This window comes from Mya arenaria, chromosome 8, assembly GCF_026914265.1.
Source record: "Mya arenaria isolate MELC-2E11 chromosome 8, ASM2691426v1".
Classification (NCBI taxonomy): Eukaryota; Metazoa; Mollusca; class Bivalvia; order Myida; family Myidae; genus Mya; species Mya arenaria.
The window spans coordinates 34,057,945-34,267,955 of record NC_069129.1 but is presented as its reverse complement, the minus strand read 5'-3'; the positions used below and the strand labels follow the sequence as shown (position 1 = coordinate 34,267,955).

Genomic DNA, 210,011 nt, shown 5'->3' with positions numbered 1-210,011 from the left:
AAATCGTAATTGGGTTTTAACCTTTTTAAACATTCTCTCATAAAAAATAAGGTTCCAAAGAAAATAAATTATTCCACAGCAGTTCTAAATGTAGTTACAACTCATTGTTTTTTAACAAAGCCTCAAGTTTTGTTCATTTTTTTCTATTTGAGAGATTGACCAAATGTTTTATTAACGCATTCTATAAGAACATTTGGATTTTTTCTTTAAATAGAGTAGGAACATGGGAGATTTTGAATCGTATGTCAATATGGGGGAATAAAATACGCCCAAAATGCACGGCCATTTCGGACCCCCCCCCCCCCAGCCAACTCTTTAAACCAAATAAAGTTCGGTTCGAACTTAAGGTCGCAAGTCAAAGGATTACGCCGCTAAGTTACACCCCTCTAACTTCCAATCCCAGATTTGCCCCTGTACTATGCTTAATGTGGATTGACTTGGGTACTTTTTGATATTTTGAGGCCAGGTCACTGTGTACGTTTTGGTGTATTTTGTCAATAAACCAATTTGATATTCATACATTGTAATAACACTTCATATGTCTTAATGTGTAACCTTCGGTAAATAAAGCTTTTATTATTATTAACCAGGTTTTCACATAGTGAAACCCGGTTATTAGAATGACGAACGTCGTTGTACGGGCGGGCGGCCGGGCGGCGTCAAACTCACCTATGGAACTGAATAATTTCAGTAAGGGTTGACATATCTTCACCAAACTTGGTCTATAGGAAGAGTTTATGGATACCTTTCATGGGATTGCGTTTGGGATCCCTAGAGTCAAGGTCAAGGTCACTATTACTTAAAATAGAAAAACGGTTGAAACTGAATAACTTTAGTTAGGGTTGACATATCTTGACCCAACTTGGTATAAAGGAAGAGTTTATGGATACCTTTCATGGGATTGCGTTTGGGGTCCCTAGGGTCAAGGTCAAGGTCACTGATACTAAAAATAGAAAAACAGTTTAAACTGAATAACTTTAGTCAGGGTTCACATATCTTGACCAAACTTGGTATAAAGGAAGATTTTATGGAGACCTTTCATACGATTGCGTTTGGGGTCCCTAGGGTCAAGGTCACTGTTACTTAAAATAGAAGGATGGTTGAAACTGAATAACTTCAGTCAGGGTTCACATATCTTGACCAAACTTGGTATATAGAAAGAGTTTATGGAGACCTTTCGTGTGATTGCGTTTAGGGCTCTTAGGGTCAATGTCAAGGTCACTGTTACTAAAACTAGAAGAATGGTTGGAACTAAATAACTTTAGTCAGGGTTAACATATCTTGACCAAGCTTGGTACGGGCGGCGTCAAACTCACCTATGAAACTGAATAATTTCATTAAGAGTTGACATATCTTTACCAAACTTGGTCTTTATGAAGAGTTTATGGATACCTTTCATGGGATTGCGTTTGGGGTCCCTAGGGTTAAGGTTAAGGGCACTGTTACTTAAAATAGAAAAACGGTTGAAACTGAATAACTTTAGTTAGGGTTGACATATCTTGACCCAACTTGGTATAAAGGAAGAGTTTATAGATGCCCTTCATAGGATTGCATTTGGGGTCCCTAGGGTCAAGGTCACTGCTACTTAAAATAGAAAAACAGTTGGAACTGAATTACTTTAGTCAGGGTTCACATATCTTGACCAATCTTGGTATAAAGGAAGAGTTTAAGGAGAACTCTCATGGGATTGCGTTTGGGGTCCCTAGGGTCAAGGTTATTGTTACTAAAAATAGAAGAATGGTTTAAACTGAATAACTTTCGTCAGGGTTCACATATCTTGACCAAACTTGGTATATAGAAAGAGTTTATGAAGACCTTTCATGTGATTGCGTATAGGGCTTCTTAGGTCAATGTCAAGGTCACTGTTACTAAAAATAGAAGGATGGTTGAAACTAAAAAGCTTAAGTCAGGGTTCACATATCTTGACCAAGCTTGGTACATAGGAAGAGTTTATAGAGACCTTTCATGGGATTGCGAATAGGGCCCTAGGGTCAAGGTCACTGTTACTAAAAAAAGAAAAACATTTGAAACTGAATAACTATAGTTAGGGGTGACATATCTTGACCAAACTTGATATTTAGGAAGAGTTTAAGGATACCTTTCTTGGGATTGCATTTGGGGCCTATTGGGTCAATGTCACTGTTACTAAAAATAGAAAAACGTTTGAAACCGAATATCTTTAATTACACTTCATTTATTATAACTGAACTTTGTACAATGTATATAACTTCTGTGTATATCCTCTAACCAATTTGGCATGTTCTTATACATACACACAACAAATCAACTTAATTATAATTCTCACAACACAGGCTGAAGTTCTTCTGTCAATCATTGAAAACCTGGTTTCGTCGCATTGCGGCGTTTATTATTATTATTATTATTATTATTATTATTACCCTTATCGGATGCCACCGCATGTAAATATGCACACCCAAGGAGTCAGCTGCCGTTACGCAAAATACACCTGTGCGTACAGAGTCAAAATTTAATGTGTCAAAAATGCAATAAAATTCAAAGAATAATGCACAAGTCAATTGTAACCACGCCCCCCCCCCCCCCCGCGTGACTGCGGTGGGTTTGTCTTCACGCCAAATATAGCGGGAAATTGGCCTTATCTAGGGTACCTTGGGTGCGGGGGCATTTGGCGGGGGGTTAACCAGCAGATCGTCCCCGCAGGGCGGAGACTTTGCCCGGGCTAGGCTGGACCGAAAGTCAAAGTCCCCGCTATTCCCCGAACCTGTGAGGGCCGTGGTTACAAATGACTGGTGCATAAGTGTCTGTTAAAACAATATTGTTCTGGTGACAGAACATATTTAATAGAAACTAGAAATGTGTCCATAGGACACGGATGCCCCCACTTTGATTTTTTGTCACAGAAAATAAGCCATAATGATTATTCAGGATAATCTGCACATATAGGATAAGTTGAGTTGAGTTGGGTTTTACGGCATCGCAAGACTGTATAGGTTATATGGCGCCATTCAGGCAGGAAAAAACTTGTTGGATCCACATCTCATTTACATCGAGATGATATTTTTTAAGTATTGTTGGGAAATAAAGGGCCCTAACTCCTAAATGATTAAAGCGATTTCCATGGCTATCGAACTTGATCAAGATATTATGGTCACAATCATGTATGTAAAGTTTGGTGAGGATTGGACACATACTTTTCAAGAATTAGATTGGAAACATATATTTTTGAAGTATTTTTGGCAAAAAAGGGCCGTAACTCCTAAATGACTAAAGCGATTTCCATGACTATCGAACTTGATCAAGATATTATGGTCACAAACATGTGTTTAAAGTTTGGTGAGGATTGGACAAACGGTTTTCAAGAATTAGATCGGAAACATATTTTTGAAGTTTTTTTGGCAAAAAAGGGCCGTAACTCCTAAATGACTAAAGCGATTTCCATGACTATCGAACTTGATCAAGATATTATGGTCACAAACATGTGTTTAAAGTTTGGTGAGGATTGGACAAACGGTTTTCAAGAATTAGATCGGAAACAATCTTCGGGACGTACGTACGTACAGACAGACAGACAGACAGACAGACGGACAGACGTACATACGGACAAGGGCAACCCTATATGCCGCCACTTTGTGGGGGCATAAAAAGGGATGGGACACCGCACAGTAGGGATACAAAATACAGCGGGGAAATACCCGCACTAGTCCGACCTCATACTCGGGCAGCAATTCAACTAATCTATTTCTATGGTGTTTCCACGTCATTCTGCTATTCAAAGAGCGCATTGACGAAAACATATGGGTTAAAAAACACATTAAAAGAAGTAGTTCTTCTGAGTTTGCGGTTTATGCGCAAATAGCTTAAGACACCTTGAGTGAGCAATGACAGACATGTTAATATGTGGATCATAATATCCAAGACGGCTCACGCACTGCCTGTAGTTACACATATATGGATGCATCATAAACGAGGATCATAATATCCAAGACGGCTCACGCACTGCCTGTAGTTACACATATATGGATGCATCATAAACGAGGATCATAATATCCAAGACGGCTCACGCACTGCCTGTAGTTACACATATATGGATGCATCATAAACGAGGATCATAATATCCAAGACGGCTCACGCACTGCCTGTAGTTACACATATATGGATGCATCATAAACGAGGATCATAATATCCAAGACGGCTCACGCACTGTCTGTAGTTACACATATATGGATGCATCATAAACGAGGATCATAATATCCAAGACGGCTCACGCACTGCCTGTAGTTACACATATATGGATGCATCATAAACGAGGACGACAGAGATGTAGGCGCTTACTAATTACGATAAACACATGCAAACAACAAAAACAGGTTTGCTTTCTCGCAGCTATGATATAAGATTAATGTGTAATATGGCCTAAATATCAATGGATCTGTGGTTCCGTTCTGTTCTCAACATATTTTCGTCGACTAACCTTAAGTAGAATGACCTTTATCCTAAATTACTGATCAACATTATCAGTCATTATTTAGTAAAATTAAGTACAAAAAGCACAATTCATTCCAAAGGCAGATAAGTGTTCTAAGCATTGCAAGAAACGATGTGATATCGAAAACGATAATGAGGACATCGCTTCTTATTTGTTAAAGCGACTCATTCATGATTTGTAAAATGCACTTTTTACGGATTTCTTTTTTATTACGAAATAAAATGTGGCAAATCATTAGAGATGTTAAAACTAAGATTCTGACGGCTGGAACCCTTCAAAAGATGCTAATACATGCTCAAATACTGTCTTTCAAGTCCACAATTTTGAAAAGCGTTACTTAACGCGATTCAACTAAGGGCTGTAAGCTGATTATAAGTAGTTGATTGACGTTATCACGTGATGCTTCCAATGATTTCAATAAAGGTTTAAATATCCGTCTTAGTATGAGTCCATGTGGGCGAGTGTATAAGGTATCGGTTTTCTATTCTTTATTGACTGTACTGGCGCTCACCGATACATCAATGGTGTTTGGTTATACTTTAATTGTAATTTTTATTTATGACGGTAAAGTTGGAAGGTAGTTGGTAGTTGGGGATTCGAATAATCAACTACTTACCAGTTGCCAGTTGGGGATTCGAATATTCAACTACCTGCTAGTTGCCAGTTGGGGATTCGATAAACACTGTTTTAATTCACTTTTATTGGTATATTCGCCAGTCGGATATTCGACCATTTCCAGTCGATTATTCGCGAATGTTCAACTGCAAACCAGTCAGTAGTTGGGGATTCAATTTATGTCTTTATGTATAGTTTTAAAGGTCACATATGGGAAAATTAATCGTCAAATGTTTCTGTATACATGTACACATATGTTTCTTTGCGACAAACACTGTTTTAATTCACTTTTATTCGTATATTCGCCAGTCAGATATTCGTCCATTTCCAGTCGATTATTCGCGAATGTTCAACTGCAAACCAGTCAGTAGTTGGGGATTCAGATTATGTCTATATGTATGGTTTTAAAGGTCACATGTGGGAAAATTAATCGCAAAATGTTTCTTTATGCATCTACACATATGTATCTTTGCGACAAACACTGTATAAAATTACCTTTTCCCCAACTACTGACTGGTTTGCAGTTGAACATTCGCGAATAATCGACTGGAAATGGACGAATATCCGACTGGCGAATATACCAATAAAAGTGAATTAAAACAGTGTTTGTCGCAAAGAAACATATGTGTACATGTATACAGAAACATTTGACGATTAATTTTCCCATATATGACCTTTAAAACCATACATAAAGACATAAACTGAATCCCCAACTATTGACCAACTACCAACTACCATCCAACTTTACCGTCATTTTTTATTTGTAATTTCCGTATCTAAGAGAAAAAATAATGAAAATAGAATGGTTTTCGGATGCATTGGCGGGGCAATTATTGTTTGGTGTTTAAACATGAGCGAGTTCCTTAAAGGTTCAATAAGACACACAGGGGCACATGAACACGACGATATTTGCCGCATAAGCGTAAGCTGGAATAACGACTTGAACACGTGCATTGTCATATATAATATGATACACCACACCTCAATATTAATAGTTTCTTTTCCAAAACAATCTGTTGTCCGCAGGAGGGAGCACCCCGGGTTCACGCGCCCACCTCGCCAACAACAGAAGTAACTTCGCAGTGTTCCAGATTAACCTAAGATTGAATAGCTGTGATATCGAACTATATAATTGTACAGAAGAAAAGAATAATAAAGTTCCTTGAACTTAATTAAACATCATCATCCATCAACATGATTTAAAAAAAACAGCCACGAGTGAAATATTCACTTTGTGTATTTATGAGGTGAAATATATTTACCTGAAACAAACAATTTTCCTTTTTATCATATGCCTAAATGGAGTTAAAAGTCTATTGATTACATATATTTTTTAGAAAAACGCGCCGATTTGTGTGCGCACGTAACGTCATTTCGGAAACAACGTCACGGCGTTTAAAATTTGTCCAAGCCCGGTACGCGTTAACGTTTGATTTGGAACTGAGAGCGGGGTTTTTCAAGATTTGACCTAGTTTTTTACCTGAAATGACTCATATTCACAATTGTTCAAGGATTGAAATGTGTGCCATGGTATAAAAATATAAACACAGAATTGTTAAAGAAGTCAACCGCCCGCCCGCTACCTTTTCACCTTTGTATACTATTCGCCGTATCTTTTCATTGAAAAACCTGGCTAAGAATTATTATTCTTGTTCATCTATTTTACGATTTTCAAGGGCCATAATTTTCTATTAAACTTGGTATATATGAATAGTTTATAGAGACATTCATGGGATTGTGTTTGGTCTCCGAGAGTAAGGTCACTGTTGCTAAAAATAAAAAAAATGTTAGTACTGAATAACTTAAGAAAGGGTTGGCATAGTGTGACCAACCTTTCGCTATACGATGAGTTTATGAAGACCTTTCATTGGGTTGCCTTTTGGCCCCCTAGGGTCAATGTCACTGTTACTGAAAATATATAACTGTTTGGTACTGAATAACTTAAGTTATGGTTGACCAAACTCGATATGTAGAAAGAGCTTATGGAGGACTTAGCATCGGATTTTGTGTTTGGGCCCCTAAGATCAAGGTCACTGTTACAAAAAAAAAAAAGCAGTTGAAACTGAATACCACAAGAAAGGCTAAAGTTCTGCAAATCATTAAAACCTGGCTTTGTCATGCCAATCATTTAAACCAGGCTTTGTCATGCCAATCATTTAAACCTGGCTTTGTCATGCCAATCATTTAAACCTGGCTTTGTCACGCCAATCATTAAAACCTAGCTTTGTCACGCCAATTATTAAAACTTGGTTTTGTCATGCCAATCATTAAAACTAGGCTTTGTCATGCCAATTATTATAACCTGGCTTTGTCATGCCAATCATTAAAACCTGGCTTTGTCATGCCAATCATTAAAACCTGGATTTGTCATGCCAATCATTAAAACCTGGCTTTGTCATGCCCATCATTTAAACCTGGCTTTGTCACGCCAATCATTAAAACCTGGCTTTGTCATGCCAATCATTTAAACCAGGCTTTGTCATGCCAATCATTTAAACCTGGCTTTGTCATGCCAATCATTTAAACCTGGCTTTGTCACGCCAATCATTAAAACCTGGTTTTGTCATGCCAATCATTAAAACCTGGTTTTGACAAGCCAATCATTTAAACCAGGCTTTGTCATGCCAATCATAAAAACCTGGTTTTGTCACGCCAATCATTTAAACCTGGTTTTGTCATATAGCGGTTCTTGTTTACTTTTTTAATTTGATTTTTTATTGCTTTTGACAGGCACATATTACATCATTATTGTATTCATTTCTAAGACAAAGCAGCGTAGTCAAATGCGCTGTCTTACAACAGCTCTTGTTATTAATATTGAAACTTGAATTGAATGTTCATTTTAATCCATAGAAGTTAATTGTGTGATGTCCTTGATTTTGTCCGAATCCACATCACTATCCCATGATGCTGATAAGCATGAATGATGGGCATTGAAGTAAGCACAGTATTTTTTTTTTCAAAGTTATCACTGAACCCTCAATACATCTTCGACGTTTGAGGGACATGTAAAGAAGATGATTATTCTCCATGTTTCAAACATGACAAATTGCTGGGGGGAAAAAGGTGACACTACCTATGGTAAGTTATGAAATAATTTTTGAAAAATAATTCAAAACTAAAATAATTAAAATCAAATAAGCATAGTTTAAAGTCCCCATCATAACTAAGTGACGTGAACTAATTTTCTTGTATGTATATCCAAATGGCTTCTCTAAGCCTTCTTGACCGTTTTAACCACTAGAATGAAAAAAAATAATTACATAATGCAACGAAACCGAAAGTATATAATCTAAAGTTAGCGCTCACAATATCATTAAAAAATGTGCAACTGACTTATTGAATATCTAAAATTCTTTTTACCTTTATATACTAATGTTTTGCATTTTCAACTAAGAAGTTTATTCTTTAAAGTTATGCCGTGCATTTTAGTTATCTCCCCTGAAGCTCCCCTTAAGTGTTTGAAAATCAAATTTAGTCTGGGCCATATCTTGGATATGTTGAATATTTTAATTGTGGCTTTTTTATTCAATTCCTTGAAATTAACTTCAAAATTTAATTCTCAAACCTGCCTATATATTTCCATGTTTCGAGTTTTTTCAACTTGTGTAATGTTATAACCATTTATTTTCTACCAGCACATTGTATTACAATTTTCTGCCTTTCAAAGGAAATGGGCATATGGGGAGCATCAATCACTTCAAGTGATATTCTTGTGCGTAAATGGTGAGACGGTTGATTGCCCACATGACCCAGGTCAATGGTCAATGTCACATGTTGGGTCTATAAACAAAAATCCTTTTGTCGGCATAGTGCAAAAAACTTGAACCTTGTCCATTGCTCAAAAAATGTTCAAATTTTTTAAATGGAACAGTTGCCAGTAGAAAGACCCATAAATCAACAATTGATGAGTAAAAACACATGCACAAACTTAAATCTTGTCCATAACTAAAACACTAGTTTAAGATATTCAAATGAAACTTGGTACACATATTACAAAAGACAATACAAACATGCATAGCAAGGCCTATAATTCTTGACTCATATATTTGTTGCATTATGCACCCTTTTCGACAATAACATAGCGAAAACACTTCTACAGTTTCATTAGGGCACCATTTCGCTCTGGCTTGACTACGATAACTTAACTTTACTCACTCTCAAATCAAATTTACTTTTTATTATTTTGTTTTTGAGAGTGAGCCAAACAGGCAAACAACATTTTGTTGTTACTTTTATGTTCCCATTCCAATTTCAATTGATCACTTTGAATCTCCACAACACGTCAATACGATTTTTTCAATACGAATCACTGACATCTGTCTGTTCACGTCCTGAATAACTGAATTCAATTCAATAAACATTACCACTTAGCAAGTAGAACGACTGTACTTAAATAATACAATACCTCGTATTAATGATGTCAACATGTATGAACAGTTACTGATTTTCAAGTAAATTCAATTTTGCCACTTCCTTTGTTTTGTTTTTTTGAATGTCGACGCAGAATAAAAAATGCCGCCCTAACGGTCCACACTGGTCATCAAACACTAGCATATCTTCCTAAACTGCGTTCGCGTTTGCCTCCCTTTAGGATTTTAATAATAAATATGTTCAAGCAGATCAATAAAAGTTGATTTATTTAGTCAAGACTTTATTTTGCAGTAGCCAAAATTGATTTAAAGGTGAAAATTGAATTCACGGGCGAACGTTCTACGGTCCGTAAAATAATAATCGAAATTCAGCCTGGGCCGCAAAACTGATAATTGCCGAGTTATGCAAATAATCGTGAAATCCCTGTACAAATGTGTGACTATAGTATATATAGTAACATATGTATTAATAACTTATACCTGATTTCAGCTAGTACTGTCATTAATTTAAATCCAGCCACATTATTTGTTAACGCTTTTATTCTTTCAAAGATATCAAGATCAGCATTTAGAAATACTTTATTCAGCAAGAGCAACAATAAACATAAACAAAATGTATAAGAAGAGAAATCAATGGCTGAAGTAGGTAATGCTTATGATCTTCTTAAACCCCTGAGGTACATGTGCAACTTTTAGTGTAGTTACTTAGATTGTCAGTCACATGACTGTTTATTACTCTTCCAAATAGGACATGACACTCGTAAACAGGGTCTTCATATTGTCAACAGTGGTGTTACTCGACATCCTCATACTGTAGATCCACATTTATTTCATGGTAGAGGTCCCCTAACATGTTGAGTACCAACTCCTGTATCATGTCAACTTGGTTGGGCGGGCAGTAGTCATCAGAACTCGACCTGATATAACATGTATAATGATTAGTCTCTGTAATGATAACTTGTTACTGAGAATTCTCACATTACTGATGAATGTAGATCTCCTGTAACATGATTGATAGGTTGGCATCAGTTCTCAATGAATCAATGTAACAACATCAAAACATTCAAAGATGCTCAAGATCATACAAGAAATATTGTGATATTTGCTATGTACTCAATGTCCAAATTTCAGTAGTGTAGATTCAATATTCTTGCATACTGGATGTGTGTGACCAGTGCTGGAAAAAATCCGTCTTACACCCCCCATGTAAGATAAGTCACACGCAATCCCCCACTTCTTATTTCTTTTATTGTTATGGCTTATGAAAAGAATATTATGCCATTTGAATTAAGCACAATCAAATATATAAATATGCAAGACTTTTAATCAAAATTGAAAATAAATAATCATGAAAACATGAATTTTAAAGGAGCTATTTGACGTCAATAGTGATTTAAAATTACTGCGCTTTATGACATCAGAAAACAACGTCGCATGGGCTTTTAGGTGAAATGTACAAATGTGTGCTTTCTAAACCAATTTGCCCACAAATTTATAATTTTAGATATGCAAGAAAAAATTTGAATCATGTTTTATCTGGTCCTGTTCGAAAAATCTGACCCTCGTGCACACTGCATGGCTGGTAACTCGGCAAGCCTTGTTACCGGCTTGCGCGTATGCCCTGGGGTCAGATTTTTCTATCCGTATCGGAAACACATCATGACATGATAGAAATTTATAGTATAAAGGTAGGTAAAACGGAAATTCAAGGAAGACAATTGCAGAACTATACACATGGTCTAATTTTCAATTCTGTAACTTCAAATATAAGAAAATAATTAAAAAATCAAGATTATCCATGAGTTGCAAAACTGTACCCATGGTCCTATTTCCATCACCTAAGCTTCTAAGATAATAAATAGTTCAAAAGGTTATGGACTAGGTGTGGACTACTGTGATTGCAAAACTGTAATCATTGTCCAAATTTCAAAGCAGTGGCTTAAATAGTTCTGAATTTATTTTCAAAGTTGTTTTCTCAAATGGATTCCTTACCTTGCTACAGTGACAATGGTTGGTTTAGGGAGACAGGCCAAGAAGTCTTGAGCACACTTCACAAGTCCCTCTATCTGGGGAATTGAACTGACGTGGTGGGGTAACTCGGAGTCATCACACGTGCAACCAGCCTCGTTCACCAGCTGGTAATCCACTTTCGTTCCCCACTGAGATTGCAGGCTGGTTACCAGCTCATGGATAAGGTCAGCTCTGATAGTATAATATATGAATATGATGCCTCAGCCATGTATGCCATGGGCAAGCTGGGGCCAGTTTCATCAAAGATTTTAGTCCAAAGTTGCTATTATCTTAGTGTTTTATCTTATTATTATTTTGCTACTAATATTTATGTGAATTGTTACTTAAAGAAATATCTTAGTTGTAAACAAACTTTGGGAAATGAAAAAACAATCAATCTGCCATCTATTGATTTATGATTTTCAAAGTTTAATACCACTAAGATTCTGTACTTGAAATGCCCACCAAACTTGAGGCTAAATTCCAACCAACACATGAGGCTAAATGCCGACCATTAATCATGAGGCTATATGCCAGCCAAACTTGAGGCTAAATGCCCACCAAATCATGAGGCTAAATGCCTACCAAACTAACTTTAGGCTAAATGTCTACCAAAGTTGAGGCTAAATTCCAACCAAAACTTGAAGCTAAATGCCAACCAAATCTTGAGGCCAAATGCCTACCAAATCTTGAGGCCAAATGCCTACCAAATCTTGAGGCCAAATGACCACTTAACTACAGGCTATATGCCCACTAAACTTGAGGCTCAACGCCCAAACTTAATGTTATATGAACAAAACTTTCATGTGACATGTGTTTAATCAGTACTATTAATTACAAATAAGGTTCTTTATTTTATCCCAAATCTGGATCTTGAAAATGCCTCTATTGGATGGTCAGTTTGACACCAGTTCATATCTGCTTCATTAAAAAAAAATTAAATTGTTGAAAAAGGTGGAGACATTTTGAAAACAACTTCATTGTAAAAAGTGAATTTGTGAATTTTCACTCATAATTCATATTCTCATTCTCACCTTTCATGCACTATTTTTGCCTTGGAGTCTTTCTCGAAAGCAGTGAACACAGACTTGAGGTTGTCCAGTTGCTTCTGCCTGGCTATCACACATTTTTCTATGTCCTGTACAGATACATTTTAGTTTGTAAAAATATCATTTATAAATGTTTCTTCAAAATGGAATAGATCATTATAATCCTGAAACAAAACTTGACAACAACACAGGTAACAAGTATTAAAATCTAAAACTATATGTGTTTATATACTCAGCATTTAGCTCTCACATCCAGTTCTATTTGCCTTTGAATGCAAACTACATTTGTATCATGGTTACCAGTCTTTGTAAATTAAAACATGTTTAAATTTATCAGAACCATACCGGTCTCTAAAATATTGGTAAGGGATCACTTTTTTGCCAAATATTCGCCCACCCTGTAAATCCAGTGTTTAGCAATTTCATTACAATGGTTTTTCATACAAATGCTTGATTGTGTCTAAATATAGCTCCTTAAATAGAAAAACTCTTTTCTTTTCTCAGACAATAAGGTATTTTTATCAGTAATGTATGGTTGGGCCATATTTCTTCAAGCGGGCGAATAATTAATTTTTACCCCCTGAACAAAATGGAAAAAAAGTCACCCTAAAATACTGATACCATAAAATATATTGTTGTCACTCCTAGGTATGTTTTGAGATGTTTTTATTGCATAATTGCAATTTTCTTAAGTGGTAAAATTATTGGTACAGTACAGTGTCATTTCAGCAGATTTTTACAGAGTGTTCTTACCATAATTGGCTGGAAAGTGGTCTCTAACCAGTACACAAGTATTGCTATAACATACAAATGTTATATTTATGCACATGTAAATGATAGGAAATCACATGCTTATAATTGCAGAATATCTCAAATTTACATTATGAAAAACTCAACCTTGTCCTCAAGACTGTGCGGTTGAGTGAACTTGTAGAGATCCCCAAGTATGGAATACTCTCTTTCCCCATACATCTCTCGGAATGGATTCATCGTTGAGAAGAAATCCAGGTCAATATCCAGTATGTAACGGCTATCTCCTATGTGTTCTGACAGGGCATTTATCACAGATTCAAGGTTTTGTTCTAGACATGTTTCAGTGTTTGCACTGTCAACTCTTTGCCGCTTTGGTTGAGGTTCTTCACTTGTAACATGGACAGAATGTTTAGCAGTATTGAAAGAACTACAGCCAGTTTCACTAGCAATCACAGAATTACAACACCCTATTAACTTTTCAGTATTAGAATTTGTCATGTTTTTACAACAGGTTCCTTTATCACAACCAGCTTCGACTTTACACATACATGTAGACTCTGTATTGTTCAATACATCAGCTCCTTCAACATGTGCACTTCTTCTTTTTGACAATTGGTCCCAATGTTGTGGTGTGAGTGTAAGCACTGTAAGTTTAAGTGTGTGTTTGTTATCCAGCTTGCTCTCAGGGACATACAGGGCTTCACTAACAAAATAACTCTCCTTACAGCTAGTCCTGAAATATCAAAATCATATCAAGTTATTTACAAATATTATATTGTGACCTTCTCATACATGTACATGTATTTAGATGCTGCTGCTGCTGCTGCTGCTGCTGATGATGATGATGAAATCATGGGAAGACGACAAAAAGTATGCAATATTTTAACAGTAATGTCCATAAAAACTTTTGTCTTTTCATGATTATCAACATTTTATACCAGATATTAACATTTATTGATTTAACACTCCAAATACCTCAATAGAAGTTTAATATACTGGTATCATGTATGTACCTGATACATCCAGTCTGCTGACACTTGCCCACCACAAACTCTGTGACTGTGTTGTGTATCTGGGAACACCATGGAGGTTTTACCCATACCACATGACTGATGTGCCCCGCATAAACCGCCGGCATGATCCAGTTCTCAATGCTCAAACAACTGGCATAAAAAGATTTACATGAAAGGTTGTAAGGATCTGATGGCAATGAAAGTGCAAAAGTAGATAATAAACCTTTATCACATACGACAAACTTATTTCTATTTATAAATATTTTTAATAAATTAATGTTTTTTTTATTTAATATTTTTTTTGCATTTCAAATCATATTGACTTGGTGCATATTAAATGTTATTGAATTCAGTCAGTGAATAATAATATACTGCAGAATGTTCTATAACAGTGGTGGGTATAACGGAACAGTCGTTTTGCAAAGACAAACTTGAAGTTACTAACCCATATAGCTTCTCCTTCATAAATACAGTGTCTGCTGGCATGTCCAATGGTATAAGCATGTCAGGGTGGGAATCAAAGTGCACCAATGTCAGCTTCCCAAGGGGTAGATGCCTGGATCCAATGGAGCGATAGATATGAGGAAGTACCTGAAGATACCAATGACAATGTTCTATCAAAAACAATCCAGAAAATCATAAACAATTGGCTAGGGAGCCAGTTGTTAATCCAAAACAATGAACTCACGCATATTACAAACAACAATCCTTCTCTTGTAATTGTAAAGACTTCCATTTCACCTGTATCGTGATAGATATATTATTTCTCTTAAGCACACGTGTTGAATTTATGATGCAATACCGGGATAATGCATTTTAGTCCGGAAAATTTCGGTGAAATTTGCGGGTAGTTGGTTCGTCGAGTAACATGTTTTAGGAAATTCGGGTTTGAAATTGCATTTGTTTTTGTTAAAACTGTACATTTTCTTAAAGATTGACACTAACTCTACTAGGAAAGTCCAAAAATGTAGAGTTTGGTTAAGATTTGATAAAGTTATGGCCTCTTAAACAGGGTCATGTCGGCAAATATGGAAATTCAGGGTCAAGTCGTCACCCTTTACAAAGATAATAAAATAAAAAAAATAATTTTTTTTGCCAATTTTCACACGTTACAGTTACCACATCATATTCTTACTAAAATTTGATAAAAAAAATTGATAAAAAAAAACGGACGGGGGCGTGGTGTGTCAAAACAACGCAATCTGCCCCTGTGTTTCCAACATGGTTACATTTAATTATCACTTAATATACTATATAACGTTAGTCGAAATACCTCATGATGGTCCTCTTCAACGATTACAGGCAAAATTTTGTATTCTTTCTCTCTTTTATTTCTCATCTTTCCATGACTTGTCATGGGCGCAGCCATCTTTGAATTGAGCACACAACAGTTTTCGTATACAGTACAGTACTGGTACAGTACGTGTTTATTTTTTCAAAAACTTTTCGCAAAAACGCAGTAATCTCCCTTGTAGCACTACAGACGGCATACTCAATTTCGATCTTGAAGTTTAATTTAATTAATAATAATTGTTATTGATAACAAATGGTGTAATTGAGTACATAGGGGTCGGGTGGCAGTATTCTGATATGTGTGTGCGTATATATTCGGGAGCAAGACAAATCGGCCCCTTACCAAATCGGCCTACTACCAAATCGGCCCCTAAGACGTTTCGGCCCTGCCATTTCGTCCCCTTAATTAAAATGACTCGAGACGTTTCGGCCCCTTAGTGATTTTCAACAGAGACATTTCGGCTCCTTAATTTTATTTTATTTCTTATCTTGAGTATAAAGAAAAACATTGTAGTTCGTCTAATAAATGTAAATGAGATCTGTAAATAAGTTGTAAATAACATCTTTAAATTTACAAATATGCATGAAAAACATTGATATGACTGATATAAAAAATATAATTAAAATCTAAATAACTATTAACCCTGATTTTTAATATAAAATGTTAGAAAATCTAAGAAAGTTTATTTGTTATAACTGTTAATTATTAATTGATCATTAAAGACTTCAAAGAAAATGTGTCTTTGAACCATGCGTTCTTTACAAGGCAAACGGTAAGTGTTATGGGTGTGAAAAAGACATTCAAAGACGTGTGAATGAATAATTGTCTTTAATTTTTTAATGTTATTTACAATTGATTAAAGAAGATTTGAGTAATATAAACACCGTAAGTATATATATATTAAATCGTTTCTAAAATTGGGTACCATTTGTTTTAAACGTGTTGCTGTGCTACTGTTAAATTTTCGTGTATTGGACATCATTAACGCGTTGTTGTTCTACTTTTATTTTATTGTGTAATGGAATTTTGTTAAAAATTGTAATGTCTGATTCGGATTTTGTATTGAGTGAGATAAGGTTGTGAGACCGTTGGCAGCATCGAGTCTGCGATACAGGTAGGTGGAAGTAATATGTTTTATAGACACAAAAAAAAAACGTATATAAATGTATAACACTATCCAGGTATGGCTATGTTTACCCCTAAGTACTCCCATAACTTACGTAATTTAGATTAAAATGCACGTACCGCCAAAGGTATATCAAAGCTGTTGTCATTGACACTGGACTGGCTTTTGTGGTTAGACTGTCGGCTGCAAGCCGACAGTCTTTAGAGAGCGGTATTTCAGAAACGCGACTAGTCGCCTGACACGACATATTGAACATGAATATATTAATACACACCACCTGCGTAGCAACAGAACTACTTACGTGAATGTGGGGCGTCAAGTACCTGCGTATGTGTATTTAACGCGTTATTGCCTTTTTTATGACAAACATTGCGTGTTACTCTTAGTATAGTTGTACCGTTGCAATTTGGTGAGTTTTATTGAACAAAATAATGAAAAATAATGAAAGTATAGCATTTACATACGAAGTCATTTTACCCTACATCCAAAAGTAAGCTACACCACATGTTTGCACCCCGTGTGACGTCACACATATCCCGGCATTCAAGACTGACCCGGCAATTCCCGGCAAAGAACTTATTTTATGAATGAAAGCTATTAAGAAATAAATCATACGCGGTTAAAGAGTTCATGTCATGTAATATTTTGTGAAATAGCTTTTATGTTTCAAATGATTTTTTTCAGCAGCAATCGAACTATTGTATTTGTTTGAATAAATTATTTGGATTATACCTATCACAGTGTGTCAACGTTATGCCTATTGTTATTTTGGACTATAGGGTGTAGTTTTTAAAATTATACACAATATGGCGGCGATTATGCGGAAATGAAATTGAATCATTCGGAACTCCTCGGCCATTTTTTCAAAAACAACCTCGGATGTATATGGATGGTTTACATACTTAAAAAGTGGTACGTTTAAGTCCGCTGCAAATAGATCGCGTAGTAATCTTATTTAGTAGTTAAACATTATGACTTAACTCTTGGAAATCGTAATTATGTTTGCAATAATACACTCGTAAAAAAATCTGTCAACGTACAATTATTTGGACTAGAAGGTACATCTAGCTGATCTACATCTCTTAGTCTAAATATTTGTACGTTGACGGACTCTTTTTACGATTAAAAAAAATGTATATATATATGGCAAATCCTTCACTACAACATCTTCATGTTATTTTCAATTCAGAGTTGATTATTCACTAAAATTATTTCGCATTTTTAATTGTTGTTTAACCTGAAACGTCTCAACCATCAAAAAAGAACATATATGCTTCAATAGTCTAAAAAAAATAGACGTGTTATATGGGATTCTTCCAATCCCTTACGTCTAATCGGGTTTGTGCAAAACAGGGTGGGGGTTGAAAGATTATTGAAATCGTAGTTAGATAAGTATTATATGTTTGAAATAGATATTAAAGGTTTATATTCGTATTGTAGTTATAACCATGTAAGTGCAAAGATTTTTTTCACAAAACAAGCATTTAATGCATTTAAACACAACCATTTTACATCTATGTAAATCTATGCACCGCAGCCTTGCAGGTGATCTTCATGTATAACAGTTTATATCATTATGTTTTGACAGTATGAAATGAAGAAAAACGCTCATCAAACTCATAATAATTCGTCAGCTTTTATTTTTTGTGTACATAACTCATATTTTAGATATATATAATTATCCGACCCGGAATCCCAATCGGAATAGCTACCCACTTTTGGTACAAAAAAATTGTATGTGAAGGATATGCCATTTCAAAATTTGTAAAAAGATCCGTTAAGTTACTATTATTTGGACTATTGCTTCAAGTGTTTGATTTATTGTCTCTATAATGTATAATGCACCTGTCAATTGTAGAGCCTGCCTAAAAATCAGTTACCCAGTTAGCTCAGTTTGGCAGATCTCCATGCAAGTGTTCACATGGTCGTGGGTTCAAGCACCATGATTAAGTAGGGCCAATATATTTGTGCTTATTATAATCACATTTATCCTTCTTCATCTACCTTAAAGAGTGTTCATCATTTGTATGAATTCATTTGATCACGTTTCATTTGAAAGAACTTTGCGGTAGTGTTTGCTTGCTTCAGTTACGTCACCGACAGTCTTGCAGCGCTTTCAGCGCTTTGATTTTTAATTTGCAATCATTCCTGATTACACGCGTGTCTGACTTGTGATTCCCTAGTATAAATTTTTTGCTATGTTTCTTTGTTATGTTTATTGTATCAAAAACGGTAGTGTTTAAACATAATTCTGTAGATCCTTAGGACATACGCGATGTACATATTCTTGTTTCTTTTGTGTTGTATATATATACCTTGCGGTATGTATAACACCGAAATCATTACCTTTTCATATTATACCTTAATATCGATAACATTCTCACAATATTTTTTATCAAACTTATGATAGAATAGAACATTATGTTATTAAGCAAGGTTTTTAAAAATGCCTTTACGTTTCAATCATTAATTTGTTATGTATGTGGTATACTATTGCTCCAGAATAATTATAAATTATTGTTTTTGACAATTAGTGTTTTATCTATACATAATTAGGAAATAATGTTTGTTTTTATAGATATGACTTGCAAACAAGTGACAACTTGATAGCTCTACAGATATTCTACAACAAATATGCATTTTAAAAAGAGTAAAACAATATATCCGTAATAAAATAATAATATTCTGTTTGAGGTGCGAAGAGATAATTGGTATTATTCTGTAAGTGTGAGAATTAGCGGTTGGGAAAGTCGGAACAAACCTTGTACACGTATTTATAAGCTTGTAGACACAAAGTGTCATAATTCCAACGCCTGATACCCCTGTGGAATGTGATAATTCGCCATAAGACCGTCTGTCTAAAAACACCTTTTAAGCCAGTATGGTTTTGCATACGTATTCAATATAAGATTAATAATAGTTTTTTTTTCATCCTTACCTGATTTAAAATATAAATTCATAAAATGTATAACTTATGTCTTACCATGTGTTTGTTTAATTATCATTAAATTGTAGTTAATAAGAAGATGTACTGTATATTAGTTATTTTCATAAATCATTATCCATCAATTCAGATGTTTCGCAGTTCGCCACTGCGGAATCGTTCCTTGATGAAACTTCAAATGAGGTATCCGCTCTAGACGCCAGGATCATGGATGAGTGGGACTCATACGATTCGCATGATGTCACCTGCGAGGAGTTCCTGAAAAATGTTTTTTGCCATCTACGGCGGGCGATAGGTGTTTGGTCAAGACTGATGTTAGACAATGGACATGTCATTATACATAATATTAGCAACATGTATAATATTTAAAGATTATTTAAAAAAAAAAATGAAGTTTAATTTTTTTTCTTCAACTCTATTTCGTTTTATAAAAATATCTCATGAATAAATCTTTACATGTTTTCAAGTGTACAGATATTTTCTTTAAATCTATTTTTATCTATACCTTTGTATGTATGTATGAATATAGCTTTGTCTATTAAAATAAAAAAAAATGAAATTACATGTTTTTTACTTATATTTAGAAATAAAAAAAATAAAATATAAATAAGGGCCGAAACGTCTCGGTAATCAGGGGCCGAAACGTCTACGGGATGGGGACGATTTGGTAAGGGGCCGAAAAGGTAACCGTTTGAGCTAGGGGCCGATTTGGTAAGGGGCCGATTTGTCTGGTAGCCATATATTCAGTCAGACTGAGTTTCAGTGATAGTCATGCCAAGAAATCCTATCCAATTTTCAATTAAGAATGAAACCCTTGTTCTCAGGGGCTATGCCTGCATATACCTGGCATATGCACGATGTTTCAGTCAATGGTTTTGTGATTCTCCAGGCAACTTTTATCAGTTATCTGCTAATACATGAATAGCTAAATCATCGAAATTTAATGGCCATTACGCCCAGCATGAATTGCATAAGAGCAATGACTGTGGTCAGTTTTTGGAATAGTGCATTATTCTCAGGTTGTACGCTTCATCTCAATTTGTATATTTCGATACTTGTCAAACATAACACAAACATTTCAATAATGGTTTATTACTGAATATAGACATAATTTCCTGAACTATTATTAACTAAGTATTAAATCTTTGATGTAGTTTAAAACTCTCATTGACAACAGAGTTTAACTCTCTAAACCAAGCATTTGAGTTATGTATAAAGATTGAAAACATCAAGTACAAATGCATTCTCTTTCACAAGAGTTACATGTACGTTCCATTCACCCGAGTGACGTACCACAGATTTTATCACGATCGAACCTCATGATGAATGAGGAATGGTACAAATGTAACTTACTATATTTCTTAACATCTAAATGTATTAAAATAGCGCCTTGAGTTTACATTGTGTCGATTAATTTAACAACTTGATTACGGTATTGTTGTATGCTAATAGGATTTGGCCCGCGTAAGGATGTATTTTAACCCAAATAAAATTACGACCCAGTCAAAAATGGCACATGGGTCACACTTTATCGACTACCGGGTTGGTTGTCCGGTAAGGGCACTGGTAAGCGCACTCGCTTCTCACCAAGACGACCCACGTTCGATTCCCGGCGTGGGCGCATGTGCATTTCGTATGGGGCCGGACATTTGGTTTATCACCGCGTTCTCCGATTTCCACCACAAAACAAGATCACACTTTCGCGTGAAATCGAGCCAACAAGAGTAATTGATATAATGTGGGTTTTTTCACAATCGTTGTAAGATATATATATTCAAACTTATATTTTGACTCCTGTGCACGAAATAAAATGAAACCGGGGAGTGTGTTTTTCGGTGGATGACGAAAATCTGCGGAAAATAAAGGTTGTTTTTACTTCGTGCCAGCATCATTATAAATAAATAAAGGAATGAAGGGTCTCCGGATTGATACAAAAACGTTGTCCCTTCATCCACAACTACATAATTTCTAGTTGATTATCGCGAGATTACAGCAGAAAGTTATATACATTTTTTACAGACACGATCGTCGGGGGGGGGGGGGGTATAAGACAATGCAAGATACATCTGTTATACGAAAATTAATTTACAATGCCCCAGAATGGGTTCATGTTGATGTAAACTCAATTGAAGTAGATTTGACATTCGGAGTTCAGTTTCACCAATATGATGTATTTTCAAGTTTGATTGTATCTTCCATGGTGAATACGTTTACAGTACAACCCCGTTGGCTCTAACTCGTTTGGCTCGAATTCCTCGTTGGCCCGAAATGTTTCATTATACTGAAGATAAGAATTACCGCTTTGTTCGAATTTTCTAAGGCTCGAGGTAGCCGGTCCCTATGAGTTCTAGCCAATGGGGTTCGACTACACTAACGAATTTTATAAAAACAAAATACAGTGAACAACAAAGCTGTTAAAATGAATAATTAAAAGAGTGTTTGTATCTTTTATAAAATGCGAAATCAATCAAGCTTCCATTGTAAAATCAATATATATAAGCTTACCAAGGCATACCCCTAAATACAATTCGACCTATAAAACGACCAGATTAATATAAATCAATACAGGTTACATTTACAGTCCAAATAAAACGGTTGTAATAAGCATACCATTTTCACTAACAGCTGCCACATGTCTAAAACTCATTAATACAACATATAGTATGTATACGTTTATATTAAGTTTAACTGTCAATATGTATAACTCTTATATAGTCTTAATACTTCTTCATGTTTTTCCTGGCAAAATTTCTTCCAATTCTTGACTCAAACCGCTGCAATTCCCAAAACATGACAACATGAGAATTTGACCTACGATTCTCTGTCAATTAGGGGTTAATGTGTAGCTAAAGTTGACTCTCGTGTAGAAATGAAAAGTGGAAAAATTGGCTGGTATTTCTTGGCATGTGTAGAATATTTTTCTATTTAACTGTTAAACGTTCAAACTAACTCTAAAAAACTGCATTGGATTAAACAATGACCGACGATTTGTGTATAAAGTGTCGCCGTCTGGTGAGGCCTATGCAAAAAGGAGGACATAAACTAACGATCGCATTCCATAAATTTTGATAATTATTTTTGTACCAATATATGTAATTTAAGAACAGAACAGAACAGAACAGAAAATTTATTGTTAACTTGAACATATACAGTTCATCGTTGTTACAATAACATAACACATGACATGGCAATAGTTGATAAATGCGAGAGTGCATTATACATATATACATATATGAACTAACAATGATTTCAACATGTTAAAAGTTAAGCATTATTATTCAAAGCAGTATATCGTAGCTTAAAAGCATGTTTGCAATACAAAGCCAGTTTTCGTAGACATGCAGCATTTTCCGAGTTTAATAATTGAATGAATTTAAACATGCTTGGTCTTGCATAGTAAAATTTAGTTATGTATTTTTTCCTAATGTCATTATATTTCGGACAAATAAAAACAAAGTGATATTCATCTTCGATATCATTATGAACACATAAAACACATTTTCGTTGATTTCTTTCAATATTAATATATCTTCCTCTTTCAACATTTAACATATGAGAGGACAATCTTAATCTAGCAATAATATTCCTAAGTTTATAGCTGTACAATTTATCTATATACGATGACATATGTATAGTGCATTTTAGTTCCCTGTATAACACTAGTGAACTTAATGAGTTTATATCATTTTTCCAATGTCCAATAAACGAGTCGATTAACCTTCTTCTAAAATTAGGAATAAAATAATCAATATTAATCGACTCCGGATATAACCATACTTCATTGAATCCTGCATTTTGTAATATAGTGCGTACATTAGAACACCAATTGTTTGAATTTGCGTTATTTTCCGCATCATATCGAAGGCGTTGCAATGTATTGTATAAAATGCAATTGTCTCTTTTAAATTGATACAGTTTAAGAAAATATTTGACAATTCGTACATGTCTAGTAACATACAGAGGGTACCGTCCTAGTTCACCATATATTGCAGAGTTACTAGTGCTTATTTTTACACCAAGAAGTCTTTTCAGAAATTTTCTATGAACCCTTTCTATATTTTCAGCTCTACAAAAGCCCCATACTTCACAAGAATAGCACAAAATTGATGACACAAATGAGTCGAATAAACCCAACATAATTTTAACAGTATGTAATTTAAGGATAGCTCAACGGACAACGAGGCGCAGCATTTTGCAATTCTGCGTTCTTGTACCATTTGCTGCAGCGTAAGGCCGAGGCTGTTGGCCGCCAAATACAGCTTGTGTTTGAGAACCAATCGGAACTCCTCGGCTAGTATCAAGATATGGCTATCTCGAAGCTTGCCGGAGATGGCCGAGTTGTTACGATTGTTTGAGAACATCTTGCCTCGCTATGAACGGACAATGTACATGTATAGGAAATTAGCCGTGAAGCTGAAAGACATATATGGACTTCTTTTGACGACGGGGAAGTTAGCGCGTCATAATTATATTATAATTGTCACAAAAACAAACAAGTAAAATTGAAGTAGTAGACCAACGTGTTTATTTTTTTTAAGACAAACCATAAAATAATTTCTATTAAAGCAAGAAAATATACATTCATTTTGAATAATACGAAGTAGCATTTCAGTATACCCAGTCTTAGGTTTTTAACTGCTAAATGCTCGCTTACATCCGTTCTACTTCTCTAAAAATCCGAATCAATGTAGAATATCAAAATGGAGAAAATATGTTTAACATTGTTGTTTTTTACCAATTCATTTCACAAACATTTGGTGTTGTGTTTTAGCTACACGAACAAACTTACGCCTCGAGGGAAGATCAACTCAATATTCAATCTTAACAATCTGTCATGTTTAATTGTTAATTCAAAACTGCATTTGCAACTGACTATTTATGACAATTTATGACAATTTATGAAATGCTTTAAAATTTCAAATTAAATTTTTAACAATGAACGTGTCTTGTAATCATTACTTAACCCACAGCGTACGCGTTTTGCTGACTTTAATTTTAGTTAAGAAATTAAGAAGCAAAACATCCTCAAATGAACAAATGTATACGTTTATGTTGTTAAAATCAAAACTGCTGAAATCTATTTAGAAGTAAAGATAAGACATACTAGTTTGTATTTTTTTTTACTAGATGTTCATATGGCAGTAATCTTGAGCCATTTGTTATTACTGTAAAAACAATACATGTACATGATACCCATAATGGATGATAGAATCATTTGTGAAAGGTAGTTTTGTTGAAATAAATGAACCATTTAACGACTGAAAGTGAAAAAAGTTGAGTTAAGGATAATTTGAATTACGTGCAGAATTGACCATGCTTTATGTTGCCGAGTCGACTGGGTCCCGAATGTATTGGTGCCGAATTAACTAGGCCGAATTATTTGGGTGCCAAATTGTCCATGCATCACCTCTCGTTTCGCGTTTGTTTGATCCTGACCCTGACGGATACGCCAAAATTTTGAATTTGTAGTACGGCCTCTACAATTTCAAGATAAATTCTTGTTATTTTGGTTAAAAGCAAGATACAAGAAACCTCGCGGATACCTTAAATAAATTACAACACTAGCCCGCAGAAGTAGTCAATCATGCCTATTGAGATCACAAAGCACCCGATGACCCCTTCTTATTCTATATAAATGATGCAATCGCGTTCGAAGTCAATTTTCAAGCTCAGTGAGGTGTGACGGGATTCCACCGCTTTTAGATAGATCCCAAATCTGTATTGATATTGCGATGACGTAAGGCTTGTGTAATACATAAGCCTAATACTAGCGTCAAATAATTCATTTCAAACACAGACATCATGCAGGTCGTTTGTATATTGCTGTTTCGGATCGGATCGGATTGATCGAAGGTAAGTTGTTTTCAAATGTCATTTTTTAAGAAATTGACATACAATAGTGTTTGTGTAATATGGCTAGGTTAACATACTAAACGAACATTTGAATTTCCTACTCGCTGGTAGCGAACGCCATATGTAGCGAACGCCATTGGTTGATCTGTGGTATGCGTTTACTATAAGGAGAAATCTAAAGAAAGCTTGTTTGCAAACAATATTATCATGCCATTTATGTTTAAGCGTAGTGTTTACTTAAAAAAAACATAATATCTATTAAACACAATAAGCCCAATTCATAAAACGAGTACATGACTCAAACTTACCGATAAATGAGTTAAATTCAATGACCTATATTTGTATTTATAATAATGTACACAATTTAACAGAGGGAAACGTACTGCATAGAGACCATAGTAAAATTTCAGTATTAAATCAGTATTTTTGTACATATGGATGATATATACACATACCCTATAAGTAAATATGCGTAAATCCTACCACGATCTTTCTCAGGTCATCAGAATTGTATTTACCTTGGCAATTAATGAAACACATTCCATTAATTACTGGTTATTTTCATACTCCTTATACCACAGTATCCCCTTTCTTTCCAGCAAATTAATATTGTTTGTATAATATTAGTGTAGTTCTAATCACTATCCACAACACAAAAAAAGCCCAATATTTAATATTCCTTAAATCCACAACTAAACATTATGTCTGTAAACACATACCTTTTACAGGTAAAATTATCGTCGTAATGTTAACCTATTTTATGAATGAATCCGCATTCACTGAGTCATACGAAAGGTTTATATTCACTAGGCCAATGAATTATGTACATTGTAATGGGCGCAATATTTAAACGCTTATTTTATGTATTTATTATACTTGATAATTCGATCATTAAACTGGATTTAATACACTCTATTGTTCCATTTCACAATGATTCTATATCAATCGGTACCAAACTATAGTGGTATTTTGACAAATATATTTTCAGTTGTTTCTTAAACGCACACTTTCAAATCATTTATGTGTAATCGATGAAAAAACAAATTGCCCGACCGGTTGTGTTCCTTGATCTAGGGTTTAATAGCAATAATGATAGGACATTTGCTTTACATCATTTATTTACAAATATAATTTACAAAACGTCATACAATAATAAAACGTTGTTATGCCTAAGCATTTTAACAATGTTTCAATATATCCAAGAAATAATACGCTTTCTGATAAATGAACAGATACATCATTCACACCTCTCACACAATGAACCAATTTATGACAAACGTATACAATAGTTATACATGTATTAACGCATTGGATTGCATCACACGTAAAGTCTGTTATTCCATGTCGCTGGCAGGTATCCAGGAATTGAATTTTTTTGGAAAATATTTCCATTTAACAAAGTATTGCAAATTACGTCTTTTGCCCCTCCGTTTCAATACTTTCTCTACTTTCCACGTTTGTTCAGTATCCACATGCACTTTCTGCAACTCGCTTTCATAAAATGTTCCCTTGATAGATTCATCCTGCAAATCTTTGAGTCTGTAGATCGGGAGGAATCCTCTGTGATACCGGGTTTGGACGCGAAATACCTCGCCGGAGTATGTCTCATCGTAAGCTCGTGTAAATGCTGATTTCAGATGACTAATCCGAACGTAGTCACCGATTTTAAATTTAAAAGGCTTCAATTTCAACAGATTCTTCCCTTTAGGGTTTTGTGCAAAGTATGTAGCCAATCTCACTTCTTCTTGGTTATTGTCTTTGACATCATCGGGTCGCATATCAATGGTTCTATGAAAGGTATGGTTATAACTCTTTGCAATATCTTGCAGTATGGACATATAATTGTAACTATCATGATGAGTAAAGTAGCGGTACAGTTTTTGTTTGATGGTTAAAATGGCCCGCTCTGAGGTAGAAGCCTTGGTTTCGTTTTGTGTTGGAAAGTAATGCACGTCAAACTTTCGCATGAGGTCCTGAACCCGTTTTGCTTTAAACTCTTGTCCTGAAAATGCATACAGCAAAGTATAAGTTTTAGAATAGACCTTTTTAATGGATAAAATTTGCACGATGTTAGAACGTAGATGTTAACTTCATAAACATTCGGTTGAAAACATACCTTTATCCGTTATCAATTTTGCTGGATCTCGACCAGACTTTTGAAATATGTCTGCAAACGCATCTGCCACTTCCTCACCCGTTTTCCGTTGCAAAGGTCGAAGCCATACGAACTTGGAGAACGTGTCTATGACCAGCAGAATATACTTGTAATCGTCGTTCCATTTTTCAAACTTCACCATATCGATTAGGTCAGCCATCCATACATCGTCTTTTCCCGCGCTTATAATATGGTTTCGTTGAAAGCGCCGTCGCACGGGTTTGTGAAGACTGTACGATTCTTGGTCATGCAAAAATTGCCGTATTCTGTGCATGCCTAGTTTGTATTTACCCTCTCTTTGTACAACTTTGTACAATTTCTGGGGTCCCGCAAAACTAGCAGGGTGTGATGGATCGTAATAAATGGTCTTTAAATATTCCTTCCAAGAAGTCATGTCCGCACTGATCGAGTTAATATGTATAAATGAAGTTATATTCTTTTAAACTTCATATTTATTGCTCTTCGGAATCACTACTTTCATCGTCACTTTCATCTCCGCTGTCGTCCGAAAGTTCGAATAGGTCTTGAAACTGGTGCTGATGTTTTTTAATGACTCTTTTTATTGCAGAAGGTAAACTAATGCCTTTTTGTCGTAGTTTATCTATCTGCTCAACTATAATCCTATGAGACGAATTGGTCACCAACGGCAGCCAGTACATTTCCAAGAGGCGCTGATAATTTCCAAAGAAAAGCTTTTCTTTATGCGGTTGTGTACGCTCTGTGGCCATTTCATACGAATCGTCCTCATTATAGCCATCTTCAATGTACTGGTCGTATAATTTGTTGAATTTATCTCTATTTTCTTTGTGGGCGATTTCCCAGAGATGACGAAAACCATCATTTTCCTCTATATCTACGTCCATTGCATCGTCACTTTCTTCTTCAGTCTTGCGACGTTTTTCAGGCGGTTCGCCTATGGTTTCTCTTGTTTCCGGGCACCAACCACTTTTTACGTGCCTTTGCACATCGTGTATTGAATCAAATAATAGTCCGCAATCATCACACGGCTTTGCCTTTTCTGCCATTGTTTCTTCTTGATCGTCGATGTGTACAGTTTGAACTCCGACCGTAGAATGATGTAATTTAGACATATCATTCTCTTTTATAACTGTCTCCCGACTTCCTTGCTCGCGATTGGTCCATTCTGGCAATACGTTTTCCCCATAGAAGTGTTTTTGTTTTAAATCGTATTTCAATCTATCATTTTCCGCAGTAAATGGTTTTAAGTCCACCAGTAAATACCCGTAGGGGTATTTTGTTGCTTTTGCGAACGCATTCATGAATTTATCCGTGTGCCCCGGGTACATTTGGCGCGCCAAAGTCATTACCGATTGGCGGTCTACTGGATTATTAAATAAAACCAGATAATGGCAGTTGCGTCTTTGAGTCGGATCTTTCGTGCCAAACAGGTTCTGATTGATAGCAACAACCGACAACGATCTATGATGGGAACCCTCCGTAAATAGATCATTTATACGTTTGTCTTTGCCAGCTTCAGAAAACAAATCATCTAAAATAAGTAAATTGTTGATTCTCGGATCGAAATATTCGTCGTCGGCCAAATCGGTAGGAATGCCTTGCACAAATTCCACTCTCGGTAACACAGTCTCCTTGATAATTGAGTACAATGGTTGCCATCTCTTATAAAGCCATATGATTCTTTGCACGCTAGGTTGAATCCTAGACGTATGATGTTGTAGCACATTCTTTACAAATGTCGTCTTTCCACACGCTGAAATTAAAAAGGAATGATATATTTTAAGTAAACATACCAATTTTAAAGTAATATTTTCATATGATTAAAAACAACACATGTTAAATTTACAAGATATATTTGGACAAACAAGTACCTGTCGGTCCCGATATCATCATAGTAAAGGGGTGTTTAAATGTCATAATTTCCTCCGGTGGTGTTGACTCTTTCTGTGGTAGTGGTGGTGGTGATAAGCCCTGTGGTGGTGGTGGTGGTGGTGGTGGTGGTGGTGGTGGTGATAAGCCCTGTGGTGGTGGTGGTGGTGGTGGTGGTGTCGCTCCCTGTGGTGGTGGTGGTGGTGTCGCTTTATGTGGTGGTGGTGGTGGAAACGCTTCATTGAACGTCATCTTCCTTTCATAATTATCCGCCTTATGTTTGTGTTTTTGATGTCTTAGCATAGCATCCTTTCTTGAAAAACGCTGACCACAATTTGGGCACTTGGCAGGATCCATGTTATTCCTCCGATGGTTTTTGTCAGAATGATTGCTTGTTACCTTTTCTCTGCTATTTTAATTTATATTGAATGGTGATTTCAGCCAATCAAATAATAGCAACTAGGTACGCATGCGCAAGTTTATCATATAAGTTCATATATCCTCATACTGTATTTCATTTTGCAGATAGAAGTTGAACCTCGCGGATTAAGAGCAGTGCAAACACAGAAATTGGATTTAGCACAGAGAAAAAAAAAGTAAGCAAAAGTTTAATATCGCCTTTGTAGTCTCGCCTGGCTTTTTTGTAGTCTTGCCTGGCGTTTCTGTAGTCTCGCCTGGCTTTTTTTCAAACCATATTTCAATAGTTTAATGTATAACATAAATAAATATATTTATATGTAAAAAGAACGAAATTGTATTTTTATTTTAACCTCATTCATCGTAGTGAGAAGTCTTAACTACTAGTTCGATATAATTTCAGAACGACAGCCATGACGTACCAATGTGAGGTGTGTAATGTCACTTTCTCCAAACTGAGTCAGCTACTACAACACAGACGGACCGAGAATCACTGGCCAAAATTTACATGCCCAAGCTGCAAGAAAAGTTTCACCAGAAAAAATAACTTGAAACAACACATGAAGAAACATGAAGACGGAAATAATCATCACTGTCCAGAGTGTCTTCGTGTATTTACAAGAAGAGATGCCCTCGATGAGCATTTTAAACAACACGAAAACCAAAGCGGCGGAGGAAGAAAGAGAAGTAGTGGTGATGACGCAGATTCCAATGCCACCAATAAAAAACAAAAGTTATCAGCAAAGGACGATGTGAAGGATTACTATCGTGTGGATAAAATCAGTGAAAGAAGAATAGAAAAATTCAACTCGACGGCATCATATTACAAAATATCAGTGAAAGATATGGAGATCAGAGAACTACCAAATATTATCAAGACTTTAAAACAAATTTTCCAATCAATTATTGACACTATTGCAGGCAACATACCATCGTCCGACAGAGTGAGAGTTACAATGGATAACCCCCAATTGGACTTTCCCATTGTCCTTCGATTTATGAAAAGGTCTGAACTTACAGTGGATCGACTTTTGTCAGAAATAGAAAGGGTGCTTCAGTCGTATGAACAGTTTGTGCTTGATGAAACATTTGGGTTGGAGTTTGTGCATGTGCATTTACCCAATGGAAGTGGAACTCGTGGGAAACCATTTGTGGACATATCAAAGTTGTTAAACAATAAAGCAAGTGTCCTTCAAATTAGAAATACAGACGAGCTTTGCTGTGCACGCGCCATAGTTACAGCGATTGCACGTATAGAAAAACACCCGCAATGGAATAATATACGTCTAGGCCATCATGCGCAAAAACAACTGGCACTGAACTTACACGACAAAGCCGGTGTACCTCTACAACGCTGTGGTATTGATGAAGTAAAATTGTTTCAATCAGCTCTTCCGGATTATAAAATCGTCGTTTTATCAAAGGACCATTTCAATGCTATAATCTATGAAGGGCAGGAAGACGGCATACCTATATACCTGTACTCACACAATGAACACTTTGATGTCATTACATCAGTCGCAGGGTTTTTGAATAGAAGTTACTTCTGCCTGAAATGTAAAAAGGGATACAGTAACAAAGAGCAACATGCCTGCAACAATCCTTGCGTTCACTGCCATCGTATACACGATGACGACTCTTTTAATTGGGAACATTGTATTGACTGCAATCGAAATTTTATGAATGAAACATGTTTTGCAATGCACAAACAAAACCACGATGTTGGAACTTCTACCTGCAGTATGTATTACAAATGTAAGGACTGCGGACAAGCCATAAATGTGCGAAAACATAAAAAGGCTCATGTGTGCAATGAAAAATATTGTAAAACATGTAAGGAATTCGTAGAAGAGGATCACCAGTGTTTTATGCAGCCAACCGAGGAAAGTGAATCTGAGAGGGAAACTGTTAAAAAGAAAACAAACGATACAAAATATATATTTTTCGACTTCGAGTGCACACAAGATCAGCAGCTTCAATGCGAAAATGGATATCTATCTGGGGTGCATGGGAAGTGTGTAAACTGTAATAAAGCCACTTGTGGTTCCTATAAACATCAACCGAACCTATGTGTCGCGCAAAGAGTATGTCGTCATTGCCTGAAGAACGACTTGTCAAGCGAATCGGAGTGTGAATATTGCGGAAGAAATGAATTGATTTTCAAAGGCGAACAGACCACTCAGCAGTTTTGCAAATGGCTATTTTCTGAAGAAAATGTTGGGGCCACCGTTATTTGTCATAATTTCAAAGGCTATGACAGTTATCCAATTCTACAATATCTGCATGAAAATGCCATATTACCAGAGGTCATAACAAACGGAACGAAATTTATGTCAATAAAAGTTCCCGTGTGCAAGATGCGCTTCATTGACTCCATAAACTTTATACCAATGGCGTTGGCTGATATGCCCAAAGCGTTTGGTATTGCAGAATTATCAAAGGGCTATTTTCCACATCTATACAATCGACAGGAAAATCAAACCCAGACACTTACAAGTTTACCGGATAGTAAGTACTACTACCCAGATGGTATGAAAATAGACAAAAGATTGGAGTTCATAGCATGGTATGACATTCACAAAAACGATGCGTTTGATTTTCAGTATGAATTGTTAAAATACTGCCGATCAGATGTAGACATATTGAGAAAATGCTGCCTAAAGTTTCGCGAGTTGTTTCAGGACATTACACATAAGAATGATATTCCTGGCATAGATCCGTTTGAAAAATGTTTGACCATCGCCTCGGCATGTAATTTGGTATTCAGGCGAAATTTTCTAGAGCACGAAAGTATTGGTATTATTCCATCTCACGGGTACAGACCAGAGGAAAAACAATCGGTTATGGCATATCAATGGATGGCGTACCTAGCGCACGAAAAGCAGATTAACATCCAACATGGGAGAAACAACGGAGAGAAACACATTGGACCATACAAAGTAGATGGATATTACGAACGCGACGGCGAAAAAGTGGTATTAGAATTCCACGGCTGTTTTTGGCACGGTTGTTCTAAATGTTTTTCATCAAAAACAGTAAATCCTGTTAATGACATGAGTATGGGCGATTTGAATGCAAGAACCATTGAGAAAAAAGAGTTTATAGAATCTGAGGGCTATTCATACAACGCTAAATGGGAATGTGACTTCAAAAATGATATGGAGGTCAACCTGGACATGAAACAATACATACAAAAACTTGAATTTGTTGGCCCGCTTGAACCACGAGATGCCTTCTTTGGGGGCCGCACAGAAGGGTTCAAATTGTATGAAGAAGCTTCAAGTGAACAAGAAATAAACTATTATGACGTGACATCATTGTATCCGTATGTTAACAAAACTGGGAAAATACCCTTGGGACATCCCGAAATAGTCACAGAAAATTTCCAAGACATAACCCATTACGAAGGACTGATCAAGTGTAAAATTTTACCTCCTCGCGGACTCTACTTACCTGTTTTGCCCGTGAAATCGAATGGAAAACTGCTTTTCAGTTTATGCAGATCATGCGCAGACCAATATCAGCAGTCGCCGTGTCAGCATACTGATAGTGAAAGAGCTTTCCTGGGGACTTGGGTAACAGACGAGGTAAAACTGGCCATGTCGCAGGGTTACAAAATTGTGGAAATATACGAAGTTTGGCATTTTAAAGATATTTCACAATATGACCCAGACTCCAAATGTGGCGGTATATTTACTGAATACGTTAATACCTTCCTGAAACTCAAACAGGAAGCAAGTGGGTGGCCGGAATGGTGCCAAGCAGAAGAAGACGAGCAAAGATATATAAAACAATATTTTGAAAGGGAAGGGATCTGGCTTGATTATGACAAAATACAACGAAACCCCGGGTTAAGGTCACTGGCAAAACTCATGTTGAATTCATTCTGGGGGAAATTCGGTCAAAGGTCAAATTTAACCCGAACGACGTATACTGACGACCCTTCCGTCTTTATGGATATGATGACATCGGATCAACAAGAAGTGAAAAACGTCCGATTCGTCAATGAAGAGGCAGTACAATTAGATTGGGTTCACGGGAATGATTTTGTAGACGATTCCTCTCGGACAAACGTAGTGATAGCTGCATATACAACAGCACAGGCCCGTCTAAAACTTTACAGCTACCTACAGCGCCTGGGTCAACGCTGTCTTTATTGTGACACGGATTCAATAATTTTTATTTCAAGACCTGGACAGTGGAGGCCATCCCTTGGGGATCATCTCGGGGAAATGACTGACGAGGTTTCGGGGAATAAAATTACGAATTTTGTCACCGGCGGTCCCAAAAATTATGCTTACAAAACAGAAAGCTGTGATAAAAACGGTTACTTTTCAATTTGCAAAGTGAAAGGGATCACGCTTAATTTCAAAAACACCCTCAAAATCAATTACGATATGGTAGTAGATATGGTTAGGGGATCATCGGCAAGTTCATCTGTTCAAGTTCAAGACATGAAAATATGCAGGGACATCACACAAACTAATATTATTACAAGACAAGAAACCAAAGACTATAGAATTGTGTTTGACAAAAGGGTTATCCATGAGAATTACCTCACCTACCCTTATGGTTACTAATGCGCTGTTTTAGAATGTCATTTGTTTGTTGTATACAACTTTGATGTAAAATATAGTATGACTTTTGTTTCACATGTTCTTGTATGTGACATGTAAATGGCCCTCTAATGCTACCATTTCGTTTTGTTTAACCAATGCACTGTTTTGAATGATATTTATTTGTTGTATATAACTTTGCTGTAAGACAGTTTATGTATTTTATTTCTCATGTACATGTATTGGAATGTGACATAAATTATTAATGCTACCAATGCGTTCTTTTTTCGTGTGTCTACTGATTAACTGTGTTGCCAGAGATAATATTGCTCTGTATGAACATTTTTTACTGAGATTGAAATGAACGGAACTATTACGTCACGACTATTCAATAACAACTTTGGGATCCCGCATATTGCACCGTACTATACCTCTTGTCAATCGGTTAACGTCTGAAGTTGTTTACACTTTAATGGCATTTAATACATGTAGTATAGCTTACGTGATATAATACTGCTGATAGGGTGATTTCTTTAACCCCGGAATCACAAACATAGTTGACTATTTTGGGAAAAACGCTAATAGAACAACTATTCACATATCGATCACTTTCATGCAATTAAAATTAATGGTTCCCCATCTCTATAACAACATCATCTATCTAAAAGCGGTGGAATCCCGTCACACCTCACTGAGCTTGAAAATTGACTTCGAACGCGATTGCATCATTTATATAGAATAAGAAGGGGTCATCGGGTGCTTTGTGATCTCAATAGGCATGATTGACTACTCGCAGAGCTATTTTCCGGCAAATCAAATAACATATCAAAATGCAAAACAGAACCTGGAAGATAATAAATAAATGCATGGAAATAAGATTAAAGATATGTAGTATTAGGAAAATAGTTAACATATATAAAAAGATAGAACGTTATAAACATATAATAAATATAAAAAATATCACTGTTGACTAGAAGATTTGTTTACTGAACTATGATGGTAAGATTATTTAGACAATGTGCCGTTTTGTCCAGGCAAGTAGCTGGGGCCAATTTGGAATAACGCAGATCGATGCCTAAGGCTAACCCCTTCACCTCCTACCCTCTTCGGTTTTTATTTCAAATTATGGGGTTTTGGTATGACAAAATTCGACCTGTCAACATTTCATTACGCAACTGCGTATTTGCGTACAGTCAGCTACGCGCCTGTAATCAAACGACTTTTGGAAAATTATTACTCATTGTTGATAATGATTTACCCACAACAGTGATCTAAGGCCGCCTTAAACCACTGCATTGTTTCCAAATTTTAGTTTAGACCGTCTTACTTTACGTAATGGTGCATTACTTGCATTACCAGTTAAAAACCTCGATTAGTTTGATCGTCATACTGGTTAAACTAGTATTAGTACTTGTCTGATATGTTACCTGCCGGCTTAGTTATACCTAGTGAAACTTTATAACACTATTTAATATAGTGCATTTAACAAATCCTCATTTAAGGCCAAATCTTTATTACAAAAAAATCATATGCCACGTTTGTATTTGATATCTAAGCTGGGATCCCACAAAACCCGAAATACAGAAAAGACTGAAATTGTCCAGTAGGCTGACACCGAAGAAATATATTGCGTAGCAAAATAGAGGTTTCCCAACAGGAATTTCCTAAGGAGATTTTCAGTATGTAACGTTCGAAAATAGAATGACGTATTCAATGACTATTTAACGGTGAGCATACTTCGTGCGTACTCATCTTTAGAGGAAAAGGCAGAGCGAGAAGATAACTTGCAGACATAATAGTTGATAATAATAACAGAAAAATATCACTTTAATATTTGACAGTGTAAATATTGGATTTTTACAGACGAGTATACATACAAACAGGTATTCATATTTTATAATTCAATATTTGTTTTGAGTGTTTTCTTTTTCGACATTTGTAATTGTATAATATATTGATCATCATGAATACAGTATTAACTTCTAATGAAAATAGATTAGTAAGTGAATATAATTTACTGCAATAGATCTCAGTTAAATCTGTAAGTAACAAAGAAACACAGATTTAAAGCCAAAATTTCACTAGAATATCTCATTGTAACAAGAACTGTAGCACACTTTGAATGTGGTATCTGTTTATGATTATGAAGACGAACTAATAATCTAATGTTACTTATATTACAGAAAACATGGGGCACGACAAACTATCTATCGTGAGCTTTAATTCGTCTCGAAAAGGACTGAGCTCCTTGCCAAACGCTCACAGGAGCCCATACTTAGAGAGAATTCTCGAGGCTTCTGCGCCGGAAATTTGCCTATTACCCGGTGATGACAAAGCCGTATCTATGAACGCGGTGATGGGTTATGGACAATACAAGGTACCATCTGCCGATGGGACAGTTCTGCTGTTTGACAACAACAGGGTTAGGATGAGAAGTCCCAACGTCAGTTTGAACACATTTGGTCCATTGCCTGGACTTGACATGGACAACATGGTTTGTCCTGGCGTGGAAATTCTGTCATTGACACCTTCCGTGAACAAGTCGGTAGTCAAGGAATTTTCCATGGTGACATGGAAGTATACTATGTCCACCGAAACCAAGGTTAAAATCGAGACTCTTGCCGAGAGCTTGATATTGTTCTCACAGCGTCTGGCATTGTCGACAGGAAAGCCAGTTTTAGTTGGAGGGGAACTGTCCATTGACCATGGATCCCTTAAAGAAATCGTAGGAAGGCTATCGAAGGATGGTCAAGAAAAATTTCTGACAGGAGTCCAGCCAGAGATGGAAAAGCATGGCTATCTGCCATCGATGACAAAGGGATCGCTAAGAGATGTGCGTCACCTGTTCATGATGAACGTATTTAAATGTGGCAGTGGCACGAACGGCTTTGTTCAGAAGCGGAATGAAGAACTTGTTTCAGATTGCTTCATTGCATCAAAAACGCTGGAGCTTACAGAAGCGAAGCTCGTCGATGTCGAGCAGGTAACTGGAAGACAAATAACAATGGAAATGCTTCGCAAGCACTGTCCCACGGAGACAAGCGTGCACATTCCGCAGCGACCACCAAAGCACCATGGTGGCTAAGTGTGATGCATCTAAAACATTTGGACGAAACGTTGGTCTGGACTGAATGAAATATGATACTCTTTTTATGTAAAGAATGGCAGACCAAATGTGACTTTGACAGTGTTTGAGATTGTTAAATAAATAACAATGCTGACGGTAGTTTTGTCATTGGATGTTTCTTCCGAAAGGTAGTGAAATGAAGAGTTCATTAAATCATAATGATGAGAGTATGAAATGGAACGGTAAGCGAGCCCTCATCTTAGAAAACTGCAAAAATGCTGAATAATAGCAACAAACATCTGTAAATGAATGAATGCTGACATCATTGACATCGGATGAGCTTTTGTTATCGTTTCATGACAACATTCATACAAAACCAACGAATATAGCATATACAAGACGGATCATCAACGGTTTGCGAATGTCTTCTACTGTGAAATGTTTTAAAGTTGTTTTATATTTAATGAGTTCTATATGTAGATACAAACAATTGAAATGGTTAACTTTTTCGATTATTTAAAATACTAATTTACTTTTTGAGTGCAATGTTTACATTTCTTGCTTGAGTTTGTTAACTGGAAAACCAGACTAGACTATACGTATAAATAGATGTTTTCTAAAAATAAAAGAAACGAAACGATTGATAAAGCTGTTTCAAGCGCACATAACTACTTTTTGTAAGAATGTTTTGAATACTTCTTTATGAAAATATGTATGAAAAAGATATACAAATTTCATATTTATAAGTCAAACAATGTACTTAAAGTCTACAATATAAATGTTATATCATAAAAAAATCAGTTTAAAGTGCGGGTATTTATAATGACTTTGCTGTTGTTCAAAACAAAGTTAGTCTATGACTTGCCATGTTTGTTTAAAATTTCCAATAAAATTTTATGACACAGTCGGACTATTTCTGACTCCTTTATTTGAGCCCATATACTGTATTTACGTACATGTATGTTGCGTATGCGGCGACTTCGCTCCCGGTTGCAAATATACCCACGTCGTTAGCCGTCACAAAAGGTAGTTCATGCATATACCAACGAATGGCAATGTTTTGTTCCATTGTGAAACGCAGGAACTTGTTGTCATATTAGTAATGGTCGAGTGTTCTTTGGTTTGGTAAGGTTTCCCAAAGGATAAAGAGGAATAAGCAAGGGTACAACTCGCGCCGAAAGGCAGATTTCTGTCAATGGTTACATTTCCGGTTATTTATTTCCCAAGAAAAAATAAAATCCCTTAAGTTCATTGGACGCAACATTCAAAGCTGATTTAATGTCTGAAATCTGATTTTGCTTTTTATGGCGTATGCATATGATACTCTTATCATATCTTCTTGTAGATTTGCATTTACGCTTTCAAGAATGTGACAAAAACACTCTCTCACGAAATGTGCCTACGAGAGTGATTTATATAATTTTGTTAAAATAGGTTTCACAATCGTTGTAAAATAGTTTAAGTTTAATTAAACTTAACTTATTAGTGAATAATAAGTCCTAAGGAACCGTCGGTTTTCGGGAAAAGACCCATTTGCGAAATTCTTAATTTCTTAAAGGAAGTGCTAAAAGGACCGCCCATTCTGCCATCATTAACGTTTTTAAAACTACATTTGCACCCATTCCTGCCAACTGTAATACAAAAATTCCTAAAAACGAAATGCGCGGACCTGAATGAAATAGAGATAAAACATGCATAAAACCGTTCAACCGTAAAACGACGCGATTCCTCTTTGGGAATAAAGCATGTAATGTTCAGTTGCATATATGTAATAACCTTTTTCGAGAAATAAATGGTAACGTTAGGTAGCTGGCGGGAGCCAAACCAGTCCATACTTATACGCCTTTGCACTAAGAGTTTAAAATAAACTGAGCTGTACGCGGGTAATGCCCCTATCACACAAGGCCACGTTCCCACTACGTCTTCATCAGAACTTGGCCAACGCAGAAGGAACACAGTAGACACCGATAAGGACGTGGCATGGTCTTTATGGACGTGAAGGACGTGAGCGGACTTTGAACATGTTAAAAAAAACGTAGTGAGGACGTGGTCGAATCAGGACGTAGTACGAACATAAGAACGTTTTAACGACGACATGTACGTAGTGACTGCGTAACTAAAACCTAGTAGGAACTTGATTGACGTAGTGCAAGCGGGGTACTGGACGGGAAATATTAAATGGCGTTCTCATCGCGTTTTCTCTAGGTTGTCATTGCGTTCTTACTACGTCGATGGAGTTCTCACCACGACCTCTACACGCTTTTACTACGACTATGGTACGTTCGTGTCACGTTGCAGAAGACCTCGTTCGGTTGTTATATAATACGTTCCTCCGGTGTTTAACAATTCTTAGACACGTTTGTATCAAGTTCTTACCACGTCCTGTCAGGTTCTAAACAATGATCATGTGTAAATACGGGATTCAACTCCCCTATTACTTCCTTTTATACCTACACTTAATGAAAAAGGCCAGTTATAAATAGAACACGGCAATTTTATCTCGATCGCATTTACAAATTAATTCAAGTCATAAGAACGTAATGAGGCCCTGCTAAGCACTTGGTATTAAAGCGCATGGTGCAATCTTCCTGGTCGTAGAAAGAACGTACAATGAACGCATTGATCGTGGTGGACGCGTGTAGATGCGTGCAGTAAGAACGTATTTGGAACGTGTGAGACGCATAGAATGCCTGGCAGGGGCGTAGTAAGGACGTGGTATGAATTCGAGTAAAGCATGTTGTTTTTTTAAGAATTTGACCGCGTCCTCGCTGCGTTCGTCGAAATTGCCAGGACGTAGTGCGGTCTTCATGGTCTTCGTCTGGTGTGATGGGGTATAAGTTGATTATCCGCTGCCAGTATACACATGCGATAAGAGAGGAATGCGTGATGATGCGATTTTATGCAAAGATTCCATTTTCAATTTTGCTCGCTTCTATAATAAACCACACTGAAGCCTGATCTTCACCTACCTGATAATGTTGAACAGCGCGGAAATCAGTCATAACGGTGATTGCATACAAAGTTGCTAAAGGCACGACACAACTGCCGATAAAAAGTGCACAAACGGAGGAGGTAAATTACTGATAAAAAGTACGCCAATTACTGCCGGTAACGTATTCTGGCTGATATTCTTCCATCTCATTCTGGTGCGTCGTCGCCAAGTCAACACACAGGAACGACACATCCAGTAGATGTCTTATTCGCTCCCTACACACATATAGCTGTCATGATGGCGTCACCAAAGCTCGAACACTCAAGACAAACAATATACTGGCGCATAGGTGACCTTATTTTGTTGTCTTGGCACCAGAAGGTCAACTACCGATATTAGCCACCATAGTGACGGGTGTGTATGTCGATAAATGACGATGAGGCACCAGCAACAGAGCTATCAGGGATCAGCAATAAACACCCTTCCTAAAAGGTCCCAAGCAAACCTACTACTAGTGTGTCAAATTTGTATTATTTAGCTTTCTCGCATGAGGCCCCGCTACCTCCCCAAATATCGTGTTTTCTTCAAGGCCGGCGAGTTGCGTCCTTTTCAACATCGAACTCCTGCTTATATATTTCTTGCATTTTTTCAGAATTTATTCAACTCGCTTTTTCATTTCAATTTAATATATAAAATTCTGGGCCCATTCCTTTCCATGTTTGAGTTGTGCAATGCATTAGCAATATACAGCACAAACAAGTCAAAATACAAGGACATTCGAACAAAGAAACTTGATTTGATCAAGTGGGCTTGACAAAAATAAAAAAAATACAATACAACAAGTATTTGTGTTTTCGTCTTTTTCGAATGAAAAGAAAAGAAACAAAAGAATGACGAGAAAGGGGGCAAACGAATATATATTATTTTGTCCCCTTTCTCGTCATTCGTTTGTAATATAATACTATATATATTTTACATGGTAAATAACCTCGTTATTTCGCTGAATTTTGTCGATTCTATTATTTGTTCAAATATGACAATTCGATACGGCGAAACAAATGGATGGGGCCGTATTCAATAACCTCATTAGATCTGACTTAAGTTTAAGAGAAGAACCTGAGTGTTTTGATTGGTCTGTAAATATAACTGACCAATAGGCAGAAAAAGAATAATGAGGCATATGGTTATCTAAGAATAAGGATAAGAATAACATTGAATTCTCCCCCTGCAGGTCAGTATCAAGACTGCACCGATGAGAATTTGATAACATCTTACAAAGACGGCGTGTGTTTTGTAGGATGCAGATGATAAGAGACTGGCTTGGAAAAGCACTTTCTAGTTAAACGGTTTATGTTTGATGTTCACTTAATTCTAGGTAACTAGTAACAAAACACCCCCAATGGACACGATCATCTGTGATCATAACTTATCTTTCTCGCTTATAAAAATGAGCAAATACCACATGTCTGACTGATTTATTTCATGTCTGACATTATATACATCATAAAATATCGTACATGTATATACAAGGGATCCAATCACCAAAACATATTTACAGTATTATACATCAATACAACCTTAACATAGTCGTAAATAGTGACAAACACACATACACACACACACACACACACACACACACACACGCACGCGCACACACACACACACATGTATTTATAGAAATTATATATAAAAAATCAACAGAAAAGCATCCAATCCGTTAATAAACTGTAACAGGTTTTTATTACACGATTTATGCATATTTATTATATGCTTTCGGTGGTTTATAAAGATTGATCAGTGAAAAAAAAGATATTTCATTGTTTAAACGGAGAAAATATCCGAAATGACATTCCTTTCACATATCATTTGGCGCGCTTTACTGATAAACTTCAATAAAATGCTCTTTTTATATCATTTTAGCATATAATAATAAAAAATCGTTTCAGTCCGCGAGCACGAACACCAAAATTTAGCCACTCTGTGAAATATATTGCGATCTTACACTGAAACAAACAATTATCTTCTATAATAATAATCTTCTTTAATTTAATGGGGTCAAAATTTAAAAGGTCAGCATTTAGAAAAATGTTCTATCGATGCATTTTAATGAAAGATAGACATACGAGTTCAATGTCATGAAACTGCTTGTCACCTTTACATTCTTAAATGTCTATTAGTCTTTATTGTCAATGGGTTTTTAGAAAATCAACGTATTTGTTGATTTTTCACTTCCTTTCGACTGCTTTACTTCTTTGCAAATATAAAACATTTTTAAATGTAAGCTGTCAAAATAACTCTTTCGTGACAACGAAATAATTTAGTATAATCACTTTTGCTTATTATGTGCCGTATTGCGGAAAGGCTGTTATTGCTCGGGTATTAGAACGACTCGTGGCCCAATCACAGTGCATGTCCTTTTTGACATTAACTTGACCGATGTTACTTTGCATTACAGTTTGTCCTTCTTTGTTTGCCAATTGAATTAATGTATTTCCTTTGAAATTTATATTTTCATAAAATACCGAGATGTCTTAAGAGTAAGTAAGTGATTGTTTCCGTGTATATAGCTGTTTATATTGGTAGCCTGTGGATTCTTGCTCACTATAGTAGATACTGATATTATTATCATCATTATAATTACACAAACTTGTCCAAAAAACAATTATGCTTCGATATATAATGATATAAGTATCTATCATGTGTTTATAAAACATACTAAACTTCATATTTTATCATGCAACGTCGAAACTATTGAAAGCATTGTTCTGCAATTTATGAACTAGTCCCTAAGTTGGAATATTTCTAAAGTAATATCAAATATAGTTGGCGCCCTTCTGGGCGCCGACTAATAAGAAATGGCGCGTTGTTGCGCGTGACTCACCTTACATGGGGGAGTAAGATGAGTTTTTCCAGCACCGGTCACATGACCGGAAACACATTGTCCGGTGTGCAAGAATATAAGTATCTATCATGTGTTTCCGGTACGGATAGAAAAATCCGACCCGAGGGCACGCGCGTATGCCGGTAACGGGGCTTGCCGAGTTACCGGTCACGCAGCGTGCCCGAGGGTCGGATTTTTCGATCCGGACCGGAAAAACATTGATTGATATTTTTTCTTGCATACCTAAAATTGTGGGAAAATTGACATAGAAAACGTACTTTTGTACATTTTACCAAAATGCGCGTGCGACGTTGTGTACTGCCGTCATAAAGCGCAGTAATTTTAAATCACTATCGACGTCAAATAGTCCCTTTAAAAATCGCGCTTTTAAGATTATTTATTTTCAATTTTAATTAAAAGTATTGTAAACTTATATTTTTGATTCCGCTTTATTGAAATTGCATACTATACCTTTCATAAACCATACAATAAAAGAAATAAAAAGTGGCGCGTTGTTGCGCGTGACTCATCTTACATGGGGGGTGTAAGATGAGTTTTTCCAGCACCGGTCACATGACCGGAAACCCACGTCCGGTATGCAAGAATATTTGTGTGGTTATAGTTTCTCCTTATTAAGCCATACAGTTTGGTATATGATCACCGCATAGCTGAACTTTTTGTAATAATAGTTTTTGATAAAAACTTTAGTTGAACTCATTCAGTACAACATAAATAACCTTTTCGCCATATGTTTGCCCAATAAAGTGAAATTGGTTTAATTGTTTCATCAGATAAGTCTATTTGGAGATACATTGAGACTACTAGAGTTTCTTAAATGAAAATCATGTTGCTCTTATTGCCTGAGATGTAACATGTATTCTAGCTGTATGGTAAAATGTTATGGTTTCCGCTTAGAAAATGCTACTTCCTCAGGCTTTGTTGTACAAAAAGTTATCATTGAAATAGTACAGTAACTATTATCTATAAGCATCAAGCACATGTTGCAGGTGTGAACGACTTTCACCTTGTCTAAAGCAGATCAGAGTACTTTGAAGGAGTTCACGTAATAAACGCATATTTTTTTAATAATGCAATTTTGTACCTTTTCCCACAATCCGTATCTCCACACTTTGTAAATAGCTGTTTGTCGAAAATCCATTTCTAAAGCCAGATTAACAATTATTGATGATATTATTGTCATTGTTAAACACACTGAACACAACTTAAAATTGTGACAGGACGGTAGTTTACAGGTTCTTTTTATCTCCTTTATTTTTGTAAATTGGATATATTATTCCAGTTGTCCAAACGTATGGAATTAAACTACTATTGTTGAACAATAGCACAGCCACAATATTTTATATCATTGTGTGGTAAGTATACTGTATGTGCTCATTTACAATTCCAGTGTATACGCATATCACACGTGTCCACGCGCTGCACCCATGTAGCAGCATGTTGCTATGTTTATGAATAGATGGTGATGACCTCGGTACCGCTGCCTCGCACCATGAGTACGCGCCCTACATCCTCCGTCAATACCTCCAGAAACTCCATGTCTGATACGAAGTTAAAGATAAACATGTACAAACTCATACATTCTACTATAAAACCAATGATTGCTAGACAGTTGATCGATCGTCTTGGTCTTGGTACCCTGGGACCAATAATACACCCAGTGGTACCGTAACACAGCAACTATGCGCAGTTGTTCACTGCTGGACTTGTTTATTTAATCTAATTTGATAAAGATGAACATTCTATAACATGAACTCCTATACAGTTTGTACTCATATCAGTAAGGATACAATGAAGGTCACTGTTGTCGTCAGTGGCGCCTACGTGCGGCGGTGGTGGGAGGTTGACAATGACAAGTTGAGCGTCGCAAGAGTTTGCTCGGATCAGCTCGTTCAAGCGAACCGCCGTGTGCATCTGATGAACATTTTCTTCAGTCCTGGGACGAAGAACAAATAGAAATCAGTTCTTTTTTAACAAATTATCATTATCAAGTTTCTATAACGAAAACCAAACATTCAGGCAATATTTGGAAATACATGTAGAAAAAAATATTCAACTCGGGTGAACCTACGGTATATGCCTGTTAACTGGTTCCGCGAGAAACTTCATGGTGCTTGGCCGCTTACTACTAGAGGGAGTAAATGTGTACTGCTGGGTTTCCCCGTCATCCTCAACATGGGGCAGGTCGATCTGTAACAATAACAGTACCGAAAGTGTCAAACGAGCGGGCGAGAGGGATATACATGAGGGGAGTTAGTGCACGTCAAGTGAGTCTACAAAGGGTATAAGTAAAGTTTAATTAATCCAGGCGACCATTGCGCGGAAAAATGTTAAAACCGTTGTGTTTTTTACACGTTTTCACTTTCATTTATTTTCACTGACATCTTCGGTTGCAAACTGAAAACAAAAATTTCAAACCATAGCAGGGATAAGCTTACCAGCCCCTTTTGAGCATAACCAAAAGATACCTTGATTTCATGCCTGCTGCCTCGGCGGATATTATCGACAGTTTCCAGTTGCCTTTGAGTGGCACTCTCCCGTCTGTCCTTGAGTTTATTCAGCATTTCCGCCCGTTGCTCCATCTCCAGTGTCCGCTCGTACGTGTACTCCGATATGTCTGTCTCCGACTGGAAGAGAGGGAAAAAACATTGACGTGCCTTTTACATTGTATAAGATAATCGTATCCTCATACCTTCTCTGGAAAACTTACCTGTTCATGGCACCATGCAGCAAGGGTTTATGTATATTCCACATACAGGTCTTTTGTAAAACCCCTGTATTTGGGCACGCATTGAACTGGTCAGATCATAGTGACGAATACATAGCTTGCACACCAAGTCAAGCCTCCAAGTTAAGTCCTTACAACGTATCTAAGAATAACATAATACAAATTATCATGGTCGCGGTTGCAGATTACGGGCTTAGTGCGAGACAGCTGTAACTCATAGAAAAGCAGAAGGCGTCACAACAGTCTTGTGATAAGGTTTTCAAATTTAACGATCTAATAGAAATCGGAAATATAAGAAAAAAGTAAATTTGGATGAAGTCTTTACCAAACAAAATGATGGCTCTCTTAATGACTAATACGCCCTCCCCGTTTTGATAAGACATATGTTCGACACCCGACCTTACCACGCTAGGCATCGAGTATCACCAGGTTGATACCAACACCAGCTTCAAGTCTGGCCGGGCTTCATTCTGATCGAGGTAGGAACTTGGTGATCCATTTCTAGATTTGACGAGGTTGATATTTCAATACTTTGTTTAGAAAGAAATACGTATACACTACCAATTCGACAACTTCAACCTCCGCCTCTATTCTGAGCTGATACATAAACTTCTGTAGGTCTTTCTTTAACTGAATGGTATTTTCTTCAATTTCTGGAACAGTGTTAAAGTTTCCAACAATACAATAGTATATACTCTATTATACAATGCAACTATATGTGCATGGATACGCCCAGTGATAACAAGCTACTCTAATAATAATAATAATAACAACAACTTTATTTAACGAAGATTACATACTAAGTGTACAATCATTACAGACATACTACTTATTTCCAGCATGGCCTTCACACAAAAAGTATTATAAAAACTTATATACTAAGTTACATATTAAGCAACATAAAAAACATACAATCACACTATCACTATCATACATTTCTTTGACAAACACAACTCAGTTTAATATGATGATTATAAATTACAATAATTTCATACTGTAAATGATGTAGATATATTCAGTAAAACCTCATTCAATCAATATATTTTCAACATTTACATATTTGATAGTATCCATTACAAGTTGTTGCAAGAATGTCATATACGTACATTAACACAATTCACAATTCACAATTCATGTAAACAATGAACTTTTTATTATAATGTGAATTAAATAAAGTGTCAAGATTGTTTTTCATGTGATAAAATTATTCTGCCAATAAGTAGCCTTTTAATGCATGTTTAAAGGCTGGTAGCTTAACTTTACATTTAATGTATGTAGGAAGAGAATTCCAAATTTGCATTGCTTTATAGGCAAATGTATTTTTGATATAGTTTGTTCTAGGTTTAACAACAAAAAGATCCTTGTTTTCTGAAGAACGCAAGCTATAGTGCTCATTTTGGCAAATGTTAACAATTCTGTGAAGTACGAAGGAGTCAAACATTTCATGCTTTTGAAAACAAGAAATGAAAGATGATAATAGCATCTGTCCTCAAAAGCGAGCAACCCTGACTGTTTGAATATGTTTCCACAGTGGCTAGTTCCCGACTTCATTATTAGCTTAATCGCTCTTTTCTGAATATTAATGATTTTTGTGGTATCTGAGGAATGTGTAAGTCCCCAGACACTACAACAGTACTCTCGTATGACTAGTGTTATTTGGCTTGCCTTTGTTTGAACCCTTTTTTAACGAAATTGATGAACTAGACTACCTTTAATGAGACTACAATTAAACTGTGACCTATTCATTGTATAATAAGCTAGGTATCAGTCAAACGAATTCTGAAACAGACGACGTAATTATACATTGGGTTCGTGTAAATAAACGATTAGGTAGCTTTTAAAAGTTAATAAATGTGATAGTAAAAGGATACGGGCGACAGTGAAGACCCTGAGCTTGCAGTTTTTCCAGGCGCGGTGTTGGCGGAGGAGGTAGGGCAATAGGAGCAGCAAGCCGCCATCGTGGACTATCCACCAGACGTCGATGGTTCCCCGCATCTTGGTCTGGTTGTCCGGGAACTCAGTAGAATCCTTCACTACCAGCAGCGCCTTGCCCATAGCCTCTATCACCTCGACAGTATCTGGTTTAAAAATGGTTAGCAATATGTGTATTATAAATACGCAAACTATTACATGTGATTTATATCATACAGTTAAACTAAGATTTTCGGTAAAATAAAATAATTCTGTGAAAAGTTATCAAAATGGTTAAACTTGATCTTCTATATTATAGCAATTAACATTTTGAATTAAGTGCAAACGTCTAGCCCAGCAGGCGCAAGACGTCAACCCGCGCCAACTGACTGTATTATGGCTTAACGCCAACTGACTGTATTATGGCTTGTCAACCCGCGCCAACTGACTGTATTATGGCTTAACGCCAACTGACTGTATTATGGCTTAACGCCAACTGACTGTATTATGGCTTAACGCCAACTGACTGCATTATGGCTTAACGCCAACTGACTGCATTATGGCTTAACGCCAACTGACTGCATTATGGCTTAACGCCAACTGACTGCATTATGGCTTAACGCCAACTGACTGTATTATGGCTTGTCAACCCGCGCCAACTGACTGTATTATGGCTTAACGCCAACTGACTGTATTATGGCTTAACGCCAACTGACTGTATTATGGCTTAACGCCAACTGATTGCATTATGGCTTAACGCCAACTGACTGCATTATGGCTTAACGCCAACTGACTGCATTATGGCTTAACGCCAACTGACTGTATTATGGCTTAACGCCAACTGACTGTATTATGGCTTAACGCCAACTGACTGTATTATGGCTTAACGCCAACTGACTGTATTATGGCTTAACGCCATCATGACTGAAAGTGTTTCTTTTTAAATACCAAAACATACGTAAGGTAGAAAAGATTGCACTTTCTAATCACGTACACACTCCAACCCAACGTTATTCAAACGTCGAACTGACGCCCTTTGCCTGCTGTTTAAGTCACTAGACATTGGGTGAGAGGATTGCTGAATCGCTAAGTACCTTGACCGTGGACAATACATAAATAGTCTAACGACTAACGAATACACTGTTTGCAAGATTAACAGGTTGGAATGGTCCGTACGTATAAAATGTTTGTATGGGATGTTGTGTGTATCGTTGTTTTGCGCGTGTCTCCAGTCTTCAGGCCATCCAATCATCACCGTGTTGGGCCGTAGACCTCCAAGGCCGGCAGTCTGCACTCTATAATAGTTAACACACCCATACGAGCATTCCCAGCACAAAAATACATACAAGGATACATTGAGATTAAAGCAATGTTTTATGGGGTATCAGCCGTGAACATATTACAGTACTGTGATATTAACTATAGTTTGAACACTCAATAAGGTCAATGTACATAGTTTGAACACTCAATAAGGTCAATGTACATAGTTTGAACACTCAATAAGGTCAATGTACATAGTTTGAACACTCAATAAGGTCAATGTACATAGTTTGAACACTCAATAAGGTCAATGTACATAGTTTGAACACTCAATAAGGTCAATGTACATAGTTTCGATAACATTGATCATATAAAAGCTAGTGTATCATTTCAATAAATAATGATATTTATCACTTTGAACATAACCGTTACAATGTACGATTGAAAATGAAAGTGTGTATTAGTTGGCAAACACAATATTATATTTGTACTAATGTACCGGGGTCGAATTAATCCAGAACTATTTGCGATGTATACATATTTAATTTAGCAGAACTTACATTACACCTGGAATAAATAGAACAACTATATAATCGAATGCTTTTTTAACATGAACACCGATTTGTCCATGTTATTGCACACGTAAATTGCAACTTACAGGTAAGACAGCCCGTCGAGCAGGCTTTTGGAGACGAGCACGTCCTTGAAACCCTTCACATTTTCCTGTTCCATTACCTTCTGAATGTTCTGCGTGACGAAAATAAATATAGAATAACAATATGTTCAAAACGTTAAGTAAACGCACTTCTGGAAGAAGTAAACAGTTTTGATTGACGACTTAACTTCTACATGTTCTAAAACGAATACTTCAGTGTGTGTATACCACGTGATAAATTACGTCATATATATGCTACGTCGGAAGGGAACATTTTGCATAAAATGAATACTTAAAACAAAGATAACTTTTCTTTTACTACACCATTTTAAATGAAACAAAGGGCAGTCTATGCCGCTTAAAGAGCCCCGCCTTCGTTTTATTACCGGAGTTTGATAAGGTGATTAGTTTTATCAAACACTTCGACAAACCTGTTTACAAAATTATGTTTTGACAGTGCTCCGTCTGACGGGCGTATTGAGAAAAGGTTTGACGAAGTGTTTTAAGAAACTGAACTCTCAATCAAACTCTGGTAAAAGACCGTAGACTGCGCTGTGTTTCATTTAAAATGGTAAAGAAATAGTGAAGTTATCTTTGTTTAAAGTCTTTATTGGAAGCAATATATTACCTTTCTATGTAGCATTTATGACGCAATTTATCCCGTGGTATTCACACACTGTACATTGGAGCATAGTACGCAGACAGAATTTTAGGGAACACGGATCCGCTACAGGTAGTTATACTATACCCGGCATGAGGCTGTTAACACTAGTTTGTACTGTAACAGTTTTTTAAGTCTGTTACGACAACAGTTTTAGAGAAAAGCAGACAAGTATCTTCAATTTTAAGAATTTTAGTGATACAAAGTACAGTTCACCTCTCTAGCCCTGTCAATGTCGGGCGCCCTTCGTTTAACATCACCGTCAAGGACACTGCACACCAACACAAACCCTTTCCCTTGAACATAAACGCACGAGGGTTTTACAAAATCCTCTATATGTAATATAAATAAACTATTATCTACTTTAATTGTACTCACATAACACATACATGTAATGAGAAATATTGCTGGCAAAGATAACTTTTCACATTCTTTTCACATACATGTACAAATGTTTTCGTCCTACCTGCCTTCAGCTGACCAGCCAAAGTTATCATTTTCTGGTACTTCGGTATCAAATGATCGTTCAGCTTGCTCAGCACCAGCATCTGTGGCCTGTGGTTTTAAAGCGTTTCATCAGGACATTATGCATTATAACGGGCGGAGAGAGATATGTGTCTATTCTACTATGTGAAGCTTTGTTGATAGAATGTCGTATGTTCAAAATATCGAAACAGTTCTAACCGGGGCAATAAATGAAAGCCTAAGTTTATGTTTTTGAAGCTTAAAGTTATTTCATTCATACACTACACTTGGCCAATAACGAATGCCCAAGACAAACATATACCTCCAGTTCTTGGTATGGGGCTTGGATTGCTGGACCTTGAGCAGTGAATAGCGGGCAAGGGACATGGCCATGCCTCGGATACCGTCTCCCCACTCCTTCTCTGCACTGAAATCATAAATGAAGTGCTTTATGTATGGAATAGACAAGCTTTTTGAAAACAGCCCCTGATTGACCCCAAAAAAGGAACAGAGAGTGAAAGACACAATTTTTCTCCCACCTCAGATAAGTAGATCCATTAATTTAACCATGCTAGAAATTCTTTTCTCACACCTCAGATAAGTAGATCCATTAATTTAACCATGCTAGAAATTCTTATCTTGCCCACGGGCGAAGATAAAATTCCCGTATGGAACTTCTTTTAGTGGTCACCACATTGAAATTACCTCCCTTGTTGAAGACTGTCGTCTGTAGCGCATCATGGAAACCTTGTCTTGTGGCAATATTTAGAACGCTAGTTTATTATTTCTCGCTTCAAATGTCACCAGAAAACAGTTTTCACGCATCTTTCAAGAAATAATGCTTCACTCTTCTTAGAACTATTTAAAGACCGATCAGACCATTAACACACTGACAACCACGAATTATCGCATATCCGTTCGCAATTATTTTCACTAAGCACAAAAGAGTTCCAGCAAAAAATACATTTTAACTAAATTTTGTTGAACTGAGGTGGGAGAAAAAGCATCTACCATAGCCGCTCGTGTAAGATAGGTACATCCCGACCCTCGCGCAGGGTGTTTTGCGGAAACTCGGTAAACCTCGTTTCTGCAAAACACCCTACGCTCGGGTCGGAATGAACCTATCTTACACTCTCGGCCATGGAAGATACTTATAATCTCTACGTATCTACTCAATCTAGTCATATTATAACGTTTGCGTGTCCATATGTATAATTCAATTATAATTACCAAAATGTATCACAAGAAAGATATCTCATGAAAATACATCTCAGTTTAGGTTTGGACCACGTCTTCCATTTCTGTGTATTCTTTATCATTATATGGTACTAGTAAAACTAAAGTAACGTGTATCCGTACCCCTTGTATTCGATGTACTTGTAGATTCCGCCAGCGAGCACGAAGGCCGCCAGAGCAAAGTACCAGCTGGAGATGATCATTAGAGTAGTGCATAGGCCAACACCGATCAGCGATAGAGACCTGGGGTCGAAAAGCTTTACAAATGTGTTGCAAATTACAGTAAATTGGAGATAGCTCGGGAGGTCGGGACCGGAAGTATACCTCGATTTACCCGATGTTTGGGGTAACAGACTCATGAGCCGCTTCCCCAGTATACCAAAACTATTGGATTTAGACACTGCCATGGCTTAGTTGTTGATTTAAATTTTATAGTTTAAACAATCATACGACAAAAAAGCCTTTTGTGAATTGAAAAGATCATTTATCTGACACGATGCAATATATCAAACATTTGACCAATACTGACCAGTGGTAGAACTTGTAACGGGGCCTCCAGCTAGGGGCTCTCAACAAGGTCTGCACAGCGCACGCCATGTTCACGAACAAATAACACATCAGGAAAAACCTACGAATGAAAAAGCACTGAAACATAACAGCAGCTTATGTTTCATAAGCATTAAAACAGGTTGGTTTATCCTTGCTCTAGTCTATGACCTTTCGACGCAATGGTACTGCCATTGAAAACTCTGGATTTGGAGGGCAAGACTTGGCGTCATCAATATAATCTGACACATCATAGTATCAACTAGTTGGTATAATTAACAAGTTCTTAGCATTGCGCTTGCTTTCTAACTGCTTACATTGTAATGACGGGAGTGACGTGGTCGAGATTGCCGACAAGAACGCCTGCCTCCGCAATACCAACGGTGAGCAGGAGGGCATAGAAGGGTTCCCCACGTTTCGTGACGGAAAACACCTTGAGAAAGGGCACGATTCCATCCTTGGAGATCGCGTACAGCAGTCGCGGCGCAGCTACAGGAGCAGAAAAGGTTGAGATTAAGTTAACATGTCTTTGGCTATGCTTTACAGCTTCAATCATGGCAGAAATACATTTTCAAGATATTTACATTTTGCTGGATGTTTTATTAAATCATTATATGATGAAATATTTTACCAATTTGTTCTCTCTTAAAATTAATGAGTGAATAAGTGAATAACTATTTATAATGGTGATGGATATGCAACCCTTATCGTAATGTTAAGAAATAAACAAGCAATAAATTAAAGGTCTTACGCACAGTTGATTTCTGTTCTTTTACCTGATTATGTGAAAAAAAGGAAAAAACGACAACATACTGTTGATTGACTGTAGGCCAGCGCCGATTGTGGAAAGGAAGGCTCCAATAAGAACCATCCACTTGGTGGGCCAGGCTACGTAGGCCACCACCAGGCCACCGCCAAGAGACTCGCCCAATCTATAGATATACAAAACAAAGAACGAATGGTTTTAGCAGATATGAATTTGCAGGAGTTTCCTGGCCAGAAACTAGTTATTTATACAAACAACATATACAGTTGGAAGCCTCATTTCATTACGACAACAATTCATTTCGGAAGTAAATTTCGTGACAATGTGTGAGTACTTACTTATCCCTGAGGAGGTCCCCTTCGATGCAGGATGCAAATCCTAATGTTAGGGACAGATCTGAGTAAAATTAAGGTACTTTATATTGCAATGATGAAGGTGGATACAAGCTTATAGTTTTATATGTAAACTAATTTTATTCAACATGTGTAATATCCATCCACAGTGTTGTTTTTTGTTGAGTTACAGCCACATATGGATTTGAGATAAACTTTACTATGACGTAACTTATTTTGAGTATTCAGTTAACAAATTCGCTATACGGGTGAGGGATACAGACGGCGGATGTTGATAGTACGGCAGCGATTGTGCCAGTGGGTATGGACTTCTGGGCATCCTTCAGGTCCCCCGACATGTTAGACCCCGTCATTATCCCTGCAATAGGAGATATTCATATAACAGACTAAGACTACAGGGGGGTGGGGGTAGAGTACGGCGGCGATGGTGCCCCCGGGGATGGACCTCTGGCTGTCCTCAAGGTACCCGGTATTTGAAAGTAATACACTTCAACAAATGAAAATGTGTAATATAGAGCTTGGTTGAATCTGCGCGTAGAAAATCTCGGGCTATTCACAAACTTGTATCTTTACGGACATGCCTATAAAATCTCCACGCAACAATAGAAATATGATAAATAGAATTTTAATGTTTGCTGTGTATTTGATGATGGAATGAAGTTTATCCAAAATCCAAATAGTCTGTCAAAGTTTTCATGTACGTGATCATTAGAGGAAAAATTCCTTTCAAATATATTATGTAATCATGTGACAATCTAAATAAACGGCAAAAAAAAAACAGTTTTGTTTATAGGGCCATTATAAAAGAAAAAACTGTAATTATCCCGTTAAAATACATAGTACAATTCATGTAGATCTCAATATTGGATAGAACAGCGCACGAAAAACAATTCAATTAAAAAAAAACTGCCTTGGCGTTGTATGCACATGTACCTGTGACGGATGGGAAGTAGATTGCCATGAGGACAGTGAATGTGGATGTGAGGTCGGCTATGATCTCCCCCCGGTCCCGATCCCCCGGTACCGTCTGTCCGATAATGTTACCCTTCTCCGTGTACCGGTGGGGAATGTTTTCTGGAGATAACGAAACAAACGCGGCATATTGATTGTGTTCATCTCGCCTGTAAAGCCATTCGGAACTACTTTAAATTTTCCAGCGAAATTATCCTCGGATGTATGACGGTGTATCAATGAAAGTAGTTCGTATTTTTTTAATGAAAGTAAAAATAAATTGTAGTGTTTTAAAATGTATTCTGTATATCTAAGTTTAAACTGATTGCCAATGATGTGAATTATTGAATAAATAGTTACGATTCCTTAGAGTAAAGTCATAAGGTTTAACTCCTAAATTACTACGCGATCTACTTGCAGCGTGGTTTAATTTTCTGATATTATTTTATAAACCGCCCATATACATCCGAGGTTGTTTTCGATGGAAATGGCAGAGGAGCTTCGAATGCTGTAAAGCATGGGGAATTAAATTTCCTTGCAAACCATGTCAAATGTCAGATACTATACGTACAGCGTGTTTGTGTTTATAATGATACACATAATTATGATGATACAAATTCACGTGCTCAACCTCCCTACGATCTCATTCCTTCAATTCCCTGGTTTCTACCTATGAAGTTGCCACTGGTGAAGCCGGGTATGCCGGGGACAAGGCGAGTCTCGTGCTCCAAGAAGTACGGGTCACAGAACGTGCCGTTCTCCCGTACCGTGCAGTAACGCGCGAACAGCGGCCCGCTCTCATTCCGCGTGCACATCATCGTGCCGTTCACCGTCACCGACGCTAACGTCAAAAGCCGCTCGCCGAGGTAACATATCCTGAAGAACACCTCTTATAATAGAGTAAAGCGTAACCTCGCATGTACATGCATAGGACAAGAACAATCTGTATAGCCAAATGCACTTATCATCAGGCAAGGAATAGTTTTTTGAACGCAATGATTTATTAAGAAGATTGTAATCAAAGCGAAGTAAAAATGTCCCTACTTGACGCTTCTTTCTGGCGAGGCGATGAACAAGCCGATGTAGATACAAATAATGGAGATTATGACGCAGAACAGCGACACGGGCCCGAACTTGGCCACGAACTGCACTCCAACGAAGCAGAGGAGAAATAAGAGTAGCAAAAGACACGTGCCGTACACGCGGTAATTGTTGATGGCGTTCGAGAGTTCAGTGACGTCACCAAATAATGAAATGTTCGGGGCTATAAATGTCTGAAATTTAGAAATAAAGAAAAACTTTTTTTTTCAGTTATGGTATAACGCAGTTTAAATGTATGGTGGCATACTTCTGCCACCAGATAACCATATAACTAACTAGTTAATTAAGAGGTTAACTAGTTACGTAACTAGTTAACATCTTAATTAACTAGTTAGTTATATGGTTATCATAACAGGAAATAAATGCATGTTAGTGCCTACAACTGCCATCCTTGTATTATTGTACCAGCTTAATGTTAAGTGGATAACTAGTTACGTAACCAGTTAATCACTTAAATAACTAGTTAGTTATGTAACTAGTTACGTAACTAGTTAATCACTTACAACTTATCCAAAATATCGCTAACTGGTAACTGGTTAACTAGTTACGTAACTAGTTAATCACTTAACATTAAGCTGGTAAAATAATAAAAGGATGGCAGTTGTAGGCACTTACATGCATTTATTTCCCGTTATGATCTTTTATTTACTGAAAAAATTAACTAGCTACGTAACTAGTTAACCACATAACTAACAAGTTAATTAAGAGGTTAACTAGTTACGTAACTAGTTAACCTCTTAATTAACTGGTTAATTATATGGTTATCTGGTGGCGGAAATATGCCACCATATAAATGAGCTTTGCTATGACGTACTATCAATAATGAATAACAATGGTAATACTTTTCTAATGAAACAGATCCAGTAACGTTGTGTTGACCAAGTGTCTATGTCAAAGAATCATTGCAAAATGGAACTGAAAGACACGCGCTTATTATTTTTAAAGCTTATGCATGCAATGTGTTTTGAAAGTCGAACGTGGTAAATGCAGGTACCAAGCCAAATATACATATTGTAATAGTGGTCAACTCACCACAAGGATCTCAATGGCCCCTATGACGTACATGGAGCCGGCCACTGTGAAACCCAGGTAGAAGAGACATCCCACGGCGCCCCCAAACTCCGGGCCAAGCGCCCGGGAAATCATGAAGTACGAGCCGCCTGCAGGCACTATCCCGTTCGTTGCTATGGCACTCATGGAGATTGACGTCAGTGTCGTCTGAAAGAAACGAATTATATCATTAAAACATACCGTTTCCTTTACACTTGAATTATTAGGAAATAAAAATGAATACTGAATAGCAGAATATACCCCAGCCATTGCCAATGGGAAGATTCGCCCAAATTACACCCCTGAATCCTGATACGTAATTGACGTTATGTGTGCTATTACAGTTAATGATAAAACATGTTTGAAGTATTTTAATCTGTCTTAAAACATATGACTGAAACTAAATATCTTATATCTTTATATACAGTTAATTCTCAATCCATACAGAACCCAGACTTTCCTAATTTGCATATTACCAACCAAGTTAACATACGTACTATGAACGTACTTCCGTCTATAACGGACTGTTATACTATGAACGCACATCCGCCGCCTGCAGCGGACCGTTTTAAGCCCCTGTCACACTGTGGCGACTTTTGGCTACGAGTTGTTGCGAGTTTCAACTCGCCTAAACTCTTCAGGTGTCGTGTTGGACTCGAATCCTTGTCGTTGCATGTCGAAGACATGTCTCCTCATACAGAAAGTACTCGGCAAGCAGTGCCGAGAACTTTAAACGGTTTAAAATTATCGTACGGGTCTTTTTTGGCGAGATATAATTCACCAGCACTTGTGGATGCAAGTCGTGACAGTGTGACAGGGTCTTTACATTACATCACCCTCCGAGAAGACTCGTCCCTAGTCTTGGTCTGGGAAACTCAAGGGTAAGGCAACGCCGTTCTGGCAGTTGTCAACATCCCACCGCTGCCACCATTTGTAACGTGCGACACCAACAGATCCCTTCAGGGTCGAGCATGCTTTTCTCTGAAGGGATCTGTTGGTGTTTGTTGACATCGCACGTTACAAAACCGATAGATTTAATTTGATACAATTTCTTAATTCTTACAGTACCTTATGAAAATCTCAATATTAAATTGGCATTTAATCTTCACAACCACCACACAAACACCCAAAAACAACAACAACTACTAATGTAGAGCCCCTTTTGACAGTTATATCATGTATTTTTAACTCACTGACGGGGCATAGCTTGTATGAAGTTTTCCAGACAGAAAAAAAAGGTCAGAAATAAGTCTTTAAGATTGGAAAGCAAGACAGCAATGATGCAGATGACAATTCCAGACAACATGATCCCTATTCCTCTACCATGCTAGTCAGGGGACATGCAAAACCCCTTTTCATAGCTCATTATTAATCATTCACATGTGCATTATCCATTTGCAGAGTAGTGAACATTTCTAAAGAGACACATACAGATAGTGAAACGTGTACAGACTGACACAGAGACAGGGAAATGAGATGAGTACCCCTCCATTTAAAAACCAATGGCCACTTTACATTCATTGGGTACGACTGCATGTAAGTTTGGGTAGTTTTACAAAGATAATCTCTTTACCACTTTCTTACATTTACAAATTATATTATACAGAAAAGCAAGTTAAAAAAGAGAGCATTCTCACAACATTATGGCCTCTGAGGACTTTGCCAGATGCATAGGCAGTGGTCGAAATTAGCACAAGCCCACAAGCCCTGCACTGGTAAAATGTCTTCCAGGCTTGCTCTTATTCTGAATTTTATATAGCAGGGCTTGGTAACCAATTTGATGCCAACGATAGTATAAGAATTCAGGATTGTTCATCCAGAAGTCTCATTTAGATGACTGTAAAGGCAGGGCTTTTTCACCTTCTGTAAAATTAGTCTATGCCCTAATTTCCAAAGACGAAATTTACCAACAAGTAAACAAGCACATATTTTTAAACTTCTAAAAGATAAGCATTGAAATGAACCAAATTAACCTCTTTGGTCAGTCACTTTCCGTTTTGGGGAGGTCTTTGTCCCAGTGTAGTAATACAAGTAATTAAAATTCCCATAAATTGTAAGAACAATGTACCTCTTCAAAAACTATACTAAAAAGCCCACAAAGATGTTTTAAGAAAACAAACAATTGTAAACTCATGCAAAAAGTTTCAGAAAACTGAAAACAAGGTAAATCATAATGGGTAAGGGGAAACCTATGTAAAATATTTCATGACCAACAACTGAATCTTTTTTCAGACCCTGCGAAGATGCCCTTTTAACAAATATAATTTTTTCGATGTTGACCTTAGAAGAACTGCACACAATTGATATTAGCTACCGGTCAAGGGCTACCAACCAGTGGAATTACGTAGTTTTTTTGGTCAATCCTTTCTTAATCAATTGTGCGAAGAAATTTTGACAGCATGAACTTTGACCTACTGACCCCAAAACAATACGAGTTATCTACTTGTCTAGGGTAACCTACACGTAGATTCTTATTCGGCTAAATCATACAGATGAAGTTTCATCTTCTTCAAAAGGGGCATAAAGTTCTAACATGGAATTGGTTGTGAGCGAGCACATTTTATACAAATTAATACAAACTAAGAAGCTGCTAGTGCCCCTTCAACACAGGATTTGAATGGTGTTTGTTTTTAGCTCGATTGGAAAAACATGTGCCCACTTCCCCCGATATCCCTGTCACAAAATAATGATGAATGAAACAACTTAAAACACAAGAAAATATTCAGTACATTTCTGGTTTTCATCTCCATGGATTTGGCTTGTGGGTTCACCTCTGAGTGCTCGCTGCCATAGCCCAGTCCATCTGACCCGATAATCTGTGCAAACATCAACAAAATAACATGGCGAAAATGGGCTAACATAACAGTAGGTGAACATACATTTGACACACCCGACAAGTTCAGTAAATTGCGTCAGCATCTTATTTTCATTTTGTATTATTTTTCTCTTTATACAAATTTTGTCCTATTTTTAAGATGTTTTTGATAATTCTGAAGATATCCAATTGACGTGTAGTCTTAATGATGCATACACACACTGAAAAGTAAGTATGCTGAAACAAGTTCCCCGAATGTCAAGCTTACAACATCAATGAGTAAACTGCTAACACCACAAACTTACATTTTTGGATTCTAATTTCATAACTCGATTTGTGGCACTTACTGCCGAATGTTCACTGGCATAAAGATGCCCACAGGCACCTACATGTAGAATCTGAAATGCACTTAAAACTTGCATCTGTATTTTCGTGCAAAACCCCAAAACATCTGAATAAATATATTCAGTTATTTTTTAGTTACCGTATTTTCCCGACTATAAGACGGGGAAATTTGGTCCCGATTTTTAACCTTAAAGTAGGGGGCCCGTCTTATAGGCAAGTCTATAAGAATTTCATAAAGAATAGAGTCATAATCAGGATCATTCAACATAAGGTATTCAACTGACTAATTTATTGTCTGTTGATAGCGACCTAATAAAAGTGACACGATCACACCCATCGGATTAAGACGACCATATGCTTTGTTTCGCTACGATGAACACCCGATATAACGCATGATATCGGTCCAAACACATTGTTTTTCACAGGAGACATATTTTGCCACCTTTAAAATTAAATATATTTTGACAATTGTTTTTTAAAAAAATGCATTGTTTTTTTCCTATGTCGTAAATAAAACATACTTTTTCCTTACTATAAGGCTTTGCATATATCATGCACATACATGTAACTGGCAGATTTCAATACATATTTCATTAATCGTGACATTAATTTATCCGCAATCATCAATGGTTATTTATTTCTCAAAATTTGAGTCCCATTATCTGCAATCCAAACAAACGAAAATTTAACTCATTAACACATGTAATGGAATGTGTTCTGTTTGTCGGCTGCAGATCAAACAGTACAATTTGTGACATCACAGCACGAACTGTGTAAAGATCAAAGATGCACTGCAATGGTTTGTATTTAAATAGGTCAATCAAATACCGTATGAACCCACATAACTCCCAAAATTGCGTCTAGGCTGGTTCAAACATACCATACCATCGGAAAATAAAAATCAATAATCCCAAGCAAATGAACAAATTTAGTTGATAATTGACTGTTTAGCTTGAATATTATCACAGACTTGGAGAATTTAAAATGCTGGATTTGCTTTAAAAATTGACCCGTCTTATAAACGAGTCGAGACAAAAACACCAGATTTCATGGGCAAAGTTAGGGGGTCGTCTTATAAGCAGATCACCTTATAGTCGGGAAATTATGGTAGCAACCTGGACATAATAACGTCCATCATTCCTATGCAGTAGTAGTCAAAATCGAAAGTTATGTTTTCAAGAAAAAATGTTTAAAAAAAATCATTTTAAAGCATATTTTACATGTAACAACGCTCTTCATAAAATCATGTTTTGTTCCTTTTTTAGTTGAGTGTTTTAGTTGAGTGTATAAATTTTAACTCATTAAATGCAAGCATGCCTTTGTAAAATGTCATATAATAACATTGAAGAATATTTTCATGAAATACAATTTGAACATGGTTTAATTTCATTTTAAGGCAAGTATATATAAATTTGAACTCTCATTGCAAGCATGCTTTTATTAGTTTAAAGGTCATAAAATAAGCAAAAAGTCAGACGTGTCACACTCTGGTAAACTTCCTATCACATTGACCAAACTTTCCTTTTGCCAGTCATAATGTCTAGTACAAAATGATTGTCAGTTTCAATCTGATAGCTTTCAATGAAAGTTTAGTGCAGTTTTTATCTATTATATATGTTCACTATATTATCCAAAGAAATATTTTTACAGCTTGCTAGAGATGCCTTGGCAACTACATGTATGTCTTTTCTTTCTTTTGTTGTGGTTCTTGGCAATTATGTTGTTTTAATATGCCATGCTGACACTCTTCACTCAGACAGTATGTATTTTTCTCACATTTTTCCAGAATCCGTACTTTCTTTTTTTTTGAATTTTTTGTCTCGACTTTTAGCTACATTTGGAAGGACACATATTTCCTACATAGAAGACCACAAGATTGGGATGATTATCGTTTTGACATATATCAATAAATTACATGTTTATAAATTCACTCGAAATACTTGCGATAAAATGGCAACTAAAAATCAAGACTTCTGTTGATGTAAGTGAATATTGAAATGTCAAGAATTGATACAAATGTGTTTGATTCCTGAAACTCTAAGTTTGACAGTGTACCTTTGTGGCCCAGCCAGGTAGTCCCCACCGTGTGGTAAGGAGGCGGTGACTGCGGAGAACGCCAGCTTGGTCCACAGTACGATCTACCACATCGATACCCTCCACAGCCTGATTCAACTTGTTAGGATACTTCCGAAACTGAGCACGAACAACCAGTTCCCAGGGTTCACTGAATACAGAAATGATCACATTACTTCATCAAGCATGGCAGATGAAATTCACACTCCTTTACCTATTCACTAAGTCTATATTATAATTAGTATTGCATGGTGACAGTTTAAAACTAAGTTTCATCTGTTTGTGACATCATATATTAAAGATTTATTCCCATATTGTTATGTATTCCATGGCAGAAACGACCCACACATGAATTTAGAACAATGCTTTCGATCATGATCACAAATCTTTTTGTCAATAGTGATATTCCCAAAATTCGAGCCACTGTTGAACTTGATTATGCAATATCACCATCGTACATCGTGACACAGATTAGAGTGAACGGACTATCTCAACGACGGTGTTGATTTCGAATTATTTAAAATTAATAAATAGATTTAAACATGAACTTACTCAAATATATGTTCGGCTGTTCTGATTTTCATTGTTAAGATATAAAATGCCTTCCCAGACACAAGTCCTCACGTCCCTCACGACCTTAGTTTTTAAACAGGAAGTGCCCAAGGCGATGCTAAAACACGGTATCCGGTTTCTAGGATCGACCGGTATCCGGCCTATGTGATATTGGGATATCATCAGATGAAAACTCCACTCATTGCATGACCCATACGTGTGGCATTTTTTACTAATTGTTCAAGAGTAAACATGTCATAACATTGAGATAGTCCGGGTATCATATTTCCAGCAGTTCACATGTTTGACATATTTTTGGCGGACGAATTGTGTTGCCGATGTCTGGTGAAAAAAAATGAAAATCTTATTAGTTTTTAATATTCTACAAAATGAAATTCAATATGTAAACATTATGTCTTAAAATGTATGCAATTTGTCAATGCTCATGTTTTTTTTTTTTTTTTTTTTTTTTTTTGTTTTTTTATAAACGATAAAATATGAAGTTTAATAAAGACAAGTGTAACTAGTAACTGAAAATTGAATATGTTCAAATATACTTTACAGCTGGCCTTTTGTTCTTCTTATTTTTATTAAAACAAACATAATACTGTGTAAGCATTCCAGCTATCTTGATTTGCGACAGGCGACGTTAAGGTGTGAGACTCGTTAGCGAAAGTCCTCTCTGGTGTATTATGCACCACTTAGTAATTACAATATAAACAAGTTTGCATGTCCGACTCATTTATACAACTGTAGTTATTGTTCGGAATGAAAATTCATTAAAAGTTACCCCCCACTGTTTAATAACTTTGATACAGATTATACATTTTTTGAAGGTGGCTAAAACCCTTCGCGTACCAATTTTGCGTTGGGCTTAGTATGCATATTCTTTTTTCTTCAAATTATTATTTATTGATATTCGATGATATTCAAGGCAAAAAGCGGGGTATCATTTGGCGTCACAATTCATTTTGAATGGCAGGCAGCCATTGAAACTATGGGCTAATTACACATCAGAATCGTACATCTTGCATGGTATTTTTCTTGCTAACTTGACAGATGTACACTACTCACTTTAACTATTTGCAAATATTTATTTAATCAAGTGTTCCTTGACTTTTTTCTGTTCAATATGAGGCCGAACCTACCTGCGGTCATTCGTTTGTTGCTAACTTCAAACCGCATGCCCGATTCGAAAAATTGCATAACAAATCATAAACCTGCTGCTGTGAAGCATCCAAATAAAGCGAAACAATGTCTTCAAGGGACGGCTGTGGGCCTTAGCCAGTAGAATTTGCCATGGTAAGGGTGGCAGCTGCTCAGTCTCACTGTCCCCATGAATAATAGTTCGTGTTTTTAATAGGGATATCAACATTTCTGCACGAAGAAAGGTCCCCTTCACTCGCACAAATCTAGTATGACGTACAGAGGTGACCATTTTGGAACTGGAAATCGCATCTTCGTGTTCACAGAATGTGATTGATAAAAAGTGTGGTCGTTTGCATAATTCATTTTTTTTCGAGTTTCTTCAAAAACATCATTTCGCCTAGCAAAAATTCTATAAATGGTAAATTATTTACTTTTAGTTATGTTTCTCATTTGCTACCCTTCGAAATTAATTTTTAAAAAGTGCTGTAAATGATATATATATTATTTTTTAGATATTTTTTGTAAAGAACCAGCTAGAAATATCCTTTTCATCATTGTTTTTGGTAGAAATAAGTAATTTCGGGTCAAAATTGTGTTTTAAAGTTCTCGAAAAATACACCAAGAATGGCCAATTTGCTCCCTTACAGTGACTTCAACCGAATCATTGTGTATCAGTGAATATGACAGAGGGCTCGACAGGGGAGGTCACTGCGTTGGAAGTTGGAGCGTTTATAATTGATAGTGTTGTGTGTCCTTCAGATCATTGTGCGGTAATGGTTTTACAATACAACCAATCATATATATTAATACATAACAATATAGGCTCACGCTGTTATGGAAACAGAGCCAAGATGGCTACTACAAACAATCCTCGAGCGTAGTTTTGGCAATTAAACTACATTAGTTGATCGAAGAACAGAAATATTGGTAGCGTATTTTTAAAAACATGTTTTTATATCGAGCACGGACGATGTCATAAGGATATTTCTTTTTAAAATAAGCAGATAGCAGAAAATAAGTATAGGATAAATTGTTTTGTATTTCTGTTTAGACATTTGGGTATGCATTGCATAATATTTTGATCTCTTTATGGAGACAAAGATATAAAGGAAGTGGTTGATATTCACCATTAAGGTATTGTCATTGTTGTTGGCTTCTATGTCCAATGGAAGGTTACCCAGAACGCCCCTGGCGATGTCATGAACCCAGTGTCTTGCGATCAAGTTTCACCACAGTTTCACTATCAATGTTAATTATGATGATTTAATCTCCCATTATAACTTAAATGTTAGTTTGCCTGTCATGCCTTTAATTCATATATGTATAACTCACCTATAAAGAATAATGGGTAACTGGCCTGAACTATTGTAGAAACATAGCTAAAAGAACAATGCTGGTAACCCTCTTTCAGCCGCATTGGAAACTCAACTGCTTATAACATACACATACAATATATACCATTCGAAAAACCATGGTGTTGAAGGCAAAAATCATGATTGCTTAAATACTGTAAATAAAAATTGTAAAATTTGAATCATCAATACATTCATACTAAAGACACGAATTATTCCTATACATTTTAAAAACCTGTGTGCAAAATATACATGGAGTAGGAAAACAACAACCTGAAAAGGCTTTTTTAGAAAAAGAATTGTGGTAGATTCCAGTTAAACGGTATCAGTAAGAAATGAATATCATTAAAGGAAATGTTGACATTCATGGCAAACACTTCATACAATTTTACCTCAGTTTTATAACAAAAGAGATTGTTTTCAAACCAAATTAGCAAAAATTAAACTACATTGTTTGCCTGTTTTTTTCAATCATACTTTTTGTTATAAAAATATAATTTAAAAAAATGCGTGTTCTGCACAATTAAACTGTTTTCAAATGGAATTAACATTTCAAGGTTTTGAAGCTTTGAATAATGGCAATGATTACTCCGCCCCAATTTTTGTTTTGTTTCATTACTTAACCTTCTATTACAGTTCCTTTGCTTTGATGATATTTGAATATTTTTCTGATTGTGATATATAACTATATTGTCCATCTATTCATTCTGAAAGACAGCAGTGTTTAGAGTGTTTACTCTTTCCTTACAGTATCAGCAACATGCCACTAGGGCCGTTTGGAGAGGTGGTGGGCACGACAGGCACACTTGATGCCCTCGGCATTGACACCACGGCATACAAAAGCAAGGTTATAGCTCCGCGCAATCCAAAACTCCTTAAACTTGGGGAAGATGAAGGCTTTAAGGTACAGAACTACAAGCATTTTATTAAAAAAATAAAGTGTAGTTTAATTTTAATAAATGAATACTTACAAAAATGTATTTTTGGCAAGGTTGATATTACTTGATTTGTTGAATGACATTTGTATGTTTTGACAGATGACCCCGAGCAAGTACATGTTTGACATGGAGATGAGCACGGAGCAGAAGCTGGCCAATACCCACACAATGAAGATTCCCCGTAAGATAGAACTGCTGGACATGGCGGACACAAGTTTACAGAAGGTAGGCACGTGCCCCATATATATATAGCCACACCACATCACAAGCATCCATCAACTAAATTAAAATTGTTAAGATGGAAGTAATGATTTCCAGTTAGCTGTGCGTTCAATTTTTGTAGTCTTTAAGGTTTTTTTAAATGCTACATTATCTTATAAACAAAAAATCATCCTTTGTTTTCTAACAATTTGTTTCTATTACTAACATGTGTTAAAGTGTGATGCTTATTAACACTAGAATTTGTGTAACTAACCATATGGTAACTGGTATGTATGTGACGAGTGTTATGTCCAATCAGTATCAGGCTTGTCCAGATGGGCCTTGGGCCCAGGGGCTGACAAGGTCACACACCACGGTAAGCTCTGCATGCACACACAGTGAACTACCCTTACCTCCAGGCAACCCTTCCATACAACCTGTACTTATATTATCAGTTGTTTGAGCTGTGTGGTTGTTGCAGCAGTGTAAACAACTAGCATTCAATGAGGGATGTCCCAGTAAATTGTAAAGTCAATGCAATAATGAACAACCATTGTTTATTCAAATTTTCACATACATAATTATATTACATCCTTTTTGCGTGTTCTGAGAATATCAACTGTTTATCTTTTCACGATCTAAACCAAAAAAAAGCAAAAAAAAGCGTTAAAAAAATATCTGTACCTAAATTATATGTTTTTGTGGGGAGTTTTATCATTAAAGTCAAATAAGTTAAACATGATAATGCATTAAAATTTAAAAAAATAATGCATTATACTATAGTGTGTGCCATTAAGATATACATCTTGTTTTGAGCTTAGTCTGAACTTGAGGCTGTATTTATAAACAAGTGACCTGGGGCCATGATTACGAACATTTTCAAGTCCAAGTCTAGACTCAGGTTCAGAAAAGAACTTTTATTAAATAACAATCATCTTTATTAAGTTCATTTTACAAAAATAAATTTGAATATTGCACAAGTTTGAATAGTAATAAAGTTCAGCAAATTTCGTCATCAGAAGTCTGAACTCAACAACAAAGAACGTTACAATGAAATGAAGTTTTGCAATTTTTCCATGTGAGTTTGAACTCAGACTTGACACTTTTTGTAATCATGGCCCTTGATGTTGTTGCAGGAAGTACAATTAGGCACCAGATTTGCATGCATCCTTAAATGTTTTTGTATTGCACGATTATTAGGTTTTATACATGTACATTAAACCAAAAATTACTATAATAATATGAACCATCTTATTATATGTTGAATAATAAAATGTATATATATATATATTGATTATAGCTTTATAGTACTAGATGAACAAGAGGTACTATATATATTAGTGATATATTCGATATACAAAAGCTAAATATTTCAGCTTTTGAAAACTTCATTATAATAGCAACCTTTGCTTAATGTTTTGATTTGTAAAGGAGTCAAGCACATTTTCAGAAGGAATATTTTATTGAAGTATTGTTGAAACTCAGTTTACATCCAAATGCAGAATTTTTAATGTTGCCTACTGTTCTGGCCCCAATTTCTCAAAACATCTCAAGTCCCTTAAAACAGGGTAAAGCTAAGCTCTCACTATTTATTTTTTAATTATAATTTGTGTAATAATTACATTCTTAAGACTTTACGGACTTTAAAGGGAAATTATCTTAATGATCATAATAACCTTGTGTTTATTTAGTAAAATCAAGACTAAGTAAGAAATTTTGCTCAATGAAATAAGCTTGTAACAGTCTTGAAAGTAATTTCGAGAAAATGGGGCCAGAAACAAGGACGCATACCAGAATCATTGAACTTCTGTCTGACATCGGCTGTAATCAGTGTTTTGTTTTATCAGTTTTCCCAGGTGAACGTAGATGAGCCCATGTTCCAGCCGTTCCCATCAGATATTTTCTTCCAGAAGTTTGAGCCATATGAGACATATGAGGTGCCACTGGTTCTACGGAACAATGATAAGGTCAGATCTTCAACTTGATCATGTGTTTAAAAAAGTATTTTATACTCAGAATTATAACATAAGCAAATTAATTCCGTATGTAATCTGGCTGAGTACCAAAATTCGGCCACATTTTTTATGTTTTTGTTTTTTTATTAATTTTTAAACTATTTATGAAAAATCTGCATGATTAATCTTTGGTATTTCTCTCATGTTTTATTCATAATAATCCATATGAAAATGTAGCTGGATAAATCAGGGCAATTTCCCTTTCCAGAGTACATGTACCTTAATATCGGCTACTTTTAAAACAAAAATATTTAATTGATGTATTTATATTGAATAGCAAAATATGAATAATATATAAACTTATTTCATGATATGTGCTTATATCGTTTTGCAAAGGAAAAATTCATGCTTTAAGTAAACAGTTTTGTTTTGAAGGGGATGATTTTTGTAGCACTGACTATTGTTATTGTGCAGGTACCAAGGTTGGTGAAGGTGACACAGGCAGACAGCCCATACTTCAAGATTATTTCCCCACACGACGTGGGCAACAAGGTTGGACCAGGGCTCCCAACAACATTCCGCTTACAGTTCACACCGGATGAAGTGAAGGTAGGTACTAAACGCAATCAACTTGACATAATATTCAGTCGAACCTCATTTGCTCAAATTTGCTTGGCTAGATTTCCTCTTTGTCTCCAACTGAATGTAAAGGACCAATTTCTTTATACTGTCTGAAGGTAAGCATTCCCGCTTGGCTCGAATTTTTCGAGACTCGATGTATTTTCGCCGGTCCCTGGGAGTTTGAGCCAACGTGGACTGTACAGCAAAGTACAACACTCATAATTGTGAAACTTTGAGATGACTTCATATATAGCGGTTACGATTTTTTGCAGGACTACACACATGAGCTGGTGTGCATTACAGAGCGGGAAAAATTCATTGTCCCAGTCCGGGCCATTGGAGCAAGAGCTGTGCTCGACTTCCCGGATGAAATAAACTTTCCAATTGGACCCGTCAAATACACAAACACAAAGACATTGCTAATCAGAAATATTGGAAACAAAGAAGCAAAATTTACTCTCAGCTGTGAAAAGTAAGAAGCCTTGAATTATATATATATATAGTTCTGAGAAGACAATAAATAATCTTTAGAAACACAAATTCTAAGAGGAACTTTTTAAAGTTAACATTAAACTAAAATTATCAAGCGCCATGTTGCACATTTTTGTGGAATATACGAACATGCGATTTCTATGTCAGTTTTTGCATAGCCAGTTTTTGCATAATATTTATGTTTAATAATAATTAAAAAACTTGTTCAATCTCTATTGGAATGGATTATAATGTGTGAAAGCATAATTTTTGTTACAAGTTTGATATTCATTTCCTTGTCTCCATTTGCTTATCACTCCTTGATGTATATTGCTCTTACTTGTGGCAGTTGTATTGAATATACACTAGTTGTTTTTGCCATCATAATGTTTTTTACCTGGTTGTTTGCAGACCATTCAAAGTGAGTCCAGAGATTGGGACCCAGGCTGTCGGAGAGAGCCTGCAGGTTAGTGTGGAGTTTACGCCAGATGCCGTAGGGGACCACTGCCGTGACCTACTCCTGCACTATGACACTGGCGAGGATGTGTATATCCGGCTGTATGGAGCGGCCCAGGATGCCAATGTGCGACTTGACAAAAACTCCATCCGCATAGAAAACACATTTATCTCCATGGCAAACCAACGCACAGTGACCATCAGCAACCGGACAAATGTGCTGGCTCACTTTCGCTGGACGCAGTATGCCACCAGGGAGGAAGAGGACCAACAGAAACTCAAGTAGGAGTTATTCTTGTAGAAAATTGAAAATAACCATGAAAAAATCAAGCAACTTACACATTTCTTTTATTATAATGACATTTAGGTGGTTGTTCATCTTGTTCATGTGCTGAAATGTGATTTGTTGTGTTCAGGGTGAGGTCTTCATTGGAGGAGAGGAAAGGACGGACTCAGACCGCTTTCTGGAAGAGTGCATTCAGGACCCGACACTCCGAGACAAACTCTCCATCCTCTCGCGCACATTCCAGAACAGGAAACAGGTACGCCCACTGCCCTTCTCATACCCTTGATAAAAAAAAAGTATTCAAGAAATCCATAATCTCATAAACCTCATTCAAAGACAGTATGGTTCATACTTAAGCGGGATAATTATACCCCCACAAACGAAGTTTGAGGGGGTATATAGGAGTGAGCTTGTCGGTCGGGGTCCGGTCTGTCGGTTTTCATGGTTTCTGGACGATAACTCATGAAAGGCTAGACAGATTTGAATTTTTTTTTGGTACACAGGTGTAACATCAGAAGATACAGGTCAAGTTTGATATTGGGGCTGGTGGGGCCAAGGTCAAGGTCACTGTTACTAAAAATAGAAAAATGGTTTCCGGACGATAACTCATGAAAGGCTTGACAGATTTGAACAATTTTTGGTACACATGTGTAACATCAGAAGATACAGGTCAAGTTCGATATTGGGGCTGGTGGGGCCAAGGTCAAGGTCACTGTTACTAAAAATAGAAAAACGGTTTTCGGACGATAACTCATGAAAGGCTAGACAGATTTGAACAATTTTTGGTACACAGGTGTAACATCAGAAGATACAGGTCAAGTTCGATATTGGGGCTGGTGGGGCCAAGGTCAAGGTCATTGTTACTAAAAATAGAAAAACGGTTTCCGGACGATAACTCATGAAAGGCTTGACAGATTTGAACAATTTTTGGTACACAGGTGTAACATCAGACGATACAGGTCAAGGTCGATATTGGGGCTGGTGGGGCCAAGGTCAAGGTCACTGTTACTAAAAATAGAAAAACGGTTTCCGGACGATAACTCATGAAAGGCTTGACAGATTTGAACAATTTTTGGTACACAGGTGTAACATCAGAAGATACAGGTCAAGTTCGATATTGGGGCTGGTGGGGCCATGGTCAAGGTCACTGTTACTAAAAATTGAAAAACGGTTTCCGGACGATAACTCATGAAAGGCTAGTTTTTCTTGTCAGCAGTGTAACTTCTAAATTACTCAACAGATTTAAATAAAACAATACATGCATGATTAAAGAAGATGCAGTGTGCAGTAACCTTGGAGTTATGGCCTCTTTTCAAAGGAATGGTTTGCCATTCCTGTGTCCAGGCGGCATTTGGGGGTATTCGTCACTCCTGTGACAGCTCTAGTTTAGAGCTACACTGGACAATTAACAGTTAACATCAAAATGTTCACAATTAAGGTCTTCTACTCTATATCTCTATATGATTGAATGAATTATAAAGAAGACAATTAAAATAAAAATGAATAAAATGAACTCTCTTATTGTTTGAAGGAAATTTTGACCTTTTTAGGTAAACAGTAAAGTTTTAGTAAAGTATGAAAGTGTGACATAACTTCTGGACAAATATGCAAATGCTGATTACGTGAAATACACTAGTGTAGAGATGTAAGATGTTCATATTTTGTTTGGACAAAAAAGACGCCAGACAATTGTGTCCTCCGTCCTTTCCGTTTTTGGAAGAAAGTATTATAATCAACCATGAATGTCTGTCTATCTGTGTGTAACGTTGTTCAGCATAGCACATTGTTTGAGTTTTGGTTGTTCAATGTTACACATTGCATGTATGTTAAGTTGTTTAACATGACCATTGTTTGTTTGTTGTAGCTGATCCAGAATGATGAGATGCTTTTTAATGACGATGTTGTGAAGATAGAACCGTGTGAGGGAGATATCTGGCCAAACTCTAGCGTTGATGTGAATGTGATCTTCAAGCCCCGTGAAGCTAAGAGCTATACGCGAACAGCCTTCTGTGATGTAACTGGCCGGGAAACACGCCTGCCACTCAGAATTAAGGGAGATGGCATCGGGCCAAAGGTCCATTTCTCTCTGGAAACCCTCGACATGGGCAATATATTTATAGGCTCCAAACATTACTATGAGATAGTGATGGTAAACAAAGGTGACATTGATGCTATATACAGTGTGATACCAAACCAGAGTGTGTTTGGTCCTTGTTTCTCATTCAACCCGGCAGAAGGGATCATCATGCCGGGAGGCCACCAGGCTGTCCAGGTCGGCTTCACCAGCCCCTACCTCGGAGACTTTGAGGAAGAGTTTTCCTTTCAGGTTGATGGACAGCCAGACCTACTCAAGGTCACATTTGTGTAAGTTACTAGACACATATTTACTAGGAGAATAAAAAGTTTTACTTCATGCAACTGTTCGGTCCTTGGTTATTCAGCTCACCTATGTCAAAGGCTTTATCTGTTCACAGAGGAGCGATAAAATACATCTTTGCTTGTATCTATAAAATCTCCAAATAAATGAGTTAAAGACTTCTGCATTTGAATTGTAGAGCTCTCCAAATCAATTAGAGACCTCTCTAATTCATTTAAAGATATCTCCAAATTATATTGTATATTGTTTGGTTTCAAATGTAGCCGAATTCATGTTCTCAACAATTGAATTATAGAACTAATTAATAGAAAAGATATCTTCAAATCAATTATGGATTAATACGGACAGATTTGGAGTTATCTACAAATCATTTGTTGCCCTCATTAATCATCTCTTCAACTGATTTGAGGAGATCTTTAACTTATTTGAAGAGGTCTCTAATTAGTTGAAGAGGTCTCTAATTATTTGAAGAGGTCTCTAATTATTTGAAATATCAGAAGATCATGGCTTTGCAGTTTTTAAAACAGGTTTCCATCCTTATATAGAACTAGGTTATTATAGGGAATAAATTAACACACTTTTGATTGTGTTTCATTTTCCAATATAGACGGTTTTTTATGTTTCAGTGGTTCTGTCATTGGACCGACTTTTCAATTTGATGTCCCGAGGCTGAAGTTTGGAACTGTCTCCTTTGGTATGAAATCCTTGTATTATGTCCTTTCATTAATGCAGATTTACACTTGTATATTTAAGTGATGTGAAAAATCAACTTTGATAAAATAAGTTATCAATTATTATTTATCAAAATAATAATCGAATAGTTTGTTTGTTTGTTTTTAAATTCAAGAATCTAATGGCATATAAAACAAAGACTTTTTTGTATAAAGTGAAATTAACATAAGATTTGTTTTTATGCTATTTAAATATTTTGTGTAAAACCTGCAGGATTTAAAAACACAAAGACGTGTACACTGTCAAACACTTCGCTGGTACCAATGAAGTTCAAGCTACGTGTGCCGGGAGACGGGGTGATGGCAAGCGTGTGTGGAACGTCAGATCTGGACAGTGCTCGCAGTGAGACAGACACGCCTTCTCTGACACTCCCCACTGAGCCCCCGCGTGAGTTTGAGATCATCCCAGCATCTGGGAATATCCCCCCACAGAGTGAGATAAAGGTTACAGTGAACTTTATCTCAAACACAATCAAGAAGTATGAGATGACCCTGGTGGTGGATGTGGACAGTGTCGGTGAGGAGATCGTCTCCCTACCCATCACTGCCAAGTATGTTACACCTTACCCCTCAAAGTAGTAGTAGAAAGCAGATTGATTGTAGAATTTATTAATTCAATTACACTGCAGCTGTTTTCTGTATTTTTTATTGAGAACAAAACATGGAAGATAGTGAAAAGAATTTCCTAAATATACTGAGTAATCCAAATCGGAGAACCTTCTACCTCTATCATAGGCTGTACTATCATTGACAAGTGTGAAGTACAGGCTGAAATGAGGATAGGATTTACATGGACTCATTCACATTTTTGCACTCAGATGTTTAATGAATTTCAGATTTTTTTTAGTGCATTTTTCTTTAATGCATTTTTCTTTAAAAAACATGGGAGTATTTCTGTTTTGGTAAAAAGGCGTTATGTTTGGTGTAATTGGGTTCTTGAAAACTGCTTGCTGCTCTTCTGTGCAATGGAAGTCTGTAAGTCCTGTGTGTTATAAGTTGTGTATAATGCAGTATTTTCAAAACAGTGTGTTATTGTCTCCTAAGGTGTATAGTTTCCGCTGATCACGGTGCTCAGCCCTATCCTGGACTACGGACGCTGTTTTGTCAGGCACCCGTATGAACACAGCATAAAGCTGCACAACGACTCAGACCTGCCAGCCAAGTACGAACTTGTTCCCCAGGTTGTCACAGAAGACACGCCTATACTCTACAGGAGTCCTCAGTCTAAGGTAAAACATATCTGCTATCTTTCAGTATGTAATAATTGTTCAAATTTAACAAGCAATTATCAAAAGTTTTTAATGAATTCTTATTTTCACATATATTGTTTGTCATAGTGATTTTATTTCATTACAAAGAAGGGAAAAACGAATCATAAGAGAATATATTATGACCCACCGTGAGATTGTTTCCCATATATGTGTGGCGAATGACCCACTTCAATTATCTGCTTTCATGTGTTTGACATCAAAATTGCTTTATTAAAAACGTGCTTACCATGTGCGGTTTTTCACCTGTTGGTTAATATCAGGGAATTGTGGAGCCCCACAGTGTGTTGGACGTTGCCCTGGTGATGGAGCCCCAGGCCCTGGAGGAGCAGGATGTCCTTGCCCACATTGCTGTCTTTGGGAGCCCAGACCCTTACATGGTACCTTCAACACTCCTCTATATCAAATGCACAACCATTTGTAAATCAATGAAATTGTCTAAATGCAATTTGCAGGCTTAACTGTCCTTTTTTACTGTTTGGGTCATAGAACATTTATTAGACAACATTTTCAGTCAAGTAGAATCTCATGCATCATAATCTTGAATATTGTAGGTGTTCCATACAAGATACGTATGTTAACAAAGTGCTGTTTTAAGATCTGATATAATCCAGGATTGTTATGTTGCAGTCTGTGCATGTGGCTTGTATAGGGGAGGGGCCGGTGGTGCATGTGATGCCGCTGGAGCTGGACTGGGGCGTTGTCCCCGTGCTGCAAGACAAACCTAAAACAATACTACTGTCTAACGAGTCGCTCATTCCTGCCAGATTTACCGCACACATGGTAACAATGCTTGTTTAATTTATGTATAATAAATATCGTCCAGCAGCCGATTGTGTAAACTGGTCTTTGGCCTGGTTAAAGTTGGCTGAAATATTTATTGATTTTTTTCAATATCTATGTGAAAATTGATATTAACCTTTGGACAATTTATCCAAGTTTTCTCCTTACAATTTGCTGCTGTATATTTAGTATGATTAGTATTATTTATAAATGCTAGTACTGTTTTTAGCTCCACTGGCCGAAGGCCATGGAGCTTATGTCGTCACAGATTGTCCGTCGGGAGTGCGTGCGTGCGTAAACTTTTACTTTAAACGACATCTCCTCTGAAACTGATAAGCGGATTTTGACAAAACTTCACAGGAATGTTCCTTTGGTGGTCCTTTACCAAAATTGCTCAAATGGTTCCGGTCCATTGCACAATATGGCCGCCAGAGCTAAAAATAGCAAAATCTTTAAACGACATCTCCTCTGAAATGGTTCGGCAGATTTTGATGAAACTTGACAGTAATGTTCCTTGGGTGGTCCTTTATTAAAATTGCTCAAATGGTTCTGGTCCATTGCACAGTATGGCCGCCACAGCTAAAAATAGCAAAATCTTTAAACGACATCTCCTCTGAAACGGATAGGCAGATTTTGATGAAACTTGACAGAATTGTTCCTTGGGTGGTCCTTAACCAAAATTGCTCAAATGGTTCCGGTCCGCTGCACAACATGGCTGCCAGGGCAAAAATAATAGAAAAACCTTTAAAGAACATCTTCTCAGAAACCGATGATCAGATTTTGATGAAACTTAATAGAAATGTTCCTTGGATGGTTCTTTATCAAATTTGCTTCAATGGTTTCGGTCCACTGCACAAGATGGCCCCCAGAGGTAAAAATAGAAAAACCTTTAAACGACTTCTCCTCAGAAACCGATGATCGTATTGCAATGAAACTTGACAGAAATGTTACTTGGGTAGTCCTTAACCAAAATAGCCCAAACAGTTCTGGTCTGCTGCACAACATGGGCACCAGAGCTAAGAATAGAAAAAAAACGTTAAACTACATCTTCTCAGAAACCGATTATCAGATTTTGATGAAACTTTACATAAATGTTCATCGGGATGCCCTTTAACCAAAATTGCCCAAATGGTTCCGGTCCGCTGCACAACATGGCTGCGAGAGTTAAAAATAGAAAAACCTTTAAGGACTTCTCGTCCGCAGTCTTCACGAAAAACATTTTAACCTACTAGCCAGTTGGACTAGCATAATGGCATATTTTACTAGTCCGAATGACAATCTAGTAGTCCGACTATTTTGCCACATTATAAAACTGTATGCTTGAGGTAAATACCTATTTCAATTGAGCAGCTTGCAGTTTGAGTAAACATTTCTTTATTATGATGCTCATGCAGTGATAGGGAGTGACATCCTTCTGTTGGGAATAGTGCTCCTTGTTTTTCAGAACCTATGGGTACTATGTAAAAACAAAAGGCATCTTGCTTGAATAGACTGTAATAATATCAACATGGTTAGAAAAGAAATGCCAGGCTTTAATAGTTTTGATTACATTTTACTACTGAATTACCTCCCTAAAAAAAAATAATGTCTTAATTTTTCACGTATAGCATCTTTAAATAATTTTTAAACAATAATAATTTATGAGTAAACATATAAGCATAAAGTTCTCACAAAAAGATCAATTTAAAAACCTTACATTTATACATAGGAAAGTATATATAGACTGAACATTAATTTTCGTTTAAGTGACATTCTGAAAGTTTATGAAACAGCTATTTTTAGTAACTTAAATGGCCGAAAAGTGTAAGTGAAACACCAAGTCGATTCTATCTCGTCAGTTCTTGTTCAGGTTAGATATTTGCTTCATAATCTATTCAGATTAAATGTTTATTAATTGTTTAACTTTTAAGCATTATTTTGGGTCGATATTTATAGTTTAAAGGAAAAACTTATATCTTAAACAGCGACAACGTGTCGCGAGTGGCAAAAGACCACAGTCCACATCGTCAGTCCACAAATTGCCTGCGTCACATTTGTGACATAATCTTTATGAGACTTAATAACAAGGGTCATCTCAACAAAATCTTTGACAAAATGGCCCAAATGGTTCCGTTCCGCTGCACAACATGGCAGCCAGAGCTAATAATAGGAAAAACCTTTACACCACTTCTCCTCAGAAACTGATGATCAGATTTTGATGAAACTTGACAGAAATGTTCCTTGGGTGGTCATTAACCAAAATTTGTTAAATGGTTCCAGTCCACTGCACACCATGGCTGCCAGAGCTAAAAAATAAAAAACCTTTATACAACTTGTCGTCGAAACCGATGACCTTTTTTCGATAAAACTTGACAGAAATGTTTGTTTGGTGCTCCTTTACTTAAATTGCCCAAATCATTTCGGTCCACTGCACAACATGGCAGCCAGAGCTATTAAAATAATTTTTTTTTTTAAATAACTTCTCCTCAAAAATTGATGATTGTATTTCTATGAAACTTGACGAAAATGTTCGTTAGGTGGTCTTTGCTTGAACCTTTTGGCCAGTGGAGCACAGGCACTGATGTGCCTCTTGTTAAGTTGATTTCATAAGGGTAACTAGCTAGTCAGAAATCTAGTTGAGGGAGAGGTGTTGAAACTTTGATGTTCATGAAAACAATATCAAAAGAGGAAATTATGCTAGTTTTGCTTGGAATATTTTTGATAACCACCAAAAAAAGTGAAAAATCTATTTTACTTTCAGAATATGTAAATATGGAAAAAAATAATTACTGTAAAAATCATCAAAGACACCCAAAAGCATGCTTGGATGGGGAGTTTTTCTTGAAAACTGTCAATTTTTAATAATTATCAAAGGAATTGTTTCTTGATTGTTGTCTAAATTTTTGTATGGAATATATTATTGATTAATAACCATTCCATTTTGAATGATCTCCATTTGTTAGTTGTCTGCCACACTATTTCTCAGCAACCATTGGCAAGAATAAACTGTGAAGTATGATATTTGTAAAGTTAATGTATGATTTGCATATGGGTAGGAATATATGCTATTCTGAGAAAACAAACACTTATCAGTGTATCTGTGTGTTTTAGGTGCGGCCGAAATCTGTGTACCGGGTGGAGCCGTCTGACGGGGAAATCCCCCCGGAGAAGAGCCTTGAGGTGACAGTCACCGCCTGCCTTGAGGATAGTGTCAGGTATACCTTCCCATGTCATTTTCATGCATGTTTCTGCTTTAAGCTGTGTGACAATACATATTTAATATTATTATAATGTTGGATTAATACATAAGTTACTATAATTATGTATAGGTTTTACTATGTGTCAGGCTGTTATCACTCACTCTGGTAGATCATCATGCAATGGCCTAGCTCTGCCATGTATTAATCTCTAAATGATCCCTTTTATGAAAGTAGTGAGTATTACCAATAGTGATAGTGAAAATAGTGATGTCATTGAGATTTTTTTATGATTATGTTGTGAATGGCCATGTGTGTTGTTGCAGGTTCCATGACAAGCTGCAAGTGAACTTTTTGGAGAGCCAAGTACGCCAAATCCCCCTCACCTCGTATGGCCAGGGCACCACCATTGTGTCTGACCCGCCCCTTATCCCCAACCTTGACCTTGGGCCTAACTTCAGGTAACAACACCTCTTTATTTAAGGCTCATCTTTAACATTTCCACATTTTTCATTGCTAATTTATCGAGCAAATATTTACACAGTCAGTAAAAGGTATCTTTTATTTGCCTATTATTTTTAGCTAGTCTGATTTTCAAAGATAAAATAATTTTGATAGCCTTGGAGTAACCTTGGGCATAACTTCACAAACTGTCAATATATTCACATGAAACTTAATACAAATGTTACCAGTGGCATTGCATACATGAGTAGCAAGGCCCATAACTCTGGATATAATAATTTCTATAAAAGTTATGCCCGTTTATTAGCTGAATTACCTAGATGATATGTAGATCTGCTTGTTTTTCTTTTTGATATATTCTGTTCTTTCTAGGCATTAAACTTTGTACACAACATTTAGCTGCTTAAATGTTAGTTTTTATAATCTTGCTGTAATTGTGTGATATGTGTGTTGCAGTAACCGTCCATACTGCAAGGTGTTCCATCTGACAAACAAAGGGAGACGACATCAACAGCTGGTTTGGAGTATGGATGGATTCTCCCCCATTGCCAAGGCTAAGAAGGAGATGCAGAGTTACAACCCCTTGGACATGAAATACAGGGTAGGCAGACCTTTTAATCTTTAAGACTTGTCATTTGGACATGACAAAAACATAGAATAAACCTGGCTGATAAACTTTCCTTTTACTATGAAACTATTTTATAGCATTTAATGTTTAACTCTATGACTTGGTTAAGACAAATCTTTCTTATGACAATGATTTTTCCTTCAGAATCAGCCGCCACCTCCGGCGCCCCTTTCCCCCGTGTTTAAGGTTACACCCAACAGGTTTGACCTCCCGCCTGGCACCAGCATTGATCTCCGTCTCGAGGGATTTGTCTCCAGGTACACATCGCTCAAATTGAAAGGCATATTATAAAATTGTTTGAACTACCTTCATGAAATTCAATTGTTAAAGATCAATTGAGGGAGATATCTGTTGCATTAACTGCTTGTTTGATTGTGTTTCAGCCCGCAGTTTGTGAAGGAGCGTCTGCTGTGCCACGCTATCATTGGTCGGCAGGGCGGCAAGGAACTCATCATGAAGATTGATGTGTCCAGTGACTTCATCAGTCCACTCCTGGAGTTCTCCACCAAGAGTGTTTATTTCAGAGTGGATAAGGTAAGACACATTTCAAACAGCAGACAAAACATTGTACATAAAAAATCTTATTTACAGTAAAATATATGATATAAACAAAAAGGACTTTTCTCTTACAAGATAATTTTATGCTATCTCTTAAAGCATCCAATAATTCAAAATTTGCTTTTCAAGCCACAATCAGTTTTCTGATAGATTTCATAATATTTCTTCTAATATAATGACTGATAAGCCTTTAACAGCTGAAGAGAGCTGGCTAGCTTTCTCATTTACATATGAAGGGCTATATGGATGTTGTTGGTTTAAGATCTAGTCCACTATATATATATATCATATATATATGTATATTAATTTATTGATTATTCTGTAGCAACCAGAGGACACTCTAGAGGCTGTGACCCGGGAGCTGGTCATAAGTAATGTATCCATGCTGCCTCTCACCACTGACCTCAAGCTCGCCTCGCCCTTCCACATTCTGCTCGAGCATGGAACCCAGGTCTCAGAAACTGTGAGTCACAATTTGACTTAGTGGAGCTCTTCTTGCATTCATTGTTAGTCATCGCAATTGAACCTTTGGATGCACAAGCTCGAGTTCTAACACTAGCAAATTAATTTGCATCAAATTTTTAAAAAGCCCTGCTTATAAAACAACAACACAATTTGAGTAAGCTTGGAAATCTTTTTTCCAGCACAGGGCTTGTGCTCATATCGAAGCTTTTATTGTGTTGTGTATTACAGGAGGTTCACCTGGAGGTAAATCAGACGTACACACTGCGGATACGCTTCGACCCAGCATATCGTGATGACCTTCACATTCGCACCATCGACGAGGTGCTGCATGTTGCATACAAGGAGCACCCACATGTGGACTACATAGCGCTTCGTGGTGAGGTCTACTTTCCCAACTTGGAGTTTGAGAAAACTGTTATGGACTTTGGCTGTATCCTGAATGACACAGAGGTGACACGATATGTGAATATCACCAACAACAGCCCCATGGTGGTCAAATACAGGTAAAGACACTTTTTTAGCTTTTACAAGGGTAATAGTATATAAACACCTTAAAGAAAGTTTCCAATTTTGAGGTGGGATACTTTGCTGTTGTATGAACTGCCTGCCTGCCTGCCTGTTGTTTACCATTAAAACATTAGTGTTATTTCATACAGAAATTTACAACCACCACATTTTATTAGAAGAAAATGTAAAGATGCAGACAGGTGTTAACTTATTCAAATGTAAACATTGCTCTTATTAAATTTTATTTAAAGTAATGATATATTGTAACTAACATGTAAGTTCAATTTTCTGACAAAGAATGTGTTGAAATGTTTTAAAGAAAAAAAGAAAACTGTTATTTTAACAAATTTGTTTGTTCAAACCTTTAGTTGTTGTTTGTAAGATTAAGGGGGGGGGGTATTTTTATTCGGTTATTTCTTAATTTAGGTCACATTGTGTAAAGACAACTTGCCATAATCAAACAACAATAAAATTGCTTGTATTTGTGTTCAGGTGGTCTTTCTTGATTGGAAATGAGCCATGTACGGTGATAAATCGGCCGGTGAGGGTGATGAGCCCAATCGAGGATGCGCCTGCTAGTGAGGTTGCCAGTGAGAGAAGCAGTGGGGGTCATGAGTCTGCTCGGGCCAAGTCTGCTACTCCTCCCCCAGAACCGTCCACTGTGGAGGTGATCATTCAGGAGCCCACTGATATGACAGACAACGAGCCAGAGAAAGCTGACACTGAGCCCACTAAAGAGGTATGTAAGGGTTTGTTTTATACCAGGGGCCATATTATGAAAATTTTAGGAGCAATTTTGTACATAAGAAGGATTTAATAAAAATGCAGTACTACTGTTGAAAATCTGCCTTAGGTCCAAAATCACTCCTACGATATTTTTATGAAACAGCCCCCAGACCCAGCTTTCACAAAAATAAAAATAGCTCAATTGAATATGCTATGACTATGTGAAAAGGCCACAATTTGCCTCATAACACACCTGCAGCCATATTTTGTACTGAATTTTCATGAGAATTGGTAAAATTGTGAGCCTCTATGATATTAAGGTCATGGACAAGTTCAAGTATGGGTCATGTTTGGACAAATGTAAGTCTTTAGGTTAAAAGATATTTGATGTTTAAAAAACTTGTCGACACTCTTCCAGAGGCCACATCTTCTACTGAATATCATGAAACTTGATCAGAATGCATGAAATTTGATCTGCAAATGTGTCATTATGAAATCCCGGTCAAGTATGATTATGTCAGGTCAAAAAGTCTCCACTAGTTCATGGTACGATAAAGGGCCTGATGGCGCTTTTGTTAAAGAATGTTAGTTCTAACAGCCGAGTGGGCCAATATTTAGTGAGTACTTTTTTAGTTAATTTAATAAAGCACAGAATGTGTTTGATGTGCAGGAAGGTGAAGTAACAGAGACGTTGGCTGGCAGCATGTCACCTGTTAAGTCTCCAGACAGTGGACGAGATGTGACAGCAGATGGCAGTCCCGATCAGGAAACCTCCCCTAGCGGTATTGAGATCACTACAGAGGAGGCTCCCGACAAGGTGCTCCAAATGTTCACCCTACAGAACTCCAGTGCTCTGTTCACTTCTTTCCATTGTTGACTGCTAGTTTTTTGTATAGATTGTTTTCAGCAGTTATCTAACCTGGTATACATGTTTATCTCAGTTTAAGGAGCTCATCATTCTCCTTAAATTGGCCTGATCTACCTTCATTTGTGTTAGCCTTTTCCGTGTCCAGTCTAGTTTTATTCCTGTTTCAGAATTTTCCATGTCCTGTCAAGTTTCTATACCTGTTTTCTGCCTCCTCCTTGTTCAGTCTTTCGTCAACCCTTTTTTCAGCTTTCTCCATGTCCAGTCTATCTTCAACCCTGTTTTCAGCTTTCTCCATGTCCAATCTTTCCTCATCCCTGCTTTCAGCTTTCTCCATGTCCAGTTTATCGTCATTATCTGTTTTCAGCTTTCTCTATGTCCAGTCTTTCTTCAACCCTGTTTTCAGCTTTCTGTTTCCAGTCTTTCCTCATCCCTGCTTTCAGTCTTCTCCATGTCCAGTCTATCTTCATCCCTGTTTACAGCCTTAGAACTCCTTGTCCAGTCTTTCTTCAACCCTGTTTTCAGCCTTTTCCATGTCCAGTCTTTCTTCATCCCTGCTTTCAGCTTTCTCCATGTCCAGTATATCTTCAACCCTGTTTTCAGCCTTTTCCATGTCCAGTCTTTCCTCATCTCTGCTTTCAGCTTTCTCCATGTCGAGTATATCTTCATTACCTGTTTTCAGCTTTCTCCATGTCTATTCTGTGCTTTTCTTCTTAGATCTTACTTTAGTTTAAACAATTTACATTTTACAACAATTGTGAATAAAGCTATAATAGCTAATACTATGTCACTCTCGTTGGCACGATGTTGTGCGAGAGTGTGGTCTTGTGTTGTGGGGGAAACTGGAGTACCCGGCAAATACCCACTTGTCTGGCTTGGTGACCACTGACCAAACTCACATGCGCCCAGTCCAGGAATCAAACCCGGGTCGCCTTGGTGAGAAGGGAGTGTGCTAACTACTGCGCTAACCGGACAACCCTTTCTTACTATAGTTACTTTTGTGTTTTGTTGTTGGTTTTAACTCAATTTGATTTTTACAAAGTCATGACCTAAAAGTTATAAAACTCATAGTTTGAGATGCTTAAGATATTGTTTAAGTTTACAATAAAAGTGTCATTTACATAGTTGTGAGTTATGATGATTCTAACATTTGATGGTTGCTTGTGTGTGCAGATAGATGTTGTGGAAGACAAGCCTGCTGAGGACTCGGATCACACTCGACTTAGTCTGGATGACCTGGAGCAGGAAGACTATGAAGAGGACCCTCTCAAGACTAACCGTGCCCTCGCTGCACTTCTAGAGACTGAATGCGCCGAGGACACATCACCAATTGGAGTTGAGGAAGTGGGTACAAATATGCTTATTTAATGTCCCTCATGTGCAATGCACAGCTTTCCAGTGCTGTTAACAATTTTGCATTAAAATTGTTTTCCAGTAACATTAATACAGTTTTTATCCAATTTTCATGAAACTTGATCAGATTTTTTTTTCACATGATATTTAATATTAGTGGGAATATGGGTCATTTTTGGCCAAAACTAGGTCACTAGGTCAAGATATTAAAACAAAATTTTGTGTTAAAGTTTCTTATTCCTTTCATGAATTCAACAGTGTTTATCTAATCTTAAAAAACTCAGTCTGAATATTTTTAGCATGATATTTAGGAGCATTGTGAATATTGGTCATCTAGTGTCTTAAACTAGGTCAACCTTTTGTGAATATGGGTCAGCAGCATTAACCTTTTTCTCTAAAAACATATTTTTTGCATGTCATTGGGTAGTATTCACAAAATCACACAATTTTCTCCTTTTTCACATCTGATGTTTGATTCAACTACTGACATTAAAACCATTTTGTGCCTTGTTTTGCTAGTGTACTGCTTCTTAAGTATAACATAAAAAAAATTCTCTGGTTCATATATCAAGGTTAATTGTGAAACTCCAGTATCAAAAATGCAAACATAATGCTTGGGGTAGTTTGCTCATCTTGGGATATCACTTTGTAGCCGCATTCTTCGATGCAGATGACAAGTTGAATATTGAAATATTCAGTCATAAAAGGTTCTCAATATTGATAATAACTTGAATTTGATATTCATTGACATCCAGAATAGAAATGGAATTTTGTATCATATTTAGATTGAAAAATGAGAGTTTCCGTGTCTGTTCTTCCCAGGTGTTTGACATTCTGCCATTGTATGGGACCCTGCAACCGGGCGACACTGAGCAGGTTACCATGACATTCTACGGGCACGCTGACATCTGGGGCCAGGCCCGTGCTGTCTGTGAGGTGGAGGGAGGGCCCGTTTATGAGCTCACACTGAAGGGAGAGGCCTCCCTAGTCAGTTACAAGATTGACTGTAAAGAAATTCACTATGGAAAACAGGTAAAGCTTACTACTGACAGTCATGAAATAGTTATGTCTTTGTTGGTATGCAGTAAATATAAATCAAATTGTATGCCAATATAGGAATAAGGATTGCTCTTTCTTTTGTTTTTTCATGATGTATGAATGCAGGAGGGCAAACTAGCAAGATCCATGAAGCTTGCTATCTTGCTTACTTCAGTATAGTATATGAAAACATATGTTGTTTTAGATGTATGACCATGTCGCAAGCACCACGATTTCTCTGGTGAACACGGGTAAGGTAGGCTTCAACTTCTGCTGCCTCAACATGGACCCTGCCCTTGCCCGCAAGCCCAAACCGGGTGTGCCAGTTATGGTTCCACATGCAGTAAGTCACGTTACTCAACATATTGCACATTTTTAAACGGTTTTCCTCATGTTCTTTTGCAAAATTTCAAATATTAAAGAACAAAAGAAAAATGTTACACTTATCGCTGGACAAATCATGCATGAACACTGAAGAATTTATCTTTTCAAGCATTCTGATATTAAATGTCCTTTTTGCATATCTATTAAATTTAATACTTTGAGATTTTTTATAATTTGATGTTCAGCTTTACTGCCATTGAAATATCAAATTATTAAGGATCCTTTTTAGCATTTTTTTATGATGAATGTTCCTTTTGACTTCCCATTTGTCCGTGTACAAGTGGATTTTGTTTTGAAATTTCTACACCTCTGATTTTATATTCCCTAATCCTTTGAATTAATTTATAAACTTTTTTTTAAGGGCTACATAGAGCCGATGAGCGAGCAAAAGCTGACAGTAAAGTACCTGCCGGGCGTGCCAGAGAAGTTTGACCGATGTTTCCGCGTGCAGGTTGCCCACTTTGAGCCAGACTTGATCACAGTGCACGGGGAGGGTGTGTTTCCCCGGGTCTCCTTGGACCTGCCAAGACTTGTTGATGCAGAGGGCCACTACACAGGGCTGGTGCGCGAGGCAAAGCAGAATGTGTACCAACGCACCATGTCGAGTCTCGACCCCAAGGGCAGCCCATCTGTCCAACACCCCCTCGGTCACTCTACCGTTCCAGACAATATGCTGGTCGCCCAGTCACAGGTGAGACACATGTTCGTGACAGGTTGCAACTTGCTGGCCTGCAAGCTGACAGGTACCGCCATTGAAGCCACTCTCATGGCATGGGTACTGATCACATTCACACTTGTATACCTTACAAATATGGAATGTGCTACAATGGATTCATATTTAATCATTTTCATAGCAACTGTTATGTCCTTGTTTTAACTTTAATGATTATAATGATGGTTGCTCATTGTTCAGATTAAGCTTACTTATAACTAGATGCCCTTTTCCTGCAAGTATTCATTCTGTCATTTGATTGTCAAATTAATAACCTCAGTTATACCAGAGTTATGCCCCTTTTTCATTGCAATACACTCGATTTATTTCTTGCTTGGGTATAATTAACAGACAGAGTCTTATATTTTCAGCATAGTTTTGCTCCTTTTACATTCATATTGGTATCATATTTGGTGTTTTTTATTGTTTAGTGCCCCCATCAGGAATCGGTGAGTATGGGTGTTAGCCGTGACAGTCTCGTAACCTCTTATGCTCTCAGTTGGATATGCTCTAATACAGTTTTTGTTTTATACCACCATCTGGTAAAGAAAGTATTGGGGCCCCACAAAAAACGTTGCTAGTGTGCTATAGTAATCGCCCTCCGTCCATCCATATGTCTTTCCTCCCTTTAATTAAATATGTTTCTCCTTGCCAGGTTTAAAACCATCAAAGAAATCATTTTCTTATATTTGCTCACAGTAACAATATGCTGTTAGTATTTAATGTCAAGCTATATAGAGGATTATTGTTTGTTTCAGTGTAAGATCGTGATATATTTCACTGAGTGAGCACCAAAGTATATATTTCACGAGTGGCATAGACACTAATGTAATATTCATTTTTGGTGTTCTCCAGGTGAAATATATTGCTATCTTACACTGAAACAAACAATTTTCTTTTTATTATATGCCTTAAATTGGAGTAAAAAGTCATTTAATGACACTTTTTTAGAAAAACACGTTATTTGTATGTGCACGTAGTGCATTTCAGAAATGACGTTGTTGAAATTGTGTCCCAGCCCTGTGCGTGGTGACATTTGATTTGGATGTGAGAGTGGGCTAAAATTTCAAAACAGTGAAATATATCAATTTTATATCACTGATAAATCTCTATAAACCACCAGAAAGCATATAATAAATAACTTAATCTAGAATGTTTTCAGATTATGACCCTTTGAAAAATAACTTTATATTAAACAAGAACCTTAACTGTAACCCTTTGAAAACATATTACCTCCCTTGATAAATATGAGGTAAGTTAACCTAAGAACTGTATTGATGATGCTTTTGCTTTGAATGAGGCCTGTTAACATTGCAAGACATTTTGGAAGCTTAGTGTATATAAAGAAACTTGTACATATTTCTATACAAAACATTAAAGATTGCCAGCTGTGTCAAATACCTGTAGTATCATTTAGGACCCTTGCTACATCTCGTGATGGCTGTTGTTATTTTAGTGACCTATTTATTTCATTTACAGATATAATTTGCACTCTCCTCTAGTTAACCAAATTGTGCATTTATTAAAGTTTACAATAGGAAAAGCCATGAATACTGTGAATAATGATTAATTACTTATTTGATTTTTTTGCTTGATACTTGTTTTCTGATACGACAAATGGAGCAAGCGTTTCCATTGTTTATTCTAAAACATGATAAAATGATAATGTTTTGATGTTGTCTTGCTCTTAGGTGAAGAAAGTTGCACTCGAGTCCAAAAACAAAGTATGCAAAACACAAAACCACAGCATTCACTTTTAATAAAGGATTTATGCCTTGATGCTGTGTATGGGAATAGGACACATGCTTCATAACCTGTGAACACCGCTAACATTCTTAGTGTAGTATCACATGTTGACATTCACATCAATCCTTTTTCTAGGGTCCACCAGCACTGTATTATGGGGCTTTGCTTCTACAAACATGCACGCACCGGCCGGCATTTGCATGAATTTGATATCTAGCAGTCCTCCCATTATTACATGTTTGTTTGAAGTTTTAATTTTAATATGTATGTTACGAGTCCCATTCACTGTCTGCTAATATTGTTAAAAGTTGTGTTTACTTGTTCAGCTATTAACAGAGTAGACTTACAGGTTATAAAATGTGACAGTGTGCCTTCTAGCTTTAGTGGCACACCTGGTCAGCACCTGGTCAGAAATGACACCCTTCTGGCCCTTGTGGCACACCTGGTCAGTAATGAGGCCCTTCTGGCCGAAGTGGCACACCTGGTCTATAATGACACACTTCTGGCCAAAATGGCACCCCTGGTCAGATATGACACTGTTCTGTCCGAAGTGGCTCATCTGGTCAGTAATTACACCATTCTGGATGTAGTGGCACACCTGGTCAGTAATGACACCCTTCTGGCGGAAGTAGCACACCTGGTCAGTAATAACACCGTTTTGGCCGAAGTGGCACACCTGTACAGTAATGACACACTTCTGGCGGTAGTGGCACACCTTGTCAATAATAAGGGCCTTCTGACCGTAGTGGCACACCTGGTCACTAATGAATCTCTTCAGGTCATAGTGGAACCCCTGGTCAGTAATGACACACTTTTGGCTGTAGTCGCACATCTGGTCAGTAATGACTACCTTTTGGCCGTAGTAGCACATCTTGTCAGTAAAGACACACTTCTGGCCATTGTGGCACACCTGATCAATATTGACACCCTTCTGGCACCCCTGGTAAGTAATGACACACTTTTGGCCGTAGTGGCACACCTGGTCAATAATGAGGCCCTTTTGGCTGTAGTGGCACTCCTGGTCAGTAATGAAGCCCTTCCTGTCGTAGTGGCACCCTGGTCAGTAATGACACTCTTTTGACCATAGTGGCACATCTGGTCAGTAATGACATCCTCCTGGCTGTAGTTGCAGACCTGGTCAGAAATGACACCCTTCTGCAATGTGCAAATTTGATGTCCTGCAGTTATATTGCTTGTTATATTTTTTTTCCTCTGTGTTTTGTAATCTTTGATAAGACAAGACTTTAATGATGTAATGATGGTTGATTTCACTGATTCTTTGATGTAGAAAAATGAAGCAGAACACCTTTGTATATGCTTTGTAACACTGTAGCATGCTATATTTCAGGGAGAGCTGTGCGTGATGCCTTCAGAGCTGGATGTGCAGCTAGAGGTTGAACGGTTGGCTGTGCGTGACTTCGCCCGCCATCAGCAGGAGGCTGAATTCTCGGAAACATATGAGCCACAGCCTACCCCGCCCACCAGCAATGAGAGCCGCGAGTCTCACAACACAGTAGACTCCAAAAGTGGCCGCAAAAAGAAAAACAAGTATGCCTTTAACTGATGACTTTAATTTTGGATGATTTAATGAAAGTGTCACTTAGTTGTATCTTAACTCTTTCTTTGTGCACACAAACTGAACATGATAATTTTAGTAACTCTCTTGATTTTCATTGTTTATGATTGTTGTCTCTCCATTGCAGGCCTAAGCTACCAGAGTATGTGCTTGATTTTGGCTATGTGGTTCTTGGTGAGCACAGACAGCACGTTGTCAAGGCGACCAACACAGGCTGGTTCCCAGTCTCCTTCCAGGTGGAGAATGAAAACATCAAGCATGCAGGCTTCCACGTGGAGCTGGACCGTGTCCGTAATCTACCAGGCTCCCCTGACTATGAGACTGTTGATTTCTGGGTCAGCTTCGATCCGCGTGGAGCCAACCTTGGTCTTGGGCCCGTGGAGTGCTCAGTACCAATCAATGTGAGCTTACCTTTAGTCTTAATATAAGTTCATGTTATAATATAAAGATCCAATTGATTGGACATGTTTTATTTATGACTGGGAAGGAAGATATAATTAAATAAACACACTGTGTTTTCATTTGTGATGGAGTAGTTTGTATTTTGTGTCAGTCTGTCTGTTAATGTGTTCTCCTCAACCATGATGTGTATTGGATTCAATTTTTCAACTCTTTACTGGCACCATTTCTTATAACAAAGTGAAGCAGATGCGGTGTTTATATTAAATTTGGCACAATAGGAGGAGTACAGTCAGCATGACTCCTAACACCTAGTCATTTTATGGTACAAATGACTATCTTTCTGACATGGTCAATTTTGCATTTTTCCGTAACTGCTCCATCTAAAACCCTTCTCAAGAGAATTATATAATACTGCTTTATTTTAAACATAACGTAAGTTGTGTAAATAAATCAAAGATTAGATTGGCTGACCGAATGTTAACAACTTGTAAACCCTTTTCTGTAAGACTAAAAAGACTTACATAGCTGCTTTACATTAACAAATGAGTTTTGCTTTGAGTGAACCTGTATTGTGTCAAATTTCAGATCCTAAATGGGCCAATGATTATGATGCACCTGAAGGCCAACGTTACCATGCCAGACATGCAGATCTCTGATGACTCACTCGACTTTGGTGAGGTGCGGTGCGGGGAATGTCGTGTGGTCATCGTGCAGCTGCACAACTACCAGAATGTTAAGTGTGAATGGAACTCCCTGCCCACCGAGAAGGAGAAGAAACAGGTACATAAAACCTTCAACTAGCTAGTATACATGCAGAAACATTAGGGGCTATACTTTAAGGACTGTTATACATGCAAGCAAATTAGGGGCTATGCTTATATTTACAATATATATTTACAATAAGTTATCGGCCATTTTTCATTGGATTTGCAAACATGCAAAAAATAGGGGTCATGTTTCGCTAACTTTTTAACATGCAGGCAAATAAGAGGCCTTGTTTCACTGAAAATACAGCCAAAATAGAGGTCATGTTTCACTGAAAATACAGCCAAAATAGAGGTCATGTTTCACTAATGTAGCACCCTCACTATTGAACCGCGTCCTATACGCTAAGCTGTACAATCCTATACTTATAAAGTCAAAACAACCACGTCCGATGATACACGTTTTATTGCTAGTAATTATTTGTTTCTTAGTTCCAATTAATTTGATCTATTAAATAAGAGCAAAGCTGACTCTGAGATCTTAAGCTGGCAGACTGCCTGATCTCGGTCGGTAGACCTGAAGATTTAAACCCAGTTACATTCTCAACTATCCTAACGAGAAGCAGACTCCAAACCCCCCTCCACTTAAACTCCGGATAAATGTTTTTATATTTCGCAATAGACCCAAATTGCAGTTGACCATTCAGAAGTGTTTCCCAATTTTCCTTAATAGTTTAACGATATCAGGTGATACATTCAACCTCACGTGACCTTACTCAAAGTATCTTACTGGCTATTGCCACAAAAAGGAGCTTGTCAATCAATATATCTAGTGACGTCAAAATGGAGTAGACCAAACCCCTTTGATAGGATTTTAGTAAACAAGGTAATTAAGCTCATCTCTGGACAGTAATTTAATTAGCCATCAGCGGTTGACCTTGGCCGTTGCTGATTGATCTTCGACAGCACCAAGTAATATATGAGATTATCAGAAAGCAGATCATCTGATAATTATTATTCAAGCCTTAGGGCCGTTATTAACATATGATAAAGAGATTAATCTTTCCATCTATTCTTAGGATACCTAATTGACACCTGCCGGTAACTTTAATTAAGCTCAAATGAAAATAACGCTATGGCATTTTGACCACTTAGTAGCTAAAGAAACGAGTAATGGCCTTAGCAGATTGGCGAGGGTGACACTAACTGGTGTATATGCAGCCAAGATAGAGGTCATGTTTCACTAACTGGCGTATATGCAGCCAAAATAGAGGTCATGTTTCACTAACTGGTGTATATGCAGCCAAAATAGAGGTCAAGTTTCACTAACTGGCATATATGCAGCCAAAATAGAGGTCATGTTTCACTAACTGGCGTATATGTAGCCAAAATAGAGGTCATGTTTCACTAACTGGCGAATATGCAGCCAAAATAGAGATCATGTTTCACTAGCTGGTGTGTATGCAGGCAGGTAAGGACCACACTCTATCTTGCCTGATACATGGACATCAAAAACCATCATATGAAACTTCACTTTGAAAGATACACATATCATGTAATGGGCATAAAGCATATAAATTATAGTTGTTGTTTTTTGTTTTGACAGTTATGGAAGTCGGATAAGAGTAAGGTAGTCATGTGTTTGATTCTGCCAGTAATCTGGCTACACACAACTATGACCATTGCACATGTCCACCATTCCGCCAATATAAAATCATTACATTTTGATGTCAACTATTTCTGCTGGGTTATGGTTCTTTTCTGGAGTTGGTGCTTTGATGTTGTTTGTACTGAAGATAGATACTCCATAGTCATCAATTTTAGCTTGACCATTCCAAAAATAAGGAGGCTAATACAGTGACCCACATGTCGGTCTCGGTGATGGAATGTGTGAGCCTGATTAATGCTTTTTATGCAAATTATTATAATGCACATAATGTTTTTGATATCGGTAAGCACTCATGAGCCAAAACTTTATCATTGACCACAGGGTTATCAGACAATATATCCAAGTTACTGGTACACAACTCTTGCTTGACTAGAATGATTATGAACTTTGGTTGCAACCATGCACACATCTGGTAACCTCAATGGACTGATTTAAATTTATGTTTCAATTTTCATATCAACAAACAGTTATGAGGAGTATAACGACCGTTTAACACTTGATTCACATTTATTGTCCATTTTATTGAAACTGAAACATTTTAGAAAATTGAAACAGATATGTGAAATCTGAAATCAGTGGGTTTTTTTATTGTCTTGTGTAGAGGTTTTGTCACAGAATGACAGGAATGATAAAAATGATGTAAATCAGCATGTTAAATAGGGAAACCTAAGATAGTTTAGGTTAAACAATCCTCAAGTTTGTAAACATTAATATAGTAAAAAAAAATGACACAACGCTGTTTACAAGTGTTATCATGTAGGCATTTCTCATGAATGAATATATTACAAAGTTTGTCGCTTTGTTCTATGCCCATTAATGGGAATATTTCAAGATACCTTAATTATCCTGTTATCATTCCTTTTTTCATAAATATTATCAAATATACCACCCACAACATAAATTACTGCCTTAATGCCTTCTTGGACGGGTACCCAACAAGACATAGTTAATAATTTGTGATCATCTCTCTGTCTCATACATTATTACCTCTTTTGGGTACCCACCAAGACATTAGTTAATAATTTGTGATCATCACTGTCTCATACATTATTACCTCTTTTCTGTGATGAGTAGATTGCTCCATCATCCAGAATATACTTCCATAAATCTCTTCTTTGTTGCAATAATTGAAGAAATATTATAAAGAATTGCAGTGTGTAGCACTTTGTATTTTAAATGTTTTTGTTTTACATATAATTTCTTTTCAACACTGTCATGTCAATACATTTCTTGGACATAAAGCTATTTGTGAAATGTTGTTTGGTTAAATTTGTGCCTTATATGTGTTGACCACCTGTGAATAATGAGGCCATGTTACGGTATTGCAGTCAGAGAAGCATGTCCCGATGCACCTAAGGCGGAAAAGCAAGGTGGACAAGAGCAAGCCCCGGCACTTTGAGATCATGCCAGCGACGGGCACACTGATGCCTGGACAGAGGCTCAACGTCCAGGTCAAGTTCATGCCCACAGAGGAGGTATGCTCATTTAATGTTTTAATGCTCCTTGAAAAGAAAAAATGACAGAAATGAGATTTTTATTTTCTTAGACATATTGATTAGGTTTTGATTATTACTTTCGCATAAAAATAATTCGTGTGTGGATACAGTGACAGGTTTTGTAGCAGTTTACCCATGTATACATATATGTTTAAATACCATAACATTAACATGGAATCCCACTCTATATAGTGTGGATTATGTCACAGCAGATTATTGTTAGAACAATATTAAAAATCATTATATTGTTTGGATATAATAATACGTTTTTTAATAGAAGTTTTGCTCCTTTTACATTAAAAACAGGTGTAATATTTGGTAAATTAATGATTTTGTTTTGTTGTTTGCAGAAATTTTATGAGCAGCGTATACCAATTCGAATTGCTAAGAGCAGCCAGCGAATCCTGCTGCTGTGTCGTGGCCAGGGCTCAGAGCCACGCCTTGATTTTGACTACAATATGATGCAGTTTGGACCAATTTTGCCACACAGCATTGGGGATGAAAAGGAGGTGCTCGTGCGGAATCCATGTGCCTTCCCGATTGAGTTTTACAATTTGGAGTTTGACTCGCAGTACTTGGAGGAGGAGAAAGTGCTCCGTCTCATGAAAGGCTACGATGAATACAACACCGTCCTCCTGCCACCACGGGCAACCTCAGAGAAACTCCCACCAGAGCTCCTGGACTACTACGAAGGTACCTATCTTTTGCTTTTTTCAGAAAGAGATCCTTGTTTCCTATACTTTTATTGTATATCGTTTAATTGCCTTAAATGTCAGTTGTTAAGTAATATGTAACAGCTGTGTTCTTGTTTTACAGAGCAGATGCAGCGTGTGGAGGAGGCTGAGAAGGCTCGCCGGGAAGCAGTTGAAGCACTTGAGACACAGCGCGATGGAGACGATGGTACAAAATACAATGATAATATTACTAGTATATAATATATTACGTAATTATCCTTGAAAAAATATTGAGCCAAAGAGCAATTTTAGTGTCACACTCAAATTTAACCTTGAGTGTCTTTATTTCATTTTAGAGCTCATGTATTGCTAAATGACCGCACTCTTGTTAGTTACATATGTGGAACAATAGAAACCTTGTGACCAGGTCTTTCCATGCAAGTTGGCAGGACTGGTAGGAATGCTAGGTCTTCTTCATGCAAAGAAATCTGCTCTCATGGTTCAAATTCACAAATATAACTATTGCAAAATAACAAAATAAGCTATTAAAGATAATTTCCACCACTGATATATTTTGAATGAACTGGGCCTTTAGATGTTGACTGGCTTGTAACAAATAACGATTAAGACAAGTGGTGTCTTATTTAAAAAAAAAAAAAAAAATTAAAATCATATGCAAATTTACAACTAAGAGCTCTGCTAATTGTGGAAAACCTGGGGCAACCCATATAAATAAGTACAGATTTGAGCTAGAGACTAGTGGTATTATAATTGATATTTAGTGTTTCATAACACCCATGGTTTGTTGTATGTAGATGGAGAGGATGGGAAGGATGACTCGGAGAAAAGCGAGGCCGGGCAGGCAGGTGGTGGCACAGATACAGCCCGCTCACGCCCTGAGTCCCTCGCTGACAGTGGTGAGGGCGGGGACACTTCCCGCTCACGTCAGCCCTCCGAGGATGGTATGTCTAGTCAGGGTGTTACATCTGAGGATGTGTTTGTGTTAAAATTTAATGTCCCACCCATTGAAAATTGCAAATAGGCATGTATCATTGTACTTGTTTCTATACTGACTTAATGTCACACTGCCTTGCAGGATTTTCACATTAAATGGATCGCAAATGTCACAGTGTCTAATGGTGCTTTTTTAGTCTTGCTTCAAAAATCAATATGTTGTTTCTTAAAATAGAAACCTGTTCCTCTAATACCAGTTGTATGACTGTCATATAAATTATGTCCAATGATCACCATATCAAGCCTGATGATCCCTTATTTTGAATTGAGTGCAAACACAAAAAATATATTCCAAGATTAAAGGAGTAATTAACATGGAAATATAATGTGGCTCTTTATATATTCATGGTAATGCTATGTTATTGAACTCCAAAGTTAAATGAAATTACTGTGAAAAGAGAATGTGAAAAGGGAAATAATTGCAAGGTCTAGTATGTGAAAGGGTGTCTTATTAATGATTCTGGGTGTGTTTGCAGGTAAGGAGTCGGGCAGCAGTGTTGCAGTGGGAGAGATGGAGATTACCCCCGTATCTAAGGCCGTCGCCCGCCACCTTGGAATTGATCTCTCACCAGAGGGCAAAGCAGCCAGGAACAGGCGGGGCATTGCCATCATAGTGCACGGGGCACCACTATCAGGCAGGGGCTGACACTCTCATGTTTTAATGTTGTGATTTTTTAACTGCATGTTAAATATATCAAACTTCTAGGATTTTCTGTTAGATTTATTTTTATGATAACATGATAAAAGTTGGTGTTGCAGTGATCAATAATTGTCTGTTTTTACTGGCAGGCAAAACAACCACAGCAATCACACTGGCCAAGCACTATGAAGCAGCCCTGCTTTCTATTGATGGCATCATACTGGATGCCATCTCAAACGGAAACACTGAGGCAGGTCGCCGGGCACGGGAGCTGTGTGCAGAGGCAGCCCGACGTAGGATGGAGGAACTGCGGGCCCAGGACGGGGAGGAGGGTGAACGGAAGCCTGCTGGTGGGCTAAGTGTGGAGGCTGTCGCTGCCCACACACAGGGTGCAAGTATGTACTCTAACACGTCCCTACATTTAGTACCTGGAAATTGGTACAACTTTATAGGGGAAAAGTTAAAAGTTTGACCATGAAATTTTTATCTACCTGTTGGTTTGGTTACAAATTCAGATTATTGACTTACTAAAAAAACATAGTGATAGGAATCTTATGTTAATAAAGAAGTAATTTGAACACATAATCCAATTCTTTGTTATTTACCATAATTACGCTATTTTATGATTTCTTTATACATTCTTTACACAAAATATGATTGTTGCGGAAGACTTTCAGCGACAAATTTTTGGATGAGTCTGTCATGGCAGCCTGTTAGGGTTCCTAGCTGTTGTTAAAACATTCACATGCTGTTTTGATTTTTTGTAACACTTTCACTAACCTGTGAGTGATAGGCTTCAACAACCAGCTTTATTTATCATGAATTAAAAATAGTGTAGCTTAATGTCCTAACACATTTATATTGTAAATTTTAATACAGGTCTAAGGACAATGAGGCAGTCATTAACCTTGACTAACGTAGTGTTTAGAATGCTTTAATTTAATTTAGTCAATTAAAGGCTTTCAACCATTGGACTAATTATATCTATCATGTGTTTCCGGTCCAGATATAAATGCTGAGTTGGTAACACGGTTTGCCATGTTACTGGCCACACAATGTGCCCGATTTTTTGATCTGTACAAGAAACACAATTGCTTTTTTTCTTGCAGACATTTAATTAACCATTTTTGTAAAATTGACATAGAGAAGATATTGCTTATTTCACAAAATAATGCTTGAAACAATGTTTACTGACATCATCATGTATAGTAAATAAGTTTTAACTGACCTAAAAATAAACAAAATAAAATATACTTTTTAAAATTGGAGGCTTGATTTACAATGATGAATTCAATTCAAGGGTAAAAAGACACTTCTGATAACATTTGAATGAAAAAAAAATCCTGTTGATCAATGTTCACATTATGGTTAAATCTAGGATTGTGTGACTTTGGTGTACAAATGACTTTGCCAGTCTGATTGGTGAAGAAATGGACAGTAGCGAGTGTAATGTCAGTAAATATTGTGATAACAGTCTGTGTGAACCATGCTTGTGTGTTTACTCACGTGTGTGTTGTGACCGAACCCTACAGGTGGACACGTCAGCACCGCCCCCTCCATGATCAGCAACCGTAAAACGAGTACTGTTACAGATCCTAAAGGACTCAAAGACAAGCATGGTAGCATTGCCGGCGGTAAGGGGAATGTGAATACGTCCTCCATAGATGGCGCCACAGGATCACAGGTACGCATTCACTCTGCCGTTGGAGTCAATCTTGTGCACATTACCCTCTGAAAACTGCCCATTGTAACTTTGCATTACTAATGTACAAATGATTGGATGATTGCACTGACATGTAACCAAGCTTTCACAACTTAAGCATGTGTTTAAATTGTGTATTGAATACAAATATACCTCACCATAGGCTAAATGATTGGACATGTGTCATTTTCAGACTGTCTGTTGAGTAAAACGCTAATATGCAACAGCAGATGTGTTTAAAGTTACGATCTTTATGTTTCTACATAACTGTTAGATTGAATATCTTTTTTTACTTAATGTAGCATAATCATACACTTTTGTTCGGTTTTCAAGAAACAAAATTTACAATTTTATTATCAATTTTATACAAGACTATTGACCATGTCCTGGTTCAAAAGAGTTCATACAAATCAAAATGGCTAGTTTATGTATGATGCATCTTTTTAACCTATTAAAATGGCAATTTGTTTTACTAAATTTCAAGGTTTTATAATAATCACAGATAATTTCTCATGAATCACATTGGTATATTAGGATTGGTATGGTTTGAAGAACAATACATCAGTCAACCAAGACTAATTGTCTTAGGCAAAGACATTGGGTATATGTTATGTAGGGGCTATAAAAAACCATCACTGGTAAGGTAATGTTCCCGATGAGTGTACAGTGTATGTAAGCTGGTGTATGTTTCCTGTGTGCAGCTGGGAAGTAAGTCCAACCTGACATCGGAGCCCCAGCGCAGCAGTGGGCGTAAGGGCACCCTGGTTGACTTCACCGTGCCCGTGCTGAATGTTGAGAAGCACGCAGACAAGGTTCCCCTCTCATGTTGCTCCCCCCGTTCTTAGTTGCCCTTGGGCAAACTTGACATTGTTTCTTTAGTTGTCTTTTTTTCAGCATGAGCCTATTTCTGTGTTTTCCATAGTTGAGTTTGCTGTGAATTTGTGTCTACAATAGAATGTATCCTTAACAGTAGGCACTGTGGTTTCTGTCTCTGTTTGTTTGATCGGAAACCACAAGTACTCTTGTCTTGTTATCTGTTTTACTTAATTTCAACCCCTTTTTGTAGTGGATTTCCTTTAATTTGACAACAATAGCAGAAACTAAATTTTTAGGGATGTTTTATACCCCAGCGAACAAAGTTTGAACGAGTATATATTTGAGTCACCATACGGTCAGTTGGTCAGTTGATCGGAAAGTGATCTGTTTGCAAAAGTTTGTGAATCAAATTACTCCAACAGTTTTAGAGTTTCCACTCTTATTCTTTGTACACATAACATTGACAGGAAGTAGTGTCTAGCATATTTTTCGTGACCTATGTGAGCTCTTGAATATGATTTTGTCACTTTAGGCTTTATTGGAGTTAGTGGAGTGAACTTATCTCACAGTTTAAGATGTGTCACTCTGAAACTTGGTGCACATTACTATCATGGAGGGTAGTTATAGTGCCTGACATTTTTTGTGACAAACAACCATTTGAACTACTCTGACATTTTAGAAATATCACTCTGTTACTTGGTATTACCACCATGGTAGTGTGTATTTTTCTTGATCAATGGTAAATCTTGCTTTCATCTTCCCTGACAAAGAAGAATTAATTTCATGATACAATCTTAAAACAAAAATGATTATTTTTATTTCAATATTCGCCAGTCAATCAATAACTTCCTGTGTCAAGACGGTGTGCGGGGGTAATCATTTCTTCTGTGATAGCTCTAGTTTTTAATAATAAATTAATTTATTGTTAAATTTCCACAAATATTAACCTATAATTAAGATTGGTTTAATGAAGTTTATATGCAGTTTTTTGTTAGTCCTATGCTAATCCATTTTAAGGCAACTGTTATGCTTGTTAACCTATACTGGTTTGTGCACGGATATGATTGAACATACGGTTTTGTGTACCAGGTTCCGAGCAGCCCCCCACCCCTAGCAGCCCCGATAGCGCGCCGACTGAGTGTGAGTGCCAGTGTGGCTGGGGAGTCTGGGTTGATGAGCTGTGTACTCACGGAGGAGCTGCTGGTGGAAATTCTTGCGGAAAGACTCCAGGTAACATCCCCATATATACCTGCTTCTTCACAAGCTCTATAGCCATTATTATTATTGATTTAAGTATTTATTTATGATTCCATAAAATAACAGAACCAAATATTCTAACTTTTGTGTTGATTTTTCTAAACACACATAGTTTCTTAAAAAATGACAAGGTGATTCATATAAAGAAACTGTTCAAAAGGGATGGAAATTGGACTTGAATCATATTTGTTTGTAGGAAATAATGAGTCAAGTCTTTTGGGTTAATGATTAATTATGGATTTAAAATCCAAAATTCATAGAAAGTGTATAATTAAACTTCAGAGGTATAAACGAAAAACAAAGTGTATTTTCGTACAAACTATTGTACTTGTTGTGTATGGTACTTGGTTATAATGAGTTTATTTCATCCCTAGCATTTTTGTGCAACAAAGTACTTTGACGTTTTGACCATGTTATTATCCAGTTGAATGATTGTCACCGCGGCGTGGTTTTTGATGGGCTAGAGACGCTGTTTGCCCAAAACCAGCTTGTGGCGGCATCGGCCGTCCTGCGCTCACTCAACAACAGGCGGTTCATCTACTTCATCAACCTGAAGCACGACTACGCCCACATGAAGGAGCAGGAGAAAAAGGAGCAGGAGGAGAGAGGTATGCCCCATCTTCTAACTTCTTATCAAACAACAAGTTTCTGTTAAATCTTAACATTGGATATTCAGATTCCCTATCACAAGCAGACTTTTTGTCACACCAATCAATGGCAACATGCAAAACAAGGAATTGCAAACATGGCCTTTTTGGAATACTCTCCAATTTAATTTTTTATGTCGCTTTCAATTGCCATATTTATATTGAACTTATATGATCCTATTGAAAAACCTCGCATAGAGTAAAATATGAACTATTGCACCTAACAATGAATAAACATCAAAACAAGATCTAGGACTCTTTTGTTGTCATATTGGAACAGACAGATTTTATGCCTGTTACAGAGCACGTAGCTAGCGAGCGAGAGGAGGCAGAGAGGCGTCGTCTGGAGGAGATGTCCGAGGACGAGTATGACGCCCTCACTGAGAATGACAAGGCTGATGTTGACCGCAAACGCCTGGAGATCAAGAAGGAACGCATACGCAAGTATGTACAGCAGTTAGGGTTGATACATGTAGGCAGGGGTTACATCATGCACATTTTTGCTAAAAACAAGCCTGGTTAAGTACCTTAAAGCTTATAATGTTAAACGACACTCACATAAAAGGTCTGAACAAAGGAGTCTGATTTGCTTGTTTTATTAGAACAACTCCAGTTTGCAGTCATGCTTTTTCCCTTTAACGGCAATTACCTCAGTTGTTGAGTCACTTGGTAATGTGTAACGTTACTTTCTCAGAAGAGTTCAGCTGGACCTGGTTACACGGTCAGGGTAACAGAATATTGTTGGCAAAAAGACTGTCTGAATCTAGTAGGCACATTGCACCATGGTCCATTATTGATTGTACATGTTAAGTAAAGCAAATTGCACAATGTCACCAGTAGACATGTTGATCTGTTCACTGTGCCAGTTCATTGATAGATAAAGGAACCTCTTGCTAGTCTTAGTATGGAAATAAGTTTGGAGATGTGTATACTACTACAGCATTGCACTCTTTTGTTACAAATAGGAGATATTTGTGTGATGTAGTTTATATATCCACTGTTTAGGTATGACTCAATGATTATGATAAACTTTATTCAATGAGGGAGGGGGTCACATACCCTGATGATTTTTGTCACACTATCACACTATATTGAATTTCAATCCAGAAGAGAATATGTGAAGAACATTCACCCATATTATGTTTAATCTGGCTGATAGGATGCCTGCACCCAGATATTGTTAGGGTTAACCAACTGCCATCATTATAGGGAACATCTTTAGTAAGTCTTGCTAGCAGGTTAGGTCATCATTACAGGGTCTGTATTTAAGTAAGTCTTGCTAGCAGTTTTCACCATCATTACAGGGTCTGTCTTTAAGTAAGTCTTGCTAGCAGGTTTTATCATTATTACAGGGTCTGTATTTAAGTAAGTCTTGCTAGCAGTTTTCACCATCATTACAAGGGTTGTCTTAAGTAAGTCTTGCTAGCAGGTTTTATCATTATTACAGGGTCTGTATTTAAATCAGTCTTGCTAGCAAGTTTCGTCATTATTACAGGGTCTGTCTTTAAGTAAGTCTTGCTAGCAGGTTTTATCATTATTACAGAGTCTGTATTTAAGTCAGTCTTGCTAGCAAGTTTCGCCATTATTACAGGGTCTGTCTTTAAGTAAGTCTTGCTTGATGATAACTCATGAAAGGCTTGACAGATTTGAAAATTTTTGGTACACAGGTGTAACATCAGAAGATACAGGTCAAGTTCGATATTGGGGCTGGTGGGGCCAAGGTCAAGGTCACTGTTACTAAAAAAAGAAAAACGGTTTCCGGACGAAAACTCATGAAAGGCTAAACGGATTTGAACAATTTTTGGTACACAGGTTTAACATCAGAAGATACAGATCAATGTCGATATTGGGGCTGGTGGGGTCAAGGTCACTGTTACTAAAAATAGAAAAATGGTTTCCGGACAATAACTCATGAAAGACTTGACAGATTTGAACATTTTTTGGCAGTAACCTTGGAGTTATGGCCTCTTTTCAAAGGAATGGTTTGCCATTCCTGTGTCCAGGCGGCATTTGGGGGTATTCGTCACTCCTGTGACAGCTCTAGTTACAGGGTCTGTCTTTAAGTAAGTCTTGCTAGCAGGTTTTGTCATTATTACAGGGTCTGTATTCAAGTCAGTCTTGCTAGCAGGTTTTATCATTATTACAGGGTATGTCTTTAAGTAAGTCTTGCTAGCAGGTTTCGTCATTATTACAGGGTCTGTCTTTAAGTAAGTCTTGCTAGCAGGTTTCGTCATTATTACAGGGTCTGTCTTTAAGTAAGTCTTGCTAGCAGGTTTTATCATTATTACAGGGTCTGTCTTAAAGTAAGTCTTGCTAGCAGGTTTCATCATTATTACAGGGTCTGTCTTTAAGTAAGTCTTGCTAGCAGGTTTCGTCATTATTACAGGGTCTGTCTTAAAGTAAGTCTTGCTAGCAGGTTTCTTCATTATTACAGGGTCTGTCTTTAAGTAAGTCTTGCTAGCAGGTTTCGTCATTATTACAGGTACTGTCTTTAAGTAAGTCTTGCTAGCAGGTTTCTTCATCATTACAAGGGTTGTCTTAAGTAAGTCTTGCTAGCAGGTTTCTTCATTATTACAGGGTCTGTCTTAAAGTAAGTCTTGCTAGCAGGTTTCGTCATTATTACAGGGTCTGTCTTTAAGTAAGTCTTGCTAGCAGGTTTCTTCATTATTACAGGGTCTGTCTTAAAGTAAGTCTTGCTAGCAGGTTTCGTCATTATTACAGGGTCTGTCTTTAAGTAAGTCTTGCTAGCAGGTTTCTTCATCATTACAAGGGTTGTCTTAAGTAAGTCTTGCTAGCAGGTTTCTTCATCATTACAAGGGTTGTTTTAAGTAAGTCTTGCTAGCCATTTTTTCACCATTATTACAGGGACTATTTTGAGTAAGTTTTGCTAGCAGTTTTCACCATCATATCAGGGACTGTCTTAAGTAAGTCTTGCTAGCAGTTTTCATTCATGTTATGTTCTTGTCATTTTGTTCATTCTTCACAACAATCATTTAAAAGCTTAAATCAATATGTTAGTTAATTTCGTTTTTGATTGTTCATGTTAAAAGTTGCCATTATGCAAGTTTACACAAGTTTAATGATTATTGCAGCCAAAACATGTGAGTAAAATATGAGAGCTGCAGATTGCTTCATGTTTCCAAAGTTTGACTGGTGTTCTGTTAAAGTTACATGTCAAAAACCAAGTACTGTTTTAATACTATGTTGTGTCATGCTTGTTGCACTTTTATTCTGGGACTTAAAAAGTGGATACTTATGTTTATTTGTTATTTGCCACAAAAAACAGTTAAAGGCTTAAATTGTGTATCATTCTGTGCTAAATGTACATGAATCATCTTGCCATTTGGCAAAACTCAAGTAATTGGAAAAGTCACAATGAATGTGTGAGTGTGGTATTCACCTATGTGTATTCACTGATTCTTGACGATGTGAAAAGTGATGGTGTGTGTTTGGAAACTTTCAGACGCTGGGGCTCTTCGTACAGTAGGAGAAAGTAGACCATTTTCTGGTTTTGTACAGCTTGCATTGCTTGCTTTTGTACTGACATGGTAACAAACGCAAGCTTTGAGCTGGTACAAGTCAAACATGACATCTTTGTTGACAAAAGGAAGAAGAGACCTAATAGAAAAAAAACATTCAGAAAAGAAGTTTTCAAATTAATATATAAGTTTGTTAACCATTTGAAACTTAAAACATTCATTATAGATCCTATGATTTGGATGGTTTATTGACTTTCAAAAATATGTTTTTTGTGATGTTCCGTGTCATTTCAGTACAAAAGATGAGTTGTCCTAAAATTGTGTGGTGTTTGCTAATGGTGGTCATGAATTTTTGCCTAATCTCAAACTTGTTTTTACAGCTTGTATGTATATATATATTATTTTAATATATACATATACATTTATAAGCATCAGTGTTTTCTTATATAATGTAGATGAAAAATCAAATGACTAACATTTGCTGCACCTTTTGAACCTATTTTTTTTTCTCACCCCAAAAAAAAGTTTTCCCTGAACTTGGGCCAATTGTTCAGAACTTGATAAAGTTCACAAAGTGAATAACGACACTTTTAAATGTAAAATACACTTGATGATAGCTCATTTATTTAAAAATTACAAAAGACAGCTGAAACGGTTGTCTCAAATCTTGTTTGAAATACAGCAGATCCACGTGTTTCCATTACCCGGTAAACTTCCAGAACAGCCACAGTTTGAAAGTTAACACGGATGATGTAAACAACAATTGGTCCATTGTTTACTAACTGAGAACTGTTTGTAATGAAATGTCCATTGTACAGAAAATCAAAGGAACATAGAGAATGATGAGCAATTGTTGGGTATGGCAGTAGTTATAGATATGTCATTAATGGGATTAAAAATCTTGTGACAATTTAAAACTTTCCGTAATTATTTTGAGTAAGACAAATCAAAATCAAAAACAATAATTTCTTTGAAATCTTTAACACAGGATGTTTTTGACTCTATGATTTTTGTCAATAAAGACGGGGTAATAAAGGCTATCAAGTTTGTCACATGCTTATAGGACAAACCTTTCTGTACTTATACAAGACCATGTTATAGGCTTGAATCAGTAGTGTTTGTAGAGATAACTCCCCGTTTTTGTGTTTGCCAGAGAGAAGGAGGCGCGTGAGGAGCAGGACCGCATACAGCGGGAACGTGATGCAGAGTTACAGAAACAGCTTGAGGAAGAGAGGTAAATACACACTTAAGAAAAAGATGACTATGGCGATTTGTTTGGTTCAGTATAAGAGAAACGGGCTGAAAGTAGAGAAAGAGAAGTAGTTAGATTATATTTCAATAAACTCACGGTTTCAAATGATGAGTGTATCAGTATATAATCCATCGTTTTTCTTTTTAAAGAATTTTTAGAAAAAAGCTAGTTTCTATTAAATACTGATAGTCTTTAAAGAAGTAGTATTTGGTCCAAAATACAAAATTGTTCCTTTCAAAAAAGATGTCAAAATTTTTTAAGCCTTAAGATAAAAGTGGACTATTCGCAAATGTACCTGAAGCTACATGTTAGGTGGTGAAATTTTCAGGCTAGCTAAAAAGAAGGGCCGAAAGCCCAAGGATGCTGGGAAGGAGGAACCAGGCAAGGACGGCAAGAAGAGCCAGGCCGCTGGCAAGGGTGTCTCCGCCAGCCAAGAGAAAATGAAAATCGCTGGCAAACACGATGTGGACCACACCGTTAGCAAGACTGGCTCCAACACTGAGCGACCGGAGTCACACCAGACTGAGAAGAGTGACAGTCAAACAGCTGGCGATGTCGACAAGTCAGTACATGCACTACTTCACCTCATATAACAGTTATCTATTTATTTGGGGCATAAGATATGGTGGAAAAGGTTGAAAAAAAGAGAACTACGTTCTTTCTATTAGCACAGTTAGAAGCTTACATAAAAAGTGATTTAGAAGAATGTTACAGTAATGTTTCTCTGACTGTAAAATTTCAGGAAACCAAAGAAGGGGAAGGATGGTAAGGACGGGAAGGGAAAAGAGAAAGGGAAGGAAGGAGATGCCCCACCCCCAGAGGAGGTGCAACGTGACCCCATCAAGGAAGCAGAGCTGCTCCTCATGCAGAAGTAAGCTTTACTGGCAACAAATCTATTCTTATGATGGCTGGTTTTAGGCTTTCTATTTTTATTGTTTTTTTGCCTGCATTAATTGTGGACTGTATTCTGCATGAACTTTTTTACCTGCATGTTTTTTTCAGGTTCCGAACATTTGAAGTTCACCAGAAGGATATAGCAGAGCTGGTTGAGTTCTGGGATCGCACAACACTCACTGTGAAGCGACCCCGCACCCCATCGGAACGCTCTGATGAGGACCATGCCCAACACCCACCCTCGGGAAAGAAGGTCAAGGGCAAAGGTATAAGCTTGTTTCACAGTGTTTGCCTACTAATGGATTGTCTTAATTTGGTTGATGGGGTTTGGAAATTTTACTCTGTACATACCCGGTATACAAATACATTGTGAGTGTCGGTAAATTAATCAGTAAATGTGTATTTAAATTAGTTTTTAAAACTTTTTAATATTTAACATGGAAGTCTTGCTTTATGTACTGTTTTAAAAAAAACTATTGCTAGTATTTTGATATTCTGTGCACCAAACTGTTACCTTAATGCGGCACCCGAGTAGTGTTTCCATGTAGTGACACTGTGTTTTATGCCCCTCCCTCTGGCTGACCAGGAAATGCAATTGTCGAGGGCTCGTCTGATAAAACCAGTCGCCGCCTCTCCACTCAGCCAGCAGGCAATGGTACGCCTCTCCTTGGTGTGCTCAGGATCTGTAACCATGCCTTTACAAGAGTGGCTAATTTGCCTGGCTATGCTTGTTTATTCTAACTGCAACGTGTGAAATCATTTCTTTTATAGTCCTATTTTTAACAAAGATTCACATGTGATTCCTGCTTGCTGGGCCCTCAGTTATTCCTGCCTGTATACCTTTCAGGCACAGGTGCCATCCCACCGAACCTCTGTGTCATCATAGAGTCTTCCGGTATCTCTCTCTTTTTCTCTCTCTCTCTCTTTATATTTTGCTCTCTCTGTAAAACCTCATCTATATTGTTCTCTTTGTCAGAATTATCCATCTATAGGTTGGCAATTTAACTCAAAACTGGATATACTGTAATATTTTACTGTGTGAATTAATGTTACTCTTCCTCACATATTGTACCACATATCGGCCGTTTCATGCCAAATCATTAAACATTAAAAAAATTAATATATTAAAAAGAAACTCTGATATTTGGAAAATCTATTCCACAGTGATTTGGGATACTATTTATTAATGCAAAGCAATACACTGTGTGCTAAAGTCAAGGAACTGTGATAGTGTTGAAATCGTCATCAGTGTGCAAAACCTTGGCCTTTTCTCAAAACCTGGAAGTAAGATGATGTAGTTCATAATTATTTAAGTGCTACATAGTCTTGGTTATATATCTCCTATATATGCTCATACATGCATAGCCCTCTAAACAACTGGTCATGATTTGATTTTATTGAACTTATTTATTTAGCTTTATTTGGTTTGCAAGCGGGATTTCTATCAAACATTTGGTTTGCTTGAGCCAGATGTAACGCAATAGATGTCAGATGTTTTTGTGTGCTCATGTCAGACATAACACAATAGATGTCAAACATTTCATCTGCTCATGCCAGACATAATACACTAGAAATCAGATGTAATACATAAGATTTCCATTCTTAGCTAATCTATAGAAGTTCATGTTTTGCAATTGTAGAGGATATTGCAACCAGTTCCCTTGGACACCGACGCAAGCACTCTGAACATGGTAACATGCTTAACCAGTTGTACAATATTGTACAGGTCATTTAATCACAGGCAATGTAGTTCAAGTTTGGTGATAGGTCTTCAATTCTTCTTTTATAGTTTAAGCAATTTTGATATAGTATTATATACAAGTCACTTATCACTATTTGTTCTGGATTAAGTCTGAAACATTTTACTCAAGAGGTTCATGGTATATCATATAGAAAGAGGGAATGTGTTAGATGGCCAGATGTTATTGTTATTATGTCTTTTTCTCAAGCTATTTCTAAACTGTTGCTGGTATTATTTCTCATGTTTGTGTGTAATGTGTACTGTATGACTGTTGTTGCTGGGCTGTTGTAGAGATGCCGGCCACCAGCCCAGAGAGCGAGTCGCCCAGCTGCAAGTCCCCCCTTTCTCTTTCTCCTGGTACCGCTTTCTTTCTCTATTTCTCTTTCTCACTTATAGTTATCTTTCTCTATTTCTCTTTCTCGCTTATAGTTATCTTTCTCTATTTCTCTTTCTCACTTATAGTTATCTTTCTCTATTTCTCTTTCTCACTTATAGTTATCTTTCTCTATTTCTCTTTCTCACTTATAGTTATCTTTCTCTATTTCTCTTTCTCACTTATAGATATCTTTCTCTATTTCTCTTTCTCACTTATAGTTATCTTTCTCTATTTCTCTTTCTCACTTATAGTTATCTTTCTCTATTTCTCTTTCTCGCTTATAGTTATCTTTCCTCTTTACTCTCAACTATCTTTTATACTCTCAAATTGTTTTATTTCGCAAACTCTGTAAACTTTTTTCCAATTTGCAAGATTTTTTGCTTAAATAAAGTTAGCAGGGTCTTTAACTTGATTGCTTTTTCACCACAGGTTTTCTTTATTTCAGGTGAAATGAAATATTTATGTTCATACTAGGGCTTTTGCTTTGATTTAAATCACATAGTCTGGCTTGACAACAAAACATCATTAATTCATAGGTGACAGGTACATCTTTTGGCAGCAGTGTTGAAGTTGGCTTTGGCATCAGCTGAATCTTGTGCAGACCTATATTTATTTCCCAATCAGGATTAAACTTGGTAATAATGTTCGTGGTCACAATATTGAGGTCAAGTTCTATCGTCAGATGAATCACTGCATAGTCATGCCCCTTTAATATGTCTTGTGCAGACAGTTTTATTAAAACCTAAGAATTTAATTTCCAATCATAATGAAATTCGGTGACATTGCTGAGGTAAAAACATTCAAGTCAAGATGAATCTTCTAGGTAGCACCAGAGTTGTGCCCATTTCTTATGCATACTGAAAGTTGGTGACAGTGTTTATGGTCACAATGTCCAGGTCTGGGTTAATCAAGTCACCCTAGTTACATGAGAATTTTTCATTAAAAATACAGTTGGCTTACATCATGTTTGACTGTTTGAACGAGTGTATACACTTGACGTTGAATATCAAGCTATTATGTTCATTAAACTTGTCTCCACATTGTTTATGAACATAATGATGTGCAATTATTTGAGATCACAGTCAGCATCAAATTATTTCTATTTAACCTAAAAAGAAAATACAGAGTTAATTTTTTTAAATATAATTATGTTGATTCATTATTAATTTGAATTCCAAAAAAGTAAATTTATCCTTTTAAGTGCAAACAATTATTCACGAAACTTTTGGTGCATGGCTTTTCTGACACGCGTAAGATTAGAATATCAGGCACCGGTTGAAACAATGAAAATATGAATCTGGTATTCCTGAATACACAGACATATGAGCTATAGGTGAGGCCACCAGACTCTGAGGGACAGGTGGTGTCTAGCCACACACACTTGAGTGTATGGGATTAGCTTTGCTGAGGTGTTGTTGTTGTTGTTGTTTCCAGAGAAGCATGACAAGGAGAAGGCGGAGAAGGAGCGCCAGAAGCAGCTGGAGAAGGAGAACGCTGAACGAATGGCACGAGAGGTATTTGGTCCTATACACAAACACTCAATTATTTTATGCATAGCATTAATAATGACCTGTTATTTTAACATCACATTTTTTTTGTGTTTCATAAAATAACTTCCTAACAGAGGGAAATAAATAGATATATTTTAAATTAACGTGACAACTTTGAGTTTTGGCCCTTTAACTTTTATGCTCTAAATATTTTGGTGATCACCTTGTGACTTGGACTACTTCTATAAGTTTTGCATTGAGTGATATAAAAAATGGTGGAAGTAGGATAAGTAGCAGTACAAGACAAATATTTCGTTGACATTGACCTTGATGCCCTTGGAACAGAGTTATAGTATATCATATTTATGCACTGGGTTACTAAATGACTCAAACAAGTTTTTCACGGTTATTCAATCATTAAGAATTGTTAGTGCTCTGTAGCAACAATGCGCTTATATTTAAAAAAACCTTTAAACAAGCATTTAATGAGTGTGAAGCTCACCTTAAATGTAGGTGGAAATAGTGTTTGTTGTAATTATGGAAAAACCTGGAATATGAGCTTGGAATAGTGTGTATTGCAAGAGAAATAGCTTAATGTTTGGTTTTCTTCAGGCAGCAGAGGCTGCTCGGTCAGCAGGCGAGGGCGGTGGGGAGGAAGGGGAGGAAACTGTGGATGGCTCCCCAGAACGAGAGGAGGTCGGCGTGCCACATATTATCATTGACGTCACTGAACGCTCTGCCACCCCTGGACAGAAACTCCAAGATTCTGGCAAGCTGCCCACTGTTGAAGCTGTAAGTCTGTATAGTCACTCTTGCTTGCTATAGAACACAACAGTTATTTTGCTCTAAATAAAAGAACTGACAGACAACTAAAATTAAATATTGGTTAAATGAATTTTCTCAAATGATTCCCTGTGTATGTAGCCCAGTGTTTGTTTCCTAGGCAACTTTATTTCCATTTACAGGTGCTTGATGGACTTGGCCTCGGCCCTAATGGTCCACCAATTCCCCCACCAGCCAACTTCAGTGTTGTGCCCTACCCTGTCAAAAGACGAGCACCCCCGGTGTCAGAGTTTGGGGGACGATACCTGTTTATTGCTTCATCACCTGATGACCCGTGAGTGGCTATTAGATTGAAAATCATGCACATCATAGTCATAGAGTTTCATTAGCTGTATTCCAATTATGCATTGTATAAAAATTATGAACTTTCAGAGGTCATTGTTTTTTGTGTCCCCGGCAAAGCAGGAGATTACTTTATATGGCAGTTTCTATTCCATTACTTTTTTTTTGAGGTCAGTAGGTCAGATCTTGGTGACAGCCAGAAAAAACTGTTTATGATCATTAAAATGTGAATGACTAGTTGAAGAGTAGGCAAACTGTGTATCCACAAAGATTGTAGTCTGTTTATGGCCTCTATTGATTTTGGGCTAAGTATCTGACCTTATAGGGAAACTGTTTTTGTTAAATTTATTATTTCTGACATGTTATCAAGTCCTTAAACTTTGTATGCCCATTTTGTATGGTCATTATATCAATTGCATTAATAGGTCAAAGGTCAAGAGGTCAAGGTCATGGTGACCATCACTAAAAAAACCCAACAGTTTCTGCTTAGTATATCTTGATCTTCAAGTTATAATAGTTAAATTTATCATGACCAGTAAATAACACTATTGATTTTTAGATCAATAAGTCAACAGTAAAGGTCATGTTGACCAGCAGTTAACAACTTGATGTCTGTTTTACTTATATATTTAGAAGGCACGCTTTATCTGTACGTTTTGTAATTGTTTGGATCCTGCTGTTGTGTGTAATTGATTGTGATTTCTCCTACAGGAATATCGGAGTGATTGAGACAAAGGAGTCAGAGGTTGAAGAGGAGAAGTCAGTTACCCCAGACAAGGGGAAGGATGACCACCCCACACCGACAAAGGGGAAGGGCGGTCGCAAGGAGGACAAGAAGGATGGCAAGGATAAGGAACGAAAGAAGAGTGCCGAGAGGAAGACCACGTCCAAGGGCTCACGGAGAAACTCCTCGGCGGCTGTTTCTCCCCCTCCTGGCCACACCACGCCCATCTCTGATGGTGATGCTCTAAGGTACGGGTCTAGGGAACATGGGCTCGGGGCTTTCATCATGTTACGTAAGAGTTTTTTTCAGGATGTGGGTTAATAAATTGTGTGAAGGAAACAGAAATAACCAAATAGGCTGTTGCAGTGGAAGCTACTAACTTAACTTAAATCTAAGACTTAAAAATGAAATATAATTTAAGAAAAATACACTGACATTTTGTAAAGCAATGTTTTCTTAATTGTAGTGAATTTTGTATGATTTTCTACCTTCACCTACATTGTAGTGCAGTATGCACCCAGTATGCACCCAGTATGCACCCTTGAACTATAATTATGCATGTTGATAGTGATGTACACATGTAGAAGTTTTCTTTAAATCTATTGTTCATTTTGTCTCTATTTTGCATGATTTTTGTACATGGGGTAGGGGGCCTGTCTAATAACATTAGCCTGATTATGTGACTTATTTCTTTTTTATAATTATGGTCCCTTAGAATATTAAAAAAAAAATAATGAGGGACTCACCCTTCTTTCTTGGTTCGCCTGATTCCAGGCCATTTTAGGCGGTATTCCTTATGCTGAAGATATGTAAGCCATGTTCCACTTTAGAGCAAGCAGAATATGGATTCCATAAGGCAAAAAGCAAATATAAATGACAATTACATAATGGGATGTTTTATTCAATATTTGTGAAAATTGTTTTCAAGATTCCTGTTAAAAATCAAACAATAATCTGGATGCCAGTCCAAAAAGTAGCAGGATTCCAGGGTGGGGGAGCGGTTTGTGGGGGTGGGGTAATACAATCATGGTTATGTGTGGTAACCTGTAGTAACAAAACTGCTTTCATTTGACCAGCTACAAGGAAAATGCCTCGCATGGCATGTGAATGGTCAGCTGGTTGACCTGCTGTAAGCTGATTGGTTGATTGATTTTAAAATATATGTGGTTTGGCCTAATTTACAGTACTGCAGGAGATGTATTATCAGGGCTGGAGAGTAAGACACCGAAGTAAGTATGGAACATATTGCCTCTATAACTCATTCTCACCCCAGAAAGCAGCGAGGTTGTTTAATATTTGCCATATGAAGTCCATGCCTTCCATAGTCTAATACTTATTCTCATACTTATGTCACAGAGTTAGAAAGCATACAATCCTACCTTTCACTAGTTTACTAATCCTTTATAAACACTTGAATTAGTATAATATTAAATTTTATGATATTTTTAGCAAGCTGAGTATGACTTCCGTAAACATTCAAGGATAATATTGCTGGACAAGTCTAAAGACAAACCATACTGAAATTGTTTTTTCTTCTATATCTAAGAAAACCAGTGTATACATGTACATTGTTTTCACTGATAGTTTAAATTTCATGATCAAAGTTGTGGCACACTTTGTAAGGCCCCATGAAATTTCTTTATTTCTAAGCTTATTTTTAAATCAAACTATTGATTACATTTATCCATTTACAAAGTTAAACAAATGAGGACAAAACAAGTCACTAGGCCTCAAGTAAGAAAGTCTGTGAATTGAAAATTGCAGCTTATCCAGAAGGACATCCAGGTCACTTGTAATAACATTGTGGGTTGTCTTTAAATGATCCTTGTATGTTATACAATGTGAAGAAATATTCACAAGTTCTTTTAGCACATTCTTTGACAGACTAAAAAATGAAAAAAATATATCACTTACTGTTTATATAGCTCTAGAATATTTGATATGGTTGCATGCAGTATGTGACTTATTAAGATAAGTTCTAAGAAATGTTTTCTGGGATCACATATGACTTATGAGCTATGATAAAAATGCCTGCTCTCTGAAAAAGCAACAAATGGTTTGAATATTTATAGGCATACAAGCTAGTCACATTGCTTTAAATTAGTTGCTCAACAGTTATGGACTTACAATTGCAAATTCACCTCGTTTAATTAGCTCTCTAATCTTAGAAATATTAAGCCTTTTGTATGTGCTTATTTATTCTATTATAACCATGTTATTACTTGAAAACACACTGTTTTGTTGAACTTTCTTGTTTACCTTAATTATTCTATTTAATTATTATAGTTTTTTTGATGAAGCGTAATTATTCATCTTAACATGTATTTGAAGTAAAGGATGATCAGTCCAATATTTCCCCTCTCTATCTTAAATAATTGTCTAATGTTTAGTGAAATTGGTAACAGTGTGTAACAGCATAATATCTTTGATAATCCTGATAACCGAGCAAATGACATTGGACAATTGGGAGTTATAGCTTTTGAATAGTCTGTACCCGTATGTACTGCCATACTAGAATATAAGTATGAGGTACTCAGATGTGCTGACAGTTCCCCTATGGGGCTCAAGCTGTCTTCTGATTTACCTTATTACGTCACATAATCATATATTGATCACACTAAATGTAATTTCAATTTGGCTATTGTACGTGTCCAAAATGGTTTTTACTGGAAATTTAATTAGGCATAGAAGCTGATTCGGTTTCTATGCTGACTGAATGATATTAACTGTAAATTATGCAACAATGAAGAAAACAGGGTTTGGAAATGATCCAAGCTTTTTTAAGACGGCAGAGAGTTTTGATTGCTAGATAGTTAAGTTGCTTTGTACCAGCTGCAAAAGATCTAAGTATAGCCAGTCACATGCTCTACTTTGTAAGGCCAATGTTCATTGATATTTTGTTTTGCCATTCTGCCGGCTGAGGTATAAAGCAAGTAAATTTTAATTTCACCCCAAAATTATTTCTTCCAAACCACCTGACTTGCAGCTGTTCAGGTTATCCAATTTATTTTGACTGTGTTGTGGACTTTCAAAAAAAATTTATAAGAAATTGGCTTAATTTTTGTCCACAAAATTAGTGAACATAAACAGTGAAACAAACTATTAAAAAACAGTGGCCTTACCTGAAATTGTTCTACTTTTCTTTACCTTCTAAAATATGATATATCAACAGTGTTTGTTTCAAACTGATTTCGCTAGTTTGTTATTGTTCTTGTGAATTTATTTGCCAAAGTATGTGCATGTACCTTTAGTTCATTTATCAACTAATAAATTATTTTTAATCATATTATATAATGTGACTATATCGAGTTTAGATATTTTCATAATGAATCAAAGTGAAATTTCTCAATATAAACTAAGTGAATAGTGAATTATTTCTGCTCCAGATTGTTGTACATGTTTCACAGTTAATTCCAGTTACTTTAGTTATGTAACCTCTCCTCGGGCAATATTCAATAACCATCTTACAGTTCACTTAACATTAGAATCCAAGTGTTATGATTTGACTGTAAAAATAACTGGCCAATGGACTGAATGAAATCACGGAGGTGTGGCTAAGGACAAGGATATGAACAATATTGAATACGGCCGCTGTATGCCCCAATTTCTCGAACAATCTTAAATCTCTTATAACCCGAATAAGCTACATGTGTAAGAAAACTATTTTTGGTTCGGTTTAATTTGTGTTATATTATCCTTTTAAAGAGTTTTGAAACTTTTGAAAGAAAACTATCTTTATAGTAGTTATAAACAATTTTTGTTAATTTTTAAAATGAAGTTAAAATAGTATGTTGACTTAATTAAATAAGATACTTAAACTTGAGCTTGCTATGTTTAGTATTGTTCGAGTAATTGGAAGTAGAGGTATTGTTTTTATGAACTGGCAAAATTGATATTGTTTTATGTTTTCTATCGCACCTGATCAAAAATATATATTAGCACTTCTGATTATTGAGAAATATATATATATTTTTTTTTTATTGTATTGGAGTCGTTTGAGTCGTGTAATCACTTCTACGTTGAGCTACTTAATAGCATTCAAGATACATGTATTTGCATGCTCACTGCACAACAATATGTGTATCAAATCCCATAAACTACTTTCTTATGCTAGAACTAAATTTGCATGATATAGTGAATGCACATTCTCATATAAAGTGAACCAGCAATTCCTATAAGATAACATTTCAAACATGTTGATGTGTTTGTAGATTGACGATATTCCGGTGGATCGTGCCAGCAGGCGGAGAGGTAATACTGAGACTCAGGTTCCAGTCAGAGGAGCTTGGACAGTTTGACCAGACACTAAACTTTGAAATTGTTGGCACACGGCGCCGCTACCAGGTGTACTGTCGTGGCATTTGCGCCTTTCCGACTATCAGCAGGGAACCAAGGTATGTTCTCATTTATATGTAAAATTATACAGGTATGTCCTTTGTGGTTGTTTATGTTCGCTGCAGGGTTCAAATTATATATATGGGTATACACAGCTGAACCAAAGTATAGGAAATTGCCCGACCCAATATCAGTGTAAAACATTTCTGACCCAACAATATCAGTGTGAAACATTTCTGACCCAATATCAGTGTGAAACATTTCTGACCCAACATTATCAGTGTGAAACATTTCTGACCCAACAATATCAGTGTGAAACATTTCTGACCCAACAATATCAGTGCAAAACATTTCTGACCAAACATTATCAGTGTGAAACATTTCTGACCCAGTATCACTGTGAAACATTTCTGACCCAACATTATCAGTGTGAAACATTTCTGACCCAGTATCACTGTGAAACATTTCTGACCCAACAATATCAGTGTGAAACATTTCTGACCCAACAATATCAGTGTGAAACATTTCTTACCTAATATCAGTGTGAAACATTTCTGACCCAGTATCGCTGTGAAACATTTCTGACCCAACAATATCAGTGTGAAACATTTCTAACCCAATATCAGTGTGAAACATTTCTGACCCAACATTATTAGTGTGAAACATTTCTGGCCCAACATTATCAGTGTGAAACATTTCTGACCCAACATTATCAGTGTGAAACATTTCTGACCCAGTGTCAGTGTGAAACATTTCTGACTCAGCAATATCACTGTGAATTATTCCTAAAACGTATTATTCAGGATTGTGTTCCCGCACCGCAGAAAGAGTAGGAAGCAAGATGAGATTGTACACAAGAAGTACATACTAACGACAGAGACATTTGAGTTTGGGCCTCTCCTGGTGGGCAGGAATAGAGACAGGTATGTTGTCATCTTCTAATAGTACACTCCCCTAATGACAAATTCCTCGAGATATCAAAAATGTGTTTGTTATATCTGGATTTTGTTAAATCGGTATATTCAACAACTTCCTTAGAAACAATGTGTGTATAAATAGAACTTGGATATAAACAACAAACAAAAACTTATCATAAGTATATTATTATAATATATGTTTATATTTTATTGTCACTGATTCATCTTTCTACATTTATTTTTAATGTAATTTATAAAAAAAAACAAAAAAAAACAAACTAAAATATACAAAAAATTTTCCTTTATAAACATATATATTTAATAACACCCTCATGATCATCTAATTATCAGTTGTAAGTAAAAAGTAAGTGAATGACATCACTTGACATAAATTTGTGGCTTCAGGTACAAGGAGGGTCGATTTCCGGAGCATATGGAAACTCTGTGTGTCAAGAACACGTCACCACTGGATGCAGACATCAGCTTCTGCTTCCTGCACGACAGTAAAGGCGAGACATTCCTGCTGGATCCGCCAACCATGATGCTTAAGCCGGGTGACCAGGCAGTACGTTCATTACTGCTTATTATACTGCAATGACTGAACGAGTCCTTAAACATTAAATGCTCACACATTGTAAACACACTTCACAAAGTTCCAATCTTAACAAAAATTAAATAGAAGAAATTTATGAATAAAAATGACTCATGTTTGACGTTGTATTCATCCTTAATATATCAACAAAAATTTGTCAAAAATGTTTATATAATAAATTCAGGGTTCTATTTTATATGTCTGGACTGATAAAGCCACTGAGCACTTCAGACGTCATTTTTTCAGTGCTTTCACTTTATGACTTAATATGAGATATATGTCTAAACTCCATATGAACTTCTTTAATGTTTTTACAATGTTTTATTAAAATATAACTAGTGTTTTTATTTTAATAAGATGTCTTGAAATAATAAATAAAATATCATTATATGTAGCTAAAGTATTTAAAAAGATCTTAATATTATTATTATGGCTCGTTTTGATGTTTCAGGATTTGAACATTTGGGCATACCCAATGGTTCCAAACCACTACGAGGACTCGATTGTGTGCTGTGTCCGCGAGAACCCTGAGCCTGTTGTCTTCAAAGTCTGCTGTGATGCCTTCCGCCCAGAACTAGACCTGGACCGCAAACAACTCCACTTTGATAGAGTTCTTCTTCACAGGTAAGTGTTTATCTGCTGTGTGTAAATATTGCTGATTAAGTAAAAGTTATTACACCCAAAACCCGAGTTATTGCAACTAAAAACAAACGCTTTGCACCAGTGTATTTTTTTTAATATAGAGGCTAGATGAGCATGTAACTGTTCTGTACCATGTTGTTTAGGACAACGTTCAATAACTGAAGTGTGGTATAAGTGGAGAGTGTTGTAATTTACCTGCATGATAGTTATTGAACTGTTCAGCTCCGCCTAACAGTTACCTTTCTGTAACGGGAGTTAATGTATAGACGAAACAAAGAAAACACTCTCAAACTTGAATCAATGAAGATTATACAATGGATTTGGATAGTATTTAATTTGTGTTTTGTGTTTGTAGGAAAGACACAAAGACTATTTACCTGCGTAACAGCACGCAGATCCCAGTGCATTGGAAGTTGAGTGGCCTTGACACTCTTGGGGAAGACTTTACCGTGGCTGCAGACAGTGGCATCGTAGAACCCAAGTCCGAGTACGCTCTCAATGCGTACTTCCGTGCTATGAAACCTATCAACTCTATGAAGAAGATGATAAGACTGGAGGTGAGTTTTCTGCTTTTGTTTTCTTTACTGTTGTTGAATGGGAAATGTTAATGCGTTTGAAACAGTAGAAGTTAGAAAATGTAATGCCTTCCTTGTTTGGCAAATTGAGATAAACCTCACTAATAGTTACGATGAAACAAGCCATTTATTTTTCAAAACTGAGCTTAAGCAATATATATGAGTCTAGAGAGATGCAGTGCATAAAGTTCCTATATACATTACTGAACCATCCTCTCAAAGTGTGTATGATTTTCCTCAGATATCGGATGCGGATGAGACGATGGGTGTGATACGGACTGAGCCCATACAGGTGCTGGCTGAGGCCTACGACGTTGCTGTCGACATCGCTTTCCCAAAAGGTATAATTAACTAGTCAGGTAACAGTAGGCTTAACACACACTGGATTGAAAATGATAAATAGAAAGGGTCTATATCAAGTTCTATTGAAATCTCTCTCTGTCAATTGATTGCTTTTTATTTTTTCAAATTTCAAATTTTATTTGCCGAGTTTATATTTGAAGCAGATGTAATGGTTATATATAAATAAAAATATGCTTAAAATGAAACCATTCATATTTTTTTTTATTATGTAGGCATTGTCATTTTAGTCTTGATAATGTAGTAATGAGTGCTACATGTGTATGCGTTTGTGTGTCAGATCAGCTAGTCACTGTGGTAGAGAACTCGGCAGGTAGCTCCGGTATTGTCCTCACACGTCAATCTCTCACTCCATCTTCTCTGTCCATCTATGTTGTCTGTGATAATTGCTCGATGATATGCATTGTTCATGTTGTAGATATTGGGTGTCTGCGGGATTTTAATGTGCATGGAATCATTCCTACAACAATGTTTTTACTAGTTTGTTATATCATTCTCTTCTGATCTGTGATCCAGTTTAAAACCACAGTTGAAAGTGGTATTCTCTTTTGTATAAAAAATGCATGGAATGTACATAAAATTTAAAAGCTTTTTGAATTCATGAGCTTAAAATTACCAGTTAAAAATTTGCAGACCAATTTTTGTGACTCAAAAATGAAAAAAGATATGTTAAACACCATTTGAAGCATTTTAATTTCACATTTTGACAAGTATGATTTTTCCCCAATGAAGGAATTCCAGTGTGGGGTAGAAGATATACATTTGATACATTTGATGTAACTGTTACTGTTTAATGTTGTTGTTCCATTGCGTGTTCCCAGGCACAGATGGTGGCCTCGACTTTGGAACAATCAAGGTCATGGACGAGGTGAAGCAGACATGCACACTAAAGAACAAGGGAAAATATGACATTGCCTTCAAGTGAGTCTGACACACACACACCATTTTACTTGTATGATCTATAGGGTTTGAAAATATGACCAAAAAAATAATCGATTATTGAAAACAATAGAAGAGTCGATTTTGATTTGTCATCAGAACTTATTCCTGTTGAAAAAGGAATGGAGGTAGTTTTTTAAAGAATGTCATCCACTTTTTCTTAGCTTTATGAATCAGCTTTTTTTACTCGCCTGACAAGACCTGTGTTTGGGGTATTTTAAGTATTGAGTTCTTCCTTGCAAGCATTCACTTAGATGTGATTGAAAAAAAATTGAGTGTTTTCTGTGTACCCAGTTTCCTGTTTGAGAACTGTGACCCCACAAACCCGAATGTGACAAGCCTGTTCTCCGTGATCCCATCAAAGGGCACACTGGCCCCGCAGGACCGACAGACAGCTGTTCAGGTGATCTTCAAATCTAACAAAGAGGTGGCGGTGAAGGACATTCCCATCCTCAAGTGCCAGGTGATCGAACCAAACATCTCGGACAGTGGCACTCTTATTGCCACTATTCCTGTCAAGGTCTCCGTCAAGGCGGTCTTCAACAAGTAAGCTTTTCACAACACTCCCTTGTATAAATCATTGACTGTCCTTGTGTTTTTTTTAATAATGTTATAAAAATTAACATTCTAAGTCATGATTATTTGTATTTTTTGAGAAGAATAACTTTTTCTTCAGTAAACTCTTTAGTATGATAAAATTTGTTAAATATGATTTAGAGAAAACTTCTATAATCATTGTTTTTTACCAAATGCAATCATTTCAAAATAAAATAAGAAAATAAAATTTGTTTGAAAACATTTCAGTGATGTAGTTTTAATACAGCATTCTCTTTACTCTCTGTTACTCCATAAGACTTCTAACAGTTGTAATAATGGTTTATTTCTCAGATACAACATACTGCCTATGAGCGACATCAACTTTGGCTCACTGCTGGTAAACAGTAAGAAGAGTCGCACGTTCATCATTGAGAACAAGGGCGAGTTTGACTTCAAGTACCAGATCACCAAAATGGTGAAGGAGCCCGCTCAGCCGCCCGCTGGCAGGGGGACACGACCGTAAGTACACGCTCTCGCACTTACTCCACCCACCAGCTCCTTGCTGACAAACAATGTAACCAGGTTATTGGAATTCAGAAATGAACTGTTTTATTTGTCAAGAAAGGATTTGTTTAAGAGTTTTGCATTATATGTAACTGTAAAAGGCTCATTTTTTTGCACTGATATTAGTCTTTTTTGTATATTAAAACATGACAATGATCTTTCTTGACAAACCATTACAGCAAAGCCATTATGCTGACAAAGTTTAAATGTTTCTCCTACTAACAAACTGACATCATAAACAGAACAATTTCGTCTCCTTTTTATGCTTTCTACATTTCTTCAAGTATGTTTATCTTGTACAAATTCACAGTACATATACAGCCATGATAATACATATCACACATGTAGGGCAAGAATTGTGTCACTTCGTTATTTTAGCCAACCGCCTGTATTTAGATTCAAGTTGTGATGGTGTTTATGTTATGTGACCATGTTCGAGTTCAGTGTTGGCTAGACTTGTCAGTGTGATGCATGTCCAATGTGTGAATCTCTTGTCTGCTTATTCTGTGTTTCCTGTGTATGTATGTCTTCGTATGTCCATGTGTATGTTTATGTGTAGTTTATGTTTATGTATGTCTATACATCCAATCCAATTTAATTTTTTTTTATATATAAATAAATAAAATGATAATCCCCCCATCATATGTGTATGTTTGTCTCTACATCCAATCCATGTATTTATGTTTGTGCGATATCTCCTTAATTAGTGTTGGTGTGTACGATGTCTCTTTAATTAGTGTTTGTGTGTACAATGTCTCCTTAATTAGTGTTCGTGTGTACGATGTCTCCTTAATTAGTGTTCGTGTGTACAATGTCTCCTTAATTAGTGTTTGTGTGTACGATGTCTCCTTAATTAGTGTTCATGTGTAACATGTCTCCTTAATTAGTGTTTATGTGTAAGATATCTCCTTAATTAGTGTTCATGTGTACGATGTCTCCTTAATTAGTGTTTGTGTGTACGATGTCTCCTTAATTAGTGTTCGTGTGTACAATGTCTTCTTAATTTTAAGTGTATTTACTCTTCTTTTTCTGTGTACTATATTCTGTCTATTTCCTTGTCTGCACCCCAGCCACACTCGCTCCCAAGCTCCCTCAAAGACCACGAATAAATTGTAAGTCAACTTTCTACCTCTTCATTCATTCTTTATATCCATGTTTAGTGAAATGACAAGTCTATTCTTTAGATTTCTGTGTTTTAAAAATTATACTTTAGAAGACGAAAACTTCTTGTAGCTGATACCTCATACATAAAATATACATATATATATGGTCTAACCCCTTGTGACTAAGAGACCTCGGCTCAACCTCAGCTTAGAATCAAATCCTCTTGCAAGGTCTTTTCCTCACTTTTAGTTTTCTTTTCTCTTATTCATTTCACTATGCTCAATTTTATAGAATGTGTTTATGAAAGACTTTTTAATCACAGCAACCACAAACAGATTTCTATTTCAAAGCATTTAAGTATTAAACAGTACAACTTCTTGACCTTGATGTGTTATGTTGATCTGACTATGTGTGCACTGTGTCTGTCGCTCTATCTCTGTGTATTATATGTGTCTGTATTATAATGTGTGGCAAGCTTATATGTGTAATCATGAATCTTGCATTGAATCTACATAAATGATCACTTGTCGCTTTAAACCATGTTTGTAGAATATAAATCCTACATTACTTAGAAGTAGATTCATACCATAATTTTGCACAGAACAGCAAAACATGTGCTATATACAAAAACAGTCAAAACCATTAAAAAAAAATCACTTTAATAATAATATTTAAAAAAAAACAAAAAACTACTAAATGTTTGGTGCACATGTGTTGCTGTGGCGTATATGTTGCACCGTGGTATCCCAGCATTCCTGGCCAGCAATGGCATCCCCTGTCATTCTCTCTCCTTCATGTAGGCCTGTAAAGGGTGATAAACGCACTAAATCCCGGGATGGCTCCAGCTCCGGTCGATCCATCGCCAAGCCTAAGAAAACAGATTCAACCAGGTTGGTATTGCAGTCTGCTGAGGATCATCTCGTATGGCTAACTTTGGCTGCCCTCTAGTGATTTAACCTGTAATCTGTAACGGTAGTGGAAATGTTCTAGAACTGAAACTGTTTTGGTTAAGGAAAAAAGACTATCTCTGTAATTATTTAAGTTTGTTTTTATCTTTTTATTCCCATTTTGCTAAAACTACAGATTTTACGAGATACGGTAACGAGCCTTTTTATTCAAAAGTTTATTAAATTTTATTTCTTGTCAAATTAATTTACTTCTCGAATTTAATCCTTTGTAAAACTGTCATGCATGATTTATTTCAATGAATTTATAATAATTTAAGATTTAAGACAAGGCATTATCTTTTATGACTTCAAAATATTCTTAATGTATCTTTTCTCTTTGTTTTTGCTTATTTGAACCAATAATCTATGCCTTTCTTGATTATTATTAAAGCTTGATTTTCTGCTTAATAGAGTATACTTTCCTTGGGAAAAAAATCCTTCTTTATAATGCTAAAAAAAGAAAAAAATAATTGTGCTGATTTTACTTCATTTTAAAGCAATGAATTTATGTTTTGTTCCCAGTAACATGTAAAATAATGAATTAAAATCAGCTCAGTTAAAAACAGTATAGCAGTGGCATTAGCTTTTCAGGGGAATATGCCTGAAACTGAAAAATCACAAAAGCTTATAAATTGATATATTAAATGGTTTGTCCATCCTGGTGACAGAGCAGATAACTTCTGTATGTTTCTTGTTTAACATAAGGTGCCATCCTGAGCTGATGCCACTGTGTACATGCTTATACTTTGTGTGCATGCTTGCTGAGTAGAATTCCTTACTAACCGACTAACTGTCTGTGCTTGCTGTGTAGCGATATCAGTGCAACTGGTGTGCGCCGGCTGAGCACCGTCACTCACACTCCCGTTGGCAAACAAGGCAAGGACTTGCATGCTGGTCGTACCAGTACCATGCAAGGCAAAAATAATGTGTTAGCCCCAACCAGGTACGAACATCAGTATTGTGTCCCCAGAGGACATATTATAAAGTCAATGTTATATTACTATGACAATTTTTTTAAATAGAGGATAGAAGTATTAAAATTGAAAAAACAAACATATTTGTTTGGGTAATATATGATCTATTTATATCTGCTTCATGATATGAATTATGAAATAGCTGAGCTGTTGTGATGTGCTTCCCATCTGTCTGTCTGTATGCATGGATGTCACAACCTTAAAGGTTGGTGCAAATCTCATAAACTGCTGGAGGGATTTTGATGGACTGGGAATGATAAGTACTTAGCCTAGTTGTGCATTAATACCAGTATTGTTTTCTTGGGTAATTTTTTACAAAGTTATGGCCCTTTGAATTGTTCAGATATAGTGCACATGAAGATATTTGTCTGCATGTATTTTTTCAGAACATGATAGCATGGATTTCTTTCTACCTTGGTACCGTGCCTTAACATTATGATGAGATGTCTGTTACATAAAAAGTTTTCCAATCTCATTTAAGATGGCTGACTGGTGGCCATATTGGATTTGATTTTGTCATAATTTTATGGAGTGTACTTCTTCTCCTTTGCCATATTTTTGTATACATGTAATTCTAAAATCTACTTTGCAATATTTTTGTATATTTCTACTCACACATTTTTTTTTTATTTCCCTAAGTTAATTAATTCATATTTCAAGCAATTTTTAACATTTATATAATTTTTCCATCAATTGGTTTTGAATTATATCCCTTCTGTTTTTTCTAGAAAACAATATCTAGTAAGTGTGTGAGACTTGCAAGTTAGTTCTATAACTTGGGTAAAGATTACTTCTAAATATTTGCAGAGGGTTGTATGCATTAGTTTTGTGTCTGAGGGGGCTTTTTTCATTAATAGTGACATGTTTTGATTTATAATTTTATGTGTTTGTAATGTTGTAAATTAATCAAGGATTTCTTACCAGTGGGTATTTTGGATGAGAAAATCAGGCTTGTATTTAAATAAAAACCTCGCACGGAAGCATGTAAATGATGTATTTGATAGGAAAACAGGGGTTTATGTTATATTTGCTTTAGAAACACCTACCTTCTGGATATTCTTTGTACTTATTTAGATAAAAGATAATTGCACAATTATAAATTCTTAACATCAATTGCATGTCAAAATAATTCTAACATATGAAATGCTATTTATCTACAGTTTAGTCCCTTAACAAGCACTTTACATAACATTTATAAAACATTTTTTTAGATGAATAACCATTTTATAAAGACACGTTTAAAATGCTGTTAGTTTAACCATTGTGTAATTGATGGCACATATGTGTGAGTGTGTGTATGTGGTTTATGGCATGTGTATTACAACTGTGGTTGGTGTATGTTTTAGGCAAGAGATGTTAGGCCAGTCCAAGTTGACTCTCGGGGCATTCACAATCTTCCCGGCTTTCGGGATCATCCTGCCAAATGGGCACCAGACCATCAATGTGGAGTGTGTGGCTGAGACCCAGGGACGGTTTGATGAGGTTTGTAACACAAGAGCCTCCAATCCTAATTGTCTTCCTCTGTCATGTTATTCTTGATATTTTTGGTCATGCTTATCAATTGTTCTGTTTACCTAATTGTAATAGTTTATAAAGATGTAACAATATGAAATTGGTGGCAAATGGAATGCTGTGTGAATGATATCTCTATTTTTGTATGCGTTCAGGAGCTAAGCGTAGAAATTGCGGACAGGGATCCGACAGATCACCCCGGAGGAATTCCCTACAAGCTGCTGGCCGAGGCCTGCATCCCCTCCATCAACACAGATGACATAGGCGCCATCTTTGAGGAACACCGTGTCTGCAAGAACCTCAGTGTCTGGCAGCACACAAACTCCGTAAGACACATACACAGTACTTATAAATAACACCAGCACATGTTTTAAAACTAATGCATCTATTCCTTTGTTTACTGTTTAAATGGGAATTCTGCTTACATATGAACTATTTTTGTTTATTTTTTATTTATTTTTTGGATGAGTTTAATGGAGAATATGACTTACACATTGTCTGTACCATATTTACAGGAGGATTTTAAGGGAGTATGTATATACCAGTAGATCTTGTTACAATCAAGGTCAATGTTATGAGCCCAGAAATATAACAAGCACAACCCATTGTTGCATTTTTCCACAACTTAATTGCCCTGCCCCATGAGTTATCATATCACAGTGACTATCATCATAACGATGTCACTTGAACATATTCTACAGAATTGTTTTTACCTTGTTTTATGTTTAAATCAGAACTTTCACTAATCATTGAACCTTACTGGAGCCTGTTCGTTTAAGAATAATTGTATCGGTTAAAAAACTTAATAACAGTTGTGTTTGTATGTGCTACTAATGTAAGTAGAACTAAAACTGGTTGTCACTAATGTTTGGATTTCTTCCTTTAAACTTTGAGTTTGAAACATTTTCCAATAAAAGCTTTTGTTATTCTCAGAGCTACAGATACCTTTTTAACTTCAGGTGTATATAATTTTGCAAAGTGTAGTATACACATTGGTTTCATTCAATAAACTGAAATGTAGAATGTTAAAGTCTACTGGCACATTTAAATGCAAACATACTTTTATTTTACATACACAATAGGCTTGATCCTCAGAAATTGATTAAAACACCGGAAAGTTCCTAATTTCTTTTAAGTTAAAAAAACTACACTCGTCAAGTGAAATCACAGAGTAGGAGTAGGAGTGATTCTAATCTGATTAGAGGCCATCTCTAATTATGTCAAAACTTTTTTCTGAGACGTTGAGGCGGAAGTTGATCCTTTCAGTATGTGTACAGTTTCAAACAAATGCTTAATTTTATATATCGTAATTGGCATATTTTAAGGCGTGTTTTAACCAATTAAGACCCTTATCTGTAGCTCTGAATTCTGTCAAACTCTTTAAGTGTTTAGTCTAGTAATGCTTAATTGTGCAGTGTAACAACTTGACTGTTCATACATGTGTATGTGACCTACATAAAGGGTTGGATTATTACAGCTGGAAAGCAGCGGAGTGTACGCGGAGGATGAGAAGAAGTTTGTTTTCAACAACGTCATAGTTGGCCGTAAGGCGACTGCGAGGTTTAAGATATCCAACAACCAGAAGGTTCCATGTGACGTTGTGTTCTCTGTGAAGCCAATGAATGCCAAGGGCTCATCAAAGCACCAGGACATATTTGAGATTGATCCACCACGTGCCCAGGTGATGAACCACAGCCACGTGTATGCCACCGTGACCTTCACCCCTCCTTCCATGCAAGTATGTCATCGCCTCTGTGGGCTTCAACACAGCTTTTTTGTCTACTCAGAAATGAGTTTCAGACACACAAAATTAATTTGAATGTTCAAAATTTGTCTACTAGGTCATTTCTGAGGACATATACCTTCAACTAAATCTGGCATCTGATAATCTCTAATTTACAGTACAGTAGAATTGTTATTAGGTTCTAATTTTCTTGGTTCAACTACCTCAGTTTATTTAGAGGACCACATTTTTATTACTATATATTTAAATAAAGGCTATGGTTGTATCACCACATTGCACAATTTCATTTCAGAGCTTCACCGCGATATTTGAAGCAGTAATTGATGGGCTGTCACCAAACCAGGCGAGGGGTAAAAATCTGACGTTTGAAATTTCTGGCGATGGCAACCTGCCACGTATCTCAATCAGAAAACCAACAGTGAGAAACAAGAGAGGACAACCCTTACTACTGTTCAAGAAGAATCTGGTGGGCCACACAGAGTCACTGCCCCTGGTTCTGGTCAATGATGGCACACTGCCCAGCAAGGTACATACACAGAAGAAGGAAGTTTATTCAAGTGTCAACATGCTTTCTCAATTTTAGAGTCTTATGTATACATTTACAGCTGTAAGATATGCATGGTAGTAAGTCAGTGATATTGAGAAAAATTAAACGCTGTTAATAGGCTGTTTCCCAGAACAAAAATTTGTTCCCAATATGTTTGACATAGTTTCCGTGGAGATATATAAACAAACAGTGTATTATTTTCTTCAAAAACAGATTCTTACAAAACTACAGCTGGCAGTATCAGTCAAAGATAGATTTTCACCGTCACTGACTGCTTCATTCACCTAGGCATTACACTAGCTTTTTAAATGCAGTATATATAAAAACGTTTTATTTATTTCTGCACCTTATTCTTTTATTTGGCATGACTTAGCATTTTTCCACAGTTGTTTATGAATTTGGAAGATACAGGCTTTGAAAATAATCTTAAATAACTCTCTGCAGGTGGACATTGACCTGATTGACCCAGATGGAGTGTTTCAGCTGCGGCCAGCAGATGGCACTAACGCCATTATGGCAGACCCAGATCAGGAAGGTATGTGATACACTGACTCAGTTGTTTGTCAGACATATTCATATTTTACATTTTGTAAACTTTACTTGTATGTTTTTCCACATAATGCAAAGGATGGAAGTAATGTTGCCTTATGACTAAATCTTGCAGATGTGAAATGATTGTCATACTTACGACTTGCGCATGCCTCAGCAAACACAATGCATAGTCATTCTCAAGAACGGCAATATTTATATAAATGTAGTCTCATGCACACATAGGCTTACCAATTTGAAGAAATTTTGTTCTGATGAGTAATTTAATTTGTAATTATTGTTAATTGTTACCAAATATTTATAGAAGTTCTTTTTTCTCACATTTTGTGAAACGTCCTTACATACTATTACACCCATCATATTATAAATGATTTGATGATTTTTAAGTAAGAGGTCCTCTGTGGACAACATTGTTGATTGGAATGTGTAAAGGCAGATGGCCCGCATACTTGAGTGTTAACTTGTGTATTTATTGTCTTTGCAGATGGAGGTCGCAGGCCACACACTGCATCTGTCAATGTGAGTGTTGGAGAGACAGTAAGCTTCTACGCGCTGTTCCGTCCGGGAGCTGTGCAGCGAACACAGGGCCATGTGAGGGTGTCAGTGATTGACAACCAGTATGAGGACTCTGTGGTGCAGCTGGTTGGGGAGGGCTATGAGGATGAGATTACCCTTGACAAGATTGGCAGTGTGGAGACACCCATCAACCCCGAGAAGGAGGAGGGGAACATGGCGGATGACGACGTCTCTGGTAGGAGCATTGTGCAGCACAGAATTAAATAGTAGCTAGTATGAATCTGTTTTTTGCAATTTGATAAGATCTTATTGGAAAAAAACAAAGGAGGCAAAACATAAGTTTTATTGATAGAGTTCTGAATTATTTATTTAGGAGCTGTGTATGAATGTTCCAAAACATTCTCAAACTTGAGTAAACTATTATATTTTTGTAGTAATATTTGCATTAGTCTAATTGTACTCCTTTTTTTGGCAGCTGCTAAACCAAACCTCATTCGATATGGTGACTGTTTCATCAATGAGCCAAGGACGCTGACATTTTCCATGACAAATCACTCGCGTTCTGACAGTATACGGTTCCAGTGGCCAGAGCATGCCCAGCTGCGGTTTACACCGACTGTAGGCCATCTCCATGCCGGGGCCAGCAAGGACTTCACTGTCACATTCCGCTCTGAAAAGCCTGTGACCCTCACTGAGGCGCCTATACCCTGCAGGGTCACTAAGATCACCTTCCCAAAACCTGGACAGGTACATTTTGAAGAATTTTACTTGGTCAAATGAAGTAAAACTTTGTACACGCAATAAAGGCTGCCTTTTAAAAAGAGTTATTAGATGTTACGATATCAACTACACTACTTATTGGAAACCAACTGCTCACAACTTCCTGTTAATTTTCCAATGAGATAAAACAGTTTCTCCCATAAATGATGATGGTTGACGCATGTCTTTGTGGCTAAAATAAACATTTTCAATGCAGGTGTCAGACTGGGATGACCGTATCAGAACGGTACGTTGGGTAGATGTGCCTGTGTCCGCTGGTGGGGAGAGCAGCACCGCTGGCACTGGCAACAAGACTGCCACCACCACTCCTCGTCCTGCCAAGAGGAAGGTGGTTGAGACAGAACCAGAACCCCCACACACTGAGGTACAGCTTCTGTTGTTAAATATTATTGTTATTTCTTGAATGGAATAAACCAAAGAACATATTATTATGTGGCCTGTGTGGTAATCCTTAATAATTGTTTGTTTCCTATTCCACAAAGTGGGTGCTCCTAGCAGGTGACATTTGTGGAATTATAGTATATAACATAGTTTACTGTGTATAGTTTTCTCCATTTTAAGTAAAATGTAAACAAAGCCTTAAAATAGTGAGTAACATGTGCATGTTTTCCATGCAGGTTCCAGAGTCAGGTCGAAATGTGGAGCTGCTGGTGAACGCAGTGGCCGACTTCAGCAAATACAAGTGCAAGGTGGAGGCCATTAATTTCCGCGAGACTCTCATGTTCCAGACGCGCGTCTACGAGTATGTAGCACTAATCCAGTCCTTGTAGTCCTTATTTATAAGTTATAGTAATATTTTAGAAAACTGTGTATGATGTATTACAGTTAACATGTAATTAATTAGATTCAAACCAAAAACTTAAGGTCAAAAGATATCTAAATTACAAATTGTTTTAATGACAGTTATATAGCATATTTAGATTTAACATATTTGTATGTGTTTGTCAGGTTTACGATGAGTAACAAAGGGAACGTTCAGCTGGACTACAGCTGGCAGGTGGTGATGGAAAACTTCACACCCACAATCCAGCGGGCCGTTACCTTTATCTCTGAGGGTGACCGTCCAGAGTCCCGCGTTGATGTTGTTGACACTCAGTATGTGCCCTTCACGGTGGAGCCGGAGTTTGGCACGATCCTTGCCGGCAAGAAGACCAACTTCACTGTTAAATTCTCTCCTCTGGACTCCAATGATTACGAGGGACGTCTTCTCTGCACGTATGTGGGAACTCTCTCTGCTATGAACATTTTCTCATGTGTTTTTTGTTTAAAGATCCTTTTTTAGGCAATTTTTTTTTAAGCAGTTATTTAGAATGACCGAAGTATAATGTAAAGAAATTAGGAAAAAGATAGGGTCATACTTAAATGAGTTTTCAGTGTTCGTATATGATAAGAAAAACATATATCAAAATTTAAAAGAAGCAAAGAAATAACAATTAACAATTAATGATTAGAATAATGATTTGAGTCAATAAATAGATGAAATACGGGTAGATATTTGATTTTCTGGATGTATGGACCTGCAAATGTATATGATACTTTTTTATGATCTTCAGCTTTCAAATCTACTACTTGAGCCATTTGTTGTAAAGAGAATACCTTAGTTAGGATTTTAAATTAGAACCTGATGCTGATCAGTTTGGAATGGCCTAAAACCCTTTGTCTTGTCTAAAGAAGGTATTTGAATAAATCGTTCTGAAGGATTGTATAACAAGCTGTACACTGTATTGTTGATTGTTTGTTCTCTTGCAGGATGTCTAACCTGGAGAAGAGCCAGCAGGGCCCTGTGCTGGGTGTGAGGGGGAAAAGCCTTATGCCTTACTGCCACTTTGAGCTTGAGGACTCAGACTATATCACCAATGCCCGCCGTAACCCAGAGATGCGTGGACCGGGAGGAGCCCCGCCCGGGACTACCCTGGACCCCAACACCCGTGTCATTGAGTTCCTCACAACTGGTGTCGCTGTCAAGGCCACCAAGTAAGTCTCCTGAATGTACATGCCACTAGGATGTTAGTGGTTTGCTTTAACTTTGCTTTAAAACATTTTTTTTTTCAGATTCTCCTTATTTACAAAATATTGTTGATTTAAACAGTTATCAGATATTGTTTGCTGTAAAATATTTGCGAAAGTAAGGAGTCATGTGTGATGACCATGATTGTGATTGCCTGCAGGTCATTTGCGATCGTGAACCCAACTAGCCAGCTGTACAGCTTTGAGTGGATCTGTGAGGACGAGCCGGATCCCAAACACCCACCAGCCTTCAACTGCCTCCAGCATCGTGGTCAGATACGCAGTGGCAAGAAAACAAACGTGAGTGTGCCACACTATATACCTGTTGCTTGTCTATTACTTTTGTAGTACAGGTTTGTTAAATAACTTGGACCACATTTTGTTTTTCATCAATACTGTTGTCTTTTCTGAAAGAATGGCATTAAAATTGGCATACTCAATCTTTAATACCCCTTTCAAATATCTGCAATATATAATACTCAATGGATTTTTGTCCATTTAAAAAAACCCCATTTGATTAACTACTTTGGCGACAAGCAGTGTTCTGAAATTTTATGTTTGCCAACATTTTATAAAAGACTATTGTTGAGGTGCTGGGGATGCGTGTGGTTGACTGTGAGACAATGCTACAAGCAACTGTGTACTTAAACTTGTTTTGCTGCTAGGTGACGTTTGAGTACAACACCACCCAGCTAGACACCATGGAGTCATTCTGGCGTTTCCATGTGCCGGAACAGAATATCAACATTCCGTTCCTTTTGGTTGGGAAGGCTCGTGAGCCCGACATTGTCATGGATCGCTCTCACATGAACTTCAAGGCTCTTCTCATTGGTAGGTCCTTATATGATGAAATGAACTTATTTTAATTATTAAAATCTGTAAAAAGTGCTAAAAATGAAAATAAACCCAAAAAGTGCCTACATTCCTTTGCAATGTTTTTGTGTATGTATATCAGGTCATGAGGCAGTTGAGACAGTGTATCTGATGAACAACGAAGACCAGCCATTCCACTTTAACTTTGAGGAGGACTCGACCCACTCTGCTGGCTACTCTGCACAACTTTATGTGGAGCCAATGGCTGGCCAGATACCACCAAACTCCAGGTCAGTAGCTTGTTGTGGCAGAGACAAATCTTATAAAGTTTTCATAGCCAATTCAATTTAACAAAGCAAGTATGTAGACAAATAAATTGACCAGTTGCAAGTTGTCACTCAATCAGTTGACCAAAAGAAAGATTATATATTGTAAATAAGTGAAAGCATATGGAAAACCTTGGCAAATAATCTACAAAAGTCGAAATAATTTCTTTGGCAACTGGTCAATAGTAAATTAAGATTCCAATAAAGGTAGCTTATTCAAATATCAGTCATCGAAATTAGACTTTTGGATGAACAAGCCCAAATTCTTATACTATTGCATGGAATCATATTTATGAACAAGCCCTGCTATATAAAATTCAGAATTTGAGCAAGCCCGGCAGACATTTTACCAGTGCAGGGCTTGCGGGCTTGTGCTAATTTTGACCACTGAAATATGTGTATTTTTGGCTTCAGCCTTCCCATCAACCTTTTCTTCAAACCAAACTCGGACAAGGAGGTTAACTTCAACCTGGTGTGTAATGTGCGCCGGAAGACTTTGCCAGTGACATTGAACGTGAAGGCAGAGGGCTACTCGATGGACTGTACGCTGCTGTGTGAGGACTCCACCGGAAACCGCATCCAACTCACTCCTGACGGCCTCAACCAGATAGACTTCAAGGAGGTAATATATATAATATTATTCTATTGGTTTATTCCCACGGAAATTTGTATTTTGCAGAAAAAGTCAAGGCATTGGGAATGACTTGGATATAATTAAAAAAAAGTTCAAGACATTCAACTTAAGTAGACATGTTTTATGAAATTATGAACATAGAAAGCTCATAACGTTGGCTGAAATAGTTGTCAAGTTATGGCCATTTTCCAAATGAAGAAGAAAAACAAACCAGCACTGATGTTCACTCTGGGGCACTCTTGCATATAATTAAGAACACGTTGAAATAGAACAAGAAACAGTCCCAATGCTTACAGTTTAATTACAGTAAAACAAGCAAAGGCCGACAGTAAATCAGTGGACAGAGTTTAATCCTTGAACTTGGACCGTGTTGTATTGCAGGTGGAGGTGAATGAGCAACAGATCCGCAACTTGTTCATCCTCAACTCGGGCAAGTTCAACTTTGACTATGAGTGGCAGTTGAACATCCCTGGCAAGCGTAGAGACATGGTGAGCATCGCACCGGAGTCAGGGGGCGTGAGCCATGGGGAGCGGAAGAAGTGTGTGCTCTCTTTTTGCCCGACCTCCCGTATGACTCTCCGTGACAGCGAACTCACACTAAAGGTATGCACTCTTTTTCATGTATACTGTTGTTGCTTTCCATCATATTTCGAATCCCCTTGCTAAAATCTTTGCATCTATGCTGACCATGTTATAGTTTCTATGAAACTGTCTTGCTCTGAGTGGAATGCTAAAAATTTGTATTCTAGTTAATGCCAATACAAAGATTTATTTTAAGTCTGATATATAACAGTACAGGCTTAATTTCAAGATCTTAAGTCTTTCATTAATGTATAGCAAATCAACGAGATCTGTAGGCTTTTATCTTGGGCCAAGGGCCTGAAGTTAACTGATTTCAAATGTAAATGTGTCACTCGGGTATTTGATTCCTATTGTTTAAAGCATGTAAGTGGAATGAGCATTTCAAGGTTTGGCAAGGGATTCTGCAAGGGATTCTGCAAGGGATTCTGCAAGGGATTCTGCAAGAGTTACCATCATGGCACAAACACTCTACACACTGAATCTATATGCCTTTAACAAGCATGATGTTTTCAGGTTCACCATGGGCCCAGTTTCCACGTTGAGCTGAAGGGTCTTGGTGTTAGCCCAGGACTCCACTTCTCCTTCCTGTCTGCCAACTTTGGGAGCTGCTTTGTATACCGGGCTGGTATGCCCACCCACACACGTACCCTTCGCCTCACCAACAAGGACAAGAAGGAAATCAGGTCTGTAATGCCTTTCTAGCATACTTCTCGGTTGGCCATCATGCAAGCATGCATGTAATGTTTTATCATATAAGCTAGTCTCTGTGAAAACCAACAATAATTACTAAAATACAAAATTTTAAAAAAATACTCTCAAAAAAAACACTTCTAACATTATATATTACTGAAAAATATGTGTATAATTATAAGTTCGTTTTTTTTCTTGTTGCAGTGTGGACTGTCTGTACACACCCACAGACTACTTGCGGTTTGCATTTGATGCCTGCGTTATCCAGCCTGGCGACCATGTGGATGTGTTGTTTGAGTTTGTGCCACGTGAGGCACGCAAGTACCGTGAGGTTGTTACCTTTGAGGTGAATGGCCTTTCCAAACAAGACATAGAAATTCTGGGAACTGGAACAGAAATGAAGGTGGGTAATGAGTGTACTTTGGCTAAAATTGATCAATTTCAAAAATTAGAAAAAACTTTTTTTATATATATTTTCAAAAAAGAAACAAGTTATTAACTGTTGGGTTGTAGATTGAGGTGGCCAACCCGAAGCACAAGATCCTGAACCTGGGAGCCCAGGTGGTTGGAAAGGTGGTGAAACAGTATGTGCCCATTGTGAACAACAGCCCCGCTGCAATAACGTTCACGCTGGCACTCACCCCAACCACACCAGCGCTGCAGACACCTGGGGTTCTGGCCATCGCCCCAACCCACCCCATCACCCTGGAGGGCCGTGGGGGAACCTGTAAGGTTGAGGTTCTGTTTAAGCCGCAGGGCCGCATTCCCCAGTTCATGGAGGAGGTAAGTGCTGCCACATAAAACATTGGCCAATTGCAGAAAAAGAAGTCTTATTCAGCCCTTTATCTTCAAGTTTTATTGTAGTAAGGCTTTGTTTTTTTGCATTTTGAACTTCACCGATCATACTTAAAGGTGAAGATGTTATTAGTCATTACTGAATATTTCATTTGAATTATTAAGTAAATTATGTTTTATTTAAAAACATAAGATCACTAATCTGTATTCTACAACTTTCCTGGTTGAATGAAGAATGTGATTCATATCCTCATCGTACATGTAGTGACAGGTATTAATTTGTTTTCAGGTGCTGCTTGAGTGTGCAGGTCTGTCACAGCCGCTGTTTGTCATCCAGGGCTCATGTCTGGGGATGGAGGTCAGCCTCGACACAACCTCCATTCCATTCGGGGCCGTTGTCCAGCGCAGCCAGACCTCCCGCAAGATTGTCATGTCCAACACTGGCGATATGAATGCCAAGTATGCTACTATACATTGGCTTATGTCTGATAAAGTCCTGAATAGTTACAACTGTTGTTCAAAAATTGGAAGATTTTTCTAGAGCTGTAATGAATAAAAAATCTTAAAAATAACTTTAATCGAGGAAATGTTTTGATTGACCTTCAAAGTCAATTTGACCAATAAACTAGGATAAAGGCATGCATAAGCATAATGATAAGTATTAAATATGGGCCCCTTGGGCATATAACTGGTTTGATGTTGAGTTATGTTGTTGTGTTTGCAGATTCAACTGGGATGTGGAGAGTTTCCGGCCTGACTTCTCCATCTACCCTGTACAGGGCTACATCACTCCTGGCATGGATGTCACCTTCGAGGTGCTCTTCCACCCACAGGAGATCAGCCAGGACATCAGATATGACGTGAGTCTCCCACGCACATGCACGCACACTTATCATTTGTACACTTAAAGTTTTGTTATGTGTTATCTTTTTAAGGACTAGATTTAAATGACATACTGAAGCATATAGTGTTGAGTTTACTTAATCTGACAATTGAACAGAACAGCTCAGCAATATGTTAATAAACATCTTTAAATAAACAAAAGGTGTGTGGTTTAAGCATTAGGGGCTGAAATTGGTTGTGTTTTTTTTGTTATTAAAAATATGACACTTATTGGTTTAACTTTACTTACAGAAGCTGAGGTGTTCCCTAGAGGGCGGACCCCACAAGCCAGTGACCCTTACACTGACTGGGACCTGTATTGGTAACCCACAGACTCGTGAGGGTCAACACTTCTCCACAAATGTGAGGGTGAAAGATACTAAAAACCTGACCATTCCCAACCGAAGCAACCAAACTTGGCATCTTAAACCAATTATCGAGGGTGACCAGTGGAGCGGGCCAGTCTCATTTATCGTGGAGCCACAGCAGACCCGCCAGTATGAGATCACTTACCTGCCCCTAACCATGACCACCGAGGGCAAGAAACACCAGGTCAGCCTCTCTCTTACATAAATTACTGGTTTTCTACAAAAACTGTGGAAATTCATCATGTCAAACAATTGATCCATTTATCAAACAAATATATACTGATCCCAATTTTCTCCATCATATTTCTAAGTAAAACAATTCTATTAAAGTTGATTTTCTGTAGTTTTGAAGTGCTATTTTAATTTTGGTCCCTTGGTCAAATTTCGCACTATTCATTCACCCCATATGTTGAAGTGCAAAACTTGCAAAGAGTGCAGTGTTCATGCCAGTTTTGGTTTTGTGGTTTATTTATAAAGGTGATATATAAAACTGTCAATTTGTGTTATTAAGGAGTTTACAAATGTTGCTATGGAGTTTTAATTACTAAGTATCCACTTAGCTCAACCCCTCATGAAAATTCTATTAAAGCATTTTATTTTGTATAAGTGCATTCCTGTGTATACAAGCATCCCTCAGTGTCTCATTTTCACTGCTTGATGCAGCAATTATTATTTGTTACGTCTGTTACGATGAGTGTTTGACGATTGTTGCCTGTCCCCAGGGGTCTATATTCTTCCCATTGCCGGATGGCTCGGGGCTGATGTTCAACCTGTTGGGGACTGCAGAGGCGCCACGGCCCAGTGGAAAGATCCAACGAGACATTCCATCCAAGACCTGGTATAACGAGATGCTACCTGTTCACAACTGGCTCAAGAAACCACAGAGGTATGACCAAGTAACATTACACTTAACTTATAACTCATCAGCTACTTGGATGGTTTAAAGAGATGAGTGTATGCTCTCATTGTACACAAATGGCCAGCAATCTTTATAAGATTTTTTATTTGAGGTACATGTATATCATTACGATAACAGCACTAATAAATGAAGATCTTAATGGGTTGAATAATAATAATAATCTACCTCTCTGGACCCAATTTTACCTCTCTAGGTAACAAATCTTCATCTCTAGCACAGCCAGAGGTTCACATGTCTGATAATATATTTACAGTATCTCTAAATGAGATGCATTTGGGCAGTGGCACAAACAAGTTAGTGTATTTACGGATGTTTTGTGCAGGTTCCGTGTGAAGGTGGAGCCGATGCGGCAGGAGAAGTTTGACACAGGGATCCAGATAAAGAACATGGACTACATTGATGTGCCGGCCAGCAGCAAGAAAGACTACAAACTCTCCTTCTACGCCTACAAGGAGTTTGTCACATCCATGAAGGTACACAAAGTCTAAATACAGGCAACGTCACAAATTATTAAAGCAGTTTGTGAAAATACTACATACCAGTACATGAAATTCACTGATGATATCATAACATCCATATTGTCCTATAATGTAATTATTTGCACACTTGTGTTGCAGATTACATTCATTAATGAGCCGTCTGGGGAGTACCAGTATTACGAGGCAACATTCAAGGCAACGCGACCTGGTGTCATCTCCACCATTGACTTGGTGACGCCGGTACGGCAGTCCGTGCACCACAAAATCCGGCTGGACAACCCGCTGCCCCAGCCTGTACTCTTCTCAGCCACCTGCAACATCCAAGAAGTGCTCATGCCCAGTACCCTCAATGTACCACCAAACTCCAGTGTAAGTAACCATGCCCAGTACCCTTTATTTTTCCATTCTACAGGAAAGAAACTATGTCCAATAACCTCCAGCTTCAGTAGATCCAAGGTCACAGCCAACTTTTTCATGAAAATTATGTTAACAGTTCAAATTTTGAAATGTTTATCTTTACATTCATGAACTTTGTGCAACTATTAAATTATTTTTGTTCTTAGAAATTATGCTCATAGGGCATATGTTTAACAGCATCTCTCAACTCAGAGTTGATGAATTGTTTAATTTCCAACATATTTTTCCTTCTTATTAAAGGGTTTGCACTAAAAATTTAAGAATTTGATTTGAGGGAAAATTCCCATCAGGTTAAAAGTTACAGGCCATTAAATACTTCTTTGAAACAAATTATGCTTGTTTTCTCTGCAGGCGGACTTCACGCTGGAGTACCAGCCACTGCGTGTCGGGGAGGCTGTTGCACGTCTTGAGTTCAGCAACAATGAGCTGGGATTTTACTACTATGACCTTAACCTGAAGGCGACATCTGCTGGCCCCGAGCGAGCACTCTACTTCCGTACATGCATAGGCCAGAGCCAGGTCCAAGTAGGAAAGTTCCTCAACTTCGCCAAGCAGAAAACAGACTATGCTTGCAAGGTAAGGATAATGAATTGATATTAAACTGGTCTGTCTTTTAAAGAAAAAATTCTAGGTATTGGCAGCAGTTTCTTCAGAAAAAACTCTTACCTTTGCGTACATGATATTCAATGTTGCAGGAGACAATATGCACTTGTTCAGCAACTTACAAAACATGTTAACATTACCCATAGCTCTTGCTTTAATAAATTTTGAGTATCAGTGTTCACTCCACAGAGCTCTTGTTATTCTCTCATCAAATAACATCATTTTAAGTTAGTGTTATAAGTATTTGTTTGCATTAATCGATATATCCCCCCCCCAAAAAAAAAAAAAAAAAAAAAAAAAAGATTATTTAGTACAATAAAGGTATTGATATCAGCTTTATTTTTTTATTCATGAAAAGCATAATGGAAAAACCCTTTTTGTTTACTTATCAATTTTCTGTCAGCATGGCTTACATGTTCATGCCTGCATTACAATGAACCAGACTTGTTAATGTGTAATTATATTTTAGGTGGACAACGGGGATTTCCATGTAGACAAGACAGTGGCTGCGGCTCCAGGCTCCACTGGAGGAACTGAGGTGGCCCTGGACGTGACGTTTGAACCATCACGCCTGGGTGAGCAGCGGGCCCTGCTGGTAGTGAGCTCCCCTCTGGGCGGCGAGTACACTTTCCCACTGTTTGGCACCTGCATCGCCCCCAAACCCCAGGGGCCTTTTATTATCAAGTCTGGATCCACCACAACCATCACCTTCAGGAACGTCTTCAGTAACACAACAGCATTTACATTCCAAGTGGACAATCCGCTTTTCCATCTTGTAAAGTCCAGCGAGAACATTAGATCCCGAAAAGATCATCGCATTGCTGTTGGATTTGATGGCAATGATTCAGGCTCAAAGGCCGCAGTGATGGGAAAACTAGTTGTCACTTGTGCGCGGTCAGCTGGCGGCAACTCTAATGTACAATGGGTCTATTATCTGAAAGGAATTACCCAGTAACTGAACATTGTGACTAAGTGATAAAAATGTAACTTAAACATTGACCAACAATTAAGGGTCATGTTGTTTGTCTTTTATTAGTTGTTATTTGTTATAAACATTCATATAAAAAAATGTAATGTACACATTCCTGTTATGTATTTGTGTGTTATGATATATACCTATAGTGATGATAAATTTTCATGTGAGATATTTTGCTTTTCATAGAAAGGAACCTATTTATACTGCCCATTGTATTAGTGAAAATTGATTGTGAAAAAGGCTGTTATTTTTCCAGCTAAGTATTTTACAAGTGCTGCTTTATCGATGTCCGTCCAAAATACTTATGTCCACAATATATTTTCTCAATTTCTTTTTATATTACCACTTGTTATTATCATTGTATATTTTGATATCAATTGCCCAAATTAGCTATGTAAATCCGTTTCAATGTGTTATCTTTGAGCTGCGGTATTTGAACTGGTGTGATGACACAACTTGGATATTCTGCTGTGATAACTCGCGAGGTTTACATTTGTTTGTAAGAAAATGACGATAAATTAAAGCTGTGATAGCCTGCGAGTTTTACTCATTTGTTTGTTAAAAAATCACAATAAATTTAAGTTGTGAACTCACTGTGTTTATATTTATCATCCCTAAGAATGAGTTGTCAGTGTTTACAAAGTGGGTAGGGAAGGTAAAATATTTCATCTTTCAAAAACTTCATTTAGATACACTAATTTGCAAGGGTAAAAAGAGACTCCCACTCTTGTTTTGTTGAGATGAACAAATTTTATGAAGGAATAATTATATTGACCGATGGTGTAATTTTGCACCTTGGACATAAAAAATATTTTACTTTCTTTAAAAGATTTTTTTACTCTTTTATCAATCAGTTTACATGTTCCTTTATAGAACAAACAGCAAATTGCAGGTACACATTTGGGCAGAAGTTTGTAAATGAAAGCCTTAAATAATTCAATTTTTAATAGCGTTACATTCTCTTATCCGATCAAACAGCAAAAGGCCGATATTCATTTGAACGCAAGCTTAAAATTTAAATTTTCAATGGAGTAACTTACGCTTTTCGGCAAAATAAAGTATATTCTGCCACATTTTTAAATAATCATTAAAAGGGTTCTAAATAGAACTTTTGATGTTTTTTATTGAATAAAGCATCTTGTTCACATTCCACACAAAATTCTTGAAGATTATGGCCATGTTGAAAGATTTGGCACTATGTTCTTTATTCTAACAATTACTGAAATAGGACATGAAATAGCCTATTTTGTAATCTTTAATGGCCCACAAAGCTTGTATGTACATTTTGGAGATAATTTTACACATTTTCTAGGAATATAAAAAACCTTTTTAAATGATACCGGGGTCATCAGGCATCCAATATTCACATAACAGAGTATTGTAAGCCTTTGAAATTAATTTCATCATCATCAATTCTGTATCTTTGTCATAGCCCTTAAATCAGTAATTAACTACTACTTTAAAAAGATGTTAGCCTTTGACCAGCATTAATAAGTTATAACTGTGCCCTAGACATTTGACCAATATTAACATGTATAAAAATCTACAAATGACCTCCAACCAACTATAGAATCTAAGGAATTCAACTAAACCACGTTTTTTAACAAAGCCATAAGAGGATTTGGCACATGTACATAGATGCAAGGTCAAGCTGAAAGCAATCCACAAAAGATATACAAACGTAAGGAAAAAGCAGGTTCAGTCTGGTTGAAACGGTTTATTGACAGTAATACCAACTGGAACTCTGACGATCATAATTTTTTTATTATGTGCCACCTTACATCAAAATAATTCTATGGATGTACAGAAAATGGCTGTTTTAACTTTGACCTTTACCATTAAGGTACTGTAAGTTTCCTATTAGACACACTGTGTGCAAGTGTTTTTGAGAACCTTAGAGTTTGCTCAATAAGATCCATTCATCAAAAATTTATTATCCGCCAAGCTCAATGCTTAGTCATGTAAAGAGTCATAAATATCAAGCATCAACTAGGATTGTCACGATTACTCATCATCTGGATGGTAAGCGGAATCGAAAGCCTGTGACTGATCAATCAATGTTGACTACAGCATTGCTGTATACGCCCCGTGGTGTGTAAATCAATAAAATGGTCCACTGATCATGTCGCTTCAATACGCATCTTCCGGCACTAATGATAAATGTTTTGCTCTGTTATCATCATTGCTGGTGTGTAACCTAAATTACATGATTATTATAGAATGAAATTATACAATGTATGATAGGGCATGGGTTTATATGCTTGACATTAGCAGCCTAAGCTGATGATATGCTTTTCAACAGTAAAAAATGCATTTCTCTTTGAAGTTTAGAGTTCAGGTAAGCATTGGTCAAGTTACATAATCGAAAAATAAACTCAGGAAAGACCCTCTGGGAGTCTATTAGGACATGCACATTTAATAGGACATTTACGGTAGGTGGCTGGAACATACACTCTGTATGTTGTTTCAATGCTGTGAAAACTGAAATCTTTGCTCAGCACATCTGCTTGATGCGAACATTCTTACCATATTATTTTAAATCCTTTCATGGGTTTAAGATTTATGGAGTCAACATGAAAACCAACTTAAAATGACTTTTTAGTCTTCGACCAAAAGTGTGACTCTTAACGTCTAAGGTAGGTGGATGTAACCTTCACTCAGCACATCTGCTCAATGGGGTGAACAACTTGTTATTTTGCAATCCTTCCATCTTCAGAGGAGTTATGGAGCAGGCAGAAAAAAAGGCTATTTGACTCCTAAAGGTGACCTTGACCTTAACAGTAAGTGAATGAAATATGCATTTTGCTCTTCATTATATGATTTGGTGATCATTAGTGCCAAATTATTTTTATGTCCTCCATCGGTTGAGGATTTATGGAGTGGACTTAAAACTGCAGACAGACAAAACAGCAACTGTTGACGAAATATTGAATGTGTTTTACAGCTGCCACACCGAACTGACAAAAACATGTATTTTCTACATTCTTTGTGCCAGGTGATTTTAATGCTTTTATTTCCTTAGGTATTTTATAGCAGTAAAAAGTACAGGCATATAAAAATATTTCACAAAACAAATCAAACTTCAATAGCATTACTGACACTTTTCGGCAAACTAGATCGTTTTCTGTCACATTTTGAAGTACTAATTAACAAGATCTCTAATATGATCTTTTCTCATCATTGTAAAAAATGTTTTTTCCAAAGTCTGACCCTATCAAATGTGAACGAATAAGTCCCTTTAATTTCATTTGCTAACCCTGCTGAATAAAATGGAAGTGCTCATTATCTAATTAATGACCTTATAAACGTTAAATATAAAGCCGGCCACTGTCTTTTCCTGCTGAATAAAATGGAAAAGCTCATTATCTAATTAATGACCTAATAAAAGTTTTATACGGTATATAAAGCCGGCTACTGTCTTTTGTTTTATTTGCTCATCCTTACTAAAATGTCCCGGTTTAGGTTATGTAGAAGGAAGTTGAAACATGATCATGATAACAGCAAATGGGTGCCAACACTCTGTTTTCCAGTCTAAAATATGTGCACTATTTTTCTTTATATTATTTTCATTTATACCAATAAAAGTTAAGCACAACAGGTTAATAGCCCAAATCCGAATATTTGAGGTTGTTCACAATTATCTTGGAGAGCTTTTATTGTAGTAAGTAAAATTTTTGAATGCAACATCTTTGGATAATGTGTTAACATCTGTCAAAGTACAGGTTCACAATTTTATTCTAGATCAGCTAATTATCTATCACATGCAGTTAATAAACACATGTTTTTAAAGTTGCTAGGAATTTGTGTACTGTTCAGATTTGGACAGTCAACCTGTAATGGCCATACCAATACTGAACCATACTGTTAAAACAAACAACAAAAACAACAGTCAAGCTAGGAAGCAATCATGTTTATATTTCATGAGAATCGGCCACTGTCAGCCCAAGAGTCACATTGAGAGGGAACTGATACTAAACATGTATAGTATCTTGTGCATCATGTATTGTTTGCAGACATGAGAATCCCTGAGTGCCAGTCAATCCACTGAGGACACAGACTGTGTCAAGAATCTTCCTCCTCTTCACTATCATCTCCAAACGACAGCAGACTGGCATTTTTTGTTTTCATGGAACTGGAAGTGGGTTTGGTCTTGCCCTCTTTTGTGTGTTTGGTCTTCTTGCTGGAGCTCATGGTCAGTTCTGATTGGGCAACGTCCCCGGATCTCTTGGTCGGCTTCTTGAACAAGATCTTCCCAGTGATATCAGGCTCATCCTCATCCTCAGCTGAAACATGTAACCAATATTACTTAACAGCAAAAGGCGCTACATTGTAGCAATTAAAGATGTTTGGTACTGTACTGTAACAAGCGAGCCAAAAGGATCACTCAACTTGTATATGGATCACTGGCCATGGCATTTCTAGTGTTCATAAGATATTTCTATGATTAGGCTATTGTCCTACTTTTTCAACTGACAAAACCTGTATTCATATTTTATCTATATTTATTAAAAACAATCAATCCAATGCTATGATGCAAATTAAACCTTCTACTGATCACATGATTCTTCTGAATTGACTTGTTGATCTACTTTATTTCAATCACTCTTAACCAAGATCTTATTGTTTTTAAAAACTGTATAGTTGTCATGCAAGGATTTGCGTAAATATAAAGGATGCTAAGGTGTCAACACAGTGAAAAAAACAGCATCTTTCAAAAAACAACAACAAGGGCAATAACTCTTCTAAAGGCGAATCTTTGTTCCAAGTTATTCTAAAATTCAACAATCTCTGGCCAATTACCGCCATGATAGACAAGCCAAAATACCTGTACAAAGAATCTTACCAATGACCCTTAAGTGTGACCTTGACCTTTGACATACAGATATGGGTCTTTTGCATTTCGTCGCTGCAAATTTATTTGATAAGCGTGACATCATTTGAATAATTGTAAATGTTTCAAACATGCTGCTCCTTTTCATAGACGTTAAATATCATATGATTTGAACTTTCCGTGTATAAAGTGGACTACAAAACAATGGGAAAATCATGTTTCATTCAGATTTAATGAATTGTTAAAAGATAATTTTGTGTTTCAATATTGTGCTTGAAGATGTACATTACAGAAATGGACTATCTTCCAAGTAACTGTTGACTTTGAAGAATTTGGGGGCAATTGACCACATAGGAACTTTGTTCGGTGATTTAAATGCGATTTCAAAATCAAAACAGTACCAACACCTTGAAAAAAAGCAGATTACACATCATGTACAGAATACTTGAATAATATTCAAAGTGAATTATATGAAAGAATGAAAATATATAGAACTGCTTTTGGGAAGATTTTAGGGCTATTTTTGACTTAAATGCCTTGTCAAATGATAACTTACCCCGACCAACTGGTTTTTAATCTTGGATATTCTTTCCAATGACCAGCACCTCCTATGAAATAACCTGTGCACTATCTGTATAGTATACTAACAAGAGTCAGTCATGTTTCTAACCTGTGACATCACCTCTAGTGACCAGCATCTCCTTTGAAATAACTTGCAGCATCAGTATACTAACCTGTGACACCCATGTATCTAACCTGTGACATGGAAGCAAGTGACCACCACCTCTGTCGAACGGGTACTTCCTGTTTACTAACAAGTGACAGCCATGTTCATAACCCAGGGATGTGATTGACCAGACAGCTGAAGGACTGAAACGTTTTGCCGATGGGTTTTAGGGGCACATTAGGCCCCCAATGGTCAAAGGGGATGAAGCACCCTGCCATAGAATCAAAAGAGGGCTCTTCTGACTTAAAATTTGAAGCAAACTGGAGTGTCAACACTAGCTTTAAATAAAGTATTTGCTGAAATTGGCAAATCCACTGACAAATCACATCCCCATAACATCACTTCCAGTGTCCACCACCTTCTACCTGCACCTCCTGTATATGAACATGTGAAATTCATGTATGTAACATGTGACATTACCTCCAGTGCTATGTGCTAGCTTTCTAACACTATAAACTTACCTGTGACATACATGTTTTTAAACTATGACAACACCTCCAGTGACCGACCCTCCTTGGAACTAACCTACACCACCTATATACTAATGCGTTATATATAGGATCTGACACGAGTTGTCATTTAATACAAGATTTTATTAAACGAGGCGAGCTTACTAACAACTTTCATGGACGAGTTTAATAAAATTCTTGAATTAAATGACAACGAGTGTCAGATCTGTTTTATCACATGCTTAAAACAGTGTTTTTATTACCAATTAAGTTCCACTTTCTGAACCGATTGTTTGACAGCCAAAGTACTCAGAGTAGAATGTCAACGATGCGCCATATAAATAGTTCCAAATTAAAATGACAAAAGTTACTAGCAGTTATCAAGTTTTAAAATCTGATAAAGCGCTTAACAAGTCACAAATATAAAAATGTGTAGTAAAATATCCAACAACATGTCAGAATAACGAACGATTTTAACCAAAAAACCCCAATAAGTACACAATTTGGTGACGTCACACTCAGAGTACATGCATTTACGCGGTTTATGTGACCTACATCAGTCTGTCAAGTTTTACTGTGTGCTTGGATTTAAAAGTTATTCGCTGTCGCTTTCTACGATGATTTTGCAGCGTTTTCTTGGTGTACATGGTGTTTCACAACATGCAGATGATAACGGCGAAGCCTTACTCTGTACTGCATGGATGTTGATGTTGAAAAAGTTAATTTCCACCAGGAATGTTTCCAGAGAACATGATGTTCTAGCCGCCATGGGATGTGTCATGAGATGTCTGTGCTGCGGAATTCATATTTGTGTTTTCGGTAACCGACAGCTAATTAAATTGGCAAGCAAATGGCATTGATTGCATATTGCTTGTGTTGGTCAAGATGGAGATGTTTGAAATGTTCTTGTGGTGTTTGTCACTATTGTGGCTGTATTTGTTGACTGACTGGATATTTCTGTGACTAGTAATCTGCATTATCTGGTTGGCGGAACATTGTTATCAGAAAGTTTTTGTACAAGATGCTTTCTGGCACTATGATTCGTTAGCCATTTCTCTCCCGGAAGTCTTACAGCTTCATTATTACGGTAAGTATTTGTTGGCATTTAAACCATTTTGTTTACAAACAATGCGGAGGGATATCTAGGTTGCGTGTGATTAGTGTGACCAATAGAAATGTCTGATAGGTTATCTTACACATGTGTAAGATAAATATATTCGTAATGGGTATATTACACGGAAAACAAAGGTAAGCATGTGATAAAGTCATGTTTCTATCCTGTGATGTAACCTCCAGTGACCAGCACCTCCTATACACCAACCTGCACCAGCTGTATTGTACTAATCCTTGACACCAATGTTTCTAACCTGTAACATCGCTTCCAGTGATCACCTCCTCCTGTTTTCCCGCGGCTTTCAGCTGCTGTGCCTCCTCAGCTGTCAGATGTCCACTCTTCAGTACCACAACCGTGGGCTGTTCCTCCTCATTGTCCGACCGATCATCCTCTTCCTTTTTTAGCTCCTCTCGCTACAAATATTAAAAAAGACTTTTTTTAATTAACAAAAAATTGTTTTTTCTTTTAAAACAATATTGTTTTCAGGATACAAGGTCCCGAAAAGAGCATTATTAAACAAATACGTGGGGCTAACAGTTTCCAAAAAGAAGCTTTTCATTACATCCATACAGGGATAACTGAGTCTAACCCCACCCTTTTTGGTATGCTGACTTTTTGTTTGACAGTGTACAGGAAGCCAAGCCCAGACCTGTATCAGATTCCACTTAACACTAAAATAAATAATATATTTTTTCTACTTTCATGCAAAACAAAATTAGGGTAGGTAGGTCAGAATTATTATTTTTTACTTTTTTTTATTAGACAAATTGTTTCTTGAGATTTTTTAGACCAAAATCTATAAATATATGCTAAAAAACATCTATACCATCAGTATTTGCATCACTGGCATTGTTAACAAAAACACTTCATATTTTAACTTTTAAAGAAAAAAATCAAACAAATGGGCTCATTCCAAGACAAAAAATAAAAAGTTGGTCAAAACCTTCAATCGGTGAGAGTGCAGCTTTACCTTTTAAGTTTCAAACAAAATTATTTTAATAATTCTCCAAAAAGTTAAGTCAGTCATCAAAATTATTCAAAATTTATAATGAAACCTCAGACATGTCACAGAAAAACAGGCATTCCTATCTATTTGAGATGTGTTTTATTTCAGATATAAATCAAACCTTTCCAGTAAATGATGTGTAAAATTATCCATTTTTTAATCAGTAAATGTTAAGATGATAACTATTTTCTGTACCTTTGTGTCTATCGTAGGCCCCTCTTTGTATCCAGTTTTCAGTTTGAATGCTTTAATAAACGCAGGGTCATCGTTTTTAACGTAAGATATTTTGTTTGCCATTGATGGTTAGTTTTAGATAATGTGTGTCATCTTTTAAAACAAGGGAAGCAGCTTTTCATTTATTTTTAGAGGTTAAAGTCAACTAACAGATACCGATGAAAGAAACTGTAGCACGTATGCATTGGTTACTTCCCATTTCATCAAGGCAGTTTATTTATAATCGTAAAAGGCGGTTTCGTTGCGTTTATTTTATTTGTTCTACCACCAGCATTTACAATAAAACCATCCAGTACTATATCTAGAGACGACTTCAACGCTTACTTACAGTTGCAGTTTTTGCAGTGTGTGTGTGTGCGTGGGTGTGGGTGTGTGTGTGTGTTTCTTTAGACCTTGCGGTCAAGGATAACCCGTGGAAGTGCAAGCACTTATTTCCAACGAAGTCCTTTGTTTTTTCTGAAGGGACAGCACACTGAAGAGACAGTGGTGGGACACAAGAAAGTCCGGGTGCGATACCCTAGCCTTTTTTCGAAGAGACCCCTTGGTTCTTTTACGTGCTCGGTGTAAAGCACCGATACGCGGGGTATAACTTTTCTGGGTTAAACCAGTACTGAGTACACCACTTTTCCAAGCACTACCCTTTAAATGGCGAGCGCCAGGCAAGGGAGCTACATATATGTACCAACTTTTAACGTCTTTTGGTCAATCTATTGAATTATAAGAGAACTTTTATAGACGATGGAGCCGCACGCCCAATATTTCGACACACTGCGGCTCCAGTATACATATTTCACTGTTGATGACTGCAGGATATTTTACTATAATATGCGAATGCTAAATTACGGCTGCCCTTATTGATAAGAGGACGTTCCTTGATGAAGCATGTGTGCATGCTTACCACACTGTGATAATCATTCGATTAATTGTCCGATCTGGAAACAAGGAGATTCACAAGTATTTTTTTATTGAGAACGTTTTTGTCAGTTAATTTCACGCTCAGTAAAACCGCCTGTCTAATTTCATTTAACTGGACACAGTATCTAAAATCGTACCGTTCATATATTATAACGTTTATTTCTTCATATTTAAAATATTGGTGGTAAAATAAAAGCTTTTCGTGTTGTGTTTTTCTCTCCTTTTTTGTAGTTGATCTAATTGTAGCAAATAAAATGCTAGGTTTACAGATCAGGAAACATTGAATGGCTGCTTTGATTGCTTGGATGGTTTTGCTTTCCTGTCGGGAAATAAGTGTTTCCGAATCTGGAAACATCTCGAAAATATATCGATATCTCATGAATAGGGGAATACAAATAAATCTGAACCTTTAGATCAATACAGTCTGGGACCAGTGATAAGAGTCGTCTTGCTCACAGATACATTATACAGTCTACGAATTAAAGGGTGCCCTAAAGGTTGTTATAACTGTCTTGAGACATCGAGTTTAGCCTATTCTCTACACGCCTGATATAATAAACTATATATGTATACATGGTCGTTTATAATGTTTGCCATTGAACTAGTGTTACAAAAATAGAATTTTAACATTTAATGATGCGTTCAAGTCCTGGTTGGAAAAAATGTGAAAAAGAAAACCCCTGTATTTTTGTATGAATGGATGGCTTACTCTAAATTTATTAATACGCTCTTTATGTATGTCATATATATGAATGTCTCAAACCTAACTGCTGCTAGTATATTCACACTGTTTACACTGGAGGTGTTGTCATAGTTTAAAAACAACAACATTCATTCACAAATTGTATTTTGCACGTGGATTTTCATGGTGATTACTAAATATTTTTCCGTAAATGACCCACACTTTGTATCGATTTGTGCCAGATTACACAAAAGCGTCATGTTTTCATAGCAGTATTTATACTATCAAATAAAATAAACGATGTATGTATAATAATCTGTTGTTGTTTTTTTAGATAACTATTTAGATTCTACTTGCAGAAAATACTAATACCACAAATATCCTACATTTCCTGTCAAAACTATTTTACTTCAAAATGTTAAAATGAATTGTTTAACTAATTAAACTGAACCTGCAAATACGTTTATGAAGCTTTATTTCAGTTGCACATGCTAACATTAATAATAGTAATTGCGTAATAATTTCACTTCGATAGCATAGAACAATCTAATCAAATATATTGTAATGAAATATTCATTACCATCTTGTTTACTTATGCTTTATTGAACTTTATAGTCTGTTAAAAATTGTAACAAATGTTACCGTGGCAAATAAAGGTAATTGTTGTTGTTGTTGTTGTTGTTGTTGTTGTTAATATCACAGGCAAAATTGAAAGTCTGGGTACCATTCACTTTTTCAAATATATACATTTTTAACTCCAAATATATAATATAATATATGTATATATGTATGCATGTATGTATGTATGCACGTGTATATTATATATATATATGTATGATGATTATTGTAAATTACATTATTATCCTATATGTGTACATGCTAATACTGATTAATTGATTTATAATATTATAAAGATCTTTGAGTGCATTTAAGTACGTTTATGACCATGCTGTGCGAGGCTTGGTAATGGCATGATGTACACATTGTATGATTGTCACGTGCACCAGGCTTTGGTAGCAGACGATAAGAGGAAAATGTAACGTGCGGAACGTTCTTTACGTCAACTGATGACGCGTGTATACTTCGGAATGAATATTAGCGATTTTTCTATTGGATGAATATAACGCCTTGAATTTCATTGTGTAAACCCCGTACCCAGCTCAAAAAGATGAGTGTAAGCGTTGGAAAATAGACGTCACGAACTCTAATCACGTGACACAGAGGGCGCTTCTGTTAGGTTCCCGATTCCATGGTGTGTTGAGGGTCCACTACTTTTTCAGATTTTTTTTTATTATATTTGAAGAGAAACCAACTTTTAGAAAAGGTAAATCAAAGATAAATGTGTAGACGATAAATGTGTATGAGGGAAATATAATACGTATTACATTTAATCGGTTAACAGGTTAATAAAAAAATGTGAAGTACGAGGGAACCGGGAAGTGCCTGGTTCAACCGAGTTTGAGCCCGAGCCGACCTTAAGGTTCTAGAAATATTTTTGTGTTCAAGGTGTCTTATGACATAATCAATGTTTTCATAGATTCTAAACCAGGTATCGCTTCAAATTTGGTCATTTTCAGAGTTACTTTCGATTTGTTATTGAATTTGGCGGGTTGTAGTTTTCATTGGATACGAGTATTGAGCAGTGGGTGGGGAATGCATTCAATTTTCTTTGTTAACAGGTTAAGGAAAATGCTATATTTACAAATTGTCCGTAAAAATACATATACATGGTACATTTTTATATAATACGTTCTGTAAAAGTTGGTTGACTGTCTTAAAGGTATGAATTTTTTAACCACTAAAAAGGCCAAAGGGGGAAATCATGTGTTGAATGATTTGACATCTTGAAAAACTTGCATCTTGTTACTTTTTTCCGTAATTGTAGTAGTATGTGTGGGTATGGACCAGCCGCCCTGTCAGACAAGTTGGTTAGAATGTTATTCTAGTGTTTCGGCTGTCGTGTTTTCCAGCCTCACACGGAGCACTTTTCCTCCCAGGATTACTTTATTGTTCTTGGTTTTATTTTTTATATCTTTTTATAAGAAGAACTCGCACCTAGCTGGTGGGTCAGACATGTTTTGAGAAAACCTGACAAGTTGACAGGTTTATTCAAAATAGTATAAATAAACATTCAAGTTCAAAAATTGATGTTTTATGCATTTTTCTTAAACTATACTGGTTGACGGTACATTTTCAAACAGGGCACAAATCCCGAACACCGGCTAAAGCAAGCGTTTGTTTACCTTGATCGATTATTCGATGATCTAGATCAATACAGAGGCTTGCCTTGGTCACACTTGCGAGGTTTCATCTTGTTTTGTTAAGGATTTTTCTAAAAAATGCCATTCAATGTTTATACGCTGAAAGATCAAAATGTAACACATAATAACGTCAGAGGGCGCACGCGCATCTTTAGGTTTTGCAGTTATGTTGACCTACATTTCAAGATATTTATAAATAGAAATCACGGTTTACATTCGAAGCGAATGTTTTGAAAAAAACATCGGAAACAATAAATCACTTTGCAGCTAAGTGTTTATTTAATATAGCATATTTTTTAATTATGATTGTATGACCATGTATTTTCGCTTTTCAAGTGTTTGGTATTTGTGCCCTCCATAGCATAATTTTAAGGGCGATTTACTGTCCATAAAATGAACGATTTTCGACATAAAATTGATGAGATCATGAATCTGTACTTCACATGAACCAAAGATGTTTCATACTAAATTTTAACTAACTCCAACAAAAACTCTCCAAGATAATTGTAAAAAACCTCAAAAAGTATTCGGATTTGTGACCTTAGCCAGTACAACATTAATTTTCGAACAGAAATATGCAAATCTGCAATCTGATCTTTTGTCAGCAGTCTTATATCAGTGGTTTGCAGATATTTATGCAAAAATTCTAAGACAAAAAATAAAAAGTTGTCAAAATGGTAAATCTGTGAGAGTGCAGCTTTTTCTGAAGATTTGGAAAAATATCATATTTGGGAATGGGTCTGATAATCCAACCCGTGGGTACTATAGAAAAAGCCCAGAGCCCCCTTATGGTTCTAGGGCAGCGCCCTTGTGGTGGTTCAGAGGGGGCGATGCTCCTGGGTTAAAGCATTTAAAAAGCCTAATATTGCATTTAAATATACCTATACATGTTGATATAAGACAGACAATAAGTACTGTAGGAATATCATTTAAATTTGGTTTGGTCCTACTTCATACATTTGCATCACATATTATAGGTAGCTATTTGATATACACTCATTTTTCAGAATCTGTTATCATTCCTGATAAACACTTGCTTTATTGATAAGTAAGCAATTGGACTGATCAAGTTATGACAGTGTTTTGGGATTGTTGACAAGGGGATAAAACATCATATTGACTTTTTCTAGTAGTCCAATAGTCTATTGACATAATTTTCTGGTAGTCTGACCCTTAAAGTGGTAGCCTTGGACTACTGGGTTATAGTTGGAACTCTCAATATGTCTCTGGAATATATACATAAGAAAGTACAGTCAGGCTTGTTGATCTCAAAGATGAATTTATATTTCAGTTACCTGGTGGGATTGTGTGGGTGGTGATGCGGGTGTGACAATGTCGAACACAGCAGACACAGAGGTAACCGATGGAGATGAGAGGCATGAATCTGGTTCTGAGTCCACAGCAAAGATTGCTGGGAAAATGCTGGAGCCACAATTGCTTGATAGTACTCCGGTAAGCAATATGGGATAGGGCCTCAGTTGTGGGGCTGAAGTGGTTTTTCTTGCATGACTTTCGTGAAAGTTTTGAAAATCTTGTCAAGAATTGGTTGCCTGATTTTGAGTTTTTATTATGGAAGGAAATGACTACTATTATATCAGTTGTTGATTGTTTATCTTAAACAGTTTTAAACTGTTGAAGATAGCAACTTAAAATTTTGAACATTTTTACACCACAGTAACAATTTGGTCATAACTATTGTAATATTTATGGCCTTGAGTAAGATTAAATCTTCAAATTCCCCAAATAAATGAACTTTTCATCCCCGCTTCAACAGTTTTGAATGGAATTGAATGAGTCTTGAAGCATCAATTTAACCTTGGAACCTTGAATGAAAAACACAAACCATAACTCTGTCACTGATTGTTACCAAATTGACTACCTTCATATGATAAAACAAGCTATAGAAAGAAGTTAATAAATAAATTATAACAATTTAAAGACAAACTTTCAGGCTTTTGGGGCTGCCCAGAGCCAGTGCTCAGATTTGCGCAGTTCGAATGAGATATTATTGGCAAATGCTCTCCCGATGATCCGTAAAACTTAAAATATTTGGGGATAAACTTCCTCATAAACAAATGAGTATCTGGCATATAATGATGTTTTAATTGGCCGATAGCTCTCCTTACAACCAATCGATTAACATGGATTAGGAAAACCACTTCATATATGTATCAGATCAACAGATATTATTTTTCTTTAAGATCTGGCTTACGTTGAAGGGCGAATGCCGGAATTTCATTTAAACAAATGGATTATATTAATCATCCTTTCATCAATATTCTGTAGTCAGTAGAATTTATATCGATATCATAAAGTGTTATTTAAGCAGTGTCGGCAGGGTTTCAATAACCACCTTTTTTCTGTCTTTTGCTTTACTGGCTGCACACTGACTGTTGCCAGCGGTGTTTGTTAACACTTTGTTAGCATTTCTAACAATGCAACGCTAAGGGGCATTGCCTTTCACAGACATCTCCTATTTATATACAAATTGAAAAAAAAAATACTGGCTGTAAAGCAAATATTGTCTGAAAGTAAATGCCCAACACTGCAACTCCTGACATGTTTTCTTTCCTGTTTCAGGTGGAACCAGTGAAGATGAATGGCCTGGCTGGGGACAAAGCAGAAACAGTAAATGGCCTGCTTGGAACCAAACCCACTTCGTCTACCACGGATGATGGAGCCCTTGCGCTAGGCATGGATTCAACATCTGAAGACAAAGAACAGAATGCCAACACAGAACCAGACCATTCTGTTACAAATGGCTCATCTGAGGCCCATGATAGTAAGATGGATAATGAATCAAGTAGAAATTCAGAGAACAATGAAGAAGACTCGCAAGACTCTAATGGAAGTAAAGACTCTATAAAGTCTGATCTCAGTAAAAGCTCAAAAGAAAATGAAAATGACAGTCTCGTAGGTACTGTTAAAGATGATGATGGAGGTGAAATACTTATTACTTTGAATACAGAAGATGGTGACAAAAAAGATGATGATGATGATAATGAGGATGAGAATGATGACAATGATGAGAAAATGGATATTGGTGAAACAGATCAAATTGAGAAAAAAGATGATAGCAAAACAGAATCTGGGGAGCAGACTAAGAAAACAGAGGTAAAAACTGTAAATAACACTGGTGCTCAAAACAAACCTCTTGAAGCAAGGATAGGAGCCCCTAGCCTGCCAGCCCCTCCCCCTCTCACACCTGCCCCAGGGGTAGTGGCTATGCTCCCTGTGTCAAGCCCCAACACCAGTGTGTCTGCAAATTCTCCCATGTTAGTTAGCACAGGCTACACTCTGCCTGGCGGTGCCACAGTTGTGCAGCAAGGCAGTCAGTACGGGTACATCACAAAGATGGGAGCTCAGACTTTGTTCGTACCTCTTGTTCCCAATCAAGGCAGCCAGTCTGCGGTTCTGGGCCAGCTGTCTGTACGGGCAGGTGCTCCAGCCCCCCAGCAGCCTGCTGTATCCAAGCCGACCCCAGCTCCCCAGACGGCACCAATCCCACCACCCAAGTCAAGCTGGGAAATGATGGAACTAATGCGATGGGAGGTTCAGAATAGGATAGCTGACAACTGGAACTGGTCTGTAGCCTTTCATCAAAAGAAGGATGAACTAAGCTCGGTCACTTCATTCCTGTTAGAACTCGGCAGCGATGTTGTGAAAGAACAGGTGTACAAGGACATAATACACATACAGACCAAGAAAAAACATTCTGGTGAACTGAAAGATACTGAGGTCGAAAGTCTTGACAAGATGAAAACTGTCTATGACAATACCAGGAAGAAAGTGGAACATCTTCAGCTTAAGAATATAGCATGTAAACACTGTAATTTTAAAACCGAGTCAAAGGTAGTATTGGAGAACCACAGCGATGCTCCTCATTTTGACCCTCCTTGGGACACAAACAGAGGATGGATGGAGTGTTCACACTGTGACTACCGCACTAGGGTAGTAGCTCAGTTCCTCTTCCACATGCAAGACATCCACAAACGCCAGGCTAAATTTGTAGATCGCGATCCACCATTCCAATGTTCACTCTGCCCATTTAACTCAAATACAAAAAATAAGATTGAAAAGCACATTGGGAAATGTATGAAACATTTTAAGCTGCAGGGTAACTTGCAGCCTTATTATCATGATGTTAATTATTGCATGAAGTCGTGCTTTTACAAGCCCAAGAAGCCTGTATTGAAGCCTGCCCCACCACCTCCTCCTCCAGCTGTTAAGCCTGCCACTCGGCCTGCCATGCACACACGCCAGCAGGGGTCTATAGCTGCACCCCCAATGTTGCCTACAGCAACGCGCCAGTTGCGCCCCACTGTTCCACAGATTGCTCCACGGCCTCAGGTTAGCCAGCAGGCTCCTGGTCTGCGGGCCCCTGCCCCTGGACAACAGACAGCCATGCGCTCCGCTACCCCAAGGTTCCAACCCCGTACTCCACAGCAGCCACCAAGACCCAACAAGGAGATGGCTGGCTTCGAGGTGTGTGAGTTGTGTGGAGGATATGTGAAGGACAGGCAGGCATTGAGAATCCACTTTTATTATGCACACAAAGTTGAATTGCCACAAGCCATATTTAGTCGTCCAAATGCTCCTTTGCTGTGCGGTGTGTGCAAAGCAACTTTCTGGACCACCCAGGGTTTGACAAAACATAAGAAAACTCAGTGGCACTTTACCCCTTCGACAACAGGCAACACTACCACTCCTGCCAGCGCTGATGGAAACAGTGGCAACCACTCATGTTTCATGTGTCACAGAAAAGTTCCAAACATCTTCGTTCATGTGGAGCAGACTCATGGTATGACGATGAAAGACATGGTCCTCATGAAGAAGTGCATCATGTGTGGGGTGACTGGGACAGACAGAAGGGCTCTTGAGGTTCATATGGCCACAGCACATGGTGTGCTCATCAAGTCCAGCGACTATGTCCAAGACAAGCCAGCTGTCCAGAAGCCTTCTTCCCCAGCTGGTCCTCTCCCGGCAAAAAACATTGGCAAGATTAACTTCTGCGTGTTCTGTGAAATTCAGTTTCCGGACAACATTCAACTAACTGTTCATTGCTTGAAAAAGCATGCCACATGCAGAACATGCGGTATGGTCGTACCTTCATCTGTTCACCTGGAAAATCATGCAGATAAGTGTATGAAAGCCAACAAAAAATGCACTATATGTGGCTTGAGAAATATGACTCCTGATAGTTATGCTACACATTTAAATAGGCATATAAAGAAATGCTCAGTTAAAATACAAAATCTGACTGACGACCAGATTGATGAAGCTGTTGAAAAACTAAAACGGGAGTACAAGCCAGTGTTAATCAGTCTAGACTCGGATGATTCTGATGTTGAAGTTGTAGAAACTAAACCTAGCAAAATGAAAGTAGTTATTGATAAAGATGATAACAAAAGACCCCCCAAAAATAATGACATCGAAGAACTAAAAATTGTAGATGTGCGATCTGAAGTTGGGAACAGTGAAGAAAAGACAGATGATAAGAAAAAAGGTGGTGCAGAAACTGAAAATAAGACTGAGACAGAAAATTCCAGTGGTATTTCCGACAAAGATAAGCAAAAAGTTGCACTTGACGTACAAGCTTCTGAGAGGGAAGATGTTGAAAAGGAGTCTGAGAAGGTTAATATTGATCAAAAGTCTGAAAATGTTGATGCTAAACAGGACTCTGAAAATGTTGATGTTGAAAAGGATTCTGTGGCTGTTCAGAAGGTTGAACAGGAGTCTGAGAATGTTAAGGTTGAACAGGAGTCTAAGAATGTAACGGTTGAACAGGAGTCTAAGAATGTAACAGTTGAACAGGAGTCTAAGAATATTACGGTTGAACAGGAGTCTGAGAATGTTGAACAGGAATCTGAGAATGTTCAGATTGAAAAGGAGTCTGAGAATATTAATGTTGAACTGGAGTCTGAAAATGTTGCAGTTACACAGGAGTCTGAGAATGTTGATGATTGCAACAGTAAGGAAACTGATAATGAGGAGATGAAAATGGATGAAGATGTGCTGCTTGGTAAATCTGAATCTGAAGAGAGAATGAGTGAGATAGCTGATGGGAAGGAAGAAATTGACGAGGATAAACTGCTGGGTGAAGAAGACAGTGAACACTCTCTTAAAAGAAAGAGTCCAGAGGAGGATATATCTGTTGAAACTGAACCAAAGAAAATAAAACTAGATTCAAAGGGTTCATGACATGACTGATATATTTCTACTAATGGTGGTGCAATTATCTCTATACTTAAGGGTTGAATTTCATTGTTGTGCATTCATTCTGTATATTTAAATCAGTGTTATTTTTAGTATTGGTTATACACAAATTTTACATTTGTTCAACATTCATGTATGTTTCTAAATTGTAACCAATCTCAAATTGTGGACACTCCAGTGCTCATTGTTCAAGACTTTGGTAAAGGTGTCTTAATTTACATGTAACGTTGCAGTTAAGCTATAAGGCTGCATATTTTAGACAACCCCAGCTGTTTTACTATAAAATAGATATATATACTCTATTTTGAAAAACTGCAAAACTAGCCATCATTTGTAAGTAGAATACTTCATTTGCCATATATTAATGACTGTTCTTGTTTGTGTTTTGTCTATACACATTAGCATTTAAGGATATTTCTTTCTTCGATATCTTTAGTGGTAAAATTTTTATTTAGTCCAATTTGGTTAACCTGCAGTACATTTACTTAAGTAGATCAGCTGTTATTGATTTTAATCAGGTGAATTGTTATTTTAAATACGCTGGGCAAGTACACTTAATATAATCTCGACCACTGAGCTGATAAAAGGGTTAGAAGTATGCATTTACCAAAAACATTAACCAACTAGTTTTGGTAAATGCATACTAATAACCTTAAACCATAACTCATTGATCAATTTCAAAACATTTTGCCTTGTTAATATGAATGCTTACGGAACAAACGGGACATAAATGACATAATCAAGTTATGTTTTTATTAGCAAATCTGTTGTTGTGTTGTTGCTTCTTGCATTAAATATATTGTAAGGATATTGTCATAGAATTGGTTGATCAGCCGTGTCAATTTCTAACAAGATGTTGTCAGAGCACCTGGTACACGGTCATGTTACCAATTACAATTTTCTCATTTACAACTCGTTGGTCTGGTTTATATTTACAACTTTGGTTTAAATAATACTTTTTATACGCCCATCTTACGATGGCCGTATTATGGGAACACCCATGGCGGGCGGCTCCACAATGTTGTCCGCTCTCTAACTTGAACATTTCTCATCCAATTTCCACCAAACTTCATGAAAGTGTTTGTTGGTGAAATATCTAGGTCAAGTTCGATAACCAGCCAAATCGCTTTAGGCACTCCAGAGTTATGGCCCCCTGAATTTGTCAAAATTGGCTATTTTAGCTTTGTCCGCTCTCTAACTTGAACATTTCTCATCCAATTTCCACCAAACTTCATGAAAGTGTTTGTTGGTGAAATATCTAGGTCAAGTTCGATAACCAGCCATATCGCTTTAGGCACTCCAGAGTTATGGCCCCCTGAATTTGTCAAAATTGGCCATTTTAGCTTTGTCCGCTCTCTAACTTGATCATTTCTCATCCAATTTCCACCAAACGTCATGAAAGTGTTTGTTGGTGAAATATCTCGGTCAAGTTCAATAACCAGCCAAATCGCTTTAGGCACTCCAGAGTTATGGCCCCCTGAATTTGTCAAAATTGTCCATTTTAGCTTTGTCCGCTCTCTAACTTGAACATTTCTCATCCAATTTCCACCAAACTTCATGAAAGTGTTTGTTGGTGAAATATCTAGGTCAAGTTCGATAACCAGCCTAATCGCTTTAGGCACTCCAGAGTAATGGCCCCCTGAATTTATCAAAATTGGCCATTTTAGCTTTGTCTACTCTCAAACTTGAACAGTTTTTATCCGAATTTCACCAAACTTGCTACTATAAATGTTTGTTGGTATATATTCTTGGCAAAGTTCTATATATAACCAGCCAGGCTCTTCAGGATTATGGCCCTTGAATTGGTCAAAATTTGCCATTTTTGCTTTGTCCACTGTCTAATTTAAACAGTTATCATCTGATCTTCACCAAACTTGCTGAAAATATTTGTTGGTAAAATAAATCGGTCAAGTATGATAATCAGCCAAATGCCCCGAAGCACTTCAGGATTACTGCCCTTGCCATTTAAGCTTTGTCTACTCTCTAACTTGAACAATTCTCATCTGACCTTCACCAAACTTGCTGAAAATGTTTGTAGCTATAAAATCTTTACCAAGAATGTTTGCAGGTATAAATGCTTTGCCAAGTACACACTGATTGTCTCTTGGGTACGATTAAGGATGAATCATCTCTTGGAGACGATTTTTACATGAATGTTGTTTTTCAAATCCCGAACACGTTGATCGTCTTTGGGAAATCATTTGCTTCTTGAAAAGCTTGCTTCTCAAAGGGCCAATGTGACAGTAAGTTGTCTTAGAATCCAAGAAATTATTGATGGGTGTATTTTGTGAGTGTCACTCTTGTTGCCCATTAATTTTTATTGACTGAAAAAACAACAACAGATGAGCGTAAGCAAGAGCTTGAAGTGATCTTGTTCACCTTGATTGCAAGTGATGTTTGTTATTGGTATGATGAAAATGTGTGTTTAAAAATGTGTATTGACTGATCACCAACCATTGTTATTTATCAAAATGATATATAGAAAATAACATGATAAAAGAATCTAAAGTGAATTGCAAATTTTCTTTTTTCTGTTGGCGATAATATAACTACGAAGAATCCGTTACTCCTCCTGAACTGAATAGCTAAAATGTAGAATTACTGAGGAAAATTGCCAAGTTTTGCAAGTGTTATTTGTGTGTCTTAAAGACAATCCAATGTGGGAAGGCTGATGACAATATTTGTAAGACATGTATAGTGATATAGTTGTCACAATGGCGGTTCTGTGTACCTCAATGAGTTTGCGAGTCTGTTCGGACTGAACCTTGTCCACGCTGTATCTTAAACCTTGCATTATAGGATTTTCAAAAAATTGAAGGTTCACACCATGATAGTTGCTGTGATCCAGGTCTGTACCTCAGGTCAAGGGTCAAGCTTTGAGGTCAAAGGTTGAAATAAATCTTTGTCCAGGCTATATATTGACCATGCATTATAAAATTTTCAAAAAAACTTGCCATGAAGGTCCACCATAGTGAGGTGGCGTGTCACACACAAGACCAGGATCTATACCTCCCAAAGTCAAGGTCACAATTAGAGGTTAAAATTATCCTTGTCCAGGCTGACTGTGCATAATAGAATTTTCAAGAAATTGGTGTGTCACACAAAGGTCAAGTAGCCCATAGAGCTCAAAGGTTAAAGGTTTGGGGAAGTTATTAATATATTTCCTGAGAGTTTAAAATGAATTGTGTAATTGTATGTTGTGTAACATCCTCTCTTTTTTTAACATGCCTCTGTAGGACAAGAAAAGTGAAAAACACAGTTTTACCTCACAGGGCTCCTGAAGAGATGATCTTTCTTCTGCTACTTTGGATTTAAAAATAAGTAATTTAATCTTGTGTAATAAATTAAAAGGAAACCGTATTCTGAGATATCTGGTAAAAAACAAGGTTACAAGGTTAAAAGATTTACAAATTCATCGATATTCATTCAATCGTCAAGAAACTAAGTCACAATATTTCTCATGACATTTAGAACCAGTGTCAAAAACTTGTTCCCTAGGTCAAATCGTGGAGACATTTGCGTTCATAAATTCAAGGGTGTTCATCCAATCAAAATGAAAAACTGTCTGAATGTTTGTCAACATGATATTTAGGACCAGTGTGAATAAAGGTCTTCTTGGAACAATAACTAGGAAATGAGAAAATATTTGTTTCTTAAATTCAAGTGTTGATCTAATTTTCAAAAAAACATTCAGGATATTTCAAACCAGTGTGTGTATACCACATGATAAATTGCGTCATAAATGCTATGTCGGAATGCAACATTTTGTTTTGAATGAAGACTTTAAAGAAAGATTACTTCACTATTTCTTCATCATTTTAAATTGATGAACTCTTGGACGTATATAAAACTGGGTCACAAATGATCGAAAATTAGGTAACTAGGTCAATCTTATAAAAACTTTCTCAGGAACCATATCATGGTAATGATTTGTCAGATTATGTTTAAACTTGGTCAGGATGTACCCCTTGATGAAATATGGACCGCTTGTAAAAGTGGGTCACATGGGTCAAAAACTAGGTCACTAGGTCAAATCTTAGAAAAACCCAAACTTATATCCAATGTTCATATCGTTCCATTTCTCTGCAGCCATATAACATGTTAATATAGGAATATTCCACCTACTTTTCATTTTTCACTAAGTCGCTACTACAGTCCCTGCCTGATATTGTCATCTCTGATCAAGGTAGTTATTACAGTCCCTGCCTGATATTGTCATCTCTGATCAAGGTAGTTACTACAGTCCCTGCCTGATATTGTCATCTCTGATCAAGGTAGTTACTACAGTCCCTGCCTGATATTGTCATCTCTGATCAAGGTAGTTATTACAGTCCCTGCCTGATATTGTCATCTCTGATCAAGGTAGTTACTACAGTCCCTGCCTGATATTGTCATCTCTGATCAAGGTAGTTATTACAGTCCCTGCCTGATATTGTCATCTCTGATCAAGGTAGTTATTACAGTCCCTGCCTGATATTGTCATCTCTGATCAAGGTAGTTACTACAGTCCCTGCCTGATATTGTCATCTCTGATCAAGATAGTTATTACAGTCCCTGCCTGATATTGTCATCTCTGACCAAGGTAGTTATTACAGTCACTGCCTGATATTTTCATCTCTGACCGAGGTAGTCAATATTACAGTCCCAGCCTGATATTGTAATCCCTGACCGAGGTAGTCAATATTATAGTCCCTGCCTGATATTGTCATCTATAACTGAGGTAGTCTCGACTACAATCCCTGCCTGATATTGTCATCTCTGACCGAGGTAGTCTCTACTACAGTCCCTGCCTGATATAGTCATCTATAACTGAGGTAGTCTCGACTACAATCCCTGCCTGATATTGTCATCTATGTCCCTGCCTGATATTGTCATCTCTGACCGAGGTAATCCCTCCTACAGTCCCTGCTTTATATTGTCATCTCTGACTGAGGTAGTCTCCACTACAGTCCCTGCCTGATATTTTAATATCTGACCGAAGTAGTCACTACTACAGTCCCTGCCTGATATAGTCATCTATGACTAAGGTAGTCACTACTACAGTCCCTGCCTGATATTGTCATCTATGACTAAGGTAGTCACTACTACAGTCCCTGCCTGATATTGTCATCTATGACTAAGGTAGTCACTACTACAGTCCCTGCCTGATATTGTCATCTATGACTAAGGTAGTCACTACTACAGTCCCTGCCTGATATTGTCATCTCTGACTGAGGTAATCCCTACTACAGTCCCTGCCTGATATTGTCATCTCTGACTGAGGTAGTCACTACTACAGTCCCTGCCTGATATTGTCATCTATGACTAAGGTAGTCACTACTACAGTCCCTGCCTGATATTGTCATCTATGACTAAGGTAGTCACTACTACAGTCCCTGCCTGATATTGTCATCTCTGACCGAGGTAATCCCTACTACAGTCCCTGCCTGATATTGTCATCTCTGACCGAGGTAATCCCTACTACAGTCCCTGCCTGATATTGTCATCTCTGACCAAGGTAATCCCTACTACAGTCCCTACCTGATATTGTCATCTCTGACCGAGGTAATCACTACTACAGTCCCTACCTGATATTGTCATCTCTGACCGAGGTAATCACTACTACAGTCCCTGCCTGAAATTTTCATCTCTGACCGAGCTAATCCCTACTACAGTCCCTGCCTGATATTGTCATCTCTGACTGAGGTAGTCCCTACTACAGTCCCTGCCTGATATTGTCATCTCTGACCGAGGTAATCACTACTACAGTCCCTACCTGATATTGTCATCTCTGACCGAGCTAATCCCTACTACAGTCCCTGCCTGATATTGTCATCTCTGACCGAGCTAATCCCTACTACAGTCCCTGCCTGATATTGTCATCTCTGACCGAGGTAATCCCTATTACAGTCCCTGCCTGATATTGTCATCTCTGACCGAGGTAATCCCTACTAAAGTCCCTACCTGATATTGTCATCTCTGACCGAGGTAGTGGCTACTAGAGTCCCTGCCTGATATTGTCATTTATGACTGAGGTAGTCGCTACTACAGTCCTTGCCTGATATTGTCATCTATGACTGAGTTAACAAGCCTTTAACAAATCAAATGACAAAAAAAAACTTCTCTACATAATAATGTCAACATTTGCAGAACCAAAAGCATGAGTAGCAGACTTTTTCACTTTTACCAGTTCATCCAGTTAAATAATTGTATGTCTGTGAACTTGTTTAGATGCCATCTCAAATTTAATGTCAAGCCCATCATGTTCACTTTATCAGTTGGAGCCAATCTTGTTTACATAATCAGTTTGAGCCCAACTCATTCAGATTATCAGTATGAGCCCATCTTGTTTACATAATCAGTTTGAGCCAATCTTGTTCACATAATCAGTTTGAGCCCAACTCATTCATGTTATCAGTTTGAGCCCATCTTGTTTACAGAATCAGTTTGTGCCCATCTTGTTTACCTAATCAGTTTGAGCCCATCTTGTTTACATAATCAGTTTGAGTCAATCTCATTCATGTTATCAGTTTCAGCCCATCTTGTTCACGTAATTAGTTTGAGCCCATCTTGTTCACGTAATTAGTTTGAGCCCATCTTGTTCACAAAATCAGTATGAGCCCATCTTGATTACGTAATTAGTTTGAGCCCATCTTGTTCACTTAATTAGTTTGAGCCCTGGTGATCTTGTTGACAAAATCAGTTTGAGCCCATCTTGTTTATGTAATTAGTTTGAGCCCATCTTGTTCACGTAATTATTTTGAGCCCATCTTGTTTATGTAATTAGTTTGAGCCCATCTTGTTCACGTAATTAGTTTGAGCCCATCTAGTCCAAGTTATTAGTTTGAGCCCTGGATCTTGTTCACAAAATCAGTATGATCCCATCTTGTTTATGTAATCAGTTTGAGCCCATCTTGTTCACTTAGTTTGAGCCCTGGTGATCTTGTTGACAAAATCAGTTTGAGCCCATCTTGTTTATGTAATTAGTTTGAGCCCATCTTGTTCACGTAATTATTTTGAGCCCATCTTGTTTATGTTTTTAGTTTGAGCCCATCTTGTTCAAATAATTAGTTTGAGCCCATCTAGTCCAAGTTATTAGTTTGAGCCCTGGATCTTGTTCACAAAATCAGTATGATCCCATCTTGTTTATGTAATTAGTTTGAGCCCATCTTGTTCACAAATCAGTATGAGCCCATCTTGTTTATGTAATCAGTTTGAGCCCATCTTGCTCACTTAATTAGTTTGACCCCATCTTGTTCACAAAATCAGTATGAGCTCATCTTGTTCACGTAATTAGTTTGACCCCATCTTGTTCATGTAATTAGTTTGACCCCATCTTGTTCACAAAATTAGTATGAGCCCATCTTGTTCACATAATTAGTTTGACCCTATCTTGTTCACAAAATCAGTATGAGCCCATCTTGTTTATGTAATTAGTTTGAGCCCATCTTGTTCACGTAATTAGTTTGAGTCCATCTTGTTCACAAAATCATTTTGAGCCTGGACTACCAGGTATTAAATTGACCTAGGGTACACTGTGTTTTTGAATTCCCATTGCAGCTCTATTTAACAATCATGTTCCATTCTTAGGTTGGGCACAGTTTTGCCAAGCTGCTGATCGAAAAATCAGTTTGGATGGCTAACACATTTCAAAAAACTAAAACTTTGTTAATTTTATTGTAAAACATTACATAAATGATATGTTTATGATATATATATATCATAGAACAAAATGATTTAACAAAAAACTTACACACGAAGATATAAAGATTCAACAGATGAGAATTTGGTTTGGAAGGATAGACAAAAAAAGAAACAGTACAAGAAAATAAAGAAAAAAACATTTTAAACACAAGAAAAATTTAAAATGACTGTAGAAACCTGCACAGAATCTTGTGCAAATTTAATCTACATAAAAGAATCAATAAATTAAAATATCAAAAATGCTTGCATATACTTCCTATGACTTCTTATTTAGACCAAATATTTTGACAATTGAAGACCAAGTTTCAAGCTAACCTACTAAAGTCATTTTGATAAAAAACAAATTTAATCTGTTAAGTAACAAGTTTATATTAACAACAAAGAATTAAAAATGCCTAAAAAAAGACATCAAAGAACAGTTTTTTTATATAGACAGAATCTGATGTATAACAGCATTTATTAACTTTCCCAGACGAAGACCTTTCATACTTGAACTTGATCAGGATATGAGAGTTCTAGTATCCAGCAATCATTCAATACTAACAGACAACAGCTACTGCTGGCCTATCTCATGACGTCTTGATTCCCTCGATGCCGTTGCGCCTGTAGAACTCTGTCTTCACGTGTGCGATCCTCACGTGCTTCCTGTCTGGGTGGTCTGTTGACAGTTCAAGCCGGTGACCATACTCCGAGGACGCCAGGGTTGGACAACCTTTCACCTTCTCCTGAATAACACACATTTCTTACACTTAAAGTGACTAGACTATTTAAAAGTAGTTGGAAACAGGAACCAACAGTATAAACTCTTTGAAAAACATAATGTATAAAAGAAGAATATGCCTTATTGAGAAAATCATAGCTCGGCTAGTTTTTTAAACATGTTGATGTTTTGGGTGAAAAATACCTAGTTTGTAGTTTAAATCTGGTCATATTGTTAATAAAAGTACATTTTTTAATACCAGGATTTAAATATCAATATTTTATGCTTTTAGAAAGCTCAGAATCTTACCTCAATATAAAAAAAATACATGTTTTAGATTACTTATATAAAGCTATGTCAATGTAATACTCTGTCCGGTTAGTGCAATGGCTACAGCACTCGCTTCTCACCTAGGCAACCCAGTATCGATTCCTGGCTAGGGTGCACGTGAGCTTGGTTTGTGGTCACCAAGCTGGACAAGTGAGTTTCCCCCACAACACAAGATCACAATGTCACTTAATATTGTGCCGACGAGGGTGATAATTATAATAACCTTGTTTCACAATCATTGTAAAATGAACAAGTTTAAGCTGAAACTCTTTCAATTTGTTCATATTAAACTGTCATCTTTAATAGCTGCACAGTATTTCTATAACCAACCACTCCTAAATATGCATCATACCTAAATGTGATTTTAATTGATAGACATGAAAATTTACCTCATTGTTCACAGTAAGGCCGCGAGACTTGGCATGTTCCCGGTCGTCCCTGTGGAGTTTGTTGTTGTATCCATGTTGTTTCCGGAACAGTCGATCATATGTGCCCAATGATGTGTCCTGAAAACATCACAAACAAAACATACTGGTAAATGTCAGTCATACATATTGTTACTGGTAAAGTCATTCTCTTCAACTATTATCTCATTATCTATAAATTTCAATTCATTTACCATGAAAAAACAAGAGCTGTCAAAGGACAGAACACTTGACTATTCAGCTGAAGTAAAATTAACAATACAAAATATAACATGCCCTTAACAATCTTGAATAAAGTTTTAATTAAATAATTGAGTTGTTACCGAGATATGTGAATAATAGTTGCTGGAATGCAAAGCTTTAACAAACTATTCTGTCCAAAAAGGCGCATAACTTTTATAAAAATAATGCACTCATATGACATAATTATATGACCCTAAGTTTGCTGATGCTCATAGTTTATGGACGATCTAAAACCATGGTTGTGTGCTAGGAAAGTTTATCTAAAATCCTACCATTCAGTTACCAATTGCATAAATCTGGAGAAAACTTATCCACAGGTTATCTTTTGGGTTACTTTGCACATGCAAGAAAATTCATTGGTCTGACCAATCAATAAACATTTCAACTTACTTTAGCCAAACCAAACAGTTAACCAGATTTATACAATTGGCTGCAGATATCTTTGTAATTTGTCAGTAGAATAAATATCGTTATGCTCAGGACAATTTAATTAAGACATACGAAAAATTAGTGTTTTCTTTTTTCGATCGGGCTTTCCAATTGGGCAATAACTACGACAAAAATCAGGCAATTTCCTCCATGGATTTATGTGTATATTTAAAAAAATTTAACTACAATCTACATGTACACTTAGATTATGATGATGATGAACACTATCAATACAATATCATACAATCTACCCTAGCTTAGTCTTACAAATAACATGCTAGATAGGAATTAATTTGTATTGGTTATTAATGCTATTAACATGCATTTTTCATATTTTTGCATGAACAAAGATGATTCTCAAATCTTGTTTTCTCTAATTGAACATTTACCACTCCATGAACCATCTTTAATTTGCATAAATGGATATACATGTACGAAATAATCTCTGGTCACACTTTGCGCAATAATTATAGTTTTGCACTCAGTTTTAATAAATTATTTCACTAATATGAGTCCATCTTTAAACAAATGTTTGCAGTGGCCCATTCACTTTTAATTACCGAAAAATACATAGTCCCATTTCAAAACTGTGGAGTTAAAATAATGATATAACAATATTGCATGTTGTTTTCTTGTTTAATCATTCAGTCTTAAAAGAAATACTTTTAATAACCTTTAGACCTATTGAAAACAGTCTGGAATTGAGCGGCTGCAATTCTTGAAACATTTGCTAAAGATGGTTTGAGCACAAAATTGTCATTCTCGTACACCAGGGTGATGATGCTATGCGTACAACATTGTCAAACCTCTGATGAATGAGAATGAAATTGTGAAATGCTATTATTCTGTTTGCACTATTTAATCTAGCTCCATTAACATGCTTAAACACTGACACCGAGTCCTACAAGCATTCTTTATAACACACTGATATTATAAGTTACCTGCGTAGCAACCTGAAATCCAAATGCCAACAGATAATACATGTATTATAAACCATAGTTCTCAATAAAAACATTATTGCATAGGATTGCAGAGTGAATAACTTTCAGTATATTTAGAACATAACGCAGTAGTAATCCCTTCCAATGTTTTGCACAATCAGAAATGGTGAACAAATTATTATGTTTTATAAATTATACGCAATGACTTTAAAAGAAAGTATATCATAAAAAAATACAACTGTAATTAAATGCACTGCAGTAAATGTCTTAGGGCTGATTCAATCATAGATAAAAAAATTTAGGAGGTAGAAATATTTAGGAAGCGGTAGCCCAAAAATTATATCATCATCAAAGTGACCAAAATTGGGACAACACTATAGCGGAAATGATTTAAACCAATGGTAGATAACGCATGATTTGATGTTTTGCTTAAAATGGCTATTTGTTCATAAGAATGAATAAAACCATTGATATATATATCCATTATATTGTTTCATTCTCATCATACACTGATGGTTTTAAAACATTGATAACAAACAAAAGTGTATATTTTTCCTTGTCTCTGAGAGAATTTAATAAAAAAAAACTTTCTCTGTTACCAATACCGCTGCTTACATTCGAATTAATGAGCCTGCTCATTAAACTAACACATATGACAACTCAGTCAGTTATTGACAAGTTCCTGTGGGTATCAAGTCATATTGAACTGTTTATATAAATACTTTGGTATCAAAAAAATGTATACAAACAATTTTACAAATATTAAGATCATGTTTGTTAGCCCTCCCATGACTGACTCACAGAAATGTGATTTTACTATTATTGTGAAGACCAAAGACAAACAAATGTATTCTGACTTGGATTCAATATATGTAGGAAATGTCTACGTCCCTGTAAAGGGTTCGACAGTACAGGAAGATTGATAGAGATAGGCACGCATATGGGAGCTTAAAATATTAACAGCCATTTGCATTGTAAGCAATTCTGTATGCAAAGCGACTATGGATATTATTTACAAGTTGTGTTGAAACAATTACAAAGACATACAACAGTTTCAGTTTTCATACTTTCTTAAAACACATGCACTTTCGTCTCTTGCATGACACGATCTAAAAAATACATTCATTATTATCTTGAATTGACCACAGAATACCTACTATTGTTTTATAAATGTGAAACATGCAAGGACCTTGTCACAATCCAACACATTTTTAAGAATGGCATCATTATTTTTCAGTGAATGGTATCGGGTTTGCTTTATTTTATAATTGCATCTTTAATGCTCAATGAAGTTCTCATACAAGAATTAAGATATAAACCTCATATATTAATAAGTTATAATGCCATATGCACACCAGGAGACGGCCTTTGGATCCATCAATTGTAAGTCATCATGCACAGGCTGCTAAGGTTGTCAGGTCAACATGTGTTTAGAAAATAAATATTATAACAGTTGGAGATAGTAGAATTATTTTAGAAAGTGTTTACATGAAAGTGAACACAAAACATATCAATATCTTTGTTTATCCCTGACTGCGGGATAGCAATAAAACTTTGAACACCATTTATAGTGTGTTTTTTTAGGAATATCAATGCAATACATGTGATTGAAGTTCTTTGTTTTTTTTTTATATAAAGTAAACAGTAAAGTTCAACAACTATCATGACTATCCAACACCATTTTAAAGAAAACTTACAGGTTTCTTTGAATTAAACACTGTTCTTTCGGCTGGTTCATTTCTTGAAGTGGGAACGAAAGAAAATGCTGAGAGTTCACATGGGCGACCATGGAGGTAGAAGTTATCCGTCTCCGTTGACACGGCGATACCGTGTTCCTTGTTTTGCTCTAAATCGTCCGCCATCTTGATGCTCAACTTCCGTTACCAAGCCAACAAGCTGTCGTAGTTTCGTATGTTGAATGTTTATTATTTTTTTACACATTTTGATACATAAAGGTCAAATTTAGAAAAAATAATATCTAACTCTATTTCTTTTTGCATCAACATACGTTTTATTCCGAAAATACACTAGTAAATACACTAGTATATTTCCCCACAATGCAATTTTAAAATCCAAGATGGCAGCCTACTGTAATGTTGACAATCTGTCAAACTGAAACATTTTCGTTGGCAAAAATTGAGCTTTATGTATGGTACTTAAGAAGTAAAAAATAAGTTGATTTTAATGTCTGGTAGGTAAAACGGGATTAAACTTGTTGTTACATCGACAAAGCCGGCAAAGTTCTTTGTAGTTCCTGGTTAGGCTGCCATAACATATCATTGAGTCTTAGTTCAATAAGGTGCCCAATATGATACATACTTTTCTAGGTGTAGAGTAACCTTGGGTTGATTCAAACACAGCTGTTAAGAGAATCCACGATGAAATTGTGGAAATAACCCTGGTACCATTGTGTTCTGTAACATAATGCCAAATATTATTGAATTGTCCTAACATATGTAGTGTATGTGGGTAAGAACCATCTGCCCAGGTTAGCTCAGTAGGTAAGAGTGCTGTGCCAGTGTTCCAACAGTAGTGGTTTCGAGCCCCACATCAGGCGCACATTTCCTCCCAGGTTTACTTTAATGGCGGCTGTTGGCAGCAGCAAACAGCAAGAGTGCCCCTGTTGGCCTAAAAGGTTAATAAGGGTAGGAGTGTGGTATGTGTGGGTAAGAACCAGCCACCCGGATAGCTTAGTTGGTAAGAGCACCGTGGTATTGTTGTGGTAGTTGTGAGTTTGAGCATCTGGCACACTTTTCCTCCCAGATTGACTTTTGGTGTAAAATCTAGGATTGCTCAATGTGATTGATGAAAATACACAATTACTTATATCATTTATTGAAAACATGTGCCTGTCTCTTAAATCTAGATGTGAGGCTGCAGAGTATCACTTTCGATTTGGGCTAAGACTCCCTTGAAGCAGTGAAATCTCATCCTATCTTTGTAAGGGAAGAGGGGTCGAAGAGAAAGTATTTAAGACTAAGGTTTCATTACTCAATGACATACAATAGTATGTAAAGATTTGTCAATGTTTATGCATTTTTAGGTGATTGTTTATTGGTAAACCCAAAAATGTTTGTCTTTTGCTGTGTTCCTATAATAGCTTTTGTTTCCCTTTCATACAGACATTTGAATGCAAACACGGTTCTTTGGTGGTGGGAATGGGGCTTCTGGGACCTGGAATTTAAAAAGATGTACTCAACTTCAAGTTCAAACACTTGAAACAATGATAATTCTGCCTGTATAGTGTTTTATCAAAATAGTAAAACACCTTTAAATATATATCAATCACACCAAACAAGGTTTTATATCCGAACATTTCGGCATATATGTCTTCATCAGTATATAAAAAACAACAACATAAAGGCAGTGATATACATATCATACCCTGTTTAATGACGGCATTTCTTTTAGCATCAAATCATTGTAGAGATTTATAAATAAAAAAATGTACAACAAAATTGTTATTGGTGATTTGTTGAAAGGGTTTATCCTGAGGTTTTGGTAAAAAATATTTTGATGAGATAAGTACTTTAAGAGGGAATTGATTCTAGGGTACTTTGTACTAATGTATTTTCAAAAAGGACATCTTTTATTTCAGGTGGATACGTTAATATAATAGAAAACAATGATACCATATTTAAATTTGAGATTTATCTTTTGTGACAAACAAAACTTTTTAAAAATGGATATATTAATCCATTATATATGACTTATAATGTAAAAGAAGAAAAAGGGATTAAAGTGTTGGATATTCATCCCATATTGTGATAGAATAGTGATGGGAAGTTGTGTATGTAAGGACAAGACGTCAAGCGGCCTTGAGCCTGCAGGTGCAATGTCCAATAACCATGTGTCACAGGCCTCTGTTGATGGAGGCCTGTATCCGGTCCTCATGGATGGCGGCAGCTCATCATCATCAGGTTACCATGGAAGCCTTGGCCTCGAATCACGGTCCACCACCAAGATCACCACAGTCCGTTCCCTCGTACTGGAAACTTTGTCTGTCATACGGACCCTCATTGACAAGTATGTATGGTGATCAATGTCATTAATGGTGATTTAAGTCAAAATTTAAAACTACTGATTTAAACTCAATTAAAAACAAATCATTTTCTTTCCATTAGGGTTTCATCGAGACACTGTCACATCATGAAAGTTATGAATACTTATAAGTAATAAGTTTCTCTATTAAACCAACCAGATGCAACCTCAACCTGCATTTTCCGCATCAAGCTGAATTACATGCAACCTCTCATTTGCTGTTGAAAAAAACATCAGCAATAGTAGACACAAAACATAAGGTTGTGTTTTCATAATTATAGTTCATATGGCAACATAACAAATGATGTACATGCTGCTTATCAATTACAATAAGGAAGTTAAAGTTCATTTAAAAAAAATCTTTGCAAACACTCACTAATCTGATCCCTAAGGTGCTTGATAGGATTAAAGTTTGGGTCATGACAACACATTCAGGACTAATCCGGAAATCAGTATTGAGACTTTTACTTCAAACTATTGTGCAATTGTAAAGATTGTCTTTTGCTTGGACATTTTCATCAAAACAGTAGGACATGCCTTGGAATGAATATAAATGTCTCATTTGGAATTAATTTGCCTCTTTACCCTGCTTTAGGCATGAATGATCAATCCCTCATAATCAAACAGACCCCAGTTTATTATACCCCCACAAACGAAGTTTGAGGGGGTATATATAGGAGTGAGCTTGTCGGTCGGTCTGTCTGTCGGTCTGTCGGTTTTCATGGTTTCCGGACGATAACTCATGAAAGGCTAGACAGATTTGAACAATTTTTGGTACACAGGTGTAACATCAGAAGATACAGGTCAAGTTCGATATTGGGGCTGGTGGGGCCAAGGTCAAGGTCACTGTTACTAAAAATAGGAAAACGGTTTCCTGAAGATAACTCGTGAAAGGCTTGACAGATTTGAACAAATTTTGGTACACAGGTTTAACATCAGAAGATACAGGTCAAGTTCGATATTGGGGCTGGTGGGGCCAAGGTCAAGGTCACTGTTACTAAAAATAGAAAAACGGTTTCCGGACGATAACTCATGAAAGGTTAGACAGATTTGAACAATTTTTGGTACACAGGTGTAACATCAGAAGATACAGTTTGGTACACAGGTGTAACATCAGATGATATAGGTCAAGTTCGATATTGGGGCTGGTGGGGCCAAGGTCAAGGTCACTCTTACTTAAAATAGAAAAACAGTTTCCGGACGATAACTCATAAAAGGCTTGACAGATTTGAACAATTTTTGGTACACAGGTGTAACATCAGAAGATACAGGTCAAGTTCGATATTGGGGCTGGTGGGGCCAAAGTCAAGGTCACTGTTACTAAAAATAGAAAAACGGTTTCCGGACGATAAATCATGAAAGGCTTGACAGATTTGAACAATTTTTGGTACACAGGTGTAACATCAGAAGATACAGGTCAAGTTTGATATTGGGGCTAGTGGGGCCAAGGTCAAGGTCACTGTTACTAAAAATAGAAAAACGGTTTCCGGACGATAACTCATGAAAGGCTAGACAGATTTGAACAATTTTTGGTACACAGGTGTAACATCAGAAGATACAGGTCAAGTTCGATATTGGGGCTGGTGGGGCCAAAGTCAAGGTCACTGTTACTAAAAATAGAAAAACGGTTTCCGGACGATAAATCATGAAAGGCTTGACAGATTTGAACAATTTTTGGTACACAGGTGTAACATCAGAAGATACAGGTCAAGTTTGATATTGGGGCTAGTGGGGCCAAGGTCATGGTCACTGTTACTAAAAATAGAAAAACGGTTTCCGGACGATAACTCATGAAAGGCTAGACAGATTTGAACAATTTTTGGTACACAGGTGTAACATCAGAAGATACAGGTCAAGTTCGATATTGGGGCTGGTGGGGCCAAAGTCAAGGTCACTGTTACTAAAAATAGAAAAACGGTTTCCGGACAATAACTCATGAAAGGCTAGTTTTTCTTGTCAGCAACTTCTAAATTACTCAACAGATTTAAATAAAACAATACATGCATGATAAAAAAAGATGCAGTGTGCAGTAACCTTGGAGTTATAGCCTCTTTTCAAAGAAATGGTTTGCCATTCCTGTGTCCAGGCGGCATTTGGGGGTATTCGTCACTCCTGTGACAGCTCTAGTTTTCGTAATTGACTATTGTCAGCTGTTAGAACCCCAGACATTCACATTGTTTTAATTTTTACTATATTTCAATGCATTTGCTGTTTGCATGGCAGTACTAAAAACCTCACATGTTAATGCATTGAGACATAACTGACGGTCTAATAATATTTTCCGTGTACATGTGTCAATATGGGTGTGTTGTCTGTTCCAGTGAGACAGAGCCACCAGCAGCCATGTTGACCCTACACAAGGTAGCAGAGACGGAGGCAGGATGGCTGGATGTTGCGCGCTCACTGATCCTTGCAATCCCAGCAGACGACCCCCTTGGACCTGCTGTCATCACGCTCCTTCTTGATGAATGCCCCCTCCCAACAAGGGTATGCTCTTCCAACCAACAAATTGTACAAAACTTTATATTATAATACCTCACTTATATTCTCTATGTTAAATTCCCTATACCCGAGCGGTCAATATTTTTTAATATTGCCCGGAAATGTTGACTGGCAAAGTAATATCACATGCGCAGAAAAGATGCGTGTGCGCTTAAGAATTTTAAATGGCCGCTGAGTTATCGACTACGATATGAAAAAAAATAAAATAATAATAATTTTGTCAGGACATCAGAGGCAGTGGAAACTGAATTCTTAACCTTTTGCCTCTCGTATGGAGGCCGATTGAAATACATTAGTTGAGTCTATAAAGATTCCAGAAGTACAAAAGGTCTAAAAATAGGCATTTTTTGGTTTCCCAAGGCTGAGGTGGTAAGCGCTTATTAAAATGTGTTGTTAATCTGGTTACAACCATCGTTTGCATTATTTCTAAATGTCATTTGCAACAAAATGACAGCTTATAATGTAAACGAACTATAATTACAGAATAAATTAATTAAATTTGGAAGTTGTGTAATGGTAAAAATCTTATATATGTATATAAATGTAACCATGCTAGGTATAATAAAATATATAGTGCATGGCTTCCAGTGTGACAGTACATATTGTCAACATTCGGGTAAATACTGTTACCCTCGGCTTCGCCCCGGGTAACAGTATTTCCGTCATGTTAACAATATGTACTGTCACACTGGAAGCCATGCAATATTTATATAATGTTGTCTATTGGGCTTTTCTTGATTGAAATGATTTGATTGGTTAATAGTTTTTGTTGGAAAATTCAAACTTATTTTAACTTAAGTGTTAAATTTGGAATTGTTATATTTCTTGAAAAAACTAGTTCTTTAAAATAGATTCTTCATTTTAAGATTTATTCTTTTGTATGGATGTGTAAGAACTTATTTTAATTGCATAACACTTTCTATCACTGAAATAAAACAGTTAAGGAAATTGTTGAAATTAAGAAAAAGGTTCAATTTTAACTAAGATGCTTATGTAATATGGCTCCAGATCTTAAGATCTTGCCAGTTAATGAAGTTTCATGCTTTTAGGGCAAAATGCAAATGTTTGTTTATATTGAAGTTTAGTATCAATCTGTACTATTGTAAAAATGTTTGTGAGTATTCTACTTCTGCTGTGATAATTGTCAAACTGTTAGTGTATGAAAAAGCCAATGGTTGCTGCCCTGCCTGTACTTGTCCCGTGCTGTATATCCTAGGAGGCAATTGTGGAGCTTAGGGAGAGCCTGGGTGTTTCCAGTAATGGCCCAGCCCCGGTGTACAGGGACAAGTGCTGCCAGCGCAACCTCTGTGTGCTGCTTGGTTGTCTCGCGGAGAAACTTGCAGGTACTGTAGCACAAACTTATTTCACATCATGGTATCAACATAATTCAACAATTTGCCACCAAGTTCTTACAAGATAAAATTCTTTCCATGTAAAATTTTAATAAGGTAAAATTAAATAAATGTGATTATTAATTATTGGTTGTATGGTAAGTGCAGTGGTTAGTGCACTCCCTTTTCATTGGCCTGGGCGCATATAAGTTTGGTTTGTGATCACCAAGCTTGACAAGTGGGTTTCCTCCGGAGACTCAGGTTTCCCCCACAACTCAAGACCACACATTCGTGTCATCGAGAGTGATAAATTAATATTGTTATAACTTGTTGCCCCAATCGTTGAAAAATAAACAAGTTTAATCTTAACTAAAAAAATGTGGGTTGGGCTGTTTGGCAGACTTGAAATGAACATTCTTACCTGTTTTGTAAGTTATTTTACCTGGTAACCAGTGTGCAGTAATGAGATAAACAATCGTGCCATAACTCTGTGCATTGAATGTTTTTCTGTACAGAAAAGACTAGCAGAATGTAAATATTGAATTGCACGACAATGAGCCGATTATTTAGAATTTTGTTAAAGTTAACAACTTTATTAAGTAATTGTTGTTAACTTTAAATTCTTTACTGCTCTAGAAGTTTAATGGATACAGTTTTGATCTGCAGTATTTCTGATAAAATTAGTGTTATTGCTTTCTTTAAGTGTATGAGCTTATCATATATGACAAATATTTTTAATTTAAAATTTTACAGCGATGTCTTTAATCACCTGGTGGACTTAAATGAAGTTTTTAAAAAGTGGCCAAATGTATTGCATGTTTTCGCTATGATGTTCTTTATTTCCAGGTCCCAACAGTATCACCCTATTGTCACAAGACGTCCTTGACTACCTGATTAGTAACTTGGTAAGTACTTAATCCTCATCATAGTTTGGTGTTGCCTGTGTCTGTAAAACACTTACAGAGAAATCGTCAATATGTCACCTTGCTAATTGGCTATCTTAATAATTTGTAACAAACATGAATGTCTGCTGGTTTATTAGGTGTAAGTTTGTTTGCTTATATATTGCACTAAAAGCTGTTAAAAATCTCTAAACTATAAATTAATTTACAACTGTATTGTGCCTGCATAAGATTTTAGTTGTTGATTTCAGAACATGTCTCGGCCAGCTGTGATAGTTCTACATTCCATTGTGGCCCTAGAGAAGTTTGCACAGACCAGTAAGTATTACATGTAGGACACAGATCAAAAAGTAAATGTAAAACACAAACAGGTAAATACATTTAGGACATATACCAGTAATGACATGTATGAAACTCCTTTTTAAGGTTTAGAAATTGTTAATCAGCAGAGAATGATTGATTTGAATAGCTCTCAATAGTTTGTTTGCTTATGGGTAGTTTTCCTGTGATACATACATGTAATTAGACCGAATTTTATTGGTATCCACCCTGTCTAGTCTGCATTCAAAAACTTGGTCTGCACAATTGCTTATGGAAACAATGGCTAAACCTTGATCCAGAAAGCTTCATTGGAAGATGGTTGTACTTGACCGGTATGACACTAAATGGGTCATTTCGGCTTAGTTTCTATTTTAGCCTTATCAGAATCGGCCAAGTGACAACCTAGTCAATTTTGGCCTACCTTAACTGAATATGGTATGATTTTTGTTGTAAAACTGAACAGATTAAACCACTATTTTTAATCATTTGCATTATATCTGAAATATTCTCAGACAAAGACTGTTTGATACATACTAGAAAGTAACCATGCTTGGGCAGTAATTGTCTGGAAGATTTTTTTTTTTTTGTGATAAAAATTTACATAATGCTTAAGTCTGGACCATTTTTATATTATTTACATATATATTAATAATATACAATTGACTCAATACCGTTACACAATTTATTCAATGAGTTGTTTAAAAGAACACACCAATAGTAGGCCAAGGCTGAATTGTAAACTTGGTCAACGTGACCGGATATCTTACAGACTTCGATTTTGGTGTCAGAAGGTCAAATTCAAGGTCATAGCCAAGTTGCTTGATCAGATTGGTCTGTACAAAAGCCTGAGAACTACATGTACTTCATCCAGCTAGGACCATGACACATCACAGGAAGGCTGTACTTGACCAATTAAAGGTCCCTACAAGTATTGTTTTCAGGGTCAGTAGGTTAAAGTTCAGGGTCACGGTCATTGTCAAAGTGGCACTAAAGGGACTTAATGTTTTATTTTGACTTCCCCTTTGGGTCATTTTAAACATTAAACATTATTTTGAAACTTTTTTTGAATATGCTACGTTATATAGAAATGATGATGTTTGGTGGGTGTTGCAGGTGAGAACAAGGTGACAATCATGCAACGGCTGGAATCATTGAACCCCAATCCCCTTGAGAGGCTGGAGGGACTCTGGGCGGACCGCGACTTCCGAAAACGTGAGGTGGGCTTCTGTGCCCGCTGGTGCCTTGACAATCTATGTAAGTAACTGCCACAGTACATTGGGTAATAATGTCACACAATAATTTCACGTTTCATAAGGCCGCAAATCCACAATAACACATTCAGTGGCATAGAATGGAAAAATACATTCCGAAGAATTTGTACCTTTACATTTATAAAGCGACACATTATCGATTTTAATTATTTTTGAATATTTGGGCTGTTAGCCGTCAGAGATCTTTCATAGTTGAAGGGAGTGTATTGGAAATAGTACAATGGAAGGCCCAGTATACCATTCTCTTTTTTTGAATTTGTTTCAAAGGGAAAAGGACAAAAAATATTTTTTTCACTGTGTTCTGTATATAAAATTCGGCCCCCCCCCCCCCCCCCCCCCCCAAAGCTACTAAGCCCTCTTTACCCCAACCATATAGAAAATATATATATGTTCACTCTTGATGAGCTACTAAGCCCTCTTTACCCCAACCATATAGAAAATATATATATGTTCACTCTTGATGTATGCCATTTTCACACTCTTTTGCTATATTTTCAGTTACCTCCAAGGTAAGACACTTTGACTTATTATTTAGCCAATAAATGACAACATATTAAATTAAATATAGATCTACAGATTCTGAAGTTACATTTGACCTATTGCCTTATGTAGATCTGTAAAAAAACCCTTCATGTTAGTTTTGAATGTTATCTTGTTTCAGTCTCTATGTTTTGTATTATCTTTTGTTATATTTAAAATGTTGGTGACTGTATAAAGAGTGTTTGTGTACAGGTTCGTGGGTACTCGTATGAGAATGAGGACCTCAGTACCACAAATGTTATGTTGAACAGTAATGATGTGAGTGAATACCTGAAGATAGCTCCGAACGGTCTTGATGTGAGTACTCGTCATCAGCTACACTGCTCATTGCTTAACCCCTTGTTTCTATAATTACAACCAGTTTATTTGAGGCAGCATATTTATATTGTTTAAAGAGAATCATTCCAAAACTTCCATTTTAGTTTATTTGTGGCTGGTACTATTAACGTGGCAGGTCAATATTTTTACCTTGAATGATTCTATTAAAAGCTTAAAATGGAAAGCAAATTTATGTTGTGAACATCAGCATTAAATATTTCACTTGTAACTGTGCCAGTCATATGATTTGAAGCCACTGGTAAAGCATAAGTTATTGTGCTTGCTCTGTGGTATGTATTTCTTACACTTAAACAAATAATTAACTTTATTTCACCACATTTATTTGTTAATAAGTTAGCTTTCTCTTTGATATTTTTATATGTAAGTAAGTATGTCATAAAAGTTCATGTATTTAAATCAACCCTCTGAATTTTGTTAATGCAAACCTAAAAAAAGTTGTCATTTGTCATTTTGGTTTAATTCTACTGTGTCCCCTGCAGGCTCGGTGTGACGCATCGTCGTTCGAGAGTGTTCGCACCACGTTCCAGGTCGACTCTGGGGTTTGGTATTATGAGGTTACCATAGTAACTGCTGGCGTCATGCAGATCGGCTGGGCAACCAAGGACAGCAGCTTTCTCAATCATGTAAAACCTTACAATCACACTTTTGTCCTTAACTGTTATTAAAATATTAAGTTTTACGCCTACATTAATCACAAGTCTGTTATTCAGCATATTATCTTACAAATTTACATATTCCTTTGTATAGACAAATTTTGACGTTCATATTGTATAACATGCAAGGAGTTATGACGTCATTGTTTATTTCAATATTGCGCTCCGATTGGATAAGTGTGATGTAATTTAACCAATGATATGCAACTTTACAAATATAAGTTATTCTTTTATACAAACATTTGCTATCGTTTTTTTTCTTTAAGGTTTGCAGGTTTAAATGTAAATATAAGTATTAATCGCATTGTTTCTTGGGTTTATGCTGTATGAGCGCAAGAAAAAATGCTTTCAATCCTTAAAAACAGCAATAATTCATTTATAGCTGCTGACTGGAAGAACTTATTTTGTTATCAATGATAAACATACATTGACAACAAGAGCATTCTGGGATGGATATATTTCAGGAGGGTTACGGTATTGGTGATGATGAGTTTTCCATCGCGTACGATGGTTGTCGACAGCGTATCTGGTATGGAGCCCACAGCCAACCACACAAACACCCGTGCTGGAAACCAGGTACATTTATACCAATAAGGGGATCAGCTCAGCATTATAGTTAGGCTTCTACGTCATAAAGTTTAAACATTCATTATTTAAGTCTTGTCGCTTGGCTCATTTCGGGGCAAAAGGTCCTGTGAACACAAAGCGATGTGTTGTTGTGCAAAATATTGAATTTTGGCCGCAGCTTGATAGTCACTCAAAATATTGTGCATGAAACATGATATTCATGTTAAAAAAATAATATATATTTTGTTTCATTATGTAGGCTAGAATTTGATGACTGAGGAAAACATTTTGCTCTTAATTCTTATGTTCAGAGAATTTATGTTTATGTCCCAAGTATTGAGCTGAAAGAATATGAGTTTAGTATAATTATGTTGTTATTCTTCATAGAATCAGAACAATTTTAGGTTCTTAATGTAAATACTTTGAAAAATTTGTGTCTGTATTTATAACAGTACAGGTAAGCTTCCTGTCTTTGGCCCCTTTTTGAAGTTTTTTCATTAATATTTTTGTCAATTTTTGAAGAGTAGCAGTCAAAATTGGCATACCAAATCTTTACAACCTCTTATAAATATCTTGATAAATGTGATTGATATTTGTCCATTTAGTGAACAAATTCCATAAATAAACTACCATGGAAACAAGCTATTAGAGTAACAGTGGCCATTTTTTTTATAAACATTTATTGTATATACACATGCTGTTGAAACTTAAAAAGCATCAAAAAAGTCACAAGTTATTAATAAACTTGACATTTAATAATGATAATGTTTGTACCTTTTCATTTTATATTAATTTTTTATAAATTCCAGAAACACCTAGTTTTTGTAAACAACCTTTCTATTAGTTTTTCATAAGTAATAAAAACATTTTGAAGAAAGTAAACACTTTGTCATATAAAGCAAAATGAAACCTAACTTTAAAAATGAAAACATTTTAGTTCTAATAATAGGTTCTCAAGACTGAAAAGTTTTTTTTTCTAACTTAACTGAATTGAGGCACTCCCTTGGATATTCAAGAGGTTACACACAACTATACTATTTGTTAATTGCACATCACAAACATTTTTAAATTGAACCTTACTATCAGATTGCATAGTTGGCATATAGTGTGGCATTTTATCTTTCACTTATACCATTTCAACAGGCCAACAATCTACTTGTGCACATGGTGACGTTATTAACTGCTTTCAGTTTGTTAGATGTTTTCAAGTGAAGGATTCATATGCTGTTAACTAAAAAGATACTCGCTTGATCTTGATGAAGTTTTGTCAGCCAAGGTAAAAAATGCTCCTGAATTGATTTTATTATCGAACCTACTTGCAGTGAGCCAGATATGTATCTCGTTGTCACAATGGCTGTTCTGTGTATATTGTTCTGCGTGTGCGTGCGTGCGTGCGTGTGTGTGTGTTCAATCATCTAGAGCTGATTTGTCCTGGCTGAATTTTGACTATGCATTATAGGAATATTAAAAAAACTTGCCATGATGGTTCACCTTGATGACATGGCATGTCACACACAAGACCCAGGTCTGTATCTCAAAAGTCAAGGTTAAAGGTCATAGGTTGAAATGAACCTTGTCCAGACTGTATCTTGACCATGTATTATAGGATTGTTAAAACACATGCCACGATGGTTCCCCATAATGAGGTGGCGTATCTTGCAAAAAACCCATGTCTGTACCTCAATGTGCATGGTCAAGGTAAGAGGTCAAAGGTTGAAATAATTCTTGTCTAGGTTGCATCTTGACAATGAATTATAGGATTTTAAAAAAACTTGCCATGAAGGTTCATCATGATTAGATTGCATGTCATGCACAAGACCCAGGTCTGTACCTCAAATGTCAAGTTCATGCTAAGAGGTCAAAGGTTAAAGATCCTTGTCCAGGTACATTGACCACGAGTTCAAAGGTCAATGTCAAAAGTAGAGGTGAAAGGTTGAAATGGTCCTTCTACATATTGTTCAAGTCCATGTTGTTTTGTATTGCAATTGCATGAAAGAGCATTTTAGTGTTTGTGTGTGTGTCAAAGGCTTTTTCAAAAGTCATGTAATGTCATTATTTGACATCTAGAATAATGATTCAAGCATCGGTACCTCAAAATTGAGGTTTCCTAGTTTTGAATATGAAAACTCTCAAACTCACACTCAAGACATTCAGCTGCTCTTTCGGCTCCAAGTATTTTGTGCCAACTGACTGTTTGATTTATTGTGATGATGGAATTATTATAATTATGTACAGTAAAGCTGATTATAAACATACCCCCTATTAAGGCATCATAACATTCCGTAAACTTGGTGGCCAGTTTGGTTGCATGAAGTCCTATATTAAGATTATGAACCTTAGACCCAAGGGTTGCCTCTTTGAAAGGCTGTTATTTAAAGATGCACTCTTACTCCCAAATAAGATTTACCACAATTAAATCAGTTGTTTTGATATACCAAACAGGACAAATAAATGTCGAAAACAATGCTTCTTATGAAGGATACTGAGTTTAATTTGAAAGAAAGGTGCAGAAAACACGGTCAGACGATAGTAGATCACAGTAAATATTTTAGCATTCAACAATCATTTAATATTTTTGTGTTTTCAGCTATTATATACAAAGTTACAATCATGTTATCAGAAGTTAATATTTTCCATAAATGCATAATTTAGTAAGTTGTTAAAGGTTTATCAAAATTATACATGTGTATGTATTGATTTTAAATAAGAGTGTCACATTAAGGTCAATTAATCATGAGATCATTTAAAGATCCCTGGTGCAAGACTTTGTGTCTATGTTGCTTTATGTAATTCTATAAGTGAATCATGTTTGACAGATATTTGAATCATTATGGCCACTAGCTAGACTAACTTATTGATAAATTGGATAAGAAGTTAAAACCTTGCATTAAACCTTCGTGTAGCTTCAGATTAGTGTTAAGAATAACTGTTAATAAGATTATTTAATTAACAAAACATTAAGGAAATTGATATTTATTACTTTTTAAGAGGTTGCTTATTCTTTATTGATTGAAAAGGTCTGCATAAAGAGATCTTCATTTTGTTGAACGAATGGAGTATTATGGCTTAAAGTAGGCTATTCATTGACAAACAATGGTTTTTGATACATTTCAGCCTTTTTTGGAATAAGTAGCAAAGCCAGCCAAACTAAATGCAATTTGTGTAAATCCTATTCAGAAATCCCTAGAAGATCTGTTCATCTGTATGTTCATCAGTGTGTCTCTGTTGTCTGTCTGTCTGTATGTCAGCCTGTTTGTCTGTGCCATTTCAAAATTTGAATGAGCACCTCAAATGCTTCTGAACACTTCCTGAGTTTTGGTCCTTAACAATTTTATGTTGTCTGCTGGACAGTTTTTCATGTAACATTCACTTAACTTCATCACAATGTTTTTGAGCATGTTAATCAGAAAATGTTAATTACATGTCAGGTAATACTGAGTTATTGCCCTTCAACACTAAATATTTAATCAAATTTATCTAATGTCCTCTATCTCCGATTTTTATTAAACTTTGGTTATAATTCCTTGGACAGGTGATCCATTGTTTACTGATATTGCTTGCAATGTAAATAAACCTTGTATATTTAATTCATTTTCTTTAATTTTCTGAAGTTCATTTCTGCATACTTTGATGGGCGTAAATGGCTCCATCTTGTAGTATAGACTACTGTCATTTGTGTAGTATTTTAAAAGTAGATTTGGTTTATATCATAACTTTTCAACTCCATTGATAAGACAGCTGAAATAAGCTGGGCAAAAACAAGCACTGTGTCCATTTTAAGAGGCCATGAGAAATTACCCCTTGTGACTCACAACCTATTAGGTTAGAGGTGGACACCTATACCACTAGACCTCTTTCACCCTGGTGGGGATCAAACCCACAACCTCTTGGGAGTGAGACGGACATGTATACCATTAGACCTCTCTCACTCTGGTGAGGATCAAACTCTCAACCTCTTGGGTGAGAGGCAGACACCTGTACCATTAGACCTCTCTCACCCTGCTGGGGATCTCAGCCACAACCTCTTGGGTGAGAGGCGGACACCTATACCACTAGATTTCTCCCACCCTGGTGGGGATCAAACCCACAACCTCTTGGGTGAGAGGCGGACACCTATACCACTAGACCTCTCTCACCCTGGTGGGGATCAAACCCACAACCTCTTGGGTGAGAGGCGGACACCTATACCACTAGATTTCTCCCACCCTGGTGGGGATCAAACCCACAACCTCTTGGGTGAGAGGCGGACACCTATACCACTAGATCTCTCTCACCTTGGTGGGGATAGAACCCACAACCTCTTTAATGAGAGGTGGACACCTATACCACCAGACCACTCTCATGATTCTAGATCTTTTTTGTGCTGCATAAAGGCCATACACATTAAACACATTTACATATGTACATGGTTGACATTGCAATTATTTACTGTCTCATGCACTGACTGACATTTTATACCCATGGATATAATTATCTGTTCCTAAATAAACATTACAATTTGATTAACATGTGTCTTTTTCCTTTTGCATACTTTTTAGAAATATTTAGCGCAAGTGCTTTAAGCTTCTAATGTTGATGTAGTGTTAAAAAGTATACTATCATGGACTTGTAAATTTGCACCTGCATGTTTATGTTGCATAGGATGAAGTGAAGTATTTCCAGAAGAAAAGACAGAAATCTATAATCAGCATTAAAGCAGTGAAAAGGAATCTTCCGATATTCGAAACATTGTGTACAGATGGCCTTGGTCAAGTTACATCGCGCGTGTTCAATCAGAGTGAAGCAATTAATTAAACAATGACGCCATTACACCAAGAAGTTCATGCAACATGAGCATCATTCATACTCTGTATAAAGTCTAGGGCAACGTATGACCATGACTGCTATAACAAACTCTTTGTGTCCTCTCTTAAGAAAGAAGACAGATTAGTGCCAATTTGAACAGTATTTCTTGATTCTCATATGACCATTTCAAAAAGCAGTCATTAAACTATTTAATAAATGTAATAATCTTAGACAAACTTGTTAACTTAAATTTATTAAGCAATCAAGCAATAACAGTTATAAAACAATTTAACAATCAAAACTATACAGTAATGTGTTACCATATTTACAATTATAGTTAATGGTTATAACATCATTAAAAATCTGCAGTTACTAAATGTAACTTCAAGTAGCATTATACAAAGGAGAGATTTAATTTACAAATGGCTGTATTAGAAAAATAGCATTTGGAACAGTATTACAATGTTAATTAGATTGGCAATGAGTAAAGTATTACATTTTATGAAGGACTTGTGTTAATCTCATTTAACTAGTATTAATCATGTCGTAAACTAGTGACCTTTCCTTGCCCCGACTGTGGTCAGGTGTTCAAGGGCACATCTAGTACTACAATAGTTCCACTTGTGTAGTGTTCACAGTTCAAAACTAAAACATTAACCTCATAATCGCATGGTAATGCTGAATTGAGATATAATTTTTGGCCTCTAAAACATCCATTCAGAACAATTCAGCACCATTTTAGCATAAAACAGCCAAATACTTATCATACTTTGCTGTCACAGTGTCACAGCTTTTGTGTATACATCCATGTACAAAGATTTTGATATCCACAATATGTTTTACTTTTGTTACACTGCTTAAGTCCTGTGTTGTTATAACTACAGTGGAGATGGGTGGAAAAGTGGTCCTTGGAAATGACTTCTCATATATTGAAGAGCAACTGTTCAACTTCATGTTCAGGTTTGTGAGCGGGGCCATTGCTGGGGCCTTTGGAGGGTTTGATGATTGTGTGGACCCCGCTTTCCTCTGTCACCATGGCTCCGATTTTGTCCTCCTCCGAGCCCCCCTCCTGCGCCTGCAGCCGCTCCACCTCCTGCTGCTCAAACCTGGTACGCTGTCGCATTAGCTCCTCCACAACACGCTGCATCTTGAACGTGGGTGTGTGCCGCAGAGCACGGCTTGCAGCATGGATCGGGATCTTAGTCTTTCTGTCGGAATGAACTAGAATCCCGGTCAGCTGCTGCAACAGAAGGTCATTGGCAGTGTACTTTCGGTGAATGTTCCCATTTTTCACATTGGTCTTGATAAGTTCCCATCGTTTCTTGGACCTATTATTACCCTCTGACCCTGCAGATTTTGGTTTCTCTTCCTTAACCTCTTGTTTTGTTTCTTCCTTCACTTCTGTTTTGGGTTTTGGAGGAACATACCCCCATGTTTTACTGTGGTCAATTGGTTTAGAAAACACACTCAGAAGAATGGCAGCTTTAGATAGAACGTCCTTTTTATTCTTCTCTGCCATCTCTTCTGCTGTCGTCTTTTCTTGCACTTTTGGTTTTGGTTTGGTTTCATCTTTTTGGATATTGCCTAAGAATTTATCTATCTTGTTTTTAATGTCTTTTTGTTCTTTGAGCATCATTTCCTCCGTGACTTTAGGCAAAGCTGTGGAACTGCGTCGCTGAAAAGACAGCTCTGAACTCATGCGCGTTGGCACAGTTCTCGGTGTCATACTTCCAGTTGTCATACTTTTCGCGTCTCCATTTTGTGATTTGTCTCCAAAAAACAGAGCTCGTAAATCAACCTTCTCACAATATATGTAGTCATCATCCGAGTCACTGTCCCACCCCTCGCTGTAGGACCTTGTAGGCCGGGCACGCGTCATGCCAGAGTAAAATGTCTGTGATCTCTGCAGTCCCTCAGTAGTAGAGGTTTTTGATTTGTTGCCATTGACATTAAATGTTACATGTGATTTGGTACTTCTGGCACCCTGGCGTATAGAGCCGGCTTGGTCCGGGAGTTTAGGTAACTTGGCATCAGTCTCGTCTATAGCACTGAGTCTAGATGTTGACCTGTGAGGATCATTGAAGGAGATCTTTGGGGGTGGAGCAGACTTTGATCCACCTCGCTGAAATAATTTCTTGGGCTCGTGTACAGAGGGTTCCGGTGAGGGAATTTCTACGACTGTTGAGACCGTATGAGCAGTGGTGGCTCGGTCATATGTCCGCGCTGTTTGAGCACGCTCTTTTTCTTGTTCATTTTGCTTTTGTTTGGAATAATCTGCCATGGTTTTTCTTGCTTTCTTAATAAATGGCTTTTGATCATGGTCCTTTGCTATAGTTGAGCGTATTGGGTATTTCAACTTTTTTTCGAGGTAAAATGAGCCCTCAGAACTAATTCCAAGTCTTTTTGATGAATTTTCTATTTGCCTACTATCAAATGTGAAGTCCTTTTTTGGCAAAATTCTCTGCTGCATTGCAAGCTCATTTTGCCGCTTATTTATGTCCATGACCTTGACCTGGTAGCGAAGGTTGCTGGCGTCCATGTGGATGTCGCGTAGGGAGTGTGTTCGTTGCTTATCTATGTGTGAGGTTGCTGTGCGGAGGTGGTGCTCACACACATTGTTGCGGACAGCGGTGAGACGCTCTGTGAGAGACGACTTCTTGGCGCTGTCAAGGGCCTCAGATTGCAGGTCTTGGTACGGGTTGGAGATCACCTGCTCCGTATCCATGATGAAGTAGTTACCTGCAAACACACAACAGTCCAGTAATTTATATTATACGATATCACACACAACTGTTCCATACAATGTAAGGAGTCAATGTGTTTCATGCAATAACTTGCACCATGCTGCCATTTATTTTCAATGAAGTTTATTCATGGTATTTGAAAATGCAGTACAACTTCAGTGAATCGAGTGCATTCAGAACAATCTGTTTTATAATTGTTTAGGTGAATGTATCAAATGTGATTCAATTTGATTCATTATGGTTCAATGTATGAAGATTTTGATATTTTTTGTATGTTTTAATTAAGATTTAAGTTCAAATCTTAGGTATTGGTTTTATTTTGGATTTTAAAGCAAAAAACTTTTTGTATTCAGCCTTGCAAAATGTTATTTTTTTTTAAGGTTTTATTAAAATGATGTGTTCTTGTTTGTCATTGTAAAAAAATAAATGTACAGTAAAATGTGTATTGAAAGATGTTGTTTTTTTCGAGTGTGTTAGGATGGGTAGAACATGGTTGCACCTCGTGTGTTCCGAGCCTGCTGGTGTGTGTCACTCTCCGTCACCATCCCCGCATTCAGTATCGACACGCTCCGCATCCTCATTATACACACAACACAATTAAATCACTGCAAATGGTCAACCACTTAATAAGCTGTTAATCTTTAAAGGTTCCACGATGCTTTGTCATGTGTTATAACTATTGTCCAGCAAGTTGTTGAAATTGATTTCGTCAACTTTGTCACCACTAATTACAGTAGAATGATATCTTATACACAACTGAAGATTTATAAAGTCCAGCAGCAGTGGAGATAAGAACCACTATAGGCTATCCTGCTGGCCCACACAGTCATTGGATTTCTCTCCTGTTTCTGCCAGACCTCTGGTGATGGTTGCACAATAGGCTATTAATGAATTTCAGTTTTAAGTTCCTTAACAGCCTAAACACTCTCATTGATTTGTTCAGTAATTTTTCCTCTTTCTCTCGTTTCCAATCTTTATTGTGATTAAAAAAACACACAAACTGCTGTATCAGACTTTTATTTGCTGTAAATAATTGAACGAAAATATTTTTATGGCAGTTTATACTGTTTATTTCTTATTGACTGTAAACGTAATGCCTTCATACTGAAGGTATTGAAAATGATGTAATTATGTCCAAATTGTTTTGGTTATGCACTAAACTGTGATATAACATTACTTTGTCTCCGTTTTAACACTTTGCTGCAGGTAAAAATTAACGGATCAATTTTTTTTGTAAATGGCCTTAACAATGGCTTATAGAGCAAGAATTAGTACTATCAATCAAATCTGATCAAAGGAGATTAAGACTGATTATGAACATTTATAGCGTGAGAAATCATGAATGAACTACTTTCTTTATTTGCTTTGATCTAAATATTAATTACATGTGTAGGTATTAAATATTGGCTAGGTGATTGTTTTTCATCAGAAAATAGTATATTTCAAAGCAGCAAAACCAAACTGAAATCCATTCATGTAAAATTTGATGAAATATGATATATATCTACCATCTAAGAGGTTGGCATTGAAATTCATTTATACCAATTTTCAAACATTTTAAACGAAATTTCTTTTGTTTGTGTTAAAATTCTGCAAACTGCCCAACCAACCCTTGTACATTGTAATATTTTTATGATATTAACGAAGAGATAATGGATGCTGATTTATGGAGTCGTTTTGTAGGATAAAAAAGTGAACATTATGTAGATTTTATAGATTTATCCAAGAGAAAGTATTTGAATACAAACCATCCTGCTTTGGTTCTATGTTAAAGCAGTCCTCGGTGTCCATGGTGAATACTTCCTTTATTTGTTTTGATAACTCCACTGTATTGTCGTAGAAGGATATTTTTTTACATTAATATTTATGTCTTGTAATTATTGCTTTGCTGACAAAAAATCTTACAAGTCCTGGATAGATTCAACATATGTACACATTTGTATATAAATCAAAGTCTCACATCTTTCACACTTTTTTAATCTATTTGCCCAATGTTGCTCTAATAATGCATATATTGGTGGGTTTTCGAGTGCTGTATTTTATAGCTACTTGAAACTGTCAGTGAGATCTCCCTTGATGTGTCGACCCCTGGAAAACAATGGCCTTAATTTTCCACGAGCAGCTCATTGATTACACATTTGTCAAAATCTGATTCATGTGGACATTATTTGTAAAGATTTCTTTTCTGATAGATGTGAATAAAACGCCTCGTGAAATCAATTCTTTGTCTATGCTTTCATATTTCATAAAGAGTAGTTAAATTCCAGCTTACGTAAAAAAAATTTTTTTATATCTTTTATGGATAACTACAGTCGAAACCCATTGGCCTGTAATCCCAGGGACCAGCCAAATTACTTCAAGCCTCGCAGATATCGAGCCAGGCGGGAATGCTTGCATAGAGTAAAGCAAAATCTATTTCGACTGTACTTATATGTGAGAAAAAGTCACAGAAAAAGTATTTTGACCCATTAATGTGAACTTGATCTAAAGAGTATTTCATAGATCTTGAGACTGTGACGGATGAATGAACAACGAAGCAATATTTCACTAGTCACACAAACTACAAAGTGTATGAAATGCACATGACATTTAGGAAACCTTTTGTGAAAAATGCTTGGATACCCTGTTTGGCTGTACACTTTTCACAAATCGATTTGTGAAATTCCTGATCATATACAGTTGAGCCCCATTGGCTCGAACTCCCAGGGAGTGAAAATCCCTCCAGGGTCAGGGAATTCAAGCCAAGTGGGAATGATTTCTTTAGTAGAAAGAAATTGGTCCTTTACATGCAGTTTGTTCCAACAAGGAAATCGAGCTAAGCATGTTGAGAAAACAGGATTCGACTGTTTAAAATTTGTAAAAAATGTGATTGGTGAATTATGTGGTCAAACACTGCTAAAAGATCAAAGAGAATGCAATGCAAATCTTTCAGTTGCAAAACTGACATGATTATTGCGCTGAAGTCCCCCATAGTTTAAATAAATAGCACTACTTAAATTTGATAATGTGCCTTATACTTCTAAACCAATAATTCATGATATCTGTTTCCTTCTTACAATGACGATGGTATGACTTGTATAAAATGTAATTGGGTGTCCTTTGGTTTATTTAAATGGTTATAAGTAATTCAAGAATGCCATTATATATTGAAACTATGTATCAAACGTATTGTTGAGATTGCCGATTGATAAGACTTATGTCCGCAAAATCTCTTCTGTTTATGTTTGAAAGTCAGAATAATTTAATTGTATGTTGATGTACCAGAAGTCCACATCATTGGTTGTGTTCAAATGTTTCTAGTCTTGTTTGTAATTGGTATTATTATATTTTGCTTTTTTAATAGTTTATATAACCCCAATATTTGTAACTGATAATCATAAACTTTGTCTTGTTTCTTTGAGCTTGCACTTGTACCAAGGAAACTGTTATTTTAGGTTTAAACTTTAAATCATCATTTTTTGTTTATTTCTGCATAACCCTAAAGAGGCACATTATAGGTTGATACCCAATAAAAGTAATTTTTTATGAGTTAAACAAAATAATGCATTTTATTGTGCCCCTTTTAATGTCTTTACTGATTGTTTCATTGTGATTTTTAATGAAAAAAATAAATAAATAAAATAATAATAATAATAAAGATAATAATAATTAATAATAATAATAATAATGGTACTACTATGAGAATGAAACTGTTATGTGTGTTTTTATCCACTGCTTGTTTACCTTCTTGTGCTATCTTGCTGGAGAAAGCCCCGGCGCTTGACTGCTGTTCTTCCATGTTGCCTTACTCCTGCAGGGCAAGGCACTATTTCCTGCGAGGCTGTATTCCTAAATTACCACTACCATTGTAATCCTTGTACACATTTTTGGTCCATTTTCATTTGAATATTTTTATTTCTGTTCATCTCCATCAAGCATTGCAAGTAAAGATACTTCTATATTGTCAACACTGTGAACATAGTTTATTTACTACTTTTTCAAACCTTCCTGAATTACTGATTATTGTCTTTTAAGTTTATAATAGTTCTTAATGATGAAGAAATTATCAGATAATTTGTAGTCCGTAAGAATCTTATATAATGCAATCATGTATAACTTCATGTAAAATTTGTGAATAAACTCATTGGTTACAATATAATCTTAATGAAGCATTTAAATGTCTCTATTTGTATTGTAACATTTCTTGTTTGATAGACAAACTATGATTTCATGCACAATGTCAGTTTTCAGCTGGAGTCGTGTTCCTATTTGTAATGGAGACGAAACGATAAGATAGAAATGCCAGTGTTTTAAATAGGATTTGCTGATGGTACAGATAGTTGTAATATGAATGAGGAATAATTAAATGACTATGGACTTCTATAAGTGTAAAATTCAAGGTGTACAGCATAGTTGGTTTAAGTCTTTGCCAAATTTATGAATGGACAATTAATCTCAGAGACAAATGAAACATTTGGCCGATTTTTCAGAACTTCATTAAGGTTTACAACGTTGTTAACATTGTTAACTTTTAAAGCTTCACTGCTCTGGAAGATCCATGGACACACCTGTGTTCTGCGGTATTTCTAACAAGATTTGACATAACTGTTGCAGCTGTGCTTTAAGTATTTGAGTATGTGGTCAAATAGTTCACCTTTAAAAGTTAACAACTCTGCCATTAACAATATTGTTAACTTTAACAAAGCTCTGAACCATCGGCCCCCTGATGCTGCTGTTTGGTCCTTGTGTCTGTTTATGCACAAAGATTACCATAATTGTTTAGAATCCTGCTAATGCAGTCTCAGTGAGATACTTGCCGAATTTAAAATTTCATCATTCCATAGTCATTATTATTTGTGATTTCATGCTTTTTTGGTTGTTTATTGAAAAATAACGATTGATTATATCCTGGTAAACTCATCATTTGAAACAGTGAGTTTTTCAAAATAAGGCTCACTGCTTTACGCATATTAGCCTGTTTCACTGTAAAAAATGAACATTGTCGCACACAGTGATCGGTAGGAAATCAATGTTGTCGTTTATGGTACAACATCATTTAGCTAAATAAAACATTGATTTAAATGAATTATAAGCATACAAAAACAGTATTTTTTTTTTTTTTCAGTGTAACATTGTATTATATCACACTTCCAACATGAATGACACAAAGCCATACTGGTCTCTACGTGCAACCCCATATTTTTGCACATTGGGTCAATAAATTATATTGTACCAAAGTGGCGTCTATTTTCCAAATCCGATAAACAAAAATTAATTAATTTCCCATAAATTGATCAATGTAAACAGGTTGTCAATGTGATATATAAGTGACGGGGCTATTAGGTGACTCGATATGGGGTGCAGGAAACCATATTCAGGTTCAAGCTTTGCTCTCACCTTATTTGTTTTCCTAGCCCTGTATATCCCATATCGGGTCACCTTCTAACCCCGTAACTAATATTTTACCTAATGAGCAGCAAAAGTAAATATTTCACTTGTGACAAAGCCACTTGTGAATTACAACTTATACTGCTAATTCGGTGAAATCTACTGCCATCTTACACTGAAACAAAAGATTAAATGCCACATTTTTTATCATTAATATCATAGAGGAATTTTGACAAATATTTTACAAAAAAAATGGTGTGTATCAGGGCATCACCACCGTTTACAGTAAACCTGTTAGTATGTCATTTAAGACGTAATTAGGCAATAATCTTATCGGTGTTTGTGTGACATTGTTTGATCTAACCATATGATATCCGCGCTGTTATCGCACCAATATCTGAACGGCTTTAGCTGCATCATCGTGATATACTCTGTTTTTAGTGTAATAATTTAACTCTTGAGTAATATTTGGAAAAAAGAAACATTTTTTATGAATGTTTTTTTAGTGAGATAATTTAACTTCTAAAAATTGTTTGTAAAAAAAGAAACATTTTTATGAATGTTATATATATTCAGGATTTTAGATTAAGTAAGCAATCATGTGATATAAATGTCTACTGCCATTTAGACAGCAGCAAGAATCCAGTACTTGAGTGGCTCTGTGCACAGTGCACTCAAATCCTTTATTATTACACTCGCTTTACATAATCTTAGGGAATAATCAAGAAACTTTGGAGTGGCAATTTCAACATATTCTGCAAGATTTGCCAGCAATGCTGTCTGCGGTGTTTGTACTGCATTTGGGAGTGTTTTCTTTGTTTTAATTTATACATAAACTCTCATATAACTGCAGTAACCAGTAGATGGAGCCTTTTATGCAAACTTACTGTTCAATAAGTAACATGCATATGTAGAAATATGGTTGCAATTTTATCCTTATGCTTCATATTGCACAGTTGCTTGATTTTAATGTGATTTTTTTTGCAAGGTTTGCACACTCATGTTTGACCACCGACAGAAGCTTGCAATTGTGTTGTGAAGGCGTCAGCATTGCTCCCTGAATTCAAAGACATGAACCCTCGGTGGTTAAGAGAGATGGTCACAGGTTATGAAACATAACATTTTTTTGAGCCCTGCAGCAAATTTTTTTTTTTTAAATGTTGGTTGGTGAAAATAATGAACCGCTTGTGATAGCTAGGCGCAGCAGGATTGTCAGCTGGGTCATGTACGGTCTATTTGCTGACGGGATTTTAGCCTGAATCCCAGTACCTTAGCTACCTGAAAAGTATTACAGGCATAATTTAAAGGGATCATGTTCTCTGCATGGTGCCAAATTGTTGCAAGATAATGCACCCCCGCACATGGCTCTGCACTGGTTATAGAATATATGCAACAGGACATTCTCCAAGTTATGCACCATTTAGACCAGACCTCTTACCTTATGACTACTGGTTGAATACCCACATGAGGTTGTACCTATGTGGATACCATTGGGTGGGCCTTATACCAATGTAAAAACTCTATACCATAAGAAGAGCATTTTTCAACTGGGTTTTATGGCTCAAAAAGTATGTGAATGTCAATGTGGAATACTTTGTGGAATTAAAAGAGATATTTCTGCCAATACATAAGCTATAAGGGTAACGCCCCACTGCGCCACTACTACTTAAAGGGTCCTTGTATAAATATTGACGTTATAACAATCAAGACTTTAAAAGAACCATATTTATTTTTGATAAACTATCATTTAAACGCACTGCCAAGTTGTTAATATTTTGTCAACGCTTTAAAAGACATTATAGGACAAAATCTGTGCACAACAAATTGTAAGCCTCAAGTACAGAATTATAGTTTATGTTTAAATAGTGTCTAAATCTAGATATTTTGATAAATACTTAGTTTGAAACATGTCATTTTGAAGCAAGTATATTTGTAGGTGGATCAGTGGTTATCAAAATTGTTCAAGGGCTCTCTGTAACCAGATACTTTTCAAAACTATGATCAAATATATGTTACAAAAAGAGAAGTTAGTCCCTATTCATGATGAGTAGATAAGCATGGTCTTTTTATGATCCAAATGATCCTGTCTGCACTACACAACTTAAACTGAAGAAGTATATTTGAATTGCCTCAATATTTAGGAATGTAGACCATGGGATATGAAAGGCAGATTGTGAGGTAAGAGAGAAGGTGGAGTGTGAGGTACGAGCGATGGTGGAGTGTGAGGTGAGAGAAGGTGGAGTATGAGGTAAGAGAGATGGTGGAGTGTGAGGTAAGAGAGATGGTGAAGTATGAGGTAAGAGAGGAGGTGGAGTGTGAGGTACGAGCGATGGTGGAGTGTGAGGTGAGAGAAGGTGGAGTGTGAGGTACGAGCGATGGTGGAGTGTGAGGTGAGAGAAGGTGGAGTATGAGGTACCAGCGATGGTGGAGTGTGAGGTGAGAGAAGGTGGAGTATGAGGTAAGAGAGGAGGTGGAGTGTGAGGTAAGAGAGATGGTGAAGTATGAGGTACGAGCGATGGTGGAGTGTGAGGTGAGAGAAGGTGGAGTATGAGGTAAGAGAGATGATGGAGTGTGAGGTAAGAGAGATGGTGAAGTATGAGGTAAGAGAGGAAGTGGAGTGTGAGGTACGAGCGATGGTGGAGTGTGAGGTGAGAGGGGGTGGAGTATGAGGTAAGAGAGATGGTGGATTATGAGGTAATAGAGATGGTGGAGTGTCAGGTAAGAGCGATGGTGAAGAATGAGGTAAGAGAGATGGTGGAGTATGAGGTAAGAGAGAAGGTGATGTGTGAGGTACGAGCGCTGGTGAAGTATGAGATAAGAGAGATGGTGGAGTTTGAGGTAATAGAGGTGGTGGAGTGTGATGTAAGAGAGATGGTAGAGTATGAGGTAAGAGAGATGGTAGAGTATGAGGTAAGAGAGATGGTAGAGTATGAGGTAAGAGAGATGGTGAAGTATGAGGTAAGAGAGATGGTGAAGTATGAGGTAAGAGAGATGGTAGAGTATGAGATAAGAGAGATGGTAGAGTATGAGGTAGGAGAGATGGTGAAGTATGAGGTAAGAAAGATGGTGAAGTATGAGGTAAGAGAGATGGTAGAGTATGAGGTAAGAGAGATGGTAGAGTATGAGGTAAGAGAGATGGTGAAGTATGAGGTAAGAGAGATGGTGGAGTATGAGGTAATAGAGATGGTGGAGTGTGAGGTAGGAGAGATGGTAGAGTATGAGGTAAGAGAGATGGAAGAGTATGAGGTAAGAGAGATGGTAGAGTATGAGATAAGAGAGATGGTTGAGTATGAGGTAAGAGAGATGGTAGAGTATGAGGTAAGAGAGATGGTAGAGTATGAGGTAAGAGAGATGGTAGAGTATGAGATAAGAGAGATGGTATAGTATAAGGTAAGAGAGATGGTGAAGTATGAGGTAAGAGAGATGGTATAGTATGAGGTAAGAGAGATGGTAGAGTATGAGATAAGAGAGATGGTGAAGTATGAGGTAAGAGAGATGGTATAGTATGAGGTAAGAGAGATGGTAGAGTATGAGATAAGAGAGATGGTGAAGTATGAGGTAAGAGAGATGGTATAGTATGAGGTAAGAGAGATGGTAGAGTATGAGATAAGAGAGATGGTAGAGTATGAGGTAAGAGAGATGGTAGAGTATGAGATAAAAGATGGTATAGTATGAGGTAGGAGAGATGGTAGAGTATGAGATAAGAGAGATGGTAGGGTATGAGGTAAGAGAGATGGTATAGTATGAGGTAAGAGAGATGGTGAAGTATGAGGTAAGAGAGATGGTATAGTATGAGGTAAGAGAGATGGTAGAGTATGAGATAAGAGAGATGGTGAAGTATGAGGGAAGAGAGATGGTATAGTATGAGGTAAGAGGGATGGTAGAGTATGAGATAAGAGAGATGGTAGAGTATGAGATAAGAGAGATGGTATAGTATGAGGTAAGAGAGATGGTAGAGTATGAGATAAGAGAGATGGTAGAGTATGAGATAAGAGAGATGGTAGGGTATGAGATAAGAGAGATGGTAGAGTATGAGATAAGAGAGATGGTATAGTATGAGATAAGAGGGGCAGTAATGGATTAATGAGACAGTGTGCAAATACTCACCCATCTGGTAGACAATCCTGGGCTTGACGTCCTTGGATGGTGTCATCTTTTTTGTTGTTTTTTCACTTACTGTCACCTTGGGTATTTTATAGTTTCTTAACTAGCCTCTCAGCAGTCACCTTGGAATTGGGATAGTGTTCCCGTTTCTTAACTAGCCACTCAATGCACCATTGTTTTCATATATTTCTTTTACTGACAGCAATGTGACACAAATGATTTTTTTTGTTCCATTCCTTTTTAAAAAAGCAAACTATTAACTTGTTGTGAATATTCACACTGTTCTGAAATTTGTCTTTCCATCAATGATAATATGTCAATTATTTGGTTAAAAAGGTAAAAAAAATCTGAGCACGGCTGGAGAAAATTCCTTTACAAGAAGTCGCAATTGGACTGAATAGAATATTAATTTCAAAGAGATTTGAAGGTCCCCTGTTATAACTTAATTTACCTGCAACCCATAATTATCACCATTTAATATTGTGCCATTAGCTTAAGAAATTGATATACCATTTTAAAATGTAATGCTTGAAGGACAGAGTTTATTGAAAGATTTTGTGCTGTCAGTTGAATGATTTTGTACTGTCAATTTTGTTCACCAACTTGACAACTTAATCCTGCACTGCTATATGAAGTGCCCCATCTTGCAACAAAAACAATGATCCATGAATATTTGTATCCAAAATTCACTGTCCATCTCTCAGTGGACATCGAAAAAATGAAATGTTATAATGTCTGAGCAATAGAAAATATGGCCTAAGAGAATCAAAGATTAAATCACAGCCATTTTAAAGATAAATGTCAATATTAATATATAAATATGTTCAATATATTTTTTCAGACTTTTCACATGACAGCTTGAATACACACTCTTGACCACTGAATAATGCTTAGATTTCTGCAATAAAATGAATGATCTTGTTGATAAATATTAGCTATTGGTATTAAGAAGTGTGACTTTAAATCAGTAAATGTAATGTGAATATGTAAATAAAAGCATTGCCCATTTGTTATTGAATGCAAATTGAAGCACTGCCCATTTTTAGGGTCCACAAAATATTTGCGTTTACAGACAGTATTGCTTGGTAATTATGACCAAACTATCCCATATCCTGAGCCTACAGTTGGGCATGCCTTCACTGTTGTCTTCCTCATTGTACAGCTAATGTGTGTCCATGTCTGTATTAAGGTGACTTCCTAGGCCTAATGACAAAGACAATCTGGCCTTAATCTGCCACCCATCTACCCCGCCCTTCACCTGCCTCCAACTCCCCTTGCATCTCTAGGCATATAGCTAATGTATGTCCATGTCTATTTTCAGGTGACATTCTAGGACTACTGTTGGATGTCGACAACCAGGCCATTATCTTCTCCCTCAATGGCAGCCCTCTGCCTCCCGAGTCGGACCTATTTATGTGTGCAAGGTACAAATTAATCGATTTGAATCGCAATTAATGAAAGTGCACGAAACTATTGAAGATTTGATTGTGCAGGAAGCTGTAACTTTAAGCTTAATTAATCCTAATTATGTTTGATATCAGAGGTATTAATCAAGCCTCAATCAGGATTTTAGCCAATCAAGTCCTGGTTGGAAGGCAGACACTATTTCAGCGTGTTGCATTACCGTTTTAAACTATTTGAATATGTAATAATAATATCAACAATGTTTATGAACAATATATCAATCAATGCATGATTTTTACAATCATGACAAGCATGATGATGCATGTTTTTTTATTTCGTTTTAATATTTGAAAATTCATTAAATCATTAAAAATGTGCAATCATTTTCTGTACAGGAGTGGTTTTTTCGCTGCGGCTAGCTTCATGTCATACCAGCAATGTGAGTTCAACTTCGGGTCACGGCCGTTCCGCTACCCACCTCAAGGCTACAGCTTTAAGTGCTTCAATGACCACGGACATCTCTCCTCTGACCAGAAAATCATCATGCCAAGGTACCCACACGCTAGCCAGGGGTGTAGTTTTGCTAAAATTGATGTGTAGGCCGATGAGGGTTGAGGGTATGACCCTGGAATATTTTGTTCAGCAAATTTGTTGGAACTACATTTTGTCAACATTTTATTTTCACACCAGTAAATATATTTACATGTACACCGATTTCCTTACATTTCAATGTAGAACCTTAATTTATATTTATTCATATTTTGCCTACATGGCCTATAGAGAACTAAGCCCCTGCTATAAGTGTGCTTTAAGGGTGTGAACTAAAAATGGATCTTTTTTTTCTGAATTTCTATGTCTTTCTGAATTACAGGATGCATTATGTGATCTTTATCAATTGAAGTTGCTCGCTGTCTAACTTAACCATTTTTCTTCTGATTATTTTGAACAATGTTTATTGGCTTAGACAAGTTTGATAATTTTCCTGATCACTTCAGTAACTTTTGAATTTTGATCCTTAATAATTTACCAAATTGACCTTGTTCACTGTCTAACTTGAAGAATTTTAATCGAATCTGTACAAAACTTGGTAACAATGTTTAATGATATTATATCTTAAATGTGAACGATAACCAGTCTTATAACTTCCGTAATGCACTCATGAGTAATAGCCCTTTGATTATCCAAATTTGACCAAATTGACTTTGTCATCTATGAACCAAATGCGATGTCCAATCTTTTAAAATATTAATAACACTGTGTATGGACGTTATATCTCAAATGAGATTGATATTCATTTCCTTGAATTGTTTGTCAATAATTCCTGTGTATGAATTGAAACATTTTGCTTATACACTCATGTCCTGCACATTGAAACACTAGAAATAACCAATTACCCAAAAGAAACGTGTGATACAGGGTATCTATATCCATGTGCATGATGTCTAAATTCTACGTGTGCCTACTAGCCTACCATTCCCCTTGTTGTAGGTTCCAGCGCCTAGAGGAGATCCGCAATGTTCAGGTGCCGGAGGACTCCTGTACGCTCTGCTTCGACAACCCCGCCTGCCTCCTCCTTGAGCCGTGTGGACACAGGTAACCAGCCCCTCGCATGGCTTAAATGAAACTGTTCTTTTGAAAGATCATTTTCAATGTTATTATTTAGCTCAAATTTGTGACACACTGGACAATGGTTTCAAATAACATTGTCATTGTGTTCATTGCCTCACAGCCTGTTACACCTTTACCTTGCATTTTGTCCAAGTCATATATATGTTTACGCAAGGATGTGATTTGTCTTGTGATTTCCACCAATGGCTTTAGTAAGGATAAAAATACAACAACAACTTAATTTATCTTTAACTGACTAAAATAAGTGAACTGGTTTCTTTTGGTTTTTACTTTATTTGTTGAAAGTATTGACACTCCTTTTGCTTCAATTTGAAGTACAGAGAGACCTCAAAAGGGCTTATAAAAGGGCAGTTCTGCTTTTGCCGCAGGGTGCTTCACACCTTTCGAACCCCATTGGGGGCATAAAGTGACTCCCAAACCCATAGCCAAAGTGGTTCACATCACTGTAACATTAAGTCCATGATATAACTAGCATTGAGGGGAGTCTGAAAGATATGCGGTAAATAACATTCTAAGGTTAAACATTGAACACCTACATCCCTTCAGAGTATCTATGCATGTGATGATTCCTTAAACTATGGTCCTAAGAGGATAATGATGACTTTTATAAGATGTCACATAGACCTTGACAGTGGCCTTGTCTATTTTTTCTGCCATGTATCACTGCAGAGGTATTATCTGCCATGTATCACTGCAGGGGTATTATCTGCCATGTATCACTGCAGGGGTATTATCTGCCATGTATCACTGCAGGCGTATTATCTGCCATGTTTCACTGCCGGGGTATTATCTGCCATGTTTCACTGCAGGGGTATTATCTGCCATGTTTCACTGCCGGGGTATTATCTACCATGTACCAGTGCAGGCGTATTATCTGCCATGTATCACTGCAGGGGTATTATCTGCCATGTATCACTGCAGGGGTATTATCTGCCATGTATCACTGCAGGGGTATTATCTGCCATGTAACACTGCAGGCGTATTATCTGCCATGTTTCACTGCCGGGGTATTATCTGCTATGTATCTCCTCAGGAGTATGATCTGCCATGTATAACTGCAGGGGTATTATCTGCCATGTATCACTGCAGGGGTATTATCTGCCATGTATCACTGCAGGCGTATTATCTGCCATGTATCACTGCAGGGGTATTATCTGCCATGTATCACTGCAGGGGTATTATCTACCATGTATCAGTGCAGGGGTATTATCTGCCGTGTATCACTGCAGGGGTATTATCTGCCGTGTATCACTGCAGGGGTATTATCTGCCATGTATCACTGCAGGGGTATTATCTGCCGTGTATCACTGCAGGGGTATTATCTGCCATACTGCAGGGGTATTATCTGCCATGTATCACTGCAGGGGTATTATCTGCCATGTATCACTGCAGGGGTATTATCTGCCATGTATCACTGCAGGGGTATTATCTGCCATGTATCACTGCAGGGGTATTATCTGCCATGTATCACTGCAGGGGTATTATCTGCCATGTATCACTGCAGGGGTATTATCTACCATGTATCACTGCAGGGGTATTATCTGCCATGTATCACTGCAGGGGTATTATCTGCCATGTATCACTGCAGGGGTATTATCTGCCATGTATCACTGCAGGGGTATTATCTACCATGTATCACTGCAGGGGTATTATCTGCCATGTATCACTGCAGGGGTATTATCTGCCATGTATCACTGCAGGGGTATTATCTGCCGTGTATCACTGCAGGGGTATTATCTGCCATGTATCACTGCAGGGGTATTATCTGCCATGTATCACTGCAGGGGTATTATCTGCCATGTATCACTGCAGGGGTATTATCTACCATGTATCAGTGCAGGCGTATTATCTGCCATGTATCACTGCAGGGGTATTATCTGCCATGTATCACTGCAGGGGTATTATCTACCATGTATCAGTGCAGGCGTATTATCTGCCATGTATCACTGCAGGGGTATTATCTGCCGTGTATCACTGCAGGGGTATTATCTGCCATGTATCACTGCAGGGGTATTATCTGCCATGTATCACTGCAGGGGTATTATCTACCATGTATCAGTGCAGGCGTATTATCTACCATGTATCACTGCAGGGGTATTATCTGCCGTGTATCACTGCAGGGGTATTATCTGCCATGTTTCACTGCCGGGGTATTATCTACCATGTATCACTGCAGGGGTATTATCTGCCATGTATCACTGCAGGGGTATTATCTACCATGTATCAGTGCAGGCGTATTATCTGCCATGTATCACTGCAGGGGTATTATCTGCCATGTATCACTGCAGGGGTATTATCTGCCATGTATCACTGCAGGGGTATTATCTGCCATGTATCACTGCAGGGGTATTATCTGCCATGTATCACTGCAGGGGTATTATCTGCCATGTATCACTGCAGGAGTATTATCTGCCATGTATCACTGCAGGGGTATTATCTGCCATGTATCACTGCAGGGGTATTATCTGCCGTGTATCACTGCAGGGGTATTATCTGCCGTGTATCACTGCAGGGGTATTATCTGCCATGTATCACTGCAGGGGTATTATCTGCTATGTATCTCCTCAGGAGTATGATCTGCCATGTATCACTGCAGGGGTATTATCTGCCATGTATCACTGCAGGGGTATTATCTGCCATGTATCACTGCAGGCGTATTATCTGCCATGTATCACTGCAGGGGTATTATCTGCCATGTATCACTGCAGGGGTATTATCTACCATGTATCAGTGCAGGCGTAGTATCTGCCATGTATCACTGCAGGGGTATTATCTGCCATGTTTCACTGCAGGGGTATTATCTGCCATGTATCACTGCAGGGGTATTATCTGCCATGTATCACTGCAGGGGTATTATCTGCCTGTAGGGATATTATCTGCCATGTCTCACTGCAGGATTATCATCTGCCATGTATCATTGCAGGGGTTTCTGCTCCACGTGTGCTCTGCAGTTGGAGACGTGCCCCATCTGTCGCCAGGAGATATCTGAACGTAAGCAGGTACTTATTGGGGTTCCATCACATGTTCCCCCATCCCAAGTCAGCGACACAAACGTTACAACAGACACCAAAGATACAGACAGTCGTGTCACAGCGAACACAGCTGCTCGCATCAAAGATATGGACTTTAACCAGAAGGGGAAATATTTGAGATCGGACAAAGTTTCCAAGAGTGGGAGTGTGGAGGGGGTCACCAGTGTTGATGGTGTTGTGCGGGAAGGGGGCGCGGTCGTTAATGGTTTAGGGCAGGAACAGGGACACAGAAACAGTGACTCCCACACTGACATGCAAACTACTCAACATATACACCAGTCTGGGACCAGCTAGTACAGGCTGTAATCATAGGCCATTACTTTAAAAATTTACTTTTACATTACATATGTCAATGTGTAAATTTAATATGAATGAAATATTTTCATAGAAATGCTCACCTTTTTCATATAATATTCAAATAAACATTTGTATCACTAAGAAAGCAAGTATGTTTGGAATTGAAGAATTCGATGGTTGCCATAATGATGCATAAAACAAGACAGACATGTATCAGGTACAAAAGATAACAGAGACATAGATTCATACTGGTACTTATTATTTCTATAAATGTATGCCTTCCAAACATAAAGATCTGGCCCCATGTCATGGACATTGAGACATACTGGTACTTATTATTTCTATAATAAACTGGTATGTGATATCCCTTTTGAACGTTAAGATCTGGCCCAATTTCTGGATCATTCAAACAAGTCCCTTATTACAGGATCAAGCTATGCTCACTATTTTTGTTTTAGTATAAAATATGAGTTTTGAGACCTTGAGGAAATCATTTAAAAGATAATCATAAACTAGTTTTCATTTTGTAAGTTTAAGCAAGTGATTTGGTTAACTGAAGTAAGATACTTAAACTTGTTATGCTTAAGTTTTTTTCGAGAATTTGGGCATGTTCTGTATTGTATACTTAATAACACAGAAAAGGGAACAAGAGGAAAACACAATCTTACATTTATTCAAATATGAAAAGCTATGCATCATAAAGAACTGAGTATTTAATTGTTACAAAAACCATTGTATGCTTTAGAGAAACTATATGGATCAGGCATCCTTTTTTATAGTTTTTACTTTGCATCTTTTTTATTATTTGTATATATGCTCGCATCTACGTATGATACATTGTACATGGTTGAATGTGCAAAGAAAGATATTTCAACAACATATTATGTCTTATTTTGAATGCAGAAAACAAAAGGCAGTTCAATGGGCGTACATACCACATGGTTAAAACATCATATGTAAACAGATCGCTTGAGGCGTATATCGGACAATTTTCAGGTTGACAAGATCATTTAATGCTAATTTATTGTCCAGTAGCTATGCATTGTATCAAAAGTACATTTTTGATGACCCCATAGAGATTAAGTGTACAAGGGCACGTGCTTACTTAAAACCATGATGTAGTTTAGGCATGAAATTGAGATTATTATGTTGAATAGGCATTTCTTGTCTCTTTTTCTTGCTTGAGCTTCTGAACAGCTCTTAATGGGCTTTTCCATTTGCACACATAATCCTTAAGCGGTCATTCTGCACTTGGTTTTGTAGCATTGTTTGGTTTGGGGAAACAATGTTAAATAAAAAAGAAACACACTTATACATCTAAAAATGTCTGAAATAAAGGTACCTAAATCAAAATTTTGTTAACATAGTTATGACGTAAAATTATGTGGTATGTACAATATGATGATCTCTCTTACATGCTAATGGTACTTCATTAGTCAAGGAGGACACACTATGTGTTGATTGTTCAGAACTTTGTTAAACATAACAACGTGATTAGCGACATTGTTTAAAGATGAAATGTTCAATGATGTGCTCATATGGTTCAATAAAGTACAGCTTAGACATTGTCCTAAACCGTGTAAGGACCACTGAAGATCATAATCGTACTGTATCCGTTAAACAGCTAGAGAAAGAAAGATTTTAAAGTAAAAAAAAAATGACGTTAACAACCTTGTTATTTTAAAAAAGTTCTGAACAATCAGCCAAACATCACTGACAGATCTTATACTTATATTATTCTAAGTCATGTGAGCAATTTGTGATACTAACAAATACCTTTTTAACGCAATGGTAATTTGTTAATTCTTTTTGGCTTAGTGATACTGTTATTTTTATTTTATTATGACTACATTGATGAAAAAAAATAAAATTTCATTGTGTGAAATTCTACCATAAATAAAACACTTCTCTACAAAAAGACTAGAGCTATCACTTGATGTGATTCATATCCCCGCCACTCACCACACTTAAAGGTTTCTAGTAATATGAAGTATCACAGGGAGTGTTGTATACTGCTTGAATGCCCTATGTCAGTGAGAAGGCAGTAATAAGGCAGAAATAAACCAATTAGTTCTAACCACAGCCCCACCAGGTCCGCTGGTATACCGGGGATAGCGGGGGAAATGGGCCGTGTTTTTACCTTCCAGGTTTCCTTGCAGTGCCGAGTGATTGCTGTGGTTTTGTTAATACTCCGAAAATAGTGGGGGAATGGGCCGTGGCTTTGTGCCGGGAAATATCCTTTCTTTAACGTGATTTGTCAGTGTTTTAGCCAAGCTTTCCCAAGAGTTAAATGAGATCTCGCGAAATATTTAAAAAAGATGGTGCCTCATCCGGATTTCACTCCAAATTTGAAAGAAGTCAGTTTCAAATTACATGATGTCCCCGGGGTGTGGGGCATTTTGCGGGGATTTTACCAGCCCTTCTGTGGACTTGACCTGGGATTGGCTGGAGCGAAAGTCAAAGTTCCCGCTATTCCCCGGACCTGAGGGGTGTGTGGTTACAATTATTGACCGTTGCATAATTGGTCCAAACTTTCTTAATTCTATTATATTGAAATAAGGACTATTAAATCTGTGAAATAAGGCATGAACATTTCTTTTTATTTTTTAAAGCATAGAACAGTTTTTAATGGAGTTGACTGTTGACCCAAAAATGTAGATTAATGGAGATAAGTAAAACAAAGTATAAAGGTAATCAAAGGATGATAACCATAATAAATACCACACACAAAATAATGTTCTTTTTGCACAACATTTCTACACAACACAGTCAATATGTGACTTGGACTTGTCCCAATGTCCCGGGACAAATCTACCAACAGATTAAACAAGGTGATACTATATAACCCCCACCACCAAGTGGCAGGGGTATACTTAAAGGAACCTAGAGATTGCCCCAAGGTTACTTATAAAACTACTGATTTTTATGATTAAACAGTACTCTTAGGCAAGCAAATTAAGTATGTACTCATAGATTAAAAGAAAAGAAAAGTATAAAGCAAAAGGTCTTGAACATATTACTTCTATTTCTAGCCTATGATCCCAGTGTGTTGACCTTTACAACCTCTATCTCTGGACTGCAAGCCCAGTGTGTTGACCTTTACAACCTCTATCTCCAGACTGCAAGCCCAGTGTGTTGACCTTTACAACCTCTATCTCCAGACGGCAAGCCCAGTGTGTTGACCTTTACATCCTCTATCTCCAGACTGCAAGCCCAGTGTGTTGACCTTTACAACCTCTATCTCCAGACTGCAAGCCTAGTGTGTGACCTTTACAACCTCTATCTCCGGACTGCAAGCACAGTGTATCCTCTATCTCTGAACTACAAGCCCAGTGTGTTGACCTTTACAACCTCTATCTCTAGACTGCAAGTCCAGTGTGTTGACCTTTACAACCTCTATCTCTAGACTGCAAGTCCAGTGTGTTGACCTCTACAACCTCTATCTCTGGCCTACAAACTCAGTGTGTTGACCTTTACAACCTCTATCTCTGGCCTACAAACTCAGTGTGTTGACCTTTACAACCTCTATCTCTGGACTGCAAGCCCAGTGTGTTGACCTTTACAACCTACAAGCCCAGTGTGATATACATGTAGTGTTATGTTTATTTCAAACTGGATCATTTATGTTTTTGTATATAACATGTGTTTGCATTAATATAAGCATGGCCAATAAACACCAGCTCCACGTCTTAACGGTGGTGCAAAGAAAATGTGCTGGAGACGCTTCCGTGGTGCAGGCGTGCCTTGTGTTTACTTAAATACACACGTGATTATGATTATATTTTATTTAATAATTTTATTAAACGGAAATATTTCCAAAATCGGAAAATGTGGTACCGTGTAAAAACAATTTTACTACACTAGGCTGGCTACGATTTCGTTTCAATATTGTGCCAACTGTGGTGCAAGGCGCTTTTCTCCCGAATCAGACTTGTGCATATTTTGGAATCTGCTAGCATTTCAACTACACTTCGTTGTTTACACACCGTAAGAACATTCTGGCGCAAGTAACACATCGTTTAATTTGCCAGAATAGTATTCATATGAGCTGTACATGTCTTCGTAAAAGCCTTGCGCAAGGGCCAAAACAATATCTTCAAAAGGGTAAATTTAACGTCTGTTTAAGGTTCAATTTTTAGCAAGCATATATACATGTAACATGTATACACAGACATATTTAAACAATTGATTTGTTGGCCTTCCCCATCCACTTTCAATTGTGGCAGTTCCTTAAACTGGAGTATTTCTCAACGTTTCTAAGCCTCTATATACATGTTGGTCAAGTACAAATAACTATTCATGCACAGGCATTAAACCCAATTTCCCATAAGGCCACAACAAATTGATCATTTGTTCTACGGATTTTGCCCAAAAAAAGTAGGAGCGAGCGAGCGAAAAAAAAAAATACTTTTTTTTAAATTTAAGGCAAATCAGAGGCGAGCGCAAGGCGAAAAATAAAAATAAAAGTATATTTGTTACCAAATTTATCATACAATTATGTCAAGAAATGCTTTTTAATTGCAAAAATATGTTCAGTTATTAATGAAAAGGTTTTGATTGTATCACAGTGACATGTAAATCTGTCTCAATATTTAACAAATGGCAATAAGGTCCAGTGCTTTACTATTAACTTCAATTTAAACGTGGA

The 210,011-nt window shown here is 36.9% G+C and overlaps 12 protein-coding genes across 24 annotated transcripts; 6 read left to right on the top strand and 6 right to left on the bottom strand.

Moving 5' to 3' along the window:
• Positions 1 to 10,016: 10,016 nt before the first annotated feature.
• On the bottom strand, positions 10,017 to 15,653 carry LOC128243707 (UPF0489 protein C5orf22 homolog). Its single transcript, XM_052961626.1, has 7 exons — positions 15,552 to 15,653; positions 14,724 to 14,869; positions 14,279 to 14,428; positions 13,410 to 13,998; positions 12,498 to 12,601; positions 11,446 to 11,655; positions 10,017 to 10,370 (listed from the first exon to the last, which is right to left on the bottom strand). Exons 1-7 carry the CDS (start codon positions 15,645 to 15,647, stop codon positions 10,247 to 10,249), a joined length of 1,419 nt encoding a protein of 472 aa, XP_052817586.1. The 5' UTR covers positions 15,648 to 15,653; the 3' UTR covers positions 10,017 to 10,246.
• A 9,666-nt stretch (positions 15,654 to 25,319) lies between these two features.
• On the top strand, positions 25,320 to 34,654 carry LOC128245147 (uncharacterized). The gene is made up of 3 exons (XM_052963391.1): positions 25,320 to 25,495; positions 30,024 to 30,094; positions 30,319 to 34,654. Exon 3 carries the CDS (start codon positions 30,329 to 30,331, stop codon positions 34,493 to 34,495), a length of 4,167 nt encoding a protein of 1,388 aa, XP_052819351.1. The 5' UTR covers positions 25,320 to 25,495; positions 30,024 to 30,094; positions 30,319 to 30,328; the 3' UTR covers positions 34,496 to 34,654.
• Positions 34,655 to 36,195: 1,541 nt separating this feature from the next.
• On the top strand, positions 36,196 to 38,445 carry LOC128242457 (uncharacterized). Its single transcript, XM_052959616.1, has 2 exons — positions 36,196 to 36,354; positions 36,655 to 38,445. Exon 2 carries the CDS (start codon positions 36,660 to 36,662, stop codon positions 37,554 to 37,556), a length of 897 nt encoding a protein of 298 aa, XP_052815576.1. The 5' UTR covers positions 36,196 to 36,354; positions 36,655 to 36,659; the 3' UTR covers positions 37,557 to 38,445.
• A 3,483-nt stretch (positions 38,446 to 41,928) lies between these two features.
• On the bottom strand, positions 41,929 to 57,738 carry LOC128244155 (solute carrier family 12 member 7-like). The gene is made up of 22 exons (XM_052962171.1): positions 57,586 to 57,738; positions 57,035 to 57,220; positions 55,946 to 56,175; positions 55,572 to 55,777; positions 54,884 to 55,024; positions 54,210 to 54,308; positions 53,936 to 53,993; positions 53,645 to 53,763; positions 53,149 to 53,320; positions 52,815 to 52,913; positions 52,409 to 52,528; positions 51,372 to 51,476; positions 51,051 to 51,139; positions 50,801 to 50,880; positions 49,927 to 50,015; positions 49,185 to 49,303; positions 47,969 to 48,175; positions 46,659 to 46,750; positions 45,838 to 45,996; positions 45,441 to 45,559; positions 45,160 to 45,305; positions 41,929 to 44,910 (listed from the first exon to the last, which is right to left on the bottom strand). The coding sequence occupies exons 1-22, from the start codon at positions 57,736 to 57,738 to the stop codon at positions 44,819 to 44,821; spliced, it is 2,880 nt and encodes a 959-aa protein (XP_052818131.1). The 3' UTR covers positions 41,929 to 44,818.
• Positions 57,739 to 58,264: 526 nt separating this feature from the next.
• LOC128244586 (PRELI domain containing protein 3B-like) lies at positions 58,265 to 62,951 on the bottom strand. Its single transcript, XM_052962580.1, has 3 exons — positions 62,838 to 62,951; positions 62,268 to 62,436; positions 58,265 to 59,868 (listed from the first exon to the last, which is right to left on the bottom strand). The coding sequence occupies exons 1-3, from the start codon at positions 62,867 to 62,869 to the stop codon at positions 59,683 to 59,685; spliced, it is 387 nt and encodes a 128-aa protein (XP_052818540.1). The 5' UTR covers positions 62,870 to 62,951; the 3' UTR covers positions 58,265 to 59,682.
• A 1,869-nt stretch (positions 62,952 to 64,820) lies between these two features.
• LOC128242847 (hydrocephalus-inducing protein homolog) lies at positions 64,821 to 72,266 on the top strand. Its single transcript, XM_052960218.1, has 9 exons — positions 64,821 to 64,913; positions 66,089 to 66,242; positions 66,376 to 66,501; positions 68,325 to 68,444; positions 68,907 to 69,041; positions 69,326 to 69,525; positions 69,936 to 70,262; positions 70,397 to 70,522; positions 72,131 to 72,266. The coding sequence occupies exons 2-9, from the start codon at positions 66,099 to 66,101 to the stop codon at positions 72,132 to 72,134; spliced, it is 1,182 nt and encodes a 393-aa protein (XP_052816178.1). The 5' UTR covers positions 64,821 to 64,913; positions 66,089 to 66,098; the 3' UTR covers positions 72,135 to 72,266.
• Positions 72,267 to 74,433: 2,167 nt separating this feature from the next.
• LOC128242846 (hydrocephalus-inducing protein homolog) lies at positions 74,434 to 140,937 on the top strand. Of its 10 annotated transcripts, none has more exons than XM_052960217.1 (80): positions 74,434 to 74,603; positions 74,906 to 75,022; positions 75,273 to 75,425; positions 78,516 to 78,619; positions 78,928 to 79,062; positions 79,520 to 79,664; positions 79,836 to 79,948; positions 80,075 to 80,225; positions 80,575 to 80,712; positions 80,943 to 81,217; positions 81,714 to 81,960; positions 82,618 to 82,764; positions 83,986 to 84,156; positions 84,988 to 85,197; positions 85,409 to 85,546; positions 85,949 to 86,278; positions 86,731 to 86,748; positions 87,991 to 88,023; positions 89,394 to 89,593; positions 89,749 to 90,022; positions 90,609 to 90,803; positions 92,334 to 92,357; positions 93,725 to 93,871; positions 94,243 to 94,585; positions 94,709 to 94,792; positions 95,382 to 95,528; positions 96,057 to 96,215; positions 96,370 to 96,615; positions 97,753 to 97,904; positions 99,828 to 99,968; positions 100,420 to 100,603; positions 100,945 to 101,086; positions 104,106 to 104,135; positions 105,275 to 105,355; positions 105,702 to 105,935; positions 106,116 to 106,244; positions 106,376 to 106,533; positions 106,854 to 106,922; positions 109,819 to 109,898; positions 110,487 to 110,666; positions 110,840 to 110,991; positions 111,711 to 111,971; positions 112,908 to 112,952; positions 115,935 to 116,117; positions 116,862 to 116,981; positions 117,381 to 117,540; positions 118,019 to 118,191; positions 118,565 to 118,766; positions 119,026 to 119,125; positions 119,966 to 120,065; positions 120,378 to 120,629; positions 120,972 to 121,139; positions 123,089 to 123,178; positions 125,556 to 125,691; positions 125,877 to 126,047; positions 127,199 to 127,459; positions 127,758 to 127,991; positions 128,457 to 128,547; positions 129,046 to 129,312; positions 129,553 to 129,824; positions 130,054 to 130,221; positions 130,475 to 130,599; positions 130,806 to 131,072; positions 131,607 to 131,831; positions 132,026 to 132,164; positions 132,530 to 132,695; positions 132,820 to 132,967; positions 133,418 to 133,625; positions 134,019 to 134,240; positions 134,733 to 134,902; positions 135,114 to 135,312; positions 135,423 to 135,692; positions 135,994 to 136,163; positions 136,429 to 136,564; positions 136,839 to 137,138; positions 137,677 to 137,840; positions 138,196 to 138,346; positions 138,491 to 138,721; positions 139,121 to 139,345; positions 139,842 to 140,937. In XM_052960217.1, exons 2-80 carry the CDS (start codon positions 74,948 to 74,950, stop codon positions 140,325 to 140,327), a joined length of 13,590 nt encoding a protein of 4,529 aa, XP_052816177.1. In that variant the 5' UTR covers positions 74,434 to 74,603; positions 74,906 to 74,947; the 3' UTR covers positions 140,328 to 140,937. The 10 variants fall into 10 exon arrangements, with proteins under 10 accessions (XP_052816177.1, XP_052816175.1, XP_052816168.1 ...); XM_052960215.1 differs by having other exon boundaries at positions 74,472 to 74,603; positions 97,813 to 97,904; XM_052960208.1 differs by lacking the exon at positions 106,854 to 106,922 and adding an exon at positions 107,908 to 107,958 and having other exon boundaries at positions 74,472 to 74,603.
• Positions 140,938 to 141,454: 517 nt separating this feature from the next.
• LOC128242263 (uncharacterized protein KIAA1143 homolog) lies at positions 141,455 to 148,831 on the bottom strand. The gene is made up of 3 exons (XM_052959355.1): positions 148,671 to 148,831; positions 147,723 to 147,882; positions 141,455 to 144,631 (listed from the first exon to the last, which is right to left on the bottom strand). The coding sequence occupies exons 1-3, from the start codon at positions 148,770 to 148,772 to the stop codon at positions 144,411 to 144,413; spliced, it is 483 nt and encodes a 160-aa protein (XP_052815315.1). The 5' UTR covers positions 148,773 to 148,831; the 3' UTR covers positions 141,455 to 144,410.
• Positions 148,832 to 151,490: 2,659 nt separating this feature from the next.
• Positions 151,491 to 161,296, top strand: LOC128243348 (MOG interacting and ectopic P-granules protein 1-like). The gene is made up of 3 exons (XM_052961060.1): positions 151,491 to 151,630; positions 153,859 to 154,019; positions 155,148 to 161,296. The coding sequence occupies exons 2-3, from the start codon at positions 153,900 to 153,902 to the stop codon at positions 158,766 to 158,768; spliced, it is 3,741 nt and encodes a 1,246-aa protein (XP_052817020.1). The 5' UTR covers positions 151,491 to 151,630; positions 153,859 to 153,899; the 3' UTR covers positions 158,769 to 161,296.
• A 5,127-nt stretch (positions 161,297 to 166,423) lies between these two features.
• LOC128242617 (uncharacterized protein C5orf49 homolog) lies at positions 166,424 to 171,431 on the bottom strand. The gene is made up of 3 exons (XM_052959837.1): positions 171,232 to 171,431; positions 167,886 to 168,002; positions 166,424 to 167,191 (listed from the first exon to the last, which is right to left on the bottom strand). The coding sequence occupies exons 1-3, from the start codon at positions 171,394 to 171,396 to the stop codon at positions 167,036 to 167,038; spliced, it is 438 nt and encodes a 145-aa protein (XP_052815797.1). The 5' UTR covers positions 171,397 to 171,431; the 3' UTR covers positions 166,424 to 167,035.
• A 167-nt stretch (positions 171,432 to 171,598) lies between these two features.
• Positions 171,599 to 206,240, top strand: LOC128243308 (RING finger and SPRY domain-containing protein 1-like). The gene is made up of 15 exons (XM_052961011.1): positions 171,599 to 171,725; positions 173,133 to 173,560; positions 175,897 to 176,062; positions 177,294 to 177,420; positions 178,255 to 178,313; positions 178,562 to 178,628; positions 179,745 to 179,885; positions 180,401 to 180,411; positions 180,635 to 180,739; positions 181,261 to 181,404; positions 181,899 to 182,010; positions 200,323 to 200,425; positions 200,801 to 200,956; positions 201,894 to 201,998; positions 204,958 to 206,240. The coding sequence occupies exons 2-15, from the start codon at positions 173,313 to 173,315 to the stop codon at positions 205,358 to 205,360; spliced, it is 1,947 nt and encodes a 648-aa protein (XP_052816971.1). The 5' UTR covers positions 171,599 to 171,725; positions 173,133 to 173,312; the 3' UTR covers positions 205,361 to 206,240.
• LOC128243307 (uncharacterized) lies at positions 186,958 to 200,299 on the bottom strand. Of its 4 annotated transcripts, XM_052961008.1 has the most exons (3): positions 199,005 to 200,299; positions 190,030 to 190,135; positions 186,958 to 189,525 (listed from the first exon to the last, which is right to left on the bottom strand). In XM_052961008.1, exons 2-3 carry the CDS (start codon positions 190,109 to 190,111, stop codon positions 187,709 to 187,711), a joined length of 1,899 nt encoding a protein of 632 aa, XP_052816968.1. In that variant the 5' UTR covers positions 190,112 to 190,135; positions 199,005 to 200,299; the 3' UTR covers positions 186,958 to 187,708. The 4 variants fall into 4 exon arrangements, with proteins under 4 accessions (XP_052816968.1, XP_052816970.1, XP_052816969.1 ...); XM_052961010.1 differs by lacking the exon at positions 190,030 to 190,135; XM_052961009.1 differs by lacking the exons at positions 190,030 to 190,135; positions 199,005 to 200,299 and adding an exon at positions 193,254 to 193,805.
• Positions 206,241 to 210,011: the final 3,771 nt, after the last annotated feature.

Coding starts and splice junctions, on each gene's coding strand:
- LOC128242617 (XM_052959837.1), bottom strand. CDS start 171,396: ATGGCGGACGATTTAGAGCAAAACAAGGAACACGGTATCGCCGTGTCA. Junction 168,003..171,231: donor TGTTTAATTCAAAGAAACCT/GTAAGTTTTCTT, acceptor TGATGTTTTCAG/GACACATCATTGGGCACATA. Junction 167,192..167,885: donor GCCTTACTGTGAACAATGAG/GTAAATTTTCAT, acceptor TGTGTTATTCAG/GAGAAGGTGAAAGGTTGTCC.
- LOC128243348 (XM_052961060.1), top strand. CDS start 153,900: ATGTCGAACACAGCAGACACAGAGGTAACCGATGGAGATGAGAGGCAT. Junction 154,020..155,147: donor AATTGCTTGATAGTACTCCG/GTAAGCAATATG, acceptor TTCCTGTTTCAG/GTGGAACCAGTGAAGATGAA.
- LOC128243307 (XM_052961008.1), bottom strand. CDS start 190,111: ATGAGGATGCGGAGCGTGTCGATACTGAATGCGGGGATGGTGACGGAG. Junction 189,526..190,029: donor GCAGGCTCGGAACACACGAG/GTGCAACCATGT, acceptor GTGTGTTTGCAG/GTAACTACTTCATCATGGAT.
- LOC128243308 (XM_052961011.1), top strand. CDS start 173,313: ATGGGAAGTTGTGTATGTAAGGACAAGACGTCAAGCGGCCTTGAGCCT. Junction 173,561..175,896: donor ATACGGACCCTCATTGACAA/GTATGTATGGTG, acceptor TGTCTGTTCCAG/TGAGACAGAGCCACCAGCAG. Junction 177,421..178,254: donor TCTCGCGGAGAAACTTGCAG/GTACTGTAGCAC, acceptor CTTTATTTCCAG/GTCCCAACAGTATCACCCTA.
- LOC128244155 (XM_052962171.1), bottom strand. CDS start 57,738: ATGTCTTCGACATGCAACGACAAGGATTCGAGTCCAACACGACACCTG. Junction 54,309..54,883: donor CTACTTCCCATCCGTCACAG/GTACATGTGCAT, acceptor CTCCTATTGCAG/GGATAATGACGGGGTCTAAC. Junction 45,306..45,440: donor CCAGTTAACAGGCATATACC/GTAGGTTCACCC, acceptor TCTTCGTCCCAG/GACTGAAGAAAATGTTCATC.
- LOC128243707 (XM_052961626.1), bottom strand. CDS start 15,647: ATGGCTGCGCCCATGACAAGTCATGGAAAGATGAGAAATAAAAGAGAG. Junction 14,429..14,723: donor ATGAAGGAGAAGCTATATGG/GTTAGTAACTTC, acceptor TTTTTATGCCAG/TTGTTTGAGCATTGAGAACT. Junction 10,371..11,445: donor ACCATTGTCACTGTAGCAAG/GTAAGGAATCCA, acceptor ATGTTATATCAG/GTCGAGTTCTGATGACTACT.
- LOC128242263 (XM_052959355.1), bottom strand. CDS start 148,772: ATGGCAAACAAAATATCTTACGTTAAAAACGATGACCCTGCGTTTATT. Junction 147,883..148,670: donor GGCCTACGATAGACACAAAG/GTACAGAAAATA, acceptor TAATATTTGTAG/CGAGAGGAGCTAAAAAAGGA. Junction 144,632..147,722: donor CACTGGAAGCGATGTTACAG/GTTAGAAACATT, acceptor TACATGTTTCAG/CTGAGGATGAGGATGAGCCT.
- LOC128242846 (XM_052960217.1), top strand. CDS start 74,948: ATGGAGCCCCAGGCCCTGGAGGAGCAGGATGTCCTTGCCCACATTGCT. Junction 106,534..106,853: donor AAAGAAGGTCAAGGGCAAAG/GTATAAGCTTGT, acceptor CTGGCTGACCAG/GAAATGCAATTGTCGAGGGC. Junction 120,630..120,971: donor GTCAAGGCGGTCTTCAACAA/GTAAGCTTTTCA, acceptor TTTATTTCTCAG/ATACAACATACTGCCTATGA.
- LOC128244586 (XM_052962580.1), bottom strand. CDS start 62,869: ATGAAAATCAGAACAGCCGAACATATATTTGA. Junction 62,437..62,837: donor ACAGCCGAACATATATTTGA/GTAAGTTCATGT, acceptor TTCTGTATTCAG/TGAACCCTGGGAACTGGTTG. Junction 59,869..62,267: donor TACCTGGCTGGGCCACAAAG/GTACACTGTCAA, acceptor ATGTTTGCACAG/ATTATCGGGTCAGATGGACT.
- LOC128245147 (XM_052963391.1), top strand. CDS start 30,329: ATGACGTACCAATGTGAGGTGTGTAATGTCACTTTCTCCAAACTGAGT.
- LOC128242847 (XM_052960218.1), top strand. CDS start 66,099: ATGCCACTAGGGCCGTTTGGAGAGGTGGTGGGCACGACAGGCACACTT. Junction 66,243..66,375: donor GGGAAGATGAAGGCTTTAAG/GTACAGAACTAC, acceptor ATGTTTTGACAG/ATGACCCCGAGCAAGTACAT. Junction 69,042..69,325: donor TCACACCGGATGAAGTGAAG/GTAGGTACTAAA, acceptor GATTTTTTGCAG/GACTACACACATGAGCTGGT.
- LOC128242457 (XM_052959616.1), top strand. CDS start 36,660: ATGGGGCACGACAAACTATCTATCGTGAGCTTTAATTCGTCTCGAAAA.